General features: G+C 34.3%; 7 protein-coding genes across 21 annotated transcripts; 6 read left to right on the top strand and 1 right to left on the bottom strand.

Annotated features, from left to right (window-relative positions):
* Positions 1–2,837: 2,837 nt before the first annotated feature.
* Positions 2,838–4,449, top strand: LOC143247011 (C-reactive protein 1.4-like). The gene has a single exon (XM_076494314.1). The coding sequence runs from the start codon at positions 3,013–3,015 to the stop codon at positions 3,718–3,720; it is 708 nt and encodes a 235-aa protein (XP_076350429.1). The 5' UTR covers positions 2,838–3,012; the 3' UTR covers positions 3,721–4,449.
* A 14,504-nt stretch (positions 4,450–18,953) lies between these two features.
* Positions 18,954–31,752, top strand: LOC143247626 (lazarillo protein-like). The gene is made up of 5 exons (XM_076496005.1): positions 18,954–19,430; positions 21,651–21,787; positions 27,606–27,691; positions 31,025–31,126; positions 31,402–31,752. The coding sequence occupies exons 1-5, from the start codon at positions 19,308–19,310 to the stop codon at positions 31,545–31,547; spliced, it is 594 nt and encodes a 197-aa protein (XP_076352120.1). The 5' UTR covers positions 18,954–19,307; the 3' UTR covers positions 31,548–31,752.
* A 27,514-nt stretch (positions 31,753–59,266) lies between these two features.
* LOC143247562 (uncharacterized) lies at positions 59,267–67,779 on the top strand. Its single transcript, XM_076495882.1, has 3 exons — positions 59,267–59,745; positions 64,648–65,134; positions 66,030–67,779. The coding sequence occupies exons 1-3, from the start codon at positions 59,607–59,609 to the stop codon at positions 66,070–66,072; spliced, it is 669 nt and encodes a 222-aa protein (XP_076351997.1). The 5' UTR covers positions 59,267–59,606; the 3' UTR covers positions 66,073–67,779.
* Positions 67,780–77,553: 9,774 nt separating this feature from the next.
* On the top strand, positions 77,554–106,479 carry LOC143247004 (uncharacterized protein CG1161-like). Its single transcript, XM_076494303.1, has 5 exons — positions 77,554–77,770; positions 85,653–85,762; positions 86,525–86,639; positions 98,539–98,667; positions 102,034–106,479. The coding sequence occupies exons 1-5, from the start codon at positions 77,696–77,698 to the stop codon at positions 102,175–102,177; spliced, it is 573 nt and encodes a 190-aa protein (XP_076350418.1). The 5' UTR covers positions 77,554–77,695; the 3' UTR covers positions 102,178–106,479.
* Positions 106,480–119,882: 13,403 nt separating this feature from the next.
* On the bottom strand, positions 119,883–215,655 carry LOC143246983 (putative diacylglycerol O-acyltransferase tgs1). Of its 5 annotated transcripts, XM_076494270.1 has the most exons (8): positions 215,077–215,648; positions 177,150–177,186; positions 170,387–171,865; positions 132,239–132,715; positions 130,605–130,721; positions 128,753–128,974; positions 127,133–127,363; positions 122,414–125,175 (listed from the first exon to the last, which is right to left on the bottom strand). In XM_076494270.1, exons 3-8 carry the CDS (start codon positions 171,551–171,553, stop codon positions 125,122–125,124), a joined length of 2,268 nt encoding a protein of 755 aa, XP_076350385.1. In that variant the 5' UTR covers positions 171,554–171,865; positions 177,150–177,186; positions 215,077–215,648; the 3' UTR covers positions 122,414–125,121. The 5 variants fall into 5 exon arrangements, with proteins under 5 accessions (XP_076350395.1, XP_076350385.1, XP_076350410.1 ...); XM_076494280.1 differs by lacking the exons at positions 122,414–125,175; positions 177,150–177,186 and adding an exon at positions 119,883–121,177; XM_076494295.1 differs by lacking the exon at positions 177,150–177,186 and having other exon boundaries at positions 130,605–130,691; positions 215,077–215,655.
* A 10,142-nt stretch (positions 215,656–225,797) lies between these two features.
* Positions 225,798–240,477, top strand: LOC143246953 (glutathione S-transferase 3, mitochondrial-like). 5 transcript variants are annotated; one of them, XM_076494245.1, is made up of 8 exons: positions 225,798–225,935; positions 226,473–226,535; positions 229,305–229,382; positions 231,780–232,034; positions 235,148–235,212; positions 236,264–236,321; positions 238,033–238,105; positions 238,844–240,477. In XM_076494245.1, the coding sequence occupies exons 4-8, from the start codon at positions 231,912–231,914 to the stop codon at positions 238,942–238,944; spliced, it is 420 nt and encodes a 139-aa protein (XP_076350360.1). In that variant the 5' UTR covers positions 225,798–225,935; positions 226,473–226,535; positions 229,305–229,382; positions 231,780–231,911; the 3' UTR covers positions 238,945–240,477. The 5 variants fall into 5 exon arrangements, with proteins under 5 accessions (XP_076350360.1, XP_076350350.1, XP_076350355.1 ...); XM_076494235.1 differs by having other exon boundaries at positions 225,798–225,950; XM_076494240.1 differs by lacking the exon at positions 229,305–229,382.
* Positions 240,478–241,609: 1,132 nt separating this feature from the next.
* Positions 241,610–279,585, top strand: LOC143246917 (growth arrest-specific protein 2-like). Of its 7 annotated transcripts, none has more exons than XM_076494207.1 (7): positions 241,616–241,926; positions 260,121–260,294; positions 266,991–267,115; positions 272,780–272,921; positions 273,426–273,841; positions 275,065–275,163; positions 277,353–279,585. In XM_076494207.1, the coding sequence occupies exons 2-7, from the start codon at positions 260,156–260,158 to the stop codon at positions 277,629–277,631; spliced, it is 1,200 nt and encodes a 399-aa protein (XP_076350322.1). In that variant the 5' UTR covers positions 241,616–241,926; positions 260,121–260,155; the 3' UTR covers positions 277,632–279,585. The 7 variants fall into 7 exon arrangements, with proteins under 7 accessions (XP_076350330.1, XP_076350322.1, XP_076350318.1 ...); XM_076494203.1 differs by having other exon boundaries at positions 241,617–241,926; positions 260,109–260,294; XM_076494200.1 differs by having other exon boundaries at positions 241,617–242,065.
* The last annotated feature ends 8,773 nt before the right edge of the window (positions 279,586–288,358 follow it).

Genomic DNA, 288,358 nt, shown 5'->3' with positions numbered 1-288,358 from the left:
CGTATGCTTTGATACATAATTTCTCAATAAAGAAAAAAATTGAAGTCACTCCAAAGCTATATATCATATAAAAGAAACAAGATATATTTATCTAATGTCAATACACCATATGATAGTAATTTTAAAAGACAAATTACATACCTAATTGTCTGCTAGGTTACAAGACTGGTATTGTGGAAACGGAACATTTAAAATTACATTTGTATCATAGACATAACTCTCCAAGTACTTCTGATGAATCAATGACATATATTTTTGTGAATCTTTCGATAAAACTGCTTAAAACTGTACTCTAAAAGAACCTTTCTGGTTTTTGAACAGTAAGGAACATTCCACAATTCTCACGATTTTAACGAGCATACTAAACGAATGCACGGAGTCGGAGAGATTGAAATCAGCAAAAGCTCTATACGTTTCTCAAAAGCAAAGAAACGTGTCGAAGATAGCATTTGATAGAAGCAATCCTCTCGTTATCTCAGCAGCTACTACGGGGAATTTTGATATCTGCAGTGGGTACAGCACAGCTAGCCTTGTGCGTATATTTCTGTTTAATAACAAATAGACAAAGGCTATTAATAAAGAGTACTGTTTACAAGAAATTTCGACAAATTATATTGACTTAGGTATTTCTTTAGTGTTTCTGAGCGTCTTAGTTTATTTTAGAGCAAAGCCACATCGGGTTATCTGCTGAGTCCACCGAGGGGAATCGAACCCCTGATTTTAGCGTTGTAAATCCGTAGACTCACCGCTATACCAGTGGGAGACTTATCTGTGTGTTTACCACGGAGAATCGAACCCCAATTTTTAGCGTTATAAATCCATAGGCTCAATATTACATTAATTATTACGAATAAAGTTTGTTTGTTTGTTTAGAATTAAGCACAAAGCTACACAATGGGCTATCTGTGCTCTGTCCACCACGGGTATCGAAACCCGGTTTTTAATGTGTACGTCCGCAGACATAATACTGTGCTACTGGGGGGCTTACGAGTAAAGAAGTCCTATAATATTTCTTGACAAAAACTTCGACGTTTCACCAGTAAACTTTCAGAAAGGAATTTTTAGGGAGGTAGGATGGGAGGTCATGAAAAAAATGTACTTTGTCAGCTTGTAAAAATGACGAATATTGTAATAAGTAAAATAAAAAAAAGAAACCTTTTATACACAAAATATTTTATTAAATGTTTTAAAGCCTCTTTGAATAACAAATACAGACATAACTCAATTTGAATGACTTCTGTAAGTTTGAAAAAGAAGAACATAAAGTTGATAATAACAAGAAGTTTCTTGATGACGAAAATCCTACCTGAAATAAAAATGTTAACCTAAAGATGACTGAAGAAAATCGAAACGTTGTTCTCTGCTTATCAATAAAAGTATTAACACCCATATCAGTGGTTCTGAGATACCAAAAGAGTAAGCAATGGTTGCCAAAAGCCAGATGGATATGCCTTATCAGAGATGTTCTACATTTCTAGCAAAGCCCAGCTTTTTTAGGGTCATTGTATATTGTATGAACGTCAAGTTGTTTGTTTGTTTGTTTTTAAATTTTGCGCAAAGCTGCACGAAAGCTATCTGAGCTAGCTCCCCCTAGTTTAGCAGTGTGAAACTAGAGGGAAGGCAGCTACTCATCATCACCCAACGCCAACTCTTGGGCTACTCTTTTGCCAACGAACACTGGGATTGAACGTAACACTGTAATGTCCCCACGGCTGAAAGGGCGAAAATGTTTGGTGTGACGGGAGTTCTAACCTACGGTTCTCAGATTACGAGTCGAGCACAAGTAAGAGTGACGCAGACGATAAAGAACCCTGTCGTATAGGTTTTCATGTTCATAAAATCAAGTATAAATTAAAACACCTTAAGTTCCTTTATAAATGGATATATATTAATTTACCGTGTTGTTTACTTAGAGATATAAATAATAGTTGTATAAGTTAAAAATATTAAAGGCATTTTTTTCAAGTCATTTCGACTTTTTATGCGGCTTGTCGAAAAACTTACTTTCTATACGTAATATTGTACTGCAATTGGTCCCGGTTTTGTACATGAGATCTTTGATCTTGATAATCGGTTTAATGAACAATTATAATCTCAGTTTTAACACCACGTTCATTTCTCTTAGGAACTTCATAAATTAACATAAACGAATCATTTTTCGATTCACACTTATTTTACTAGGAAAGATGACCTTTAGACTATTACTTGCACTTTAACCTTCTTGCTTTAACAAATCTGCTAGTTTCAATTGCACTATTACATTCCTGTAACCTTCCCAACGGCACAGCGATATATCTGCGGGGTTTCGATACCCGTGGTGGGCAAGGCAGAGATAGTTCATTGTGTAGCTTAATGCTTAGTTACAAACAAACAAACTAACTAACTCCCCTGTTATGCTGGTTGATGGTTCAAATAAGAAGATATATTGACATAAGTTAAAGTTAAGCTGCAGTTGTTAGCGTTAATGTGTAAGACTAAGGTTTAAAAGCAAGGATCTGAGGGAAGCTTATGCTTGCACTAAACCTTTGACCCAAGAAACGTGAGATGCTCGTATTCCTGCAGATTGTAAAGTTCCCTCTGATTATAGACCTTGTATTTTTAATATGGTTTGTTGAAGTCTTCCATTCCTATACAGTGTTGAAAGCTCACAGACATTTAGTCAAAACATATAACTCATCAATTTATATGTCGACAAATCTTGATTGGATCCTTAGAAAAGATAAATAAATCTTAGGCTTAACATTTTAGGATCAACGTATAACAAATAAGCCTGTTTTCATCAGTACATTCATAAAAACATGCTCATGACAGTGTAAAAACGTGTTTTATAGGAATTGGAATTAAGACAGTTACTGAGAACACATCAACAACTATTCGCTTCTGGGACGTAATAGCTGATAAGAGTGTTCTTGCATTTGATTGGTTTGACTGTACCCTGTCACCTAGTTTTATAGCACACTCTTGTCTCGGCCTTGATTAGTAAGACTTCTGTAATATAAAAGCTATTTCAAAATGATTTCTGGATACATCGTGATTTTTGTAATAACATTGGTCTCGGCGGGAGTAGCGGTTGATATTCGCGATGTTAAGATTTCATTTCCTGGATCCCAAAACCCTAGTTTTCCACACTTGCGATTTCATCAGACATTACCTGCTGTACGTCAGCTTACTGTTTGTCAACGAATTAAACCGTTTCACAGAAACGTAGGCTACATCTTCTCTTGTGCGACACCTAATCAATACAACCAGTTTATTACGTCTATGTCTGTAAAGCCTGAGGGAACGCTGACTCTTGGTCTTCAAGTAAATGGTTCTTCAAATAAATACATCTCTTGTCCCATCGAAATTGAACTAGGTCATTGGTACCACGTGTGTCACGTATGGTCCGGATTGAATGGTCGTATGGGGGTTTATGTGAACGGAAGTCCGTGTGGAATAATGGAAAATGTGGAAAAAGGTCATCAGATATCTGCAGGTGGTACTGTGGTCATAGGTCAAGAACAAGACAAAATTGGTGGTGGATTCAACGAGAAGGAATCATGGAGCGGGGAGTTATCTGATCTGCAAGTCTGGGACGAAGCCCTAACGGCTCATCAGGTGGCCACAGTTGCATCTTGTAATGGCATCAGACCACGTGGAAATATCATCTCTTGGATGGAAGATTCATTTGTAGCAGACGATGGAGTGATTGTTGGAATTTCCCACATGTGTAGTCTTTGAAACTTTATAAAGTACTTGGAATTTCCAAATTTATCGTTAAGAGATGTAAAAACAGATTATCAGTTTTGATCTTGTAAAACGGCTATAGGTATGCATTTATAATTTTCATTAATTTAGTTCCAAAGTCCTGCTATTTTGCATTTAGAAGAATTACCATGCAATTACCTTTGATTAATGATTAAATTCGTGATAACAAGAAACCCACTTGAAGTACAAACATATGTCAGAACGGCTGGTATGGGTATTAACATTTTTACCAAAACAAATCAGAGAACATTGTATTGACCTTCTCAATCTTGTTAACCTTAAGATGACCTAAGAAAGTCGAAAGTTTGTTCTCTGCTTGTCTGTTGATACCCGTTCCAGCAGCTCTGAGATACAATGATTAAATTGTTGCAAGTTTCAAGCTTATGAAGCATTAAAATAACTTAAACTTAAAACATGATTATCGATGTGAACATATTTAGAAACCCCCTGTTCAGAATCTATTTTTAAAAAAACTTAGAAAGTATTATTATCGATGTGGATCTATCTAGAAACCCCCTGTTCAGAGTCTATTTTTCTAAGCATACGTATACGTTGCATCTTGTACCTACATGTTATTAAACTCAACCATCGATCTACGAAAATCGGGAAGATGATCTTTTGAGCTTCCCTAGCTCAAACTTCAGGAACAATTTGGAGTTTATGTATAGTCAAAATAAAACTTCTCTCTTATATCTATTCTTACCAATAAAGCACTAGTGTTTCTTGCAGTAGATGTTTTTTACAAGTTTAATAAAAAAACATTTTACCTTAGGATTATATGCACCACCCAGCGTTGATTTTACCGCATATTTTGTGAAACATTGAAATAACTGTTTTATGAAAGAATAATATGAAATTTGCAGCCGTAAATAAAAAAAGGATGTTATTAACAGACTTTTTATTTTAAATTTAATCTTGCTTATTAATTCTTTAAAATTATTTCAAAGTCAACATCCTTTGAAATCGATTTTAATCATTTTGAATATTTATAAATAATTATTAGACATTTCTAAATATTACAATAAGCTTTAAAGATTTTGAACCAAATGAAAAATATATATAAAAACAAGAAATTAATATGCTGAATAACAATGCTATTAAAATTCGTCACTTGTCGAAATAGACTTTATCCATAGATAGTTAATAACGTCTATTTCCTTCTTATGAAAGAATTATACTAAGCTTGGAAGATTACGTGTGAACCAAATTATGAGTAACCTTATTTTCCTGTCAGTCAGATAAGTGATCAAACGACGTGAGCAGATATAGGTGTACAAATTGTACCTTACAAACCTGCATTTTAGCATAATTAAAACGAAATATCATATTATACGTTCTTATTTATCGTTAGGAAAATTTCACATAGTAGTTTTTAAGGACACTGGTAGACACTAATAAATGCATGAAAACGTTTTGTTGTGTTTTTTTTTTTTTTGAAGGAGAAAGTCATTCAAACTTACTGTTCGCGAATTCTTTAAAACTTCCGTACGGCTATATTGGTAACACTTAAACAATTCAAAGGGATTAGTATACCATGTTTTTCGCCAAATGTGCAATGACTTTGGTCAGGACATCTCGTAAATGCAACAAGCAGACAATAATGTCGGGCTAGAGATAAAACTAGTTTCTCTCCTACTTTTCAATAAAGGTTGAAATACGATTGACCATGCAAGCGACAACTCTATACAGATTAGAAGCATAAAAGATTATAGAGTAATTAAAACGTAATTATGTAAATCAGCATACAAGAAAATCGAAATTCATAATCATTAGATCTTCTGATAAAAACATCATCCTGACTTATATATTGTGAAATAATACTGTAGCTGAGATATGCTGACTTCTTTCTTCTATAAGATTTCCTGTCAAGGATGAAACACACTGAGTCTGCAATGTATTAGAAACAACCATAAGACTACGTTAAACTACCTCGTCATGAATGACACTAGGCCCGAGATATGCTAGATATTTCCTCTTACCCAACAAATCCGAGGGTCGCGGGTTAGAATCCCCGTCATACCAGACATGCTCGCCCTTTCAGCCGTGGGGGCATTATAATGTACGGTCAATCCCACTATTCGTTGGTAAAAGAGTAGCCCAAGAATTGGCGGCGGGTGGTGATGACTAGCTGTCTTCCCTCTAATCTTACACTGTTAAATTGGGGACGGCTAGCGCAGATAGCCCTTTGCACGAAATTCAAAGCAAACCAAACCAAACTTACCCAACAAACATAAGATAATGTTAACCTACATATTTCGAGACGACACTGAATCAATGATATGTTAGATTCTTTCTCTTACATGACAAACATAAGATGATACTGACTGAAACAACAGCTACTCTGTGATGTTATTTAACAACACTTGATCATACTAACCTATTTTGTGTGAAATGAAGTTGCAACTAAGATGTACTAGTAGCAAGTATAAAATGACACATACACTTTGAATTGGCACTGAAGAGGACTTTGTTTCTCTTATTTGAAAAACATAAGATGTGTTGGTGTCTTTTTACAAAAGACGAACCGCCTCTCTTTCTTTGAGCTTCTGATGACGCTGCCTTAAGTTCTTTGTTTCAAATGAGCTCAAGATAAATAACAAAGTGGGAACATAAAATCCTGTAAACGTTGATCATTAAAAAAATAGGCAAACAAAACTGAAGATACTGTAGATATTATTTACTCAAACAAAAACCCATAATATGGTTCAATGTTGTTATATAGAATTAAATTTGGTAGAGTCAAAATCGAGTTTTGTACTTTGAGTAAACAATGTCTACTGTATTTCCAGTCTTGTTTGCGTACTTTTTTATAGTATCTAATTGTTGGTGTTTGAATTCCCAATGTTTTTTTTTATTTATCTTACTTGCTGGCTTTTTAAGTCAACTATGGAAAAAGGATTACTTGATATGGTCGCTAAGTGTATACACTGTAATGATAATAAACATAGCTGGTATTAGCTAATGCAGTTAATGACGATTTACTGCAGCTGTTGGTTATTTTATCCCATTTATTCAAGATGTGAAATCTTAGGCTGCAGCTGGAGATTCTCATAAAGATATATTTGAAAATATAGTGAGCATCTGTAGTTTCTGTTAACTAAGTTTTTTTTACATAAATCCATGGCAATAGGTAAAGTTATGCCTAAACTAAGACACAACTTCCACGTAGCGCGTATAAAATTTTTCCAGAAGAAAAGTGGCCTTTTCAAATAAAATATATACATCTCAAACATCTCCTTCACTTCATACATAATACAGGGGTTGAGGCCCTAAAAACATGGATTGAATAGTATAAAAGTATTGAGTAGGTAATCTTACAGTCACCTAATATTCATATATTGAACAGGCTTGCGATTATTTTTATTCTCTTGAAATATTTACATGTTCTATAGTCATTCCTGTACACTGAATCCGAAAATGATATCCAGTTTTTCCCATCACGTACAGATTTGTGACAAAACGTTATAATGTAATAGATAGAAGAAAGACCTTAACAATAGTTTTGAAACTAAAAGACAAATCTTTAATAAAATGATATAAAAATCAGGGTGAATGGGGAAACAAATTCATTTAGCATCATTGTTCTCCAGTTTGCATTTTTCTTAACAAACATAATAATAAAAAATGTTCTTTGTGGTAAATGAAATAATAACTCGATCTAAGTAAGATTTATTTTCCCCAATTTGTATAAAAATCCTTACGCGATAGAAAAAATGAATATTATTTTCGAATTCTGCGTATCTAAGGTACGAAAAATCCGTTACTAAAACATTAAAATTGATTGAAGTTTAAATTCGTAGGCCTCTATTATTGGCTGGTAACCCCTGTTTGGCCCTGTTCTTAAGTTTTTTTAATAAAATGCCAGATTGTTGTAAGAAAGCTAACTTCAAAGGTTTGTGATAACATCGTTTACACCAGAATTAGTTTCTTTGTTTGTTTTAACTTTCGCGCAAAACTACTCTTTTACCAACAAGTAATGAGATTGACCGTTACATTATAATGTCCCCACGGCTAAAAGGGCGAGCATGTATGGTATGTTTTGTTAGATTACGAGTCAAGCGCCCTACCAACATTAGGCCATACTGAATTACTAGAATTAGTTATTTAAGCTTATATAAAATACAGAAGAAAACAAACCTTTTCAATACTATACGACATTTGCAGTATCTTATCTAGTTTTCTATAAATGATTTAGCGATAATATACTAATAAGAGGACTGACAAACGAAGCGTTTTAAGTGGATTTTATTTTTCTGTGTAAACCTATCATGCGTGATTTTTATGCACAACATTAATAGTCAATATTCAAGAATTTAAAGCGTTGTTTGAACTGAATGTTTACTGTTTAAGATGCTTTAAGCCCGAACATTCTATTAGTGCAAGTCCTTGTTTTCCCTATTATGAACCACTACGGTGGTTATCATAAGAAACCCTATCGTCTTTATCTTATCTTTGAACAAGTTTGTAATGATACTGGTTTTTATCCTTTATTTCAATGAATGTACAAAGCTATTAAACAATTAGGTGATTTAATCATAGATAAACGTTTTAAAATATAAATAGACTGTGATCAAACTCAAAAACATATTGTTTCGGAACTCACACATTTCTTAATTAATACATTTGAAAACATTATGATTATGTATTCTAATTGACGAAATACTGATTTTTTGAACTATTAGTCCCGTACGTTGTTCATATAACTCGTTCATTCGCGTGAGGCGCCCGGCATGGCCTGGTGGGTTAAGGTACTCGACTAGTAATCCGAGGGTTGCGGGTTCGAATCCGCGTCACATCAAACATGCTCGCCCTTTCAGCCGTGTGGGCGTTGTAATGTGATGGTCAATCCCACTATTCGTTGGTAAAAGAGTAGCCAAAGAGTTGGCGGTGGGTGGTGATGACTAGTTGCCTTCCCTCTAGTCTTACGCTGCTAAATTAGGGACGGCTAACACACATACCCCTCGAGTAGCTTTGTGCAAAATTCCAAAAAACAAACATTCGCGTGAGAGAAAAAAAAAACAAACACATAGAGTTGGTTATTTTTCTAAAGCAAGAGCGGCAATTCTTACCAAGAAATATGAGAATAAAGCAATATCGAATTCGTAAATATTAACGTCAAGACAGTGTTTAGTAATGTGTCGTTTCTTCTTCCTGAAGCACGACAGAGGTATCTAGTATAAACAAAGATCTTGAAAGGTTTCATGGTTCTGCCAGTATTGTACATGACAAAACATTTAATAGAATTGTTTGAAGCAGTCCTTTAATGAATTAGTCGAGAAACCTGAAAACGACTACAAGAAAACATTTGAAAGCTTTTAGAAAGAGTATTAACTGTAATATATCTTTGTTTTCATTTCTTACATTTCTGTGAAAGTGTATTGTTTTATCCTTAAATGAAAAATACCAATACAGTTCTTCTGGGAAAATGGCATATATCATTTACTGATGAGCGAAGTGTACAAAAATAAATATTTGTGATAAACTAATTACGATGTCATTCGGAGGTACAAAATCGTTTTTGTTCTAAGAAAGTTCGCCAATGTTACCGTTTCAGATATTTTCCTTGCTTTTATCTCATTAACCGCGTTCTAGCTTTCACCTAACAAGTAGAGGTAACGCCTATTTAGTGCGGAAGAGGTCAGGGCATCATACTGCATTATCTAGCCCTACTTAGCTGTGTGCATTTGAAATAAACAAGTAAGAATACTTTTCTCAGGCTGTGGGATCCATGGACATTTTGTCATGAAGTCTGCTACGAGAGCTCTTCTCGGTGCTCGTGAAAGTAGTAGATTTTATAGTACAGTTAGCTACAGGCCTTCATTTCTGATGTTGGGGAACATGAGGAAAACTTATATCAAGATGAGATAGTAACGTAAGGGTTATATACAAAACTGGAAGTTTAATATGTGAAGAGGATGAAAAGATAAAAACGTGATATTCTAGGGTTACGTCAGTGAAGGTTGTATGCTCATGTGTTTAAGATGGGAAGAATGCGACAGAGAAAGGGGTTTTCTAACGAAAGAATAATTTGTCCATTATATAAAGGACTTCTGGTCCATCTCAAACAAGGTAATGTTAGCCTATTTTACAGAAAAACTACTTGGTTTAGCCATCACCTTACAGCTGATCATGATGAAGACAAAATTGAAAACTCCTGGGCCATTGTAGAATAAAGTGCCCAAATTCTGTAAAATTTTGTCGAGATTTTCGTTAAACTTTCTATATCAAATTGAAAATGTTTAAGATTATTCTGTATATAAATGAAAATATCTAAGGTTGAGAGTAAATTATGTTATACATCCATAAAATAATTATGATGATAATAAGTCCGAAAAATATGCAATTTTTAACACCACTATGAACTAGTTTAACTTACACATGTGCAATTGAAAACTATCAACTGATGTAAATTCTAAGATCGGTTTCATTTGTTTTGAATTTCGCGCAAAGCAACACGAGAGCTATCTGCGCTAGACGTCTCTACTTTAGCAGTGTAAGACTAGAGAGAAGGCAGGTAGTTATCATCACCCACCACCAACATTTGGACTATTCTATTACCAAGGAATAGTAGGATTGACCTAAACATTATAACGCCCCCATGCTTGAAAAGGTGAAGATGTTTAGTATGACGGAGATTTGAACCTATGACCCTCGGATTAGGAGTCGAATGCCTTAATCACCTAGCCATGAATTTTAAGAACGAAATACAAACATGAGGAAACCTTTGCTGTGCAGTTACAGAGTAAACACTATACAAACGACATTAAAATGGTGTTAAATACTAAATCATGAACATAAATGTCGAAGGGAAAAACTCCTCATGAACAAGGAGACAATAAAATCCTGTAGAGAAGTAGCGAATATATAATTAATGTTTAATATTTAAATCCCATAATATTATATAAGAAATTAATAATTATAATTTCCAATAAATAATATATACTGATATAAATACCATGCTTTCTAGGAATGATACTTTGAAGTAAAATACTTGAAAAATGGAAACACTTTACAGGACATGATAATAAAATTAGATCTTTAACTGCATCGCAGGTATACCTATATATAATTCTGGACACAAATATTTTTATCTAACTAACTTTTATATAACACAGATTACAACAATTAGATACACCTTGAACAGAATAACTCTTAAGTTGTGTAGTATTAATTAAGCATTAATACATTTAAGGCTTTGCAGAAGAGATTATTTACCAAATATTGGTATTATAGAGTAGTAATAACCACAGTCAAGAGATGGCGGAACAACAGAAGATGAATTTAAGATCGTTACAAGGCAAAGCCACACAATTAGCTAGCTTTATACGACCTGCCACAGAGGAAAAGCGTAAACTTACCGCCGATCTACCAGAAACTTAAATCAAAGTATGAAAGCAGCTATGAAAAGATAGATGTATATAACCATATACACTGCATGGCCAAAAGTATGTGGACACCCATTCTAATTAGTGAGTTCGGCTATTCCAGCCACACCCATTGCTAACAGGTGCATAAAATCAAGCGCACAGCCATGCAATCTCCATAGAAACATTGGCAGTAGAATGGGTCGTATTGAAGAGATCAGTGACTTTTAACGTGGCAATGTCATAGGATGCCACTTTTCTAACAAGTCAGTTCGTCAAATTTCTCCCCTGCTAAAGCTGCTCCGGTCAACTGTAAGTGATGTTATTGTAAAGTGGAAACGTCTAGGAGCAACAACAGCTGAGCCATGAAGTGGTAGGCCACATAAACTCACAGAACGGGACCGCCAAGTGCTAAAGCGCGTAGCACGTAAAAATCGTCTGTCCACAGTTGCAACACTCACTACCGAGTTGCAAACTGCTTCTGGAGGTAACGTAAACACAAGAACTGTTCGTCGGGAGCTTCATGAAATGGGTTTCCATGGCCAAGCAGCCGCACACAAGCCTAAGATCGTCATGCGCAACGCCAAGCGTCGGCTGAAGTGGTGTAAAGTACACCGCCATTTGACTCTGGAGCAGTGGAAACGCGTTATCTGGAGTGATAAATCACGCTTCACTACCTGGCAGCCTGACGGATGAATCTGGGTTTCGCGTATGCCAGGAGAACGCTACGTGCCTAAATGCATAATGCCAACTGTAAGGTTTTGTAGAGGAGGAATAATGGTCTGGGGCTGTTTTTCATGGTTTACGCTAGGCTCTTTAGTTCCAGTAAAGGGAAATCTTAATACCACAGTATACAACGATATTCTAGATAATTGTGTGCTTCCAACTTTGTGATAACAGTTTGGGGAAGGCCCTTTTTTGTTTCAGCATGACAAAGCCCCCGAGGTTGGTGGGGAAGAACTTGACTGGCCTGCAAAGAGCCCTGACCTCAACCCTATCGAACATCTTTGGGATGAATTGTAACGTCGACTGCGAGCCAAGCCTTCTTGCTCCACATTGATACCCGATCTCACTAATACTCTTGTGGCTGATTAGGAGCGAATCACCGTAGCCATGTTCCAAAATCTAGTGAAAAGTCTTCCCAGAAGAGTAAAGGCTGTTATAGCAGCAAAGAGGGGACCAATCAATATATATGTATACACTAATACCAACTGCACTTAGAAGAGGTGGACTAAGTTTGTCTTATAATTCGTATTATAATTTTTTGTTTGTTTTGGACACCAGAAAATCAATTGCAAATATAGTGAACTTTCAAAGATGTCAATTTTCACTAGACTTCTTATTTTTCTACACCACGTTATCTCAAGCAGATATCTTATGGTAGGCAGGCTGATATCTCAAACGTTTGGATGACCAATAACTTTTTTCTTTAAAGAGTTGTGAGATTTTGTGTGTGTGCGCATCTTACCTACCTGCAACGTATCTTCAGAAATAATAAATATATTTTTATTTCAAGTTGTATTGTCCCCAAACCATGTTAATTATCAATTATACACACAAGGTTTAATATTTTTAGTGTCCCCGGTGGGACAGCAGTAGTTCTATGGACTCACAATGCAAGAAACCAGGATTAGATTTCCTGTGGTGAACAAAGAAATAAGCGAAGGTTTTATTAAAATTTCAATGTGTTACTATATTAGTACTGGTGCAGTAACATGTAATTTTAACTTGTTAAGCAGCGAACACTCAGTTAATTTCAGAGTTTCATATGGGTATATTAGGTTTTATGGAAAGCAAACGGCGAGAAGTAGTGTGCTTTGGACGTAACCTTATAATGAAATTTCTTGCAATGGAAACTACGTTGCGAAGCTATTGTCATGAATCATGGTGGTCTGACAGATCCGGTCCGGCCTCGACATGGCAAAATGGTGAGGCTTACAACGTACTCAACCTATGTATTATCACCAATGCACTATCAGTGGTCAATTTTACTCGTATGAGAAGTTGTAGTGTCTCATTACGGTAACACACACACACATTGTTCACATCTTATTCTTAAAATAAACTAGCGTTTTATTTCACAGACAAATTAATTACTGGTATTATTCATTTGGACATGTTTCACTTTAGTGTTATACATGATGCCTAGCATGGCCAGGTGACTAGGGCGCTCGACACGTAATCTGAGGGGCACTGGCTCGAATCCCCGTCACACCATACAGTGGGGGCATTATTATGTGAAGGTCAATCCCACTATCCGTTGGTAAAAGAGCAGCCCAGGACCTGGTGGAAGGTAGTGATGACTACCTTTCCTCTAGTCTTACAGAGAGAGTGACCGTCACATTATACAGCCCAAGGGCTAGAAGGGCAATCACGTTTGGTGTGAGGGGAGATTCGAAACGATGTCCATTACATTACAAGTTGAGAGCCTTACCCACCCGACCACACCAGGCAACTTTTGCTCCTAACGGATATTGTTATACCATGCTATTTACGAATGCAGACTTTTCAGTGCCTTATTTTGCGATCAAGATATTTTATTAGTCTTAATTTTGCTGTGTTTTACTGTGTTATTGATAAATGAGAATACTTTAATGTCTTATTTCTCGACCAGTGTATCCCTAAAGGCTCTTTCTTCTAGTGAAGGATATTGTGATGGTTAATTGCGAATTTCTCTAAGATACAGTATTTCCACTCATATTATCTATATATCTGTCTACGCGTGTTTTTTTCTTCTTCTCTCATATATTTAATAAAAGATTTCATGTTCAATGTAGAAAAGGTATGAACTTAGAATGTTTTCAAAACCCTCGGAAACAAAATCGTTTTCTTTTTGTCTTCCTGGTTGTCTCTCTATACCGTGATTTTTGTTATGAATGGCCTTTTAATTCTGGGCGTTGGTATGACCTGGGGTTTGGAGAGCTTTACTTGCAAGTGGTGGTTTTCGAATTTGGATCCCCTTACCAAATACGCTCGTGCTTTCGGTCACGACAACGTTATAACGTGACGATCAATCTTACTATTCGCTGGTAAAAGAGTTGGCGGTAGGGATTGTTGATTGGCTGCCTACCATCTAATTTATTAATTTTAATTAAGGTAATATTTGTATAGCTGTGAACGAAAGTTAAAAACATTTGTCTGTTTATTGTTTCATCTAACAATCAAGCTAGGTCTTCCCCTGTCTGCCCTGCTTTTCTATGTTCTTCTAATGGTCTAACTGTCTATCTGATTACCTTTCAACGAAATTAATAAATTATATTTATTTTATAATATTTGATTTAAGCATCTTTGTAGAAGATCACAAGCTAACAGTAGGTTATTTTAGAAATACTTCTGAATAAAATTTCTTGTACCTTATCTTTACTGTTAAATTTTAAATATTATTTGTTTGTTTGTTTTGAATCTCGCACAAAGCCACACGAAAGCTGTCTATGCCAGCCATCCCTAATTGAGCAGTGTAAGGCTAAATGGAAGGCAGCTAGTCATCATCACCCACCGCCAACTCTTGTTCAAACCAATAGTGGGATTGACCGTCACTTGTAAAACCCCACTGCTGAAAGGGCAAGCACGTGTACTGTGACGGGGACTCGAACCCACAACCCTCAGTTCTTTACTATTTATAACAAACCAATGTTAAGCTTCGTTTGAATTCCACACCAAGAGATATAAAGCAGTTGACATTTGCACAAAGATATAGTCATAAAATATGGCATTACACACATAGGAAAACATTAATCCTAGGTTATAAATTTCATGTGAAACATACGCCCAACAATTACATATGGTAATCAAGTTACATGGTATTTTGAGATAAGTGCAAAGAAACCAATTCCTATTTATTTTGCATGTTTTATGCTAGTGCGTGTACCGTGAGGTCAGTGAACACTGAGCTTATAACAGTCGATCTTAAAGTTCCAAGCTGTCTCATAAGGTCGTCTCATGTCTCCTTAACCCAGTTCAAGGCTACGTTGTTATTCCATGAAGGAATGTTTATTATCTCCCAGTGGTTCAGCACGACGAGTTTCATGATTTATGTATATTTTAGTTTATTGTACAAAAAATATGAAATGTTAACTAACAAAGTTAATAATAAACTATTTAAAAAAATTGAACATTTTTAAAATACGCTATGATTCACAACGTATTCACATAACATAAAGTACATATTTATTTCTAGTTGTAATTGAAGTGTTTTCAATATTTATTAATCGTTAAATTTATTTTAAAACTGAAAACAGAGGAATGATAAGTTGGTTTTAGCCACCTCGATTTTTAACACATTATATAGTCTGTCCGAATCAACAGGAGACAAAGTATTAGAATAATTTAATGCTGATAAATATATCCACTAAATTTATCTAAATACAACAGCGAACAAAAACAAATTATTCTTTATCACACAATAAGAGCGAGAATTCCACGTACTTTAATTTGTTTTTCGTTTGTTTTTTTCGCGATTTTCAAATCTCAATAAGTGTCGGATTTTTTCTGTGACAGAAAAGTCGTTTTAATACTATTTGCTAAAAAACTGAAAGGTTCTTTGGGGATTTATTTGACTAAAGAGCTATATATATTACAGTGGAATAATATGTGTGTGTGTATGCGAGTATACATATATGTGTACTCACAATATTATGTGTGTAGAAGCTGATCCATCGATGAATTTATATATTACTGTAGCTAACGTTCCAATAATAGGTTCACAGTATTCATCCAAGCAAGTTGGTTATAATGTGAATGCTTACCTCCCGACAAATAAGTTATAATGTGAATATCTACCTCATGACAAGTGGGTTATAATGTGAAATTCTATTTTAGTGACTGATGTAATGGCGCTTTAGCAATTAACATTTACCAATTAGCTGAGGTGAGCTCAACAAACTGCTGTTTGTATCCAAATATTTCTGTGCTCAGTACATACTTTATTACTAGTCTGTAAGTTTCATTAGACTCATATCACTTTTAAATATTTTGCATATAGTAGATAGTATATTTAGATATACAAGTAATATTTAAATATTGTCCTAAAATCTCTGCCCGGCATGGCCAGGTGATTAAGACATTCGACCCCTGTGTCGATTCTAGGATTGCAGGTTCGAATACCCGTCACATTAAACATGCTCGCCCTTTCAGCTGTGTGGGCGTTATAATGTGACGATCAATCCCACTATTCGTTGGTAAAATAGTAGCCCAGGAGTTGGCGGTGGGTGGTGGTGACCAGCTGCCTTCCCTCTAATCTTATACTGCTAAATTAGGGACGGCTAGCGCAGATGACCCTCGTGTAGCTTTGTGGGAAATTAAAAAAAAATTAAGTAAGGAACTTGAAAATCAAACTCAAAGAGAAAAGTGGTTAATAGTGATCCTTCAGTAAAAACTGAAATCAAATACCTGTTTCACCGCCTCACTTAGTTTCTAAAGAGACTTTCATATTTCTACTAAAAGTAAACAAAAATGTGCGAGTTTAATACTATTTACATACTTCTACACAGACAGAATGAAAATTAATTTACAAATAAGAAAGTATCTCAGTCAATTTAGTGATTTAAATGTACACACATAAAAGGCTCAAAAACACAACTGCAGAATAAGAATTAAAGAAAATTTAAGAAAAAACATTGCATATAATTATGTTTATGGCAACATACGTTTTGAAGTAGTTACAATAATCAGATGAATGTTTTCAAATTAAATGAACTCACATGTCACAATTGTTAGCAGTACGATATAAATAATTTCAAGTTGGTTTAAAATTATTGTAAATTGTAGCGCCATACTTCGAGAGCAATTTGTAACAAGATAACATTTTTTTAAAAAACTTTTACCGACTTTATTCAATAATTAGTTTTAATATAAACATGTTTTTACTCTTGGAATGCTGAACTCCAATTAGTAACTTTGAGATTCTATTTATTTATATTCTTCCCACCTGGGGCAGCTGTAAGTTTTCGGATTTACAAGCTAAATTCAGGGATTCAATTCCCCTCGGTGGTCACAGTAGATAGCTCATCGAGGCATTTGTATAAGAAAAAAACACACACAATTTATTTATATTCATTTTTTACCTTTTACAGTTGCTGTATGTTTTAAAGTCATATTTTCGATAAAAGAATGAATAAAATTCTGTTACTTGTTTTATAAATATTATAATATTTTTTTTTTAAATTCATTTAATATTCAGTGTTTAAAGATGCTGGTCCTTCTTACATACAAAATACGCCGAGCGAATTGTTCTAAAACTTCATCTGGAACTTAACATGACAGCAAAAAATACACAAGGTCAAATATATTAATATTTAATGCTTACCAAATATTTACAAATCATGATTTATAAATGTTACATGGATAAGCAGATATTATGTCCATTGGAAATAATTTCTCTTCGCATAAATGAGGGTATGACAATTAATGTTTCTAACAGAAAGATAATTCATTACGATAAATATTTTTTCCAAATAGGAGTACAATGCTGTTTCATATTTCACTTACATCTATTTTTGTTTTTAAAATCAGCATTATTTATTACTAAAATAACACTACTCGAGAACAAACTAGATAAGTACAGTTTTTCAAGATAGAGATTAATCTATTTTCGATTTCAGCGGTTTTTGTATCATGACAGTTAAACAAATAAAAAGGCACTATTTCATTAAACATTAGCCATAAACGACTCCTAGATATTACATTAGCAAGAGTAGGAAACATCATTAGCGTCCGATAATTTAAAGCAGATGTAAAGTGAACTTTATAATGGGTTAAACATTTATGTTTTGTCAAATTAAACAAAATGCATAGAAACAATCTCTGAAATTATTAAACTACCAGTTATGTAGAGATAGTCCCTCTTCGTAAACAAATACATTTAGAGAAAAATACAAGAAATAGATGCGGGAAAACTATCGTACATGATCACAGCTTATCAGTTTGTAATTCATACGTTGTGTGTTCGTAGAAATAAGTTATTTAAAATAAATTAAATTAAAACTCAAACAGGATGGCACAGTTTGATGTGGGATAACAGAATGGCGCAGTTTGATTTGGGATACTATAATTTTCAGAATATTGTAAATGCTCTTTCTTTTTAATTTTGTTACGGATTCATGGGAAAAAATCCCTTTAAATATTCTTGTACATTTTAAAGAAAAAATAAAAATAGCAATCAAATGTACTTGACTAACCACCATGGCACTATTGTGCACTTATATTAACTAAATGTTTATAGAAGAACGTGACAACAAACTCATATATTCTGATGCCTGTTGAAAGTACTGTTAGTGCTACGACTTTGCGAACTTAATTCTCAGTAATAAATTTGTCCAAATCAACCAGATATACTTGAAACTCTTTACATCGTATAGGAATTCTTATTAATAATAGAACAAAATTGCAACAGAAACCACATCAGAAGTAGAAATCGTTGATACAAGAATGGCGATTTACAGAGACTCTTTACAAAACAATTGTTACACATTATTACAAAACAATTGTTACACATCTTTACAAGACAATTGTTACACATTATTACAAAACAATTGTTACACATTTTTACAAAACAATTGTTACACATTATTACAAAACAATTGTTACACATTATTACAAAACAATTGTTACACATTTTTTCGCACAATAATATGTATATAGTAGCTGTTAAACTGAATCTGGATATTAGTTTAGTTTTCATGAATATTAGATAACAAATACCTAACATACCAGGTAATCATTACCATAAATTTTATAATATATTCATTTTTGAAAGCACCATTGCTTATCTCACTTTTTTATAAAAGATGAATTAGGATCCACCTCGTATCTTGAAGATTCGCGACTCCGCTGCTGTACGACAAAAGTCCGGTTATGTTATTTGTATTTATAAGCACAACGTAAGACATTTGTTTCTTTTTTTTTGGTCGTCAAAAACCAGCTCCAGGTCATTTCAAGTCAAATGAAAAATGACATTGAACTTGAGGCCATCAGGTAACGTTTATTCGATGCAAAGAATAATACGCTTTCGTTAGTTTTGTAAAATGCCAATGACTTTACACGCACTGAGTGAACCAGGAAGCTGTAAGGCTTAGGTGCCAGACACGAAGAGAAAAGTTTGTGGCATAGTATTTGTTCCAGAGCGAGTCTAATAAACCACCTTTCTATATAAACTGATTAACTCTTCCGTAATACCGCAGACTAAAGAAACGTTCCAATATGCTACGGTACTCACTGATTTTATTCGTCTTAGCCTGCGGGTTGAGGATAGCGAATAGCCAGACGCCCGTTATCTCGGGCTGTCCGAATCGTACGCCCGTCGAAGACTTCGATATCAATAAGGTAAGTTAGAGAAGGTAGCGATCAACAACTTATTTTGTTATAAATACGTAATAAGATAGCGTTACTGTTATGCTTGTAATTCGTTGTTGTTTGTTTGATTTTGGAGATATTTGAGCGAAGTTAGGAAAAGGCTGTTTGTACCAACCTCAATTACAAACTAATAGACAAGAATGAAGGCAGTCAGTATCAGCTCATTGGTTCTTTTTATCTGATTAAAAAAGTGGGAACTAACCGTCATTTTTATAACGCACTCATGACTCCAAATTGTAGAGTGAGATTTTACTGAAACGGGACCTGAATCTTGGACTCTCTAATTCACAACCCACTACCCTATCTACTAGGTTACACTCTACCCAGACTCACTGTTGACTGTAACAAGTACAATAATTATATATTTCTAACTTAAGGGCAAATGTTTGGGATTGAACATAGAATGTCTTAACATGTATATAGACGTGTTTGTTAACTCATAGCACGCTGAAGCAAACAACAGTACAGTTTGTATGATGATTTGTAACTAAATACAGATTAACAAACACCAATACAATGTATTCATAACCCAACTGATAACTTATAAATAAAGATTAACAAACATTAACGCACTGTATTCATAACCTAATTAATAACTTGTAAATAAAGACACTAATACAGTATATCCATAACCCAGTCGATAACTTGTGAATAAAGACTAACAAACACTAATAAAGTCATGACGTTAGACAAACACGCAGGTTCGAGACGTCTTGATAGAAATGCATAAAAAACCCCATAACCAGGGTTCTTTCGAAAGGTGGACCTTTCTTCTTCAAGGGCAAACTGGAAATACAGTAATATGGTGTAATCATGACACAACTGATAACTTGTGTAGAACGATTAACAAACAAGAATACTGTGTATTCGTAATACAAATTCATAACTTCTAAATAAATACATTAATACAGTATATTGATAACCCAGATTCATGATTTTGTGATTCATGTAGTCTGATTAAATATATATGACAAACTACAGATCTAATCAACACTAACTACTGTGTCTATGATCGAGTAGAGCTTTAAGAAATACTTTTATGACTAATATATATATATATGTAACCATGACAACAATTCCTAATCCATTCGAGCAAGTCTGTCAGTCGGTGTTTAGCACTAATGAAATCCATATATACTTGTGTATATACAAGTTTACCTCACTGCACACTTTAAAAACAATGTTTTTGTCTATTCGTAACTGGCTGACTACATATTATAGCAAGCATACTATCACCACTATGATACTTGAGTGTTCTTATGGCTTGTTAAGCTTCAGACCTTATAACTCTAAAATCTGGTATTCGATCCTTTCAGCAGATATCACGTAGCCAACCCACAGATGATAAAATAATCAGACTAATCAAGCAAAAGCTTGAATACTTTATTTTTAATTTTTAATGTAATTTTTTGAATGTATTGAAAAATGTTTTTCACTGTTTTGGTTACAGACTTTATCAAAGTTACACAATAAAGCTAGGTGGAAATAATTTAAAGTTCCTTATATCTTTTAAATTTCTTATACATTTATTTTGTAATAAAAAATATAGTATCATTTGCAAATTCCCATTTGTAAGTTTTCACAGAAAAAATAAATCTAACTCATTGTCGTTTTTACGACTATAAACCAACACCTTGTTTTTCGAATAAAATACCAAGTGAAAGTATTTTTACAAGCAAAATATATTCTGATATAAACAATATCTTGATTAGCAGAACAGCGTTTTAAGTTGTTTATAGCTGTTATTGACTCATGAAAAGTATTCAGTTCATATGATAGAAACAATAATAAAAAAGTAATTACGTACCAAAATATACTGCAGAATTTTTTTTTTACAATTAATTATTTTCTAATTATAAAATTCACGTACAGAAATATTATATTTATTTTTAAACCTACTCTGTCTGCACTCTCTCCGACATGAACAACATCGACAATTTGGGATCGCTGTACATGAACGTTAGGGGCCTTTGACCTGGACGCTTTGAAGGTGTGTTGCCAGAATGTTGTACAGGTAGAAAACACCAGTAGGTGTGTGTGTGTATATGTGTTAACCACATAACGATTTACAAAAGTTCCATTAATATGTATATAAAATGCTCCGTTATTTTCTGGCACATTAGGAGTTCTACTGTTGTTGTTTTCTTCATTTCAAATGCAATAATAATTTATTGATCTAATTTCTTACAGTTCCAAGAAAAATGGTTTGTGGCGAGAAGAAATTATCCCCCTTTTATCCCTTTGCAAATAGTTGGTGGTTTTTGTCAGACTATTGAACTGAAGGAACAGAACAATTCTTTTTCGTTAATCAAAACAGGAAGAATTTTGTAAGTATATATATATATTTAATGATGTAACGTATATATTCAGTGATGCAATACGTTAGAAATAGTATTATCTTGGAATTCGGTCTAGAAGTTGATTAATGGCATTAACCAACACTATTTAATATATATACATTTAAAAAAAAACCATCCCGTTAGCTTTGCCTTAATACATTACGTAAAGACATATCCTTGTCAGAACTAAGCGCCGGTCAGATAGCAATGCATCAAGTAAGTAAAACTTTTCGAAAGCAGCAAAAGCCGTAGTGCCCTAGGATACTTAGGGGCTATAATCCTCCCTACTAAACGCAGACTACCAAGTAAAGTTATAATGTGTGCTATCACCTATTACAAGACAGAACTAAAATTGTCCCAGTGATATATATTTTTGTTTGTATAAGGTATTAAGTTCATAATAAAATGTAAAATGGTAAATTGTGTATGTGAAAAGGCTTCAGTAAGGACTGGAAATGAAGTAATAAAGGTGTACTACACTGCATAAAATTAGGGTAGTATAATAGTATTAAAAAAAACAGTTGGTGCCTTACTGTGAAATAAACTCCCACTGGACAAGCACACCATATAAATCACTGTTTGTCGAAGGTATATATGATGAGAAGGTGTTTTACAGCCAATATCTTAAGAATATTTATAGTTTGGTTGCGTATAGTGTTAAAATCTCTAGAACGTAATGAACTGACTTGTGTAATTTTAAAATATTATTTAGTTTACGATTGATCGCAAATAGTGAGAAAGACTTTGGTGAAGGACATTTACGCCCTGCATAACCAAGTGGTTAGAGCGCTTGACTCGTTATCTAAGGGTTGGGGATCGAATCTTCGTCACACCAAACACACTCACGCTTTTGGTCGTGGTGTCGTGAAATGCACACTAACTCTCACTATTGGTTGATAAAGGAGTACCCCAAAAGTTGCCGTTGGGTTGTGACGACTCTGGTCTTACACTGCTTAACTAAGAATGGCTAACGCAAAGAAGCATCATGTAGTTTTGCACGATATTAAAATAACCAAGCTACCTGCTTCAGCTAACCTTAATTATAAAGTGATGGTATAAAGAGAAGGCAGCTAGTCACTAGATCCCACTGCCACTTTTCGGACTTCTCTTTTTCCTCTCAGGGTTGAAAAGTAAAAAAAAAAGAAAGAAATCCACACCCACGACCTTTAAGCTACGAGTCGAGTGCTCTAACCATCATGATGCTTAAGATCCAATAACTTACGTGATTTTAATAATCCATTATAGCATCCAATAACTTCATCAGCAACTTCTGGGAACATACTTATAAAGTTATGTAATCGACCATTTACAAATATATATACTTGCAGGCTTTATAACCGTTTCCCTATCTTGTATTCATGCAGTTCATGAAATACGATTTCACGTTTTCCTTTTTTTTTAAAGTGTTTCTTTTCTACCATTTATTTTTTGTAAAGGAATTTTGTCAGAAATGATATGCCAACTTTCCTTACCACCGTCGCCTGTTAAACATATGGAATTCTCCCGAAATTAACTTGTATATCCTTAACACTCGCTTTATAATCTAGGTAAGAGCGTTTGAAGACTTGCTGTTTGATTCATGTGAATTTATTACGACGATCTACAGTGAAAGTATCCAGTGATTTTGGTCTCTGTGGATTTTTGAAGTGTTCTGAGTACCTTGGCTTTTGTTGCTTTTATAGAACCTTGCTAAATTAGGGTTTTGTGGGTTATTTGCTTTGTTATTTATTAAGCTAAACGCAAAGTCCAGTCTTTAAGAAAAAGGAAGGGCTTTTATTATTTCAAATGAAAGTTATACAACATACATATTTTTACAAAGTAAATGGAACCATGCGATAGGCCTAACTCAGAAATAAAATTAAACAGTCACTTGTTAATTTTTTTTCCTTACATGCCACACTAACTCCAAACTGTCTCATTAAATCACAGAATAGCTACTAATTAATTAACTCTTGTATTTTTTCACCATATATATCATGTAATTTAAGATGTCACATTAAATCTAGACACTTCTGGGCGCCATCAATATGCCATCCCATCTCTCTTCAGCAAACAGAACAAAAGTTAAAGTTTTAAAAGCATGTCCCACAATAATGTGTTAAGCTTAGTTACACTCCATGGTATTAGTAAACATCAGGTATTACACTTTCAAAAAAATACGTTGTAGGTATTGATTAATAGAATCGTATGTATAGAAGTATTTTAGGGAGTAGATTTTTCTTATAATATCATTTGATTTCAGGTAATACAATTGTTTTAAAATGACGTGATAGATATGCAGTAATAGGCTCGTAGAGGCATACATATAACTCAAATGCTCCAGTTTAATTACATACCTTTAAAGTAGGCATTAATAATGTAATGAAATTCAAAAAAACTTTCTAATTGTATTTATTCATATGTCAAAAGAAAATTATACCTAAAACTCAGCTGTTTAATATAGTTTTAAAAATAAGTACTATTTGTAAATAAATCCTGTCAAAATTAACAAATAGCCACTAATCAATATACCTGGAGAGATCAACTGTTCCATTTCAAAAATCGATGATAGTTTTAACAAAATTATAATTATCATGAACTAATGGAGTATAAATGACTTATTATTTAAAAACTAACGATTCCAAAAACACTTAGTGTTTCAGAAAATAGCAATAAATTAGATATCTAAATATATAAAAATAATTTTGTTACCTATAACTTAATAAATCTTTAATGATTATACGAGGTCTGTTCAAAAAATACGCGGACTGTTTGAATTGCGCAGCTCCAGTTGGTTCCAGGGGAATCCGCTTGGTATCGCTAGGTTCGCACAGATCAGCTGATTACGACGCCATTTCCCGATTGCAGATATCTTCATTTGTGTATTAGCTACGCGGTTTTAAGTGAAGTGCGATTTTTTCGTTTGGCGGATTTCAGAATGAATGACCTGAAGGAGTAACGACTTGCTGTGAAATTTTGTGTTAAACTTGGAAAATCTACAACTGAAACTTTTGCTATGCTTAACACGGCTTACGGTGATGTTGCTATGAAGCGTACAGATGTTTCAAGTGGCATGAACGTTTTAAGGATGGTCGACAGCCCATTGAAGATGATGAGCGTCCTGGACGTACTTCCACGTCAACTGACGACACACACGTCGACAAAATCAACACCCTGGTGCGGGCAAATCCACGTCTGACTGTCAGGGGAGCTTGCTGAAGAGTGTGGGATATCAGTTGGATCTTGTTACGAGATTTTGACCGAAAAATTGAAGATGCACCGCGTTGCTGCGAAATTCAGCCCTCAGAACTCGTGAGTTTTTGGCCAAACACTCGATCACTGTTCTTCCCCACCCCCCCTACTCACCTGACCTTGCTCCTTGCAATTTTTTCTTGTTCCCCAAACTCAAAAGACCCTTGAAAGGAAGAAGATTTGAGACGATTCCCGAGATTAAGGCAAATGCGACGAAGGAGCTGGAGGACATTACAAAAGAAGCGTACCAGGACTGTTTCAACAAGTGGAAACACCGTTGGGATAAGTGTGTGCGTTGGGGAGGAGAGTACTTTGAAGGGGACCCAGACCTGTAACTTCTAAATAAAGTACATTTTGTTTTATGACGCCAGTCCGCGTATTTTTTTTAATAGCCTTCGTACATATCAGAAATGATTACTAATAATTAGGATGTATCAAATGTTTAAAAATGTTTGAAAATTAGCAATTTTTTATTTAATAACGAAATCCTAGTAATGTTAACAATAATACCTATAAATAATAATAACTATACATTAATAAAGGTATTATGTTGCAGAAAATCCAACATGTGTTAAACAAAGATACAAATAACATATGGCACCCAAAGAACAATAGGATATATACATATTAATAGCTTAACCAGTATAAGACTAATTTCTCAGTTCATAACAAAACTAAGTAAATACTGTATAAGTAAAGTATTTTCATGTAATTGTTTATAGAATATTAAACGTTAATTATAATAAAAAGTTCTTAATCTTAGTCAGATGTGAACAGAATATTATGTAAGCTATCTACATCAATAATATTTAGAGTTTCACGTTCAATTTTGCGATCAATCTATTATTTTTAAGTCAAACATTAGTAAACATATAAGATCGTTGGAAATGCGATATTCGATAAAGTTTAACATCTGTGAAGATAGCTTATTATCTTAATACAGCCTGTGGGTGTTCTTATAGCCAAGTCAGACACAGTGTCAACGAGGAGAAGCGAACCGCTGATTTTACTGTTGTAAATCTGAAGAAATGCTGCTGTTCCACCGGGAAACATCAAAATTCAGAAACTAACATCACTTAATTTAAGTTTTTACTAATGTTTTTGTTGTGTTTTTTTTTTAATTATATCACGAACTAGGTATTTTATTAAGCAAATATATAACATGAAAAGTAAGCAATGGTTGCCAAGAACCAGATGGATATGCCTTATCAGAGATGTTCTACATTTCTAGCAAAGCCCAGGTTTTTTTAGGGTCATTGTATATTGTATGAACGTCAAGTTGTTTGTTTGTTTGTTTTTTAATTCCGCGTTAAGCTACTCGAGGGCTATCTGCGCTAGCCGTCCCTAGTTTAGCAGTGTAAGACTAGAGGGAAGGCAGCTAGTCATCACCACCCACCGCCAACTCTTATGCCACTCTTTTACCAACGAATAATGGGAATGACCACCACATTATAACGCCCCCACGGCTGAAAGGGCTAACATGTTTGGTGGGTCAGGGATTCGAACCTGCGACCTTCAGATTACGAGTCAATGAAAGATAAAAACTTATTTGTCTTTCATTGCAAACTAAAGTAAATTAAACAGCTTTGAATTTAGAAGAAAATATTCAAAATTTTTATGATTTCCTCAGACAAGGCTTCAACCTTTATTCTTAAGCCCTTTTTGAATGGATATTTCCATAGAATATACAGATCAAGATGGCTTCACTACACGTACCCACAAAACTAACTTATTACTATACTCAGAAAACAGTTCGAACCCGCGACCCTCGGATTACGAGTAGAGTGTTTTAACCACCTGGCCATGCCGGGCCTGTAACGAAAGGTAGAAAATTGTACTTCTTTTTTTTTGCCATAAGAAACATAAAAATTGCAATAAAACACGGAAAGGTATTTGAAAAGACAAATTTATTGTTTTCGAGAATTATATCAATAATCAAATTAGATTGGGTCCGACCCTCTCATGACTTTCCCCCCATCATCCTGTACCACTGTATCAAGTTGCATTAATTTGGTAACTTTTTTCGAAAATGAATAGGAGATCAACCCTCTTAGAATTTTCCTCATTTGGTGACATGTATCAAGTTTAATGGTGATTGATCAGGAAATGTAGAAACATCTGAGAAATAGATACACAGAGATATTAGCGTTTATTTAAAAAGAATATTAGGGTTCCCCTCCACGAACTTTCCAATGTCATCCTAAATCTGTGTCAAATTTGATGTTGATTGATCAAGAAATGTGGAAACGTATAAGGAACAAATAGCTTAAAGATGTGAAGAAACAGACACAAGCTTAGCATTGTATATCAGATAGGATTAATAAGACATTTAAATCAAGTACCTTGCAGGAGCAACATAAAGGGTTTCAGAATATTCTGTGCAAGTAATCATTATAACCTATACAAGTTACGCCTATTATAAACGTAAGCATCTATTTGAATAATAGTTAATTAATTAAACTTTATTTATTCTATCTAAAAAGTATTTTCATTTAGTGAAAGACAAGTGGATTATCGATGAAGCTGTTTATAGATTAATATAAAAACTTATAATTTTTTTTTCCTGAAAATTTAGACCTATAACTGATGTTATCAGTGTGACTAAAGACATCAAATTTCCTGATAAAAACTCTCCTGGTGTTATGAAAACTAACATTTCGGGTGAGTAATATAATTCATGTATTTATCTACGAAGCTATTTCTTTGTTTATCTATTTATATTCTAACCTTTCGTCTACTCAACCAGGTATTTTTATGTGTATATTTATTTGTGTAAATAATTATAGGAAACTGATGTCCACCAAACAGTTTACCTGGTTGAATATTATCTGTACCTGTTATACTTCGTTTTAGCCTAGTTTAGTTAGTATTTCACCCTATTTACAACACTCCCATGAAAACGTTTTTCTTTCTCAAAATATTTTATGTGTCATATAAACTACGCCATATAAAATTTATGTACGAAAAGTACAATAAGTGAAAGTACATTAAAATAAAGTTTCAAAGAAAATAAGTAAAAGATGTAAAATTAGAAACAGATTACCTTCATTTCTCGAATAAAAATAAATTGATCCCAATATTTCGGCCACAGATCTATAGAAATGAGCTACAGTTGATTAACTTCTCATGCATAAGATAGTAGTATGGCAGGGACTAAAGACAGCCAGTTGCTGAGGCATACGATAAGTATAACTTTAATCACAGAACATAAAATACTGATACTATATAGAATGAGCAATTTATGTTCTATAAAGAGCTGGTATCACATAGAACATAAACTGCTCATACCATATAGAACATAAAGAGCTGGTATCACATAGAACATAAACTGCTTATACCATATAGAACATAAAGTGCTTGTGTTATATGTTTAAAATTGACAAAACTTTGGAATTTTACTGCATACCTTTTGATGTAGCATGACTCATTAGTTATGTATGTATACCTTGTGTAAGTTCTAAAACATATGGATGAAGGAATATAATACCTTATTTATGATTAAGTAATATGGACATTGCATTATGTTTACCAAATAATTCAGTGATATTAAATGTTGGAATTAAGTAATATGGACACTGTATTATGTTTACCAAATAATTCAGTGATATTAAATGTTGAAATTAAGTAATATGGACATTGTATTATGTTTACCAAATAATTCAGTGATATTAAATGTTGGCATTAAATAATATGGACATTGTATTATATTTGCCAAATAATTCAGTGATATTAAATGTTGGAATTAAGTAATATGGACATTGTATTATGTTTACCAAATAATTCAGTGATATTAAATGTTGAAATTAAGTAATATGGACATTGTATTATGTTTACCAAATAATTCAGTGATGTTAAATGTTGGAATTAAGTAATATGGACATTGTATTATGTTTACCAAATAATTCAGTGATATTAAATTTTGGGATTTTACAACTTTATTTTATATGAGCAACTTGCTTTATCTTTCTGCCGCTCATGAAATGATTAAAGAATAGATTTAGTTGTATAATGTTTATTACGTGTGATTCTCGTATTTTATTGTTTTATTATTATTATCGATAGTATAGACATCAGTGCAAGTTATAAAAGCAAACTAAATTCTTAAATATTAATTAAATTGGTAATTTTAACTATATTTAATGGTTACAGTGACAAATCAGTATAGTGATCCATTTGTAATATTATTAAGTGTACTTTACGGGAAATAATTTAAAAATGTTATCTACTCACCCGTTTCTTGAGGGCTAGCAAACTGATACCAATATATGAAGGCTTTAGTTCAGTGGCCTTGTGGCATTTGTCATACGTTAAAGTAGAGATGTATTACAAAGTGGCCCATAAATGTGACTCATCAGATTAAAATGTCTGGATTTTCATGATGTTCTTTTAAGCATTTCAGATATGGTGTATAAAAAATAAAACTTCAAAGTCTTAATGTTGCTTAAAATATCTCATAGTTTAGAAATATGTTATCGACCTTTCTATGTGTATACATGTAGCATGTATTAATTTTATTTTAGTCTACGGTAATAGGAAATGTAAAGTCTAATTTTTACACGTTATGTACTTGACTGTGGTAGTATTTTATATTTGAGATAGTAGACATTTATGTTTGTATTTAAATATTTACAAAATTACAAGCTGTTTGCAAGCGTTTCACACAATTCAAACAAAAACTTTTGTTCGGAGAGGAAAACTTGTTTTTATATTTTTTAACATTTTTTTAAGTTTTCAGATTGAGCAACTCCAGTCTTAACATATTTGATCTAAACTATAATATATATAATGAAATCCTATAATGTAAACTTTTGGATGCTTCAAAGTCTAAAATCTAAAGTAAAGATTCTTTTTAAAGTCTATAATCTAAACTATGCGTTACTTCTAAAATCTATGATTTAAACTATACGTTTCTGCTAATCCATCTTTCGCCTGATCTTTACCCTAATTCTTTGGATAGTCAATTTTTTTAAAACTAATCACAACTGCTCTTGTTGGCTTAAGAAAATGATATGGGACCACTTGAATAGAACTGGAAAATCGTCTACTTAATTTTTAAAGCAAAACTATTAATAACCTATTTTGACAACATCTGTATCAAGCCGTTCAGACTTCATAAATCAAATATCTACGACTTGCTTCATTGTTTATGAACTTAGGTCTAATTATAAGTTAGCTATTTTTTTATTTCTAGATACTAATGTCCAACATAATTATTAATTATAAAACGAGTCAATAATTAATATCTATTATTATTATTTTTAAATATTACCAACTAGTGGATTCAACAGATAGCCTGATGTGGCTTTACTATATGAAAACACACAAACTCACATTACCTACTAGTAATTATAATTCAGGGATCATACAGTCTAATAACGATAACATAAGTTGTATAAACTCTACAGTTTTCCTGTAGCTAGCCTTTACTTCTGTATAAAACAACTTTCATTTACTACCCCTATATGTTTTCAAGAAGTTCATATGTATAAGAAAAATCTCATTTACAAAAATATTATTTTCTGTGGCTAGTTTAACTTGCTTGCACTAGATGAAAAGTTACTTTCGTAATAAAGTTTCAAGGAATGTAGACAGCTCCACTCGTGAGTGACTGAGCAAGTTAAGAAATTGAATTATTTTTAAAGTATAAACTATTTTCATTAAATTTGATCAGGTTTATATGGATCTGTAATTTGTACACAGATTTTAAAAACATAAGTAAATGTTCAAGCAATTTTTATACATCTATTGTTCAATATTGATTTACACGTTCTAGTACTGCATTTTACGGAGATTCTTTATTGTTCTTTGGCCTCTGTGCATATAAGCTTTATGATGTCATAAAGCTAAACTTAGTGAATGAAAAGCTTATTTCTACGAACAAATGCTACTGTTTCTTACTTAAATGTTAAACAATCCTGTTAATAAATGGATTTTTAACACTATGTAGTATTTGTAAGAAGATTTTTAAAGAATATTTTTAACATGTTTTTACAGCAATAAGCGAATCTCAGATAGTTGTACTGGACACTGACTACGAAAACTATGCTGTTCTGTCAACCTGTGATTATATAAAGGAACTTAATACGCGGTTAAGTGGTAAGCAAACCTTACTTTGTATTATGTCATTAGTCTGACAAACGTAATATTTATATGTTTCCGTACGTAACAGTTTTTGATGAGTTTTTAGTTTGAACGTTGGTTTACTGACGCTATTCGATATGTGTAAGTTTTACTAAAAATAGTAAAAAAAAAGTCGTTTTACTCAGTTACTCTCACATTGAAAACTAAACTATAAGCTCGACTGATAGAGAAATTCATGTGAATCATTAAACCGTATAGAGATATAACTAATCATATACAAATGTTTTCAGAAATATTTTACATTTTGTCGCGAAAGACAACATTGGACCAACCTCTTCTAGAGAAAGCCCAAGCAGTAGTCCGTGAGGTAGCTCCAATTACGATTTTAATACCAATTTTCCAAAGTTGTAATCAGGAATATCTTCAAACAGCGTAATGAATAATAAAGGTCAAGAATAAAATCGATAAAATCATAGAGTAGTTTTTTGTGGTTTGTAGGCTTAATACATGTAGTAAAATCGTATATTTATAAACTCAAAATAGCCACTTTAATAGATTTATTATACTTATCTCTTATTTTGTCTACGTAAGATGTGTTTTGAAAGCATAATTTCATACATGTGAGTGTACCATTATGAACTTTTGTTTGCACATGTGAATAAATTTACATATATCTGTAGGTTTGTTGTTTTTCATTATTTCGTAAATACTGTGAGTCATGAATGAGTTTCAAAATGTTTAAGAATTAAGGCAGATGCCAGAAAGAAATACTTAATTAACTAAAGTTTTGGTTCACACTTTTTCTCAAATATAACACGTTTCCACACACATTAGTTGCATCTTATGAGGTTTTGAAATTGATTACTATAAATTTACGTCACACATTATGTTTTCCTGTCCTCATTCCCTCTAATTTTTCTATCTAAGACAAGTTTAAGGATAAACACTTCTTCTTCGCCAGCTTCAACGATTCACACAACATCGGTAAGTTTTCTTGTGAATAGAATTTCCGATAGACTTTTGACTGATATAGTCTAGTTGGTAAGTGTTGGTATTGAGTAAAAAGCCGATAGCTTTTGGAAAATAACAGATAAATGCGAACCCGCCACCCTCAGATTACGAGTCGAGTATTGATTATTGATTAGCTGTTCTTATTTCAGTCATTATTAGCTACCACAGTACTGTACCTGATAATTTTCCTTCAAATTATATTTTTGTTTTGCAATTCATTTCTGTTTCTTGATTTGCTTGTGCAGTCTTACCCCTGACTCAAACATGTTTAGTAGGCAACTGCGTATACCCAAGTTTAAAATGTTTTTAAAAACCTGTAAATATTGTTACACATATGTGGGTTATAAGTACAATGTCAAGAATCTTTGAAAATATCAACCCTGATAATACACAGACATGTGTTAAGAATTTACAGTTTTACTAGAATGCCATCCTTTCTTTTAAATCAATTTTATTTTACATTTTTCTTTACTTCTATGTCATACAGTGCATTTACTTTGAACTGTTCATATCACTTGTTTTTAATATTAGAGGTAATTGCTATAATCCGAGAAATTTTGTTTACTTTCAAAATGGTTCATTAGTCGTATTGTACAATAGTTTACCAATATTTCTGGAAAATGTCAGGTGTAGATATAAAATATTATAAAAAGCCCTTTTAGTAATACTTTCAGTATGCATGCTAATAACAGTTCAGATTTACGTTTATTTTCAAACAAAAAAAACTTATTTACGAAGTGGGCCCAGCATGGCCAAGTGGTTAAGGCACCCGACTCGTAATGTGAGAGTCGCGGGTTCGAATCCCCGTCGCACCAAACACGATCGCTCTTTCAGCCGTGTAGGCGTTATAATGAGACGGTCAATCCCACTATTCGTTGGTAAAAGAGTAGCCCAAAAGTTGGCGGTGGATGGTGATGACTAGCTGCCTTCCCTCTAGTCCTACACTGCTAAATTAGAGACGACTAGCGCAGATGAGCACTCGTGTAGCTTTGCACGCGATTCAAAAACAAATAAACATTTACAAAGTGATCTATGATTACATAAAGAAATATTTAAAGGACTGAAATAAATAAACCCTTCATTTTTCAACACTCTTATGTCACCCACCCCCAGTGACACAGTAGTGTGTGTGTAGATTTACAATGCTAGAAACTGGATTTAAATACCATTGGTGGGCAGAGCACAGATAGTCCATTTTGTAGCTTTGTGTTTAATTATAAACAAACACTATTATCTGCTCTATATTTAAAATATGTGCATCATGGCGAGTAATTGTTTTATCTACATTAATATTTCGTCCAAAATTATCGATAACAGTATATTCCATTAACTATAACATACCTCAAGTTAACGTAACATGTTGAATTACTTTGCTTAATTATTTGGTTCATGTATAATTTTAATCTCTAAAGATAACTTTCTTTAATCAGAAGCCATTGATATTTGTAGATATCATTGCCTATGTCTTCTTTCTTAATTACCTTCAAGTACACGAACGTAAAGTTATCACATGTGATAATGAAAACGTGTAATTGGCATTACTTGATAGGTGCTCTATATCGAAAATATTGATTTCTTTCTTCTAAGAAGGCTGATTCCTGCCCAATTTGTTAGTGTTCGGGACTGTGAAACTGGAGTTTCTTCTCTCTTCCCCCTTACCACCAAAACAGAATGACTGTCACAACACTGTGGGTCCGTTTCCATTACTCAGTCTAACAAACTTAGCTCAAGAATTGGTGGCTAGTGGTGTTTACCAACTACCTTCCTTCTAGTTTATCATTTCAAAATTAGCGACTGCTAGCACAAGCAACCATCTAGTGCCTTTGCTTGAAATCCAATAAACAGACAATTAATCTAAGATATTTCTGATATGAATTGGTATACATATGTTTGTTTTGTATAATAAAAAAAAAGCCGAAACACTTAGAGAACGCTGCACTAATTGAAAGAATCTTAGAGTACAAGCTATAATGTAGGATATAAAATGTACCCTAGGTTTGAAAGTGACTAGGAAGTAGGACCCACATTGCGGTGGGGAAACACCGTTTATCAGTCTTAACCTCTATTCGCCAGTTTCACATAAAGAAATAAAATAAAGTAAAGAAATAGTAATAGAGATTAAAATAATAGTCAGAGAAATAGAAATTAGGAGAGTGAGATGTGGGTGCTCAGGCTCACAATGTCTCACATCTATATCACCCTTCACTGCCTGGAGACAGTTGTGAGAAGGTGATTGCTCTTCAAAGTAAAGAAGAAGAAAAATTAATTGAAAATAAAATACTACAATTTGGGGGGTAAGTAAGTTAAATATACTTACCTCTTGATGTTAGCATTCCAGAAATTTTAAATAAAGTTATTAGACTGTTATATAACAAATATAATAAAAATTAAAGAAATTGTACTAAAAATTATTAATAATTGATTTTAGTTGTGAATAGGTCGTTTAACAGCTTGGCACTACTTTATGCAGATGTACCACATATAAAGGCTTGTTTTGAGCATGATAGCTATAGTGGACTTAATGGGTGATGGTTCGGAGTTGTACTAGTTAATTTTTATAATTGGATGGGACCCTTCATAATAGTATAGTTTGTTTACTGGGCCATCAGTTCGTACCTTTCTACCATAAAGTGGGCTGGAATGCCAATTTCGAGAGGTAAGTTTATTTAACTTACTTATTACCCTAAATGGTAGTATTTTATTTTTTATGTTTCAGTTATTTTCTTCCTCTTCTTTAGTTTGGAGAGCAATTATCTTCCCACAACGCTCCACATCTATACCACCCTTCACCACCTATTGCTATTCCCTTACTTTATTTCTTTATGTAAGACTGGCGAATGGAGGTTAAGACTGATAGACGGTGTATCCCGACCGCAATGTGGGTCCTACTTCTCAGCCACCTCCAAATCCTTGGGTACATTTTATATCCTACATTATATCTTGTACCCTGGGATATTTTCAATTAATGCAGCGTTTTTATTTTTATTTTATTTTTGCTTCTTCTAGTTTTTAGTTATAACAAACTAATATAATTAGTGAGTGGTCTGGATTTACTGTTTTAACGAAGTCTTTCCTTTTGATTTTTATCTAATTTACTTAATTCTATCGATACTAATATTCTCTAAAAATATGTATACACGAAACCTGTCTAAGGCGGAATCGGCGGGATCGAGTAAAATTTCCGGCTCAGATAGTGAGCATGCATTTCCTTAATTATATATAATTTTTGAACGGAACGTTATACTTGCTTGACTCAAGGGAAGTAAGAGGTTTCTCTGTGTGTGTTTTCTTAAACAAAGTCACATCAGGCCATCTGCTGAGCCCATCTAGGGGAATCGAACCCCTGATTTTAGCGTTGTAAAGCTGTAGACCTACCGGTGTACTAGAGGGGATCTAGACGTTTCTGCATAAAGTTATTATACTGTTTATGCTACATTTATTAAGACAAGAACAAAGAAGAGATTTAAAATATACATAAGTACACAAATCTTAATCAAATTTATGTGAAGAAAGTGTCCAATTTTAAGTGTTTCGTTTTTTTAATGTGTTTTCTCATGCAGTTAAAACAGAACGCCAGTGTATGGCCTTTTCATGAATTTCTGCATACAATTTGATAACGTTAATATAACTTAACACTTGTGATAAAGTATAAATTTCTATTTCCTCACTACCTTTTTCATTTTGTTCATCTTCTGAATGTCTCGCACTGTTGCCCTCCAGTGACTCAGCGGTATGTCTGCGAACTTAAAACGCCAAAACCCGGGTTTCGATACCCATGGTGGGCAGAGCCCAGATAGCCAGTTGTGTAGCTTTGTGCTTAATTCAAAACAACAACTCTCACACTGTTACCATCTTGCGATTCTATTATAGATTTCAAATTAGTTTCATCAGTTTCTGTTAAAACATTCTTGTCAACGTTCACAGAATCATGTGCATCAATCTTCTCAATCAGTTTGAATTTCACTAGAATCGTCATAACAAACAACTTTTAAAAAATGAGGGTATTCAGTAGCTTTTTTAAAAAAATGAAGGTATTAAGTAAATTTTCCCTAAATTTTAAAATTGGAGTAGAATTCACTAAAGAAACAAATATATTTCTACAAATCATGAATCCAATTTAAGTAGTGACGGCAGAAAAAAAGAACAGAATATATTTAACCAATACTTACTGTAACAAAATGTCCAATAATTTATTAATATTTAAACAAATTATTAATTAAACAAGAATTTATCAATATTTAAAGAAATTATTTATTAAACAAGAATTTATTTATATTTAAATAAATTAATATGGAATTAATATTTAATTCTTGAATAAAAAACATTTTTTCCGCCTTACTCAGGTTATAATCCTGCTTATTGATAGATGAGGTAGGTGAAATTTTCCGTCAGCGTTACGCAGGATCCGCCATATAGAGGGCGTTTTATACGAGAAATCTTTAGATAATGCTGCAAAATTTTGATATTTCCGGCTTGTATAGGTTTCCACCCTGTGTGCAGTTTTCGGCTTAAACAGTTTTTACTGTACATGTACGTTATATTTTTTTCAAATATGTATAACTACTTTCTAGTATTAATTTACTGTTGGACTATTACTGAAACAATTTAGATGTGTTTACTTACTTGCTCGTTGTGGAAAGATATTTTAAGTTTATGGTGGGTGGATACTGATATATTAAATAATTATTTTTGTAACTTCAAGACATATGGGATTTGTCAAGTCATACTGAATGTTTAAATTAACTTTTATCAGATTAGTACTGAAAAGAACAACGTTATGAAAGCGTGCGTTACGAAGTTTGGCGCAAATGAAGGATTCTGTAAAACATTATGACAGTGAGGTCTGGTTTATCCTAGGACCATTGCTATATTAAGCGCAGGTTTTTCGCAATATAGATATTCGAATTTTAAGAAACTTCTGTGTCAACAAAATGACTTTACTGATTTCATGAATTGTACCATGTTAAGGTACGATAAAAGTGTCAAATCATGCAAAAAACACGTCGTACAGAACATTACTTGAAACGCAAAACAAAGAAGTGAAGTCTTGTTTGCTGAGAAACCTTGATGATTTTCAAGAAACGTGCTGAATGTAAAGTTTTGGTAATTAATGCAAGTCAAGCGTACAAATAACTTCGGTCTTCATGTCCAATTCGTTTTTCTATAAAATGAGTTTTTTTTCTTTTTTTACTCTGAACCTGAAGTAAATAGTTCCAGAGAAAAGCAATGGTAATCATAAACAGGTCTGTAATAATGGATAACGTTTGTTAAGCATCGTGATAAACTTTTATAAACAAAGACGCAAAAATAAGATTTGTTTTGTTTGTAAATACAATCAATTAGCAAGAGAGAAATAAAAAATACAATTAGAGTCCTAAATCTTATTGTTGAAAAACAAATAAAGTAAACAATATACAATTTAGTTTTATTTTGAGCTTACCTACTGATAAAATATATTTTAATACAATTTAATTTTAGTACCACTTTAAGTTGTTCGATAAGTCAAGAAAAATGCTCAAAGAGCATAAGTAATTAATAATATATAGAAAAAATAATTTATCAAAACATTTCTCTAAAAATCAGTTATCACTCACAAGCTCATAACAAAGGCCAGTGTTATCTTGGTGTACCATTATGTAGGTTGTCAACACGGTAAAATTAATACCAACCAAGAGTAAATTAAGGAGTTCACAAATTAACCAAGTTCTAACATTAAGCTACGTTACTAGATAGCGCTAGATTTTACGCTACAAATCTTGAGACATTCGTACAGGTTGGTATGTGTAAACTACATGCTTATGTTATCTCGCCGAGGACATGTCGTAATTTCCTGACAATTGTTTTCTATTTTTCAGAAGCATATTCTTATTTACAAAACTTATCTTTACTCAAAGCTTAACTAATTGTTTTTCTTTGGTGTATCATTCTCTGCAAATGAGCTACAGTATTTTAAGAGATAAAATTATCTTTGAATAAGGTTTCTTCCTAATAATGACGTAACGATGCTTAAACCTCGTAAGAAATATGCATATATTTTACTTTATCACTCTTTCATACTACTTGCTTTTAGAATACAAGTTTTTTTTACTTTAAAACCGTGATTTAGAATGATCCATACGTTAATACGGAAAACACTGCTATTTTAGCTTACATATCACCTGAGGCCTTTTAAATTAGCAGTTTCTTTTTTCTAATATCGTTAAAGTAACATTGGTAGATTAATAAGTACAACATAAGCATCTAAAAACGGATAGTAATCATGTTTATATTGTTGTAAAGTCCAGCAAGTGACAAGTTAGTTTCACTGTGTGGTAATGATGTTTTCAATGGATTAAGTTATACTTACACTTTCTATTTAAGGTTTCTGTCACACGTGGAGGTATCTTGTAGGGTTACCAGCTATACAGGACTGAAAGGATTGGATGGAGTTGCGTAATCACTGTATTCATAACAATATAATTTCATCACAAAGCCTGACCTTCTACGTTGCTTTTATAAAGGTTTTGCTAAGCCATGCTAATGTCGAGATATCTCATGAAGCAAACATGTCCAAATTACTCATTGCCGCTAGTTTTATAAAATATTAACATTAGTAAATCAAGTATACTGAACATCATTTCTTAAGCAGTATTTTACACCTTTGTAACTATCCTTCGAAAGCACGTATTTAAAGGTTGTACACGACACTAATGTCGAACAAAAAGTTGCCCTTTTCATTCGATGAAGAATACGTATTATTTTGAAGAAAAAGGGACAACTTACTGAACAAATTAACTTGGAGTAAGAAAAAGTTCAGGCGCGGCATGACCAGGTGGGTTAAGGCATTCAATTCGTAACCTGAGGGTCGCGGGTTCGAATCCCCGTCACACCAAACATGCTCGTCCTTTCAGCCGTTGGAGCGTTATACTGTGAGGGCCAATCCCACTATTTGTTGGTAAAAAGAATAGCCCAAGAATTGGCGGTGACTAGCTGTCTTACTTCTAGTCTTACACTACAAAATTAGGGACGGCTAGTGCAGATAGCCCTTGTGTAGCTTTGCGCAAAATTCCAAAATAGGCAAACAAGAACAAGTTTATAATAATTACATAAATCCTACACCTTACAAGTAACATTCATAAACACAATATATCAAATCTATGGTTATTAATATTTAATGACTAAATAACAATAAAGTTATGCGCAGCTATACCTTAAAACAAATATTTACTTAAGTTAGTTCCTCTGTAACGTAACAATAAACTTTTGAGTTAAATCTTTTTGATGGGCATGGCAGAAATAGTCCACTGTGTTTAACAACAAACAAACATACTTAATGTAATACGTTGCGTCTAGCATGTGCTGCACAAAATAGTCTTTTTTAATAATTCAACATGCCCAAATTAATTAATTATAAACCCGTATATGTTCAAAATAAACAATTTTGGTCTGCAATCTTTCTAAACCAAAACGTAAACCTTTGCTTGAATAAAGATTTAGTTTATTTTGAGTCCTGCACTAGGTAGAAACAGTCCTGATGTTTAAATAATCTAATACGTTAAATACTGTATAGTTCCAAATATTGGGGTTTATATACATAGATTTTGATTTATTTTTCAATTATGAGATGAAATCTTTATTTTAGACCGAAACTTAATGGTCAATGTTGTTCTATTTTATAGTACTTCTAAATTCAGATCAGGTGAGATTGTTTAGGTTATTAAAATTGAAAGACTTTCAGTGGTCAAGTTTGATGCCTGAGAAAGTACTTTTCATCAGGTGATTTATATTCTACCAAAAATAGTTTTTGTTTTTACCAAATGAATAAGTAAATACTATTCAGTAGTTTACATGAGAATCTTTCTTGTTGTTTTTAAACATCATTATATGAGTAGTTCTTTTACGCTGCCTATTTCTTCTCATGCAGAACTTTAACCAAAACGTCAGGTACACACAGACATGCGCAGACAAATTATTCGAGTGGAAACGTGACCCTAAAGTTGAACTCAACATAATGAAGATTTGAACTATTATTGAAGTAAAAAGGTATATTAATTTTAATTCACTTATAATGCGCGTTTGTGTGTTTTTCTTATAGCAAAGCCAGATCGGGCTATCTGTTGTGTCCACCTGAGGGGAGTCGAATCCCTGATATTTGGGTTGTAAATCCGTAGACTTACCCCTGTCCCAGCGAGGGGGGAGGGACAATTCACTTGTAAACGAACAGGGTTCATTTACATAGTTTAGTCGTTTCTATTGACCTTGTTGTTCTCCTATACCATTTTATGTGTGTGTTTCTTATATAGTAAAGCCACATTAGTTTATCATCTGCTGTGTCCACCGAGGGGAATCGAGCCACCTGATTTTAGAGTTTTAAATCCGTAGACTTACCGCTGTCCTAGCGAGAAACTCATCATTGTTAATTGTATTAGTACCCTTTACCTTTTTATCTAAGAGCAAACAAAGCTAAACTTCTGATTTTAGGTATAGTTAAAGTATTTAGTGCTGTGTTTATATATAGTTTTCAGAGCTTTGTCAAATTTAATAACGATGCATTCAAACTTCTTAAGGCACACATTCCACTTATTTCTGTTTCAGATCGTTGTCGACATGTTCAAAATCAGCTGTAACAAACAGACAGATTAACATGAATCGTTTTGTTTTTTTAATTTTATTAAAATAGCAGTTGGGTTAATATCTAGTTGTAAAACTATGTTACCCACTTTTACTTTATACTACAATACTACATTGATGTCATAGATGTCGGTTGTCTTGATCCATGAGCTATACATCAAGTTCATTGTATGTCTTAAACTTAATACATTGTGACATTCAATAAGCATGTTACACATGCTCTTCTCACATAACTATACAGCAGTTCACTTAGATTTAAAATGTTGTACTCGGCAGAGTGTCGCCCAGTAGATCAGGATAAGTTTACGTATTCACAACACTAAAATCTGCGGTTAGTGAAAACCCTCGCGCTAAAAAGAATACAGATAACCCATTCTGTAGCTTTGTGCTAAAATAAAGAAACATTGCCAAATTAAGTGATTTTCTAGGGAAGTGAAATGTCATTAGCAAGCTACTAATCAGAAAGTTAGGTAGTAATAAGCGTTATCATACTGTCAGTAAAAAGTATAAACATTATTTCATTCCTTGGTTTTCAAACTCGTATTACTACTATCGGCAGCTGCATCTAAAAACCAGTTTACTTGTCTCGTTTTTCGAATATTTCTATAAGTTTTCTAAAAGGTTATCTGCGCCAACCGTCACTCATTTGAAATTAATAGATCATAGAAATTGAACTAGTCCATGGAATCCACCAATAACTTCGGACTACTCTTGGTCACTAAATAATTTGACTTTACGGTTACTCTTCTAACTCTCTAATGACCCAAAAGTGTGGAGAGCAGTTAGAATAATTTCCTATAATACTACAATAGAGGGACGGAAACATTGTATTTGAAGATCCATACTTCAGGATGACACCCATTGAGTCACACTTGGTCTAAATAGAGTTAGTAATACGCCAGTTTTTATACAAAATATAAACAACGTCAAAAATCGTACAGAGATTAATCACTGATATCTTACTGTTAAAAATTTCACTATAACTAAATTAACAAAACAAATAACAAGTGCACGTAAAAAAACAACCTACATACTTAATTGTAATAGCTGTGTTTATCACCGGATATTTTAGGCTACAACATTCAGAGCTTCAGATGGCTCACAGAGCATTACTAGGCTCTTTAAAAATAGGAAAATGCAATTTGAAAATTCCACGGAGAACATTTTTTCTAAAATACAAGGCAGTGTAATATAAGACAGTTTTAATATCAATATAAATATTCGTTTAATGTTAACATATTCAATTTTGTTTCAACAAAGAGCAAATTTTACTCAAGTATTCAAAATATTATTTAGATAACCTAAAAAGGCACATGGCGACTACAGATTGTATTTCGAATAAAATGCATGATCAACATTTTTAGGCTTCTGGTTCTTAGATCACTTTCATTACGATTTAGCTGTGCCTGAAATCTGTTGCTGTGACTGCTAACAATGGCAGCAAAAGTCAAGACCAGAACAATCAGCATAATCTTCGTTGTTAAGAGTACAATAATTCTTTTTGATGCAATACCAAACTATGAAGGATATATATGTAGTAAAATCTTTGCACCATTTTGGTCTGGATTTCCTACTCTCGGCTATTTTATTGGATAGTTGATACCTGACGTGATGTACGTTTAACTGTGTAAAATAATTAATTGTTCTGCATAACTTTCTGCAGTGTTCAGATGGCTGGTATAACGCGGTTTAAAAGTTTAATTATTTACTAAAAGGAGGAAGTTAGAGCTTGCTCACAAAATTTATTCAGTAACCTAGTAATTTATACAACACCAAATTATCTCGCTATCTGGAGAATATTCGACGAATGGTGTTATACATGTGTTCTCAAGATGTAAACAAATCGTAATATATGAAATTCCATCTTCCCCTGTGGGTTTTTGCAATGCTTATAGTTATAGCAAAATTAAAACACGTAGCAACTGAAGTACTTTATTTTTCGATTATTTTCTGCATCTTTCTATTTCTATTTCATGTGGATGTTGTTTTGTTTTTTCTTCATGATGCAGAGATAGAGACTTTGATGATGAACATGATGACCTTTTCTTCTTAAGAAAAAGACTGAATGGCATTGATATAATTTTACTGATGTTTAATCAGTTAGTTTTCGTTTTATAAAGAATAAATAAAATTAAACAGTAAAGTTTAGCACAAATCCTCAAAAATTGTTTAGTGCTAATAATGAAGAGGAAAAAATGTAATATATTTGGACATTGAATCGTAGTAGACAAAGGTTTTATTCTGGAAATACAAGGCTTATTATTTGTTGTTGTTTTTATAAGACAGCCTAAACCAGAGATTATTCGCTAAGCAAGAATTCTTGAAAACTAACTTTTAATATATTTTTTAAGAATGATACTGGAAGAAGACATCAAAATTACCAATCAGCCAGTTGATGATGTAAAAACAATATACATTCTTGGAAAACTAAAGAAAGTGTTTGAACAGTTGCAAAAAATTGTAGTGTCACAAAGTATGAGGTTCAAAGAAAGATAGCAAAAAAGGCTAAATATGTCATTTTATTTCATGTTTCAATTTCTCACATCTACGTTGTTATTGTAAAGGTGATCAGCAATCTTCGAACAGTATTACCTGTTTTGTAAGCTCTTCAAATACGACCTGTGATAGAACAGAACCTGTAATCTTTTCAGCATTAATAAACAAAATTACATTTTCCTAAACAAATATTCCTTGGATATTTCGCGTTCTTAAAACTACTGACCGCTGCTCCGAATACATTAAGCCAGATTATTAGTAAAAATGTTTAATTTTTACGACTATATTAACAACTTATTTTGAGCTTTAGCTCATTCTGGACTTCATAGCTAAAATATTGATGATTGTATGAACTTCTTTATTTTATAACCTGTTCATCCATTAATAGGTTAAACTTTGTCATCATTTTTAATTGAGTTAAATAATTTATGTTTAATCTGTTAACATCTCTCCCGAAAGTGTTGTTTTTTTTCCTCTCTGCTAAATGTTGGAACCAAATTAAGTATGTCTCTTAGATTCTCTTTAGATTCTTTCAATTAATGCCACAGGTGCACTGTCTACTGCAAGAATTGGTTTCAACGAAAATTTCTAATTGCTTCTATTTTATAAAGTATTCTATATGTAAACTGACTTCTTCTGAGATTCCGTATTTGTTGATTTTTTTAAATACTTCTACGAATAAAATAATTCATCAGTCCCAACTGCATTTTCTTGTCAACAAACAATTTACAAAAAAAAAACATTACAATGCGTTTGCTTTTAAAGAATACACTAACCATCAACTCTAGTATTCTCTCCCATGTTTCTCGTTCTATATAAATAATTATTCTATTACAGTTCTCTTCTACACTCATTTTCATTTTGTGTCCATGAATTGTCTTAACATTATTTTTGTTCATTTTTTTCTCTCTAAAGTATGAAAAGAAATCATCTTCTTCTACTTTTACAGTTTTGTTCTCCACATTTGGTTCATTATCAACTGTCGCTTCTGTCAGTATTTCCTGAGATGGCTCTAGTTATCAACGTATTGAAATTGGTTACAAATGTCTCAGGTACGAGACACTTTTAGTTGTGGATATGATATAAACGTGACAATCAATCCCATTACCTGATTATAAATAGCTGCTCAGGAAGTGGGTTCTTCTCATAATTGCATTCCATTTTATCTAATCAATAGTTCTGAACCTTGGAGGCTTCTCACTTAGTGAATTGCACATTGTGTACTACAGGGTGTTCGGAAAGTCACTGTGCAGTTTTGTAATCAAATGTTATTATATTTCAGATTTGATTTCAAGCCAGCAACTGATAGCGGTGTCTTAGAAACAAAATAAGAAGGATCCAGGCCTGTATTGATGCCAACGGGGGTCACTTTCAACATTGTTTATAATTGTCATTCATATTTACCTCCTGTATTCTACATTGAAACATGTCTGCTAATAAATATATAAGTGCACAGTGACTTTCCGAACGCCCTGTACAAAACGAACGATTAATCATGTGTGTCTCTTTGCTGTTTTTAGGCATCTTCTGTTTCCTGTCTCTCTTTTTCTACCGTCGCTCCACTTTCGTAACGCTGAGCACATACAATACATAAATAATTATTTTAATTATTGGTTAATTAGTATTTATTTTATTACTCCTCGGTAGGTTTTCGCTCAGTCTGACTTTTTACCTTGGCTAATTCTTATTTTTGAATTAATTGTCTTTTTTTTAATTTTCTGAATCACTTGTTCCGCGCATGCGCATTTTACATAGGTATGTTGTGCCTGCAGGTTATCAGGCGCTTGTGCAGTGAATGTTAGAATAATTATCGCGAATTTTAAACACGAAGTTAAAACAAACGGATTTAAAGTTAATAATTTGTAATCAAAGTTTTGCTTGTTAGTTGAATAAAATTAAGTTGTTTGTTCTTAGTTAAAACAATAAATTACACGCAGTATGGATGTAAATATTTTATATCGAGTAGATTTTATTTTTGACTTTTGACACAGTGGAACTGCCCTTTTGGTCTCACAGGCTTAAGTCCACTAAAGCCTCTAAGTATTCCAGCAGCTGCGGGAAAGCAGAGACAAGAACGGTGTGTTTACTTATTACTTTTTTTAACAAATTTAACAACCGCTAAAGAGAGTTACTTCGAGGAAAAAAAAAAGGGGGCCCAGCATGGCCAAGCGTGTTAAGGCGTGCGACTCGTAATCTGAGGGTCGCGGGTTCGCATCCCCGTCGCGCCAAACATGCTCGCCCTTTCAGCCGTGGGAGCGTTATAATGTGACGGTCAATCCCACTATTCGTTGGTAAAAGAGTAGCCTAAGAGTTGGCGGTCGGTGGTGATGACTAGCTGCCTTGCCTGTAGTCTTACATTGCTAAACTAGGGACGGCTAGCACAGATAGCCCTCGAGTAGCTTTGTGCGAAATTCAAACACAAACAAACATCGAGGGAAACAAACAACTAAAATTCAAGACTTTTTCAAAAAATATATTAAATGATTTGTTTATGTTTTAGAATTTTCGCGCAATAATAAAGAAGCAGTATGTATATACAGTCACATCTAATTATGAACTCATAAACTAAAAGGATTTTTAGGTCAACAATACTCAATGAGTTTCTCTTCTCTATGCGAATAATGAGACTTGTATTTTCTTGGCTTCAGTATGTGAAACCATGGATTTATAATACAACATTGTTAGCTACTATTTAACGTCATAACCATTGCGAAAGGCGAAAGTGTATATCTCAGCCATATTTAGCTGTTAGATATCACTATTTTACATTTGATGGATTAGTGGTAAGTAGAAACCAGCTACCCTTGCACTTCATTCACCGAGTGAGTGGCTGCCTCGAGCGAGTAGAAACGATGATGTCATAGTTCCACGAAGTGTCACTAGAGGCACGCTGCTAAGGCTATGAAGTGGCACAAGAGGGCGCCTTAGCATGATAAGAATGCAAATAGTTCATCAGCAAAACACCAAAGAGGAAGAAAACATGACATTAAATTTATAGTAACAAGGAAAAGTTTAAAACAAATGATTTAATCTAACTTTTTAACATTGTATTTATAATTTTGCTTTATAGGTAAAATATTAAACACATTTTGCAAAGGCAGACAGTGTTACTAAGAGTAGTGTTTCTGTAAAGTAATAATTCAATAGGATAATGATCTCACCATAGGATGTCTCAACATGTGAATATGTCATCAATGTTTAGGTTCAGTTTTATTAGAAAAGTTACAAGTAAAAACTATTATTTTTATGAAGCAAGTATTATAACATTGTTACACATGTCAGTTTTTACCACACGTATTACTCATCGTTTGCACGAATATAATATTAGTCAATAATCTATTTTATATACATTTAAAATCGTCTGTTTCTTAACGTATAAAACACTTTACAAATGTGTTTATCAGCTCAGTACAAGACGTCATGTAAGCCCCCCCACTGGCACATCAGTATGTATGCGGACTCTCACCGCTAGAAACCGGGTTTCAATACCCGTGGTGGGCAGAGAATAGATAACCCTGTGCGTAGTTTTGTGCTTACTTCCAAACAAACAAAATATCATATAAATTTGCTGTCATATAGGTATGTTAGTAAAATCACAAACTAGATAAGATTGATGTCACTCTTACTGAAATATACTTTAGCAAAACTTTAAGATACACCATTACTTACGTAAACATCTTAGTTTATAAAATACTGGATTAGTTTTTATGTACATTATGCCCATACATTACTTCTCCTTTAGTTCAGTACGTAATGTTTTGTATAATTTATAAATGATAGTGTACTACGTTTGTATTTCAACCATATTTTATAACAAGAAAATGTTTTGTATACTCTTGTGAATAATATTAAACTGTGCCACATGTTTGTAAAATGTTCAGACTGTGCCAATGCAAAAATGTAACATAGAATTTTTAAAAAAAACGAGATGTAATTAGACTATGCTTAATTCAGATTTGCTGTTAATATTTATGATATCGTCTTAGGCCTATAAATTACATCAACATTTGAAATGCGTGAGAGTTACAACTTCATTATAAAACAAATTATATTTACATGTACTCGAATGGTGACAGACTTATTTCTGATTAGTGCTGATTTGGTAAGTGTAATCACAAATTCAGACACATCCTAATGTTCAATATCTGTCTGCAACAAACGGTCAAATCTGGGTCACTTTTCAAATAAAAGAGCCCTGTCCCTTCCATCACTACAAATCAGGCGGATGCAGCCATACTACATGGAAGAAAGAACGATGAATCAATGTTTAAACTAAATTATATACTTTTTCTTTAAATTTTGAGATTGTTTTGTTTTTATGCAGTAATAACAACGACACATGGAAAACCATTAAGCTTACATTCTTTTGGTTGCTTTGTTTTATTATTCTCTATAGCAGGTATTCTAAACGTATATAAAAAAAGAAAGGTTTGTTTTTAACAATTACATTATATGTACTTTTATATAGGTTTTGCTTGATTTACATTAGCTATGTGAATTTTTTTTTACTTTACTTTTTAAATAATACCGATATTAAAGCTATAAATATTACTTAATTATGTAGCTAAGTAAAAAAAACAAAAAACATATTTTCGATTGATAAGTGTAGTGTAATAATAGCAGCAAGTTAACATGCTTCAATTGGAAATAATGTGTTTTTCATGGCGATATATAGAGTACGGCATGGCTAGGAGGGTTAGGGTATTCGACTCGTAATCTGAGGGTCGTGGGTTCGAATCCCCGTCGCACCAAACATGCTCGTCCTTTCAGCCTGGGGGCGTTTTATGTTACGGTCAATCCCACTATTCGTTGGTAAAAGAGTAGCCCAACAGTTGGCGCTGGGTGGTGATGACTAGCTGCCTTCCCTCTAGTCTTACACTGCAAAATTAGGGATGACTAGCGCAGATAGTCCTCGTGTAGCTTTGCACGAAATTTCAAAACAAACAATCATTCAAATATATTAATATCAAAAGGAAATAACTAGAATACTGAACTTCAGAAAACGCACTTAATATTGATAATTCAAGTAAAGGCTAGATAGTTTATAAAATGTATGATTCTCAAGCAATAACATGTTAGACAAATTATTCTATAAAGTAGACGTATCAGTCACTTGGCAAGCTAAACAAAGATGACCTTGAAACTGAAAACTTTGCACTGAAAACATACAGTTAAGCCTTAATAGTTTTTAGCTTACGCAAAGAATAAATAAGGTAGAAATATAAAACTTCATTACTGGCTTAGCTGCAAGTCTGCGAACTTACAACGTTTAAAACAGAGATTCAATACACATGATGGGCACAGATAGCCCATTGTTTAGTTTTCTTTGCTTAACTATAATAAATAAAAATGCGTACATGAAATTTTCATAAAGATAGTTTATCCAGAATATATTTAGACATACCAATTAGTATTGCTTTAAATATATCAAATAGGCTAATTTTATTACTTACATAAGACATCACAAAGTTGCTACCAATGGGAGTTTAACTTCAAAGCCCGTGATATAGTTTGATGTAAACAGAACTAATACTGAGAAAATTTACCAGGTGGGCACTTTTGATCTAAAAATTCCACAGATTTTACGCTTTATACACACATACAAAATAAACAACTAAAAGTAAAACTACTGCGTTGCATGTATGAAAAATGCAAAACCTTTGTAAAAGGGTTGATTAGTAATTACAGAAGTAGGTAATGCTTTTGGTAATTCACGCTAATTACTTTTTCTTACATACAAGAAACCGGGAAAACGCATAAAATTTATCAGTGCGAGGCAAAGCTTTCAAAGTCGATGCACCTACATTCGTATGAAGTAACTTAAACAATGCACAAAACTCTACATATCAAAGCAGGAAATACAAAGAGAGAGGTCAACAACACTTGAGAGATACGTAAAAAAAATAAGAAAGACCAATACCCTGGTGGACCACGCCACAGATCTTAACCAATCTCTTAAAGCGGATTTTCTCGGAGGACACAGAAGAAATAAATAAACAAACCCTACTAATCCACGTAAATTAATCTCTATAATAGTCATATACATAATTTTGAATGCGTTATTAATTCTTTTTTAGCCTTTGGCATTTTGTAAAAAAATAATTTGTCTGTATTTCAGCCGTTTTGCTTATCTACATAACAGATAATAAAAAAATTATATTTTATAAGGAGAAAGTCGTTTAAAAATAAAACGATAACCGTTCTATTTAAGTTATAAAGTGCGAAGTTTACAAGCTTGTATACACAGATTATATTTATCATTGGCTTTTGAAGAACGAGGTGATTTTTATTGTTTTACTTCTAAAAGTACTGAGAGTGATAGGACGAGCATGCTTCGTGAGAAGAAGTTTCGAAGCAGCGTTCCTCGGATGGTGAGTCGAGTTGCCCTAACTATCTGGCCACTCTAAAAGCAAAAATATGAAAATAATCCTCGAATACTTTTTGATGTAGTTCACTGAGACACACCATTAATGGCCGAGTAAAGGTAGGACAAAAGTAGAGTTCTAAGGGAATAGGTAAGCCTAACCTTCCCTGTTTTAAAGGAAGTATTGATTTAATGAGACTAATCACCATAACTTTTATCAAAAGAGCCAAAACTTTTTAAAGATTGAGTCAGAGAACACAGGGAGGAGTTTTGGTACCTAACATGGCTATTAAAGTTACCAGATTTGAGTGTTACTAAATTTATGTTGTTAGTTTTTGAAATAAATCTTTGAAGCACATTTACACTACCACTAGTCCCCCGCTAGTATAACGGTAAGTCTACGGATTTACAACGCTAAAATAAGGAGTTCTATTGCCAACGGTAGACTGAACAGATAGTCCAATGTGGCTTTGCTATAAGAAAAAACACACACACTATTACTTCAATAATTAACACTATGTTGCCAGCTCGCGCTGTACCAACTCCATATTAATAACTAAAATGATAAAAATAACAGTTGTGTCCATTACCTTGTAGACTCAGCATGGCCAGATGATTGAGGTACTCGTAATCTGTAATTTGTGGGTTCGAATCCCCGTCACACCAAACATGTTTGCCCTTTCAGCCATGGAAGCGTTATAGTGTGATAATCAATCCCATAATATCATGGTTAATTATATTAATATATTAATAATATATTCGTTGTTAAAAGAGTAGCTCAAAAGCTGTCGGTGGGTGGTGATGACTAGCTGCTGTCCATCTAGTCTTACACTGTTAAATTAGGGACGGCTAGTGCAGATAGCCCTCGTGTAGCTTTGCGCAAAATTCAAAAACAAACAAACAATACTTTGTTCAACATATATATATTATTGATGGAATGTTTTTCATATGTTTTAACTTTCGTTTTTATTATTTTTCATTGCCTTGAGAAGTTTACCTTTGTTACAGTCTATCTGTCAGTTAATTCAAAAGCTTATTATCCCCACCGCTAAAAACCGGGTTTCAATACCTTTGTTGGGCATAGCACAGATAGCCCATTCTGTAGCCTTGTGTTTAATAACAAAGAAACAAGATTATCTTCACTAACCTTGATCTTTTATGAAGCATAAGGAATTTTAATGTACTAGTTGTCCTTTGATTTTAATGGTTATTTTAATTTTACGCTTAACCCTACATAAATATCTGGATTTGAAATTCTTCTGAAGAAAAGAATTTCTCAAACTGAAGTCACGTATGGTATTTCCAAGTTTGTTCCCCTTTATTTTTAAAATAAGATAATGATTTATGTTTCAAATATACGCGATATGCTATGTCAAGCTTTATCAGCACCCGTATCCTTCTATTATATACTTTAACACCCTATTACAATACGTTAAAGACCTTCATGCAGGCTCTGTTGAGGTGTTAATTATTTAATTATTTTTATGTAGAAAACCTTACAATCTAAATTTTAATTTTAGACAGTTGTTTCATAATTCGGATGCCTTATTTTGTTTTTCGCCAAATTTAAAAGTTGCAAGTTCTGTGTCACCGTTTGAAATGGATTTCATACATTTCCATATTGTTTAACAGTATCTACTAATTCACTAAAAATAACAATTAACTTGCAAAAAAGTTGGTTATCTCCTTTCTAATCTGTTTTCTTGTTGGCCAGAGATAAGCTAGAATATTCGGAGCTTGATTTCCCGCATTGTACAGTCTTGTAGTAAAGCACACAAACAAACAATCCTTAATTTGACAATCATAGTGGAAAGCATTTATTTTGGATTAAAAAATAGCTTGAAACTACAGTAACGTTTATTACATTTGTTTCGTTTTTAACAAAATTTTGTGAAATTGTCAATTGGAAGTAACTTTGCTATCGTCATTTTCTGTTGATTCGTTCATCTTGACAATAGCATTGGATATTGCAACACGTAACGTCTTCACGAAAATTTCCTAAGCTTTTATTGTAATAACATTTTTCAGTTCAGGAAGGACACTTGAGTTAACTTAAAGATTTCCCGTTACACCAAACGTGCTCGCCCTTTCAGCCGTGGGGACGTTATAATGTGACGGTCAATCCCACTATCATTGGTAAAAGAGTAGCCCAAGAGTTGACGGTGGGTGACGATGACTAGCTGTCGTCCTTCTTGTTTTACACTGTTAAATTATGGATGGCTAGCGCAGATAGCCCTCGAGTAGCTTTGCGAGAAATTCAAAAACAAAACAAACTTCTCAACCCTTATCCTCCCTAGTGGCTCAGTGACAAGTCAAAATAATTATAACGCTAAAATATAGGCTTAGATACCTCTGAGAGACACAGCATGTATGGTCTTCCACATACCTATGCTTAATAATAACAAAACAAAGTATGAACATCTACTCTCAGTTCTCCTAGTTTTGCCCGAATTAGCGTTAACAAAGAAAACCAGAATCAGGGTAATGGGTGTAGTTTTCGTTGTTAAATAACTAGGTACATCCTAGTTTGTTTGTTTTGTTTTAGATTTGGAATTAGAGTACACCTATATGAAACCGCCTAGCTAACTTAAATTAGATGTTTCAAAGATATTAGTTATTTTTGGAAGATGGATGGATGACGCGAGTCACATGGTTGGTGAAGTTTTATTTTTTGTTCCTTTATCAATAATATTTGATCAGCCATCAGAACATATCTCCGAATGTTCAAAACACGTAGTAAGTAGCTTATTACTATGCAGTACTACAGAGAATATAACCTTTCCTCTTTGTTTTCACGTTATCTATGTATCTGGAATAAACAAACATTTTACTTATTACAGAGATAAGCATGATTCTTTTTTTTATTCTGCTAGTTGTTGTTTTGCTTTTTTCTACATCATCAACAAAACCAGTATTAGAGAACTTCTACTACTGATAACTAATAAAAACGTGATAAAATATAGGTAACTCTGTCTAGTGTAAACTTCCAACATAAAATTCTAATTTTGTTTGAATATAGCATACTTATAATTAGTGAATAGAATATTCGCAATTACGTCCCGTTACTTTTTTATTAGTTTGTCCCAGTGTCCCTCGAAACTTTCTCAGAATGCACAAAACGTTCAGGCTTTATGACAAAGACGTCAAACTGTCGGCCATATCTTATCATAAATGATAGGCCTACTATAATTGTACATTGTTGTAACATGTATTCTCCTGCAGTCAAACTTTCTCTCAAGTTGCTTCCATACATCGTGGTGACAAACCCAGATCTGCACAGGTGTGACTGTGCAAATAGTTCAGGCAGTGCTCATGATCAAAAGACTTTACACAGTCGTGCACTAAATGTTATGAGTATTTAATGAAAAACAGAACTTCAAAGTTCCATACATTCTTCACAAATATATGCATGAAAAGATTTCAAGGTAATCCTAAAACCTGAAAGTAGTATTTTTGAAAATATCATAGATTCTTAAATACATCCAAGTATAAAGTAACCTATTTTAAGATGAATTAGCTAAAGTGACCAGTTAAAGATTTCTTGGATATATACTTTGATTATTTTTTTCTCATTTCTTTTCTATCTGTCTGTCTGTTTTTATCTCATACAGGTTTTTGTCTGCAATTCCTGGCATAATTTCATTTCTTTTTATATTTCAAACAACCATTGTCTTGTGATTTATTTGTTCCACTTTATATAACTAGCTGTTTAATTAACCAGTTCTTTTAATCAATGCATCATTTTAAGTGGAACATGTGACTAAGATAGTTGTAAAAAGTATTTCCAAGTCTTCAGCAAGTTCGATCAGGTGTCTCCTTTTCTCTATACTTCTTCCATTATACTCCACTAGTTCGAATTGCCGTCACACCAAATATACTCGCCCTTTTAACCGTGGGGGAGTTGTAATGTTACGGCCAATCCCACTATTTGTTGATAAAAAGTATTCTGAGAATTGGTGGTGGGTGGTGGTGACTAATTGCCTTTTATGTGGTCTTACACTACTAAATTAGTGACGGTTACCGCAGAAAGCCTTCGTGTAGCTTTCCAAGAAATTAAAAACAAACAAATGTACGGAGAAAGAGAACGAAAGATGCGTGTGTGTGTGTGTTACTGACAAAAGTTTATTCATTCAGGAGCTCGAACAGATTCTTCCTACGTGTTACAGAATAGCCTATCCAAATAAAAAACTCAGGCAACACCTGTGGTGGTTAGTGTTATTCGACTGGTTGCCTTCCCTCTGGTCTATCAATTCTAACATACGGACTGCTGGTACAGAGATCTTCTGTGTAGCTTTGCACATGGATGCAAAACAAACAGGTTAAGTTTTAAACATACATATTTTGAATAATATAATTAATAAAGAAGCTGAGTATATGTTTTATCCTTATAAGAATACACTTTAATAAATTTAAACTTTAAAAATACATTCGTAGTGACGATCTTCATAGTTTTATAATATAAAAAATTTCATTCAAACAAAAATGTAAGACAAGAACAGAAAGCAATCTCAATTAAAAAATAAATAATATAATGTATTCAAAGTTATTAGGTTATTATAACAAAACTTTTGGAAAACAAAACAGGAACGTGATAATAGGAAACATTTAGTACATCAGTACAGGTCAATTTGGGGATATTAAGTGTTGAATATACAAATATAATCGAGAAAACAAAACTGTAAGACAACTGATGTTGTTAAAATAAGTTGTAAGATAAAATTTTTTTAGTTTGAAATTCAGTTTCATAATAACTTTCAGGCCAATTTGGAGATATTAAGTGTTAAATACATTTTTAACTCTTTTGCGTCAGTCTGGCATGGCCAAATAAGTTAAGGCGTTCGACTCGTACTCTGAGGGTTGCGGGTTCGAATCCCCGTCACACCAAACATGCTCGCCCTTTCAGCCATGGGGTCGTTATAATGTGACACTCAATCCCACTATTTGTTGGTAAAAGAGTAGCCCAAGAGTTGGCGGTGGGTGGTGATGACTAGCTGCCTTCCCTCTAGTCTTACACTGCTAAATTAGGGACAGCTAGCAAAGATAGCCCTCGAGTAGCTTTGTGCGAAATTAAAAAACAAACAAACTCTTTTGTGACAAGAGTTGTGTCTCCTGAGGTATGGTAAACTAGTGTATAAGGGACGTTTGGATAAAGTTCGTATCTTTTCCAAAGTGGATTGAACTTCTCTATACCTTCTTCAAAACTCAATTACACCCATTATTTCTATCCCTAGAAAACCTTACATCAAAATATAAAAGCTTTACCTATTTTTTCACAGAATACTTGTGAACAAGTATGAGAACTACTTAATACTAAATTAAGAAACTTAACATTCCCCATCTTCTATAACTAGAACACGTGAAGGATATCCTCGAATCTGAAATCTGAAGAACTGGAAGAACTCTCCAGAACCTCAGATATCACAACTATCTGATCAGACAAAGAAAATAGAGTTATTACTTTCAATAAAATTGTCAAGAAAACTTTTGACATTTTTAACGACAGCAGTAAGTTCAAACTTATAACAAATTACTATTAACTCATACTTCACAACTTGAAGGGAAAACTCAAAGAATTCTTAGAAACCTAAATAAAGTAAATATTACTTATTATTGTGTTTACAACAGTTTATATACTAACCTGAAATATTATATGATCTGCCGAAATTTCACAAACAAGACACCCCCCCTCCAACCTACACTTTTCGGCTTAGGCACTAACATTTATAACACAACTAAATTCCTTGCACCCTTCTTAAAGGCTTTTATTAAGAACGAATACACAACACCTGACTTCTTTCAATTTTCCCCGAGAAACCAGTCAGCTTCTTCCCCCAATAAAATCATGTGTTGGTTAACTTTGATCTCACTTTTTTCTTTTCACTAATATTTCCTGTGGCGAGACTTCACATTGCACTGGCTAATCTCTTCACTGAAAACAAGCTGGTTAATGGACTATCTAAATCTGATTTCAAAAATATGCTTGACATTCCTCGCTTCTTTAACAATATCCGTTATCAGCAGATAGATGGCGTTGCTATGGGTTTCTTCACTGGATCCTACGCAAGCATTAACATGTTTCTCCGGTGTAACGAGCAGAACTGGATCAACAACTCTTCTTCAGCTTCAAACAGAAGATATGTTGATGATACGTTCCTTATTTTGCGCATAATGAATATATCCGACGCTTTCTTGGCTATGTTAATTCGCATAATCCTTCTATAAAGTTCACTCACGAAATTGAGACAAATAACTCTATTTCTTCTCTGGACGTACTTGTTAGCCATAATGGTAATGGCTTTTCAACTACTATCTATCATATAGACACATTTACTGGCATTTTTACTCTGTTTGACAGTTCTATGAAAATGCATTCTTATTTACTGTCTACTAAAGAGATCTTACGAACTTACCCCATCCTATCTTGCCCTTCATAAATAAATTATTTCCATATAAAACATTATTCTTTCAAAACGGCTACCCCATACATTTCTTAGAAGAAATAGTTTTAAGTAACTTTCTTAAGTATCATATACTCTTCAAAAAAAGTAAACACAAAAGGCAAAATTTGAGACAAATTGTTAACAAGTTTATTCCGGGTAGTTCTGTATGACATGTGTGAAACTTTGCACATTCACTTCTGAACATCCAAAGTCTGCAAAAGCGAAGTCCACGCTCACTAGGTGAAGTTTAACGTCACTCAACGTCAATAACGAGTATGCCCCCCGTGAGCATCAATAACTGCTTGGCATCTCCTGCCCATGGAAGCGATAAGATGACGAATCTCATCCTGTGGAATGGCTGTCCACTCAGCCTGCAAAGCTGCTGCAAGCTGAGGTAGAGTCTGCGGTTGAGGTTGTCGCCGTCGCAGACGTCGGTCCAACTCATCCCAAAATGTTCGATGGGGTTTAAATCTGGTGATCTGGAGGGCCAGGGAAGAACGTTGATGTTGTGGTGTCTCAAGAAGACAGTGGTGAGGACGGGCGTTGTCATGTTGAAAAACGTCGTTGACGTTCACCATGATGGGTTGCACATGGGGCCTAAGAATCTCGTCGACGTATCGTTGAGCCGTAAGATTCCCTCGAATGTGCAAAAGGTCTGTTCTGGCATTGTAGGCGATGGCAGCCCACATCATGACGCTACCACCACCAAATCTGTCAACTTCCTGCACACAGTTTGCTGCAAAACGTTCACATCGGCGACGGTAAACACGGGTCCTTCCATCCTGCCTACGAAGCATAAAACGTGATTTATCGCTGAACCAAACATGCCTCCATTGTCGATGAGGCCATACCCGATGTGCCCGAGTCCACTGCAGCCGTGCTTGACGATGTTGCTGGGTGAAGATGACGTCTCTGACTGTACGTCGAGGTCGGATTCCTGCATCTCGTAGACGGTTGCGTACGGTCTGATCGGAAATCCTACGCAGCCCTGGTATGGTTGAGGCAGTAGACGTCGCAGTAGTAGTCTTATCCCGAAGGTGACGTAACCGGATGTAGCGATCTTGTGCGGGCGTGGTCACACGAGGTCTGCCAGATCGTGGACGATCACAAGTTGATCCATGTTGTTTGTGACGATTCCATAGCCTTGTGATGGTGCTTGGGTGGACATTCACAGCTCTGGCAACATCTGAACGAGATTTGCCTGCTTCCAAGCGACCAAAGGCGTTGTTGCGTTGTGCTTCAGTCAGCCTTGGCGTAACTGTATTGCGTGTCGGTGGCTTAACACTGAGCTATGGAAACCGAGAACCCATCACTTTTATAGGGATTTTGCACATGTTGCACTTGCAGAACATGCAGATCTTTCAAACAAATTTATTGGACACGCATGCCTTTTGGCGAAAAATCCGATGTTTTCCTGCGTTTTCAAAGTGCACAACTTTTATTGTCATTTTGGTCTGACAATCAGTGCCTTAATACGTGTAACATCACATACTCTGACCTTGTAACGTTATTACATATATTTCTCTTTAAAATAAAAAAATATCCCTTTTTGCCTTTCTTGTTTTAAAGAGTATATATTGTATGTCAAACAAACTTAAGATACCTACTGTACCCAAACTTCCTTTGTACACTTGTTTTCCATACCTTGGGAGACAAAGATTCCTTATCACGAAACGGTTAAAAAAATACTTAACACAAGCTATCCCTAAATTGACCTGAAAGTAATCATGGTATCGAATTTCAAACTCCCCCCCCCCCCGTTTGCTGTCTGTCCATTGTTTACTTGTCATCTGCTTTATATACGTGCGGAGACTGTAAGACCTCCTTTACTGGTGAAGCCAAAAAAACACATTATAGTGCGAGCATAAGAACACATGTGCTTATCTGTAAAAACTGGATGACAGGTCACAAACCCTCCCAACTCTGCTATCTATCAACACAAACAGAACATCCGATCTCTATAACTTTAAAATTCTCTCAACGTCCAAGCATGATATTGAACTTCTTATTGAAGGAACATTATATATATATAAACGTTTCTTCTGTCCATAAGTAATACAGTTTTCACTAGATACAAGCATATTTTAATAATCTCAATTGTTTTGCTGTATATGTAACATCAAATTGTTCACTTTTATGAATGTATTTCTCTTGTAATTACAAATATTGTTTGTTTTGTACTTACAGATTACTTATGATGGAACTGTGAGGATTCCAAAAGGTTTAATAAATGTTTCCTATTTTGACTTTTGTGTTTTTTATTAGATATAAGTCCTTAAGCTATTTATATTAAATTACAAATAATTTGAGGAAGAATTATATTAATTCTTAATAGCAGTTAATGATTTCTAACTTTTAATTTTATTTATATGCACGTTCGCTCTAGTGTGTTTTGTTATAGAAAAACCACATTTGACTATCTGCTGTATTCATTGAGGGGAACTGACACCCCTGATTTTAATATTGTAAATCCGCAGACTTTCCGCTGTCTTAAAAGGAAACGTTTATTCTAATGTGCTGTAATATAATTATTAAATAATACCAGCACCAAAAAGTTTGTTTTTCTTTTAAGACAGTGCTTACATTTACTTGCTAAATTCCTTATTTGTAAATCATATATTTAAGCCTATCAAAACTCAGGCAAGAGTCGTAAAGTTTGCATTGATTCTGTTGTTATAAAGGACTATCTTTTTTCATGCGGGTAGTTAAAAGAATTAATAGAACATGGTTTATTTAATACCGCCTTCCGCGACAACATTATTATGTCAAGGGGCTATGACCGGGAAATTGTTACGCTTCGTAAATAAAGACTAAGATTTACAAAGTAAACAATGAATCGGGCAAATTTAACATTTTATTTTATAACAGGATGCACAGCCGCTAATGACCTTAAAATCTACATACACAAAAAGAATTATAATACAACATACAAAAATACACCCTTCAACACATAATCTAAAAGCGTATATCTTTTATCACATACCTTGAATAATTAAGTTCCAACAAAAGTTATGTGCCAATAAATAACTAATGAATAGATGACATTCAGATTTAAGAGTGCGTTTTAAATATCACCAGAAAACATGGGTCAGCAGGAATTAAAAAACAAGCTGTGCAGTTTCTGTTATGTTGAACTGGCAGATAGTAAAATGAAGTATTTTACAGCGTTGCATGTTATTGCATGAGAAAAACTAGTCTGTCCAGAGAATACTAAATAACACAAACGAAGACTTCTCAGGATGTTTGTGCGCTGTATTTTATGAAAGACGTTGAACTCGCAACTTTTGTCACTCAGGCCATCTTGGCAATCAAGTTTACTTGCCGCAGGCCAAAATTCCAGGTGTACTTTCTTCCGGATTTGGTCGAACTCGGTTAAGTACGATTTCAACATATTACACACGACCTGATGGTTGCCCGTTGTTGTATTGAATTATAAAAACTTCTTTCACTCATCGTAGGAGCTTTGTTGAGGAAAAATATTGTTGGTTAGTTTGAAAAAATCAAGTGCTTATAAACGCTGATAGCAGCAAAACTTGACGAGTTGATGAGTATACATAATGTACATTAGTTGAATATGAGATGTCTGATAGTACTTGCACTGACGTTTATAGTTCTCCATGGAATATCTCCAAGTGAAGAATCTGAATTGGACGGCTCTTCCATAGAAGCTCGGCAAATAAAGGATTATAAAACTGAAAACAACTTGTATGATGGTAAGTTAATAACAGGGTTTTTATATTTAAATTGAGCTAAACTTCCAAACTTATTATTAATTGTAATATACAGAAAGAAATGATATTGTGCGTGTGTTTAGGTTTTTTCTACTAACACTTGCATTAATTAATAGTTTAAATTTTATTGTGTTAAGTTGATCCTAGCTTCTTTACCATATATGTATTTTAAAGTGTTTATCATAACTTTTTAATAACAGGGTTTTTATATTTAAATTGAGCTAAACTTCCAAACTTATTATTAATTGTAATATACAGAAAGAAATGATATTGTGCGTGTGTTTAGGTTTTTTCTACTAACACTTGCATTAATTAATAGTTTAAATTTTATTGTGTTAAGTTGATCCTAGCTTCTTTACCATATATGTATTTTAAAGTGTTTATCATAACTTTTTAGTGTGTGTGCGTTTTCTTATAGCAAAGCACATCAGACTATTGCTGAGTCCACTGAGGGGATCGAACCCCAGATTTTAGCGTTGTAGATCCGTAGACCTACCGCTGTAACAACGGGTGACAACTTTGTACTTTCTCTCCATTCTCCATAATTATTTTACCCTATTCACTAAAATTATAGAATATTCTTGAGTGTAAGATTCAACAATATGTGTGTGTACGTAAACACTAGTGTACTGTCTATATTGTTGCCTAAGCTGAAGTTACGGGAAACTCTCCTCACACCTACAAATGTAACCAACGCGACTCGCCAAGAGACAGTCTATATTAGTATTTTTACGAAGTCATTACACAACTTCAGCGGTGGAATAAATGTATCCAGAACGACTGGTATGGGTATTAACACTTTTACTAATAAAACAGAGAACAACGTTTCAACCTTCCTGGGTCATCTTCAGGTTAACAGGTTTTATTTCAGGTAAAGTAACTCGACGTTTGGCTGAAAAAAAGAGGAAGAATACAGAGTTAGCTAATTTCCTGTTAAGTGAATTCTATCAAGACCACTCGAAATTAACACGTTCATCGTGAACAAGATAACAAGAAAGTTTTTTTGTTTTTTGTTAATTTCGCGCAAAGCTACACGAGCGCTATCTGCGCTAGCCGTCCCTAATTTTGCAGTGTAAGACTAGAGGTAAGGCAGCTAGTCATCACCACCTACCGCCAACTCTTGGGCTACTCTTTTACCAACAAATAGTGGGATTGACTGTCACATTATAACGCCCCCATGGCTGAAAGGGCGAGCATGTTTGGTGTGACGGGGATTCGAACCCGCAACCCTCAGAGTACGAGTCGAACGCCTTAACTTATTTGGCCATGCCGGGCCAAACAAGGAAGTCCCAGACCAGATAAAAGACTCAGTATTCTTTACTGAACTTTGGTATATAGATCATGATTTATAATAACCGTTATTATAAATTGTATTATTGTTTGCATATTAAAATACATTTGTATTAGAAAAAAACAAGAAGTGTACTTCAATCTTGTTTACAGGTATCATAAATTGGAGACATATTGACATTTAATTAACTTCTAAACTACCATTTAACTCAATTTCAAAATATTCGAAATTACTTATGTTACATGAGATACCCGACGAAAGGCTGTTGTCCGAAATATTGTTTTTCTGTTTATTATTACAATTATTTTACTGTGGAAAGCGTTTCGCCATTACTTATTAGTAAATATTAAACATTTAGGAAACTTCATACCTCGGAGGCGATAGGCGACAATCTTATAATTCTTGACCCATACTTAGTAGAAAATAAGTTTCAGCATTTAACTTTAATGTTAATTTTTGCAACTGTTTAACAGTATGCGACAGTTAGTGCTTTGTAGGAGGCTGGTAGGCATGTTTTTTGCACTAAATGCTGTAACAGGCAAAACGATAAAAGTACTCTACATGGTATAACGTGGACTTCTTCGTTAGTGATCGACATGAAAACAAATGTACTAGTTCGAAGGTTGAACGTATTTCACCATCATGAGAATCTCAATAATTCATCAAACGAATGCAACCATCATCGTAGTGGTAATCATAACTACTATGTAACATTACGTAATTATCATCCTATTCCTAACTACTATGTAACATTACGTAATTATCATCCTATTCCTAACCACTATGTAACATTACGTAACCATCATCCTAATCCTAACTACTATGTAACATTATGCATACATCATCTTAATCCTAATACATACCTAATTAATCTGCAACTATTATTTTAGTCCTGACAACTAACTGTATGTAACTATCACCTCAAGACAACTGTTTATGTGTATCTCAGAATTCCTGGTGTGGGTATTAACACTTTTACTGATAAGGAGAGAACAACGTTTCGACCTTCCTAGTTCATCTTTCTTAAACTGAAGATACATTTTTATTTCGAGTAGGTTCTCGTCCTCAAGTATTTATGTGTATGCAATCCTTAACTCAATCTTGATAACCATTTAATAGTAAGTAACCCCTAACTCAATCTTGACAAACATTTAATAGTATGTAATTCTTAACTAAATCTTGACAACCATTTTAGAGCACGTAACCATCACTTCAATCCTCGTTTAATTTTCTAATTTTATTAACAAAATACACCACCGTTACCAGTCTTATTAACTACCTATATATCACAGCATGTAGAAGTAACAATTTCTGAAATTTGCAACTTATTAGAGTACTGTCGGCCCCAACTGAGACAGCGGTAAGTCTGTGAATTTACAATTCTCCTCGGTAGACATAGCAGATAGCCCGATATGGCTTTACTATAAGATACACAAAGACGAGAATTGTCATTCTTGATGTCTATTTTACTGCACACAGCTGTAAACATTCGCCATCCTTACCCTAATTCTGATAGCATTATTAACGAGTAATGAAAAAGAAATTATACTTTACCAACGTAATCCGGTTCATACCATAACTGCTGTTGTCAAGCGATTTGTTAACATAAATAGTACCTAAACTAATACATGCCGGACCGTGGTTCCGTGGTTCATGCTTAGTTACCATAAAAAATCTTAAAAAATTAATAAATCGAGTTCCGCTCATTTGGTCCTTAAAGGTGCTATAACAGTGGCAGTCAAATCCCGCTATTCTATCTGACAAGAGTTGCCCAAAGTTGGTGGCAAACGCTGTTGAATAACTGCTTTCCCTCTAGCCTGTAACTTCAAAAATAGGAACAGCTTTATGCGAAATTTAAGAAACAAATCACTTCCTTTATTGTATCCCAGCTGGCCTAAAGAGCCCTACGGCTGGTACTGAGTGAAAGCCTTTGTTGACACTAGATATAGCAGGTATAGTGTGTTTAGTATATTATGTTACACGTCTCCTATGCTTTACTTCGAAAACAAAGTACTGGTTTCATCATAGAAGATCTAATTATACGACTACTACATCATTAGTAGTACAATCATGTTGCATAACCTTTATTATTGGAAAATGGCAGAATAAAAAATTTGTAGACTCATACTACTAAAAACTGAGTTTTGATCTATGGTTGGCACAATACAGATAGCTCATTGACCATCTTTGATGCTTAACCACAAATAAACAAAACCTATTCTACCTTTATTTTAACATATGCTTCTAAAGTTTTGAAATAATGACAACCAGTACCAGACACCAGATCGTCCATAAAATTTTCCTGATATACTTTAAGCATGGTAAATAAGATTTATCCTTAGTAAATACCTATGTATTTAATTACTTGTGGATTTTTTCTAATATTATAGTTATTAGCAAAGTCCAACTTCATACTGGTTTCAAGCTCGTAAAATGAATTCTAAACATTTAAAAAGTGATGTTTGTTTTTACATGGATTACATAATTAAATAAAAATACAGCTAACATAAAACGTCGAAGAAGGGAAAATAATTGATATTTCAATATAAATTGTGTTACAAGGGCATTATTTATAATTCACGTTTTATTTGATATATGTTTATATTTCTTTGTTTGTTTGTTTTGAATTTCGCGCAAAGCTACACGAGGACTAAATGCGCTAGCCGTCCCTAATTTAACAGTGTAAGACTAGAGGGAAGGCAGCTAGTCATCACCACCCACCGCCAACTTTTGGGTTACTCTTTTACCAACGAATAGTGGGATTGACCATCACATTATAATGCCCCCACGGCTGAAAGGGCGAACATGTTTGACGCGAGGAGGATTCGAACCCGCGACCCTCAGATTACGAGTCGCACGCCTTAACCCACCTGGCCATGCCGGGCCATATTTATTTGTAACAATACATTTGTACTCAAACAAACAAAAGTGAAAAGAGCAGCAGCTGCAAGGTGGGCATGACAGTTTTGAGGAAAGGCTTAGCAAACTATTCTTCCTGTCCCCCACTGGTGCAGCGGTAAGTCTTCGGATTTACAACGCTAAAATCAGGGATTAGATTCCCCTCGGTGGACTCAGCAGATAGCCTAATGTGGCTTTGCTACTAAAAGAACACACGCACACACTATTCTATTACCGTCTCTACTTTTGAGCAATTGACAATAGAGAAAGCAAAATCCAAACTTTAAAAATTGATCGCCATTCTTATAATGTATTCGCATAGAGTATTTTGTGATAACTCACGGATTTGAAACAGGCTTATCAATCCAGAAATATAGAGCTCTACCGTAAGGCTATCCTTATTGACTTTTTCTCTTCGTGAAAAATCAAGTCTATGAAATCATAGTCAAAATCTTATAATTAATTCATAACTGTTTCGTGTTTTGGAAATTAAAAATGAGAGTAACAAATAATAAAGTATAACAATAGATTTGTTATTAAGCTATATCTTAGTAAAATGTGTTTTTTGAGCGAAGTTTTCATTATTGTGCACATTTCAAATAGGTTGTGAAACTTATGATCTTTTTAGAGACTTTGAATTATAATATGCAATAATTTGGTTTTTGTAGCTTTTTTATCTCATTATTTACTTACAGCTGAAAGTAAGCAACCAAGAATATTTGGCGGACTGTCAATATCATTTCTACTGGTACTTCTAATTGGTGCTTCTCTTATCAACTGGCTCTTTAATTCTCCAGTGTCTCCACTTCCAGTTCCACCACTTCCTTACCCTCCAGTTGGAAGGTACCCACCTAAATATCAATATGTAGGTGTAGGACATGGGCGTGAGTACTCTCATTTTACACCAAGATACAGAGCAGAAGCGTCTCATACCACTGGTCATGCTAGAATTGGCCGTGACATCAAATACAACAATACAGATTGGAGTTTTCTAGATCTTGTTGAAAAGATTTTGGTCTCAGATGACACTGAATATTTTCTTAAACTGATTGGACTGCCGAACGATTCTGGACAACCATCCAGCGTGAGAAAAGGAAAGACAAAAATGAAATATGAAAGACAATATTGTTTGGAGTGTACATCGCTTCGACATGTTTTTGATAATCTAGTATCAGTCTTCAGGTAAAATAAATCGTGATTGCTGGAAGTTAGAGGTTATTTTAATACAAGATGTAAAAATCGTAGTATTGTTTGAAATCTCGTGTATTTTCAATATACTTTTAAGCTTATAAAATAACTGCTCATGTTTCCAAAGGGTCTTACGTAAGTTTAATGTGAACTTATTTTTTGACTTCAGAATTATTCAGTTGTCATTAACGCTATTTTAAAGAACTGAATATTGAGAGTTAGAGGAGTAGCTTCCTTTAATAACTACAAGCCGAAGCAAAAGTGACTGTTTTTTGTTTAGATCATGGTTTAATTTATAACCGCACTCTAGTTAGTCAGCAATAAATTTTCGAACTTACAATACTAAAATCTAGGTTTCGATTCCTGGTGGTGGGCAGAGTGCACGTAGATCATTAACTAGCTTTCCGAAAAACAACAAGAACAATTTCTCATATATTACTTTGAAACAAACAGTAATTAAATTACTTTAATTTTTTGATCGTAATATATTATTTGGTAACAATCGTATAACACCAGGTGTAACATCTGGACAGTAACTCTTGTCCCATCCTGTAAATGACACATTGGCACGCAGACTTTACTCTTTAACTTATGTTCCTAATTATTGAAAATCAAAGAGTAATTGTATTGAAGATTTAAGAAAAGGAAGAATAGTCGTAGGATATTATGAAGCTTTACAATAATTTCACGATATACCTTACTGAATACAATACTTACTGAGTAGACAAAGATGTTAAAATATAGTCACAACATAACATTATGGGATTTTAGTTCTTTACCAACTGGCTTTATAAATAACAACTTTATTATGTATTAGTAAGTAAGTTTCGTTTTTTATAATCCACTATAACAAGAGTATAAATATGTCATTTCTGTTTTTTGAACACAGGAAGGCACTGCAGAAGACAGAATCTCCCAATAAAGGAAGGTAGACTCCACATCGCATGGACTGTCACTATAGTTTTTATAAATGTACTATGATTTTATAAGTCCATTTTTAAGTAAGAATATTGACCCTGGAGTCCTACAATTTATGTCTTTTATGCATAATTATAAGGTGTTTGCGTATATGTGTAACTTAAGTTATATTATAATTATTTTAAATTTAGATTTGCAACAAATGTCCAGAACTTAGCTGTGGTATTTATTTATTTATTTGTACAGTGAATGGTTTCAGAAAAGCCATCTTACAGAAAAACTAAATATTATTACATGAACTTCATCTGACAGAACATATTAGACATATAGGTTGAAACTAACATGTATTTTTTCCAGCCATGATATCCCAGAGGAAATCTGAGATACGCGGTCTGGAACCTTGACCACTGGGCCATATAGAACATAACTGACAGTAAAGTAAGAGTAGAGTCAAGCTCGACACACAACTGTAATATCAAAACAATATACTGCATTTATCGATCAGGAAATTCTTAATAAAAGCACCGAATTTGTATTAGTACGGTAGTATTTCATCATTATCGTATTTTGGTATTTTTCCATATTTAGCTCATAATGTGACAAGGGGTTTCTGCTTTTTGTAACTGGCATTAAAATGAATTTAATGATAAAAGTAGCATGACTGTTTATTTTTGAGCTCTCAAAATGCTTCATTTTGTTGTGTAATACATTGCTTAAATCTTTAAAAGTAGATCTGCTGATAATGTATTTTCAGTATTCAAAAGAACATAAATCTGTGTCGTTACTGACATATTTGATAACACATAATGTTACTAAAGTAGCGTATATGATTAAAAACTTTAGAAAATGAATTTAACGTTATTGTGATTCCTTGTATACAAATTATTAGAAGTTGTATGCATGATGTTAGTTCATACATGTAAAATCGGATTCACAACTACAACTAGAAAGTACGGTACATTTTCACGAATATTTTTCACAGGCATACTTACAACTACAACCATTAGTGATTTCATATCCACACGTAATTCGTTCGTTGCAAACATTAATAGGCATGCTATATATAGGATGATTCAAGAAGGAAAGAAAAATTGGTTATTTTGGGGGAGTGTGTGTTGCTGGGTCCTTATTCTGCTTGTTTAATGTCCAGTTTTATCTTATTCCTTCTTTAAAATAACCCCTTTCGTTCAGAGTTGCAAAATAGCTGTAAGCGTTCCAAAAGTTGGAAAATTGACATTTCACATCTGGTTGAGCGTAAAGATTCAAAGCAATATAGATGAGAGTCTGAGCCACCTCATATAAATTCTAGGCCTCCCATGCTGACGTATTTTCCTCTACAAAAAAAAATAATAATGGGATGTCGCAAAATGTGAAACTGTGTTAGAAACGTATAGTCATAGATCTCTCTAACCAGGGCAAAGTAGACGGAATTGACTTGAAAGCAATTAAAGCTGTTGCATGTACCAAAAGCCATCCAAATGTTTGCAGTTGAGCTCAAACTAAGCAGGTTATAGAACTTGCTAAAAATCACAATAATGGTTGTCCACAACACACACCAAGCAGGTCTTAGGTCCGTTGTCCAAGACATCCTTCAGCATATTCAATAATTTTGTACCTGTTTCTACCCTATTGAGTAGTTTCCTATGTACTTTTAGCTCAGATTATATTGTATTAACAGTTTTCAAATGTGATAAATTAAGGAGATTTGTTATTTTTATTTTACCTCAATCAACAGTCATAACGGAAATGGATGGAATTAAAGTTTATGTTGTGCGAAATTGGAGAACATTTGAATTTTACGTCTTCTCTTACATACTTTTGAACATAACAAACTTCATGAACCTTACCAAAGCACGTGATATTCTGGGTGATACTTTCCATAAAAATAAAAATACTTTCTGTACAGGTACATACATACATACCAAACTGAAACATTTTTTTCATTTCATACAAAAAGATAAAACTATTTTTCTTGTACGAACCACTATGTACAAATCAGTCATGCAAACACGATTTTCTATATCTTTAACTTGAAGAATGAGTACCTTCAAAAGACTCATAAAGGCTCCAATATGCACCTATTGATTAGATCGTGGCAAAAAGTGATTGTTTAGCCTAAGAAAGAACAGAAACAAAACTGTCGTATTTATTTGGTCTGCTATATTTTGAAAATATGGCCCTAAGCTCCATAACTTTTATGAATAGATAGTTTCTTCAGGTACGAAGGTACACAATAAAGTATTTGTTCTTGACCAATCGCTAGTATTCAAACCCGATTTGTAGCATTATAAGCCCACATATTTATCGCTGAGTCCTCCTCGTGATTCAGTACTGTGTGAGGGCCTATAGAAGAGCAAATGCACTGATAGATAATTAATAGGGATATCGTATGACAACTATAAATGTGTTGTAGTTTTTCATTGGTAATCCTTGGTTTCACTATCATCTGTTATCTTTCAGTCATATATGACTTGTGTGTAACTGACAGTGTAAACCTTTTTTTTAATCAATTTGTTTAACTTTGTGTGACTTTTTCCCGACAAGTTGATTATGGGGTTTTAAATGTATAACTATCGAACATTTAGCGTAGCTATACAAACGAATTTAATATTATTCAAGACACATCTGGCATAAATATTTTCTACAAATCCCGGAATTCTTACGTATTTTTTGTTTGTTTGAACTCAAGTACAAAGTTACACAATGAACTGTTTGTGCTCTGCCCACCACGGGTATCGAAACCAGGTTTCTAGCGGTGTGAGTCCGCAGACATACCGCTGTGCCGCTGAGGGGCAAAACTCGTATGTAAGTGATAGAAAATATAGAATATATGAAAACAGATTCCAAGTTTTAACACTACAACTTCTCAATCTACATTGCAAATAAATAGTTTGTTATTATTGTTTGTAGTATTACTGCTATTTGAACTTTATATATCTATCTTTTTTTTCGCTACAATATTTTTTAAATTGTGTCTAAAGAATTATACTATTTTCAAAGTTTTAAACGCAAAAGAAAATATTAATTAAAATTCCATAAAAACATTGGCCACCTAGTTTTTAGACCCAATCATTTTATTTTTTCATAACTTAAAACTTCATATCTTGTACTATCTATGGTTAGTAACTGAAGTTTTAGGACCCGGCAGGGCCAAGCATGTTAAGGCGTGGGACTCCTAATCTGAAGATCGCGGGTTCGAATCCCCATCGCGCCAAACATGCTCGCCCTTTCAGCCGTGAGGGCGTTATAATGTTACGGTCAATCCCACTATTCGTTGGTAAAAGAGTAGCCCAAGAGTTGGCGGTGGGTGGTGATGACTAGCTGCTTTCCCTCTAGTCTTACACTGCTAAATTAGGGACGGCTAGCACAAATAGCCCTCGAGTAGCTTTGTGCGAAATTGAAAAACAAACCAATTGTTACTTTACGAAAATCGCCAATTTATGATTTTTAATTCATGATAAATTTGGTGAAATTAAGAAATAGTGCTTACATTATTACGTATTTTGTTTAAAAGAGCCGTAATATTAGTGGCATAACTCCAATATAAACAAATTGTTTTCGTGAACTCTAGCTGAGACCTGGAGTACAATCTCTCAGAGTGAACAAAATCTAGATATCGTATGTTTTAGGTTTGGACTAATAATAACATGAACTTTATTCATTCTAAGAAAAGTTATTGTTTTAATGTCTTTTAACTGTTTTTAAGTGCCTTGTCATGTGAATTAATTAATATTTATAAAAAAAACGGATACGCATTTGCTTATTATTATAAACAATATTAATTAACCATTAAGAAAATATACCAGTTCGTTCATGTGTAAAAACATCAACTTCTAAAACTATCTCAAAAAATATAATGTTCTCTTTAAAATAATAAAACAGGATGGCAATATATCATTTTGACAAACAAATCCGAGGTTTAGGCAACTTAGATTAATATCTAAAGACGGATTACTGAACGTTTGTGAGAAATGAGCTATAGTTGATATAATAATAAAAGCAATGCTCGGAGCTTCTGAATAACATTTTATAATATCTTACATAAACAAGATATACACATCTTTAAAACTATAATCTTTAGTTGGCAACTTTTAAAAGGGTATTGATAATTTAAAATACATGTTTAGTAATTCAACTCATTTACATACATTTACATAGAGAGACGACATACGATCTTTAACGATCTTTTATAAATGGTTTTACTATTTATGAGTGACCACAATATATATACATATATATACACCATATACAATTTTGCTTCGATTGCCAGTTTGTAGTAAATCACATGTCTACATGGGTGTAAAAATGTTATTAGCAAAACACAAAACCACCTTCATGCAAATATTACAGTTACTTCCACAGCCGAACGATGCAGATTATTCCTTACAATATAAACACACAACTGCTATCAGTTGATTCTGATTCTCTACTATCACAGTATGTCCATTCCGAGACTGCAACATATTTTAGCTGCGGTTATTGGACACTGTGTCAATATACAGATGGTTAGGAACAGACTTCACAAGATCAGCCTGTATTCCATACGCAAAGGTGATGCATCCAATCCATGGTAAAACAAGTGACGTGTTTCACGAAACGTTTTTTTACACATGGAGTTTCCAAAACCTCTTTATATGGAAATTTTGTTAAATGTGTAAACATTTATAACGATGAAAATAAATTTTGAATACAAAGTTATACGCATTTCCAGGGACATCGCAAGCTAAACTAGACTAAATACAGCTTACTAGCATATACTTAAACAAAATGTACTCAAATATAAGTTTCAAAACTGATTCAATCATTGGTCAAAGGTATTTGCTTGTTTGGAATTAAACACAAAGCTATTCAATAGACTAACTGTGCTCTGCTCACCACGGGTATTGAAACCCGGATTCTGATGGTGTGAGTCTGCAAACATACTGCTGTGTCACTAGAGGGGTCGTGTGGTAAGTTTTAACATTTATTAATGTGAGAAAAGTTGGTGTAATTACTGTTTTAATTATGTAAATATTCAACCTTATATTAGTACAAATTATTATTTATTTTGAACTTATGTTGGTTGATTCATCGGATGAAAACAACCATAGAAAATGGATACAGTTGAAAAAAAAAATTTTCAAGTTGTTGTTAATTTGTGAACTTGAAATACATTAATAAAGATAAATAATTTTCATGTCTAACAAAATAACTTGATACATAACACTAAATATGAAAACAACAGATTTTTTCTTTGTAGCACAAAATGAAGTAACATTATTCTGATCGAACCATACAGTCGTCAAAGCATTTTCTCATTTATTTTTTTTTTCATTTTATAGGTATAGTCTAAATATTGTGATAACTATTGAGTTTCTTATGAAATACTTCTCCCTTGAGGGATGATAAAGAAAAGCTCATATCTGATGATCGTGAAATGGCTGGTTTATTAAATTTTGCTTTATCTTTGGCTTTTCCTAGTGAAGATCTAGGCAGTATTTCTCATCTTGAGTAATTAATAGATAGAGACAGAGTCGAAAAATATGACTGCATTAGTTCTTAACTTGCTAAGAAAAATATTGGGAAGTTTAAAAGATGATAAATCTCATGGGCTTAATAATATTAATATCAATAATAATATTTCTCTAAGGGTTTTGAAGGAGATTAAAATTTGGATATGTGAACTACTTGCTACTATTTTTTGTAAGGCATTGAATAGTAGGAAGGTATCAATAGGGTGCAAGTTAGCTAATGTTACTCTTTCCAAAGATGGCAATAAAATTGTTCCAGTAACTATAGGTTCAATAGTCTTACATCAGTCGCAGAAAAAGTTTTGGAAAATCTGATAACATGATTTGCGAAGTAATTTAATAACACTTACAATTGTATTGGATAGTCAACATGGTTTCAATATGGGAAAATCTTACCTTACAAATACTTTAACATTCATTGAAAAGGTCAGTGCTTATGTAGATGAGGTTCAAGTTGTTGTATCTGTATTTTCAAAACCATTTGGCTAGGTGCCACATATACCCTTGTGCAACTTAATTGAAACAAATGGTCATTTTACAATATTTTCAGCATGGCGGCCGGGGCAGGCTCGCTGGACCCGCTGATTTCCTTTAAAAGTCATTTTTTCACACAGACGGCGTCGTTAGCTGTGTTTTTCAGTACGGTCGATCTATTTATGGGATGCATGGCGAAATTTTGAGGAATATTACGTCATTCGAAATTGCGTTAGAAGGGCAAGGAGACCAGTCAAAAAACAACTTCTTACCAACTCAATGAAAAAAAAACGGTGTCAATGGGGTCTGGACGCAAAAACAATAGAGAAAGGTGTTATTCAGGGACGAGACTCATTTCTTCGTATAGGGTCAAAGAACTCTGCATGTTCGCAGATCTTCAGGTGAGAAACTTCGAGAATCTCACATCAATCAGTTCGTAAAACATCCCTTGAAGAAGATGTTTTGGGGCTTTTTCAGCTACTATGACGTCGGAGGCTTACATATCGTAGAAGGTATGATGCGAGGACCACAGTAAATCGAAATTTTGCAGAGAAGAGTCGTTCCAGAATTGAAAAAGAGATTTCCAGATGGATCTGGCATTTTCCAGCAAGATCTGGCTCCGTGCCACACATCAAAACTTGGGAAGAATTTTATGACTACAACGCGAATAAAGGTGCTGGACTGGCCTAAAACTCTCCGGACTTAAATCCTATTAAAATTTTTTTGAGCGATTTGTAAATAAAGACTTCGGGGAAAAGACTGCACTACGAAAGATAAGCTAATTGAGGTTGTGGTACCGCTATCCAAAAATTAGTAAAGATTGCAGCTAACTAGTGGACTCGATGCCAAAAATAAAGGCAGTCATATCATATATTAATTTGTGAGTAATTTTTGGATTCTCAGAAATATAACGCAAAACATTGAAAAAATTGTAATTTTTCGTCTTGTTTCAATTAATTTGCACAAGAGTGTAAAAGGCTTGTGAAACTTGTCTGTATAGGTGTGGAAAATAAATTAGCTAATTAGATAAAAGAATTACTGGATGAAAAAAAAAACAGAAGGTTGCTGTAAATGGAGTTCAGTCAAACCGAATTAATGTCACAAATGGGGATGCCTTAAAGCTCAGTCTCAAGACCTTTGTTCTTTTCGATTTAAATTAATGACATAGATAAAGAAATAGTCAAGAATTACTTAAATTTGCAGGTGGTATGAGAACTTGGATGTTGCTAGACTTGGTTTAGAGGATTGGAGAGCTGATATGGATCAATAGGTCCTTTGTTGTTCCTAAACATTATGTTATTTTCTAGAAATTACCGAATTTAGTAAAATATGATAATTGTTGAGGTATCTTCTTAAAATCACATTGTTTTTGAAACCACAAACCGTATATTTCTTCGGTTAACCCGCTTAACACTTATTAGAAAAATAACTACCAAGGGTGATTCTTCTCAGGAGATTTCAGTTACTTGATAGTAGATGTGATATTATATTACAATAAAACTGAGTACGATTTTTATCACATTTGTTTCCAACCTTACTGTAGTACAATATACGTTGCCAAGCGAGGGTTGTAAATTATAAGTCTTAAATGATATAATTATTTTTACACATTGTTATTAGCATTGTGTTACATTGTCAGCTTAACGCCACCCTCTTGCGATTAACAAGGCTTCAGTATTTTTGCAAACTCGAGATATGTCGTTCACAATAAAATACAGGGGAAGAAATTAGCAGAAAATTTAGGCTAGAGAGAAATGCAGCACAAAGATGTTTAAGCTTTAGAAAAAGAATGATTTGAGACATATTTGATAAAAACAGAATCAACAAACAACAGTGCATATTCTAAAATTTAGATATGTTTCACTTAAACAATATAACAAACCAAATGCTTATTAAAATAGGCTTACAGTGGCTCACTGTTAAACGTGAAAGTTTATTATGCGACAATTGTTTGATACTCTCGGTGGGCACAATATAGTTAGCCCATTGTGTGAAATTTTACTTAAAAACAGACGAACTTACTAGCACTCATAAAGATATAGAACATAATAATTCAAATCATTAGATATTATTCACTATAGAAAAGAATTGGAGAAATAATTGATATTTAAATATTTCTCAATTCAGTTCAAATTTGCACCTTAAACACTCACAAGGTGAGAAGTGAGAATTAAAATTTGAAGAATCATGGATGCCACTTAAGACACAAGCAAATAATGCAAGTTGTGAATAAACTTATCCTTATAATTGTTTAACGCTATCAAAAATACATTTATAGGACTAATGAATCAACTTGCTCATTCTCGTTGACTAATTCATTTTTATCTTTTTATCATCACTGTTCTTTCGAAGTTTAGAATTTTAGACAACATTATTCAAATTTCAATATCGTTGACATTAATCTATTTTCTACATCTATTCTGGTTTGCTGCTTCGTTTTGACATTGTTGTAATATATATTAATAGGTAAGAGCTTTTTCAGATCACTTGACAAAAGTACACCCTTGTTCAAATTAATTGAAATAAAACGGAAAGTCTTTCTTTACAAATCGCCCAAAGATTTTCAATAGGATTTAAGTCCGAAGAGTTTGCAGGCCAGTCCAGCACCTTTATTCGCGTTATAGTAATAAAATTCTTCCCAAGTTTTGATGTGTGGCACGGAGCCAGATCTTGCTGAAAAATGCCAGATCCATCTGGAAATCTCTTTTTCAATTCTGAAACGACTCTTCTCTGCAAAACTTCGTTTTACTGTGGTCCTCGCATCATACCTTCTACGATATGTAAGCCTCCGACGCCATAGTAGTTGAAAAAGCCCCAAAATATCTTCTTCAAGGGATGTTTTAGGAACTGATTGATGCGAGATTCTTGAAGTTTCTCACCTGGAGATCTGCGAACATGCAGACTTCTTTGACCCTGTACAAAGAAATGAGTCTCGTTCCTGAATAACACCTTACTGCATTGTTCTTGCGTCCAGTTAATGTATTTCAGACCCCATTGGTAATGTTTTTCTTCACTGAGTTGGTAAGAAGTTGTTTTTTTGACTGGTCTCCTTGCCCTTCTAACGCAATTTCGAATGACGTAATTAATATTCCTCAAAATTTCGTCATATATTTCAAAAATAGATCGACCTTACTGCAAAACACAGCTAATGACGCCGTCTGTGTGGAAAAATGACAATTAAAGGAAATCAGCGAGTCCAGCGAGCCTACACCGGCCGCCATGCTAAAAATATTGTAAAATGACCATTTGTTTCAATTAATTTGCACAAGGATGTAATCTCAAGTGCTGGCCATGTAACGACAACGCATCAAGGTGTTTCTTTAACAGCACTTGCCACAGTCTACACTCACTTGTAGACTTAACTTTCAGAACAAATACTTTCCTATTTGATAATAAGAAAAACATTAGTGACATGATTTTTCACTTACTAATTCATTTTTCAAATGCTCGATTCTCCCATTTATATTGTTTTTTGTCTCATTTATTATTTTTAATATGTTGATTTTGTAATTATACAATTTTTATATATTTCACTGATCACTTTTTATATTTCATTAACGTACTTTTGTACATCTTCAATCTTGTTGTTGTAATTCCTATGATCTCTTGTCCTTCTCTGGTACAGTGGTAACTCTACAGATTTATAAATCTAAAATCGGCGGTTCGATTACACTGGGTGTATACAGAAGAGGGCCCGGTCTGGCTTTGCTCAATAAAAAACATACTCTTTTCCTCTCTAATAGTTTTCTTCATCTCTCTGCAGTAAGGCTTTTTTGTTCTCAATTCATCTTCAAATATTTTACCTTTTTCTTTTAACTATTCTTTTCCAGCATTCTGTTTCTTTCTTTTAAACTTCTCTCTTGTTTTTGCTTGATTATTTCTTAATTATGTCTTTTTTTTCTTGGTTTGATTTTTACTATTTCATAATCTAATTAGATCTTCAATCTCACTTCGTGTTGATATTATCATCCTGAAATTTGAAGTTTACTCACATTTCAGTTCCACTTTCACCAAAATTATCCTACTTCAGACATTAGTGTTGTAGCGTGTTATATTACTAGGCAGGTTCTTGTTTGTTTGTTTTGTTTTGTTTTAATTTCGCACAAAGCTACTCGAGAGCTATCAGTGCTAGCCGTCCCTAATTTAGCAGTGTAAGACTAGAGGGAAGGCAGCTAGTCATCACTACCCACCGCCAACTCTTGAGCTACTCTTTTACCAACGAATAGTGGGATTGAACGTAACACAATAACGCCCCCACGGCTGAAAGGGCGAGCATGTTTGGCGCGACGGGATGCGAACCCGCGACCCTCAGATTACGAGTCGCACGCCTTAACATGCTTGGCCATACTGGGCTAGAATCTCCAAAAGTATGTCACAAATGAAGTTACTGACAGAATTTCCTCGCTAATCGATTGTTTGAAATTAAGCACAACGCTACATAATGGGCTATCTGTGGAATTGGAATTTGGAATTTCGCACAAAGCTACTCGAGGGCTATCTGTGCTAGCCGTCCCTAATTTAGCAGTGTAAGACTAGAGGGAAGGCAGCTAGTCATCACCACCCACCGCCAACTCTTGGGCTACTCTTTTACCAACGAAAAGTGGGATTGACCGTCACATTATACGCCCCCACGGCTGGGAGGGCGAGCATGTTTAGCGCGACGCGGGCGCGAACCCGCGACCCTCGGATTACGAGTCGCACGCCTTACGCGCTTGGCCATGCCGGGCCGGCTATCTGTGTTCTGTCCACCACAGGTATCGAAACCTGGATTGTAGGGGTGTGATTCTGCAGACATACCGTGTGCCACTGACAGGCTCGATGGAATGATAAAAACATCTGGATTAACTTGCTGATTAAATAAATCGTATGAACATAACCTTTACAGTCTAAGACACTAATAAACAATGAACTGAAAAATTTATTGAATTACCATTAACTCAATAATTCTCTTAACTTTCATAAAGTTTCTAGATATTATATTAACATAACGTATAACATAGCAAAGATACATATGCATAAAAATGTTTCTTATAACTATACTTATAGTATCCAGCAATTATTCTATACTATTGAAAGTTTTCCATTGTTATATATGAATATTATCATTATACATTTTTCAAAATTTATTTTGTCAGTTGTTTTATTACCCATTAAGTATCTGACACGTTATGTTTGGATAATTTCCTTTTTTTAAAACCTTTCGTCAAATTGATCAGTATTTGTATTTTATTTACAAAAGCGAAGTGCTGTGAAAAGTTTAACTTTATCGGCCTGAAAAAGCAAGTACGAATACATATTAAAATGTTATTACGGAGATAATTGAGTCCAGTATATTTAATAGCATGTTAATTGTGAAAGCAAATAAATAGATAAAAATAGAAATCAATACTAACTGCTATAAAATAAAGGTAATCCAGTGGTAGTTACGTATCGTATCACGTAAAGAACGATTAATTCGAAGTGAAAATTATTACAATCACATTTTGAGTTTTGCGTGAAAAGCGTATTTCCTTTTTATTTTCTTGTTTATATATGTTATCGAATCTTTTTCATCACGTTAGTCACGAGACTGTACTCAAAGTACTGAAGGGAGTTGTTTTGGTTCGGAACTAATTAATTTTTTTTTTTTTTCTTTGCAATCGTAATAGTGAGAATGATGGGTATGTCAATTCGAACGTTTTTTCTTGTCGTTATTTTTCTTTCCGTCTTCGTAACATTGACCACATCAGTGAGTAGGATGATAAAGATAATTCATGTTAATATTTATGTATGGTGTAGTATGTAGTATTTACTATTATTTTTATATCAGTAATGTTAAAAAAAAACCGTCTGTACACGAAATGATTATGCTAAAGTAATAGTATAGTCCTAACACTATTACAAATTCAATTACCACTTAACCCTTAAACGGCGGCCATCATCAGTTGATGATTTCATGCTTTGCGCTTAGTACAGCTATTATCAACTGATGATAAGGCAAAAAACATTAGTTGGAAACCCCCTCACACCATAGTGATTATACTCAAAGCGTTGCAGCTGAGTCATTTTCTCAGTGTAAGTCATGAAGCAGGAAAGGAAGGGTGCGTCAGCTAAGAGAATAAAACGAAAACGTTTTTCATCAAAATACGAAATATAAATATTAGCATGTGATAATTATTCCAATGAAGAAGAAAACTTTTCAGATCTTTCATCATCGTCAAATACAATTGTTTCAAGCCCCGATAGTGATTTAGATAGTGAGTCAGAATTCATAAGTGAATTAGAATCCTTTGGTTCCCAGTGAGTAAGGTGTTATGATTTTAACCATTTATTCATTCTTTTGATAGTAGAAACGCTGAACTCGGAGGTAAATTTAGGCTCACTGATGAATTTAAAGAACATTAATGTTTTAGTGTTATATTTGATCAAAGTATAAGGAGTCATATGTGAGAAACAAATGGATATTATGAAATTTGGTAATTAGTCCTTGAATTCTGAAGAAAATGAAAGTAACACTTCCCCCCTGCTTCATGAAGTAAAAAATGGGAAGATAGTTATTAAGAAAATGTACACTTTTTTGTTTCTTGCTTTGGTGATGCATATGCCACTTTAAAAAAAGCATGTGTTGGGTGATTATTGGAAAAATGATCCCCTTAGAGGAACTCCAGTTTTTCCAAAATACATTACTCAAAATTTATCCAAGAAGATTCTTAGATATTTGCACTTTGCAACTAAGAACAAACCAAATGCAAATAATCAGTTATGGAAAGTTTGAGAAGTGTTTACAATGGTGAAGAATAAAGATAAGGAATCTTTTTCCATTTAAAAACATAGTTATTGATGAATCTTTGATTCTTTTGAAGGGTTGCATTGTTTTCAAGCAAGTGCAATAGATTTGGAATAAAGATATTTGTATTTTGTGATTGTGAGACAGGAATATAAATAGATATGATATCTATTCTGCAAATTATGTAGATGTCCCTAAAGATCTCTGATTAGGATTTTTAGAGTCAGTTGTCAAGCAACTGATGAAAGACTACCTTGGAAAAAGTTGTATATAATATTCTAATTATTATTATATAAGTTCAGAATTTTGTAACTTTCTCTTTGAAAATAAGACTGGATTTTGAAGAACAGTTAGAATCAATCAGAAGGAGAACATGCCTAAATTTGCACCTCAGAAGGAGAGAGATGTTAAAACCAAGAAACAAGGGAATGTTTTAGGACTTTAATGGAAAGACAAACACCCTGTTACTTTGCTTAGTACAGTACATAAAGGTGGCATGAATTAAGTGGAAAGGATGATTACAAAACTAAACAACTAATAACTGAACCCTGTGTGATTTTAGATTATACTATCAATATGAGGCTAGTTGACAAAAGTGACATGCAAATTGGATAAATTGATTGCATTTGTAAATGTGTGAAGTGGTACAAAACCCTCTTTTTCTCACCTAATTGACATCTTTTATTGAATTCTTATAACATGTATCTAGTAAAAACTGCCAAGAAGCCATTGTTGATGCAGTTTAGTTACAATGTATTTTATCAGTTGGAAAGGTATGGAAGGGTGACAAGACCTTTCCCAAGAAGACATAGCCTTACTGTTTCTGATCGACTTCTTGGAAAAAAAGCATTTTTAGGGCACTTTTAAGAAAGCATTCTATTCTAAGGAGCTAGTAAAAGTGGACAATGTCATATATGTATGCATACTACAAGAAAAGAAGTGAAAGATGGTGACTATCTGGTGTTAGGAATGTAGAGTAGAGCTGTGCATTGGAGAATGTTTTCATGATTTTCATACCATAAAAAAAAAACTTTTAATAAATAAGTCTTTATTATGTTGTTGTTTTTTTAAATTTTTCTTTCATATTGTGTTCATAATTCATAATCAAAATACTAAAGATTATGTTTAAGAAATTTTTTTCCCAATTTTTTTATGTCTGTGGTGACCTTCTACCTACAACATTCCTGTTGTTTAAGGGTTAATTCTTATTACATTATAAGATCCCACTGAAATGTTAACTTGTGAAAGTAACACTTAAATTTGGTTCAGTACTAAGTTGTAGTATTTTTCTACTATTAAAAAGTTATATAGAAATTAAAAATTTGGTTTTGACATTATTATCCAATAAAAATAAAATTTGAATTCAAATTAATCTACTACTGTTCCATTAAAACAAACATGTACATAAGTTATTTACAAGACTAGGAGTAACACTAATGCTCAATATAACATACTGAAGTTAATACTAAAACAGTACAGAAAGTAACAGTAACACATAACGCATCCATATTTCACTGTTTAAGGTAATTTTAATAATAAAAAATGTTTTAAAATTCATTATTCAATAATATAACTATAATCAGTGACATACCTTAATTTATTTCATTCTCGCTGTGGAAAAATTTAACCACATTGCAAGAAACATGAGGAAAACTTGCTAAATAAAACAGTAATTAGTATGTTTCAGCTTTTAAAAGTTTTAGAAAGATATAATTTGATTTACCTTTTCTAGCATTTTTCTAATTAATAAATATCCAAAATTCTGTTGAGACCTGACTTACTATTGAAAAATCAAAATAACTTCTTTCATTGTATTCCTTAGTAATACAGTGGTATGTCTGCAGACTTAAGCTGCTTGAAGTTAGGTTTCAATACATGTGAGCCTAGCATGACCAGGTGGTTAAGGCACTCGACTCATAATCCGAGGGCTGTGGGTTTGAATCCTGTCACACCAAACATGTTTGCCCTTTCAGCTGTGGGGTCAATATTAATGTGATGGTCACTCTCACTATTTGTTGGTAAAAGAGTAGCTCAAGAGTTAGCAATGGGTGGTGATGACTAGCTACTTTCCCTCTTATCTTACACTGCTAAATTAGGGATGGCTAGTGCAGGTAGCCCTCATGTATCTTGGTGTGAAATTCAAAACAAGCCAAACCAATACTTGTGGTGGCCAGATCACAGATAGCCCTTTTTATGGTAGACTTGTGCTTAATAACAAACAATTCACAAGTTAAAATGTTATTGTTAATGTGTCTGTTATCAAAGTATTCTGGAGCCATTAAGCATGATAATATAGATAATATTAATTTATTATTGTCACTTATATTTTTGAGGAAGTAAAAAGGTTCATTTATTTATTTATTAACATTGCAGATACAGAATTTTAACCAATTCAAAACTTACTGTATTTAATGGTTCACAAGGCTCAGTATTACTGCTTGGAAACGTAAGGAATTGTTGATGTTACAGTAAATCTGTCACTATACATCAGATCCATGTGTCAGTAAATTTAAAGCTCCACTGAGTACTCTTTCTTGTGAAAATAGGTTACATTGACTAGAATACTGTAAAATGAGTGATTAATTGAAATTAAATCAATTAATGTTATGAAACAATCAACTAATCAAAATATGGTTTTGTTTATAACTGCTTTCACTTATTCCAACTATCTAAGTCTCACAGAATCTAATAATATATTAATTTTTGAGATAATTCATTAGCAGATTTCACAAATTGTCCAGCTCTAGTAATTATCCTTTTAAACTTTTTTTAAAGTTTCAGGTGTTAAGTAAAAGGCAAGCAATACAAATTTCATTGCAAAGTATAAATAAATTTAAATTATAGCCCTTTCATATTATTCCAAGTTACTTGCCTATATACAACTTTCATTTATATCACCATTTGAAACTTTATAATTGTGGCAGAGCTTTCAGTTGCTACTGAAAACCTATTCAAAATAAGATTTTATATTAATGTTTTGATAGAGAATAAAGACAAGCCATTCATTTTAACTTAATGTAAAGTTGTATTTCAGAAATTTGTTGCTGATAAATGCTGGTTTTGTTGTTATGGACCATGCTTTTACATGTACACATACTATAACAATTGTGTAACCTTCAAGCGAGTACAGTAGATATTTTAAAGAAATGAACATTATCACTTTGGTTCAAGCATTTCATCAAATGAAAGATCATGACAGATGTTGGTTCAGATCATGAAATTATTTAATAGAACTACAAAGTAAAACTACTACTATTTTTTAATTTATAAAGTTCTGGACTGTGACTAAAATAGTCACCAAGGGAACATTAAAAATATTATTAGCAGCTGTTTTCATGTGTATGTAAATTAAGCACTGTTTGTGCCTAATCCAACAAAATTGACACCCTCCTTTTGAAACAGAATTGTAAGAATGACAACAATCAGAACTATGATATTCATTTTATACTTTTCTTGATATTTCATGAGTCAGTACACCTAAATTTAATAACATCCGCTCTGTCAGAAACATCACCTTGTACTTCTACTTAAAAGGATTGCCCAATTGAATAAAAAGAAATAATGTGAAAGAGAAAATAAGATAACTGTAACAGGCTAGTTTTGTTTAACAGAACTGGAGATGGCCAAAAATAGTTGTGAGACTAGTAGTTGCTTAGTTCTATAAAACAGTTTGATTGCCTATTTCTGCCATCTGATTTTGTCATGCCCCTCTTGAGGATTCACTTAGGCTTACTATGATATTTTTAGATTTCAATTCTTAGATGTGTGATATTTTATCCCTTGCCTGTATTTCCTGTGAAATGTGCCATTCCTTGTAACCTGACCAACCTTCACAACCATGTTTGGTTCTTCTCCCTTTAAAACTATTCAAGTATGTGGTGACCAATCTGCCTCACAATTAAATGACAGAATTAGCATGATTTATCCGTTATGAGCTTTGGATCAATTTGCTTTTGCATCATGCTGGCTGTCCTGTCCTTTTCTAGACCAACAACTGTTCTGCTTTTTCTTTGGGAGGTGGCTCCAAATCATCTGTAGCTTTGACCTATGCCATATTATCCTGCCTTTGTCTTACTCTAAACTCTTTTACAGTATCTCTTTACCATCCATCTCCTATCTGAGGATCTCCACCAAAATCCTGAGGGGTTTTTTGGTGAGTTCTTTCCCTTCGTCCTTCCACGCTGGCTCATTCATTACCTTTGACTCTGACTTTGCATGCATGACTTCTCCATTGTTTGGACCCTCTAGGATATGGTGCAAACCTCACTCTTGTCCATTTATCATTATCTTATATCCAGGGTTTACATGTGGCTCCATTTTTGCATTTTTATTTATTTGACATGATCCCCCAAACCATTGGAGTTGCAAGTTGCATGAGTACAACAATAGTCTACCCTTTTCAATCTTGTAGCCTGTTTGTCTCATTTGGAGCACAGTATGGCATCTGTTCCAGTTTCCTGTCGTCCCCAATCTACTCTTTGGGCTTCCTTTAGCCCTTGTGGTTTTTTTTGTTTGGTCAGAACTTTTTCTCACCATGATGACGTTCTGGGGCTGTGATTCTACCATTACATGGATTACTGACTCATTCTGAACTGGAACCAGCCATCCACACTCATCAGCTCCTCAAAGTGGTTGCTTGGGTAGGATGGTGAATTTTTCCTTTATCCTATTCAGTATTTTGTCCATTTAGGTGTCTATTTCAGCACTCATCTCAGTCAAACTCAACCTTTTCTTCTACAACTTTGTTCCATGGAATTGTCAGGTTGCTACACCCTTTCAGCTCATCCACTTTGTGTTCAGAAGATTCTATTGCATTTGGGGATGTGGTCTTCAAAGATGTCAGTTTTCTCTCTTGGTTATGCAAATATGTTATCCCTTTAGCAGGCTCTTCAAGATTAATGGATCCTTTCTTGGAATCCTTTGGCAGCTCCTGTTATCTTTCCTTATACCGTGATGGATGACCTGTTTTGGTGTTTAAACAAGGCCCATACATCAGCTAGCATTCTTCTTCCTCCTCCTCATTTGGCTTTGAATTTGTTCGTAGATCCATTCTTTAAGGTCAGTCACGAAGAGGCTTTGGTCTGTCAGCAACATGTCCTATTGTATCAACATCCTCAAGCTTCTTGCAGCCTGTTAAGCTTTGATTCACTTTGTTCATCTTGCCAGACATTGCCAGGCAATGATTCATTGTGATATGTTTGCAGTGCTAGTATATATCAGTCACCAAGGGGACACCCAGTTAAGATCTCTGTCTTAGAATATTGAATCTCCTATGTGGGGCTCACACTTCTCTCTTTAATCTCAATACTTGTCATGTTCCAAGTGTTTTTAGTTTAGTGATGGATTGTATTTCCCACCCCAACAAAATTTATCCAGCAGATTGGTTGTTAGATCCCCATTTTATACTGGTGTTTTTTCTCTTATGCTAATGCCTTCAGCTAGGATTGTTCCAACAGATTCTTTTATGTTATTCCCCCTGTACAATTGCATAATTTATTAGACTTATGGATCCGACTCTCTTATTTCCATGGGTATGCTTTGGACACTTCTATGGGTTGCATCTATCATTCTCTTGCACCTGTCCCACTTCCTATTCAATGTGAGATCTAGCTAATCTTGTGGTAAAAGGTAAGTTCAGTATTGGAAGTTATAATTTTCCTGTACTAAAAATGTATGTCTGATAGGTACATACCTCCATTTTCTCACACTTCTCACCATTTTACCCTGGCACTTATGTCTTCTGTTCTTGTTAGCCCATATCTAGTAGTGTTGGACAAAGCCAATATAGAATCGTAAATGTTAACTTCCTTTAAATTTTGAAAACAATTTTTATTAAGACAGTCAGTTTTATAGCAAGTTACGATGGGTATGGTTGTAGTGTGTAATATTTGCAGTGTATGAGAATTTTGTAATTGTGCTTGAGTGTATTTTCTCATGACATTTTATGTTTATTTAGCATGCAATTCAATGACTGGAGTGTAATTTCATTATTGTTTGCAAGACGTTTATAGCAAAAATGAAAAAGGCATATATCTGATTCAGTATTTTAATAATATATTCCATAACCTTTGCATAAAGTACTATCTTCCATGTGTGATTAGTTGAACACATAAGAATGAAATCATTAGATGAGTCATGGGACTGATTTAGCTAAGTAATTTCAAATTAATCTAAAATGATGAGAAATAATAATGGCAATACTGAGATTGTGTGGTTAGTTGAGAGAGAATTAGAAACATTAATTTTGATTAGCTGATTATTTTCATGACACTTATTAATATGATCAATGGTCTCAGTTAATTGGTCATACACATTATGGCAAAACAATAATGTTTGGTCATGTTGTCCGATTATACGTATTATTTAATACACAGACATGCACGCATTAATTGGTAAAATGATGAATGGAGCTTTCTAAAGTATTCATTTTGTGTTATAAATAGTTTCTTTATGAGAAAAACAGTAGTAATAGCAACATAGATGTCATCATATTATGAAGGTGCTGTATTAATTTGGCTCATTTTATATCTTTATGTATGCTTAATTAATATAAAATATAATAAATTCCAGTATGGCTACAGGAAGGAAAAGGTATCAAATGTAAAATGTTTTTTCTTCTAAAAAGAAGTGTTGGAGTAACAGTTGAGGTTTTCTGTAAAATTGATGGTAATCCTGTTTCCTAGTAGATAAAACCATATGGTAAGGCCATATGAAATACTGAAATTTATTTGGTGTATGATTGTGGAAGTATCTTTTTTTGAGGGAGGTATGATGTTTTTCTGCTAAATCTTTGCCAATACTTAATGTTTCGACAGCCCTACTACAGATAAACATTTGTTTACAGAGTTTGTACAGTGATGTACGGTGTAAATGCATATGCCCAAGTACTGAAGTTGTCAATGGAAGCAAAACTGAGAGAAAGTTGTACATAGCTAATGTACTTCCTAAAGATTGGTAAGTGTAAAGATAATACATGTTCTTCCACTGTGGAAGAGTTTTCTTGTACAATCTTTAGTTCATTTTATATTTTCTACACTAATGTTTTTCTCTTGTATGTATTCATATGGCTGGTGAAATGTATGGAAACTGAATGTTAGCAGTAACTTAAACCTTCAACTTTTAAAATGAACACAGAGTATCTCATATTAGCATAATGATACTGAACTTTAAAAAAAAGTATATAATCTCATAATTACATTACATTACAGTAAGCCTTCAGATAGGGGTTACAGTATTGAAATTTACTTGAATTTTTATTGGGATCCTTTGTTAACTTTTTTATCATGGTTGATATTACACTAAACAAATGAATTACATGTATATCAGTAGCCTTTGTACTTATTTTTTAATTGTGTTAAATTGTACACTGTTGCATGTAGTTTGTGTTCTAAGTTATTCAGTTTTGTCCTACACTGTATGATATGTACTTAAATGTGCTTTAAGTTACATATCTATCTTTATTTTATGCATTAACAGTACTCTGCAAATTTTGTAATTTTAGTATTTAATTCTTTATTAAGAACATTGGTTAGCTGAGAATGCTGCTGTTTGTAATGTGTGCCATTAAAAATATATATTCTTTTATCCAGCACACCGTACATAAAAACACTGTGTATAGGTCTAAACACATGCAGTTTTAACTTCCAGATACAAACAGGTATTGGCTAACTTTACCAACTAAAATGTAATTCTGTATTCTCATTTATTATCGCATAGCACCTGTTATGGAGTTGTTTTACCACAGGCAGCTGAAGATGTCAGAGGTAAAGAGAAAGAATTTTGTCCTCGTTGTGATTGTCGATATGAAAGGAGAAATACTACAACTATTAGAGTAAGTAACACAACTACAAGTTAAATGTAAGATCATCAGTTTGTATATGTGTAAACCCTATACAATTACAACTCTATACACATATGCATGTGTGTATGTTACTTTAAACTATGAATACTGTTAATATAGGTTCAAGTTACTAATATTATATATATAAAATTATCGGCACCATTAGTCTCTTCACCCTCTCTTATTTTCAAGACTCTTAATTTCAGGGTGTCATCTTTTACTTGGTATGTATCTCTGCCCAAATGAAACCAGCAGAACATATTTGATGGGTGACCTAATGGGATATCTTTATTTATGTGATATAATCATCTTTTGATCAAAAGGGGCCAAAATACACCCAAAGTCACTCAGGTAGAATTGGGCAATCTGTGGAATTTCCTAATCAGTTAACCATCTTTAATTGATTGCATTCAACTAATCGGTTACATTCACATGAAATGACTTAAAAAAAACCCACAGAAAACAACCATTATTTTCATATAAGATTGCTTAACACCTGCCACACTAGCCAGCATAGTATCTCGATGTGGATCCAAAAACATCAGATATTCTGGAAGGGTTTAGGTTGTTTTTATTAGACAAAAAAAATGATGTTTGGTATTATTTCTGAGGCCCAGGTTGCTAGAACAGACCTGTAACCTGATCTGAGACCGTAAAAGCCAACATGGAGAAGTTAATTTGAAAATGCAAATTAAAATGAAACGTGATTGAAATATTCTAGGTGTGTTATGAATGTGATGGTGTCATTTTAGTAATTTAGCTAAACCATAGGTCTAGATATGATGAGGGAAAAACTTATTTGAAGACGTGACATAGCAGCTGAATTGGATATTTTGCAATTGATTACTCCTTTGAAGGCAAAACATAAAACAAGGGACACAATAGTGTCATTATCTTCAAAAAGGTGATTGGAATCTCATATAAGAAGTCATTAGTTTCAATAAATTAATAGGACACTAAAGCCCAAAGATGCAGTATTGAAGTAAATGCATAATGCAGTACAAAATGAGTTTTCTAGTGATTCAAATTAAAAATGCCATTTCTGCAATGAAGAGTAAATATAAGGATGGTATATTGGGTGGCATGGTACCATATAATCTATGTAGATTTCATAATTCCATATTTCTATTCTTATATTGTTTTAGAAGTTCTGCTGAGTTTCATTCATCAAGATCTTTCGACATAACCCCAAATTGCTGGTTTTGGAATGACCCTCTTGTTGACCATCTAGGTCTCAGTACTAAAAGATGCTGAGTTAACTTGTGGCAGGTGTTTAAAAACGATCTACTTTTGCAGAATTTTTGAAAGATAATTAGAAAATTACTAATGTAAAGTTGAGCATTCTAGTTTGTTTTTAAAACATGCAGTAATTTGATGTTGGTGTAAATCATATAAATTGGTAATCAGCTAAATTATCACCAGTATGTTTTGGTTTTTTAAAAACATCATGACTGCAATTAAAAATTATTAAGTAGTCAATTTATTAATGTTTGTTTAAATATCATAAATATAAAAAAATGTTATTCAATAAATAAGAACTTAAGTCATCAGAATATTTTGCAGTCACCTACTGTCTTCACTAAACCTAACTAAACATTATTTGATATCTTCCCATCTGGGAACATTTCTGTAGCTTCAAGCTATATGTAATTTAACATACAAACACTCATAACCATGCCACTCATAATTTGTTTCCCCCTCCTCAGACATTTCTATACATGCTATTTTTTTTCCAGATCAACTTCATTCCCTCAACTTTGTAGGCTTGTTTCCATTACTTGATTGATTCTTATGATTTTGCTTATGATCACTCAAATTTGACACCCAGTCTTTGGATCCTCTCTTGCAGGTTTTGGAGGTGGATATATTATCAGCCACTTACCTGTATAGTGCCTGACTTTGAGCCTTCTTACTTCTCTTTTTCTTTTACCTTATGCTAGAAGTGTCTGACTTTTGTAATGACATGAGAAGGCTCTTCTTCTCTACATTGGCATGTTCCACATCATTTGCCAATTTTCATCTTGTTTGGTTTTTTTGTTGTTTTGACCTCTTGGAAAAAGATACCCTATTTAATAAGGTCCATCTCCCTTTCTCCAGAACCTTTCTTTTGTTCATTTTCTTCTTCCACTGGTTTTGTGTAGTGGCTCTATTTCCCTTGAATCATGAACTGAAAGTGCCTGCTATCAGTCTTTCCTTACTTCCCTATTTTTTCACTTGCTCCATCTTCAGCCTCCCATTTCTGTCCTTTGCCCTGGTCCTTCTTCTGCTTCCTGTTTTGTTGCTGTGTTCTGACTTACCACCTCTTTCATCAAAAATCTCATGTGCCAGCTTAATTGCTGGTGGTCATCCAGTTGGTTTTAGACCACCTGTGTGAGCCCATTTGTCTTGATTTATCATTGTAGGGACACATTTCTCTGATAATAAATCAGATATTAAAATTTTTTCACATAGTCTTTCTCTTCAGATTTTTCCTCCATTTTTGTTCTTTCCCACTCTGTTGGTTTTCAACACTCATCCAATCAGGCTTGCCTTCAATGTTTGGAGGGAACACAGATTTGTTGAAGAATTAAGCTATCAAGGGTTATTACTTTTGCCTCTCTATTGTCCTCATAAAAACTGGCAACTGGTATTTGATTTTCAACCTTTCATTCATTAGTCTTTTCTTGGTCATTCCACATTTTTGGATGGACAATTTCTCTCTTTCTCTGTTGGTCTTTCCAATCAAGCCCATGGATAATCATAAGTGATTTAATGTCAGACTCCTTTTTTCACATCTGGATTGCCAACCTTCATGATATTTTCTCCAATTTTTCTACAGAGGTTGCATTTTATAATTTTGTGCACTTCCATTCAGAATAGCATTAGCTCTGTATGATTTCATTTCTGCATGAACTACTGGCTTTCCCTAACCATTCCCTGGTAGAATTCTCCAAACTGTGACCAATCTTCTCCAGTTTTCTTACATGATCTTAAACATTCAGTCACAACAGTTTGTGCCACATCTTTACATTCTGGTTTGTAGATTCTATCTCTATTAGAATGGTAAGATTCACTTGGACAAGTGAATACCATAGTCCATGTATGGGACAGTCACAACCGTAATAGCACTAGAGCAGACAGACTTAGCTGCTGTGTCAGCAAGCTTGTACCCATGAATACCTAGGTGGCCAGGTATCAAGAAAAACTGGATAGGAATGGATGATAAAGAGAAGTGAGCCAGTCAGTTTTAAATATCAATGAGAACAGGATGAGACCGAATGTGAAGTGATTCCAAGGCAAGTGGAGAGGTAAACGAATAGGTATAAATAGTACAGTTTGTGTATTGAATAGCTTCGATGTGATTTAGGGCATGAGAAATGGTGTACAGTTCAACAGTGAAAACAGAAAATGTAGAGGGGATCCTGTGTAAACCTACTGAACCACAACAAACCATTGCAGAGTCCAGAGAGTTACTCGATTTCAAGCCATCTGTATAAATGGGAATGGAAGGATAGTTCAAAAAATGTTCAGCACATAGAAGACAGTACTTCCAATCAGGAGTATTCACCTTCATCATATAACTCAAAGAAAGGTCACATTTTGGGATGGTAATAAGCCATGATGGGATGGGCTTACTAGTGGAGGCAACGACATCATCCAAGGACAGACCCAATTCACCAACTACACCTGGATACAAAGAACAAAAGGAAACCATCTATTCTGAAAAAGCATGGTCTACTGAAGTAGGAAAATGCAACCCTGGGTAGGATACTGTGGTAAGTAACAATGTTTTGCTGCATATAGTAAGGACAGTTGCAAACAGCAGAGGTGTAGAGAAGGTTCATGAGACTCAGTGTACAAACTCTGGACTGGATAAGTGAAGAAAGCCCTGTGCAGAGCTGAAGTCCCTAATGGTGAACAGGGTCCAACATCTTTAAGGCTGAGGTCCTGGCAGAGCCACAGACCAGATACAAATAGTCCAGTTTCAGTTGAATGAGGGCACAATAGATTTTTAGCATAGAACATTGATTCAGTCCCTAAGAGGTGGAAGAGGGAACAAAGAGTATATTCAGTGCCTTGTACACTTGACATGTAGCTGCATGATGTGTGAAATAAAGGTCAGCTTAAAGTCAAAGATAAACCCCAAGAACTTTGCCTCAGGAACCATAGGAAGCACAACTTCTCTGAGACAAAGCTCTGAATTGGGGTGAATACCCTATTGGCAGCAGAAGTACATGCAAACAGTTTTAAAGCAAGAAATGGTAAAATCATCTGCTGTGGTCCACTTTAGTAAATGACTGAGGGCAGTCTGTTGCTTCCGCTCCGTAAACCTTGTGCTCAATGACTGACACAAGATGTGGAAGTTGTTGACATAGAGACTGCTTGCAACTTTTCCACTGATGGCATTAATCTTTATGATGAAAAGTATGACACTCAAGACACAATCCTGAGGGATTCCAAATTCCTATGAGAAAGAACGGGAAAGTGTCGAACCAACTGTGAATGGAGGTTTCCACACCAACACATAGTATCATAAGCATTCTCATGGTAAAAAAATACAGAAACGAGATCTTGCTTAAGAAAGTCTTCCCTGATTGATGTTTCAAGTTGAATGAGGTGGTCCATGGTGTAGTGAAGTTGTCTCCAACCACACTAGGTGGGTGAGAGGAGGCTGTTTGATATGAGTAACCTTTACTGTAGGTAGATGATCGCCAACTCTTTTGAGTTTTCTCTCATCAGATTCAACACCTTACACATAAATTGCAGCCTATTTTCCATCCTATAGAAGATATTCTTTAAATTGGCATATGGACTACTTCACAAACTGTTATTGATCACTATCTTCTGTACCTATTTTGTTGCTGGAGGGGTTTAAACTTCTACTTGTTGTCAACTTTCAACAAGTGTGTGTATTTATTTTATCTCTACAACTAATTTATTATAGTATCTTGCTAGGTGGCTAGTTTTCCCTTCTAGAATATACTTATCTGAGAATCTAAATTGGATCAGTATAACAGAAGGCATTCATATCACCCACCCTGATCCTACATCTGCCGTCTGTTATATCAGGTGTTATACAAGACCTCTTGAGGTATCCATGATATTTCATTGTGTATCTGTATTGCATTTAATGTCCAATCCAAGCTGCACCAGACTTGTGTATCTGCCCACTTCTCTAGTTAGAGCTTACCAGTTTTTAAAAGTAGGGTTTTGTAGTCACATGTTGCACTGTCTCCAGTAAAAACACCTTTTTGTACTAAAGGACCAATGGGGATATGAAGGCATACTCCAAGTCAATCTCTTTCATTAAGATGAGCATGGAAGACCCCCTTGCCTCTTACTAGCTTCCTGTTGTTGGGGTGGTAGATCATGGAGAATCCTTACTGATTGGAACATAACTGCTGAAGCTGTAACAAAGAGTTCCTCTATGATGAGAAGTGGGAGATAAGGTGACACCAGAGTGTAGTGTGGGTCACTTCACATATATAAATGTCATACCTCAATTTCGAAGTGGGCTGATATTACAAATCACTATGTGGATCCTTTACCTATGACTACCTTGCCAGTTTTCCTTATGTGGCCAAAACCTGTTTAGTAGAGTTGAGGCACTCAGTATTTCCAATCCTTTGTACATCATACTGCAAAAGAAAAGTCCTCTTTCACATCTGATATAAAACGGTCAAGTGAAGGCATATTTAATGTGATGCCCTTCTCCTTCAGCTGGAATGAGGTTCAGAAAGATTATTGGTAGAGTTGAAGAGACCAATACCATTGATGTATCAGTCACATATCCTGCTGCATGTTTTGACAGATAATTGGTGTGTCTGTTTTATATCACTTTTCTGTAGAATCATACAGTATATTCCACCCCCTTAAAAAATTGCTTCATTATACTTATAAATTGTTGTTTGCTAACTCACCATACACATTAATTTAAGGCTTTACTGTTGGTAATGTCTTGCTACTTCACTCTATATCTTAACAGTTACATGTGCCATAGCATTGTGACTAAAATGCCACACTACTTTAAATTTACTTAACTACAGTTGTTTAATGGGTTTTCATTGATCATAAAATTGTTTTCAGGAGGTTTGTAAAAATGTTCTGATTATATACATACAATTACACTGCAATTATGTCATTCAACAAACATTAAATATGCAACAGTATCTTAAGCCAGCAGCTACTGTTTGTTTAGTAACATATACTCTGTTTTTTGTTATCATTTTAATTTATAATGCTGCTTTGAATGCATAATATATTTAGTATTATTATTTCTAACTTTTATCTTTGTCTTTTTATCTAACCTACATAAAAGCTTGTGTGTCGCATCGTGTTTGATTTCTTAATTTAGGAGGAGTTCTGAAAGCCAAAATGCATTTATCCAGATAGAGTAGTTTGATTAGTGACTACCCATTGCTATTTTAGTGAAGTGGGGTGCCAGGGGACAATGAGGGGAGGTGCTATGAAGTCTTATAAATCTAGTGTTTTGGAATAATATTCTTAAAGTAAAGACATAGTAAGATTACTTAGTGTAAGCAAAATGCATACAATTTATTATAAAGGTAAAAATATTGATTCAGTTTTAACCATAAGTCTTTTCTCAATTAAACTATTTTCTGTTATATCACCAACATTTTAAACAAAAACAAACCTCTTTAATCAACAGGGACTCTCAATTAATAAATCAACAGATATTTTTTTTTTCAAATTTTTTGTCTGTATATTTCATTTTATACTTTCGTTACATAGACTAACAAAAATATTACGTTATACTTTTATAACTAAGGAACATAGTGTGGTCTGGCATGGCCAGGTAGTTAAGATGCTCGACCTGCAATCTGAGGGCTGCAGGTTCAAATCCCTGACACACCAAATATACTTGCCCTGTCAGCTGTGAGGGCATTATAATGTGACAGCCACTCCCACTATTCATTGGTAAAAGGCTAGTCTAAGAGTTGGTTGGTGGGCAGAGATTACTAGATGCCCTCCCTCTTGTCTTACACTGCTAAATTAGGGATGGCTAGTGCAGATAATCATCATGGAACTTTATGCAAAATTCAAAACAATAAGAATGGAACATAGTGTTACCAGAACGCATTGTCTTTTCTGTATATTAGGATTTGTTAATCTAAGTGATTTTTATCAATATTTATTCTGTGAATATGTATAAATTCATTCCATGTATGACCTTAATTTTGATTGGCTCACAAAGGAACTTACTGATATTTACTGCCTTGACTGCACTTCTGTTCCTTTGGTGAAGCTTGGTTTTACAGAATTTATATCAATTAGTTATGAATATGAGTTTAGGGTATACTGTGTGGTGGGGTTAGTAGTAGTACTTGCCCCTTAATGCTTGATGGGTTATACATTATTTATAGAGATTGTTTGGCCTTGTTAACCTAAATTAAATCTCCTATGTTGATCAGACTTTGAGATATTATTGGGTTTTTTGGTGAAAAATATTGATGACAATGGGTATACCTAATTGATGAAACAGTTTGTCCTAATATACTCTTCAAAAAAAGAAACGCAAAAGGCAAAATATGAGACAAATTGTTAACAAGTTTATTCTGGGTAGTTCTGTATGACATGTGTGAAACTTTGCACATTCACTGCTGAACATCCAAAGTCTGCAAAGGCGAAGTCCACGCTCACTAGTTGAAGTTTAACGTCACTCAACGTCAATAACGAGTATGCCCCCCGTGAGCATCAATAACTGCTTGGCATCTCTTGCTCATGGAAGCGATGAGATGACAAATCACATCCTGTGGAATGGCTGTCGACTCAGCCTGTAAAGCTGCTGCAAGCTGAGGTAGAGTCTGCGGTTGAGGTTGTCGCAGTCGCAGACATCGGTCCAACTCATCCCAAAGATGTTCAATGGGGTTTAAATCTGGTGATCTGGAGGGCCAGGGAAGAACGTTGATGTTGTGGTGTCTCAAGAAGACAGTGGTGAGTCGGGCTGTGTGAGGACGGGTGTTGTCATGTTGAAAAACATTTTTGACGTTCACCATGATGGGTTGCACATGGGGCCTAAAACTCTCATAGACAGTTGCGTACGGTCTGATCAGAAATCCTACACAGCCCTGGTATGGTTGAGGCAGTAGACGTCGCAGTGGTGGTCCTGTCTCGAAGGTGACATAACCGGATGTAGCGATCTTGTGCGGGCGTGGTCACACAAGGTCTGCCAGATCGTGGACGGTCAGACAGACCTTGTTGTTGCTGACGATTCCATAGCCTTGTGATGGTGCTTGGGTGGACATTCACAGCTCTGGCAACATCTGATCGAGATTGCCTACTTCCCAAGCAACCAATGGCATTGTTGCGTTGTGCTTCAGTCAGTCTTGGCGTAACTGTATTGCATGTTAGTGGCTTAACACTGAGCTATGGAAACCGAGAAACCATCACTTTTATAGGGATTTTGCACATGTTGCACTTGCAGAACATGCAGATCTCTCAAACAAATTTATTGGACACGCATGCGTTTTCGCGAAAAATCCGATGTTTTCCTCCGTTTTCAAAGTGCACAACTTTTATTGTCATTTTGGTCTGACAATCAGTGCTTTAACACGTGTAACATCACATACTCTGAGCTTGTAACGTTATTACATATATTTCTCTTTAAAATAACAAAAATATCCCTTTTGCATTTCTTGTTTTGAAGAGTATATTTATAAGTAACAGTATAATAAAAGATGATATAATTAGCTGTATGTATCACCAGGCTGGTTTTAGTTTTGCTTTAACTGGATAGATCATTCTGATCAAAGTTAATGTTTCTGAGAATTTTTTTTATCTTTGTAAAATGTTTTAAGTATTCCATCTATCACATTCTGATGCTTATTTTATGTTAGTGTTATGAATATTGATAAGACACCCAAGCAAATACATTTAGAAATACTAGTGGCTATGTTTAGAATATGTAAGTGTAGAAACATTTATGGCTAGTTTTAGTAACATTTTTCAACTTATGATAAATGACAAAACTAGACCCCTTTCCTATTAAAATGGTATTGTGTAAAGATGTGCAATTTCGTTTTTTGTGAATTATGCTGTCACATGAATTTTCATAATTCAGTGGACATTGATGTTATATACCCAATGTTTAATACCTGTTGTGGAATTTTATTTTTCTTGGGATACTAGGAGACAAATATGTATGTGTGTGTGAATGTTTTGAAGATCCAGGGATTGTCTTTGTCACTGAACTATGTGCATTTATTTTATAAGAATGATGACCCAAGACATGTGGATCCTTTGGAACTATTTCTCCAAGTTTGTATATATTTAGTTTGATGGCCACAATTATGCAATTTTATCCAAAAGTAACTTTTTGTTTTTCACAAGCTCTGTGAAACACAGTAAGATCAGTTTTAGACAACATATAGTGACAAACTTTCCAACTCCCCACTGTGTATTAATTAGCTTCCAAAAGCATGAAAATTCAATTGGAACAAGACAACTATTTGAAAACAACTGTTGGTTTTCAGATATAACTAAATGTTTTTTCATTATCCTTTGTTAGTACAAATAGGAAATATCAACTTCAGTACAATGGTTGTTTGAGTCAGTCCTTTGATCTGTGGATAAGGCTATTGCTCCTGGTTGCTGTTACAGATCCCAAATAGTCTGAGTGACTTTTTCTGATCTATGTTGAACAATGAAAACTTCTTTTTCTGCACCCTTTTATATATGCTTTACAAATATTTTTCATATAGGGCAGAGTTTTTAGAAGTCCTTAAATCATAGAAAGTTTATGTTTCGGTATAGCCAAGTACAAGAACTTGTATATTAAAAGACAAAGTGACTGAAAGTACTTGAATTTTGAGTTTTTGGTGTTTTTTGACGTTTTTGTAAATTTTACCTTTCTTTTCTAAAAGTAAAAATTGTTTAAGCTCACATAAACCAAAGATTTAATTCCAAAATATTATCATTTATAATTGACAATGCCAAAAGAGTTATGTCAACATATCTAACATAATCAAAACTATTTCTAATGTAATCCATCTTATGATATAATGATGAAACATTTCAGTATGTGTCAGAATATGATACTGTATATATTAAAGAACTTAATCAAGTGTAGAACTTGTTTCTGTAACACAGCACTTCACAAGGCACTCTCATGCATAATGTTTTATTGGAATGGCTAGTGTTGGAAGATGTGCACATTATTCTTTTAAGTTTCAGTTTATAAATGTCACCAAGACATAATTATAGCCTTAAAATTAAGAGTCATGTAACTGTTCGATGAATCAAAAGACAGTGTGTGTTGGAAGTTAGATTTTTCTAGGCAAAACAATAGGCATAAATAATCAAGTATGTAAGTGATTGGTTGTGGGAAAGCAATATTTCATTATTCACAATGACGACTCTTGCCTTATATGAGTTATCAGCATGTGGGGTTAGAGAACGTTTCAAGATTGAACAAAAGTGACATCCTGTATTTCAAAGCAGCAATGTTACTGTAGCATTTCAGTCATTTAAAGACCAGCAGAAAAAGTACAAAAGACTAAAATATTTGAATAAGTAAATTGTGTAGAAAATAATCACACAAAGTAACAAACTGAGGACATGGATATAAACCTGATAAAATTAGCACAACACACAGCTGTGTTTACCTTTGAAGCTAAAAAGATATTAAAGATTATAAAATGACATAACAAGTCAGTGTCCTAACATTTGAAATACAGTAGGGTGCACATTATGTATACATTATAATTTTCAGTTGTATATCAAACCTAAAATTAACTGTATTTTATTTCATAAAATGAAATTTCACAACATCAAATTGACAACACACACACACACACACACGCGTATATACATGTCTGTTCATTTAGTGTTACTGAAGTGTACATATGCTTTCCATGGATATTAACTAACTGTACAATATGCAGTTTCATCTCATTTGCATTGGTATTTCATATATTACATCTTGTTTTCAATTACAAATGAATTATTTCCATTGTGAGATTGTATGAATGTAACTAATGATATATAACCTCAAGAATAACCAAAATGTGCCATGCCTTTACTATAGCTTAACAGTAACTAGTCTGATTTTGTCATACATTACATATTCTTAGTCAGACATGTTAGTTGCAATGTGTTCTAAAATACAGTTTATAAACATACTAGATTATGTATGTATCACTATTGAAGGCTCTTTTTTAAGTATAAGTAGAATGTTTATAATTTATTTTTATTTAATAAACAAAGCATGTATTTACTGAATGGAATTTGTGATTAATCTCAATTTCAAAAATATAACCATTATCTAATTTTGACAAATTAAGGGTAATATTTGACATAACATTGTAACAATGGTGAAAAGGTGCTTTATATACTAAAAGTCTTTGAGTTATGAGTGTAAAACATGAGATCAAAAGGCTAGCAAATTGTTGCACTGTTTTAAAAAGGTTTATAATCTAATATACTTCAAGTAAATTGACTTGCTTTCATTTTGCATGTATAAAAATATATGGTGGTCATCTCTATAATCACAAAGTAACAATTATGTACACATTATAATAAATATGTACATCAAATACTAGCTAATGTAAATAAAATTATCAGTGGATTTGATTGTTAATAAAACTGGCACCAAAATGTACGCTTCAAAATGTAAGTCCATAAAACAACAACACTAGCTTCTCATCATTTGATATCATGTACCAGTTCAACTATTTGGTATTCACCAGATTTGTTTAAAATTAAATCCTCATTGGCAAACTCGTGTCTCTTAGTGAGAAAAATATTGCACAATTGTTTACTATGATATAATCTAAAAAAATGTATATAATAAGAGAATTACTTTTATCTTAAAACTTCCAAAGTACAATAAATTTAATTGCATATTATTGGTTTTAAAAATACATGTTTAACCTTGGTAGTGATTTTGTAGGTGGTAGTGATCCTTATCATCTGGGTGATATCTCTGCTTGTGGTGTACATGATTTTCCTAATGTTACTGGATCCATTCCTTAATAAACGAAGAGCTCACTATGAAGAACATCACAATGAAGTGTGTGTGGTATGTGAACTTGCATTCTGAGATACATTTGTATAAAATCTAGATGTAGTTTTTTTATGTCTTTCATCCACTGTAAAAAAGTATTTATCACCCATTACGTTTTGATATAGTGTAGTAGTTGAGATAACTACTAGTTTTATTTTTAAAAAATTACTGTAGAAATTTTGGATCACTATGAGCTTTTGAGTGTCTTGTGTTGTAAGACATGTAACTGTAGATGTCATTTGTTAAAGTACTGAAGAAAAGTGTGGATTTATTTTAACGGTTAAATGTCTGTTCTAGGAGCATGTAAAAGCATGTAACCTCATGTAATTTACAAGTTACCACATTGTATCTTGATGAAAATTGACATCTGTTTCAACTGAAAGTCACAGGTTCGAATCCCTGTCCCACCAAACATATTTGCCCTTTCAGCTGTGGGGATGTTATGATGTGACAATCAATCTCACTATTCATTTGTAAAAGAGTAGCCCATGAGTTGACAGTGGGTGATGATGACTAAGTGCTTTCCTTCTAGTCTATCTTTGCTAAATTAGTGATGCCTACTGCAGATAGCCCTTGTGTAGCTTTGTGCAAAATTCAAAAAACAAACGAGGTCTGTTGCAACAAGGTATTTCCCACTAAAGATTTTATGAAAGTGGCTGTATTCAACTAATCCATGCCACACAAAATGGATTCAGTCTTTTGTCAGCTATATTTTACATAGAATGCCCAGAAATAATGTAATAACAAATGTGCAGTACTTGATTAAAGTACTTGTGATCAGTGTTTTATCATACATAGTTTAGTATCTCTATTCATTGTGTCTCATAAACAGACAATACAAGTTTTGACGTATTAACATCATCCTTAAGACATTTAAATTACAAGAGGCAGTTACAAACCATTTGTACCTTTAGAATTACTCATGTAGTTCTTATTTCTACATCATTTATATACAACATAAAAAAGGTTGCAGTATAGCCAAAAGAAAGTCAAACCATTTGTTGACCTCCTGTTTGGCCAACCCTTTTCTGTATAATGTGTAATATTTCTGAGACAACAATATAAGTTCCTGTGTTTGATAATGGTACTGTAAGAATCTATTTTAACAAAATGATAAAAACCCTGTAACCCAAGCACTTTCAAAAGGTGGGTATTTTTCTTCAAGTTTGCCCCTTAATAAAAGAGGTTCACCTTTCGAAAGTGCTTGGGTAATAGGGTTTGTATCAAGACTTCTTGAACATACGTGTTTTTCTAACATAATGAAAAAATGTCTATTTGTGTAACTTTGGCAAGGTTTAAAATCTCACAGTGACAAAAACACAAAATTATTATTTTTTTCTTAACTTGAGGTGTCACTTATAGAGTACTTACCTATTTCATCTATCATTTCATGTGATTTGTTACAAGGGTTTTTCATGGATACCTTAATTTCTGTGCTTCAGTTTTCTTATGATGATAATGACATTTTGTATCACTTGTTAGCCTACCTTATTAGTCTTACAAGTAACAAAATTTATCTCTTTTAATGATTTTAAAATCTCTATGTCTAGGATTTTCTGTATGTTAACTTTAAAATTACCTGTTAACTCTTCAATTTCAGTTCAAATAATAGTAGTCTTATAAATTACTTTAATTGCACTTAAATGGGTTTCAGCTTATGTAGTAAACTCTTCTTTTTGACAATTAGAAAATTTGCAACCAAAACTTATCACTTTATCTGTCATTTAACATGTTTCAGGAGTTCATGAATTTAATTTTTACAGATCTAACATATGGTTCAAGTAACAGATCTGACTTAGTTTCATTTTTCATTTTGTTATCTATATTGAACAAACAATAAACTCCTCCTCCAAGTTCAATCTGCATTTATCTTAGTCTCTTTAAGTATGTATTCAGACAGTTTCTTCCAGTTGGTTCAGTGTTCTTTATTCTCTGCAGTCACTGACTGGTAAAGTTAGTAAACGTGATTTTCTGGCTCTGTTGTAACTTTTTTTTAATTACTCCAACTTCTGAAAATTCATTGTTCAACACTCTGTAAAAAGTTGGCAGTTATTTAAGTTTTTTTTTTAAGTTGCATTTCACTTGTTCTTTTTTTTTTGCAAATATTCTTGACAAAAACCTCAATGCTCATTTCATAAGACTAAAATTCATGTGAAACTTGTGTAAAACCTTAATTGAAATACTCCCACAATCATCATGTTAAAATATCCAATATAAAATCTTTATTCTAATGTCATGAACAGTCTCAATAAACATACATCCTACCTTCTCTGATGCATTAACATCATTGTCATGAATGTAAAATAACAAGGTTTGGTTACAGACCATGTATACCTTTGGAATTGATCATGAGACCCATGGTACTGCATCATTTACATACAACATAATTAATAAAGGTCATACCACCTCTTTCTGACTTGCTAACCTGAAGCCTCTTTTTTTTTTTAATATTTATGTAAATTTTCTAACATTTCTAGCAGTCATATAATTTAGTTAAATTAAAGTAAGTTTTCTCCCACAGACAACTATGAATGGTAAGACTTGCATGCTTGGCTGGTGAAGAATTTCCAGTTTTGTTATCTTAAACTTTTCACTTGTGTTCATTTATTGTAAATTTTATGTTTATTTTTGCTTGACTGATGTGTACAGAAATATTTCATATTTCATTTTGTAAATACATTTTATTACATAGTTAGCTACATTTATTTTATCTAATTTTATTAATGTTTATAAATTGCAATAAACTGTTTTCACTCTTAAATTTTTGATTGATTTAACATGATAAACCTTAAACATAGGGCAAAATTAATATTTTGTGTTTTCACAACAGTGAAAATCCTCTGTCCATGTTTATTCAATTAATAACAATTCATTTTTGAAACTTCTTGTTTACAGCATAATTTTAAGGACCTGTAAGCACACTAGCTCACACGTTTTTTTGAAATGGTAACATAACAGAAAACTGGTTTATGATAAACGATAAGTCCACAATGTACATATAGATTTCAAATAATGTGTATAATTTGTATAAAGTCTTGGTTTATATTTAGTGGAATAGATTGTAGATTGAACCAAAGTTTTATGGATTAAAAGTTGTTGTAGGTAATTATGAATTTTTAACATAATTTTTGTTTACTTAGCTAGTTCTTTCAGCTAGTATTGTATTGTTAATTTGCAGCTCAATAACGTAAGAAGTTTCTGTACTACTTTTTATATATGTTTATAAATTAGTTGGCCATGTATTTCTGAACTTGTAAAAGTATAATAATTCCAAATTATATTTATCATATTGTGTGTGAATCACATGGATTTTCCAAACCTACTATAAACAGCACTTCTGGAATATATGGGGAAGTATCAGAAGTTTTCATTTTCTTGCAGGATGAGCCAGTTACAATGCACCTGCAGTCTCACACTCCTACTACTACTGTGCTGAACAGAGTTGGACAACAACAAGACAAGTGGAAACGTCGTGTTCAGGAACAGCGAAGACACATTTATGATCAACATACCATGCTAAACTGATGAATCAGTTATGAGATTGATATATTTAAGTAACCATCTTTCACATTGCTACATTCCCAAACTGCAAATTGTAATCTTGTGTCACAACATTTTTAAGTATTAATAATATGTAGTGTGAAATTCTGCCTAGACAATGTACTTCATGAGTAGTGAAATATGAGGTGGTTCAAAGTATTATGTTAAACCTGATATTACCTAGAAATGATCACAAATTATTTGAAATTTCTATTATTTCTTATTCCTTCACTGTGAAGAAACCAAAAAAAAATCATTTATCAGACTGAATCTGTAAACATAAGTTGTGTCTTTTGAGTAAACATGTTCATGTAATGTTTCGGAAGACATGTTTGTATGAGGTATACAAGTCTTCCTGGTCATACTAACTGATGTTGCAAAACATGTTAAGTTGCTTTTTGATCATATTTCTTTATAATAGTAAAATGTAACTACATTCAAATACAAAGTGGATGAATTGTTATACTTCATAAATAATTCAGAATATTTTGTAGTCTGATGTTAAGTACTTGAGTAGAAACATCAAAGTATATTTGATTTATTATTTCAGTTCAAATAATGTCTTAATTTTCAGTTTTGCTTTCTACCCAAGTACTTACCACATTCCACATATTACAAATTGGAACAGTCCGTGATGTATTAAGTGTTAAATGTTCTAGTGTCCACTCATTAATAGTGAACTTTCACTCAATTAAGATATCTAGAACTTTCCATGTACTTGATGGCTATTTATGATCTGATAAGACTACAATATCTAAACAGGCTGTTCTTGCTCTAAATATCTTTGGAAAGTTTACCAAGAAAAAAGGAATAAAAACTAAAATTGTAGTGCACATTTAAGTATTTGTTTAAATCTTAATAGTTTCTACAATGTTTTAAAAAAGCTGAGTAACCAGAAATACCGTTACTGTACATTTTCGTGTGATAGTTCTGATTTGAAGCAAGTGTTTCCAAGTTTTCCATTTCTAGTCTGTTCTGCATATGATGAATGTGTGACAGAAAAAAAAATTTTGTAATCTTCCGACTTTAGTTCCTAAGACTGGTAGTAATTGAATAATGCTTTAGGTGTCACTAAATACATTTAAAAATACCTAAAGCTAGGGTGCCTTTAAATTTAAAGTATGTATTTTTCTAATACTCTAATAATATATAGTATTACATTATTTAAGACAAAATATTTAAATATCTGTATTATTTTATGTACTATGATGCACTTATAAATCAATTGTATCTAAAGAACTCAAATGTTTTACAGTCCTTGCATTAATTGTTCCTAACACTTGAACACTATAAAATAATTAGATATTTTATGATTTCTTATGGATGTTTTTGTAGTGTAACATGTTCATATAGTTTTTGCAATAATTTAATTTATAAAATATACAAATACTTTATTTAAATATTCTTGTATTATATTCATATACTTGCGTTTGGTGTTATGAAGAGAGTAGTGATATTTGTAAGGAAAGTTTTGTTTTGCAATGAATTACGGGGGGTACAAGTCACAAAAATGCAGTTTTAATTTGTTTTATGGACTTAGTGAAATCATCAGACTTTGCATGGTTCATCTATAAAATAATGAGAATTATTGTTTTTCTTTAGCTCTAAAACAAACCGGTGGTGTAAAACGAACGTTGACTTTATTGAGGTGAAATATGTGAGAGTATCATGAAAGAAGGGAGAACCGAATGAGGGCGGCATAAGTGAAGTGAGCCAGGCCTAGGCCCATGGTCAGAATACCCTGGTGGCTGGCAAGTTGATTTAGAATTAACTATACCTGACTAAAATGGCTCTTTTCAGGACTAGGCAAGAATATTGCTTTAGCTGGGATCTACAGATCCAATGCTAGAGTTTTGGCTGTGGGGGGAAACGGGAGTACCCCAAGAAAACCCACTTTCACATCCTGGGTACTGAAAAATTTACCCAGACTGTGCCCGGAAGTAGCTGGGAATAAAAAGAAAAACTGATGGATTATGGCAGTGGTATACATGTGGCTGGATGTTCGATGACTAGGAAACTGCTAGCTGCGATTATGTAGATCAGGTAGGAACTTCGTGTTGAACTTGTGTTCACACCTGCAGCCCATTGGTGATAGAGAAAAAACGTGGTCTTGGTGGTGAAACAACTGGCTGTTCTTCAGGAATTGTTCTTCACTGGTTTGGGATGCTTTGTTTCTTGTAATTTTGGTTTGTGTTTTCTAAGAGATGGTAGTCTGTTTTTCTGTTTGAGCTAACACGTTGATAGTTATCTTGTTAATGGTCTGAGTCTGGCTGGTAGTTGAATTCTGTGAAACTGGAACTGAAGTCTGGCATGATCTGTCACTTTTCTTCCTTGGATTGCTAAATCTTGGCGTGTTGTTACCAGTGGGAGTTGTCTGTATCTGCTTTCACGTTCTTTCTCGCTGGTTCTGGACTCTGTGGTATTTCCGTAGTTTCTCGTTGGAAGTTGTCTGTTGGTTGTCTATACTATCTGGGCACTTTGTTTGACCACGAGTTGAAGGGTCGGTGATGCGGGCGTTCGGCTCTAAAGTGAAATATATGGTAGTAACATCTGTCATGTAAAATACAGTCAGCACTGTACTTCGACTTTGTCACTATCTTCATGAAATACGTAGGTAGATTGGTGTTTCTGAAAAACATTAACATTCGATGTACAGCATATACCTTGGCCTGGATTTGAGATTCTATGGCTAGTTTGATTTCTTCTGGTTGTATGGATGGATTGACACCCCTGAGGAATACTGAGTAAAGACGAACAGGACTTTTGGTAGGGGAACAACTTACTTTAATTTCAGTGTTCCATGGCTAGCATAGATAAACTTGGTTTGAGGTAGTGGCGGGCTGAATGAGAATTCTGCCCCCGCGTAGGCTTCAGGTCCAGGATGGTTTGATGGTTGCCCCTGGCTTCGCATGGGCGATGAACGTGGCGACTTGTAGTGGCATGAGGTGCGACGGTAGACCATCAACAATTATTGGCGATATAACTGGCATAGTTGATCCTTTTGTCTTGAAAAGCATTTTGGCAGAGATATCAGCACATCTTACTTGCTTTGTGACTAGCGTGGAGCTTCTCTCTATCCTTTTTTTTTTTTTTTTCTAGACGGGATTCTGACTTAGAGGCGTTCAGTCATAAAACCAAGGATGGTAGCTTCGCACCACTGGTGGTGTTATGCTTATTAGCGCTTTTATATCAACCATATTTTCCATTGGGTATCATATAATATTTAGGTGAAAAAGACATTGTCTTATTTGCTATTCATTGTCTTGAATAAATTAACCCACCCAATGATACAGGGGTGTATCTCTACAGACTCACACCTCTAGAAATTGGGTTTCAATACCTGTGGTGGGCAGGTTACAAATAGCCCATTGTATAGCTTTGTGCTTAATTCGAAACACACTAAAACCAATAAATCAAAACTATTTTTTCTCTGATCAGATTTACCATTATAATATGCATTAGAAGTACCAGTTCAGTGAACCTTTGCTGAGTTTCTAAAGGTATCACTTGTGGGTGATCTGAGTGGACAGCAAATGCAAAGTGTGCTATGTGTAGCAACTGTCCATGTAGAAAAGAGAAAATAATGTCATCAGCATTTTCAGACTGTGTGAATATTATGAATTACTCGTGATTCTGGTTTGTATTCATAAGTCTGCTGATAGCTGTAGATTAATTTCTGCTTCCTGCAGACCCCCAGTGGTAGAGCAGTATATTTGTAGACTTATAATGGTAGAATCAGGGTTTTGATACTCATGGTGGGCAGAACACAGAGTGCCCATTGTGTTGCTCTGTAGTTAATTACAGACAAACAGGTTCCTGAAATGATTTTATTTAATATTGTTAATTGGTAAGTTAATAAGAATGCATTAAGTGGTAGTATAACATTTTTAGTTTTGTTGTATTATTTTCTTATTTGTTTTGCTTTACCTGATTTAGTGTTTGAATAGCTCAAAATCCTCTCACTCAGTGTTGTTTGAATCATGAAATATCTTCACTGATGGATAAAATTGTCATGGAAAGTTTAATATTAAGTGTTGAAAAACTCACAAGATCCTGCATTTGTTTTGAAGTGTATGAACCCTCCTATGGCCTTGAAGTGGAGAAAAACATTTTATACCTGCCTTTGGTCTTAGAGAAAAGAAATTTCTGGCCCAAAAATGGCTGTGTTCATTAGCTATTGTTAGTCTAAGAGTATGTATATATATGCCCCTATCTTTCTTGTTTGTTTTTGTTTATAAAAGATACTTACACTCCAAACATATTTGAAAATAAAGATATGCATATGTTGTCTTGATCTTTGCTTTTACGAAAATGGACACGTACTCTTTAGACCTGCATTATCTGTTTTAAAAAGAATACAGGTACTGTGTGAACTTGCATCTATTTTTAAAGTAACAATGTTGGTGTTATACTATACATAAAACACACAAATGTTGTTTATTTAGACTGGTGTTATATACTGTGAAAATTCCTGAAACACTGAAGAAAACTTACTAAGAAGATAATGGGTTAGAAAGTACACACCATTTATTCTGTTTATTTCCAGGACATCTCAACTATCCCTAACTTTGAAGACTTAAAATCAGTTTAACTCTTTGTCAGTCAGGAAATCAAAGCAATGTGCTCTTATTTCATGAAAACTTTTACCTAATAATAAATTAATTGGTGGTATTACATTTTTAGTTTTGTTGTATTATTTTCTTATTTGTTTGGCTTTAGCTGATTTAGTGTTTGAATCGCCCAAATCCTTTCACTCAGTAACCCAGGAAAAACGTTGCAGAAAATCAAAAGATTTATTGTGTTGTTTTGAGTTCGTTGTAAAACCTTTTAAGAATGATACATTTAATCAAGCTAATCCCTTTAACAAGTAATATGTTACCAAACCTTCAACAAAGATGCACCCACGAAACAATACCAAATTAAAATCCTTTAAATGAGCTGACAAAATTAAAACAAAGAATACACTTTAATGAGCAATAAAAAATCATTTGTATGCAGTTCTCTGTTCTATAAATAAAACTTTTTTCTGAAACACACTAAGTAATCAAAATAAGAACACAAACTCTTCACCATCTCAGGTACATGCCCCAATAAACATACACATATTCTAGAGCAATTCGCTAAAATAAAAGCATTATCTACTACAGGCCTGACGGGGGGTTCGTTATACAGCAGTGAAATGGCGATAGTGTAATATCTGTGAATGGCAGCAGATTATCTTCTAGCCACCTGACTGAATGAGCTTCAACATCGGTTGTTTTCATATTTTGGTAGTGGGGATGGAGGACAGTTCTATCTTTGCTTGCAGCAAACCCCTTAACTGTGAGTGTTTAGTGAACCACTCTACGTCTCTCAAAGTGGAAGCACTCTCAATGATAGTGATAGTAGCGGTTGCCATCTTTGTTGTAGAAGGCGACTGAACTACTGCAAGCTTCTTACTGAAGGATAGCCCCCTTGTAATCCCCTTTCGATGACTACAGAAACTTAAGAGCAAACGTTGTGGCAGCTACAGGCATATATCTCCTTTGTGATTAATTGTTCAGCAATGCATTTTCATCCACGACCTCTGCTGAGAAGAAGCTAAGCTGGTTCTAGGCCTATTGAGTGCCAGTTACATTTGAGCAGATTCTCAAAAGTAATCCTTTGTGTATTGACTCTTCATTATTCATTTGTACCTTAAGATCTAGGCACTAAAACGAGGAGGTTCTGCAACTGGCATATTATAAGCAGTAGAAACAGGTTAAGAAGTTTATCTTAAATATGAAAGGTTTGAAATAGATTGCAAATGTAAAGGCAAATTAACTGTGTTTGGTCAGAAAATCTTATTGACTGGTTATTTAGCGTTTATTGGCGCAAAGCACATGAACTACCTGCGCAAACAACCGATAAAAGAGTAAACTTACTGAAATTCATAAAAAGGAGTCCAGTTTTGAATTAAACACTCGAGAGTTACTAAAGCCAATGGCCCCTAAGACTTTAAAACACAACTGAGGTGGACAGTGTCACTATTGTCAAGAAACACTGTTAAACGTCAAGGGTGAACGCAGGGTAAAAATATGTTTAAAAGGGTGCCAGCGACCTCGATCGTAACGACGGCATGGCATTGAAATGGGGGCTATTGTGACCTGAGTGTCATACAGACCACACATTGGTGTATCAGGACCAGGTAAAAGAAATTGATGAATTAAAACACTGGCCTCCCTAAACAACGTCCTCCTCCTGATCCTTATGGAAGTAAGACAGCCAAAGAGCATTTGATTTGGAAAAGCTTATCACAGTGATTACTCCAAATCGACTGACGCAGAGCCAAGCCTTGAATTCAGGACCGTATTTCATGTATGGAACAGGCACGGTGGTGATAATACCAGAGCACACAGACTCAGCTGCGATGTCAGCGAGATCGTTCCCGCGAATACGGACGTGGTATATAGATGAACTGGATGAAAGTAGATGACAGCGAGAAATGGGCCAGTCGGTTTTAAATAACGACGAGAATTAACGTGAAGTGGTTCCAAAGAGCTAAGTGAATCAGTGAAAATATTACAGTTTGTGTACGGCATAGTTTCTACGTGATCCAGGGCAAGAGAAATGGCATACAATTCGGCAGCGCACACAAACTGTTGAGGATATTCTCTGTGCAACCACAAGAGACCATGGTAAAGCCAACAGAGTCACCTGATTTCGAGCCATGGAGGGATGATTTGAAAGATGCTTAGCAAATAAAAGACGGTATATCTAATCGCGAGTATTCGCTTTTTTCAGATGACTTAAAGGTCATATTTGGGGATGGTAATAAGCCATGGTGGGATGGGCTGAACAGTAGATACACTAATGTTATCCAAGGACAAACCTAATTCATCCAACTGCACCTGGATACAAAGGCCAACAGGAACAATAGTAGACCATCTATTATGAAAAAGCATGACCCACTGACGAAAAACAAATCCCAGGTGGGATGCTGTGATAAGGATCGAAGTTTAGCAGCATACGGAAACGGCGAAGGTATAGAGGAGGTTCATGAGACTCGGTCTACAACGTCTGGACTGAAGAAGTGCAGAAGGCCCCTATGCAAAACCAAAGCTCCTGATGGTGAACAGGTTCCAATATCTTCAAGGTCGAGGCCCTGGCAGAGCCATAGACTAGCGACCCATAGTCTAGTTTTGATTGAATAAGAGCACGATAGATTTTTAGCACAGAACATCAATCTGCTCCCCACTAGCTGGAAGAAGAGACATGGAGGATGTTCAGTGCCCTTCTACACTGGACACGAAGCTGCTTGATGTGTGGAATAAAGGTCAGGTTACTGTCAAAGATAAGCCCCAAGACCTTTGTCTCGGGAAGAATAACTTCTAAGGGACGGAGCTCGGGATCTGGGTACATACCCCATTGCCAGTAGAAGTGCATGGAAGCGGTTTTGGAGAGAAAAAGGTAAAACCAGTTGCAGTTGTCCACTTTAGTAATTGATTGAGGGCAGACTGTAGCTGCCATTCAATAAACTTCATGCTCAACAACTGACATGAAATGTGGAAGTTGTCAACAGACCGTTTGTAACTGTAGGAGGGAGTTGTGCACTGGTGGTATTAACCTTTATAACGAAAAGCATAACACTCAAGACCCAGCTAGAGTGATTCAAAGTTCTTGTGGGAAAGAACAAGAAAGCATCGGACCTGACGTGCAATCGCCAGTTCATTAAGAAACGTTTTAATAAAAAGAGGTGAATGGTTACGCAACCCCTACGAGTTGACATCTCGCAAGATGTCATACTTCCATGTTGTACCATAAGCTTTTTCAAAGTCAAAATATACAGAAACAAGATGCCACTTGAGAAAGGCTTCCTGATTGACATTTCAAGTTGAATCAGGGGGTCCATGGTGGAGCATTGTTGTTGGAACCCACACTGAGCAGGTGATAGAAGGTTGTTTGATTCGAGAAACCAAACAAAACGAGCATTAACCATCCTCTCTACAATCTTAAAAAGACAGCTTGCCAAAGCAATTGGACAGTAGTTCGAAGGAATCTTGGGATCCTTCCCAGGCTTAGAAAAAGGGAGTACAATTGCATGGCACCAAGCTTCAGGAAAACGTCTCCTGTCAGATTCAGTTAAAATCAGCCAGAACAATAACAAGAGAGGCAGGAGAGAGATGGCGCAGCATAATAAATATCATTGGGTCTAGCTAATGTACTGCCAGACCAATGAAGAGCAAGCTTGAGTTCCACCCAGCATAAAGGGGCAGTTATGGTCATAAAAACGATCAGCGCAAAAGGAAAGAGGTGACTGCTCTGCCCATATCTTGATGATTAAGAAGGTGGTGAATGAAGTAGAAGTGCTAGATGCACGAAAAATGTTTTCGCCGAAAGTATTGGCGATGCTCTGGAGGTCAGTAACTTCTTGGTCATCAGAGAGCAAGATCAAAAGGGGGCAAAAGTATAGTGTCCATTAACCTTACGAATCTTGTCCCATATGACTTTGGAACTGGTGATAGAACAGATGCCAGAGGTGCATTTAATCCAAGAATTCTTCTGCTTTTCACGTCTGAATTTCCGAGCATGTACACGGGTGCTAAAATGGAGCACGGTTTAAAAATGTAGGATACCTATAAAAGGTATCCCTAGCTCATTTTTGAGCTTCCTTGTCATGTGACAGGCAGGATTTGACCAAGGATGAAGATACTGTGGGAAATGTGTCAAGGTTTTAGAAATACACTGAGCAGTTGCTAGATAATACAGTTAGTCACTGCTGCCACGTAGTCGTCTATCGATGGGTTACAGATGATGGCAGGATCAAGTTCTGAAAGAGCAGTGGAAGAGGGCCAGTTGGCCTGGTCCAACTTCCATCCAGGAACGCCTATTGGATTGCATCGATTACAGCCAGTTTCTCTCAAAATGATCACTGTCCCATGGGTTACTGTCAACTCTCAATGGAAAGTAAAAGAGAGCAGACAGAAAAATCAATAGCAGTAAAGGACTGACTTGACTAGGTGTATGGAAATAAGTAAAAGAACCAGTGATGAAGAGAGATAGGTTGTGATCCAAGAGCACTTGCTCTATGGAATGACTAATCCTATCAATATCAGTACCACTACCACTGCAGAGGGAATTATGACCATTTAAATTCTCCAGGGTTAAAAAGGGAGACGTTAAGTGTTCAATGAGGGCATCAAGGTCTGACTGATCCTAGGTCTCTTCAGGAGCCAGGTAGGGAAAACAAATAATGATGGTACGACCCAAAGAACCACGAGTGGTTACAGCCTCCAAGGGTGTACAAAATGGCAATGACAGGGTGAGCACATGTTGATCAACCAGCAATCACACCCCTCCATACATTTGTCCATCAAACAATCTTTCATTTCTGTACAAAGAAAACCGCTGAAGGGTGACTTTACCAGCAGGTTTCAGAAACATTTCCTATAAGGAGACACACAGAGGATAGTAAGAACCAATCAAATCCTTAATGTCATCTGTATTTGAAGAAAGACTTAACAGTTCCACTAAATCAGATTGGTCATTTTTATTTACGTGGAGGAGAGCATGGTGGGGAGCCCTTCTCTTTTCGACCACTTTGTTTTTCTTTATTGGACAAAGGTTTATTGACCTCCATGGATCATGGCCTGGGCCAAGTAGGCAGGTCTCTGTCTGTGTACAACAATTCTAGTGACTGGAGGTGTGAACGAGTAGTCATTTTACTTCTCAGGACTGCAGAAGAGGATAGACCCGCGAAACCAGTGAGGTTCTCTAACTCAGTAATATCCCTTAAATTCCTCTTAACCATAACTCCTCCAGAAGAATTAAAATTGTATGGGAAGTAATCTCGATTGGTATATTCCCAATGACCTTTGATTTCAAGAGCAGTTTGGTGTGTTGTAGTGAAGATGTTTCGACCAAAATGTCTCCAGAGTGCAACTTCTTTACTGCCTTTGGGGAGCTAGCAAGCCCCTTTAATCCATTTTGAATAAAAGAGGGGAGACATCTGTCGTAAGGATTTCTCAGATAAGAGATGAAAAATTTGAAATTAAGGTACATAATCTTACTGCAATGTTGATTGTACAGCAGAGTCGTCCATCCATGGTCGTTTTCCTATCTTTTTCAATTTTTTTCACTTTTATATTACTTTTCCAAAATTAGGGTATCCATAATACACTGACCCACCCATCATGAAGCCCTACGAGGGGATGCACTACAATGCCAAACAAGGACATTGCAGTATTGCCAGGGTTTCGTGAGCACTATACTATACCCAAACACCAGTATCAGACACAAAGCCCATTCAGTACGTCCAACACTAGTACTTGGTTGACCCGAGACAAAGTGGGCCAGCCGATTGACCTTCAAGAGCCACTCAAAGGCCGTCTACAGAAATTCAAGGCCAAAGTGTGGTGTGTTGGAGCTGGACCTCTCAACCACCAGGATCCTCTCCTCCCCTTCATGGGTCAGTCACCACGCACGGTAAACACGTAAGTAGATGTTTGGATCCCAGAGGAGCTAAACTGGAGGTACAAAACCTTCTCTCCACCTCGAGGGGCAGAATTCTTATATTAAAGTTGTAAAAGACCTAGTTATATCAACACTCACTCTCCTTTAGGAGTAGAGTGCTGAAACTATTGCTGTGGTCAAATGAAATGTCTACAGGTTTACATGCACCCATGGATGTCGCCTGTCCAATTAGGCTTTGTTGTGTCTCATGGTTAGCCACAATTCAGTTGTGTTCTCCACAGTCGTTGTCATTTCTACGAAGATGGCTCACAGCTATTCTGTGTGTGTATGTTTTCTTATAGCAAAGCCACATTGGGCTATCTGCCGAGACCACCTAGGGAAATTGAACCCCTGATTTTAGCGTTGTAAATCAGTAGACTTACCATTGTAGAACTATTCTGGGAGTCAGCCACATTCCTTCCACTACTGTGTGGTTTTCATACAGAAAAGAGCCTTGCTTCCGTAGGAAACAATGAAGGTAAAATTGTAAGCACTGATACTCAATTACATATCAAAAACTAAACGAATATACTTAAAACTGCATAGACAACAAAATTAAAATTAATAAGTTGAATACTCACTAAAGTTAAATAAAAATATCAAGAAAACTACAAAGGGCGCTATCTTGAAACATCCCCCTTCTTCAAATAAAAATTTAAAAACAAATAAACGACTTAGTGCTTGTTCAATCTATTATTTACTTTTAACATAAACAAAACTAGGTTGACCATGATGCTAGCATTGAAATTCGTTAACATTAACATCTGGTTTCCCTTTTTGACTCTTTTAAGATACAAGTTAGCCTATTTATAGATAATACAAAATGTTTCCACACAGATATTACTATGTCTGAGATGTTAAGAAAATATTCACAAAACTATTTTCTTCCAGAAAAATTTTAAATTCACGATTGAAAAACATTCACTTGCAAATAAAACATTGATACCTTGAGGTCTTAAATTGCTAATTAATTCTTTCACTTCAATCAGAGCTTGCTTACCAGTTGCGTTTTTAGTGAATATTTTATTCTTAAACAACACTTGAGAATGCAACAAAATACAAACTATTCCACTTAGATTCAGTACAACCCGATTTGCTGACTGAGAACACAAATGTTACTAGCTCTACATAAAAGTGTTACAGAATATACTAATAGATCCTAGTGAGCACTCTATGCAAGGTTTCAGAAAATTCACAACTCAACTGGATAATGAGCATTCTTTACAAAGCAGTGGAAGATTGCCTCCATGCAGAAAAGTGCCTAATAAGTAAAGGTTATAACTCCAGCAGATTTTTGGAATTCTTTATTAACAAATTGATGATGTTCTAGGCATTGCATCTGCCAACACTAGCCATCCCAAGTATGTAGTATTGAACACCTAATAACTGGTATTTTGCCCCCTCCTCAGTGGCACAGCAGCATGTATGCAGACTCTCACCACGAGGAATTGGATTTCAAAACTGCGGTGGACAAAGCAGAGATAACCTGCTTTGCAGCTTTGTGTTTAATTCCAAACAATCAATCAACTGATATTTTATAGCTATAACATTGCAATATTTAGCTTAGCCCGGAAAAAAAAGTCATAAACCATTTTGGTCCAGTTGATCTTATGATCAGTAACCACCCTCAGTAACAATCGAACAATAGTTATAAAATCTATTCCTTACATTTTGTTGGATAGTAACCCCAATAAATTAGAAAGCAATGATTAAAACATTCTTAAAGTCTTTGAGTTACTCTGCTGCTACTAATCAAGATAAAATTATGAAATGTAGTGCGTACCTTGAACATTATTTCAGAACTTCTAAAGCAAGTATTACTACTTCTTTTTATTCACCAATCTTGTAATCAATGATTGTCTTAACTACTTATCTGGCAATTCTAGTCATACTGATGAAGAGGGCATCATTGGCATCATAGGAAAACCACCAGGACTATCCTGAATTTTTCAGGTTCTTTCTCATGTAACTCATCACACATAGCAACATAAATATCTTTCGGTCCTCCCCGCTCTAGCTGAGTTGATATGAAATGGCACAGTACTCTTTTTATCCTCCAGTTCACATTCTCAACCCCTGGTTCCTCACCAATTCATTACTCGACAGGCACATCCATAATGCATAGTCACGACTTGTCAATCTATTGCATGTGCTTCCCACACTATGTAGCAACTATATTTTATGTAAATGAACCAATCATCAATACATTATCCATGAAGACCGAGTATTTGACCCTTATTTATGAGCTCTGCTGACCTCTCAGAAGCGGTTGGAGCATTACACAAGTTGAGTGGCATACAGGCTATCTCAGCTTTAGTCGTCCAGCTTGTCTTACTAACATTGGAAGGCAGGTATTGTGTTTGAACATTTGATATTTTCCATTTCATTCAGATATTCACCAATTAATTCTAACAGTAAAGCTCGACACGTTACAGTGTTCACCTGTTGAGAATCAACAAATAGCTTGCATATGTTATCCTTTTCCATGACAATTACTACTTAAAGTAACTCTGCATTCTCTGAAGATTGCATAATTCTCCATTCTGTATTTTAGCACATGATAAATCCCTAGTACCCCAGACAAGTTCATGAGATACTTATTCCATTGGACAGACATCTGCATCTATTTGGTAGCAAGACCCAATTAGCTATCTGATACCACAAATACATTAGTGTATTTGACAATAATATAATTAAGCATTCTCTAGCGAGATAAATTGAGATTGCCTGCACAATCCTAGCCAGTGATCACAAATGTAATGGTAGATAGTTACAATTAATAGTGATTACCTCTTCTTCACTAGCTATTATGATGACCATTCTAAGGGGAAGCTGGATATTCAACTGTCTCTAATCACAGACAATCATTGGAAATACATTCCTACCCAAACAGGTCATTATCCAGCCTAGCATGGCCAGGTGGTTAAGGTACTCGACTAGTAATCTGAGGGTTGCGGGTTCGAATCCCCGTCACACCAAACATGCTCGCTCTTTCAGCCGTGGTGGCGTTATAATGTGACGGTGAATCTCACTATTGGTTGGTAAAATAGTCCAAGAGTTGGTGGTGGGTGGTGACGAATAGCTGCCTTCCATCTAGTCTTACACTGCTAAATTAGGGACGGCGAGCGCACAGTCTTTGTGTGGCTTTGCGCGAAATTCAAATCAAACCAGGTCATTATCTGAATCAATGTTCTCTGCCTTCCGATCAAGAAAATTTCAGGCATTTACCTTATAAAACACTTAAATGTTGAAGTAAACCACATATGTAACAAGCCCTGTATATATGGTTATGATTTTACTTTTCTCAACATACACTCATGCTAACTGCTGTTCTTGGGTTCACTCTGACCAGCAATGAGATTTTATGTTGCACAAAATGAAACTGATTTCTACAGTATTTTATTATTATCAAAATTCATATGCCAGAAATTAGGTCACTAATGATAATTTCGTCCTGTTACTTACACAACCTACATGTAATCAGAGACGTACTTCGCCAGCCACATCTAGTTTCACAATTTGCCGTGATAAATGTCAGATCAACTGCCTGGAGTGATGGCTTCCCTCATGACACATGGCAATATATATCATTGTCTTTGCCACTCTTATATCATCAGCCAACACTTCCATCCTTTGTTCTCGTTTCTTCATATTCACATATGAAGGTCTGGCCATCCCTGCTTGAGCAATGCTTACCACCACCTTGCAGTGAATGGAATGCTGTCTATTGCATCTCCCCGAGCCAGTGACCAGACCTGATGTAGGTTCCTATAGTTCCTGGAGAGAAGGTAGCAATAGTTGCAACTCGTTCCAACTCCTCGTACACCAGCTATGCAGTTGGGCAAAACATATTGCTTCACCCATCTTGCTGCATGTGAAGATAAAGACATTTAACCCCACAGTGATCCCACTGCTTAAATGCAAAACATTCACTTAGGCCCTCTCTTCTAGAGCATCATCTAGTTGAAAATATCATCAGCTTTGGCTTGAGCACAGGCATTATGGGAAGTCCAGGATGATCTGTCACATTTACTGAATACTTTTACTTCACTGTCACAATGTGTCAGTAACTTTTATCATCTGTGCTTGAGAAATCTACAGTAGCCGTTGATGCGAGATATTGCTTTATTGCAGTTTTATCAAGTTAACACCTTTAACCTTATCATGATACTTAGAAGTCTAAGTGTTGCCACACTATTACTGAGTCATTGTGATCAATGTCCACCCGAAGTTTCCTAATCAATTACTGGAGTTACCTACTAGAGTAAAGAGCCCATTTTGACTAGTAATAGCATATGGATCTTGTTGAGACTGCCCCAGTCAGTCTTAAACCCACCAGACTTCACCCTACCATGATGTTCTTCAACCAACTGTGTCTCGCACACGCTGAGGTCAACTGTGAGCATACTAAGTAGAAATAGTTATTCTGAGATGTGGCTGCAAGATGTTCGTCAGTGACCTATGCAGCATTCGTAAAAATTCAATTAGACCAGATGGTTCTTTCTGGCAACCACTCACCTCCAATTGTTGATTTTTCTTGACGATAAATCCATTGCTTTGCTCAAAATACCATTTTATAGCAAAGATTAAAATCAACATTACAAAAGCCTGAGAAAAAGATACCTCTTCATTAACATTACACTGTGTAATAAATTTTGTTCCTGGATAGTATGTGCTATTTCTTAATTGCTTATGTTGTAAAAATACATAAAATGGCCATTATTCCCTTCAAACTTTGCTTTTGTGACCTGAATAATGAAATTTAGGAATTAACCTATTTTCTATGTAAGAACGGGCAAATTTGCACATTTTCATTTACATAAGGTCTGAATAAAACAACATATGAATCAAGATTTACATTTATATATACTAAAGATGAACAAAAATATTTAGAAGACAGTAGTTTTTCGAGATTTGCGACTGTAATGTAAATCGCTTTCACATATTAGCCCCCAAATATAGTCTCTCATCATGTTTTCGTTATATGCTCCTTGGTAGCAGCGTTCAAAGTCCAGTATATCTTGGTGGAAGTACTTGCCTTGCTCCTCTGAATATGCTCCCATGTTTTTGAATTTATCAGGATCAACGTCAAGGATATGAACTTTCAGAAACATCCTGCAGCCCATTTTGCCGTAGTTCTTCATCAGAGCCTCAACCAGTTTCATATACGTTTCGACCTTGTGATTGCCCAAGAAGCCCCGAACCACTGCGACAAAGCTGGGCCAAGCTTTTTTCCTTCCTACTTAGCTTCTTCGGGAATTCTGTAGACTTCAGGATTTTCTTTATTTGTAGTCGAATGAAGACACCAGCTTTGAGTTTTACCTCAGACAGCTTAGGAAAGAAGTCTCGAAGGTACTTGAAGGCTGCAGACTCCTTATTAAGAGCTGTGACAAATTGTTTTATAAGACCCAATTTTGTGTATAATGGTGGGAACAACACCTTCTGGAGGTCCACTAGTGGCTCACACTTGACATTGTGCCTCCCCACAGAGAACTCGGTCAATTGTGGCCAGTGCTTCCTTTGTAGTGCACTGCGGTGTCCCTGCTGTCCCAAAGGCAAAGATAACAGGGAAACTTGGTAAAGCCTCCTTAAAGACCCATCAGGAATGCCACCATTGTGAAGTCTCAAATAACCTAAAAGCCTTACTCATCATACTTCAAGGCTTCTAGCAAGGTCTTGATGCTGTTGTATTCCTCTTTGAGGTGCACTGAAAGATACTTAAATTTTAAAAGGTCTAAAATTCGTAAATATAACCAAGCAAAAATTGTTCATCTTACCTTCTCGAGTTTTTTTTTTTTTTGTTTTTTTGCAGTGCTTGCAGGTAAAATGAGGGGCACAGGGTTTGTCTTGATCCCCGACAGGCATGCCGAAATATGCCTTGTAAGCTTCATACATTTCAGCAGATGCTGTCGCAGAGTACTTTTTCGCTCTTGTCTTGATAAATTAGCCACTTAATAGCAGAATGCTTGCAGCTTCTTCATGTCATCTCTGATAAAATCAGATAGGTCTGTGTGTTCACTTAGGCAGCTGGAACCAAACTAAAGTGGTGAGCCCCTACATATATATTATTGTGGAAAGTTCTAGAAAATTCTAAAAGTTCTTGAAAATTCTCGTAAGTTCTACAACATTCTAGAAAGTTCTTCAAAATTCTTGTAAGTTCGAGAAAATTCTCTATCAGCTACTCAGCACTGATTCTACCTGAGATGTTCTGGGAAATGGGTAAATTTGAAAATTTCATTACCTAGGTCACAAAAGCAAAATTTGAAGAGAATAATAGGTCTTTTCCATTTACTTTAGGCATAAGCAATTGGAAAATAACACTTTCTGCCAAGGAACAAGAAAAAGTAAAAAGAAATTGTTACATAGTGTTATCAGAACATCAAAATTTCTCTTACCCATCTACTCTATGGTGTTTTCGGTTTACCATAACTTCCATCAAAGTAGCATGCTAGAACAAAAAATGAACCAAAGGACACGTCAGATAATAGATTAAAAACAGTGCCTGTATTTTTTCTGCCTTTGACTGAGTTTAGCACAGGTTTGTAAACAACCACAATCTTTGTTAAAAATACAAAGTCAAGTTTATAGTGGGATAAATATTTGTGAGGGTCAACTGGAGAGAAACATCATAATTTTGTGTTCTTTTAACACTAGCTCTGTTATAGCTAAAGTCTGAAGTTACGATAAACACAGAATATGCCATTTTAATTTTAATATGACAAAACCATACAGCAAATACATAATTTTAATAAATGTTTGAAAAACAATCTAGGTGGTGTAACAACGAATGTTAGTAAGATTTAGTAAAATTGCTAAAGAATACCATTCTAATGTACACACAGTTCTCTCCCTATGTGCACGCGTCCTCCATATAAATAAGGACCACATGTTAACAATTACCTTTACTCCATTACAACGTTCGCTGCTAAAACAGACGGTTGCTTCTTTTCATGAGATTTTCCATGTCACGGTGATCACAAAAACTTAATAGTTTTCGTAACCAATATTCTATAGTAAAACAGTTTGGAAGTTTGAAAAATTTTATAGTGAGTAGGTGAATATAAAACGCATCATACACAGGGATATCACATGGTAAAGAAAGCTCGTATCTGCTGAAGCCCACCGAGAGGAATCGAACCCTGAAGCGTTGTAAACCAAACAAACCGCTGTACATGTATCTCAATTGTACATAATAATTCAATAATAACTTCCTATTGTAAGGAATAATTAAAAATGAACATATGATTTACTCGCACATGTTGCTTAGAGAAAGTCAAACTGCAAAATGTATGAAACTTTATTGAAACATTAGATAAGCCTAAATAAACTTGATCAAATTCAACAAAAAACAGCAATTTGGTACTTATCCCAAAATAGTACGGATTTTTTTTTAATATACCACAGAAAATTTAATAAGAACTTTCAGTTTTATGCTGACACTTCTCACAGACTGGAATATATAAATTCTAAAGAATGTATAATAAGTCGCACGTGAATTCTAGTTGCTATCAGTAGAATATATTATAAGAAATACAGCTCTCACCCTTTATATCAATAATAAAAACAAAAAGTTAACAACTAAGTCTACAGCAGGTTTTCTACGAACCACACTGACATTGGTTTTCGTGCCAATTCATTCATCGCCATAGAGTCCAGCAACTTCTGTGTATTTGGTTTTCTTGAATGTTGTCATTTACGCCGACATCCATGTAAAAGATGGGGTCAGTGAAAGGCTTAAGATATTCAATCAAAAACTGACATCAGCGTCCTTCACTTATATTTATAAAGTGGAAATTATGAAGTCAGTCACCATGGTTACCAGACTAATAATGATCGACAAGTATTTCCAAGAATAACATATGATCTGAAAAATCATTTTCTTAAGCTACTTTTATCCCTCGGTATTACACCATATAATTTAACTAACTTTATGAGGTCGGGCCAAACTGTGTAACGAGATGTAGTAAAACTAGTTAAGTATGTTTCAAAGTTTTAATTTGAAATAAGAAGTTTCTTATTTATTTTGCAAATGTCTTTGTGTATATATTCCTTCTTAATTGATTTTACTATAAAATTTTTATTAGCACTAATTCACTACTTCGATTGATCAATATATTTATATGTAGTAATGTGAATATTATTATATCGGCTTTTAAAAACCCTATGTACCAAATTCTGGATGAATGTAATTGTTCACAGTATTGTATTATATATTTCAGGAAGTTTTTATTTGTGTGAAGCGATTCAATGCTGTGAACACCTAATCAGAATCCCTAAGAATTACAAATTCACAGAGCAGACTTTTATTTCCCTGGCCTATGTTTGAAATGTTATTGCACCAATTATAATTTAGTCTGAACACTATTAAACACAAATATCCATTTTTTTTTGTCCACTAGGTGTTATTGTTCAACCTTCAGGCTTCAATGATGTGAAGTAAACAAACTTGATTCCACTCATTTTAAATTTATTTTCAAGACCCGTGATGAATGAAGTCTTCGTATTTGAAAGGATACTGTTTTAAATTAAAAAATATATATCGTTTTAAAATAATAATTATTGGCACAGTGTCGTTTACAACATACGAATAAATGTGCCCTTTACAGACTTATCAGTTTTATGAAACAGTGAACCTATGTCGCTTGTAGTGTCTCCCTCTCCACATACTTACAACGTTAAAGACGACACCATCTGCTACAGAAACCAGATGAATTATTTGAAACTGTCCATCACAGCGCATCATTAAAATCATTATCAGATTGTACATACATATATATATCCAACGGTGGTGATATTGTAGAAATAGGATAGCTAAATAAAAACAAGTTAAAACAATCCCAGAACATTCACACGCTGAACAGAAAACTAGTGATAACCTAAAAAAATAACAAAAGTACATTTTAATGTTTTATTAAGGAAATTTATGGATAATATTTCTTTAAAACATCTAAAATAACTGGCGAGTAAAAATAGTTACTATTATGAAGTTGGCTAAAAACAACTCAAATTGAATTGTTCACTGATATGTAATGTTCTGTAAAGCTGTTTAATAAGCTATAAACCTAGCATTCCTACTAAGTATAAGCTTAGACCAGAAGTGTACTCTAAGATCGTTAATGTTAAATGTTGTGTTTAGACAAGGCTTTGTGTGAACCACATGAAAACATCAATGCGATCACTGTGTTAAGATTCGCACACTGATAACAGTATTTCATTTTATAAAAACAAGTAGATCGAAAAATTATACCTGTAATAAACTCATTATTTCCACTGCGAGAATATCCTTCCTTATTTGATGCAAAAATATGTCTTAATGAAAGTTTCCTTACATGATGTGACATACATTTTAGTGAAATTAAATGAGTAAACAGAATCATTAGAAAGGGCTGCGTTAGAAACAGCAAATCTCAACCTATGATTAACTATATTATATACCACCATTTTAAAGCTAAAACAAAACATTAAAATTAAACAAAATAGGCTGCATTTAAAAAAAAAAAAACGATCAAAGGATATAAGTTACAACGTTTGATTATAAAATGTACCCTAGGTTTTGATAGACGATGAATCCCCACCACAATGTGGGTCCTACTTTCAGTCACCTCCAAAACCTAGGATACATTTTATAAAAAGTACGGCGTATTTTGATTAATTTTAATGTGTTTTGTTTTGGCTTAAAAAGTATGGTTATAATATATATTAGATAAACATATATGTCTCCAGAACAATGATAAAAACGATGTCAGTAATACACACTAAGAACTGTATATTTTATTTTGATCCCTGAACATTATAAATTCTCCAAAAAAATATGTTACACATTTATCTTGATTAACCGCATTTTATTACACACAACACACAAAATTGCTACTTAAGATCACCAACAATTCCTAAAATATGGTTGTAAATAATAAATGTAGAAAAGTATCACGATATTCCATATAGAAACTACGTAATTCATAAACCTTCAGAGTGAACTTACAACCACCGCTGTTTCAATAGACGCTATCACTTTGTTTGGTGTGTAATAGCTGAAAAAATTATACGAAAACGTCACAATACATGCATGTCACCATTGTTTTTAATTTAATTAAACAGCTGTTTATCATTTGTAGTAAACAGATGTTTCAGGTGAAAAAGAAGTGTTGTTGCTTCAACAGAAACTACAAATAATATTAATGATTTGATTTCTAAGTGACATTTACATTTAATCCATGCTATTCACTTAAATTGCGAAAACTAAAAGCGATAAAATACAGATAGTTTATTGTATATAACCTGTTGAGGAATCTCGCGGTGGATCAATAGTAATTTTACGAATTTATGATGTTAAAATTCTATGTTCAATTCCTGGGTAGCCCATGTGTAGCTTAGCGCTAAACAAACAGCTAGCCAATCAGTTATTAAAGAATAAAAAACAACAAACCTCATCACAATAAGTAATTTAAAATTGCAGAACAAAATGGAAATATCTTCCTTCTGAAAGGCCATTATACCGAAATGTTAGGGCGAATATCAAACTAGCTCACTGGTTTACTGTCACTTCTTAAGACCGACTAATTAATAAGGGCATATTTAATGTTTTGTATTTTGAAGTGAACGAGAATCTGAGAAAAGATTATTATCATAATATACAGATTTTGAGATGTTAACATTTTTTGTTCTCTTTGTTTGTTTGTTCGGTATTTCGCGCAAAGCTATAAGAGGGGTATCTGCGCTGGCCGTCCCTATTTCAGCAGTGTAAGACTAGAGGGAAGGCAGCTAATCATCACCACCCACCGTCAACTTTTGGGATACTCTTTTACCAATAAATAGTGGGACTGACCGTCACATTATTACGTCCCCACGGCTGAAAGGGCTATCATGTTTGGTGTGATGGGGATTCGAACATGCGGCCATCGGATTACGAGTCGAGTGCCTTAACCACCTGGTGTTCTTTTGGTTAAAAAGAAATATAGTTTCAATTTTTCATCGCAGTGTGGAGATGATAGGTAGTTGGTATATTCAGACACTCATCAATATTTTACTAAAGACTTTAAATATTTGTTTTTCAGTTGAAGAGTCTACAATAAATGTGTTTTGGATTTAGTTAAAGCTTAAGATAAGCGCGGACAAGTGCAGCCAAGTTAAGTGGCTCCCTCCAACAAATCATGTTCCGCATTTTGGGATCGTTGGTGTGTTATAAGAGTGACTTTCAAATCCCAAGAGTTTGCGGTAGATAGTATTGATCAACGAACTATAATTTATCATTTAAAAATTAGAGGCTGTTAACATATCGTTGTTATCTTTAAAGTTCAATGCTTCAATTATTCGTGAATTTAATATGAAAAGTACCTTTAGAGTCAAAATTATTTTTGCAAAATAATTTACACAACCCATATTTTTATAATACTATAACGTCGAAAATATCGTTATCCACGAATATAACTAATGCATAATTTCTAATGCTACCTTAATAACGTGGTGGACGTAGGACGACCAATTACTTCGCTTCGGTTTATTTATCAGAAGAACTAAATAATTATGTTACTTCATAATTACTGGTGTTCCTGAAACATCCCAAAAATGATCCAATAATTCATATTTCTAGGAAGAAGCAATTGCTTCAAGTATGAGAACGTACAGAAAGAAACCTTTCGAAGGCTTTGTCCAAGCGGCAACTCCAACAAGAACAAGATGCTAACATGTATTAAACTTACTCCAGTCTTAGCGAGTGTAGCATTAGAAATTACGTGTTATTAACACATTGTGGCAGTTGCGTCAACAAATACAATACGCCATTTATTATCGTTCTTTCCTTTTGCACTATTTGGAATCTTTCTACTTTTACTGTTATTAAAATGATCACACACATTAGTATTTTTTAATATTTCAACTGTAATTCACATGTTGTATTGTTGAATATATCGTTTGTATTTGGTTTTTATTTCTCTTCCTGAGTATTTGCTAAGTTCTTAGTATCACAAGTCTTTTTAAAAATACCGTCAAAATGCACCAAGTATCAAAACTTAAATCACAAGGGAATCTCACTTAAAACAGGAAAGCAGTATATCAAACCTTGACTACAGCATAAATTCAGCACTGCAGATTACATGGTTAACAAAGAACAGTTCACTTACAATATGAACACATCCGTTCAGTTCAATCACTCGTTTCAGCATACAAGTTTACACACTAAGGTTCTTGTTTTAACACATCGTTCAGTTTAGGCAATGCAGCATTCCTTTCAAAACATCCATTCATTTCGACAATATGACATTCATTTTAATACATCCGTTTAGTTCACACAGTATGACACTTTTTTCAACACATCCGTTCAGTTCTCACAATATTACTTTCATTTCAATACATCTGTTCAACTGATTCAATATGACACTCGTTTCAACACATCCATTCAGTTCTGATGACATGACACTAGCTTCAAAACATCCATGCAGTTCTGATAATATGACACTCATTTCAACACATCCGTTCAACACTATCCTCCTCGTGACCGTGAAAGGTGATTCGTCCCTGTTTGAAAAATAAATACAAAATTAGAATTTCTAATGTGAATTTGTACTCTCCACCAATGGTACAAATATTAATTCATACGTAACGTCAAAATCTTAAATACTTTTCGATATTTAATTAAACGGCAGTACTTCGACCTGTTTAGAAAGTGGTTAAACATAAAATAGTAAGAGTACTCGATTATATTATCTCATCAGTTCCTGAATCATCATAGCGTTTCCTCTCAAGTGACTTAATAGGTTTAAAGTCCAATCTTTTAGATAAGCAAGGGTAAGCACAACCGATATTACATTGTAGGTTTACTGGTAACAATATAAGTTTTCATCTACGTTTTATTTTTCTATTTTGTATGCACACAACATGTGAAAAATGTGTCACGCAAATTCCGTATGTCACATTTTGTAATCTTTCAAATATACAGGCATTGTATGGTTTAATTATAACATTTATTTTCGTGTTTATACAACAATAAATGTGAAGTGATTCCAACAAAGAGGAAACAACAAACAGGATATCCAAGTCTGAACAGAACTGTATACAAAATATTTTGATAAAGTTACAAGTAAATACTAAAACAAATATCAACTGAAAGCAGCGGGGAAAACAAGAACTAAAATTATCAATTAAATTTTGTATCTGTTACAGTGTTCGAATTATTTCTGTACCGAAAGCTACTCTCTGTATGTGTTTAACTTTAGGTTCTCTCTAAAATAGAGTTCGTTGAAATCATGCCCTCTGTGGAATTTTTGTTTAATTTATAATAATTACGTGTTTCAATACAGCGACCTCTACGATTATCATGAAGGATAACCATGTAAGTTCATACCTAATCTTACGTTAACAGTTTCTTCCTATTGCTCAACACTTTAACCAACCCAGTCATTCTATTAATGATGTTTATATTATTGATTTCGAAAGAGAATTAATTTCTACCTTCTGGACATCAAAAGTAGATTTCAGTTTTACAACAGATTCGATCATGAATAAAACTCAGAAGCAAATCCTTTGAGTCTCCAATTAATTATATTTATTAAGCTAAGTCCCCTTTCAGCAAATATATTTCACTCTGAATAAGTAATTTCATACTTAGGTTTAATCAAAAATTATATTTAATTGGTTTGTTTATTTGTTTGGAATTTAGTACAAAGTTACACAATGGGTGGGCTATCCGTGCTTTGCACACAGAGTATAGATATCCGGTTTCTAGTGGTGTAAGTCTACAGATATACCGCTATACCATTGGCTATTTTACCTCTCTTTTGCTTAAAAATTTGGTTTCGATACTTTCTTCGTCTTGTGTAACTTGTTTTTCTTTTATTCTAAAGCAAAGCTACAGTGGACTATTAACTGAAACTGATTAGAGCCCCGAATTTTGGCGTTATAAAATCGTAAACATACCGCTGTCCCACTTTGAAACCCTTGAGTCATTATTTTATTATTTATTTTTCGTGATGACGAGAAATCCACTTGAAAAGTGTATTTTCAAACATCAGTCGAAAGTGTCTTGTTTTATTTAATTTTCGTAATGTTAAACATCATTAAGGCATGTTTTGACTCTTGATTTGTCATTCGTATTTTGAAGTTTAAATTATTAACGTTTCAAGTGGGCGATTTTTATACAGATAGTGCATCACACCATTTTACTTTTAGTTTGATGTTAAAAAAACATCAACACAAGTTATCAACACAAAACAAAAACAAGTAAGACAACAATCTGAAAACTGGAATGTTAGTTATGTTAAAACTGTTAAATTGCAGGATGTTTCACGACAGTAGTTTTTAATTACAATTAAAGCATATAATTCGATAAATAAATATTATAGGCAAGTTTTTATTCAAATTTTGCTGAAAAGTAGTAATCGGTCTGTATCTTACTATACTTATTAACTTACAGATTTACTCGATCAGGTAAATATGTTGTAACAACAGGAAAAACGATAGTATTTTAAAATCGTACTTGTAATCCGTCAAGAAGAAGGGACCGGTGCTGATCACTAGAGGGCGACTCAGGGTGGTCCATTTCGGGACTAGGGGGTATAAAAATGCTGTGATGAGGAGTTGTGGGGGTGGTCAGAGGTCGAGCTGTCGACATAATTGACGAAGTTACAGCACTTAAGCTAGGTCTTCTTCCGGTGATGGATAACGCCCTCTTACGAGACCTCCGTAATAATCCATCATTATCTTCATCCTGGATATTATTTCAAATTCGTGTGATAATATAATTATCCAGCGCAACATAATAATTTTCAGTCTCCTCGAGAAATCAACCAAAAGAAGAAATGGTTGTTCTGTGTTTTAATTAAACATCGTTCATTAATCAGGAACAAAGAGTTACATTAAAACAAGTAAAGTTAAAAACTAATAATACTGATAGCTACATTGTTTTATTTACTACTAGCCATGTTAACCAGCGTTGCCCGAGTTTTCGAAAAAAAAAGAACCTACTTTCTATGTTTCCCCGTTTCATATTTTGATAAGTAAAAATTATTTTGTGAATTTTGGAAAAAAAAAAACCTCCAAGTTTGCTTCTTGAAAATAAGCTACGAACCTGTTTGAAAAGCAGGACTTCTTTACGAACGATTTTTTTTCCTTCTGTGGCAAGGATAAATAGGCCCTTATGGAAAATATTTATATTACCTTGCGCACCTATGAGTAGCAGTTCAAGGGGAATAGGATAAGCATAGCTCTGTTCTCTCCAACTCCAGTTATCCCCCCTTAAATACTAAAATTCAAACATAAATATGTAATTTTATGTTCAATTTGCTTTAATGTAAATTTAATATATTTTTATGAGTATGATACCGTATTCACATCGATGTATCAAACATACTACAAACAAAATGCAACATTGTAATTTACAATGTATCAAAATAAAAAAATGCACTTTCAGATAGTAAACCACAGAGAAAAGAAAAACAGAATGAAATACATTCATTGACTTTAGTCATGTGTCATACACTAAATATTATAATGTAAACCTTACTCATTTTTCGTAGTCTATTTTAGAGTAGACAGCATAATTTTATTTTATACGCTAGGCCTACTGTTTGCTTTTTCACACACAACATTCTAATTCTGCATACATTTATTTTTTGTGTAAGATTAAATATATGTGTTAGTAAATGTACAAATTATAATATATAACTAACTACGGATACCTGTTGTGATGCTAATATAAAATACAATTTCCAGGTTCAACTCGTTTTCCACCTCATACAAACGCCCTACCAATTATGCTGACTTGACATTAATCTCATTGTTTGCAATAAGTAATACAATTTAACCCTTACTCTTTTCACGTATTTATCTTATGACAGACGGCAATATCTCAAAACGCTTCATTTTTTTTTAAAATATCTACCAGAAGAGAAACCTAAGCCTTTCCTTTTAACATCTGCAACAAGCTGCAGAATCCATGATGTTAACCATTGCTCTTTTATAAAGAGCACATTTTATAATTTGCAGCTGATTAGACAAGAAAGAATGAAGTTTGATACGTAAAACTAATGAAATTAAACACTAAATGGTTGTTTGAGAGTAATATGGTCCAATGTTGCTTAAAATAAGTAAAACATACCTCTGTCGATACTCGACCATCTGCTAAAGACTTTCTTCTCCGGAGCTCCATCAACAACTCAGAGAACTCTTCCTTTAGTTCTTCTACTTTCGTACTCAAATATTCGCGAGATGCTGTTAGCTGTCTGAATTCTGATGGAGAATAGTCTGGGTTCGAGGCTTCTTCCATTCTAAGCGTAATTTCTCTAAGTTCATCTTGTACATCGTGTAATTTTTGTTCAATCTAGAGTAATGTATTTGGGTATTTATTTAAAAATACACATTAGTATTACTTTCAGACATTTTTTGACCTACAGAATATTAACAGAACTTACTGAAGTACATAATATGAAAATCATGAAGCCATTTTATCAAAAAGTTCAATTTCATCATAAATTAAGCCGCTTTTTCGGGTAAAGTTAATAAATGTACTTGTTTAAACATGGTTTGAATAATTAGCGAGACTCTAGTATTAAAGACTAAAGCTTCAACATGGTGACTGTTTGTTTTTTGTTTTTTATAGAATTTCGCGCAAAGCTACACGAGCGCTATCTGCGCTAGCCGCTCCTAATTTTGCAGTGTAAGACTAGAAGTAAGGCAGTTAGTCAACGTCACCCAACGTCAACTCTTGGGCTGCTCTTTTACCAACTAATAGTGGGAATAATCGTCACATTATATAGCCTCCACGGCTGAAAGGGCGAGCATGTTTGGTGTGTCAGGGATTCGAACCCGCGATCCTCAGATTACGAGTCAAGTGCTTTAACCATTTGGTCATGTCGGGCCATGGTGTCTGTTACGCAAATCACACTGGATACAACTGGGCACTCGTAATTCAAACAATTACGTAATACAATTATAACACCGCACTGCACATTCTGTTGCCCAACTGACCACTGTGAAGTAAATACGTAGTTCTGGATATTTATATTTTAAAACAAAACAAACATCTATAACTGGAAAATATCACTGAGTGAAAAAAATGAAGTTGGCTTTATAGTGACAAATAACCATGTCGTTATAAAGTCGACCAAAAGCTATGTGAAAATATAAACTCGAGAGAGAAGTATTAATAAATAATAAGACAACCCGATGAATAACTTTCATATTGTAGCTTGTAATGGTTGTGCAGTGGAGTTTCAACATAAGCACATTCTGATGCAATCTTTGTCAACATAATAGCAGTATGTGTTAAGTAGGACCTCAAAGAGCCAAGTGAAATTACATATTTGCATAAACCAGTTACTGTGGGTATGAAAAACTCTCCTATTCTTCATTTGTTTAGAGTAAAAATGACAGAAAACTTTGGTTCAGAAACCTTTAACCATGCAGTCAAAAATGAGCCCATAGCATTTAAGTTTCTTTGTAGTAAGAATTAGGATATTGTTTGGTTCATTGTTTTGGAATTAAACACACAGCTACACAATGGGCTATCAGTGCTCTGCTCACCATAGGTATCGAAACCCGGTTTCTAGCGGTGCGAATCCGCACACATTCCGCTGTGCCACTAGATGGCACGATATTCAGATTTGTACAAATGAGTGTATTGTTCAGATATTATAGTTTGATATCTTGACAGAACTTTCCTATGTTCATTGTTTCCAAACTACGGATATAGACAAACTATGCTTTTATTATTTATACTTTCCTATGTTCATTGTTTCCAAACTAAGGATAGAGACAAACTATGTTTTTATTATTTATACTGCCATTATTTGCATTGACATTTTAATCCCAGATATAATATATACATATTCAATGATACATTGTGTGTAACCCGAAATTTAGAAGGCATTTATAAATATAATGCAGAACAACTGCTTTGAATATTATTTATATTTTTCATTTCATTTTAGTAATTTAATTATATTACTTACCTGCTGTAGAGGGGGCTTCAATATTTCTTCTCTGCGCCTCTCAGCAGTGAAACTACTGCGTCGCCTATGTTCTCCTGGTATACGTCGCTTGGACAAAAGTCGGGAGAGATGATTAATCTACAGTTAGAAAACTAGTACTGATTCGCAGATGGTCTTATATGTATCAAACACACTCTATATGCTATTTATATACAACGATTTGATTATACTAAAACAACAGTTATCTCAATCGTGTTAATTTTATGTCAGAATTAAACTGTTCAAACTCGTTTCTTTCGAGATACCATAAGAACTTAATACGTGATGACGTTTTTATTTAACTGTTTGTGAATGTACGTCTATAACAAAGTTGTAATACTATTTAATTGTTTTTGCGCTTGAGGAGTTAGTTCTTTTGCGACATCACATTGTTTGTTTTTGAATTTCGCACAAAGCTACTCGAGGGCTATCTGTGCTAGCCGTCCTTAATTTAGTAATGTAAGACTAGAGGGAAGGGAGCTAGTCATTACCACCCACCGCCAACTCTTTGGCTACTCTTTTACCAACGAGTAGTGGGTTTGACTGTCACATTATAACGCCCCCACGGCTGAAAGAGCGAGCATGTTTGGCGTGACGGGGATGCGAACCCGCGACCCTCAGATTACGAGTCGCACGCCTTAACACGCTTGGCCATGCTGGGCCCCATCATATCTGTGTTATAGAAATTCACACTCGTTTCTTTCGAGATACCATAAAAACTTACTTAATATATGAAGGCGATTTCAATAAATATATGTGAATATACAACTATAACAAATTTTAAACATTATTTAATAACTTCTACGTTTGACGAGCTAGGTCTCTTGTGACATCATATGTATATTGTAAAAAATATTGCGTGACAATAGCCTAAAAAACTGCAATATGAAGTCTAAAATGCTTAGATTCATACATCACCAAATATTTATTTCTTTGTAGCACAAAGATAAAAATGGGGTATTTGTGTTGTGTCTACCCACTGGTATCGAAACCAGTTTCTAGAGTTGCAAGTCCGCAGACTTCTCAGTATGCCACTGGGTGGCTGTCTCAAAGTAGTACGAGTTTCTTAACAAAGAAAGAAAGCAACTGCAAATTTCTTCACAATATTTGCATTCATTTGAGGTGAAACGTACGCTGTTAAAAATTGGGAAGAAAACTCATTTAATAACTTTTTCAAGCATAGTACACAAAGTGATTTTCTAACAATTATATAAAATATGTACTTCAAGATTCACTAAACGTCTTTGTAGTAACGCGTAAAAATTTTGCGAAAATACTTGTGAATGGTATATATATATATATATCCAAGTTCCTATTACACTAAGTTTAAAGTCTGTTAAACCATTATCTCCACAAATATGCCCTGAGAATAAAATTTTGTCATTTTTACTTACGCAAACCATTCAACAAATAATAGGATCTTAAAGCATTATGTCAAATGTCATATACGAATATCTTTGTGCTTTAATGCACTTCTCTTACACAAGTAAAGTACATAATGAATATTATCAATCAGATGTCACTAAATTATGTTCCAGGCTGCTGAATACCACGTATAAAATAATCGTGAAGTTTGTGTAATCCGAAACTTAACAAAATGAAATTAAACACCGTACCTGAGCATTGAATTCTCTCACGATCACTTTAGGATTTGGAATAACCATTTTATCAGCAGCTACTGACAGGTTTATTGACCCTCCATAGGAAAACACGGAAATAGAGACTGGAACCTCAACACTGGAATTCATCCAGAACGTGATTTTTTTTAACCGATGAGAACCCAAGAAAACTGCATCGTCTGGCCCTGGGAGATTACTGTAAATTAAGGTGGCTTTCCTATGTATAACTCGAAACAACCAGCTAGCAAGAGCATATGGGAGAAGGTTAAACAGATAGTGTACAGCACCATACATCACTACAGAGTCTGCCGAGGTTTTCAAATCTTCCATCAGGTGGCGCACCTCCCAAAGTCTAGGTATAGCGCCCTCTGTATTGGTCGGTAATCGAGTATTCACAATAGCATATCGATTACCCATTTCAGGAACAGACTCTACCATTGTGGTTTCAAACCGTAAATCAACAGGAATATTCATCTGAAAAACAATAAAAAGTCAAAACGTTGTATCTAACGGCGAATAAAAACAAGCAAACCAAAAACACCTATATAGTTTTAATTAAATACATGGATTTTTAGTTTTTTAAAATACTCTCGAGTTTATGAATATTATAGGCAACTTCAGTCAGTGTCAGCTTTAGCCGCTGTGGGACTTAAGAAAAGATACAAAATACAGATATATTTGGCAGTAAAAATATTGACAGAAACTGTACAATAACGCCACGTAGTACGGTTGATAATTTGTCAACTGTATAGCTATGTGGTTTTGCAAATTTATTTTACAAAATCACTAATAGAACACTGTATGAAAGTACTCCATAACGAGGAACGACAGTCGTCAATTTTACTTGCTTTACTTCAAGGACGGCTTTGACTTCAAAATAATCTTTGCTCATACTCTCCAACACATGCACAAAACAAAATTACGGTGCTGTTTTGCCACACATGTCATCCTGTTGTTTATGAATAGGCAAAATAAAATCAAACTCTAGTGACGGGTTTCGTTTTCAATGTTTTTTTAAACACTGCTAAAATCATAAACACGTGTATAATTAGTGACTGACTGTCAGGTGATATTGATTTTATATTGAACCAACATGTAGTCGCTTATGTAAACTTATGTAGCATGTTGTTCTCTACTTGAATAAGTGTAATACTTACGGTAGTGTTGAAAAGTCAACATGTATCGTTTCTTCCGTAAACATTTTCATGAATTATTTTCTCCCTCTATCGGATATAATGAAACTTCTCATATCTTTATAAATATGTTACTACGCTACAGCCAACGTAACATCCTTGAACCTATAATTCAAAACAGTTCGATATGAGATCAAGAGAAGCTACGCCAACTTAAGCTGTAACTTTCTTCATCCTTCAAAAATAAGAAAAGGAAACTACTAACAAAGTTATTAAACTCTAATTCTGACTACACTGAATTCCAATTTAAGATCAAAATACGACCCGAGCCCTTAAAACAAACAAATAACATAATCATCCTATTAACATCAAAATACCAAAAACTCAACAAACTTACGTTGTTGCATATTAACAGTTTCTACCTTTTCCTGTCACCAACCAATGACTCAATGAAATTCTTATCGTTCTTACATACCACCCACTTGAAGGCAGATCAATAAAGATGGCCAACCCATCTTTGTTTTGCTGATAAGTACCTTACCCAATAACCTCTTCAGTATTTCTCAGTTAATTAATTCCTTATAAGAGTGACAAAAGTATTTATGACAATTTAGCACGTTAGAAATTATAAACACTATATATTACCTATGAATAAGCATACGAAACTACATCGCTGTATTATATGTAGTAAATTTTATCGAAACGACAACAAAAAACAGGTAATAGGTTCAAAGAGCACCTTACATGTTTCCACAACGATACCTCTGATTATCTTAGACATTTCAACACCCACCACTGATCATTCACCTCAACATTTCAACCTATCATTAACAATCCAATTCTTAGACGTTCAGTATCTAACACTAACAATTCAGTTCCTAGACATTACAAGATCTTCAAATGGCTATCCACATCGTAGACACTGCAATATCTACCACCAACCACCCAGGTTCTCGACGTTACATTTACCGCTGACAGTCTTGTAAAGAGAGGAACACCCACCGTATATTTTATATTAAAATCTAGAAATACAGCTTTTGAGTATTATTATTTATTTAATGGAATGTAGTCATCTTCAGGTCAAAACATTATAATAAAGTTAAAAAATAATCCACTTAAAAATGAATTTTTGGACTTTTATTTGCCACTGACCATCCAAACCAAGACAGTTCAACTCCTTATATCATAAGAGTTGTTTTGAATTAAGCACAAAGCTACTCTGTGGGCTTTCTTCCCCCCCACGGGTATCGAAACCCGGTTTTTAGCGTTGTAAGTCCACAGACATGCCGCTGAGCCACTGGGGGCTATACCATAAGAGACCCAAGTTTGTGTGTCGTCACGTTTCATTATTTCCTGTACGACATTTGGAGAACTGGTTACAATTTAAAGTGGCCGAATGAGCAGAAAGCAATGGATAGGGTTTCTTTTTAAAATTTCACTCATGTTCTACTATAGTCTTTTACAGCCGATCTAGAAAACTGTAAAAACTATGTTACTTGAATTTTATGTTTTGCTTATATTTTGTATTTTGTTTAATTCATGACATCACAACTTATTAATAGAAATAAATGTTAATTTTTGTCATAAAATATGTTTTAAGTATATTATAATAATATACATTTTTTTACATTACTGGTTTCAGCTTTTACTATTGGTTTTGATATTTCTCTGTGATTTTAACCGTTATGAAAACAACAGTAGTAATGCCAGTAATTTATATAAGTATGTTTCACATTCCACGAACATCCAGCTCGTATATTAATCGTGTCTTTTGTCTGAAGTAGCTAAGCCTGATGAAGGGTATAGATATGAAACAAAAAGTATCAGATAAACTGTTAAGACAAGTGTCAATAACATTTCCTTGCCGTTTGTGTCTAAGTGAAATTTTGAATTCTTACACGCAGTTGTGTTTAAACCCTGCGTTTCATTTTAATCTCTTATAATTTCCTATAAAAGCGTCTGAGCGAGGTGCCCAAATATGACTTGGAATAATTAAACTGTGTTCCATTTTTATATTTTGTGGGTGATCGACGTTGATGACATTAATGAATGCCCTGCACTTAGACGTCACAGGCAGATCGAGAAGTATAGCACACTCGGATTTCACCCTTTGAGTTCTATTGGCCACTTAAAAAGGTAACTGTGTCTGATTGGTTTTTTATCTTCCAATTATTGTGATGTCAAGTCTGAGTACCTTGTGGATATGTTATTCTTATCGACGATGTTAATTTTTTGATTTAGAAACTGATTATTGTACTCATTCAGAGTTTTCCAAGAGTTAAAAAAGTAGTCCAGTATCAACTCTTGAATTAAATAGTCTCTTCTTGGTAACTAGATTTATTTTGGATAAACAGCCAGGTAACTACTGTATTAAGTCTCGAGTATCTTTTATACAGTAGTATCCAGTTTTATATATGTGTTCTATATCTTATTCTCACTTGAAAATAAATGTTTTATTTACATATTTTGTAATACGTCTATCTATCTTCTCACTTCAGCAGCGCACCTACCTTGAGCATCCATGTGCCTTAATAGTTTCTTAGAACCAATGGTAATACGCGGACACCTTAATAGTTTCATTTAAACTTACAGACGATAGTCTGTTTCTATAGGATGACCGGTTTGTTAAAATGTTGAGCAACATAGAGATCTTTTACGGTGTTAATTGAAAATTTGTGGCTGTTGAAACGATTCCGAAGAGTCGTTTGGTCTGCTTTACGCACTGATGACTGCATTTTTTTAGGCCGTTTGAGGTAAATGGTTCGTGTTGCGCAAGTAATACCTTTCAAAACTTTAGTGCTTATGGTCATATTTGTCAGAAAAAAAAAGTTGTCTCTATATATAATCTGATCTCAGCTGTCGAATTACATCAAAGTGTGATGAACATCCAGATTTCAGTTTAACATTCATATACTTTTCTACAGGATTCTACGCTTGTTTAATATTTCACGTATTACATAGGGGCGTTGGATTTTGGATTTCGTAGATGCAATATTTTAGGGTTGGCTGTGATTAAAAATAGTCTGTACTTATTTTGTTTGTGAACGTTTTATACGGAGGAAATTATACAGATAAGTAACGTCAAATAAATGTGTGTGTGTGTGTGTGTATATATATATCCGCACAAATAATATGCATACATTAAATTCATTTTGATAATTTAAAGTTACTGCCAAAGCAGCAAGTTCACAGCAAAAAAATTAGTTTCATATTTTTATCTGATAACCTGACAAGAACATCATTTCACATAATAAAAGATTGACAAGTTTCACTTGGACAATTAGTTTTCAGGTCATGGATGAATACTCTTATCAACGTTATGAAGGTCTTATTACGAACTGTATAAAACTGCTTCAGTCGAGTAGAAGTTAGTTATACAGAACGACACTGTATGAAGAGGTCTGTAAACATGGATTTGAAGAGGGATTGCTAATACTCAAAGGTCTGCATTACAACGACAGTAAGTTCGACGCCGGCAGATGTTAGAAACACGTGGTGTAAAGGATGAAGTAACAAAGAACACGTTGAAATTAATTGCTTGAAACAATTTAATTTTTGTAAAGTTTTGCTAAACACTTAAAATATTAAGTGTTAAACTCAGTCAGTGTATTTATAGCAGTTACATGAATCCTTTCCCCATATAAAATGAAACAGTGCACTTAACATTAATGTAGAAAAACTTGGGAATATTTGCTAAAACAAAGAAACTGGCATATTGAATTCTGCTTAAATAATGCGTGTTTTTACATGTAAATGGACTTGAGTGCTTATAACGTGTAATTTTATAGCTCAGTCTCTGCGGTGAGCACAAAGCAAGTACCACATTTTACAGCTCTATGTTTAAACAAACAAAAACACATGAATAACCTACGAAAATTATAGGTATTTATAGCAAATTTGTTGGACTGGGTTTTAATTTATTACAATGTGAAAAACAAGGTTCAAGAGTATTTGTCACAAGTTACAAAATAAAAGATTCCATTTAATACTGTCACACTATCTGGACCTCGTTCTTGCATACCTATCATGTTACCAAGTCCATAAATGTTCTAATTAATTTTTTGCTATTCAGAATTTGTAGTGCTGTTTCAAGATATTTAGAGATTTGGCGATACAGTTACAAAAACTTTATTCTCCAAATATAAAACAAAAAAAATATCTCGCTAATTTTTCTCCTGCTTTTGTTTTAGAGCAAAACCATATTAGCTAGGCTATCTGCTACGTCCACCTTTACGTGCACCAATGGAATTTTTTGTTTTATCAGAAATACTGTAATAAAAACGTGTTTACTAGCCCAAGCCATTAATGTTCATGTTAAGAAGTTGGGAAACGATTCTTCTCAATTTATCTATAGAAAGATTTGTGTAAAGATGACTAAAAAATTATATTGTTTTAGCCTTAAATATTTTCATTCAATGTAATTTCTCGTGATAATTAACGGATTACTACTGGTTCGTTTTTATAATATTACAGAAATGAGCCACCAGTAATTTTACTGAATTAAAATGCTAAAAGGCCAAGGCTGGATTCTCCGAGTTGGACAAACTATATATAGTCAATCGAGTAGCTGTGTGTTAAACGCAAACACAAAACGACAACAACAATGCTTAATATATTTCAGATTATCATCTACTAGAATTGACAAATCATGAGTCGTAGCTTTTTTATCCCTGGCAATAAACCTATATTGTATGTATTGTTGTGTGAAGTTTTGGAATTCAAAACCATTCATCATTACATCAAAAGATTATACTGAATTTAAGCCGAAGTATTTTAAAGATGTAACGTTTCAGTATGACACTATTGGTTTTAACATGTTTACATTCTTCGTTACCCAAATGCTTTAAAGATTTTAAACTGAATACTAGTTTTTCATAACAAGTTGTAATGTAGAAGTGTTTACAAATGAAAACAGTTTAGCTGCTTTATTGGTGATGACAAATCTACTAGGCAAAGAACGGAAATACTCAGTAACATCAGTAGTTATCTCAGGCATCTCACGCTGATTGGCTGTCTCAGGCGATAGGGGCGGAGACAGTCAATAACATCATAGAGACATGAAATGTGGTGTAAGATGTTGATAAATATTTGTTCATATAATGATGCATTTATATCTTTTTTATATAAAAATCATGTTTCATCATAGTCCAATATGTTTTATTAAAGATTCTACTTCAAGAATAGCTAGCCAACATTTATCTAATTTTGCAAATTTTTGGTAATAAAAGTAATTAGATTCCAATCTAAATAATTCAGTAAATTTTGTTAAACGACATGTGATTACATGTTAAATAATTTTTATAGAAACATTTTCTTAAACCACCGAATCAATTAAATCACCTGGATGCGAGCTGTTATATGTATCAATACCAATTATTTTTCACAATTTTACTAAAATTGAAATAATTACACATATTTTAATGGAAAAAGCAAATCCGAGAGTTTCTAATCCAGTTAATTATACACACAATAGCCTCACTTATAATGGAAAAGCAAATACTGATCTTTCTAATATAAGTATTAGTCAAAGCTACCTTGTTCATTGGAAGGAATTCCGAACGTTTCTAAACCAATTAGTTATACATACGATAACATTATTTATAATAAGAAGGCAACGCTTTTAGGATCCACAAGTTTGTCAAATACATAACCTTTGTATTTTTTTTAGTAGGAATGGCTGTATAAAATGTTCCTATCCAAATGTTGGTCAAACACAAAAATCTATAAATAATAATGATTGAAAAAGGCGATTCACCAAACCTTACCAAAGAAGATAAACCATTTGATAAGCATAAAAAATTCACACACAGTATTGTTTATACACATTATTAATCTCACAGCCGTTAGCTGTTTTAAACGCTAATGTTCATAGCATAATTTATAAAAGAAGATTATAGCTTCACTGGTTAATTTAATTTGAAAATATTTTTAATAAATCGAAGGTCGATGTGAGAATATGTGGTAAACACGAGACGATTATTGTGGAAGATTGTTCATGCATTGATCACATTGTCACTTCGTCATATAGACAGCCAATACAGCAGAATTATTACCTACACATCGTTGTCAATACGAAGTGTCAAATAAGTGTTTAAAGTCTTTTGATGAATACATTTCATTTTTTTTTTACTATCTTAATCTAGCATGCATGTAATATTACGATGTCACGTGCTTTTATTTAGAATAAATTCATTAACACTAAGTATCAATTCAAATCGAGACTGATTTGGGCGACAGTGTTCAATAAACCCTTGTTTCCCTTGAAATAATAATAATGGCTCATTCGAAAATTATACCTTAAGTTTTGTTTGACCACACAATTGTGAATGCACAATAATTACGAATAACAAATACATTTACACAAAGTAAACTTGCAATATAAATTCTTAATGCACTTAAATTCTCACTTTTTGAAACTTTACATACTGGCGCAACGGTACATCAATTTTACTTTAGCAATTTACTTGTTCTGCTATCAGGAATCATTTGGTGGTTCAAAATCAAGTACCGTGGCTTATCCACTTCAGTATTATTTAATTACTATCAGTATAAGAAAAGTATACATAAAACAGGGCAGATCGATTCAAGTGGCGAGCTCTGAGTTTCAACAAACAGGCTCTAACCTGGTTTATAACTTACTTTAGAATACAGATAATAAAACTGGCAAAACTCAGTGGTTAAAACGTTCAGTATTGGCGTATACTTCAGAGAGCTTGATAAGAATTCCAAACTGTATTTATAAACGCTTTGTGACAAACATATTTCAATATAACTATATCAGTAAAGCTTTTAATACGATCACTTTCTATAGTCTATTGCAGCGTTTCTCAAAGTGTGGTCTGAGGACCCTTGAGATCCCCTAGACCCCTTCAGGGGATCCACAAGGTCAAAAAAAATTTCATAATATAATTTCTTCAATGAAACGTTTTTGTACATTTTCAACCGACTGAGAGAATGAGAGTGAAAAAGGTAAATAATGTCTTATTACGTTTTGAGTCTTGAAAAGGAAGGTTGTGTCTTCAAGTTCTAAGATTTCGTTCTCATGTTTTTGCATATATCAGCAACATTATTTTGGATCAAACTTTCATTGGATTTATTTGGAATGTAAATGAATTTTAATCTTATATGGTCGATAAATTTCAAATTTTCTCTATTCTAAAAATTAATACATATAAAATTATACTTAAGCTTGAATAAATTGAAACCTGACATTTAATATAAGAATTTGGAAGGAGAGAAGTGTAGAAAAGAATCAGACACCGAATAATTGTTCAATCATTTGAGAAGTAAGTACACTTTGCTGTCTTATTTTGCAATAATATTTTTTTAATTTTTGAAAACTTATCTACATTATTTTATTTTCAAAACTTTTCTAAATTTTTAAATTGTATCTAAAACTTATTATTTTATAATTTAATTATACTTTATTCTAAAATAAAATTTATTTATAAAATAATTTTCTTATATTTAATGATGGATCATTGGCTTAAAAAAGGGGAGATTAGAAGACCCGCTTTCTCAACACACAGCTGCACCATCTAGTTCACAGATGCTGAAAAAGATGAAACTCACATAACAGAAAGTTCTCCGACTCATGAAAGGGAGGAATCTACTCCAAAGAAACTGAGCAAAGCTGTAAATGAGAAACGAAAATATGACGAAATCTATCTTTCCCTTGGCTTCATAGATGTTAGTAATTTACCTTATTGTGTCTTATGCAACAGAAAATTTCCAAATAGTATTATGGTGCCAGGAAAGTTGCGGCATCATTTTGAGACCAAAGATTCATAGTTTAAAGAAAAAGGAACTGAATATTTTAAATGTAGACGTAATCAGCTCTTTAAAAGTCAAAAATTATTTGTTACAGCTTTTCAAACAAGAAATAAAAAAGCCACTGAAGGATCTTACAGGGTAATTTATCGTACTGCATTGGCTGGAGAAGCGCACACAATAGCTGAGAAACCAACAAATCCTTGTACAGTTGGCATTGTTGAATGCATGCTGGATGAAAAGTCAATAAAAGAAATCACAGCAGTGCCACTTTCCAACAATACAGTAAGTCGTCGAATTAAATAATTAGCTACAAACATGAAGACTGAGTTAATCTCCGTCTTCATAATTGTACTTTTGCTTTACAAGTGAACGAATCTACAGATGTGGCTGGACTTGCTGTTTTGCTTGTATTCGTCTGGTATCAGCACCAACTAACCATCGAAGATCATCTTTTATGTGAATTCTTGCCAACAAACTGGTGCTAAACTGGTTGGTTTTTTGGTTGATCTGGTGTTTTATGGCACAAAGCAGCTAGGTTATCTGTGCCAAACATCCAGTAAAAAGTTAAAATTAAAGTAAAATTCATAAAAGGAAATTAAGGTAAAATAAAACAAAGTTAAAAAATAGCATAAAACCTATATTTACATCTAATCTACAGCATTAAGAGAAAAACTACAGTAATACAAGTTGTAGAGGACTTTCTGTAGCATAACTGTAATTATCATAACTCGCCAGGAAGACTAACAGGTAAGTACAAAAACCACCGTCAGTCACCTGAAGGTGGCTTTTCCAGTCCTGGTTCCGAGTTATTTGACGTTACGGCCATTTTCAAAAAGTAATAAAAATTTTAAAAGACTTACAACAAATTTTAATAATTACTCACCAGGATGACTGACAGGTAGTTTGAACAGCAGCGTTAGTTACCTGAAGTTGGCCTTTCCAATCCTGGTTTCGAGTTATTCAACTTTACGGCCATTTTCTGATTTCAAATCGAACTAGACGGACTGTGATTCTTAAAAGGGAATCTCATTAAGAAAGGTCTAATGTATAAATTAAAATAAACTAAATAGCAGTAAAAAGATTAATGGCCTATAAAAACTAAAAAAACATTTCCAAGGTGGACAGTGTCACCATCACCAACAACACTGTCTAACATTATGGACAAACCTTGGGACAGAATATGGTGAAAATGGCGCCATCTTTGGAGTCGTAACAACGGCAAAAAGTAAAGTGTGATTTACTGCGACCTGAGTATTGCACAGACTACACAATGGTGCATCAGTTCCAGATAAAAGAAAACAATGAATTAAGAAACTGTGGCCAATGCGTAGTCTAGTTAAAACAACTTACTCTTTCCAATCCTTACGGAAGCAAGACGGCCAAATTCCAATACAGGATTTTATTTGGAAAAGCTTATTCTCCCGTTGCTCATTCCAGGTCGACTGTCAACTGGCACGAACAGGCACAGCGGTAGTTGTGCAAGAGCAGATATATTTTGCTGCAGCGTCGGCAAGCTCGTTCCCACAAATACCAACATGGCCCAGTATCCAGAAAAACTGGATAAAAGCAAATGTTAAAGATAAATGGGCCAGTCACCTTTGAATATCGGCGAGAACAGGGTGTGAACTAACGTGAAATGATGCCAGGGCCAGTAGTAAACTACGAGAGTCAGTATAAATAGTGCAGTTTGAATACTGCTTAGCTTCTATGTGATCCAGAGCAAGAGAAATGGCATACAGTTCAGCAGTGAACACGGAAGCTGTAGATGGGATTCTGCACGCAACCATCGAACCACAACAAACCATGGCTGAGACCATACAGTCACCTGATTTAGAACCATCTGTATAAACAGGAGTGGAAGGATGGTTCGAAAGATGTTCAGCAAATAACAGACAGTATTCCAATAAGGAATGTCTGCTTTTCTCAGATGACCTAAAAACAGGTCACATTTGGGGACTGTAATAAGCCAGTAGATACAACAATGTTATCCAAGGACAGACCCAATTCATCCAACTGAGCCTGGATACAAAAGCCAAAAGGAGGAATGGTAAATCATCTACTCTCAAAAAGTATGGCCCACAGAGGAAGAAAAACACAATCCCAGGTGGGATGCTTTGGCTAGGAACGAAATTTCGAAGCATATAGTAAAGACAGTTGCAAACGGCAAAGGTGCAAAGAAGGTTCATGAGACTCTGTGTACAAGCTCTGAACTGGGGAAGAGAAGAAAGCCACAGTGCAGAGCCAAAGTCCTTGATAACGAATGGGGTCCAGCATCTTTAAGGCCGAAGACCTGGCAGAGCCATAGACCAGTGATCCGTAGTCCAGTTTCAAACGATTAATAGCACGATATAACTTTAGCATAGAATATCGATCTGCTCCACAGGTGGTGGAAGAGAGGACACGGAGGATGTTCAGTGCTCTTCTACATTTGACCCATAGCTACTTGATGTATGGTATAAATGTCAGCTTACAGTCAAAGATAAGCTCCAAAAATATTGTCTCAAGGACTACAGGCAGCACAACTTTGCCGATACGGTGTTCAGGACCAGGATGAATACCCTGTCGGCGGCAAAAGTGCATGCAAGCGGTTTTAGAGAGAGAGAAGGTAAAGCCGTTTGTCGTGGTCCACTTCAGTAAACGACTGAGGGCAGTTTGTAGCTGCTGCTCAATATATCTCATGTTCGATGGCTGACAGGAGATGTGAAAGTCATCGACATAGAACCCATTTGCAACAATAAGAGGGAGTTGTTCAGTGATGGCATTAATTTTTATACTGAAAAAGGTGACACTCAAAATACAGCCCTGAGAGACTCCAAGTTCCTGTAGAAACGAACAGGAAAGTGTTATACCCACACGACCTTGGAATCTCCTGTCCATTAAAACGTTTAATAAAAATGGGCAAATGGCCACGTAACCCATATATATGGAGGTTTCGCAAAATGCCATACCTCCAAGTTGTATCATAAGCCTTATCAATGTCAAAGAATATTGATATAAGATATTGTCGTTTGAAAAAGGCTTATCTGATGAACGTTTCAAGTCGAATCAGGTGGTTCATGGTGAAGTGCTGTTGTCAAAACCCACACTGGGTGGATAAGAGGAGGTTGTTTGACGCGAGGAGCCAAATGAGACGAGCATTAACCATCCTTTCTGAGGTGTTACAGAGACAGCTCGTCAAATCCCATTGGGCTTAGAGAAAGGCAGGCCAATAGCCTGGCACCAGGCATCAGGAAAAACATTCTCCTACCAGATTCGGTCAAAAACAAGCAGAAAAATAGTAAGAAAAGCAGGAGATAGATGGCAGAGCATTTCATAGGTGTACATTATCAGGTCCAACCAATGTACTAGCAGACTGATGAATAGCCAGTTTGAGTTCCACCAGTGTAAAAGAACGATTATATTCATAGGGACAACCAGCTCGAAAGGACAGGTGTTTGCTCTGCCCGAATCTTGATGCCTAAGAAGGTGTAGGAAGAAGTAGAAGTGCTAGATACTTGGCAAAAGCTTTCATCTAGAGCAGAGGTCACCAAACTACGGTCCTCGAGGTCATTTTGTCCGGCCAGCCAGCAGCTAGCCGCTTGGAAATAGAAAGTGACATTTCATCAAATGTCCGACTGTCATAACAAAATAAATCACACCGATGGTCGCTTTAAGCTGACAAACACAAGACGTTATGAGCCCGGCATGGCCAAGCGTGTTAAAGCGTTCGAATCGTAATCCGATGGTCATGGGTTCGAATCCCGGTCGCGCCAAACATGCTCGCCCTTTCAGCCGTGGTGGAGTTATAATGTGACGGTCAATCCCACTATTCGTTGGTAAAAGAGTAGCCCAAGAGTTAGCGGTGGGTGGTGATGACTAGCTGCCTTCCCTATAGTCTTACACTGCTAAATTAGGGGCGGCTAGCGCAGATAGCCCTCGAGTAGCTTTGCGCGAAATTCAAAACAAACAAGACGTTATGATAAAAAAAACAAGGCTGTTACGCGCATTTTTAACCAACAGGAAAATTCTTCATTCGTCCTTGCTGCACGTATATATGAAAGTATTAGAATTTCAAAAACAAGTACAGACTTTAACCCTCGTCCTATCGATTCGTCTTGTAAATTCAGCAGCCTAGGGTTACCGCTTCAGCAAGCTCATTTCTCTTAGTAGTCGGGTTATGCGCTTTTCGTAACTCGTTCTTAGGTTAGTGTCGTGGCAAACGTACGTTTCAATATATTTTGTTTGTGCGTTCTTGGACCAGTACAATACAGTGGTACCTCGGTTCACGAACGACTCCCTTCTCGAACAATTCAGTTTTCGAACATATTGTTTGAGAGAAAAATGTCTCGGTTGTCGAACATAAACTCAGTTCCCGAACCAAGCTATCGTGGCCCGAACCCCCGAAATAACCCGACTGATGACCCGAACGACTTTTCGACCATTTTCGGCCCACACCAAGCTGCCCAAAACATTTTACCCGCACCTGTCGCTCAGTCCACACCCCCGCTAAAATCTGCTCTGAACGTTCTCGTTTTTCTTTTCTTTTGTTTTTCTAAATAATCTGATTAAATAAGCCACCATGGGGTCAAAGAAGGATAATGAAAGCAGCAAACCAAAAAGAAAAATTGTTAGAGCCACAATAGAGGTGAAAAAAAGATCTCATAGCGAAGTATAAGAGTGGTGTTCGCGTGTCTAACCTTGCTACACAGTTTGGTATGGCGAAGTCTCCAGTCTGCACCATACTGAAAAATAAAGAGGTCATCAAAGGAGCTGATGTTGCAAAAGGAGTGACAGTGCTTACGAAACAAAGATCATAAACAATGGAAGATGTAGAAAAACTGTTGTCGATTTGGGTAAAGAAAAAACAGTTAGATGGTGATAGCATTTCTGAAACCATCATTTGTGAGAAAGCAAAGCAGTTGCATGCTGACCTCCTGAAAAAAAACCCTGGAACGAGTGCTGATACAAGTGATGCCTTTAAGACTAGTTGGGGGTGGTTTGAAAAATTTAGGAAGAGAAGTGGCATATACAGTGTGGTGAGACATGGGGAAGGTGCCAGGCAGAAACAAGCCTCATTAGACAAGTTTTCAGTGAGAAATAGATCCAATGAGTCTCAAGCAGGTTGTAGCGGTGCAAAGAGACAGAAAAGAAAAAGAACCCCAAAAGGAGAGTTACCTGACGTTTTTATGGAAGGCGACTCCCCTTCCAAACAATAATAACCTCCTACTCTCCATGTTCCTCATCACCTTTCACTTACGCCATCAGCTCTCCTCAGCACAGGTAAAGTGCAGTTAAATTTTCATTTATTGTTTTTTATTGTGTTTATAGTTTTTGTGGTTGACTTTATGCATATAAGTATTAATATACAGGTATAAATAAACAATATTTTTACTTAAAATGCTTCATAATGCGTAATTGGTGGATTAATTTAATTTACAGTATTTCTTATGGGAAAAATTGATTCCGTTTTCGAACAGCCTTCTGGAACGGATTAAGTTCAAGAACCGAGGTACCACTGTACTTTTCTCACAGCGTTCTGTGTTTTTCATTTTCAGATCCTTTTTTTTTTTTCACCCATCATTATGGCTGCTTTTAAAAGAAGAAAAGTTGACACTGAGTGTCGTGCTTTCAATGAAGAATGGGAAGAAAAGTACTTCTTTGTGGAAACAAGAAACCAGAAAGCTACTGTGTGATATGCACCGGAAGTGTTGCCGTTTTGAAAGAGTACAATCTTCGGCGTCACTATGAAACAAAACATCTATCAGCATATTTGAAATTTTTTCTCAGAAGTTCTGTTCTGAGAAAGTTGAATCCATGAAACGTGTTTTGAATCTCAGAAAAATCTCTTCACGAGAAAGTTTGCTGAAAATGAATCTGTCACTCGTACAAGTTACAAAATAGTGCATAGCATGGCAGAGCGAGGAAAACTTCATCAAAGAGTGTATGATGGAAGCAACAAATGAGCTGTGTCCTGAAAAAGCCAATTTCTTTGAAAGTATCAGCCTTTCAGCAATTTCAGTTGTACGGAGAGCAGAAGAACTTGGAGAGAACATCGCATTACAGATACGCCAAAAAGCTAGAAACTTCCTATGGTATTCTCTGGCACTGGATGAGTCTACTGATCTCTCGAGTACGTCACAACTTCTCGTGTTCTTTCGTGGAGTTGATTTGGACTTTTAGATAACGGAAGAGTTAGCATCAGTTTGCAGCATGCACGAAAGAACAGCTGGAGAAAACATTTTCATGGAAGTGCATGAAAGTTTACAAGACTATAACCTTCAGTGGAATCAGTTTAGAGGTGTAACAGTTGATGGAGGAAAAACATGGCTGGAGTAAAGAAGGGTCTGGTGGGGCTGATCAGGAAACAGTTGGAAGATCTTCAACTCCCAAGCGCCCTGTTCATACACTGCATCATACATCAGCAAGCACTTTGTGGAAAAGACTTAGATATTTCTTGCGTACTGAAACCAGTCATTTCTGCAGTGAACTTCATTCGGGGTCATGCACTTAACCCTCATACACACGGTGGGGGTCAAAAATGGGCCCACTTGTGTTTAAGTTGTTATAGAAATATCAAAGGTGTGACTTTCGGGCCTAAAAATGTACCTAATTTAATCTATACTAATAACATACTATACTAATACGTTTAACATGTATTTTATGCAAATGGGGTATTACACCCCTTGTCTAATGTCGAAATTCACGTTTTCCACATTGGGGTCATTTTGACCCCGTTTAAAACTCAATTACATTTCTGGTAAACAATCAAATAATATATTGACATGAAATTTTGTGTTCTAGAACATTCTAGAACACTCTATAAATGTTCTCGAGCATTCTAGAATATTCATATCTACGTTGCATAGAGAGCCCTCAATCGATGATGAATCAGGAAAACCTGAAATAATATCATATTATAACTCCACCAAAGGAGGAGTCGATACACTAGACCAAATAGTTAGATTCTTTTCCACAAAAAAGAAAGACCAGAAGGTGGCCAATGGCACTATTTTATAACATTCTTGATGCTGCCGCATACAATGCTTACCTTCTCTATCGCCAGCGCCATCCAGAATTCGCATCAAAGTACCAAAAAAGAGCAAGACGTGAATTTCTGAAGTTGCTTACTGATGAATTACTGCCTGAAGAAGATACAAATGAAGTGATCCCTCCAAAAAGACAAAAAGTTGCTGAAGAGAACGTTAGGAAATGTTGTCAAATATGCGCACGTGATTCAAGGAAAAAAACTTCTTCAAAGTGTATCAAATGTAGTAAAATGGCTTGCAATGACCATAAAGTTACCCAGAGTGTATGCATAAATTGTATAGAATAAATATTTTGTCCAAATTTATACTTTGCTTATATGAAAATAAATTTTTTTTAAATATTTTTGGTGGGGGTCAAAAATGACCCCCAGTGTGGGCAACGTAATTTTTTTGAGTGTGTGTACGAGGGTTAATCATCGCCAGTTCAAGGCGATTCTTGAAGAAATTGATTCGGATTTCTGTGACTTGTCTTATCACACGGCGGTGAGGTGGCTCAGCTGCGGTAGTCTTGTCTCGTTTTTATAAGCTGAGAAGAGAAATAGACATATTTCTTGTCGAGAAATATAGAGCCGATCCACTTCTGTCGGATCCAACCTGGTTGTCAAAAATTTCATTTTTGGTTGATATCACATCCCACATGAATGAATTGAACTTGAAACTTCAGGGAGGAATAACCTTGTCTGTGATCTCTATAGAATCATTAAAGGATTTTGGAGAAAGCTGTCATTGTTTGAAGCACATTTGGAAGGTTTGTTTGTTTGTTTTTGAATTTCGTACAAAGCTACTCGAGGGCTATCTGTGCTAGCCGTCCCTAATTTAGCAGTGTAAGACTAGAGGGAAGGCAGCTAGTCGTCACCACCCACCGCCAACTTTTGGGTTACTCTTTTACCAACGAATAGTGGGAATGACGGGCACATTGTAACACCCCCACGGCTGAAAGGGCGAACATATTTGGCGCGACCGGGATTCGAACCCGCGACCGTCGGATTACGAGTCGAACGCCTTAACACACTTGGTCATGCCGGGCCACCCTTTACATGCGATAAGGTGTTCATCCACATAAAAGTAGTGCCAAGTTGTTTAAATGACTTTATTAAGAACTTAAAATCCTTATCAGAAACTTTCAGTAAAGTTTTCTTTATGTTTATTTTTGTTATTTATTGAATACGTATTTACATTTATTACAGAATAATTTAACACTTTTATTTCGAGTTTCTCTACTAAATCCATTAAATGTTAATTTCTGAATCAATAATTCAACATTAATAATAAAATAATGTAATTTATTACAAACTGTTACGAAATATGAATAACTGTCAAGTTATAATGCTTATAACAGAAGAATATGGTACATTACCATTAAAAGAGAGTAAACCATATACTGGAAAAGAAAAAATGTTTTCTTTTATCAAAGATATTTAAACTGATATCATTATCAATTATTTTAATTTCTATATCTACGTTAGATATTGTTTAAACTTAAACATTAATGAATACAATAATAATTTAATTCAAGCTACAACACTATCATACAGGAGACAGCAACCTTATCTGAAAATATCACGTTTGTTATATATTTATTCAATTAAAAAATGTGTAGATTCGTTCTATCAACAAATTCATTTGTTTTGCAGTTGCTTACAAAATTAACTGTATGTACGAGAAACTTATTGAAGCCTAGTGTTTAACGTACCAGGGTTCTCGTCTTGTTATGCCTTTGAAACGCTCTGCTATTCTAACCGTCGGAGCTTTAGAGCTGTGACAAATTAAAAATAATAGTATTAACGCGGGTGCTGTTGACTGTTTACCTTCTCTCTGGCTAGAAATTCTAAATCAGAAAAGGCTATGTCTAAATCTCTTGCGATGGATTGATGATAGCTAAAATAAGTCTAATAATAAAGATGGAAACGGTTAACAAAACATTTTATTTGCAAGGTTCAAACGCTTCTGAAGACACTTATTTAATCTTAAGCGAAATCTGAAAATAGTGTTACTTATCAACTACTAATATAATATCACCAATCACTAATTTACTTAGATATTCGGTAAGCGGTAAACAGAAGGAAAAATATTATAGAATATAATTATAATGTATCATGAATTACAGTTACACGAGACAATTGTAACTATTACCAAATAGCTGAGTTTTAACTGTGTAAGTTCAGAATAACTTTAATTCTAAAGAGGTTAGCAAATCGTTAAAAGTAGGGGCAGATTTAGCTATGAATAAACTTTCTGTAATGCAGAGTTTATAACCTGGAGATCCAGTAATAATAATGGAGAAATCGTTACATGAAATATTGTGACCTGTGAACGAATGGACAAGTGGCTGAGTTCAAGTAAAGAACAATCGCTTTTTGTTAGATACTCTTAAATGTTCACAAAGTAGTTCTCAAGGATATTTATAATTCATGATGACGAGAAACTCACTTCAAGTAAAAAATGTACTCTAAAAACGGCTCCATTGGGTGTCAAAACTTTAATCATGAATTATAAATATCCTTGAGAACTACTTTGTGAACGAATGGACAAGTGGCTGAGTTCAAGTAAAGAACAATCGCTTTTTGTTAGATACTCTTAAATGTTCACAAAGTAGTTCTCAAGGATATTTATAATTCATGATGACGAGAAACTCACTTCAAGTAAAAAATGTACTCTAAAAACGGCTCCATTGGGTGTCAAAACTTTAACTAAAATAAAGTATAGAACAACGTTTCGACCTTTTAAGATCACGAGCCTAAAAAAGTCGAAACGTTGTTCTGTATTTTAATGTTTTTAATACCCATATCAGCTGTCTTTAGAATAAATATTTATAATTGTCTGACGTAATTCATGACACATTCGTAATATATTCTATGAGTTTCTTCCGTTTATCACTTTGATGAATATCTATGTATATTACTGATTGATGATACAAAAATATTTATTAACTAATAGTATAGTAACACTATTTTAAGATTTCGTTGAAAATGTAGTAAATGTATTCCGAAATGTCCGTACTTTGTAAATAAAATATTCTGCGTTTTGTCAATCATTTTCATCGTATTAATAGGAATTTCTGACCTGGTTATTTAACCTATCTATCACTTAGATCCTATTACTTTGGAAATACCAATATTGCATACTGTGACCATAATGATATGTATTTATCCGAAATATAAATATTTCCCAATATACTTCAGGAGAGAATTTTAATTATTTACTTTTTCAAAGCATTCTTCATTTAAATTAAAATACCAAATAGCTAGAAGCAAGGTTTTTCTCACAGGATAGCTAATACTCCCATTTTTTAATCTAGAAACGTTTAATCTATACAATTTGGAACATCACCTTGAGTTCAGCGCATGCACTGCTTTCCTCGAATTACGAATATACTTTCTATTAGCCTGAAAGGAATTCTTATTAAATCGAATTTTACATAAGAATAAAATGTTGACTGTACAATTTACACATCAACATCAGACGGATTCTTCCTCATCATCATTGCATTTTGCAGAAGCTAAAATCAATCTTACACAAATATTTAGACACTCTTCCAACACAGAAAACTTTGCAGTTCGTACAATACTCCGTTTTCCAATGTGAGCTAAATTTTCGTCCGGGTTGCAAGCGAAGATAATATTTTATTAAATAATTGATTATCTCTTCAGAAGTTCATCTTCTTTAACATAACTTTTAATATTTCATTTGTATGTAAAACTTGAGTAAAAGAAAAACGTGTACGTGCTGTTGTTACTGAACATAATATTATCAGTGCTGTGCCCACCACATGTACTGAAAACCCATATTAAGAGCTTTAGAATAATGAATTTAGGTAGATTATTTTAAAGTTCACAAACCGATAATACGTTGATACGTAACTCTCGCAGTTTACTTTTATCAATAAATTAAAAAAATCATATTTCTTTCTATCTCCCTTAAAAACAAGCTAGAAATAATTTTTATGTCATTTCTTGGAAGAGAGTACACGTGAACTAACCTGTCCGGATGATCCAAAACCCATAAAAAAAGTATTTTTAATTAGTCTTTAAGCAGTTAACGCAGCTTATTTAAACATTTAGGGTGGAAAGCATCCGATACGTTGTTCGTCACTAAGCGCAATGATACATAATGAGCTGTCTGTTTATGGGTCCATTGCGAGTATCGAAATCTAAATTTGAGCCTTATAAGCCCTCAGACTTCGAAGCAAAATCTGATACAATAACAGTTCAATGCAACTTTTGCATCCATAGTCGCACCTGAAAGTTGTAGATAACTACACTATTAAATTCAAAGTACAACCGTTTTTACACCAGACCTGGCCTTGGAATGGTTGACCGAAGCTGTACAAATTTATTATGTACAAGTTAAGGCTGATGACTACGTATTACAATTTCGAACGCTATACGCTATTTCAGTTAATTTGAGCATAACTCTTCAATTTTAACACAAATATATAATAGGTTGAAGGGTTTTATGTAGAGATTAACACGATATGCAAGCTCATTCACACTGTACTAAAAATACGCATATCATTGAATGAAATTTGTAAAACGCCTTCGTTCATATTGGTGCAAATAAGACTATTTTAGGTATTTGCAAACAATAATTTTTAACTTTACAGTTACATTTTAATATTCGTTAGAATGTTTGCTGTAACCTAGATATGATTATTAAACCTCCTCTATTCTTTTCCGAAATATCCCTAAACCAACGCTTTTCCTGTAGAAGTGTTTTCGTTACCTAACAGGACATGTTTGCAAACAAAGTCCGTTTTCCAGAAGGCCTGAAAAGCGTTTTTATTGCGAAAACTGAAGTCTAGTACGTTTAATACAAGTAATGTACTTCTTTATAGCATTTAAGAACTAATATACCTCTTCATAGCTTTTTCGTTTTCATTCGAAGAAGATTACAGTATTTCATTTCACAATCTAGCTCGTGCCTAAAATGTCAAACTTCACTTAAAACACCTATTTCCAGCGAAAAGATTGGATCCATTTCAACCACAGACACAGTATTACAGAGTTGTGCACGTTTCATTAAAATGAATTTGAATAAGGAAATCGAAAAGTCACGTGAGAAACGTAATTCATATAAAGCCGCGGTCGAATTGCTCGTATCAGAACGACACAATTTACATTGTTTGCCGTTACATTAGGAAAATGGTACCATTCAAATATGCCATTTTTGGGAAAATAGGTAACTATCGTTTTAACGCAAAACATTCATATACTCAGATCATAATTATGTGTTCAGGAATATATAACTTAATTAATTGCATTAGCAAATGACTGAATCACGTGATCTACCAGAAAGAGACCTACTATACGCTGTACCTCATCAGTGGTAAGAAAACTGAAGCGACTTGCAACAGGTGAGAATCCATGAAAACAAAATCCTGTGGCATAAAACACTGCAGGTGACACAGATAACAGTACGTAATATAACCGAGAAAGATATCCTTAGGTAAACGCAATACGAGTCACATGTAGGTTACATCATATGTTGAACATCTCAAGCAGCTGGAGAACAAAACGAATACACTCTAGTCAATTCGCGAGATTTAACACCTATAGATTTCTGTGTTATCACACTGCCGATTCTCACCTATAGATTTCTGTGTTATCACACTGCCGATGCGGGTGTTGGGAAACCATAGCTCATGTACACTGGAAAGATTATGGGAAGCATGTAAGGAGAAGTGGTATGCTTTTGACACGACAATTTTAACTATGTTGTAGCGTCATTGTTAAGATGCACGGTAACATTAAGATTATAACTGACATGGAGACATAGACTGTAACAACGTGTTGGAGCTCCAAAATCGTTTTAAAGTCCTGAAACTTTATATTTCTAAAGTGCACGTCTTTTACAATGCTAAGTGAATAACATTTTCGAATTAATTTATTTTGTACAATTTTAATTTTTGTGTCTCACTGATTAACGTGACGTATTACATTCTTACTGATTCTAAACGGGGATTATAAGAGAGAAGGGAAAATTAAATATTTACTGTATTAGTGAAACAATAGGGGAGAAATTAAAGAGCAAACTAAATATCTTAAAAGTTTTCTTAAAAACCTATGTATATATAAAACATCTTTAAAAATAAAATACGCCCGATAATATAGTTTATATTATAGGGCGAGTTAAGGGGAAATTACCAGAAGCAATTTTATGATTTGTTTCTGACTGACAATTTACGAAAGTAAAGGATAGATAAATTAATTTAGATTGTTTGTTTGTTTCTGATAATAGGTACACAAAGACTATGTATTTGGTTTGTTTTGGATTTCGCGCAAAGCTAAATGAGGGCTATCTGCGCTAGCTGTCTCTAATTTAGTAGTGTAAGTGTAGAGGGAAAGGCAACTAGTCATCACCACCCGCCGCCAATTGTTGGGCTACTCTTTTACCAACTAGTCTGATTAACCGCACATTATAACTCACACACACACGGCTGAAAGAGCAAGCATGGATATATGTGCACAGCCGTCCTTAACTTTCAGCTGACAGAGGACACAAAAAGCAGATATTCAACAGTAGCTCTCATAGGATGCACACACATCTGATCGAAGAGTGGAAATTGACCATCTCTTCATTGAGATCGCGCTTACGATTCCAAGGTGTAGAGAAATTTTCTGACAATGTTTGAACAACACAGTTAAAATAGTTTACACATTCACCGGTATTTACAAATACAAATGAGTACGGAGAATAACGTTAGTATTATTAGTTAAACATACCGAGAGACATATCTATTTAATAACTACTTCCAGTCAGTATTTAATGTTTAGTATTATTAGTTAAACATACCGAGAGACATATCTATTTAATAACTACTTCCAGTCAGTATTTAATGTTTAGTATTATTAGTTAAACATACCGAGAGACATATCTATTTAATAACTACTTCCAGTCAGTATTTAATGTTTAGTATTATTAGTTAAACATACCGAGAGACATATCTATTTAATAACTACTTCCAGTCAGTATTTAATGTTTAGTATTATTAGTTAAACATACCGAGAGACATATCTATTTAATAACTACTTCCAGTCAGTATTTAATGTTTAGTATTATTAGTTAAACATACCGAGAGACATATCTATTTAATAACTACTTCCAGTCAGTATTTAATGTTTAGTATTATTAGTTAAACATACCGAGAGACATATCTATTTAATAACTACTTCCAGTCAGTATTTAATGTTTAGTATTATTAGTTAAACATACCGAGAGACATATCTATTTAATAACTACTTCCAGTCAGTATTTAATGTTTAGTATTATTAGTTAAACATACCGAGAGACATATCTATTTAATAACTACTTCCAGTCAGTATTTAATGTTTAGTATTATTAGTTAAACATACCGAGAGACATATCTATTTAATAACTACTTCCAGTCAGTATTTAATGTTTAGTATTATTAGTTAAACATACCGAGAGACATATCTATTTAATAACTACTTCCAGTCAGTATTTAATGTTTAGTATTATTAGTTAAACATACCGAGAGACATATCTATTTAATAACTACTTCCAGTCAGTATTTAATGTTTAGTATTATTAGTTAAACATACCGAGAGACATATCTATTTAATAACTACTTCCAGTCAGTATTTAATGTTTAGTATTATTAGTTAAACATACCGAGAGACATATCTATTTAATAACTACTTCCAGTTAGTATTTAATGTTTAGTATTATTAGTTAAACATACCGAGAGACATATCTATTTAATAACTACTTCCAGTCAGTATTTAATGTTTAGTATTATTAGTTAAACATACCGAGAGACATATCTATTTAATAACTACTTCCAGTCAGTATTTAATGTTTAGTATTATTAGTTAAACATACCGAGAGACATATCTATTTAATAACTACTTCCAGTCAGTATTTAATGTTTAGTATTATTAGTTAAACATACCGAGAGACATATCTATTTAATAACTACTTCCAGTCAGTATTTAATGTTTAGTATTATTAGTTAAACATACCGAGAGACATATCTATTTAATAACTACTTCCAGTCAGTATTTAATGTTTAGTATTATTAGTTAAACATACCGAGAGACATATCTATTTAATAACTACTTCCAGTCAGTATTTAATGTTTAGTATTATTAGTTAAACATACCGAGAGACATATCTATTTAATAACTACTTCCAGTCAGTATTTAATGTTTAGTATTATTAGTTAAACATACCGAGAGACATATCTATTTAATAACTACTTCCAGTCAGTATTTAATGTTTGCTAACAAAATAAATATCCAAAAATTAAATATAATTATAAAAGTGTTTACAAGTAATCTATAACAATTAATATCAAATAAGATATTCAGTATATTTTTCATTGTACATACCGAATTATGTTAGACAACATGACTATTTAGTTTAAAAGTTACTTTTTATTTAGTAATTTAACATTTAATGATTATTTTGTTTTGTAACAAAAAATTAATTATTTTGAAAGCAACACTTACGATAAATTTTGTTACGTAATTCTTTAGAACCGTACGTTGTGTTTAAAGTTGTGTATGCAGTTTAGCTGTTGTAATATTGTTGACGTCATCTTACTCGAAGCTTCCAAGTCTTTCTCGTTATGTTTAATATCGTTGTTATTAGAGGGCTAAGTGTCTCTAGATTTTTCTGTTGCGTGTTATAAATACGTGCAGATAGAGAAAGTTAAGCATGTTAGTAAAAAACGACAAAAAGGTGCAGTTCAACTGTGTAATTGCCAGTTTAGTCGTAATGGTACCACACTTATGTTGTAATAATAATGAAAAAAGGAATATAAGTTGTATTTTCAGAAAGGTATTCTAAAATAATTGAGCCCGTCTATACAAGTATTTAAAACTCTGGATACACCTGTGGCAAGAATCAGTTATAGCAGTGATTCTGGAGAGAGTTTCAGAGCTTGTATTGGAAGAACAAAAATACAGGAAAAGAATTCATCTTAGCAGTTTGGATCTAAAGTAACTGGACAAACCTGTGCGAGCTTTTAACAAAGAGGAGAGTTATTTAAAGCTCTGGATACAACTGTAGTAATCCACAAGATCGCATAACTGAATTTACCACTGACTTATTGTAATAACAGACGAGAGAACATTTTGTTTAATTTCTCTATTTTCTAACAATAGCTGTGCATCAATGTTTACAAAATGTTATGCTTTTTCCCAGAATAACCAAGCCAATGTTGTCCGAATTCTCTTTGGTGGCTTTCAGTAAACGAGCTGATTTCGTCGGTCTACGATATTTGAGTCTGCACTGAAGCAGGTAAAAGGTACGAATTTGCCATGAAATGAATATATGAATGATAAATAACATTCCATTGTATTATCAGAAAATCATTCAAACAAATTGATTCTCTACATACAGTTCAGCGGTTAACGATGACGAAAAAATATGCTGTCAATGAACAAATAGCATCAGTAGTTAACCATATAATTGGATCAGAAGAATGTATGAAAAATGGAAAATCAAATACTCTATTAGCAATTTCAGCGGTAGTAAATACTAACTAATTAAGGAGAATTCTCAATAAAACTTTCATTCAACACATTATCATATAATCAAACAGATCCATTGCGGATCTTATTTAATTCTATTGACACGACTACCCAAGACAATTTTATATTTATTATGTTACTGTTAATAAAGGATCAATTCAGAACCATATCGCTTATTATACTAACTGCATAAATCACAGGTAGAAATACAAAAATAATTCTAAACAACTCACATTTGAGTTTATAAAAAATTTGGTTATGTTGTATACTCAAAGTTGTTAGTGTGTTATCATTTAGTTCGTTTGTTTTTGAATTTCGCGTAAAGTTACTCGAGGGCCGTCCCCAATTTAGCAGTGTAAGACTAAAGAGAAAGCAGCTAGTCATCACCACCCACCGCCAATAGTCTGACCACACATTATACCCCCCCACACACACGGCTGGAAGAGCGAGCATATTTGGTGTGACGGGGATTCGAACACGCGACTTTAGGATAACAAGTCGAATCCCTGCCACACGCTCCTTTCAGCCGTGGGGACGTTAAAATGTGACGGTCAGTCTCACCATTCGTTGGCAAAAGAGTAGCCCAAGAGTTGGCGGCGGGTGGTGATTATTAGCTGTCCTCTCTCTAGTCTTACACTGCTAAATTAGGGACTACTAGCGCAGATATCGCTTGTGTAGCTTTGCGCAAAATTCAAAATAAACCACACCACTTGATTTCTCGAAATAGGGGGAGTTATAAAAGCAAAGTCCCGTAGTGCCACAGCTGTATGTCTGCGGACTCACACCGCTAAAAACGAGTTTCGATACCCGTGGTGGTCACAGATTGCCCATTGTGTTAGCTTTGTGCTTAATTAAAAAAAACAAACAGCCATGAAAGCCAAAACAATTTTATCCGGATAGAACAGATCAATTATTATTTTTCCATTACAATTTTAGTAACGAGGGTGTAAGAGATCCATGATGGGGGTGCTGCGAAACCTTACACGTGCAACGATTGTTAGTATATTATGACTAAGGTAGGGCTCACCTAGCCTAGAGCTTAGTACATAAAGTTTAGTACAGAAATATCAATTCAATTTAAATAGTTTCTGAATGAAGCTATTGTCTGTTATATCTCCACCGTTTTTAATCAAAAATAAATCTTTGATCAACGGAGACTATATTTAAAATTCAGCAGCTATTTTTCCAATTTAGTTGTCTATACATTTAATTTTAAACTTTTAATACACAGAACAACAACAATATTAGGTTATATATTTATCTCTAAGCAACGTGACATCAAAAACGTTGTTACAACGCAGTGTTACCAAATTGCTCTGGCTTCACTATATATGAGAAGTTGTTCAATCTCCGTGATTTTTATCAACAAATATTCTAGGAATACGCTACAATTTCATTTCATGAATGCTCTTGTATTTGATTGGGTCACAAAGAAATTTAATAAGGTTTGTCTGCCTCTGCTACACTTTTCTGCTTCTTGATTGGTCAAGCTTGGTTTCCTCTCTTTTTCAGTTAGTTATAAAAGGTGAGATTAGGGTGAAGTGATAGTACATGCCGTATCATCCTAGGCTTCCTATACGCTAGTTGTATGTAATTCAACGAATAGTTTATAGATTGAATAAAAGCTCTTTGTGGGCGTCCACATCGTTATTACGAATTTCGAAACGTCGCCCATTACACTTGGTTTGTTTTTCACAACAAGAAATTGCCGTCCATTCCAGTATACTCATCATGAATATTGTCTGAAAAATCTATCAAATAATTGATGTTTAATCTCAATGAAAAACTTAACATATTACTATATTTCATCCAAACTGGAGAGTTGTTAATGTGGGTTAACTTCTTATCTCTGAAACACCGATGTTTAAGATGTTTCCTTACGTTTCATATAACAAAACATCCACATGCATAGTACAATGACAGATGGAAAAACGTAATAAAATCAACAGGCATTTTTCCAAACAAGTGTTTTATTGATATCTATATAAAATATCATACAAGCCATACAAAAGTCCAAGACAGACTCGTTACTTTAGAGACATTTGTAAAAGCCAGAATGTCTGACTGTAAATTGATCAAAGTTTAAAAGGAACTCAAAAATTGAAGTTATTGTGAAGATCAATAGCTTTGAAATAATACTTAATATAAAATTAAATTAAATATTTACACGTATAGGGCTGAGAAGGTTATATTAAATGTCATCTAGTCTTAGTAAGTAAAACCTTCAACTTCACTCAAATAACTAATGTTCATATACATTTCTTAAATCAACAGCAAAATAAATATATACACAAAATTATTTTTATTGTGTAAAATTCACAAAAACGCACAAAATATTTTCATTCACAACATCCCCACCACACTTGTTATGGATCCTCAAATTTAGATTTATCATATAAACACACTACAAAATCCTTAACTCACCACACATCACTCTTACACGAGCTGTCCTATATTTCCCTCGATCACATCACAAACTTCTTATAAACCCTCAAACCCAAAGATGAATCGCACCTCATCAATATTTCAAACACAACTCTACCCAAGATATGTCTTAAACAATACATGTCTTTCAGGAAAAATGTCAGCTTTCTTTGCAGAAGATTTATACGAAATGTGTTTACAAAATAATAGAACACTTATATAATGCGATTTTTTGTTTTTCTTTTTGCATTTCGAGTTAAAACGTTAATTTTTCCTTTACTTAAAATCCTCTGAACAATGCTGAAATGTTAATGAGCACGTCTCTTAAAGCGTTTTATAAATATTAAGTATTTAAGAAAGCAAACATTTTACTATTGGAGCATTTACTTTAATTCCGCGTTTTATTTTTAAATGCCCAACTAGAATTAATGATGTTACAAAATATTAATGAAAGTCGTTCAGGTTTCGTAGCAAGAAGGTCACTTACCCATGAAAATTTAATTGGATCTAGTAAATACTCCAGTAACGTATCTATAACTTACCGGGGTTCATTGAATATATTACGAAAGTTAGGCATAAAACTGTTTTTGTTTATCATAGATATTTAATCAGAGTTTAACGTGAATGATTTAAACACAATTATAAATACCTATAACCTTCTCTGCTATAACAAATATGTTTATTCAAACTTTTGTTGCTTTTGTGGAGATTTGACACATGCAACAGTTATCTATCATGCGACCAGATTATATTATGTTTGATAACTTGGTTTTAATTATTTTGATTTTTTGAATCATTTATTCGTAAGTTAAAGACGAATTTTTAGCCCCTATAATATTCCAGTCACGTCTCGTCATTCTGGAATGTTATAAAAGTAATGGACTGTTCAGAACTAAGATTAATTAAGGAATACGTGTGCCATTTTTTTTTTTTTTGCATCACATTTAGAAGTTTGGATATTTTATTCTGGTTTGAAAAATCGGCTATAAATTAAACTAGAGTTTTGCAAGCTTTACATAAGTTTAGTTCCTAAAAACTTTGTTGTCATACTTCTTCTGCAGGTTTATACCACAGTTTGTTGCAACTACTTATCAAAATTGAAGTCGGATTTAATCTGAGGGTACTGGTCCAAAGTATTGTATTTGATTCTTGCATAAGCCTGAGCAGAGCTTATTAGTAAAGTAGAGAATAAACTCTCTTTGTTAACATGAAGATGACTTGGAAGGTCGAAATGTTGTTCCATGCTTTATCAGTAAAAGTGTTAATTTCCATATCGGCTGTTCCGAGATACGTTTTTATTTTAAGCGGGTTTCTTGTCGTCAATAACTTATTAGAAAACGAATTTACAATTTCCCAAAGTCTAGATTTTCTAATAGTTTTACCAAGTTTGCTGAACTTGTTTTAATATTAAATCATTGAATGTGGAATAACCTAAAAACATGTTTTACATTAATGATCTACTCAATGTTTAATCCTTAAAGTATTGAATCGATTATCAAAAAGTTGTTTGCAAACAAAAAACTGACAAAAAGGAGTTGCAGTAATTTTCAAAGTTGTAACTTTCAAGACAGGAAATGTATAATCAAATTAATAGGTAATTATGAGTTTTCCCCTTATACGTAACCTCAGGAACCTAATAATATTTACTGTTGAATTAGAATCAGAAGATTATTTTAATATTGATCTCGTGTTGACAAAACTTTCGTTTGTTCAATAAATTTATTATAGCACAACATTTTATTGAAAAATATTAATCCTAAGCAACCTAACGTGATATCTGCAACTGAAATACAGTTTGATTATTTTTTTTCAGTACTTTGCTATTCATGTTGAATAACAAAGTTAACATTTGTGTAAGTACCACCTCTGTTTCAAAATATTCTTCCGATTGAAATATAATATTTTAAGGTTGAAGCTATCCTTATCTTGTGTTGCTGAAAAGTATACACAAATTAAATATTCTGAAACTTGACTTTGGAAGAAAAACTAATTCTCTAAAAGACAATACAAGTTAATTAAATACACAGACAGACATATAACCAATAATATTAGTATAAAAACAGCTTTGTGTTGCATGTTTTTCTTATTGTAAAGGCACATCGGGATATCTGTTGTGTCCATCGAGAGGAATCGAACTCCTGATTTTAGCGTTGCAAATCTGAAGACTTGCCGCTGTCCAGCGGGGGCCAAACAGCTTTATAACTGTTAAAAAACATTTAACAAGTGCGCGTGAAATACTCTTTATTATTCCACATATACATACACACACTATTCTTAAATAGACAGGCAACCGTATCTCAAAATAAAAATGCATTAATACATAGAAGTTAAATTTAAACCAATCGAGTTAACTCTCACAAAAGATAAATTGGTTTGATTTAGAATTCATTACCGAGTATTTGTAGCAACAGCTAGAAGATGGCACGTTTTAAAGAATACAGCTACTACAAGTGCTGCCCCAGGGCATGAAACGGATAAAAAAGAATTCAGCAAGTTCGGGTGCAAATGCTGCAGAGAATAAACGACAGCTAACTTACCTAGTAACATCTTTTGTTTTCTGTTGCTATGGTAACCTTATACCTAGTCTTATTCACCGAGAAGAATTCTTGGAGTTCGATACAACAAGGGCACAAGCCGGTGAATTGACAACGAAGAACAACGAATGCGTCTCGTGCATATGCCGAAGTTTTATTACTATTTACATTGCTTACAGCACGACGTCGAAGATATTTATGAACACTTGCTTCAAGAAAAATCAGATTTGTTTATCAGACTTTAAAAATACCATTAATTTCGTTTTATATACATTTATCTTCTCAAGAATAAAGATACTATATTATACAATTGCTAAGTGTGAATCAGTTCTTGTTTTTTTTTAAGACTGAAATGCAGTCGCGTGTTTCACACGTTACGGCACTGTTCACACTGCTTGTACCAACAAACACGCAAAGAAATATTGGAATCTGGTTTGTTTCCTTTTTTGTCTGGATATGCATTTTTCTTAATCAAAAGTGCATTATGAACAGAAGGAATAGATGAAAGACATGTATAAGAAAATACGAGCAATATAGAAACCACAGAGCCATTTACTTGGAAATACGCAATACCAGCTTTCAAGTGTCACATCAAATAAGAAAACTGATTTGACTATCGTAACTGACGTTTCGAACCTTGAATGTACAGGTGAATTCATACTTAAGTGTGTCTGGGTATCCAAAATGTGTGGTATGAAATATACTGAACTTTATGAAAACAGTTGTTTTGACAATTTTGTAGCTGACAAGTCTCGCAAACTTTCAGCTGAGCAATAAAGAGCTATGTAATCAGACTGAATAGTGAATGGAATAATTAGTGGTAAATATCTTAAGTAACTCTCAGAATGTCACTATACAGCAAGAGGAAAGTGTTATATACAGTAAGGCAGGATGAAGCTCTCTGCTACTGATACAGCACATGATGACATTGAAACCATTAGTATGGCAACTAACTTAGAAGCTTACACAGATATCACTACAATATCAAATGAGGCTGATAATAATACGATCGACTTGTCAACACCTGATGTGGCCAAGTATCCGGAATACTAAATTTTCAGATGCAGTAGCTCAGTTGAAAAAGCACGCTCACTTAACACTTAAAATATGTTCCCAACAAACAGCAAATCTGATCAACTGTCTCACTTCTTAGTGTGTGTACACCAGTGCTTCCCAATCCAAAAGCTACTACTGCGCCCCGGTAGCTCTTTAGAGCATTTCATCGCGTCCTGGGAATATTTGTTACTCTCGCAATTTTTCTGGATTTCTAACTATGCGACTCACTAAAACGTTGTGACATGTGCAATTAAGACTCGTTCGTTGCGAAAGGGTTAATTAATTGTCGGAAGCAGATAAAAATAGAAAACGATACTGACAAATAAGTTTAATTTTGGTGAAATATTGGTACAACATTTTGCGCCCCAGCAGTTAAGAAACATTTGTCAACACGAAACAACAGCTAAATCTCCCACCACTAATTTATAAAATATATTTTGTTTATCACTAAAGTTTCTTTACTTGTGCCCTGGTATAACTAATAATCCCTCTCCAAACAGTTGGATACTAAATATTTGTCATTTTTACTTACAGAAGTACAAATATTTACGTTTTGAACAAGCCAACAGGTAATGGCTTGTTATATTCAAATGTGCTCTAATATACTTCTCTATCTAATGCCTTTCGATCATGTATATTGCTTCGAAAAAACAACGAATATCTGGCAGATCCACACACCTGACTGACCTCACGTACGAAGGGCACTAGCTCCACAAAAAGGTGCATTGTTCATATTTTACACCTATCTGTAATCAACATGTAGACTGAAATAAAATAGTGTGTAAATAAATTTACAAAACTTTCGCAAGGAATGCATAAAAGATGTCTTTACTCGCGAATAAGCTGTTAAAAATTTAATATCCACAAAAAACTGTCAGAAATCAATCTATTTGTATTTCGTCTTATGGTAAAAAAACTGGAGGTTTTAAACTGTGTAGCTAAGAAAAGTATCTTATTAAAAGATTCGAAGCTTTTCGCCCACTGACAAATGTATTTCATAGAAAAAGTCGCAAAAGAAACATACTAGTCTTTAATTATAATACATCAAAAAGACTGGAAGGGACTTTGTTCTTTGTCAGTCTTAAAACAAGAGGAGAAAGAGTAGCTTAATTGGTGGTTTAGCCATTTCATTAAACAAAGTATAACAAAATAGATTCCATTTAGTAACAGATACAGGATAAAAAGTTTTTGATACCAAGCTCGTAACATTTCATTATCAAATATGATAAAGAAACTTAAAGGAAAGCTTACTTTTCAATTACTTTTAGAATAAACGTATTCAAATATTTCATTTGTTAATACACACTTTAGAAACAAGTTTAACTTGTTATAACTGCGTAAACCTTCGTCAATGATAAACATCACTTTCATTTGTTGTTTCATTTAATGTATCTCTTATTTACTAAAATCCAAATGCTTTTGTTAGAAGTTAAGCACAAAGCAATACAATGGGAGATTTGCGCTCTGCCCTCCACGGATATCAAAAGCCGGTTTCTAGCGTTTATAGGCAAAATCCAAACAATCAGGAATGTTAATTTATTTTATATAGTTATTTTATATTTGATCAATGAATATTACAATCTGTAAGAAACTTGAAGTTATTTATAAAATGAATATTCCCTTATTCAAAAACAAACACTCGCTATAGCATAAAATTATTTTGTGGTGCATTATACACAGTATTTAAACTTTACTTCTTCGCTTTTTCTTGTTTTCGTGTTTCAACAAACACGTATAATGAAGTCTAATCCTATAAACAATAGCCTGCAAGACGTTCACAGTTTTCATAAAAAGAAGGAAAAAAACATACCAAGAAAACGAGTCGTGAAAGTGCGTGCGTGTGTGTGTGTGTTTTTATAGCAAAGCCACATCGGGCTATTTGCTGAGCCCACCGAGGGGAATCGTGCCCCTGATTTTAGCGTTGTAAATTCGTAGACTTACCGCTGTACTAGCGAGGAGCAGTTGTAAAGATACAAATTTGTTAGTGCTTCTGAGTCAACTTACACGCACGAAGAGCACTTGAAACAGTGTCACGATTTTAAAACCAAAATGGGGTTTTGAGAACGAAACAAATCTTAATCACACCAGATCAATCTATAAAAACAGATGTTTCATGTACGATAAGCACAAAATGTTGAACGTACTTTTGTTTTTTGTCAACCTTACATTACTATGCAAAGAATGTTGTGGCAGATTTACTATCACATATATGTGATATTATGTTTATTTACGTTAAATTTACATTTAGAAATCTGCATACTTTATATTTTTAATTCTGTTCTATTCACTAAAACTGCAGAAATGTCTCGTGTGTGAAAATGAGTAATATGCGTGTGCACGCAACTACTAGTGTGTCATCTGTATTGTTCCACAAGCTGAAATTTCGAGAAACTCTCCTTATGTCTATCAATGTAACCAACGCGACGTGCCAAGAGACAGTATACATTACTGGTTTGCTACAGTTGAGTTGTTATAAACCTCGGAAGCTTTAACTGTGATTGATATCTTAACAGCATTGGTTTTCAAATGTAACTTAGATACACGTCTACTCGAGGTCCCATTAGAACATCAAACACTTCTGACCAAGAAAAGTCAACTGAAGGTTTTAACAAGACTTCTAAGTTTTGAAAACAACATGCAAATAACGAGTTGTTTTACAAAAACTTTTGAAAATACTTATTCAGGTCTGATGAATATAAAAACGCCTAGTTTTTTTCTTGTTGTTGTTGAAGTACACGTATTTCCAGCAATTTAAAATTTTTCAATACTAGAAACTTTGTCAATGTACACTCCTCATTTTTGGTAATAAAAGTACTTCTTCCGCCCTTTATAATATTTACGTATAGGATGGAAATAAATGGGAATCTACACTGAGCATGTCATAGGAACAAATGTTTGTGCAGGCCCATAATGACTCTACATTTCTATCATCGTTCAAACGAGCAAAATACCAGTTGAATCACCGAAACACAACTCTGTAGAAATCTTCAAGTCTCTACCTGAAGCTGAAACACCATACTAAAAACTACTGTGAATTAATCGTAAGAAGGTTGCATGTTTCGAGTGCAATTAGTCCCGATGAATCTCCAGCTTTTCATAGTTGATTCAGTCGTGTGTAGAGCAATGTTAACACGTGGATAGTTACTTAATTACGAAGCAAAATGATATGGTCTTACTGTATCACCGAGGTAATAACGTTAACTAATCCCCTCCCATACTCCTGCATACTCAAGGAATACTTCATTGTAATAACAGGTTATCACATATTCTTGTATATCTGGAGAATTTCACAAAAGTTAATCAAACTCTTTAATTTAGTCTGTAACCTGTAATAGCTTCGTCAGTAATAAAGAAATGTCTTGCTTGGATGTATGTCATACAATAGCTGTTTGTTGTAGAGTGGACGAACAGCATGAATGACGTCACATGAGGCTTCAGTAAGATAAATACGAAAGTATTTTACAATACTTGAATCAAATAGCTAGCTGCCGAATTGACCAAAGAACAAAAATATATTTCAAATAAAAACGATCAATTTCCCCACTTCCAACTTTCTAACATTACATGTGGATAAGTCAAGCCACGAGGAACCACTGCTATCTAAATTGTAAAATCTTCCCACTGCCAGTTCCTGTTTCTGACAAGAACCTGGTTTTCAGTTTACTCATCTTTTACATACATAAGGTTTATTCCTATGACATATTAAAATATACAGGAATTTAATTTGTAGAGGAAGGCATTACTACACATTTCTAAGAATGTTTCATACCTTAAATTACTAACTATAGTTTATACGGCCTTCTCTGTTTGAACTGAGCACACATACGTAACAGTGTAAATAATAAAAATTAAGCACAAAGCCACACAATAGGCTATAGGTACTGTTACTAACGAGGGTACATGGATGGTTATAAGTTGCTAGGGGACAGGCGTAATGGAAGGTCCGAGTTGTATTTCAACTATAAAAACGGTTCGATTAATTTTGCACTAGAAACCACTATGACGATTTAGGCTTAAGCTAAATCTTTTAAGCAATGGCGAATTCCACGAAGCTTTATTTAACAACTAGAAGTTTAACACTTATGTCTTACTTAACGTTATATAATTTATTTAAGAGTACTTAAAACACACACACGTATAGTTTTATATTGTCTATATATACGTATACGTGTATGTGTGTTAAATATTCCTAAATAATATATTTTATAACATACATATTAACAATCGTTAAGCCTCCACAGTAACTGTATATCTATTTTTATGAGGTTATCCTTAAAGCCATATGTTTAATGCTACTTATAACAAGAATACCAATCACTCAAACACAATAACGAAATGGTACGATTAAAATACAAGTTTTGAAATTACATTTTATTGTAGAGTGAATGTGTCATAAAAGTTTTCTAAAAGTATTTTATATTTCTTGACCTAGTATGACCTGATGGTTAGAGCACTTCGACTGACAATCGGTGGATCGTGGGATCGAATTCCTTCCCCAAACATGCTCGCCCTATCAGTTGTGGGTGGCGTTATAATGTGATTATGAATCCCACTATTTATTAACAATGAGCAGCCAAAACGTAAATGGCGTGTGCTGTTCACCAGTTGCGCACCTTGTATGTTCATTACTGTTAAATTAGGGACGCTAGCGCAGATGGTCCTTGAGTAGTTTGACATGAAATTCAAAAATAAATAAAAAACATTCTATAATTACGAGGCTTTGTATGGTACAGGCTTACAAATTGTTGACTTAACACTCGTAGGTTCAATACAGGGAGAAGTGAAGGCAATACAACATTATTTGGTCCTCAAAACCATAAAGAATTGGGAGTTTCCAACTTACTGAAGATATTTAAGAGTGTGGGTTGCCAAGTTGCGAAATTACTTTATAGCCCAAAAGAATTCGACTGATTAACGTGTGGTAAGTCGCATCGTTAGACTGTAAACAAAATAGTCTGACGATTCACATTAAAAAAAATCCAAAGATTGTGGACTGACACTGCAGGCCTACTGAGGACATTGTCAGATAGAAACGAATATAATGTGGCGAACCTGAAGCAGTTAAAATGTTGTTAAGTTGATAAAGGTAAAACTGTTGATTTGTGAGGTTACCGATATTTTTCAAAAGGTATAGACTGACATTATTTAGCTGTTGTAATATATTCAAAACCTTCCCAGCAGCGTGCGTACGCGTGTGTAGATTCAATAAAAGAATACTGATCACAACATATCGACAAATTCCTCTCACCCTAGTTACCTATTATTCTAGGTCATTCAGATTTGACACTTTGGTGTCGCATGAACTTAACGGAAAACGATATCTGAAGGTTAGCAACGACCTTGACTATTGGCGAGGATACATTCAACTCATATATTTGTACTGAAATTGCCAACAGTGACGCAGCTAGCTCGTGTACTCTGGAAAAGATGACAATATTGTACTTTGCACTCTATAGCACGACCTAAACTTCTGTAAAACTCTGTACTATTTGTATTGTCCTCAGGTCTAGGTTAGGTCTCTGCTTTCTAGGTAAAAGAAAGCTCTGCTTATGTTCTGTGTACGTGACTATTTTAATTCGTGTTGTTTGATAGCACAGTGCTCACTTTATTTTTACATTGGATTTTGATACTTTCTTCCACTCAGTCAATGTGAAAGAATTCAGTTGAACACCATAGTATATTTTCAGTATAACTTCAAAAATATTTGTGATTATTACTGTATCTAATTAGAAAAACAATGTGCTACAACAGTACAGACTAATATATTGTGGATTACTGGCTGAAGGTATTTGGATTTGTGGGCCTATATAAATGTAGAGTTGAGTTGACGCAATCCGAGTACATTTCAAAGAATATAATTTTATAAACTATGTTTTGTTTCTAATGAGTATTAAATTATAAGTTTTTGGACCCACAGTAAATTTCGTAAGCTGAATAATAGAGAGTTTTAATGTTGAAGAGATACAGGTTCGCGTTTTATTTTGCTACAATATCGTTGTTAATTGCTTGGAAGACCCTGGATAGCTGTTACACTAACTTTAAAGTGCTTAGTGATGATTGCTGCCCTGAGTTAACATATTTAAGCTATAAATAATTTTATACAGTTTAACAGACTGGTTTTGAAGTGGTATCGACTGGTCACGTGTGGACCCGTTGGAACATTGTTGAACTGCAGATAGTACAAGCTACTGAATTATAGGTCTACTGTGACAACAATACATAAAGAATATAAATTAGTGCGTGGACTTTGAGTCTGCTATAACATATTACATACAAAAGGAGTCAATACTAGTCATTTGTTGGCTGATATGTTAAAGCGTTAAGAAGGGTGGGCAGATTTGGATATATTGGAACATTAGCAACTATCAAAGAACACAAATGAGTGAATAAGCATTCACGTTTATTTAATTGTAAAGAGTTAAGAATTATCAAGCAAGAAAGTTAAAATGGTGAGGTATTAGTGTATCTTACTTGATGTATATAACATTTCATGAAAACGTGCGATTCGTATTTGCTTGATGATTTAAACACTTGTTACTGTAAACATTCTTATACATCTAAAACATCATGTACTATAAACATCATAAAGCGATTCAGCACCACAAGCAATAATCCCTTTAAATTATTGACTACCTATATGCGCTAACAGGTAATTATAAAGAATAAATAACTTCTAGGATAACACTAAACCTAAAGAACTTACGGTTACATCTGGTGGATGTTCCACTCCATTTTGTTGGAAGTAAGCTCGCAGAGATCCAGTAACGGCAGAAAGAAGTACGTCATTGATGCTGCTTCTTGTGATTTGTTTGATGCGCTGGATCTTGGAAAATCGTATATTTCGCGACCAAGAAACCACTCTTTCGCCAGAAAGACGTTGCGAGTGCTGAAGAAGATTACAGTCTCGTCTGAAATATAACAACCAAGTTAAAAATGTTAATGGGCCCACCATAAGGGCCCGGAATATGTTAAAAGGGAAAGTGGTTCCACCATACCGAGGTTTAAGTCTTAGGTTATGTCGGCTGTCTGCCAGACAATTGCCTAGAATCTTCACAAACGATATACCGTCACTGACGGCAAGATGCACACGGAACAAAAATACTGTATCTCTGGCCTTTCCAAAGTTCGGAACTACTCGGATCTCCCAAAGAGGGCGATCTTGCGACATAGGTTGGCCCATTAGGAATGTCAGGTGGTCCTCAAGTTCTCTCTTACTACCTATTCGTTTGTGTTCCTCAAATATGTGATTTTTAAGTGCAAAATTTTCATCCTCAACCCAACAGTAACCTGTCGAAACTGGGCTAATTTTCTGGGTGAATCGTGGGAATGCGAGCCCCATACTATACTGTTTGCTAATAACTCGTGTCAGTACAAGCTCTCTTAGCTTTTCTGCATTCATTCCTCGTTCTACGAAAAATATGCAGTGAGACACAAAACGGTTAAAATCTGAATCATGTAACCAAAATGCATCAACTGCTGATAAGAAATGAAGTTTCTTGTTGCCACATCCACCTCTATTACCACTTCTGCAGTAACAATACTTTGCGCATGCATGACGAATAAAAAGAACAAGTGGTATCAAGAGCGTCAGAAACATAACAAAGGGAATTCCAGTTATAATAGCAATGACAACGAAAATTACGGACAACAGAAAGCTCCAAAGTATATTCCTGTCCACTGGATGTATAATGGGTTGAATCGGCACGCTCTGCATGTAACGCGGCATTTTGTTTGGTTTTTTATTCACTTGGTTATCACTGAAAATTTTATCTTGTTTTCTACTAGAACAGGTGGCACTGCAGTCGTCTACCTGTAGATCTGCTTCCATATCTCCAGTTGTCGTTCTGTTGGTAGAATAATTCCCTTGCATTTTTTTTCTAACTACCGAATTATTCTATACAGTTAATCCTAAAAACTAAAGTTTTGAAGTCCAGCGATTTAATCATTATATTTTTGAACACTAGGTATTGAAACCATTAACATGTGATGTTTGAAAAGTTCTGAGCACATTCTTGATGTCATTCCATTCTTTTTCTACATAAAAACTGAGCTAAACTATTCGGCACATTCCAGTCTACCAATGTTGCTTTCTACGGTGACTTACAAGTCATCGTTCTATTAAAAGTATTATTTTTGAAACTGTCCTAATCATAAGCGAAGTTGGGCTGTGTCATAATTCATCCTGAAAGAAAAACAAAAAAACAAGCCAATTTAAAACAAACACAACAGCGAGCAGGTAATCTTAATGAGATAGAAATACGAAGCAGAAACATCGTAAGCTCTTAAATGTTAACTTATTTGTGTAAACCAAATTAGTGAATATAATTTGTATAAACCAAACTAATGAATATGTATATATTTTGGTACACAGAGTTAAAAGTACACGAGACATTACACGTAACATAAAACTAGTGAGCTCACTTTAATTTGTCGTTTGTCTGTTTCTTCGTTTTATTCATTACAACATATCTGTACTGTTATAATGGTCGAAGTTTTCGGCCGCGCCATATCAGCTTGTAGAACGGCACCGAGTTTTTTAATGGTCTCCCCCCCCAAGTATAAATTTTAAGTTCATAGCTTTGTCATCTCTTGACCGATGCGAGATCTAATTACAGCTTTAGAGTCGGGAGATCAAACCCTTTCGAGCGATGTATTTGATTATGCCCAATATTTCATAGATTAATTTATTCTAATCGTGCCTAAAATAATTTCAATTTGAGGATAGAATGTTAGATTCTGACGTGTAGTAAAATATAATCTAGTATACGCGTGCGTTCCACGATCGGGGTTTCTGACGCACACAAGTATTTCCGATAGTATTCATTACACATTTGACAGTGTAATTCCAAAGTCATACCTGTTCTAAAAACAAGTCTTTCTTAGTGTTAAAGCTATAGCTTGTAATAAAATGATACATAATCAGTTACTAAATTCAAAACGAAAATATTAATATTCCTTATAATGAAATATTTGAAAAGTAGTAAAAATAATTTACTAGTCATTGTAAAACAAACGTTGTTGTACAAAGCGAGTCGAAACATAATTGAAAATGCAAACGATTCGTCTTATTCATATAACGAAAAACCTGTACCGAGCTAGTATACAAATGTTACATGGAATATTATATAAACATACCAAAACACAGATATACATATAACGAGTAATATGAATAACTATATAAAAAGATATTACGCTACGAACTATTTAAAGAAACTAAACCAATGATACGTTTAAATACGATTTTTATTTCCAGAAAGCTCCACGAGTGTAATGTTTGTTAACATTACGTTATAACTGGATTTTACGATTTGAGACTAGAGCGGACATCAGTGTTGAAAAGCTAAAAATATCTGATATTGAGCGAAAAGCCTCCTGGGCAGTGAGTGAACTGTACGAGAAAAACGATATCAAATGCAATTTTTTTTACAACATGTGCAGTCTAACGCCATTTGTGTCACAAACACTATGTCTATCGGTTTGCCATACTTCACCAGGTTTCATTATCTAAACTAGCTTTTTTACATACGCACGCACATGTATTTACGGGTGTACAGTGTTCATATATAATCAACTAAATAAGCATATTCGTTTTACAATCGAAATGTTCTGTCATTGACTTCGAGTTTAAATATCTGACGTATCGCAATGAGTTAAGAAGAAAATATCTGATGAAAGAAAGACTATCATCCAAATACACTTGTGTGATGGGAGAAACTTTTGTTTTAGATTTATTGACTCCGTTACTTTATGTGACTTATTTGTACCACTAGATCAGATTATTAACCCACAAATATTTGGAAAATTTTCGTTTTCCTTGGGATCATAGATGTAACATGACATTCGTCTCGTGAACTTAAAAAAAATGTTAACAATAAATAGAGCCTAATTATGTGATTTAAGTGTTTCGTTTGTTTATTCAAAAGCATAAATAATCTTACCTTCAGAAGAGTATTCTGTGACTGGCATGGAATACTCAGTAATTCTCATAAGATGAACAGCAATAAAAAACAGTTCATATCGAAAGACTCGCAAGATTTCTTACTTCTTGTCAGTTAATTAAGATATCCTATAACACCTCAGACTGGAGTTCTAAAGAATCTTTCTTAACTACAGATTTGTAAAGCTGAAGATGGCAAATCATAAGCCTTTTTACAATAGCTAGAATGAACAATAGCAGTTTGTTTGCCTTTAATTTGTTTTATTTAAGTACAGCCCTTGTGAATAAGCATATCAACCCAATTACTGGGTTACTCACAAATGAAACCTATAAAAGTTACTAATATGATAAATATTCCTTGGTTCAGTTAATCCAATTAGAGATGCAAATTTCCATCGTTATCTTCAAGTACGTTAACGAACTATTTAAAACAGGACTTCATACATCCGATTCATAAAACTGAAAATACACCACTTATAAACATTCGTTGTTGTTTTTCGACTAGCGCAAATTAGCCCTTCGTTTTACGCGAAATTTAAAACAAAGAAACAATATCCGAGATCACAAATTCAAACAAAGTTCGATACTATAATTTTGTAAGGAAGAAACTTAAGATACTTATCCGAGATACAGATTTAGTACATCTTGGTTTTAAGAAAACTTTCATCAGTAAGAAGAATATTATGCTTGTGAGAACATTTCTCACTGGTATGTGGTTTTCCCAGTTTCTATAGACTAACTGAGAATAAATAATGAAATGTTACGACGTCTCCATCTGACCTTTAAACTACCCTTGATAATAAAGGAGCAACAGTTTATCCATGTGATCGGTCAAACCCAATCACTTGACTTCAATAAAACAAATTACTCAAAAATACTTGGCTATAATGTTTTTGTTTTTGGAATTATTCTAAGTCTATTAGTGCTACTGCCTTACAATTATTGTAATTTGTCGAAAAATAAAGTTATGGTTGTTGTCCTAAAACCTTACATCAACTGATTAAGATCTACAAGCAAAATGAGTCACCTCACTTTGAGAATACAAATTAGTCAATGATAAAATATTTATTTCTCTAATGCTACGATGCTTCGTTTTAGCAATTAAAAATATTTTTAGTTTATCATATTCAAAATCATACTTATAATATTCCTTTTTATAAGTTATGAAATAAAAGTTCAAAGTTGATAGAACAAATAATGCAGTTGAATTTATAACCAGATTTACATTTGTTAGCTTCTACTGGATATATACATTGACATGTAAGAACAACGAATGGGAAATATAGTTTAATAGATATATATAGGTAGTTAAATCTATTTTATGTGGTTAATATTCATCTCATTTGAATCTTTAGATGTGTAGTTAGTTAACATCTAAAATGATTTTTAACACACACGCCTGTAATTTCATTAAAATATCTTTCTTATCCAGTCGCGTCTTGGATTATCTACTTCACAAGCACAGAAGAATAAATTCTTTCACTAAATAAAAACTGAAGGTAAGGTCAATAAATTCCAGTACCACGTATGACTATCATTTACATTGCCTAGCAAGTCGTGAACAGCAGGTACTCCACTTTAAATCGATGAAAAGTGAATAAGTAAAGGTACGATGTATTATAGACTAGTTCTTAAATATTTATTTAATTTGTACGTTAAAAGACTCCGAAGGACTTGTCGTCAATTTAAGTAGATATTTATAATTAGTTTATGTTTACAATCTTGGACAAGCAATAATGAGTTAATATTTGAAATTTAATTTAGAAAATGTAATTTCGATGACAACGTAATACAAACAAATATGTATTGTGTTAAAGAAAAGCTTTTTTATCACAATACATTTGAGAGATGAGTTTATCGAAATTAATATACTAGAGTTCACTTGACAAAACCAAATTCGGTAGACTTAGGGATGGTTAAGATACTCATTACACATAATACGAAAAAAAAAAGATAGAATTTTACTTCAAAATATGATTGCTATTCAATTTAATTTGTTCCTCTAGTTAACAAGATCAAAAGCAGAGTGGCCCGCTATGGCCAGGCGGGTTAAGGCGTGCGACTCGTAATGTGAGGGTCGCAGGTTCGCATCCCCATCGAGCCAAACATGCTCGTCCCTTTCAGCCGTGGGGGCGTTATAATGTGACAGTCAATCCCAATATTTGTTGGTAAAAGAGTAGCCCAAGAGTTGGTGGTGGGTGGTGATGATTAGCTCCCTTCTTTCACTGCAAAATTAGGGACGGCTAGCACAGATAGCCCTCAAGTAGCTTTGCGCGAAATTCAAAAAAACAAAACAAAAGCAAAGAAAGAAACAATCGCCGAGACACCATACCAGAAAGTGATTAACCCATAAAATTGTTCATCTTCTACTTCTTATTTCAGTCGAGATAACTTTACAACTATTTTATGTTACCGTTTAGACATAATGATTAATAGCAATATTTTTAAGTCATAATTTAATGTAAGCAATGTTGTTATTTTCATTATTCTTTGAAACTAATCTCATTTAGAAAAATCTGGCGTTCCTTTATAAATTTAAGTACAAGATGAAACAAAAAGTACAAGCTAATAACAGATGAACATTAAATGACTGATATGTAGGATATTCAACTATTTGTATGCTATACAATCGGCGTCTATATTATGTATGAAATGAAGGAGTAGAAAAACATCTGTACATATAATATTAACTTTTATTACACACATTCATAGAATACATTAATTTTCAGTCAAGTGCAAAACACGTCACAAAACAAGTAATAAGAAACATTTTGTAAAGTCATGTAGGATTGGCAGGAGAGAAGGAGGATACAGCTATACATACATCATCCTTACATGACTTACAATATTAAAATGTAATGTTACACTGTAAAATGCATAGAGTATACTGCAGTCAAAATCTTTATATTCCTGACTATTGGTATGCAGTTTGTTTATTATAACATCATGGTCGTGTTAGGATTGGCATCAATATAGTGCAAATAAGAACCTAGGACCTACATACAAGAAAAACCAAGTTAATTTTAAAACATATCTTGATTACTACTTATAGTTGCAGACTAGTTACGATGTCGGTTTAATTGACCGACCTTGTAACCATTTTATGCTCATACATTTTACAATGTAACATTAAATTTTAATATTGAAACTAATGTATGGATGGATCTGCATAGCTGTATCATCCCTATCTTTTCGTTTGATGTTTTAGTGCTGACATCCCTACTTTATTTTACATTTATAACATTATTTGTTCCTACTGACCTTTGAAAAGTAAAAAATAAATGATATTCAGAATCAGAGTTATTTCCAACTGATTGTTATCTTTAGATAACGCTATAGAAATCACAGCATTATAGTACATAGGCAACTTTCCCATATCTTTATGACAACTTAATACTTTACATTTATTGCTGAATCACTACATACTTTATATTTATACTTTTGTCCTAATGTATGTAGAAGAGCAATATGCTGCGCTCTATACTAATATTTATTTTAATGTTTAATGTATTACGTAAACATTACTTACAAATTTCAGAAAGTGCAAGTTTTCCTTGAGATGTTACCTAAACAGAGAACGAATGAGAATAAAATACTGTAACAGATATTTTAACATTAGACAAATGTAGCCAGTTTATAAGATATTTATATCTCACCATCTGATTAACAGATACACAAATTTGCTTTAATAACCATTCGTAACCATTATCGCAATCAACCTAGATTGTCATAATCACTCGAGTTTCAAATGTTACTGTTATAAATGTTACTGTTATGAACAGTAAATGACTGACACGTAGAATATTCAACGCTTTGTGTGTCACACAATCGGCATCTTTAGGGAGCCAACCCTTATATTATGTTCGAAATGAAGGAGTAAAAAAAAAAACTCATTGCCCTTGTACTTAAGATTTTTACAGTGAAACTTATGATACTGAAGTATACCAAGGATAAAGTATTTACAGGCAAATTATTTTTTTGACTGGAAGACAGAAAAACAGCCACAAAATACTGTAGTTCCACCACTGTAGAATATAAGCTGATGCACGAGTGTATGCAGCTCAAAATATATATTTTTATACAGCTTGTGTGTTTACAGAAGGACAAAAAATACAGCTTTAAGTTTTCATTAGAAACGAAACTTACCATCATATAACACATCTGAAATATCGATAAGGTCGTAAAAATACGTAAACTTTTACTTAGCTGACGCTGCATTTAATCTTTACATAGCTCACAAAATTTGTACCTATTTGAACCTGTGTTCCTGTATCCACTCTAAGGGGCAGAAGAAGTCAGACATAATGAGTTAAACATATATTTGCACTAGTTGATACCAGTTGGGTGAGGGTGGTTTAACGTTTGTACATAACTTGAAAAAAATTGAAAAACTATGGATTAAAGAATACCGCACTTGAACCCTTCGCCTGACTAAGTTACAGTATGTTCTTTCCTTATCTGTTACACATGTTTTGGAACATCTTCCATTTCACCCCAGTAGCCAGTATTGTTAGAACAGAATATAAGTATCTGTTAAGCAATAAACAGAATTTTTTTATGAAAAAAATGCTTCAATTTTCACCATTTTGTTTTCCTTTATGTCTATGGTCGATTTATTTTCTGCATAAAATTTTCCTGAATCTGTTGTATTGTGAAAACTTTAAGCTAGCTGTGGAACATAGTATCAGTTAACTTTAACACCACACATAAAGGGCACTTTTATGAAATTCTATGCAGTATATCGTCACATATTTAATATCGATAACTTCAACATAACAAAACTGTGTGTGTGTGTATATGTTCACAACCTTTCATACAATTTCTATGTAATGGAAATTATGAGTTGTATTTCAATTTGATATTTACTTTTATAGTATAAAATCATGTGATTACGCAATGATACACAAAAAAGGAGCTTGCTATTACACTTAAAACTATAAAATATCTTAAATACAATCGTTACTCGTTTTATTAAAAAACAAAATGTTTATATCTAACGTCATCTGGCAACCATGCACATTCCTTTAGAATATGACATCTTCTGTAACTAAGGTAGTGTATCCTTGCACATGTTAACCGGATAAGCTTACAAGAGTACTATATGTACACGTATACCTTTTAAATTGCAGTACTTGTAGTAATATTCTTGATAGTGAAAGTTACTTTAATAACAATACAACAACCTGGCGAACGTTTTACTCCACGTTTTCTTCGTACAAAAACAAAACAAATGCAAGGTTAATTTATCCTGAAGGTATAGTTCGAAAACTTATCCGTATACAAAGGATCGATTATGTTATACTAAAACAATTTTGAATGTACAAATAAGCAAGTAAACTGACAACAGTCGACATGAAGACACTGAAACGAAACGAACGAGAGCTACATAACGACGCTAGACATGTAGTTAGTAGTTTGATATTACCGAATATTGAACCACTTCAGGGAAGAGTATGTAACAGCTCTTCCTAACAAAGAATAGTTATACATTAAGATTATAAAGATCAATTAAGATTGCCGATTTAGAATTTGCAAGGCAGGGTTATCCCATGTATTTAATGACATTGTAAAATGAAGGAATATGGATTAAGTTGGGGTAACAGGATCATCCATATAAAGACATGCAACAAGTCATATTCTCAACTGTGGTAAGAAAAGTGCGACGTCTTCTAAAAAGGTAAGAATTAACATAATTAAGTAAAAAAGTAAAAAACAAAATTTGATCACGTGTCCTGCGCAACAGTACGCTGCATAATTAAGAAGAATCTTCGTTCAGAACAGCGATACAAATCACACGTGTACAAGATGCTTCCACGATATCTTGTTTCACTGTAACATACCTCAAGCAGGTGAAGAATGAACAAATATTCATGCTATTACATATAAAGATATTAAGTAGGTGCTGAAACCGTTTACTCGTACACTAAATCGCTCACGTAAAGCACAAAGGCAAAAAAATGTGCTTTTGACATGGAAAGCTTACGATGGAGCCTTTTTACATAAAAAAACAACACTACAGGATTATTATCAAAACGTATGATCGTCAGGTAAAGCATGAATAGATGTTGCGACATGGCCTGTAATTAGTTACTTAGGGTTCCATATTGTTGTAATGTAACGTATACTCAACCTCTGATTCGTCATTTTCAAATTGAAAAGCAATTTCTCAACGTCGAGTCGTTCATAGCTTAACAACCAGAGGTCGCTTTAATATTCATTTTACGATGCGCAACGATTCACAAAATGCACTAGGAAACTATACTTTAAAACTAATCTACACAAAATAGAATTTGAAACAAAACACACGCCTGTTCTGAGCGAACTATATTTTGCAATTCTAATGACAAGTCAAAAAACTTGCAGTCTGTCTGCAGTGAACTCAGCGTATTAAGTACGTGTTTTCAAATGTGAAAGATAAGTAAAATATTGCAAAACAATTCGGCAGTTTCCATATATTCACCAAACAATATTTTCGAATCACATTTCGTTCCCTATAAAAGTTGGCCCATTTGGTGTTATTTTATGAAGAATTTGATATCTAACGAATGTGAAATACGAGTTTGTTATGATCGTACATATACTGCAGTACTGATTACATTACGTAACACAAATTTTGTTCCTGGATAGTATGCGTTATTTCTTAATTGCTTATGTTGTAAAAGTACAGAACAGCCATTATTCCCTTCAAACTTTGCTTTTGGACCTGAATAATAGAAAATAGTTTAATTTCTAAATTTTATGTCAAAACGGGCAAATTTGCAGATTTTGATTTACATAAGGTCTAAATAAAACAACATATGAATCAAGATTTATATGTATTTATATTAAAGTTATACAAAAATGTTTAGAAATGAGTAGTTTTTCGAGATTTGCGACTGTAATGTAAATCACTTTCACATATCAGCCCCCAAATATAGTATCCCATCATGTTTTCGTTATACGCTCCCAGGTCACAAAATCAAAGTTTGAAGAGAAAAATAGATCTTTTCCATTTACTTTAGGCATAAGCAACTGGGAAAAAAACACTTTCTGTCCAGGAACAAGAAAAAGTAAAAACTTTGTTACATAGTGTTATTTGTTTAGTGCCAAGCTACAGTATAGGCTGTCTACTCGCTGTCCATCAACAGCAATTAAACTCTGGATTTTAACATTTTAAGTCTATAATTTTTCTCCTAACCCATTGAGTAACAAAAGTTTTGAACGATGCATTCACAAGCAATACTAAAACAATTTAAAATTTCTCTCTTTTGCTCTTAAACAAGAAAATCCACCTCCGATATTCGAAAATACACGAAATCGCTCTAAAACCGTTAAGGTTTTGGGCCTAAGAAACACAGATTCACAATAGACATTTTCATTTATGTTCTTTAGTAAGAAAGAAAAAAACTAATAAATCTACTAAAATATATATCTCACAATTCAGGCCAAAAAACCTCGAACAACTTTTGTACCTTTATAAATGTATACGAATTTTCTGTTAGTTTTAGCTACAAACACCTTTACGAGTATGTTTTTGGCTGGAAGTGGTTACTACAACTTGCTCTACTAAATTTATCTGTCGTTAACAGTCCTTTTGTATTCCTGTTAAAATTAATTAAATAAAACATCGCTTCAATCTACACACTTTTTTACTTTAAACATATTTCATGTAAAAACATTCTACCCAAACTTACTTTTGTGAATGTTGTTAATAATGTGGCAGTTAATGTCAGGATTGTTTACAGCAGAAATAATATTGATAATAAATATACCCGACTGTTTTTAATATTTAAGTGGTAAAAGCATGAACTGATTTAAACGGATAAAACTCAACATCAATGTTAAATACAACACAAAAAATATTTACAATAGTGTTGGGTAGGATCCTCTATTTTCTGGGGGACTTGACGTGAAAATGGCGTATCGGTTTAATTGCTTAGGCCATCCCAGAATAAGACGACAAAAATATCGTTCCAACGGAAACTGTCCCCAGGCAGTCTGTTCTTGCTGGACAGCGTACATTAGGTATACTCATTGCTTAGTGTCTATAAAATAGTTTTGACACATACGGTTTTCACTATCGTTAACAAGTGAAAAATAGAATTAAATATACTTTAAGTAATATCACATCTACGTGGGTGCTATACATTTTGATTATTAATAAACTTTAATTACCTTTATTCATTGCTATATCAAATTCATTTCGTAACCGAATACCATCCCGACATAAAATGCAATTTTAATTTTCTTTGGTTAAGAAAAAAAACAGATATGAAACGTAAATACTCATTTAAACATAGCATTAGCAGGCTTACTAAATCTTAGAAACGTTTTAATAAACATCAAACACAAAAAAGTACAACAGTTGTATTATAAACCGTCGGACCTGCCGCTTAGCCAGCAGGAGCCATTACAAATATAAATAGTCAAGAGGCGTATAAAACATGAACCACAAGGGTTAACGTTTATGTTCGAAAGTAAAATACTAATTGGGTTTTGTAGCTTCTCTGATAAGCCAAGCGTTGGCAAAAGTTATTTTATAATGGCTTAAAATACACGTTGTATGATTGAAAAATGCTACTAATTAAAAACTTACTATAAATATAGTTTCATGCTTAAGTAGTTGAAATGAGTATTATACACTCTTCAAAAAAAGAAACGCAAAAGGGATATTTTTTTATTTTAAAGAGAAATATATGTAATAACGTTACAAGCTCAGAGTATGTAATGTTACACGTGTTGAGGCACTGATTGTCAGACCAAAATGACATTAAAAGTTGTGCACTTTGAAAACGGAGGAAAACATCGGATTTTTTGCCAAAACGCATGCGTGTCCAATAAATCTGTTTGAGAGATCTGCATGTTCTGCAAGTGCAACATGTGCAAAATCCCTACAAAAATGACGGGTTCTCAGTTTCCATAGCTCAATGTTAAGCCACCGACACGCAATACAGTTACGCCAAGACTGACTAAAGCACAACGCAACAACGTCATTAGTAGCTTGGAAGCAGGCGAATCTCGATCAGATGTTGCCAGAGCTGTGAATGTCCACCCAAGCACCATCACAAGGCTATGGAATCGTCACCAACAACATGGATCAACTCGTGACCGTCCACGATCTGGCAGACCTCGTGTGACCACGCCCGCACAAGATCGCTACATCCGGTTAGGTCACCATCGGGACAGGACCACCACTGCGACGTCTACTGCCTCAACCATACCAGGGCTGCGTAGGATTTCCGATCAGACCGTACGCAGCCGTCGACGAGATTCTTAGGCCCCATGTGCAACCCATCATGGTGAACGTCAGCGACGATTTTCATCATGACAATGCCCGTCCTCACACAGCCCGACTCACCACTGTCTTCTTGAGACACCACAACATCAACGTTCTTTCCTGGCCCTCCAGATCACCAGATTTAAACCCCATCGAACATTTTTGGGACGAGTTGGACCGCCGTCTGCGACGGCGACAACCTCAACCGCAGACTCTACCTCAGCTTGCAGCAGCTTTGCAGGCTGAGTGGACAGCCATTCCACAGGATGTGATTCGTCATCTCATCTCTTCCATGGGCAGGAGATGTCAAGCAGGTATTGATGCTCACGGGGGGCATACTCGTTATTGACGTTGAGTGACGTTAACCTTCAACTTGTGAGCGTGGACTTCACCTTTGCAGACTTTGGATGTTCAGCAGTGAATGTGCAAAGTTTCACACATGTCATACAGAACTACCCGGAATAAACTTGTTAACAATATGTCTCAAATTTTGCCTTTTGAGTTTCTTTTTTTGAAGAGTATACTTTACTATTATATTAAACTCACATGAGACATATAATCCTTTCCACCCAGTAGCTTTCTTCATAATAAATTATTCAAGATACTATATTCTGTTAAAAGTTAGAATTCCTGATGAGTTGAAAGACGGTTATTTATCCATTTTTAAAGTTTCTATTTATTATGTCAATGTCAGTAACGTAACTACAAAAGATGACCCTCCCCTGCCTAAAAAAAAGCATCTGGGCTTCCTAAATTTATAAATCTTATCAGAAATTCTTAATTTTGGCAGACCCTTAGGCCCTCCCCTTTTGGCTCGTCAACTCCCATGTAACTAAGGGGGCAGACGTACGCCAATGTTTAATGCATATTTAGTTTAACTTGCCTTCTTGCTATATCGTATATATATCTACTACTTCTATTTTGTTAGCCACGGGCGTAATGCTGTGAAAAGCACTGCTTATATGAAGAACTGTGGGATATGTTTTGATATAATTTCTTACTGTGTTAAGCGTTTTAGCTGTTGTCGTTTTATGAGAAGGGTAAGTTCCTTACAAAGGTAAGCGTTACGTACTGGAGAATGAGGGGAGGGAGGAGGTCAATGAATAAGTCCTCTAGTTGTTTAATCACATTTCACTGATTTAAATGCTTGAACTAGTTTAACTAGCTATTTTACTTGAATAAAAAAAACTTCATTTATTCCTTACGTTTTTGCGCGATATGTTACAAGCAACGTACTGAATGTACTGAAACTCATGCGCTGTATTGCCGCTCCCTGTGTCATGCCATTCTATCTTGAGCTTTAACGAAGATTAGACAACCACGTTGATTTCAAGTTACAACAGATCATCAGGGATTTTACTTAATAAACCAAAGGTTTCACAGGTATATACCCATTAATTTCATTTATCTTTCATTGAAAAGTAAAACATAGCATGCATGTAAAAGTGTATTTTGTATAGGTCAAAAATATGAAGCACTTAGCCAGTGTTGTGTCCTCTGGGAGATTATTATTTATTGTGTATCAGCCATCCGAAATTGTACTGATGATTGTGGCATACACTTAAAATTGTGACTTACAATCCAATTAATATTATACTTATAATTAGGTAATAACCTTACATGTTAACTGACCAAATAATATTTCTACACAATTCTAGAATTAATTTTGAAATTGTCATTAGGCTATTTAGAAGTGCCTAATTAAATGTAATGTAGTAGTCACATTATTGTAACAGGTGCTTGTTGCACTTATAATTATAAGAACAATATCACAATCACAGTTTGGTCTGTATGAATGTGAACTTATGAAGAAACAAAATAGATACTGTTAAACACATTTGCTGCCAATCACCAGAACAGGCGTATTGTTTTGAATTAATATTGACTATAAATACAACATGATGAAAGATAGCCTGATAGTGACCTTACTTTTCCTCAGTGCGTATTAACTTCACATGGGATAATTCGTTTCTGCAATGTAAACTACGTCTTTGTTATATTTCTTTTGATTTGTAGCTTTACTCTTAATGGTATATTAAATGTTCAATCTAAGCTAATTGATTTTCTTTATCATTATGTATTACCTTGAGTGGAATTTAGGTAAGCCTCCGTGTTTTAGATATAAGCATATTTTCATAAACAGATTATTTCTAATTTGTAATAATGAATTATTAATCAGAGTGAGTTTCCAATGAAAGCTGCATTGAAAACGCAGTTCAAAATAGCACACCTTTCTGAAATGTACCTTGGTATTTACATTATTTTGGGAAGCCCCTCCACAGTTTACCTCAGCTCCCCCCCCCCCGACGAAAATATCCTGGCTTCGCCACTGTTTCTAGTGACAATACACACTGAACTGTGTTGAATATAGAAGCACGTTTTTGTGTACTACTACGTTGACTTCCACACGGTATTATAAATAAGATTTAAATCTAGAGAAAGAAATCGCACCACTGCATTGTTAAGAATCGGCAGTTTGTTGTATTTTACTTGTTTAGTTTCCATACATGTAAACCCTCGTAAAAACAAATACCTAGAAATATGTCATTTGCAAAGTCTGACACCAAACTTAACCAACAGCTGTTATGGTATAACAAAGAATCATCACAAAGAAACACGTACATCGTACACCCAAGTAAAATATCACAACATGCGCGAGCGAGACGCAACGATACCAAGTTGCTGAGTTGGGATGACACGTGTTGCAATTACCATCATTAACGTAGTTTTTCATGTGCCATATTTGAAGTAGAGGATGGAACCTCAAGGCGGTGTTTGCTTTTGAAAAAACAAACAAACTAGACATAACTTGCTTTATTCAGCTGGAACACAATAATTTGTTATTCTGCTCGTCGTTTTCTTGGCTTACTTATAATACCTGATCATATTTGTGAACCTGACGATGACCGAAGAAGGTCGAAACGTTGTTCGCTCTTCTATGTAAAATATTTTCTCAACCCAAACGAGCCGTTTTTGCATATAAATTTCTCAACAAGTGGGTCTCTCGACATCACTGAAGTTCAAGAATTATTGTTAGTCACCTGAAGTTGGCCTTTCCAGTCCTGGTTCCGGGTTATGTGTCATAGCAGCCATTATCAAAATGTAAAATAATAGAAGTTTTAAAAGACACAGCAAAATCGTAATAATGAGTAGTCAAATGTCCAGTAAAAAGGTACAAGTAAAGTAAATGTAGTAAAATTTGTAAAGGTAAACGAAGGTAAAAACAAAATAATTGCATAAAAATTGTATAAAACTAATGTTGACATCCAATCTATAAAGTTGTAATGAACTTCTGTAGCAGAATGGTAATGATCATAACCCGCCAGGAAGACTAACAGGCAAGTACCAAAACCACCGTCAGTCACCTGAAGTTGGTCTTTCCAGTCCTGGTTCCGGGTTATGTGTCATTATGGCCAGTACCAAAGGGTAAAATAATAAAAGTGTAAAAAAACATGCAGCAAAATTGGAATAATAACTCGCCAGGACGACTAACGGGTAGTTCAAACAGCAGCGGTAGTCACCTGAAGTTGGCCTTTCCAGTCCTGGTGTCGAGTTATTTAATGTTCTGGCCATTTTTCAATGTCAAGTTGAACTAGAGAGAATGAAACTGTAAAAAGGGAACCACAATTAAAAAGGTGTAATGAACAAATATCCAACACTTAAATAAGATTAAAAAGATTAATGGCCATTAAAAAACTAAAAACTTTATCAAGGTGGACAGTGTCACCATCACCAATAACACTGTCCAATGTTACAGATAAACCCTGGGAAAAAACATGTTTAAAATAGTGCCGACGTTGAGAATCGTAACGATGGCAAGAAAGTAAAATGTGGCTTACAGTGATTTGAGTGTTACACAAACTACACACTGGTGCATCAGTTCCAGATAAAAGAAAACGATGAGTTAAAAAACTGTGACCAATGAGTAGTCTAGTTAGAACAACTTCCTCCTTCCGAACCTTACGGAAGCTAGATGGCCAAATCCCAATATAGGGTTTTATTTGAAAAAGTTTGTCGCGTTGCTCACTCAAAGAGAACTGCCAGCTGGCACGGAGCCGAGCCTTGAATACAAGACCATAGTCCATGTACGGAATAGGCACAGTGATGATAGTGCCAGAGCAGATAGATTTAGTTTGCCGTGTCTGCAAGCTCGTTCCCGCGAATACCAATATGGCCTGGTATCCAGAAAAACTGGACAGCAGTAGCAGTTAATGAGCAATGGGCCAGTCGGTTTTGAATATCAGCGAGAACAGGGTGTGAGCCAACGTGTAGCGATTCCAGGGCCAGTATAGAACTAAGCGAGTCAGTATAAATAGTGCAGTTGAAGTACTGCTCAGCTTCAATATGTTCCAGGGCAAGAGATATGGCATACAGTTCAGCAGTGAACACAGAAGCTGTAGAGGGGATTCTGCGCGCAACCACTGAACCGCAGCAAACCATAGCAGAGCCCACTGAATTACCTGATTTGGAACCATCTGTATAAATGAAAACGGAATGATCGTTTGAAAGATGTTCATTAAATAAATGACAGTACTTCCAATCTGGAGTATCTGCCTTTTTCAGATGACTGAAAGAAAGGTCACATTTGGAGGCTGTAATAAGCCATGGTGGGATGGGCTGACCTGTGGAATCTGCAATGTTATCCAAGAACAGACCCAAGTCATCCAATTGCGCATGGATGCGAAGACCAAACGGAGCAATGGCAGATCGTCTGTTCTGAAAAATTACGGCCCACTGAGAAAGGAAAACACATCCCCAGGTGGGATGCTTTGGTAAGGATCGAAGTTTCGAAGAATATAGTAAAGACAGTTGCAAACGGCGAAAGTGCAGAGAAGGTTCATGAGATTCAACGTATAAGCTTTGAACTGAAGAGGTGCAGAAAGCCACAGTGCAGAGTCGAAGTCCTTGGTGATGAATGGGGTCCAGTATCTTTAAGGCCGAGGGTCTGGCAGAGCCATAGACCATTGATCCATAGTCGAGTTTTGATCGAATAAGAGCACGATATACCTTTAATATAGAACATCGATCTGCTCCCCCAACTGGTAGTAGAGAGGACACAGAGGATGTTCAGTGCTCTTGTGCATTTGACCCGTAGCTGCTTTACGTGTGGTATAAAGGTCAGCTTACGGTCAAAGATAAGCCCCAAGAACTTGGTCTTAGGGACCACTGGCAGCGAAACTTCACCGATATGAAGTTCGGGATCAGGGTGAATACCCCGTTGGCGGCAAAAGTGCATACAAACGGTTTTAGAGAGAAAAAAATTAAAGCCGTTCGCCATAGTCCACTTCAGTACACGATTGAGGGCAGTTTGTAGTTGCCGCTCAATATATCTCATGTTCGACAACTGAGATGTGAAAGTCGTCGACATACAGCCCATTTGCAATAGTGAGAGGGAGTTGTTCAGTGATGGCATTTATCTTTAAACTGAAACGTGTGACACTCAAAACACAGCCCTAAGGGACTCCAAGTTCCTGTACAAAAGAATGGGAAAGTGTCGAACTCCCACACGAACTTGGAATCTCCTGTCCATTAAAAAAACTTCAATAATCATGGGTAAATGGTCATGTAACCCATATGTATGGAGGTCTCGCAAAACGCCACACCTCCATGTTGTGTCATAAGCCTTCTCAATGTCAAAGAATATGGATACAAGACGTTGGAGTTTGAGAAAGGCTTCTCTGATTGATGTTTCAAGTCGAATTAGGTTGTCTGTGGTGGAGCGCTGTCGTCGGAACCCACACTGGGTAGGCGAGAGGAGGTTCTTTGATTCGAGGAACCAAACAAGACGAGCATTAACCATCCTTTCTAAGGTCTTACAGAGACAGCTCGTCAAAGCAATTGGACGGTAGTTTGAAGGAATCTTGGGATCTTTCCCTGGTTTAGAGAAAGGTAAAATAATAGCCTGGCGCCAGGCATTAGGAAAAACATTCTCCTGCCAGATCTGGCTAAAGACAATTAGAAGGACATCAAAAGAAGCAGGAGATAGATGGTGCAGCATGTCATAATGTACACCATCAGGTCCAACAGATGTACTGCCAGACCGGTGAAGGGCCATTTTCAGTTCAACCATTGTAAAGGGACAATTATAGTCAAAGAGGCAGTCAGTTCGAAAGGAAAGAGGTGAACGCTCTGCCCGAATCTTGATGGCTAAGAAGGTGGAGGAACAAGCAAAAGTGCTAGATACCCAGCAAAAGCTTTCACCTAGAGTAGCAGCGATGCTCCCGGACATCAGCCACCTCCTGACCATCAAAGACTAAGATCAAGAGGAGAACAGAATTGTAGTGCCCACTGACTCTTCGAATCCTGTCCCACATGACCTTGGAACTGGTGGTAGAAGATATGCTAGTTGTGAACTTAATCCAAGATTCCTTTTAGCTTTGACGTCTTACCCACCTAGCATGTGCACGGGCCCGTTGGAAAGCGACGCAGTTCGAAAGTGTGGGATATCTACGAAAAGTATCCCAGGCCCTTTTTTGAGCCTTCCGTGCTAAGTGGCAAGCAGGATTCCACCACGGACGAGTATATCCTGGAAAACGTGTCGAGGTTTTAGGAATACACTGAGGAGCTGCTTCTATAATACAGCCAGTTACTGCTGCCACACAGTCGTCTATTGATGGCTGATTCACGATGGCAGAATCAAATTCTGCAAGAGCAGTGAAAGTGGACCAGTCTGCCTGATCCAGCTTCCACCGGGGCACGCGGGTAGGGTGGCATTGACCATGGCCCGTCTCTCTCAAAATTATAGGAAAATGATCACTGCCTAGTGGATACTTGTCAACCCTCTATGAAAAATGGGAGAATAATGAAGGGGAGCAAACTGAGAGATCAATAGCTGTAAAGGACTGACTAGGTGCATAAAAATAGGTGGAAGAACCAGTATTGAAAAGAGAAAGATTGTGATCAGAAAGCATACGCTCTTCAGAGCGACCCCTCCCATCAATAACAGCACTTCCCCAGAGGGGATGATGTCCATTAAAGTCCCCCCAGGAGTAGAAAGGGAGACGGCAACTGTTCAACGAGAGCATCAAGGTCTGATTGATCAAATGTCTCTCCAAGGTACAAATAGAGATAACAAACAGTGATGGTATGACCCAAGGAAACACGGATGGCTACAGCCTCCAAGGGTGTGTTGAGTGACAAAGACAGAGTGGGCACGTGCTGATCAATCAATAGTGCCACCCCTCCATGCACTCGTCCATCACACAGCCTGTTATTTCTGTACAGAGAAAACTGCCGAATGGTGACTGTATCAACAGGTTTTAGAAATGTTTCTTGTAAGGAAAGACATACAGGATGGGAGGAAGCAATCAGTATTTTGATATCATCCAGATTATAACGTAAACTTCGACAGTTCCATTGTATCAAGGTGGCCATTTTTAATGACGGGTAGGCGAAGTGGCTGGAGAGCCCTTCTGTTTACGACCACGCCTTTTTTTCTTACTGTCCTTAGTCGGAAAAGGTCAATCAACCTCCATGGATCCTGCCTTGGGTCGATTGGGCAGGTCTTTGTTATTGGAAAGGAATTCCAGTGACTGAGGACGCGAACGAATGATTGTTTTGCCTCTTGGGGTGGGAGAAAAAGATGTATCAAAAGAAATGTCTGTATCTGAAACTGAAGGATGTGGATCTTGAGGTTTGTTGGAATGTATGGGAGGAACAGAGATGGGTGTGGAAGTCGATTCAACCTTTTTCACCATGGAGGTCAAAAGGCTTTTCAAACAAGGGTATTGGTTGGCAGTGTAACTCCATCTTTGCGAGTGGAGATGCGCCTCACTGCAAAAACTCCTTGAGTGGAGAGACCAGCGAGAATCTCTCACTCGGGGACATTATTCAAATCCCTCTCAACAATAACTCCTCGTGATGAATTCATGGTAGCATGAGAGGTAACCTCAATAGGTATATCCCCAATTGCCGTTGAATTCAAGAGGAGTTCACTGTGGTGGGTTGTGGATGTTTTAATGTGTCTCCAGATCGAAGCTTCTTTACTGACTTTGGAGAGCCAGCAAGACCCTCTACTCCCTTCTGAATAAAAAAGAGGACATTTGCTCTAAAGGTTTTTCTGGAAGAGAATGTAATACAAGAAAATGAGGTACGTGTGTTACAGATGTTGGAGATTGCTGCTCAGAGTTGTCATGACGTGATCGCTTACCTATTGAGTGTTTTTCACTATTTTATTTAAATTTTTTGAAGGAGGATCCATAGGAAAAAAAGAAAAAGTCGGTACCCACTGACCCCATCCACCATGGAGCCCTAAGGAAAATATTAAAAATACATTTTCACAAAAATATCTTAGTTAGCACAACCCTCTCTGACGCAAACTTGTCCCTCTTCGAGCTGATAGCAGATCACAAGGGATTTCATTAAAACCTATTTCTTCTTTTTGTCACATAAAACCTAAAAAAAGAACAACACATACACTTATTTCGAAGAGTGATAGAATGATTCTCCAAATTAACTGCAGAATTAAAAGCTTAAATCCACGGTTCGATTCCTCAAGTTAATTATAGCGCATATAACATTATGTGGCTTTGCACCAAAACAAACACATCGAAATGAAACTTCAACATTACAACTACCAATTAATTAAATACTCTGGCTCCTGTTTATCAAAGCATTAACATGATTCAAAGACAGGATGAAATAATTGCTATTCGGTATTGAAAAGTTCAAAGAATTTTACAGTTCAATTAAATTAAAAAGTATAATCCTATTTTATAAGAACGATGTTCCAGATCCTGTGGGCTTCTTCCATTATCAACTATGTTCATCTTCATTACCATAATTACGAATTAGTGGTAGTAATGAATACTGCAATAATACGTTACGTTATAAATAAAATATGTGAAAGTTAGGACTTTGTGTTAGTCTGTCATAGCATCCACCCACGCATTTTTTGAAGTTCATAACACGAACAAAGGACAGGTACATCAGCTTTTGTATTAGTATAAACCACAACATTACAAAACAACAACATGAACTGAAGGTTTGGTTGGTTCATAACGCATAATATCGATTTATGTTGATTATTAGTGCAGTTCAATTTGTTAATGTAATAAATACACGTCTGATTAAGTAAAATTTAAAATCAGACTGGCTTCAATTCAGATGTCTTAAAGGTCTTATTTGGGGACTGTAATAAGCCATGGTGGGATGAGCTGACCAGTGGATACAGCAATGTTATCCAAGGACAAACACAATTCATCAACTGTGCCTGGATACGAAGGCCAAAAGGAGCAATAGCAGATCGTCTATTCTCAAAAAGTATGGCCCACCATGGAAGGAAAACACGACCCCAGGTGGGATGCTTTGGTAAGGAACGAAGTTTCGAAGCACATAGTGAAGACAGTTCCAAACGGCAGAGGTGTAAAGAAGGTTCACAAGACTATGTATAAGTTCTGAACTGGTGAAGTGTGGAAAGCCCCAGTGCAGAGCTAAAGTCCTTGATGATGAATGGGGTCCAGCATCTTCAAGACCGAGGTCCTGGCAAAGCCATAGACCAGTGATTCATAGCTGAATTTCGATCAATAAGGGCACGATATCTTTAGCATACAACATTGATCCCCCCATATGGTGGAAAAAAGGACAAAGAGGATGTTCAGTGCTCTTGTAGAGTTGATCCAAAACTGCTTGATGTGTGTTATAAAGGTCAGCTTACGGTCAAAGAGAAGCCCCAAAAACTTAGTCTCAAAGACCACAGGCAGCACAACTTCACAGATACGGAGTTCAGGATCAGTGTGAACAACCTGTTGGCTGCAAAAGGGCATGCAAACGGTTTTAGAGAAAGAAAAACGTTAAAGACATTTGCTGTGGTCTACTGCAGTAAATGGTAGAGAGCAGGCTGTACCTGCCACTCAATATACCTCATGTTCGACTACTGACATGAGATGTGAAAGTCGTCAACATAGAGTCTGTTTGCAACAGTAAGAGGGAGTTGTTCAGTGATAGCATTAATCTTTATACTGAAAAGTGTGACACTAAAAACACAGCCCTGAGGGACTCAAAGTTCCTGTAGAAACGAACAGGAAAGTGCCGAACCCACATGAACTAAGAATCTCCTGTCGATTAAAAATGTTCAATAAGAATGGGCAAATGGCCACATAACCCTTATATATGGAGGTCTCGCAAAACGCTTTACCTCCATGTTGTTTCATAAGCCTTCTCAATGTCAAAGATGCTGATACAAGATGTTGTCGTTTGAGAAAGGCTTCTCTGATGGACGTTTCAAGTAGAATCAGGTAGTCCATGGTGGAATGTTGTTGTTGGAACCAACACTGGGTGGGTGAGAGGAGGTTGTTTGATTCGAGTAACCAAACAAGACGAGCATTAACCATCCTCTCTAAGGTCTTATAGAGACAGATCGTCAAAGCAATTGAACAGTAATCTGAAAGAATCTTGGAATGCTTCCCAGGCTTAGAGAAACGTAAGGCAATAGGCTGGCGCCAAGCATCAAGAAAAAAAGTCTCCTGCAAGATCTAGTTAAAACAATCAAAAGAATAGCAAGAGAAGTAGGAAATAGATGGAAGAGCATTTCATTGTGTACATTATTAGGTCCAACCGATGTACTAGCAGACTGATGAATGGTCAGTTTGAATTCCACCAGTGTAAAAGGACGATTATAGCTCGAAATCGAGGAAGTGATCGCTCTGTCTGAATCTTGATAACTAAGAAGGTGGAGGAAGAAGTAGAAGTGCTAAATATCTGGCAAAAGCTTTCACCAAGAGTATCAGTGATACCCCGGGTATCAGCTACTTCCTGGCCATCAGAGAGCAAGATCAAGAGGGGAGATAGAATTATATTGCCCACTGACCTTTCGAATCTTGTCCCATAAGACTTTGGAACTAGTGGTAGAAGAGATGGTGGCTGTAAACTTAATCCAAGATTCCTTCTGGCTTTGATGTCTAACCCACCGAGCATGTGCACGGACCTGCTGGAAATCAATGCAGTGCGAGAGTGTGGGACACCTACAAAAAGTATCCCAAGCCCGTTTTTGAGCCTTCCATGCCATGTGGCAGGCAGGATTCCACCACGAACGAGGATATCGTGTCGAGGTTTTAGAAATTCCTTGAGCAGCTGCTGTGTAATAGAGTCAGTTACTGCTGCCACACAGTCGTCTATTGATGGCTTACAGACAATGGTAGGATCAGGTTCTGCGAGAGCAGTGAAAGAGGGCCAGTTTGCTTGATCCAGCTACCACCGGGGCACGCGGATCAGGTGGTATCGACCATGGCCAATCCCTCTCAAAAGTATATGAAAATGATCACTGCCCTGTGGATTATTGCGAACCCTAGAAGAGCAATGGGAGAACAGTGAAGAGGAGCAAACTTAGAGATCAACAGCAGTAAAAGGACTGACTAGTTGCATGAAAATAAGTCGAAGAACCAGTATTGAAAAGAGAAAGGTTATGATCAGAGATGATTCACTCTAGAAGCAACCACTCCTATCAATATCAGCACTTCTCCAGAGGGAATGATGTCCATTCAAGTCCCCAGGATGAAAAAGGGAGACAGCAACAGTTCAATGAGAGCATCGAGGTCTGAATGATCGTATGTCTCTCCAGGTGACGGGTAGAGAGATCAAACAGTGATGGTATGACCCAAGGAAACAGAGATGGCTACGGCCTCCAAGGGTGTGTCGAGTGGCAAAGAGAGGGTGGGCACATGCTGATCAACCAACAGTGCCACCTATCCATGCTCTCGTCCATCACACACAGTGTCATTTATGTACAAAGAAAACTCGCCAAAAGGTGACTGTATCGGCAGGTTTCAGAAAGGTTTCCTGCATGGAAAGACATACAGGATGGGAGGAAGCAATCAATGTTGTGATATCATCTAGATTAGCATGTAAACCTCGACAGTTCCATTTTATCAAGGTGGCCATTTTTATTTATGTGTAGGCGAATTGGGTGAAGAACCCTTCTATTTACGACCACATCTTTTTTATCAACTCTCTTTATTCGAGGGAGATCTATCGATCTTCATAGATCCTGCCCTGGCTCGATTGAGCAGGTGTTTGTTGTTGAAAGAGGATTCCAGCAATTGAAGACGTGAACGAATAATCGTTTTGCATCGTAGGATGGGAGAAGATGAATCCGAGGTAGTGCCTGTACCCAGAACCAAAAGGAAATGGATCTTGGAATTTGCTATAATGTATGTTAGGGGCAGAGATGAGTGTTAAAGTTGATTCATTAATTTTTTTTTTTAATATGGAGGAGTTCAACATTTTTCATTTGGTTTGAGAACGATTATTTTAGAGGCACGCAGAAATCTGTCTGCACTCCCACTGTAGTAGTGAAAAGAAATGCAGCAGCATAGTCCGAGATGAAGTAGTGGACAGCAACTTTCGAGCCTCAGGATAAGTAAATATTATGAATCATTTTCAAACACTGCACCTCATTTTCTTCCAACCATTTAGGGCAAGAAGGAAAGTAAGAAAGGTGAGAGCCATTGCAATTGACGCAACGAGGTTCCATTTCACACTCATAGGCATAATGCTCCTTGCCACTGCAACGAACACACGTCAAGGAACCACGACATGACGTCTTGGAGTTACCAAACCGTTAACACTGGACACATTTGAGAAAGTTTGGAAATGTATGGCCTGCAATTAAGATAACCTGCCTTGATAGAGGCGTATCTCCATTCGCAAAGATGGAATTATGATGCCGACAAGTGTCCTCATTCTGACATTTACATCACCACGTAATTCCATCTTTGCGAGTGGAGATACACCTCACTATAAAAACTTCTTGGGTGAAGAAACCAGTGAGAATCTGCAACTCCGAGATGTTCTTCGAATCCCTCTCAACAATAACTCCTCGTGATGAATTCAAAGTAGCATGAGGTGTAACTTCAATTGGTATATCCCCAATCACCTTTGAATGCAAGAGGAGTTCACGGTCTGGAGATGTGGATTTTTCCATTAATACGTCACCATATCGAAGTTTCTTTACTGACTTTGGAGAGCCAGCAAGTCCCTCTAGTCCCTTCTGAATGAAAAACAGACAATTGCCCTAAATGTTTGTCTGAAAGGAAATGTAGTATAAGAAAATAAGGTACAACAGGTGTTACAGATGTTGAAGATTGCTGCTCAGAATTTAAGACGTGGTCGTTTACTTATATAAAATAGTGAAAAACAGTCCATAAGTTTTTATATGGAGGATCCATAATAAAAAGGAATATTTCGGTACACACTGACCCTACCCATCATGAAGCCCTAGGAGGGGACGCACTACAATGCCAAACAAGGACACTGCAACAACGCCAGGATTTCCTGAGCACCATACCCAAACAGCAGCATTAGATACAATCTCCACAACACCTGTTGAGAACATCCAACACTGGTACTTGGTTGACCCTAGCCCAAGTGGACCAGCCAATTGACCCAAGGGGGACCAACCCAAGGCCGCCCATCTACAAGAATTCGAGGCCAAAGTGGTGTGTTAGGGTTGGACCCCACAACCACCAGGATCCTCTCCTCCCCCTTCACGGGTCACAACAAACACGTGGGTAGATATTTAGATCTCAGGAGGTAAACTGAAATAACAGAACATTCCCTGGGAGGTCCCATCACCATGTACAGGAATCCACATCGAGGGGCAACTGATGGAAAGCCCTGCAATATGTTGATTGACATAGGTTTCACAACTGTAATTATTCAACATTACTTGGTGATGAAAGGTGAGAAGTTGATTCCAGTGATAACGAAAGAAGAAAGACTGATAAAAATAGGAGGTGGACAAAGTTCTACCAAAAGAAAATTTAAAAGTTATTCTTACAAATAGATAGCTTCTATTCACCTCGAGATGTATTGGTAATTGACAAAGGAAGAGTGCATAAAGGAAACAGATCATGAGAAGAGATAAAGCAGGGTTAAAAGTTAGGTTTAGCAAAAACTTTACACTAAATTATCAGAAAATTCCTGTTTTCTACTCCAAAGATTTCACTTCCAGTGGAAACAATGATAATGATTATCGCACCACCAAAAAGTTAAATATTCAGAAGTTAAAGGCAACCCTCTTTCACCTAGGTTTGAGGAATAAAGATGTCAGACATGATTTTTCCCCAGAAGGCTTGAATCAGTCTGTGATAATGCCTTTTCATTTTTTCTTGTAAATGCTGATAAAATTATGTTTTATCAAGGGGAAATAAAATGACTTCTCTGCAAAGGAGGCCAAAATCCAAAATTAAGTGCGTGTTTGGAGGATAGGCAATCTAATTCGAAGGTCATTCACACCATGTTCCTCTTTAGAAATATACACTTGTGAGAGAAGGGCCAACACTGCAACGACAGGGGAATATCCTCCTGAACTACTTCCAGAGAGCCATCAAGACTGAGCCTATCAGTGAATTTATCAAGGCATGTAAATAGGAAAGGTCACTTCAGCAGGACAGTAAAAAGAACAAGTGACAAGACACCATCCCATCTGTATACCATGGACATTAAAAGAGAAAGCCACCAAAACAACGACTTGGTGAATGAACAAATTTGGGGTATTTTTTGTTTAAGATTATTCAAGGGGTTCACAATCCAAGAATGGGCAGTATTGTAAGCTGTAATTTTAATGTTATTTGTTTGTTAGGTAGAGAGAGCTACAAGTTTTTGGATGATATAATGTGGCGCAAGTCCATATTAGTCCTAGAGCTCTCCAACACAAAACGTAGTTATATAAAAAGGTCAGTGAAGCGTTCAAAACCACAGAATTAGTTGAGATTAAAAAGAGTTGTTTTTGTTTTCGTCATTGTTTGCTCTTGTGTTGCACTGTAATCTGAAGTTAATTTTTGTGTACGTTGTATACTTCAGATAGATTGGATGTAAACTTAGAACAACAGACTTCAAGCTTGTAGCTGTAGCAAACATTAATAACGAGATAAAATAATTAATGGTTGTTAGCGGATTGAGTAGAATTATTCTCGTCTGACAGAATCCGCAAAGAAAGAACTACATTACAATAGTTATTTTTTGATATATCTCAATATCTACAACTCTTTCTCAGAAATTATCAAGGTTCTCCTACAGTCTTTCAAGACAAAGAAAATTCACAATTGACCCCAACCAATTGTAAAGAAGTGGTCAACTTTAAAGAGGAAAACAAGTTTGTTGACTCTCCAAAATGTTTTGACACAAATGTGAGACGAGTTAAAAAGGGTTAGTGTATTCTTAGTCTTATCCAAATGAACGACGATTTTATTCTTTTCAGTAATTTTCTGCGTTTCTTTAATTTGAGAAACTTTCTTCTAATGGTTTAAGAAGTTAGATGGATATGAATGTTTGAACTTAAGTTTCAGTATTCAAACTTAAACTTCTGTCTCATCAATATTTGCTTTTTTTTCTAATACGATAGTTTTCTTGGAAATTTCATGAGTATGAACGGCATTATCACATACGTTGGTACACAAATTGTTTGTTTTTGAATTTCACGCAAAGCTACACGAGGGCTATCACCGCTATCCGTTTCAAATTTAGCAATACAAGACTAGAAGAAAGGCAAGTAGTTATCACCACCCACCAATTCTTGGGCTTTGTAGAAACGAATAGTGGGACTGACTGAATCATTATAATACCCCCACGGCTGAAAGGGCGAGCATGTTTGGTGTGACGGGGATTCAAACCCGCGATCTTCAGATTACGAGTCATACGCTTTCGCCCACCTTGGCCGTGCTGGGCCTGGTACATAAATAACGCACAGATGTGAAAAAGATATTTTGTTTGTTGTTAGCTCAAAGCTACTATAGAATGAGATATGCATAGTATGCCCACCGTGAGTATCGAAATCAATTTTTAATCGTTACAAGCCCGAATACTTTTTAAAAATTACAAAGAAAGTTGTAATTGGTTTAAGCTCATATTTAAACTTTTGTATTCAGATGTCTTTTATAATCTATCTTCTACTTCATACAGCGGAAAACATGCCCTGAATATGACAGTCTTCAATAAACACCGTACTTTATATTCAAGCAGTCTGCCTGGATACTGAATGCTTCCAACATACGATGTATCTCAAAAAAAATGTATCTACACGATAAATAGAAGATCACATATATTAAGCGTTTTTCTTCGTTATTATTGAGCAGTGTACACTGTATACCACTGCATATTATAAACAAGTTTCAAACATTCCAGTACCTTATTTCCATACTATAAATCTATTAGATGACGAGAGTCTCAGCAAGATGTCTATACATCCAACAAGATCCCATGCCAGCAGAATGTTACAGCGCATTCAGGAAGTTGAGACATACTACTAGCTAGTTGTTGGCCCGGCATGGCCAAGCGCGTAAGGCGTGCGACTCGTAATCCGAGGGTCGCGGGTTCGAATCCCCGTCACACCAAACATGCTCGCCCTTTCAGCCGTGGGGGCGTTATAATGTGCGGTCAATCCCACTATTCGGTGGTAAAAAGAGTAGCCCAAGAGTTGGTGGTGGGTGGTGATGACTAGCTGCCTTTCCTCTAATCTTACACTGCTAAATTAGGGACGGCTCGGTACAGTGGGCTAACAACCTGCTCACGTAAATACTTGTTGAAGAATCCGCAAGCGATTGCGGCCCTATGTTCCTTGATGGAATCGAGAGGTGAATGAATGAATGACTAGCTAGTTGTTAGTAAGCACATTACATAAACTCGTTACCCTACCCGTAGAATGCCTAAACATAAAAACATCACACTAGGGCTTAGCAACACAACTGAAGTACATGGCATACGGTGATTCTACAAGGAAGTCGGGCATGGCTTATTGGTGTGATGTGTCGGCCAATGAAACCGATGGTCCACGACTGTCGTTCCATTGCTACAAAACTGTATCCTGCATTTTGGTGCTATAGGTGTATATTAAGAATGCCGGTCAAATTATACAGGGTGGACCGTAACTTCCTACCCATCCATATATCTTATGTATCCAGCGTATCTGTGTGCTGTCCCTCATTCTCGCTGCATGATATTATGCAAAGCCATGTTCTGTGACACATTTTCAAGTGTAAATGGGCTTACATCGGCCATATTTCCCTGAAAAAAAAGAAACAAATTTATAATACATGCGTAATTGAATATAACATGATAACATATGGAAGAGTAGGGATTTACGGGCCACCCTGTACTATAGAATATGAATAGTGTTTAACGAGTTCACACATTTTTGTGGTCAATTCTTACACTCAGTGTTGCAGAAGGGAAAAAGTACTTCGTATCGGTTGGTACTGTTGACCAGCTGACTTCCATATAGGTTCAAAATGTAAGAAATGAATGAATAAATTGTTTCCTTGAATAAATTTCATCCCTCAAATTACTTTTTGTTACATGTTGAAGAACAACTAGGACTTTAGTTTCTCCAAATTATCTTCATTCCGTGATGCAGTATTTGCTCTCAGGCAATGAGTACACTTCGACGGTTACCAAAGAGTTGAATCTAGTACAAGAAATGTGCTGAAAAATCATATATATCACTGTCGTCAGAACTACATGATGCGAACCTTTTCAACTTCTCCATACACGTTATAGCAGTAGTAATTAGTGAAAACTCGTGTAAATTAATGCTTTAAAATAAATTTAAAAAAAAAAGCCAGAACGAGGAAACGCTTTCTGCTGACGTATGCAACATGGATTAGTAACATTAATAACTTGAATGAAAATGCCTCAGGAAACTTTCGTTTCTTAATAGAAAAGTAATAGACTCGCCTTATAAACCAAGTAAAAATTGATATTTAGTTTTTGTGAAAATATAAATATTTTCATGACGGCTTACATTTTGAGAAAGATATGGTTTGCGCAAGATAAAATAATGGAAGACAGGCTTAGATATTTTTGTTGTACATTCTAATATCAAGCCTATTAATTTATATGCATAATTTATACTAGATCCTGAAGTAATTATTTAGGCCTCTTCTAATTACATGGTTTAGCTGCCACGATGACACAATAAAATAGGTGACAAATTTATGTTCACAGGGTTGAGTAGCTTATGTTAAAACCATTCCACAGCCTCACCATGTCGTACGTTTTCATTGAAAAAGACTCTCATGTCCTAAACATACCACATGATTAAACCATATGGATTTACATAAAAAGTGATTTATTTCCGACTTTTTAAACATAAGGAGTTACTTTCAATCAGAAAGTGAACTGGGATCCTCAGAGTGGGTTACGCATCGTAAAACAGATGATTTTCAAAACTTTTTCTAAAGGTGCGAACACTCGTTTAAAATTGTAAATGAAAACATTTTTCCCCGTGCGTGCATGTGTGTAATTGTATACAAAATTAAAGTACGTCTTAAAAGTTCGAGTCCCATTCTTCTTTCTTTTGTAAGCTGATATATCTTTTTAAATTATCGAAATAATTTCATTTATCACATAAAATATCATACTAAGTGACCAAAAAGAATTTGATTAATAACATAATAAAGCTGTTCACACATACAGAACAGGAAGCATAGTTAACATAAAAGTTAAACTGTCTCACTCTTGTGAAACGAATGTAAAATGCTAATGTTAAGCCTTTTCTTTACCTTTCATACCAAGCACCCACCCCGAATTTTGTTTGGTGTTTGTTCACTTGTTTAAAATCTCATAAATTAAGCTTTTATTTTACTATTTTTCTCTTTTAAACGTAGGTGTTGAAATAAACTTGTACTGTCTATGAAGACTGTCCCTGCATATTAACCATACTGATGCAGTTGATCTTGTGTCCTCTTTAACAACGTTCGAACTTCACAATAATAAACACCAGAGAACAAACCTTCAACAAGGGTAAATGACAACGACCATTGTAAGAATGATAATCAGTAATACGGTCGTTATACCGAAAGCGAGTTGTCACGCGTTTCTAAAACGTGACTCACGTTTTGAAATAGTATTGATGGGCATAGGCGATATGTCAATGGAACAAAAGAGAAAATAATAGTTTTAAAATATAAACAGTTTAACAGCTTATCAAAGAATGAACTTAACTGGCACAGAGGCTGGGAAAATGAAATATTATTGAGATATTTGATGAATGAAATCCAGTGACAACAACAATTTTAAATAACAAGTTAAAAAATTATTAATGCAATAATAAAAGAAAATTGTTTCAATATAGAATTTACTACAATACATGCCATATGGGTTGACACTATTTAAAATACTGACTCGTTAGGCTTGGTTTGTTTGTTTAATTTGAATTTCACGCAAAGCTACGCGAGGGCTATCTGCACTTGTCCCTAACTTAGTAGTGTAAGACTAGAGGGAAGACAGCTAGTCATCACTATCCACCGCCAACTCTTGGGTTACTCTTACCAACGAACAGTGGGACTGACCGTCACATTATAACGCCCCCACATAAGGTTGCTGAAAGGGCAACCACGTTTGGTGTGACGGGGATTCGAACCCGCGACTATCGGATTACGAGTCGAGTGGTTTTTAACCACCTAGGCCCGGCATGGCCAAACGTTCATGTGTAGATATTTTACTGCCCCCAGTGTGCGTTTTGTTGGCATTACTGACGATGCAGAACGTTTTCTCGAGAAGTAACCGTATTGAAAATATCGCTTTGTTTGACATGGACCGGATGACAGCTTTGTTAGTGGAAGTGTTGCGGTCTATCCTTGGGTTCTGGGTTTAACATGGCCTGGTGTTCGACTAGCAGTTTGCAAATCGTTGGATCAAAATATCAACGAACAACTCCGTTTTAGCCGTGACACGTGACGATCATTCCTAATATTCGTTGGTAAAGAATTGGAGGAGGTTGCTACCGGTCGTTTGACAGCTCGAAATTAAGCATGGAGGCAGATGATCGTAGTAGGTTTACAAAAAAAAAAAAAATTGTTGTCTTTTTGTATAATCAGTATGTATGGTACAACGGCATATTTCAAGGAGACAGTAATAATGAAATATACTTTCATCGGAGAATATTGGTTGAAAGAAACAGTTTGCGTACAAAAAAAAAGTGTAAGATTAGGCGTTGTTATTTCAGCTACATGTTATTAGTATATCGTTTCAAGAAATGTGGTTCGACAAAACTTCTCTGCGACTGCATTTTATACCTCACATGAAAGATGTTTAGAAAGTTCGAGGGAGATCATTTTAGTGATATAGTAGTAACTTTAATATGAATATACTGTTTACCTCGGAACAAAATATTATTTAGGGTTAGAATATGTATTGTTAACTGAAATTACATCAAATTCGACACACGAAAAGCGACTGGTCACCGATTCGACTTGACATACGTTTTTTTTTTAGCAGCCAAGAGTTAATAAATTTCACATAATTTTAATAAATAAATTGGACGAGTTTTGACTGTTGAAACAAACTTATGTTGATGGGATATAAAACAGAACCTCCTACTGTTTAAACTGACCAGATTTTCCAATATAGAGAAAAAAGAATTAAAACAACCATAGTTCATTTTGTTCACTTAAATTTACGACGCTTAATAATACTGAAGATGTATCCGTAAAAAACTATTCGGTTATTCAATTAAAATACATCGATATTCCCACTTGTAACAATGAAAGTAGATCTTAAAAACAGTCTCCAACTTTGTCTATTTAAAAACTGATCATACTTTCTAAAATGAAGGCAGACTTATCCAAATCGTGTTCCATCTTGTCCCAATATTTCCTACAACAAGTATAGTTACCTTTACCTTCTTTTATATTAATCTAGTTTTGAAAGTGGATTTATATATAAGTAAGGCTACACTTAGCAGAGTTTTGGATGATTCTGCCTATTTCTGGAGTAGGACAACGCTTCGGCTTAGAGCGAAATTCAAGCCAAACCAATCTTTCGGCTTCAATACTGGTTTCAATTTCATGCAATGCTGCACGTGGACTATGTGTGCTAGCCGTCCCTAATTTAGTAGTGAAAGACTATATGGAAGGCAACTAATCAGTGTTTCCCACTGCCAACTTCTAGGTTACGTCTTTACTAAAGGATAGCGAGATTCGCCAACATATTTTAAAGCCCTCACGGCTTAAAAGGCATGTTTGGTAGGACGTGGGATTCGAACCTGTAATCTCTTATTGCGAGTCAAGTGCCCTAAATACCCGGCTATACCGGTTCCCCTTCTATACTGAGGCTTTTTTCAGGACGAAGGGAAAAGCTGTTAAATAAGTACTAGCCAAAAACGTGATGCTTAAATGCCACGCGTTACATGGAAATCTTTCTGTTAAACGTTGCAAGAAAACGGCCCACACCACCATTTGTAGCATTATGTTGCCATACGCTATCTCGTGATGTTGAATAACGAGATTTGATAAGTCTTGGCATTTCACAAATCTTGTTTAGAGAACAAACACTGTCCTGAAATTTTCAGAATATGTTATTATTTGTCTATATGTTGGTGGCGCTTAATCGTCTCTATTCAATGAGATTTCTTGGAGGCCAAAAAATATTGATTGGGGCAAGCAATTATCACTGAGTAAACACAAAATGCGTTGTGATTTTTTAAGCACTAGAACTGGAGTAATTATTTCTGAAACACAAATCACGGCTATCGATAAAACAGTAGTTTCTATTCAGCAATGATTACACAGCTGTGATTTCCATTAATCACAAACTGCAACGAGAAGAAGGATTTTCCAGACAAAAAAAAGTGCATCTATAACCAGGGAAGCAATACAAGCTATATTGAAACAAATGATCTTCTATAAATAGAAGTGTCAAGAAAACATACGTATTTTTTTATGGCTCAATCCAAAGGTTCGTTGAATAGTAATTTGCTTTTGAAGGTTGGCTAGCTTGATGAATTAATTTTTTCAGAACTAATACAGGATTTTTCAGAGATCTGTACCTATATTGCATGATGTCATGACAGTAGGAATGAGCGTTCATTTTTAAGTATCGAAAATAAACTTTACACAACATGGGATTCCACAGATAAAAATCAGTAGATTTAAGCTGCAATGAGAAAGCCATGATTTAATATATCAGACTCTTTACTTGCCAAACACCTACACGCCAACGTACTGTTTTTGGAGCCAACATTCGCCAAATGTTCTCTTCAAAAAAAAGCGAAGGACTGTTTATTAATAAAGACGATCTGATGGTCTGTTTATAAACTAGTGGAAGTACGACTGCTTTTAAATAAAACAGTTCAAACTCAATATGCAATAGTATGTATATGTTTTTCATTCGTTGTTTACTGTACAATAAGTTAGTATTTTGATTATGAGATATTTATATATTTGAAATAAAACCGTAATTTCCAATGAAGAAAAATGAGGCTATTCAAACAAAGTTTCTAATGACGAGAAGTAAGGTTTTTAAATAGTGCAAGTTTCTAATGAGTATTGAAAAGATTTATAGACACTAAAGTATTTTAAAAACTATTAAACGACTAAGTTGTATAATGATACTTGAAAACTAACGATCGCCACCAATAAACATCAAGAAGTCCGGAATGGCACAAAACTTACAAAGTAATAAACCGAGTTTCGATACCCGTGGTCGGTAGAGCACAAACAGTTCATATGTAGCTTTGTACTTAACTATAAAACGAATAAAAATACCAAGCATACAACACGCCATTATCCGATTCGGTTTATTACTCAAGATCTCTACTAGCCTACGCTGAAATTTAAATAATTTTAGGCGTGATTAGAGCAAAGTAATCTACGAGAACTCCAGAGTTAAAAACAGATCTCAAATTGGTTAAGAAATGATGGAGCTATGGGATAAAATTGTGTACTTCGAAAAAAAAACAAAAAAATAACCTATAAACAGTGTCTAGATCTAGATTATGTAAGTATTGTTTCTGCACAAGTTTTATAGAAATTAGCCATTTAAATTACACTATTTAATTGAAACAGCTTTGCAAAACTATTCAATAATGTTTGTTTAGCATTTCGCGAAAAACTACAAACTAATTGTCCCTAAGCAGAGAAAGACAAGAGAGAAGGCAACTAGTTATCACTTTCCACCGCCAATTTTGAGGCTACTCTTTCACCACAGAATACTAGGATTAACTGTCACATTATAAAGCCCCCATGGCTGAAAGGGCGAACGTGCTTCGTGAGACGGGGATTCGAACACGAGACCTTCATATTGCGAGTCAAGTGTCCTATCCATCTGGCCATGCCGGGCCGCGGTGCCGTTGTCACATGGATTCTTACTAAGATTTTCACCATAAAATACTCGGCTACATTTTTTCTTTGTGTTGTCACCTTTACAGTCAGTCTTGATCTTCATGACTTAACCTTAGTCTCGTTATTTTTCCCACTACAATTAACACTGGCATACAGTAGAGATGAATTACTCTATAGTATCAAAAACGTCATTGTTGATGCATAAAAGTTTGACCTCAAATAAATTTATACCATTATAGAAATTCTACTAAACGAAGAATAGATTTGCGTTTGTTCTGCGTTTGTTGCTAACATCTTACTTTTGTGGACAATAAAAGAAGAGAGAGAAAAAAACGAGAATGGATCTACCAGTACCCACAAAGATTACCACCTCAAAAGGTTCAACTTGTGGCCACCGTATTTTCTACACTGGAAACTAATTGCTGCGTATGAAACTATATCACAACAACCTTCAAAACGCTTCTGGAAAAACGAGTCTTCGAATGACTGGAACCAAATTTGTATGGAAAACCAAAGTTATTAATATGGTTTTTTCTGGATGTACATGTTGTTAGAAAACCAGACCAATTATATTTGAAGCTTCAAAAAGATCAAATCTCCATTAGACAGGTAGCTCAAATTTGTTCAAATTAACGCTTTCATACCAGTAACATTTTCTATTCTATCAATTTTGTAATCCGCAGAATACTATTTGAAAATAAATTAATTTCTCTATACTTGTATTAATAGCACAATTTTGGAAAATATTCCCATTAAAATGGCGTGTACAAAATACCTTTCTGTTATTGTTGCATGAAGCCATTAAAACAACCATATTCATTTTATTTGCCATTTTAGACTTTAAAAATCCTACTTTTCAAATTTTTCCAATAAGAAGTTTATTATTTTTAAAACTTTAAATTATAAAGGCAAAGTAACCCACAGTAGTGTATTCTGAATGTGGGAACTTAATCCCAAAATAAGTAACGCACTCATAACAAGATATTTTAAACTTAGAAAAATGTTTCCGTTATTTACTCAAAATATTGTATTACTACATAAGTGTTGAACTAATTATCAGCTACTTCGAAGGTTTAAATTGTTTTCATTCTAAAAACTTAACTTGCCATATCAGTACTTTTACAGCATAAAAACTTCTCATAAAGCTTTTCTTATATTTTCTGAAATAAACATTTTGCTACGACATTGTGCCTTTACAAAACTTATAAATGTGCTGAGTTTTATAAACTTAGTTTAAGGTTTCGTTTAGAGACATACTAGCAGATGCCCACTGAAACAATTCAACGGCAACTTGCCTAAAATAGTGATAAATATAAAATGTGCAGTGAACCCAATGCTTTGAATCAGTGTGTGTGTGTGTGTGTGTGTGTGTGTGTGTGTGTGTGTGTGTGTGTGTGTGTGTGTGTGAGACTGTCTACTGGGCCATTTACAATAATATTTTGTCATTCCATGTGTTACTTCAATAATAACTGCTTTTGTCCTTACGCAAAGGAGACTGGCTCCAAAATTCTTTGGAGTTGCAATGAAATGGGTACAACCAGCATAACAGAATGCTCAGGTTAGCTTTGTAGCTTTTCCTCCAGATGCCATCGTTCCTTATTTTACTGAGCACAAGAAAGGACTGCTAATAAAATGATTGCCTTTTTCGACAGTTGTCATTTCTACACGTAACAGAGGGGAGATATTCAGTTTTTCAAAATGTTACAATAAAATCATGCATGTATATAATACCGACATGGAAATATATATATAAACTAAATAACAAATATATACTTAAAACACTTTCCTCTCTTTACATGGCCCGGCATGGCTAAGTGGGTTAAGGAGTTCGACTCGTAATCTGAGGGTCGCGGGTTCGAATCCTCGTCGCATCAAACATGCTCACCCTTTCAGCTGTAAGGGCGTTACACTGTGACGATCAATCCCACTATTCGTTGATAAACTAGTCGTCCAAGAGTTCGTGGTGAGTGGTGATGACTAGCTGCCTTCCCTCTAGTCTTACATTGGAATTATCAATGGATCAAAGGAGATAAACACCTCTTTCCGCCACAGGAAACAGAACCCCGAATTTTAGCACTAGATGTGTAAAAACTACTCTGACTAACTGAAGGGCAAAGCATAAAATTTACGAGGTGTAAAATAAAAATAACCGTATATATGAAATCAAAGTTGCTCCACAAATATGATGTCTAGCGGTTTGAATTAACATCGAACAACAAAACTCAAGCCCAAGCTTTATTGCAATCAGATATGTTATACACAGTCAAAGTCTAGTGAATCAAGATCCAACAACAAAATCAATGTATTATTTATAACAGATGCATTACAGCAACATGTCGGCTGACATCAGCATTTGAGTTTTCACTTTTCTAAAACCCAGACACATTTAAAAGACTACCTTTCAAGTTGCACTGACACCACATAATCTGAATTTATGATTTATTGTAATCATCACACGTTACACCAACACATCTGGCGATTTGTATCAACATTTAAGAAGAAAATAAAAAAGTTCACACTTCAATACAACTAAAACACTTAATACGCATTATACATTTATCTCGGACGAGCTCCCGACTTACTATGTTATGTATATCATGTATACAATTTCAAGTAACCGGAAATTTGAATTTAGAAGTCTACTTGAATTTCAGTATGAATCACATTTATGATAATTGCCAACCAAATTGATACACAAAAGTTTCTTAACACAAACATTTTAATATATAAACAACAAGACAATTTTATAGTAACTTATTACAAATATTGGTTTATATATATATGTTATCGTAGAAATACTAACGTCCAAAGTTAATTCACTGAAGTTAAACAGTTTATAATGTTCAAGATCTACAAAACGTTGTTGATCAAATAGTAGTAGTTTTCAGATTAATTTATAGTATATTGACTGTAGCGACCAAAATATATTATTTTCCGTTTCTCGGTTCATCGATATTCTCGAATGTTCAACAATGTTCGAAAACACGGTAGTATTTTCGTAAACCATATATTGTTGATTCTTACTCTCGAGAATCTTCTACCAATGTGGAGAACAGACGGGACTTGTGCAATACGTATTCAACAATATATGTCACATGCATCAAACTGAAACAAACGTAGGTATAAGACCAGATATGTAACGGTAAATCCGTTACACACTTTAGAATAACACACTTCACTGCTTCTTTAATATAGAACAGAATTCGAGTCAGTAGGTTACTACAACATCTATAACATGTACTAAGATCCAACAAAAAGACCACAACAAAATGCCTTATGACCTACATTACCATCCAACAACAGAATCCGAGTCTATGCTTGACTGCAACCCAGGTCCCCGCTAGTACAGCGATAAATCTACGCATTTACAACGCTAAAATCAGGGGTTCGATTCCCCTCAGTGGGCTCAACAGACAGCCCAATGTGGCTTTGCTGCAAGAAACACACACACACACACATTGCAACCCAAACACGTTACATCATGACTCTTCATTTCTCTTAACATCCCACAACAGAAGCCAAGTCCACGCTTCAAGACAAACTGACACGATAAAAGCATGTCTCGTGACTTGCATCAATATCAATAAAATAATACGAATCCATAATTCATTGCAGCTCAGACATTAAAATACCATGTTTCACAAAGTACATTAACACCGCAAAACAGAATCGGAGGCTAAGATTTATTGCAACAGACATGTTACAATAATGTTTTGCTACTTGTATTAATATTACACTAAAGAATAATTTGCACTGCTTCACTACAACCAACACTTTACAAGAGCACGTTATATCTAACGTGGCTTTTATTAACATTTAGAAACAAAATCTGCGCGCATGCTTTAAAATAGCCCAGACTAGTTACAACTCTATTTATCGATACCTCTATTACTACAACTCAATCACTTTAGAGTAGCATGTTTCTCGACCTGTATTAAAACTCCACACTTTCCAATACCATGTTTCGTTACTTTTATTAACTTGCAACAACAGAGCTTGAATCCTTGAATTACTACAACCAAGACACATCACAACAACGTGTCTCGTAACTTCTTTCAGATCCAACAACAGAAGAGTCCATGGTTTACCAAGTATACCAAGTTTACCTAGTATACTAAGGGGCGATTGGGCCGCCGGGTAAAATCCCAGTGGGGTGATGACCCTTGGCCAATTGTGTGATAACTCAGTTATACTGTCCCAGTGATACTGACCAAACTACAGTACATCTATCTCTTCTCTCTATTAAGTCTGAAAACAGAAACGATACACCGCATTGTCTTGCAACTTGCATTAACATACAACAGAATCCGACTCTTCATTTATAATAGACACGTAACAACACCATCTCTCGTGAATTATAATAAGCAGCAAAAAAATATACATATTAAAACCTCGAAAAGTTATAGAATCACGTCTAATAACTTGTATTAACATACTTCACTCCATCCCATACTCGTTGTTATACCACGCCTCGTGGATTCGGTTTATCTCTACCAACAGAATCAGAGTTCAGGTTAAATTATAGTCGAGGCACGCTACAAAATCATGTTTTGTGAATTGTATTAACACCTAACAACAGAATCTGACTGCTTTAGTACAGCCCTTACATGTTACAACACCACATCTAATGACTTCTAGTAACAATCAAGAACATAAGTGGTATAAATATTTTACTACAGCTCAACCGTCACAGTACCATGTCTCGCGACTTGTACTAACTAATGAAGACTTAAAGCAGTATTCTTTATATTTGACAACTGACAGCTAAAACAAAGTTTAACAAGACAATTGCATAAATCCTAAGCTTGCCAAAATAAAATTGGGAAGTTTAAAAGAATGATAAGCCTCCTGATCCAGAAAATATGTCAGGTACTGATTATGAGAGCCAACTGCTACAATGTTTTTGTAATTCCTTGAACAGTATAGAAGTATCAACAGATTGAAAACTAGTTAACATCACTCCTATCTTAAAGAGAAGCAATAAAAGTTGTCCCAGTCTATTAGTCTTGCATCAGTTGTGGATAAAGTTTTGGAAAATCTGATAAAAAATACTTTGCAAAGTCATTTAACAAAGTTTGGAATTTTACCGGATAGTCAATATTGTTACACTAAGGAAAAATCGTGCCTTATAAAGATTCTGACAGTTTGAAAATGTTACTGCTTAAGTAGATGAGGATAAGAGTATAAATTTGGCATATCTGAATTTTCAAAAAGCATTTGACATAAAAGGCTTGGAAAAATAATCTATGTAGGTGTGAGAGATAAGCTAGCAAATTGGAAAAAAAAATGGCTTGATGGAAGAAGGCAGAGGGTTGTTGTAGATGGAGGTCAGCCAAACTGGATTAATGTTGCAAGTAGTGTACCTCACAGCTTAGTTTTGTTTGTTTTAAATTTCGCGCAAGGCTACTCGAGAGCTGTATGCGCTAGCCGTCCCTAATTTTGCAGTGTAAGACTAGAGGGACGAAGTTAGTCATCACCACCCACCGCCAACTCTTGGATTACTCTTTTACCAACGAATAGTGGGATTAACCATCAGTGGCCAGGCCAGGCCACACAGCGTAGTTGTAAGACCACTGCTCTTTTTGATTTACACAAATGACACAGATGAAGGAATGATGAATAAATTACTTAAATGTGCTTATAATATCAAGGTCTTAGGTGTTACTACTGGCTGTTAAAAGGATGTTGCTTCTTTACAAAATGATTTAGATCATTTCGCGAGTGAGGCAAATAAATGGCAGATGGGTTTTAATTATTATAATAGTATGACATTACATGTGGGTTATAATAATTTGGATGGGAATAACTTGACGACTGTTATAAAAGAAAAGGATCTTAGCGTAATGCTTGATCAGCCTCTTAAGTGATCCAAGCAGTGTGTGCCGTTGCTAGTGATAACACAGAATTTTAGGTTATACCTACAGAAATATTGAAAAGTCTAGAGAGATTATAATTTTGTTGTGTATGTCACTGGTAAGGCCAAATTTGGAGAATTGTGTTCATTCACGAGCACTGTACCTTAATCGAAGAAGGTTTACTAGAAGGGTGCCTTGGATAGAGAGGTTGTTAAATGAAAAACAGAAGAGTTAGAGGATTAAGGTTTGTGAAATTTTAAAGGGAATTCATTGTATTGATACATCATCTTTTTTGTTTCCATACTTAACAACGAGAATAAGATGGATACAAGTAGAAATTTAACAAAGATAAAAACTGTCTTCGTCTAAGAAAATTTTTTATTCGAATAGAGTGGTTGGCCTATAAAATGGGTTGTCTTCACATGTTGTGGAGGCAGTAAATTTGAACGAGTTTAAAAGAAAGCTTAATAGATATATGAATGCCAAAGGCTGGTTTTTTTATTTAATAGTTTTAGTTTGCTTTAGAGGATAAGGCAGTCGAGGTGGGCAAATAGGTCCCTAAATATTATGTTAAACAGTATGTTAACGAACCAGTCAGAATATTTCTTTGCTGCAGACAACAGATATAAATACCATATCTCATGACTTATATTTATATCCAATGACAAAAGTACGAGTCCCCGCTTTACTACAACCTAGATATGTTAAAAAGCTATGCCTCATGGTTTCTATTAACATCCAACAACAAACTGAGTATATTGCTTTACTACAAACCGCACATGTTACACCACCTCTAGAGTTTTATTAACATCGACCAACAGAATTAGAGTCCACGCTTTACTATAAACCTAACAAAATCGTGTCCAATGACTTACCTTGATATTTAAAAACAGAATCAGTCTATTGGTCTGTCACAACCACAACGTGGTATAATCACCACGTATAGCGACTTGTATTAACATCCAACAAAAGAAATCTATGCTTCACTACAACGTACATCCGTTAATACATAATGTTTCGTGATTACCAACAATTCAAGAAAAGAATCTTGCTATAGACGATTTACCTCAACCTGTTCATGTTACAACATGTCTCGAGACTTGGATTTACCTCAACCTGTAACAACCAACAAAAGAATCTTGCTATAGACGATTTACCTCAACCTGTTCATGTTACAACATGTCTCGAGACTTGGAGTAACAACCAACAAAAGAATCTTGCTATACACGATTTACCTCAACCTGTTCATGTTACAACATGTCTCGAGACTTGGAATAACAACCAACAGAAGAATCTTGCTATACACGATTTACCTCAACCTGTTCATGTTACAACATGTCTCGAGACTTGGAGTAACAACCAACAAAAGAATCTTAGTCCCAGACTTACTAAAACCTAGATGTAGTAAAACACACATCTGTCGCACAACAAAATAAAAACCCCAGACCTTTAGTACATCATGTCTACTTGTATTAACCTTCAGATACAGAACCCAGGTTCTTGCTTTGATGCAACCCACAAGTTGCTGCACGTTTCGTGAATTTTATTAACATTTAACAAGACAGTCCGAGTCAATGTTTTACTACAACCCACCCGTAATAGAACATGTCTCCCTAGTTGCATTAAATTCCAACAACAGAATCCAATTCAATTTACGCAACCTAAACACATTACATCATCTCTTAGAAAGATGGTTATGTGAACTTTAGTATTTAAGTTTGAAAGGTATCAACATATTAAACAAACAATCTCATTCACTGTTTTTGTTCTCTACAAAACAAAACTTTCACATTTTCAAATTTCCAAGAAAACAGTGCATGTGAAGGGTGCAACTAACTCTGTACTATTTCATGTAGATATCTCATCATGTTATTTCAATGCAAGTTTCGTATTACATTAGCATGTGTACTTAACTGTTAACTGCTTATTAACAGCTGATGAAGTTTACTGAAATATTTCCCAGAAGTGACTAATAATATACTACGACAATCATCTAGTACTAAATATAAACTTACATTACCAAGCTATGAAGTACACTGCGTAAAATTTAAAACTATTGTAGAAAAAATTCAGTCTGTATCCAATAGTAACAGTACAGTCTAGGGCAAACGAACTTTCATTGTTTCACGAAAAGAGAAAAAAAGCCAAGTTGAAGATCATGCCGCCCGCCACCATCTACGATGCCTTTCTTTCAATAACAGAACTCATTAACTGATGTAATTATTTCGCACAAACCACTTACACATTCTCTTCTCTTTACCCGACTCAATTTCAAAATCGCGTAGACCGACTGACTTTACAGCAACGGTTAGTAACATGATTTAAGCTTCATCAAAATATGCTAGGCACGGCAAGATTTGTGACGTATATTAAATTTATGGCTAAAAAACACTGTTAACAGCAAGAATACCGAACCGAAAACTGCATCTACATTTAATTACTATATAACTAGTTGTTTTATATTTTAGTATTGTGGTTAAATCAGCAAATCTACAAAATTACAACATTAAAAAAATATGGGGTTCGATTCTACACAGTGGTCAAAATGCAGACAGCCTATTGGCTTTACGATAAAATTAAAAACAATTTTAAAATAAACATGTAACGTTTGATTAAAAAAAACAACCAAACACTATATGGTCCATTTTCAACTCTTGCTGGACTAAGTTAAAGAATACAATGCAAAAATATGCCCTAAAAAGTAGGATATAGAAGTGTTGGTTTTTGTTTTTTGGTAGTTATGGAGAGTTTTTAAATTTTGTCATCGTGTAGCATTCAAACTGTAATCGCATTATATTAACAGTGAATAAGAATATAATGCGAGTCCCTTGCTCAATGAAAAACAATTTATTTGAAAAAAAAACATATAGACAAATATGCGAATAAAAATATATATACGTTTGCTACAGTTAAAACAGTAGACTTATAGCTTTAGATGTATATAAAAGTTTTCTCATTGATAATCAGGAAGAAGGCTATATTCTATTCACAAACAAGTAACAAAACCAATGTAGATTTCTTAAGAAAGAAAATGAGAGAAAGGATTTACAAGCAGCAGAGAGACAACTGGTTAGTTACATCTATGGGTACTTGTTACAATACACTACAGTGTATACGCTGCTAACGATCGCTTGCACATGGTCGCATTGTTAGATACCAGACACCGCGGGATCAGCGAATCGTCCGTATACGGCTTGTCCTTGGCAGGCTCTATTCCTCTTGATAATTACTACAGTTAATATGCTTTTGTAAATTGCAATTACACAGAATACTATAAATTTGAATCCTTACCTTTACAAATAATTTGAATAGCTACTAGAGAAGCTCCCTTAATCTTCTTTCAACTAACAACTAAGCATTAGCGATAGGAAGGTACGTCCCTTTAACTGCTAACAAAACTCCTCACTATGTTCACACGCTCACGGTTAGAAGACTAATAGTTCTTTAGCTCAGCGGACGATTCCGCTGTGCCCATCGTAGGGATGTGGGAAGATCGGAGGGACGAAGTATGCAAAAATGCTCAAACGTTATTGTGATAATTCTAATGTTCCACATATATTAGATGTTTTTCACAGTATCATGTACAATTTTCTCTTCTCTAACTCTGTCTTCGCCAGTGTTCAATAAAACAAATTTAAGATTACTTGTGACTATGCGCACCTGTGTACATGAGTGAAAGATAAGTGAAGGGTTTTAAAGACATTTTCATCAGATAAAGTTAACTCAAGAAAGTACTTGTACATAACTTACATGATTTCCAACGGTAGAAGTTTGGGCAAATATTTTTGTTTGTTTGTTTTTGGAATTTCGCACAAAGCTACTCGAGGACTATCTGTGCTAGCCGTCCCTAATTTAGCAGTGTAAGACTAGAGGGAAGGCAGCTAGTCATCACCACCCACCTCCAACTCTTGGGCTACTCTTTTACCAACGAATAGTGGGATTGACCGTCACATTATAACGCCCCCACGGTTGGGAGGGCGAGCATGTTTAACGCGACGCGGGCGCGAACCCGCGACCCTCGGATTACGAGTCGCACGCCTTACGCGCTTGGCCATGCTTGGGTAAATATGTCACGTGCTCACATTATATGGCACACAACGACATTCTTTATAAAATCTTATAAAAGGAGTAACAGTGGTTAATTTCATAACAGGGTCACTCAATAATTTAATCTATTATTTACCAAATTTCAAATAGCGGCTCCTCTTAACTCAGCAAAGTTTCCTTTGCGCCCCTCCTTTTCATATTATAATAACTTTTGCTAAAAATAACAATAGACCCGGCATGGCCAAGCGTGTTAAGGCGTTCGACTCCCGGTCGCACCAAACATGCTCGCCCTTTTAGCCTTGGGGCGTTATAATGTTACAGTTAATCCCCACTATTCGTTGGCAAAAGAGTAGCCCAAGAATTAGAGGTGGGTGGTGATGACTAGCTGCCTTCTCTCTAGCCTTACACTGCTAAATTAGGGACGGCTAGCGCAGATAGCCTTCGAGTAGCTTTGCGCGAAATTAAAAAACCAAATTAACAGATAACAGTAATTTTAACATTTTCTTGACCTGTTTTTATAATTTTTTCAATGAAAGAAATGCGTGTTAAGGAGAGCGTAATGGCCAGGCATGGTCTAGCGCGTAAGGCGTGCGACTCGTAATCCGAGGGTCGCGGGTTCGCGCCCGCGTCGCGCTAAACATGCTCGCCCTCCCAGCCGTGGGGGTGTATAATGTGACGGTCAATCCCACTATTCGTTGGTAAAGAGTAGCCCAAGAGTTGGCGGTGGGTGGTGATGACTAGCTGCCTTCCCTCTAGTCTTACACTGCTAAATTAGGGACGGCTAGCGCAGACAACTATCGCTTAGATTTGCGCGAAATTCTAAAAAAACAAACAAACAAACAAGAACGAGGAATTTTCTAAATCAGCAATCACCTGTTACGAAGTTAATATTGTTCTAATTCATCGTAAGGCATCATAAAAATACGTAATCAACCAACTGTAAGATGACGAAACGCATCTTAGGGTACGCTGCTAATTTGCTACGTTTTATAAATCCTTTAACAGGGGAAACCAAAAATACGGTGTAAGGCACACACGTCTGCCTAGCAATTAACACTATGTTCTATTTACTGCACGTAGTCTCGTTAACAATATGTATCTAATGAATATAAAATAACATTAACTTCCAATCAGAGAGAGTTACTCTTTTATTGACGAGAAGCGCTCTTGAATTGAAAATTTATCTCTGTTGGATGATTCAACTGCAACGCCACCTACATTCCCGTACTCGTTTATACTCTCGTCCCTTAGTCATGCGCCCGGCAACTGTCTGTTGCAAACTTTCTGTTAATCTGAAGATGACGTAGGAAGGTTGAAACGTTGTTTTCTGCTTATCAATAAAAGTGTTAATATCCATACCAGCCGTTCTGAGATACAGAGTTAGTCACCTATTTAGAGCGAAACTAAAAACCAACCTGGAAATGAGTATAATTATTTAACTATACCTTTATTAGATTTCTATTTATAGAAATTGGAAAGCATTTTTTCAACAGTTGGGCATCCTTGCTGTTAACGATATTTTCGACTGTAATCCCAGTAATAGCTCATAATTTCTACAAAAAATAAGAAAAAATAAAAATAGATATAGTGACCAAATTTTATACATTAAACATTCTAACCAGTACCAAAATGGGATAGTATACCTAACAAACGAAATGCACACACACTAGTTGCTGATTACAGATACCGTTGTAACCCCTCCCAGGGGGGATTATTTCCATTAAAGTTCCCCAGAATTAAAAATGGAGACAGCAACTCTTCAATGAGAGCATCAATGTCTGATTGATCATAGGTTTCTCCAGAAGACAGGTAGAGAGAACAGACAGTGATGGTATGACTCAAGAAAACACAGATGGCTATGGCCTCCAAGGGAGTATCGAATGGAAAAGAAAGAAAAGAAAGAGATATTACCAATGTAATATCTACTATATAACGCGTGTAATCAAAAATATACTCAACGCTTCCAAAAATGACTTGTGTCTAATGGGATTTCAGTGAACTTCAGAGTTTAAAGTCACATCCGAGATAACTTATTATGACGTTACTTTTTAGGTGTGGAGTGAAATGTCTAATTATTTACAAGAGTACAATCAAAAGTTAATGTTAATGAAGGTGTAAGGTAACAAATAATAAATAAAATTAATAACTAAACCGTAAAATAAATAGCTGCCAGAATATCGGTTCTCCAATGAAAATATAACAATGTTAAATTTAATACAAAAAACCTCACACAGAAAAGAAACATAAATAATAATCTTCTTGATCAAAAATCAACAAAACAATCTGGCGTTTTAGACTTAAGACCAGTTGGTCGTCCTGTTTGCCCCGAACAGATATACTGGTAACTTTGGCTTCAAAATGGCTTCTGAGGCCAGCCACATAACCCATGTTATTCCTGTACAAGTGTATACCTATATCCTGCGTTTGTGCGTGCTACGTATAAGGAACAGATACACAGAGAGAGAAAAACATTCGCACTTATATATATATAGAAACTATCATAAAATTCCTGCTCTCTGTTGTGAAGTTCAAAGGCCTTCTCATGTTCATACAGACCCTATTGTACCGATTAAAGTCTTCCATTGTCTTCACTTCCTTCTATAACTACCATAAGTGGAATACATACACGAAAAAAAACCTTAAGATAAAACAAAATGCGTTCATATTAAACCAGGCCTGTGAGAAAAGTTATGTCGGTGAAACTCAGAAAGGTAATAACACGAGCATTTCAGGTCATAAACAAAAATACATAAAATATGGAAAGTCGATAACATTTCTGTCACTGATAGAGATTCCAACTGTCAAATCGATTTTAAAAGAAAAATAATTTAGATAAAACGGATAACTACATGACAAATATTAATCGTTAATAGTAACTGTATAATTTCAACAACCAAGGTCACTTCAAGCTGAACAGCTTTCTGACCACTTGGTCACGTAGAAGTTGTTGACAGGTTTTTCTGCCAGATGATAACGTAAGACTGTCAAAAACACACGAACGTGTCGAAAATAATTTCTTTAGTATCAAAACTTTGACTGTTTCTTGGGTTCACTGTATGTTTCGTTTTTCACTGACTGTTACAGACGATATTGTGTTATCTGACTAAAAAGAAGGACGTTATTTCACCATAGATATGTTAGCTCTAAATCTTTAATTGCCTTTCCCTGCTCCAAGATATTGCGTTTTTTTGAGATCGACATTTGGCATTCGTACCATTCACCAGATAATGAAAAACTAAAATATTAGATATTTAGCTTCAAGCTGACATTTCTGCTTGTTTTGTGCAAAAGACTGCATTTATCATGTTTATGCTATTTCCTTGTTGTTGTAGTCGAAGTTTTCAAAGTTGTTGATTTAGCTATAAGGATTAGTTCTTATGAAATATATTTCTACTTTATATGGATGACTGAATGATATCCGTAGTTGTCTAGACGTCTTTTAGATCTGCTTAGAAAATGTTGTAGTCTCAGAGGATTAGGCTTATTTTCAATACTTTGTTCATCACTCTGTAGCTAAAAGCTCTGATTTAATTTTCCGGATGAGTTGATTTACCTAACTATTTTATAATATATTATAAATACAAATTGTATTAAATTGTTCTGTGAGCCTACGAATCATAAAGCTCTTAGAGAATCTGTAAAAAATACAGCAGAGTTTTGTTATGTCAAGTATGAACAGCTTAATTTAGTGATATTTAGTCAGAAGCTTTGCAACACGTCATTTTCTGTGTTAACACAATACAACTATAAAGCTTTTAAATTTTATAACTTTTCTACACTTTATAATTTAATACATGTGAGTAACTATTACAAGAAGCAGACTCCGAGTTAACAAAAACAGATTTAATATCAAACGCTTGCTGCCAAAGCTGATATGACTTCTCATGGTGTATAAAATTACACTGACAAGGGTGGAAAAGACTGATAAGAGGTCCGGCATGGCCAGGTGGTTAAGGCGTTCGACTCGTAATCCGAGGGTATCGGGTTCGAATCTCTCTCACACCAAATATGCTCGCCATTTGAGCCGTGGTGGCGTTATAATGTGACGGTCAATCCCACTTTTCGTTGGTAAAAGAGTTATTCCAAGAGTTGGCAGTGGAAGGTGATGACTAGCTGCCTTTCCTCTAGTGTTACAATGCTAAATTAGGGACGGCTAGCGCAGATAACTTTCGTGTAGCTTTGCGCGAAATTCAAAAACAAACAAACAAGAATGATAAGAAACTGAGGAGATTCCAGTTTCGCAGGAATACTATATTGTTCTTACAGTTAAACAAAGCTACAGCTCCCCGTTAGCTACTTATTGGAATAATATAAGGTAGCGAATGTAAGGCTATAAAGCATGCTGAAAGAACCACAGAATTAAGAGTACTGGAAAAGATGCGAAAGGAAGAGACTAGATCTACATATTCGGAAGCTGTTGATATACAAGAAGAAAAGGTATGACTTTGCTTTGGTGAAAAAAAAGGTGAGTTTGGACTGAGGAATATGATGCAGGATGGTGGAAGTTAGTATTACATGCAGGTAGACAGGAAATTATGTTTACAAATGCAACCCAACAAGTACAGTACGGTGCTGTGACGATGTTGAGCAGGTGTGTCTAAATCGAATGATCTTTGAATAAAGTTTGTGGTCAGAATTATATATTATGTGTCAGCCAGTTATAAACTAATCAAATATAGAAATAAGCGAATAAAACAACAATCTTCGTTATCATCCAGAAAAAATTTCCAATAAACGCATTTCTAAAAATGAAAAAAATATATTCAAATTTAAAAAAAAAATGTTTATGGTAAATGTATTTGTTTGTTTGGTTTTGAATTTCGCACAAAGCTCCTCGAGGGCTACCTCTGCTAGCCGTCCTTAATTTAGCAGTGTAAGAATAGAGGAAAGGCAGTTAGTCATCACCACCCACCGCCAACTCTTGCGCTACTCTTTTACCAACGAATAGTGGGATTGATGTAACATTATAACGCCCCCACGGATGAAAGGGCGAGCATGTTTTGCGCGATGGGGATGCGAACCCGTGACCTCAGATTACGAGTCCCACGCCTTAACACGCTTGGCCATGCCGGGCCTTATGGTAAATACTTTTTGATCAATGAACGAACTGAAACGTACTTATTGCTTCACTGATTCTTGTATTTATAATGTATCCCTACTTCTGGATATCTTGATTAATATTCACGATCATAATTTTTGTAAACTTACTCGTTCTCGCGTCGTCATCGTGCCAGCGGCTCCCTCTAGCAAGAAACTAAATTAAAATATTGAACATATAGCTTACAATATACACACTGTCATCTTATATAACAAAAAATCCATTTACAAGTATTATACCAGTGAGTCAACAACTTTGTGTATTTAAACCGAAAGTTCCATGAACTTTGTGAAATATTGTTATATTTTTTGCATGTTCAGATCGATAGGTCAAAATACAAAGATACTGCGAATGTAGAAACTATTTTTGATGAAAAAGGCGTATTTTAAAATAATATAAACATTTTAATTTATTTATTTTTGTTTGTTTGTTTGTTTGGAATTAAGCACAAAGCTACATAATGGGCTGGCTATCTGTGCTCTGCCCACTACGGATATCGAGCCCCGGTTTAAAGCAGTGTGAATCATTTATTTTGTTATAACAATAACTGACTGTCATTACTTATCGCAAATATGGCATAATTTTGTTATCTAAAATTTCTGTTATCATAAAAAATATTTTTTATAACTTTAAAGAGTTTGGTTTGTTTTACATTTCGTGCTCAGCTATTCGACGGCTATTTGCGTCAGCCGTCCCAAATTTAGCAATGTAAGACTAGAAGGAATGCAGCTAGTCGTCACCACCCAACGTCAACTCTTAGGCTAATCAACGAATAGTGGGATTAATGTCACATTATAACGTCCTCACGGCTGAAAAAGTGAGCATGTTTGGTGTGACAGAGATTCGAACCCACGACCCCCCCCATTACGAGTCAAGTGCCTTAACCACCTGGCCATGCCTGGCTAACTTTAAAGCGTTACAGGTATTAAATATTACTATATCTCTTTATTTTTTACAATAATGCTTTTGTATTAATTGTTTTGCAGTGACTGGTAATAAACGTCATAAACATTTGTTCTTCATATTATTGTAACTGATATCCAATTAGTAGTTTCATTGTCCAGTAACCAACGCTGTGTAATCTTTCCTCATTTAGTAACAATCTGTATCATCTTACTATTCTACAAATCTATTCCGCCCGGCATGGCCAGGTGGGTTACTGCGTTCGACTCGTAATCTAAGGGTCGTGGGTTTGAATTCCCTTTATACCGAAAATGCTCGCCCTTTCAGCCGTGGGGGCGTTATAATGTGACGGTCAATCCAACAATTCGTTGATAAGAGAGTAGCCCAAAAGTTGGCGGTGGGTGGTGATGACTAGCTGCTTTCCTCTAGTCTTATACTGCTAACTTAGGGACGTCTAGCGCAAATAGCCCTCGAGTAGCTTTGTGCGAAAATCAAAACAAACAAATCTATTCGATTGAAACTAGGTCCCGCTATTCCTTAAATGCATAATTACATTACCTGATATCTACTTTTATGAAATTTTAATCTGCCCTTGCTTTATTTATTTATATTTTAATTTTGCTTAGTTTCAACTTTATAGATGTGCTTTGTAACTTTAAATTATATTAAAACGATTTTTGAATCTCGCAAGTCTAAACTGAAAAATTGAGTGTCCTCTATACCTCGGCACTCTTGGATTTTATGATTCAAGCCACTAGGTGAATCTTGTTGTGGAACGTTTATTAATAAAAAGAACGAAAGGAATTGTATTTATGAATCTCTTCCACACCTGAAAACAGTCATTTGTTACCGTCACTACCAGTCAACACATCGTGATCCTTTTAGTTCTTCAGGACCTACAGGACTATTTATGTAGTTACACATTTATTTTTATTTAAACTTAATTACTTTTTTACGACCAATCATTTTATTAAATTGTCACGGGGACGACTAAGAGAAATTGCTAATTTCAGAACATACAAAATGTCATTTTCCAACTATCAAGGCCGTCATGGCCAAGCGTGTTAAGGTGTTCGACTCGTAATCCGAGGGTCGCGGGTTCGAATCCCGGTCGCACCAAACATACTCGTCCTTTCAGCCGTGGGGGCGTTATAATGTGACGGTCAATCCCACTATTCGTTGGTAAAAGAGTAGCCCAAGAGTTGGCGGTGGGTGATGATGACTAGCTGCCTTCCCTCTAGTCTTACACTGCTAAATTAGGGACGGCTAGCGCAGATAGCCCTCGAGTAGCTTTGCGCGAAATTAAAAACAAACATTCAAATATCCATAATGAAAAGACGCGTCAACTGTCTTCTGTAGATGTTACCCTCTACAAATTAATTACACAGAACGTGTAATATACAAACAATCAATGAAAAATTGTTATCTCTAGCATTTGAATACTACAGTAAAATAGAGAAAAGAATCCCCTTAACTGCTACCTCATACAAAACAATGTTCTCTGTTACGTATTATAATTTATCTCGGAGGAACTTCCGATTTATTATGTTATGGATTACGATTTCAAATAGCCAGAAATTTTAATTTTAATTTAGAGGTTAATTAAATGTAGATATGTATCAAATTTATGATACTTGCGAACATGATTGACACCCACAATTTTCATGCTTAACACAAATATATTTTAATATACAAACAACAATACAATTTATAATAACTGTTATTATAAATAATGATTTATATACAAAAGTTTTACAAAATATATTGAATCTTCTTTCTGGTGTGGAACTAAATATTTTGTCGATGGTTTACGATGAGCGAATTGATTTATGTTGAAACACACGAATGCTTCACTTGACAAAAAAGCTAGCTATCACTTCAGACATGAGTTTCTTCGCTGAAGTTATGCGATATCCACGTAGTAAAACTAACGTCCAAAGTTAATTCACTGAAGTTAAATGGTTTGTGATGTTCGAAATCTATAAACGATCCTAGTCAATTATCTGTAGTTTTTCGATTAATAAACGATTATCATAGTTATTGCTCCAGAGGTTTATAGTATACAAACTATAACAAACCAACAATATTAAAACTGTCTCTACGCGTTGCATTGGTTACCTTTGTAAGCTTTAAGGCAAGGTTCTCGAAACTTCAGTTGACAATAATACTGGCAATCACTAGTATTTTACATACACACATTGTACATTGTTGGTTCATAGACTCGAGAATCTTCTACAAATTTAGAGAACAGGCGGGACTCTTGCAATACACGTTTGATAATGTAAGTTACACGCATTTCTAAGTCTATATTAAACTGAAACAAGTACAGATATTAAAATAAATAAGTGATATTAAATCCGTTACAACCCATATAACGAATACTTAACTGTAAAAGAAACATAAATACCCATAAATGTTCTTTCTAACCCATTCATGTTGTTGCAGGTCTGGGCACAGGAAAGGTAGATTATTCGGCGTCTCTCCTGCAAAAGTAGGTTTTCTCGAGGTTCTTCCCCGGCATTCTTGAATTTTCTTATTCAAACCACAAGGTGAATCTTGTTGTAGATCGTCTATTGAGATATATATTCTTTGTTGATTGTTGCCGTCCTGTTTCTTCTAATGAACGTTACCATCAGCCATTGTCTTCTCTCTGCTTCCTGGACTCCCGTAAATCTGTTAAATCTCTATTCCAGTCATTTTAGCTGATAGGAATTATTGTGAAATATCTTTCAACTCCATGATCATTGGATTTTTTTTTTTTTTTCGTGAGTGGGGTGAAGAGGGATATTTATATCCTTGAACACCACAGTTTAAGAAAGTTAATCTTTCCTTTATAAACTAAATACTTGTCACGGTGTTTCATGTTTTTTTTTCTCTTTGATTGCGTGATTACTAAAGGTCTGCCGAAACAGCAGTACGATAGGAGTATCCTGTTATGAAGCCGTGATACATCGTCCGATAGGATACGTTACCATTTATTTCGCTCTACAAAATTTTGCAAGCTTTCAGTAAACATTATAAGTCTTTTGTGGAGAAACAATCAGTATTTCTAATAAAATATTTTTGCTAAAATTAACGATTCAATAACGGAAGATAAGTATTGAGTACCACATGTTGTCTTCATTGTTTTACCAAAAACATTACAAGCAAAGTAATATAACAAAATAGAAATATATAAACATTTTTATTTTACTTCTCATGCCAGTTGCTATTTAGTTGATCAAACCTGAAAATTATAAAAAAAGCAATGTAAAGTATGAAGTACTTAAATATTACAATGTTAGTAATAACAGTTACAGAAAATAAACGTCGTTTTTTGTAATTGCTACTCTTAAAAAAGCAGTACAATGTTCCTTGAAACGAATTAAGACAATATTAATGATATAAATAATACATTATAGACAATACTGTCAAACGTTGTAACAAGCCATTGGTAAATATTCTGTGTCTAGTTATGTATCGTATCTCGGCATCAACATCTAGATAAGTATCGTATTGATTACTATGATGAGATACGCACTCCTAGTAGTTACTGTATCCAGTGTCACTTTGCATCCTTTACAAAATGGATGTTGGTGAACAAATTAATCTCATAAAAAGAAATAAAATACGGGTTTATTTTCAAAGATGAGTAGATACTGGCTTTAAAATATGAAGATAAAACAAATATATTTTCATAGTCTTACCAGCAAGCTAGAGGAAGAAGAAAATTTACACTCGTAATGCATTGAGGCTTTTTTTTTCGGATTTACTGTAGATGAACGGAAGAGAAAAAGGTAGCTTTTAATTCAGAAATATGAAGCTCATTATAAAATGAGACCAAGATATATAAACTTAAATATATTCTAAGTAATGTAGAAAAATATTATTATTTTAATAGATTTATAATTGAATTTTACCATTTTTTTACTTGTTTCTTTATCATCTGCTTCAAATTTTCTGTTGTGCGCAGAGGGCGTACAGTATTGGGTTCCTTATCTCACAAAGATGAGTTGTTGGAAAGGGTCTGAAAGAAGACTAGTAAAATGATTCTAGGAGTGGAGACTGTTATATGAGGATAGGTTAACTTGTCTCTAAATTTTTTTATCTTGACAAAAGACTGGTTAGAGGCTATCCTGTTAAGTATTCAATATTATAAATGGAATAAGTAGAATATAATTGATAAATCAACCTTTTGTGTGATTAGTGGTAAGAGTGGCAGGACTACGAGAGATAACTTTCACCATATCAAATCTTAAATTATCAATTTTGTAGTTTTATATTGTAAACAAGATGATCGGTCTTTGGGATAGATTACTGTCAGAGTGGTAGATGTAAAAGGATTTGAAGAGTTAAAGAGAAGACGTGGTGAATGGTTATAAATATCAGGGTTGGACGTAAGCATTTGGATGGGCATTTGTTTAAATGAATGGGACAGCTCTTGTCCTTCAGATGTTAAGACATTTGAGTTGTAAACCTTGTAAATAATAGTAACATTGTGTAACTTACTACTAGGAAAGTCATCTGATCAGATCTTTTTAGGACAAAACTGTTTTTCTTATGTATTTTGTCTTACTTTTAATAAAGTTGCATGTATTTGAACACAGTAGTAACATTCTGTAAAAGTAATATTTTAAATATACATGTATTTTTGCTGTAGAATTAATGTGAATGAAAAACAACAACATATACGTATAAAGTTGTTATCAGCAAGTTGAGAAAGGTATGTAATGAGTTTTTGAATGGTTATTATATGTATCTGTTTGTGTTTTTATACTTCTGATGAACTAGGAGATAAACTTGTAAAGTTGTACTTAACCAAACCATCCATGTTAAGCATGATAGTTTAATGTTAATGGTTAAATTAGTTGAAATACCATTTTCCTGAGCTGCCAAATGGTGAAAGTGTCATCAATATAGCATTTGAAAAGTACAGATTGATGGTTATTTGAGGGATTTGGATTTCAAGTTTCAGAATAACACTGTTCATAAGTAAAAATAACACCATTGATTGTAGTTCACATTATAAGACGTGTTTTATAGTGTATAAAAGGTTACTGTTTGAGCTTTTTGAATTTATGTTAGAAAATGTCTTTTAATGTAAACTCATGTTAAATAAAGTAAGATTTAAATTAATGGTTATTTGATGGATTTCTTTTAAAAAGTGGTTACATTTGTAATCTGTTCTAAATTGTTTTGTGACTACTGTGATGATCCTTACCAAAAATAAAACCTTTTTGTAGTGTAAATTGGAATTTGATAGTTCTTACTGTGGGTCCTAAGAGAATGTCTTTGGTAAACCATAAAATTACAAAATAACTAACTCCTAAAGGCTTGAGAGATTTCATTGTTCTGATGACAGCTCATTGTTTGTTGTGGTGTCCATTGTAGCTTTTGTGTACTTCATATTATTAATGTAGCTTTAACTGTTATGGTGTAGTCATTTACCAGTTTTGTCTATTTTACCATTAATGCAATTGTTATGGTAGTGTTCTTTTTGTTATGGTGGTCTTAGTCAAATTTATTGTTTTATCTTATTAATGATGCCTTGTGATTAGTTGTGGTTTTGTCTGTTTTGCTGAGATATTTGACCAGCTTCTTGTGTTTCTTGTTATTAATGAAGGACTGTAGTTCATTTCTATATGTGTATATCTGGAAACCTTGTTCAGTTTCATCTATTTCTCTCTATAAATAAGATGCTAAAGGGTGTCACTTTTAGTTTTATCTGTTGTGATGAGAAACTTGGCCAGTTTCCTCCCCCAATTGTGACAGGATCATTGGCCAGTTGTTTTCCTGTTAATAATGGTATTTGACAATTTGTTATGGGATAACAAAATATAGTGCTGTTCATCAGAAAAGTCAAAAGCTCATGTGAAATGCAGGTTCAGGATGTTAAGCCAAGATCAATACAAATAGTAGAAGATAAAAAACAAACACAAGTGTAGTTTTAAACAAACATCTGAAGAAAAAAGGGCTATTTCTTTTATATTGCTGTTTGTACTGATGGAGTTGAAAGATGGCAACAAGAAACCAAGAATCAAGAGACAGAACTGTTGAAATACTTGATTTAATTACTCAAGTGAAGCAAAGAAAGTCTGGTATGTGTATACCACAAGTCTATAGGTTACTTACCTCAAGCAGTAGTTCACATGCAATCTTAAGCTCAGTCAGTGGTAGAGTGGTAGAGGCATCTGTATTGCCTTCCAAGAGGTCCATGCAGAAATGTATGCATGCTAGATTGATACATAACAGCCTTTGCTTACATAAAAGGATCAGTATATGCTTTTGACCTTGAGACATCCAGTAAACAATGATGCTTTGACTGCATGAAAGTTAGAATATTACTTGTATGTATCTGAATAAAGAATATTCTATATGAATTATGAAAAGTTGAAATTAATGAATACTTCAGTCATAACAAGAATGACCACGTCCCGAACTTTGGAATTAACCTTTAATGACCAGTTTGTTTTCTTCATGTTATGCGCGTGCCTTCCTGAAACTTACACAAAGTCAAGAAGAGAATAAAACTCCATCAGCCAGCAAATATACATTAAGACAAAATAGAGCTTAACATGTTAATAAACAATTAAAAGTATAATAAACTTGAAAATCAAAATCCAGTAAATTAAACTCATTATACAAATACAAAATTAAAGCTTAAATAATCAAATTATAATTACAGGATCAAGTTAAAATAAAACAAAATAATCTTAACTATTAAATGGACCATTAGCACCAGCCAGTTACATTAAAAAACAACAAGTTAAAAACAGTAAAAATAATTGCAAGCTAAACAGTGTTAAATAAAATAGATCAGGAAACGTGAAGAATTAAACAGAAATTAATCACGTAAGTAATGGAATTCCCAACAAAGTTAATACTGTACAATATTTACATCATCTGGAGGTTGATCCAGCTACTGGAGCATTACAGATACCTTTTTACCATGATGTTGAAAAATTAAGTTTTGGTGATTAATTAGAAACAAAATATGAAACCCTATAACCTAAGTGCATTTAAAAGGTGGAGCTTACTTCATCAGGAGTAAACTCACTCATGATTGTGATCTCTTCCCTGAGTAAAGTTCTTATTGGGATGACTTGGAGGCATAATATTGTGCAATCTTATGTCAAGACAATTGTACAAATTTGTATATTGCCTTCTGAAAAATCCATAGTGGAACCTGTACACACTAGAAACCTAAGAACAAAAAGATCGCAATATGTGATTTACGTATGTACAAGAAGAAGCCTATATTTGTGACCTTAATATTTGTTGTCAGTTATATTGTCATGATTCTGTGTTGGAACTGCATGTAAATTAAAAAAAAAATTCAACTTGTATATATTTAAATAATTATGTATTCCACAATAGTTATAGAAAGGTAAAAATCTCTGTTTTAATCATTACAGTAGTCTTATCAGTTGAGAAGTAGGGTGTGTTTCCCTTCTCTTTAATGACATAATTAAACCCTGTACTTCTCATTTAGTAGGCATGTGCTGCAGCAACTGATGTAAGGGAATCCATTAGATGTTCTTTATACCACATGTGGTTACTAGTATAATATGTAAGTAACATATCATTGTGTAATTAATCTGCATCAGCCTATACAAAGCTGTAAAAATATGAAAATTCAACATGATAATATATACCAATATGCAGAATTATTAACAGCTAACTTTAAGTTATACTTAACCAAAGGCTTGATTCCAGTATGTTAATTTAATATGCTAAAGGACATGTTAGGTTCATAGCATATTTAGTTTACTGATACAAACCACCTCTCATAATTGAAATGAATACCAAAGATGTATTTACATTGTAACAATTCAAACAATAGTTTCCTGCTGAAACTATTGGTCCTGATAACTTATTTGGAAGAGCAACAGTCTTAGAGTGCTAGGAGTCTTGAGGTCATGTCCTGGGAATGACAGACAGTTATGTACTTTAAAATTATTACATTACCTTCATTCAGGATATGTTTGTACTGTCAGCTTGTATCACAGAGCAATATACAAGTATATCATTTCATATATCATTCAACTGTCTTTATAAATAACTTTATCTGGTGTAACTCAAATTCTGTAACTAGTCATTGTTTGAAATTGTTTCTTGTGGGTTGGTTTAGACATATTAAGGATACAGGTTTGATTTATCATGTATTTTAATCCATGATGATATTCTTGTGAAATATTGTGTGTGTGTTTACTCAAATAAAGTGATTTTTACTTCTTTGTATGATTGATTGTGTAATTCCAGGATAATCAGAAAATATTAATGATTGATGGTTTTTTCAAAGTAATATCATAGGTTATTGAATAAGCACTCCATGCCTATCAAGATATGCTACATGTATGTGATCACAAGATGTTCTTCATAATGGAATGTGACAGAAAAATGGTTGGATTAAATTAGTTTATAAAAATTTCAACATCTTTGATTTATTAACATTTAAGGATGGTGGTTCCCTGCTTTACAGCTATTAAAATATAATGCAGTGTTATTGACTGAGGAAGTACTTTAAAAAAAAATCTAATGTATTTCAACAACAATGAAAAAAAAATTTTTACAGTGGTAGATTACTTTGATCATATGATTTATGTAAATCAATGTTTTCAACTCATACCACTTGTGTATAGGGAGCTTTATTCCTGGATGGTGGTTTTTTGCATATGGAAATTTATTCTTGGGTGATGGGTGTGTATAGGGAGCTTTATTCCCAGGTGATGGTTTGTGTTTATGGAGCTTTATTCTTGGATGGTGATTTATGTACATGGAGCTTTATTATTAATGAGGATTCTGTATATGTAGCTTTATTCCTGGATGGTGGTTTATGTATATGGAGCTTTATTCTTGGATGTGGATTGTGTATATGGAACTTTGTTCTTGGGAGATGGTTTGTGTGTATGGAGCTTTGCAACATAAAAAAAAGGAATGGTACTACAGAAATGGGAAGGGCATAATCAGCATCCATTAATTTAATTTGTAGACCAAAGCATTTTGCAAACACACACTGTTATTGAGACTCGAAATAGTAACTTTCATAAATAAAACTACTACAATTTAATTAGGTCTCACAGACCTACAAAAGTTACATAAGCTCCAGGTTACCCGAGGGTAAATATGTATCACATTTTTCTAACTTGAAATAAATCAATATTTAGAATTGCACAGTGAATTGTATTTCTAAAAGAAAGTGATTTCATTTATTGTTTTTTAGTTATGTAGTACATTCTATCCCTTTGAATGGAATAGACAATATATCTGCTTGATGCATGGTAAGAGGTTTATGAAAGCTGTTTTTTTCTGTAAGGTACCAGTGGCAATAAGTGTGTCTGTATTGAAAGTTTCTGTAAACAATGTGTGAAAAAGAAATCCCTCAAATGACTGATGTAATTTTGAAATCAAATGCAATTGTAGAATTAATGTTTTACAAGTTATGTATATAAATAATGTTTCTGTTTTTGTACTAAGTATACCAGTCAGTAATGACTGAAAGTACATAGGCTGTATGTATATCTTATCTAATAAAAGAGAAAAGTGCAAAATCCAATCAGAACCCCTAGTGAGTATCCCCACTGACTGAGCTATATTTAGCTTGTATTGGAGCAATGAAATCTGTGCATTTTGAAATAGAAATAATTTCTTTACACTTCTCTCAAATTATAGTAAGATTATCAGTCTGAAAGTTGTAGTAGCTAACTAACTTCAATATTTTTTAACTTTTTATTCCAGATATACAGTGTATGTTTGTAAAGAACTGGAATTTTTGCAAGTCATTTTAGAGTACAGGTTTATTAGGTCTTGACATTTCATTTTAGATAAATTTTCCCTTTACAAGGGAATCTTATCTAACTGTTTAAAGTTCACTGTAATATGTAGCAGTTATTGGGTGGGATATTGAGATTGTTATATGAAGTGTAATATGTTTAATACAGTTGGTTTACCTCCTTTATGCATGTAGAGGGCGTTATCTACATTGGCTAGAAAATAAGTCAATATGTGCTTTGAACATGTGATCTGCAAGGTCATCCTGCATATCTTCTAAAGATTGAGTTCAGTATTTGTGTTCATCTCCTCAAGACTGTTCTCTACAATGTTGACCTTAAACATTCCTTCAGAATATGGCTATGTTATCCTTGTGTCAGTGCTATCATGTTTTGTTAACACATGGCTGGCAATGAGAGTTGGCAGTGCTAGAAAAAAATATGGAATCAAGGTAATATTGTTTGTTTCTAATATTAGTATAAAAACCTTTTCTGTATGCAAAACATGGACTTTCATTCCTTTGAAACTGATTCACAAGCTGGTATCAGTCTGTATACTGCATGAAGCTTATATTTAAGCTCAGAGAAGATGAATTAAATTTTATGTATGATAGATCAATGCAAATATTCTGGATTGTGTGTGTTAAGAAATGTATGAAAGAAAACACTTAAAGTGATATTTAAAATCTAGATTATATATTAGTGCTAATGTAAAAATATTACATAGAAAAAGTGTTACATTCTGATTTACAACTGTTGATTCTGGATATTTGATAAGCCTAATGTAAACATCAAAAGACAGGTAATTGGTAATAAATTACTGAAACATAAATATGCATAGAACATAGATAAAGTACTGGCAGAAAACAATCTTCAGTCTTTACACACTTGATGTAACATTATCAAAACTTTACAAAGTGACACAGTAATACAGATTAAAAAAAATAGATGGTTGATTGTGTCAGTATTTACAGTAAAAGGGTAAACTTGACAAGTAAATGGTTTTCTGGTACTTATTAACATATATATATACACATACATTCAAACTGATACGACACATCACATTGTCAGGTAAACTCTTGAAAGACCAGTCATTTTTCTTAAATTTTGGTATGAGTTTCCAAAGCTTTTTCTTTGGTAATAAAACCAAATGTAACTCCTAAACACAACACTTCTAACAGATCCTTCAGAGTATTAAAAATCACTACTACTTCAGTGAAACAGTTTTAACAATATGTCTTTGTATCATTAAAAACAACCCTTGGTTTTAAAATGCTTCTAACAATATTTCCTTCATTATTATAAACCCTACCTCTTAAACAAAACATTTGTATTAATATCTTGCTCAATATTAAAAATAACTGTTTGGTCATTGAACACTTCCTCTTCAATACTGAAAATAACCATAGTTCTTAAACATGACACATGTAACACATCCTTTTTAGAAAACAAAAACAACTGTAGTCATAAACATCAATTCTAATAATTTTCTTTTCATATATGAAAAGTGACACTAATTATAAAATAGCATGTTCTTTTGTTAGTTCTTTACTGCTAAGTGAGGAAGTATATGAACTTCAGATTCTTTTCCAGTTTCATGGGAATAAGACTGATTTTCTTGTAAATTTTCTAAAATTAACTTTATAAAATGATTATAAATGGCATTAATGAAAGTAATATACTTAAAGAAATAGATTGTCAGCTTCAGGCAACATAAACTGTAGAATATCTACATATTGCTGTACACATTTTAAAGCACCACAGCTTTTTACTGAGAAAATATAGAACATAATAGAATACATGCTTCTCTACATACCTTTTAAGATATGTTTCTACCATGGTGGAGTTACAGAGACATATTTACCAAATGGAAAGTAGGCATTGTGTAATTTCATTTATTGTTTTCATGTTACTTTCCTGGAGGTCTAAAGATGTAAATGAATATAGGGCATAATGTGTAGTTGGTGTGTCCCAAGGTAAAAAAAATCTAGTTAGCATAAGGTGAGAAGACTTCCATGCTCAAGGTAACAGTTCAGTGGTTCATCAGGACATTTTATAGTGGATGATGAATGCAAAGTGCAAACTGAGATGATACACTGTTTGTTGAAGAAATATGCCAATAGTTAGTTGCTTTCAACTGTAAAAAGAAAAAATATTCTCTAACATGTCTAAGAATATTAGACCTCAGTTACTGAGGTAATAGTATTTTCATTTTTACTGAATCACCCACTGCTCATCTTGGGGCAACACAGATTTTATGCTCTTGTAATGCTTTTGTTTTTATATATTTAATTGCATTGTTTAATGAAGCTTGATACTTGTAATTGTTAAGAAAACAACAGACCCACAGAATTGTTTGTACTTTTTAATAAGCAATCATCATTTTTGCATTGTCTGCTGAGAAAGTACTGAATCTTGATTGTGAATCTGTAGACCAACATATACTCCACCACATGACTCTGACTTTTCTGATACAGTGGAATGCTAACATTTTCATTTGTGAAATTGAATTATGCTCTTAACAAGAACTATGGAGGTTAACTAAAGTTAGACTTTCAGACACTTTCAAAATTATTTTGAAAGGGACATATTGGATAACTAATCTAAACAGCTCAAATAATCTGGTTGAAAAGGAATTTATACCTCTTAACCAAAATGTGTGAAAATGGAAATTACTGATTAAATTTAAAATAACATAGTTCACATTAAGAATTGAGCATGCAGAAGATTAAGTGAAAATAAGAGAGATGTTAATGGTAAGATAGAATACAGATGTAGATGTAAATATTAATTTTAAATTTTTTTTTGCTGCTTATATAAAGTGAAAAATAGGGTTTTAATGGCCTTAACAAACACTTAATGATAATCTTAACATGAAGAATCAGTTTCCAAATGAAGCACTAAATATAACATTTTAAATAGTTTTGTAATCTGAAGAAATAAGCTCTAATGCTATATATGTCTTACTTTAGTCAAGTAATCATATTATTGGTACTGTAACTTAGTTTTATTACAATATACTCTAAATTTGTTTTGTGGGAGCAAGTTTTGATGGTCAATATAATGTTAATGCATAATATATTTTGATAAGGTTTATAAATATATTTTTCGAAATAATTTTTCTTTTCTACTGGTATTTTATTCATTCATTTCATGCTGACTTTCATTTTTGTCAGTAAAAGTTCACTTAGAACAGTGTTGTTAGTCTAGAACTTAGCTTGTTGATCTAGTTCTTGAAGAAGTGATACTCCAGTCTTAAGAAATTATAAGCATATGGTTTATGAATCAGCAAGATGCAACTTCATTTTCATATTAGCACATTTCGTTTTTTGTTAAAAGTAGATTAATTTGAATGGTGTAAAAATCATTTTGAGGCTGTTTATTCTATTTTATCAATTTGTTCTTTGCAAATCATGGATATATATGTATAGGGTATTAAAATTTTTTTCAAATTGTTACATTTCAGTTTCTTATTAAATATTGTAATTCTACATTCACTGCATATAATTTTAAAGTAAAGTTTACATGTTTCATATAATATTTGTGTTCCTTTTTTTTTACTTAGTATCCTGTTATGTACAGTGAATCCAACAATGTCTTTAACTGTATTCAGAGAGCTCATCAAAACTTGTAAGTTATCATTTAATTATAGAGTATTCTCTAGAGAACAGAATATGCAGTATCACATCTTATAAGTTTAGCTCTAATTTAAAGTGTCAGAACACATTCAGTTGTATATATTGAATATTGTGAAAGTATAATTTTACTTGCTATCTTCATGTAAACATTGTTTTATTGTAAAATTAATTTCAATTCAACTTTTAGTTATTCTTTCTCCGTTTCACTGATTAACTTGATCAAAGTAACATTGGTCAGTTTAATCTTGGATCTTTCAAATTATACACACTATAACTCTTAAGTTAACTACATGTATTTTTTATGAAATATGACAAGCTTTTAGTTAAAATCATGGGTGAAGTTCTGCTGCTACTCTCCAGTACTGAGTACTGGAACTTGTTTTTGTAAGGTGGTAATAATACTGTTACTCGTTTGAGCTGCTTTGTCATTATATTTGTTTACAAATAGAATATTTTTTCCTTTAACAAAAACGAGTACACTTCACTCTTTTTTTTTGAGAATATCACCCCTGATAAAAATTTTCTTGTACATACTAAAGTAATTCAAGTTTTTAATAAGGTATTTCTATTAAAAATGTGTCAATACATTTCATTATTGCCAAGTCAGTTTGAGTGGAACATGATTTACATGTGAATAACATGACATATTTTGAATCATAAACTCTTCATTCCAGTTTTATTGACATATAATAAAGTTGTTTCATTAAATTTTTAATGTAACACTGAAATATTATGACATGCACATTTTAACCAGTTCATAAGGACAGAGTTAAACTGTGCTGTTGGATCCTGATCCACAATTTTTTATTATATAGTGACAATGTGTAGATGTGCAAACAACTTACTTTGGTTTGTAATCAGATTTTGAAAATGTACAAATGAATTGTAATCTTTAACAAAAATATATGAATTTATGAAATACAATTCCAATGCTCAAAATTATTTAAAGAAACAGGTGCTTTATTTTTTATATATTTTTTTTTTGTTAAATATACTTTATATTTAACTCCAGACCTACAGCTTTATTTATTTTCATCATGTAGTTTAGAAAATTTCACACAGTTTCAAGTTATGCTGCTCCTAGGTGGGATTCATTATCCTGTAAGTTTATATGTTTCATTCTTTCTCCACATATTGTATTATATTGTGTAAGCATGTTTATGATTGGCTAATTAAACCTTTTTATAACTTTTTTTTTTTTTTTACTAAATACAGGTGTATAATTTGTTTCAAGATTTTTGAAGAGAACTTTGTTTGAACACTATTTGTCTAAGCTGCTTTGAATAAACATATTTTTACCAAATTTGTGTTTTTATATTATATCCAATAAATTAAATTTTGGCTACTCTTACAAAGAAATTATCTGAATTGACAGAAAGAGTTTGTTTTTATTTTTCATCTTGCTGCTGATTGAGAGTTCTTATTAAATTGATGTGATAACCAGTAATTTCAACACTATACAGTGAGAAACTTGGAATACCAAAAAACAATATCATAAGCCATTTGTCATCATACCACTTATTATTAATAGTCTAAAACTAAAATTATATTAATTGAGCAATAGCTAACTACTTTTATACCTTACAAAATAAGAAGAGAAAAGTAACCCACAAGTTTACTTGTTTTTAAGATTTGTTTATGTAGTTGTTTAAATAAGTTAAAACAAACAATGTAGAATGTTATAATGAAAGATACAGTGATAAAGGTGTGGTTTGAGGACTTGTTTTCTTTCATATGTAGTTAAATTAGGAAATGTAACATGTTTTTTGTGTATGTGTTACATTTTTGTAAAGATTTTCTATAAATAGCATTAGATGTAGCTTGTTTATTACGAAAAACCTGCTTGACTCTCGGTAGATGCAAAAATTGAAAACTGTTAAAACACTGTATTATGCATAATATTTATGTATTTTTAACAAATAATAACTCTTATATAGACTAGTAGGAGTGCCACTTAATGACCAAATATATTTAGAAGACTTAATGTTTATCCATTTTTTTTATACATTTTTGCATTATTAGCTAAAGCAAAAAGTGCTGAAAAAATTCTTTACCCCATCAGTGAAGGACGCTATTGTCAACATCGTTACACAGTTGGCAACATTACTGCCATATGTTCTATTTAAATGTTATCTCAAGAGACTGACAAAAAACCATAGCAACTAGTAACAAAAGAACTTAATGGTTTTTTTTATCAGGTGTTGTGTGAAAAATGAATGAATGACAAATTTTGAATAATACTGTATTAAAATAAGAAAGTAGAAAATACCTTATATGCTTATGTTATACATATTGTGATATATACACATTTTTGTTACAATACCCTGAAAACAGCTCTTTTATATATAAAATACAATACATAAATATTCATTAGAGTCATTCAATAGAACCTTTTAATAAAAGTTTTGTATATGTAAGTAATTGTCTTTCTTGTAGTTAGTATTGATTTTAGACCATCATTAATGTGCATAAACAGCTCTAAACATATTTTCTTTTCAAAGAATTTTCTCCTAAAAGGTAGTTGTACATTTTATAATAGCTGTATATGTGCCTACTACATAAGCTACATTATTAGTGATTTGTTTCATAATCATTGCCGAGGTAAGCTTGCAACAGGTTCATGGTTGTATGATGTTCATAATTAACAAAGATTTGAGAAAAATTGAAAAAAAGCATTTTTCCAACAGTAGAAACACAAAATGACATACTTGTTATGAAAGTTGAATGACATACACTTACTGCGAGAATGGTTTTGGGATTAAGGTGTAACATGATTGTTATATTCAAGAGGTTTCACTATTTATTTAAATAGCAACTTGGAGCAGCTGCTGGATTGGTTTGGCTACTTGGAAGAATAGTTTATGCTCTTGGATACTCTACAGGAGGTAAATTTATATAAATATGCATAGAAAGTTGATAGAGTTAGTGGTAAAGTTGTAATAAGCACTGGAGCCAAGTTACAGTAAAAAAAACATTTCTAGGAATTTGAAAGTGGGTGTATTTTCTTACCGTACACAATCATGGGATTGTATTTTGCACTCATATGATCTTCTATTGATTCTCTGTAGGTAGTAGTACACAAAACTTACTTCAGTGTAATTAGTTAAGATTTAAAAGGTATTTTCAACTGTGTTTGAAAATGATATTCAGTTTATGGTTTCATATATTTATTTTATAAAAAATATTTTTTAGAAAATTTAGAAGAACAGGTTTTGTGTATGCATTCAACTGAATTGACATAAGTTTAGGGTTTTATTTTGCACTATACATCTATTACCAAGTTGATTCGATAATTTTTAATATTAACAGTTTTAATCTTTAATTCCTAACCCAAAAAATATGTATAATCCTTTAATGGAAAGGCTTTTTTTTTTCCTGTTTTTATTTTAAAATTCCAGAAAACAACTAAAATATGGTAGAAAAAATATACTACATACAAACAACATTTCACCACAAGTGTGATGTCATCACAAGAACTTATTTTATTTGATATATTTTTTCTGTCATATTTTAGTTGTTCACTAATTTTTTAAAATTCTGTAATGTGTTGGACACCTCCAGCATTTGTATTTCCTATTTCTATGTTATCATTTCATTTCATACCAAGTTATTTTAAACAATAGATCCACAGAAAAGGCTGAAAGGAGGATTTCAATATATTGGACTCTTATTTCTACTCTTCAGCACTTTACGTTTTGGTGTGGGCCTTCTTGGCTGGGTTTAGCAAGTGGTGATTTAGACAGTAGACAGCTAAACTGCCTGTTTTAAGCAATAAGATCAAATGTTACAATTAATCATGGTGTTATTTGATGCTTAATTACAAATAAACAGATCTGCACTATTTTCAGCAACAAATTTCATTCTTAAGGAAAATTTCCATCATTTGATTACATTTGTTTTTGCTTATTTTACTGTCTAAAAAACACCTTCAGAGCAGTTATTAAAAATGTTTGTTTCCTACATGTGATTAATAATGTTTTTTTTTCTAAAAATTTTAGTGTGTATGTGATTGTTTGAATTGAGGTGCTTTGTAATATTTGTTATACAAGTCTTGTACACTGATAACTAAAACTTTTTAAAACTAAAGAGTGCAGTAATATTGGGAAATACAGTAAAATATCATATAAATAATTGAGATGATGCATGTGTCAAGAGTTTACTATTGTGTTTTTATTTTAGTTTGTTAGAAATGTATTATTACTGTTTATAGTAATTACAGTTACTGTGAAACAGTTTGAGATAGTTAAATTATGAACAATTGTGAAGTAAATGCATATATGCCATATTAGGAATTAATAAGATTGAAAGTTCATACTTAAAAAACTGAGACTTTTATCTATCACTGCAGTCTGAGTTGAAACTATTTTGTTGAAGTTATTCCAAACTACACTCTTAGCTGTAACCAATGTGTTGACCTTATTTCAGACTGAATTCCTGGCTGAGATTATTGTGTTGAAATTCTGGGAAAAATGGCATTTGCTGTAGAATAGATACAGTGCTGGGTTTTCTTATTTTGAAATAAGGCAATTCATATCCCTCCAAGTAAAAGGAGGCATTTGATATGATTCCACCAAATTGTACAAGTAATTAAAAATACTAAATAATATACCTTGCAAATGTTTGATTAGTAGATCAATATAACATCAATATGTCTTTGGTCAAATATCTATGACCCAAAACATAATTGTAGGAAAGCACATTATACTAACACAATGGTAAATTAACAAACAATGATTTGTAAGCACAGTGATACTTATTATAGGAAACATGCTGTGTTTAATAGAACTTTAGTCTCTCTTCTTTATCCAAGCCAAGGTATTGTGGAAACAGGTATGTTCTCTACAATAAATATTAGTTTGCTTACAAATCATTGTTAATTTACTATAAAATACTACTCGAGTTTTGTAAATGTTGTCATTACTCATGCAACTAGATATCATAAAGCTTCCTCAGGCTAGATGGTGGTCTGTAGGAATAAGTAATAAGCACTGTCTGAAAGATGGTTTCTGCTTGTATCCAGTTCCCTTGTGCAACAGTGGTAAGTTTAAAGACTTCACATGCTAAAACCTATAATTCGATTCCTTGAGGTATACATAGCAGATAGTCTAATATGGCTTTATTCTAAAGAAAATAAGCTTGTACCCATAAATGATTACATAAATGTAAGCAGAGCTTTTAAAGAGAGTTTATGATTGTTATATAAGTAATATGTAGTATTGATTATGATTACATTAAATACCAAGACCTTTTCCCTGTTTTTCATGAGAATGTGTAAAGTCCAGTCTTCCAGGAGGATACTTATTCACATACATTTAATGGTTAAACACTGAAACTACATCAGGACAATGCTTTTTATAATACATCACAACTCACTTGTTTTATTCCTTGGCCAGTAAGAATCATAGGATCTGAAATAGATTTAAAGCAGTTTCATTTTTAGGCTTACCTGATGAGTTAGTGTATGCATTTTCAAATCATTCACAAACAAGTACTCATGTAATCAATAATGTTTTTAAAGTATACAGTTTGAAAAATATTATTCATTGAATTAATCTATGATTGTTTTTCTGTAAAGTAACTTCTAGAGAAAGTTTCATTGAAAAATAAGGACTTTTAAAATGAATAATTTTAAAATCATGAATTAAATATATCTTGTTAAGAACCAAATTTGCTTCATCATTAAAAGTTCAGGGATGAAACCTTGTTTAAGACATTTATTGTTGAACGTTTCAAGGTATGAAATTTTTCATTTAGCTTATGTGTGACATTGAAGTACAAGAATGTGTAGAAAATTAGAAAATTGTAATAATTCGACTTTTTTTTTTCAAGCACAAACTCAATGTCACATGGAATAAAATAACTGTTGATGGAACAACACAGTTTTAAAGATTTAGTTTTGTTTTTTAAATATGTTAATTGATTTAGAGATCATATGCAGAGAAACGAAGCATATGAAATTAATATAAAAGAATACTAAACATCATATAGCATTATAAAATAAAATATATTGCATCTAATTTCTCTATATATCTTAAGGAATATTAGAGCAACCACATATGAGAAGCTTCACCAAATAAAATGAAAAAAACAACTTTCAGCTAATTTGTGTTTTAAACTTTTCCAATATTTATTTTTAAATTTAACATTAAGTTTCACTGTGACTTTATGCTAGAGAACAACACAGTGTTATTCGACTTTGAGAGAATTTTAATGACTTCTTGGTTTATTTCAATCAGTTTGGTTTGGTTTGTTTTGAATTTCGCAGAAAGCTACACTATAGCTATCTGCTCTACAATCAATCTGAATTTGACATTTAAAATTTTAGTTTTTTAAAAAAACTTTCAAATTGTTGAATTTTTTACACAATTACTGTTGAACAGAAACTAACACAAATAAAGTGGGTGTGATTTGTAGTTTGTATACACCCAAACTCTTACTCTTCACATGGCACATGATTGTACCTTTTGTTGTAGCTTCTTGGCATTACCTTCGTTTGGCTGTAAAAGTGAAAGGGAACCTTACCAAAAGAGGGCTCTGATGGTGATAGAGTTGTGGCAACTTATAGGAGTTGTTGGAATAGTTTTGGAACACTTTGATTAATAGGTTATTTATGATGGCTTATGAGTGGCTGGACTTAAGTGATGTGTAGTGCGTGACATAATGTTCAGTCGCCAGTTTGTCTGTACATCTCGGACAGGGAAGCGAGGTAAGAGCATTTACCGTTTGCAGGTTTCTATCAGGCAGTAATGAGTAACGTCTACCTTACTAACCTGTTTTGTCATCCACATGTTTACTCAGTGCAGTGATCAGTTCACCGGCCTGTCGTAGTTGCAGGTGTTTTACTGGTTAGTGAAAAGTTTAAAATTTTTGTAGGATTATATATATATATATATATAATCACTATACAGTATTTAGAAGATAGAACTATGAAACAGATTGGCCATAAAAACACTTAAGTGTATTATCAATTTAACTAGCATGATTTGATCTTTGCGCTTGCGCTATTAAAGTTTAAGTGACTGCATTAGATATAAAAATAATCAATAGCGTGAAATAATGCTTAGCGAAAATGTTGTCTATAAGAAAACAGTTCTGAAAGCTAAAGATCTTCAAAATTCAGTCAATTAAATAGTGTCAAGCCTTTTTATTCTTTTTCGTTTATCGTTCTCTCAGAAATTATGTTGGATTAGTTAAGCTGTAAACAATGTAAGAACTTGGCACAGCCATGTGGTTAAGGCACTGGACTCGTAATCCGAGGGTTGCGGGTTCGAATCCCCGTCGCACCAAACGTGCTCGTCCTTTCATCAATGGGGGCGTTATAATGTGACGGTCAATCCCATTATTCGTTGGTAAAAGAGTAGCCCAAGAGTTGACGGTGGGTGGTGATGACTTGCTGCCTTCCCTCTTGTCCTACACTACTAAATTAGGGACGGCTAGCGCATTTAGCCCTCGTGTAGCTTTGCGCGAAATTAAAAACAAACAAACAAAAATACCATTAATCATCTTCTCATAAGGTGTTGAAAGTTATAACATCGAGCTGCAAGTGCACATTATGGTTTATTTTTCTGTGCAATGTATTTCATGATAATACGTTTTCTGGTGTTGCAGTAGAAAGTTTATGGATAAACAACGCCAAAATCCAGGCTCAATTCTCCGCTGTGGACAAAACAGATTTCCCAATGTGTTTTTTCTTTAAAAAACAAACTACGATAGTCTAAATAGTATACGTTTGGAAAAGCTACTGAATCTCTATTGATGAAATAAACTTCTGATAGGTTATTCCTTGCTTGAAAGTGTCTGCAGGAAAATACGTCGCTCAGATAGTTCGCAGAATGTTTATGCCCATCTCGAACAATCAATACAGCTTTACGAAGTTGCTAAGTGCCCGTGTCAGTGTCTCGAAGAGGTTTTGGGGATGTTTCTTTAGCTAAGGTGTTTCTAAGCAAATACAGTGTGTATGGTTTGTAAAATAGACACGATAATTACTGTCCAAAAAAATGACTGCCAGGAGTTTCAGTTAATGATCTTACAGTGAAGAAAGACGACTTCATTTGTAAAATACAATTGTTGCTACCTGTTTACTTGGTAAACAATAAAATTACATTGTGTAAACGTAAAGTCACGACCTATATTTACAGAAATGTAACTCTGTTAGCTCAATATTTCGATGCACAACTGATATTGATCTAATAAAGTTACAATCTTGAAATATAGGCCGTGATTTTATTTACGTTCATAGAAATGTCTCATAATAAATTCCACTTCGCGTTAAACAAAGTTTGTTTGTTTTGAATTTCGCACAAAGCTACTGAAGGGCTATCTGCGCTAGCCGTCCCTAATTTAGCAGTGTAAGACAAGAGGGAAAGCAGTTAGTCATCACCGCCCATCGCCAACTCTTGGGCTACTCTTTTACCAACGAATAGTGGGATGGATCGTAATATTATAAAGCCCCCACGGCTGGTAGGGCGAGCGTGTTTGGTGTGAAGGGGAGTCGAAGTTAAGAACAAAAGAATTACTAAATTTATACTTCTGTCTATGTCTAACTTTTTATAGCAAATAGCAGCATAAGTCAGAAAAGATGAGAGTTTTTATTACGGAGAAATTGTCTAGACTTTACTAATAATTAAATGCCAAGGTTCCTATGAAGGGACTCTTACTCCTTAAACCACAGATAGGGAGGTCCCATGAAACACTATTCGTTAGCCTCCCCTCTTTCAAAGTTTAAGGCCAAGAACAGCTATCGCTGTATCTTCGATTCAGTATACAGATTAGAAAAATTTCGGTTGGAACACGATTTGTAATAAAAACAGCTATAGTAAATTGAAATAAAAACATCGTATCTGAGGGCCTCCAGCTTGTTACATGTTTATTACATACATATACAAAAACGTTATGCATTAGTATGCGATCAGTTACAAAAACAACTTGAAGAAGAAATTAAAGTTGAAACAACGACATAACAGTCCCAATTTATAGAACAATTTATAAAAACAAAACAAAAAAAACACCCTTACCTGGCTTAATATAATACATTTAGTATTTGTCATTTCTACACCTAACAGCAGGAAAGTTATTGTTATGAATGTTTACACAATGTCAGAATAATATAATAAAGTTGTGTAAGTTTAACAAGTATAAAAATTGTACCGTTGTTAGGAAATTAATATATGACTCCAGTAATGTGGGTTGTAACTTCTCTGTTCTCCAGCTAATGCAAGTTTTATTGATTACATGTAAGCGTATAAAACTGCTTATTCACTTTCCTAATGATTCTGCTATAACCCAAGATTTATTTAATTTTTAAGACTAAGTGTAAAACACTACTTTCATCTTTTTTTTTCATATCCATAGTTTATGTTGTCATTCTTTTTCCTTGATAAAGGAAAACGTATTACCTCCAAAGTAACTTTCACAAATTCCAAACATAACCGTAACACGTCTAGACGAAGGAAAATGGAGTTGTTTTATTAGATGAAACGAATTACTATAAAAATATGAATGTCTTTCTAAGTTACACCACAAAATTAAAATCCATTACTTTTGGTATGCTTTCCACCGCCATGCAACGGAAATAAAAATTACAATACTTTCTCCTGGAGTTTTAAAAATATACAAGAAAAAACTATAATTAGTAGTAATACATTCAACGAATTATAAGTTCGTAAATCACGAGCTGGTATAATATATGGCTTCCTAAAGTCTATAAAGAGAATCACACATTACATCTGGTCTGATGGTTATAGTGCTTGACTCGAAATCTATGAGGAACGGGTTCGAATCCCCATCATCGAACGTGCCTACCCTTTCAGCCGAGGGGGCGTTATAACGTTACAGTCAATCTCGTTATTTGTTGGTAAAAAGCAACACAAGTGTTGGCGATGGGTGGTGATGACTAGCTAGCTGACTTACACCTGATTTTTCACTACTAAATTAGAGATGGCTAGCGGAGATAGCCCTTGTATAGTTTTGCGCTAAGTTCTAAACAAACCATTACACCCTGTTATTTCATAAAATGAAAAGTTCTTATTTGTTTACAAGGTTTTTACAAATATCCATTCTTCCAATGTTTATTTTATAGCTAACTATGATGTAACTTTATCCACAAACATTCTGTTGAATGAGATTATCAAAATTTCTTTGAAAAAAAAAAGAAAATCTTTGTTTGTTTATGGTTTAACTAAGGAACAACATTGGTTCTTAATTATCTAGTTTGTAATAAAAAAGTATGTTCATTAGAAATCTGTATGACCAACTTTACGGAGTAGCTGTTAGGTCCCCACTAGAATCTACCACAATTAACAATTGTCTTAGGCACCGTGGACATTCTTCGTTGAACAATTGCTCAAAGAACTTTAAAACGTTATTTTATAAATGCGAAGATGATGATCGTTTCATAATTTTGTTTGATGAAAAGAAGAAATCCATTATTTTTTAGTATTCTAACTCGCAGTATTCCTGTATAAAGTTTAGCAGTGAAATCGAAGACACAATACTTTAACTTTTTTTTCCAAATACACCGATTATTCAAATTAACCTAAAGTTCTGTAATGTCAGTTTATCGAAATAAAACGTTCACAGGACAGCTCACTCAGTTTAATAGTTTTATTCCTGTATGATGTGAATATCAACATGTTTTCTAACTGTAGCCATTAAAATGTGTTTAATTTTACATTTTCAGATTGCTCTTCTCCATGAAATTCTAGTACGTAATGGATATCATAAGAAACTGATTGAAAGCTTAACTACAATGTCAGTTTATCGAAATAAAACGTTCACAGGACAGCTCACTCAGTTTAATAGTTTTATTCCTGTATGATGTGAATATCAACATGTTTTCTAACTGTAGCCATTAAAATGTGTTTAATTTTACATTTTCAGATTGCTCTTCTCCATGAAATTCTAGTACGTAATGGATATCATAAGAAACTGATTGAAAGCTTAACTACAATAATTTTGAGCAAGATACCTAAAACTCCCATAAAGTTTTCCGAATTAAATTAATGCCCAGTTCCGTTGACCATCCTTTAACCTGGGGTAACAAAGTATCATATTTTCTAAACAACACAAGTCTTTGGTAATAATATTCTACCCACAGGTCAAACTTAACGCTTTGTTCTTGGATTGTCTATAAATAGATGTGTGGTGACCGCAAGGCTATTTAAATCGAAAAACTAAAGACATCCCTGAGTAGATAACAGTTTAATTCAGGTCATGTAACATCAAGGTTAATCCAATTCATTGATCAAAATCAAAGATATACTGACTGATGCAGATAACTCAATCAAAGGGCATCATTCTTTACATAATGATAATTCTGATCTTGAAATGTCAACCAGTGAAAGTCTATCCAGAAAGAAGATCTACATTATGAACATAACAGTTTTCTTATACACTTAATTTTGTTTTCTAAACCAAATTTACGATAAAATGGTTTTATAATTAACAGCTTTGTAACTAGAACGTTCATTAAAAATATTTTTTGTTTCCTTTCTTATACTAATACTGTTTATAGGTTGTCAAGAATATGGTTGGTTGCTTTTAATATTATCTTGCTTCATGCGATTAGAACATTATTTTAATATTATAGTTTGTATTAAGCCTAAATATTGTTTTTTCTTCCATCCGAATAAAAGAGGTCGAAACATTGCTTGAACATATTTATACATGTTTGCGTATTTATATCTAAAAACATCATCTCGCAGATTCAAAAAAATGATCTACAATGTTTTCTTCTGTAATTACCATAATTCTATGCTGAACAATAAACTATCTGTGCTCTTCTCACACCACTAGTGAGCTCTCTCCTTTACTGTTTCGAGGTTATAAATGATAATGCTGGTTATTTTTATTTACTTTTCTTGCTTTATGCGACTAGAACATTATCTTGTGTAAGAATGTATTTCGTTTAATATAACTCTAAGGACGAAACTGTCTGTGTAAATTTCATTTGAGGTTTTAAGGCTAACAAATGTTTTAAAAAAGTGTAAGATGTGCTAAACTACATTATTGTAAAACTTTAGAGCTGTTCTTCGATCTTTGATTATTATTAATTAGTTTTTATTAGTCGGACTTCTCTCGTTCTTTACATTTCTTGTGTTATAACTTCATTCAATTATTCAAACGTAATTAGAAATAACACAAAATTTCTGTTGTGTGATACTTGACATAAAAATAGAAGTAATACAAAATAAAATTTAAAAACTGTACGTTGCTAAGGTTGTCAAAGCTAAATCAACATTTAGATTCCTTATGCAGTTGTTAGCTGGTTGGAAAAATTCTTTCTATATTCTAACGTCCTATTTTATGCTCCAGATTAAATATTTCAGATATTGAAACAACTTTAAAACTACTCAAAACTAGGAGTATTAACATACAACGCTATGAAATAGCATTGTTCAATGACATTTTCGAAGTTTCTTTTTAAGTAGGTACAACTCGTTTGTTGCTTTAGTGTCACTGCTTGAGGTAGTGTTTGAATTATGTAACTTTAAACTGTACAAACTCAAAACCTTTATACGTTAAGCTATATAAGAACTGAAATTTAAGGACGTCGCGAAGAGGGATATCATGTCCCTGAACGTTTCTACACCAGAGCTGGAAACAATCAGATGTAACGTAAACACTGTTGGATAAGAGGTTATTTAATACCCTGTGAAAAAGTTAAAAAGACCTTGTCAAGCTATTTAGTTTTTGTTGGTTTTTTTTCGAAAATTGTTACAATGTAGGCTTAGCTATGAACACAAGGTAAATTTTATTACCCCGCAAGCTTATGTCTGTAACCAAGAATGAAAAAGACAGAGGTCCAGATTGGAACCGGAATTCTTTTGAGAAATGTGAGTGAGCCTTGAAATAAATCATTATTGAATCGAAATTCTCGAGAAGAATCTTAACTCTTTTGAGGAAATACCAGTCTACCAGTAGGTAAGCTGTAGTTTTATGAGCTTATACTGCTCAAATTTGGGGCTTGATTCCTCGTGGTGTACAGAGCGCAGATTGCCAGTTGTTGTAGCTTACCAATAAAACAAACGAAACACAGAAGTTCTGATAATTTGGACAGATTATTTTGAAAAAAAAAGTTTTATTTTAAAGAGAATTTTTTATTGAATCAACTTTGTCTGGACTCAAGGTTCATGGTTCTAGGCTCGTTACCAAAAAAAACCAAGAAAAAAAAGTGCAGTGTTCTGCACTTTGGAAGTTGGCGTTAAAAGTACTGGTTGGCAATGGGTAGCGTTGATTGGTTGCCTTCATATTACTATGTCAATTAACAAAATACGGACAGTTTTGAGAAAGTAACTCTGCTCGCAAGTTCTTTAACAATAATGATAAATCAAGCATGCTATTGTGTCATTAACATCAGATGATATGTATAGTGATTTAGTAGTGTAAGACTAGAGAGAAAGCAGCTAGTCATCACCACCCACCACCAACTCTTGGGGATACTCTTTTACCAACGAATAGTAGGATTGACCGTCACATGGTAACGCCCCCTCGGCTGAAAGGGCAGGCATGTTCGGTGATAGGGATTTGAACCCGCGCCTCTCAGATTACGAGTCGAACGCCTTAACCACCTGGCTATGCTGGGCCATGGAATGAAAGCACGTGCAGATACATAAGTACTTTGTAGGCCAATCAAATTAGGATAGCAGTTTACAGCTCATGTGTTTCAAAAGAATCATACCGATGGACGGTTATTATTCATTGCTAACTTTTAAGAATGATTTTATTAAACTTTATGAATTGCTCTTAACATAAGCGACTTTAGTGTCATATGAAATTAGCTTAACAAATTAGCTTAAATTTATGATTTTTGATACGCCTATACTAGTTGCATGATGGGGTTAGTGGGCTTAATGACAAGAATATGTTAATCTAATTTCCATGGTGTTACTATAAAGGAAATTGTTAACACACTTCTATAGAGGAGACACTACCAGTATGCATTTTAAAGAATCACATTGGTTCTGTAAAGCATAGGTCTGTTCCGAATGATAGGGTTGTGAGTTATAGTCGAGTGTCTGTTTTTTTTTTTTTTTTTTTTTATTTCGCGCAAAGCTACTTGAGGGCTATCTGTGCTAGCCGTCTCTAATTTAGCAGTATAAGACTAGAGGGGAGGCAGCTAGTCATCACCACCCAACGCCAGCTCTTGGGCTACTCTTTTACCAACGAATAGTGGGATTGACCGTCACATTATAACGCCCCCACGGCTGAAAGGGCGAGCATGTTTGGTGCAACCGGGATTCGAACCCTCGGATTACGAGTCGAACGCCTAAACACGCTTGGCCATGCCGGGCCCAGTCGAGTGGCACTTTCTTACTTGCTGTGGTTTGTTGGTGGTATTGGTAAAAAGTCAAAATTGAAAACACCTTAAATGTGAAAAAATGGCGCAGCCGAAACAGTACTGAGCGCACTTCGGTGATCAGGCGTTGGGCGACTTGAAGGGTCAGGTTCTCAGAGGACCTTTGCTTCTGTTTTCAACTATTGTTTATAATATGACAAATGCTACTAATAATATTTGTGCTTAAAGTTTGTGCTATATATTACATTTTGTAAACGCTGATTTATCTTCATCTTTTCATGGCCCTGTCCTTGAATAGCATGCTATTCAATTTAGTACTGTTAAATTCATCGCTTTATTTGATGGTACCCACTCACAAGCAGTTCATATCGAAGTAGTTTTTTTAATTTTATTCTGAAGTTAATCAGCACTTTTTACACAAGATATATCTACCAGTACGTATTCAGTATATACTCCTTTTAATACTTCGGTGGTATGCAAATCTTAACGGTGAGAATTAAGCGTTAGACTTAAAAAAACGAAATGAAATTTGGCGGCCAAACTCGTAGCTATATTTATATCACTGGTAGTAATTCTACAGGAAATATTCATTTATCATTTAGTCAAACCGAGTTGGTGTGTGAAACAAATTATGTAGCTTAACTAACTAGCCAGACCGAGTTTTGTGTTCGGTTTAAGGCATGGTGGTGTGTAAAACAAATTATGTGGCCTAACTAACTAATGAATGAATATTTGTTGTAGAATTATTATCAACGGTATAAATGTAGACACCAGTCTGGCTGCCAATTTTGAATTCATTTCTTTACGTCACACGTTCAATCCAGTTTTGGCCACACCATTTTTCACAGCTAAGATGTAGAATTACATTGTCATTCCAGACATTTTTTTCTCTTTCACAGATACGGCATTAATATAAAAATATATTGTATTCTAATAGTTTTTGTTCGTTTGTTTGCTTTAGCGTAAAGCCATGTTGGACTACCTGCTGTGACCACTTCGATAAACTGAACCTTGGATTTTAGCATTGTAATTGGGGTCTGTTTCAATAGGATAGTGGTATTAAATACATTGTAATTGGACATTACTATTATATCTTTTATTTGATTGTACAGTACAGAAGTGCAGTTATCCTCCATTTTAGTGAAATAATTTTAATGTTTTCTGTTCCACTATTTGGTAGTTTTCAGGTATCTTCTATTCTGAGTGTACAATTGTATGTTAAAAGGTCTTATTTAATTATTATGGATATATTAAATCCTGTACTTGATACTGTTTTCATTATAACAAAAAACATTTATTAGTTTTGTGTATCATTATAAATAGGACGGTAATGCTATTTGTTTTATTAAGACGACCGCATTAAATATCGTCTACTATGTTAATATAACAATACAAAATGTTCTTATTTTACAGAGTGATAATTGCTAAATTATTATAACGCCCCCACGGCTGAAAGGGCGTTTATATGGGGTAAGTGGGGTGGGAATTCGAACCAGCGGCTCTCAGACTACGAGTCGAGTGCCCTAACCACCGGGCTATTATAATAAGAAGGTAGCATTTTTCTATCACTTGTCCTAGTAGGATTGTATTAATTGTTTTCTTGCATATAAGTAATATGATAATGTTGTATCCTCTGTTGTAACAGAATTGTAATTTATCCGTTTCTTTACAACTGTGATATTATAAGGTTTCTGTCTGTAATGTGAGGGTCGCAGGTTCGCATCCCCATCGAGCCAAACATACTCGCCCTCACAGCCGTGGGGGCGTTATAATGTGATGGTCAATCCCACTATTCGTTGGTAAAAGAGTAGGTCAAGAGTTGGCGGTGGGTGGTGATGACTAGCTGCCTTCCCTCTAGTCTTACACTGCTAAATTAGGGACGGCTAGCACAGATAGCCCTCGAGTAGCTTTGTGAGAAAAACAAACAAACAAACTGTCTGTACATGAACGTTTGTATTTTATACATATTTTATTTAATACGTTAAATAGGCACATAAAATACGTGGATAACAAAATTTGACATAATTGTATTCATGTACTTTCAATATTTTACTGTATGATTTATAAAAATAATACTTAATACTTAAAAAATAATAACAGAACACAATGAGTGTCTTAGCAATAGAATGCAAATGTTATCATACTAGTACGTTGTCAAGAGGAACATATATGATGAAATATCCTTTATTTGTTTCATTCCAATTAAATCAGTATTAATATACCTGTAGTATTTTAGGTTCAATTGATTTCCACAAACAGTTTTAGAAAGATCCTTTTTATAACGGACAGATCGGCAAAATAAGTGTCGAAGCGATATTTAATTTAGCTAAATAGAAATAAAATGGCTGGGCATGCAATGTTATACTAAATGAAAACAATCTTTATCCAGATGAATAAACAAACACAATATATATGTCTTGCAGTAGGACACTGGAAAGTCGCCTTATACTAGATTTGCAAATTGATGAAATGGTTTTTTTCCAAAGGATGTTTTTTTATTATCAAAAACCACAGCAAGTAAACTAACTTTCAGAATAATTAATTTTAAAGAATTTAGTTTCTTCACATTTGTGCATCTCCAGTCTCGCGCTATCTTCTGGCAGGAAAACCTTTTGACAAAGTCTACGTCCAGAACTTTGAATCCCCCTAATGACATCAGAGTTTGGTTTGTTTTGAATTTCGCGCAAAAACTACTCGAGGGCTATTTGCACTAACCGTTCCTAATTCAGCAGTGTAAGAATAGAGGGAAGGCAGCTAGTCATTACCACCCACCGCCAACACTTGGGCTACCCTTTTACCAACGAATAATGGGATTGACCGTCACATTATAACGCCCCCAGGGCTGAAAGGGCGAGCATGTTTGGTTTGACGGGGATTCGAACCCGCGACCATCGGATCACGAATCGAATGCCTTAACTATCTGGCCATGGCAGGCCTAGATTATGTAATACTGACTTTAGCAATGTCATGTCTCCCACTAGTACAGCGGTAGTAAGTGTACGGACTTACAACGCTAAAATCAGGGGGTTCGATTTCTCTCGGTGGACTAAACAGATAACCTGAGGTGGACTTGCTAAATGAAAACACACAAACGCACAAAATGTCATTTTTGTTGCCCTTCTTCATAGTCATAATATACAATCTACTTGTGAATCAGTGAAAAAGCATATTTGTCCAAAGGTGTATTTCTCATTCGATAGACCGGAAATGATAATTGGCACAGATGATACCACGGCACTTGCTGCAACTCAGTGAACACTCAAGTTCTTGTTTTGTGCAGCATCAGCGCTTTTTGATACAGTCGCTGCAAGCTAATCACTCATGAAAGATATAAGAATGTTGTTATTTATCTTCCATCCACATTTTATTAGCTCAAGATCGTTTCCAATCTATTGTTGCATTTGTAAATATACTCTATAGAAATTCGCTATCACTGAATTTAGTGCAGCATAACGCTCAGTGGCGCAGTTTATCTGGTTTTCCAATGTATAGCAACATAAACACTTTTTCACCTGCTAACTGCTTATGTTCAAGATAATATAGCTCTTGAAGGAATACACGTGTAAGATTTGAAAGTATGCATTATTCTAGAATCGTTTAAACATCGTATCCTTCCCGACTCCAAAAAGCCTTGATGACGTGCCATAACCCATGAAATAATGTACGAACACAGGCAGATAACGTATATTTCCAAAAGAACTGACTATCTGGTTCATGCTCCAAGTTCTTTTGGTTTTCGTTTGTTTGTCTGAGAAGAGACGATTGTCATTCAAAGTTACAACAGTGTGATACGCCAGAAGATCTGTGTCCTCTCTAACGACGGTTGGAGATGTTGTCTTTGGCACATTTTGTTGCTTCCATGATGATCTGCAAATCAGAATCACACTTGGCATGAATGACAGCACATGATGATGCTTATAAAGGATCTTAAAGGGCGTGAATAAAGTGCGTGCTCCTTATCTTCCTTGTTGGCTAGAAACAAGTCTTTTGTTGGCTGAAGCAGTATGTTGGACATAAAGTGTGCTGCCGTTCCTTGGAGCCTCTCTCCTCGTCTGAGATAGGTCATATCCTTCAACGAAGCGCCAGACATGTACCTATCAAAGACAATAACTGTCTTGGGATACCTTTTACTGACAAAATAGTCATACGAGTTAATGATGTTCTGAAAAATGCTTCCACGTTTTCATGGTGCCCAAAGTCGCTGAATTACGGAGCCTCCCTCAAACACAAACATCACTGAATGATACTCGACTTAGGGCAATTTCTTTGTTTGGTTGCTATAAGAAGTCTTATGAATCAAACAGGCAAGATGGAAAGCTGCAAAGTTAATATTCGAAGGCCTCCTTCTTACCTTCATAAGTCGCATTAACTGTTGCCACTAAACGCTGAACGAGCAGCTGTACATGGGGATCCCATCGACTTTCACTGATTTTTGTGCTCCAAGTGTCATAACTTGATCTTTTTTTCCTTAAGACGAGTTGTACTACAATCTGACCTTCCATGCTTTTGATTATTGAAGTCCGATTTCCTTTGTTTTGTAGAAATTTACATTACCAACAACACCAGTCGCAATGTTTTTGAAGGTGGGGTCTGCAAAGAGTGGGTTTATTCTATGAGGTTATGAATAGACAGACATCATGTCTTTAGTACCCCTTCATGTTTTCGTGTATCCATCTCTGTGTGTTGATCGCTCATGTATTGGTGTGTTCCAGTTAATTTTGCATCACATAGTTCATCTCAGCACATTCTGGCATGGATAGGAACCATCTGGCATGCAGTGACTTCTTCATTTCTCTTTCATGTGTTGAACCACATTTGATTTCACACTTTGAATTAGTTCAAAGCTCAATAGTTAAGCCAAATAAAAGGCCAGCCCAGTATCGGTTGTAACGTTCAACAGCTTTATGTTCATCCTTGAAGCTTTTATGAACATCAGTTTGAGTTTTCTCAAGTTGGTTTATTACTTACAGCTAGAGATAAGTAGACTTTTGCAAAATAAAGGTTGCGTCTAGCAGTGGCTAAATATAGCAGCATCTCTTTCACAACAGCCAAGTGCAAGAGCCAGTTTCTTGTTTTCTTTGCTTTCAGGAAACGTTTCATTATTTTTACCATTGACATGTCCTGAAGCCATAGTTGCGCTATTTTATTGTTTTGAAAAAGATGTTTATGAGAAAGAATAAAAAAGGAGTAAAAGAGTTCAATTAGTGACTACAAACCTTACGTGCTGGTTTATATAAACTGTAAAACCCAAATGACAGTAAAGGAGAATTAAATTAATATTATAATGAAATTAATGGATGGAAACAAGTATAATTTGTAGATATTACTTCTCAGTGTTCACTTTATCAGTCTCAAAGTTAGTTACTTCTTTTGCAACTACGCTTAGGTAAAACTTTCTGGGTTCCAGACTATATTCCGTTCAATGTGCGTCCTCAACTCACCTAACACTTAACATGACTAAGAGAACAACAACTAATAAAATTGCTCCCTAATTCATGTGAATGACTTTTAAAGCTCAACAGCTGTGGACTATGCTGATGTATTGACCAATTTATCGATAAGCCTCAACCACTTCATTAGTAGTTGATGAAAGTGTCTATTAATAACTTCGCTCAGTCTTTGGGAGTGGATCACTGATGTCTGGGACTATTCTATGCAGGATTTTATGTTGTATTTTATCCTGGTAAACCCAATTCTTCCTCTTGATGTCACACACATCATACAGTATCCAAACTAAACATTTGAATTCGCCCCTAGCCGAAAGAAATGCTATTTATTGTTAGCATAAGTGTGGGTAATGCCTTGATGTCTTCCTGTCTTTATGTTAGGCAAACTCTAAGGAATCCCTTGTTTTAAAGTTCAAGGGACCACCAGTTACACCACAGTCACAAACCATGTCTTGTTGGTTTATAGCAACGGTTCAACATGTCCTCCTCCTCTTACGACTGATTATACAAGTGAAACAGATTATTTGCATATACGCTATGCTTCTCTGTTTGTTCTGACTGGGCTTTTCCCTGCTGAACTGCAAAGAGCTCACATACTAAATTTAGGTGTTTCAGTTGCTCTTCACAAGAGGTATCTCGTATTGTACGGGGTCCGGTATTGCCAGGTGGTTAAGGCGCTCGACTCGTAATCCGAGGGTCGCGGGTTCGAATCCCCGTCATACCAAACATGCTCGACTTTTCAACCGTTGGGCGTTATAATGTGACGATCAATCCCAATATTCGTTAGTAAAAGAGTAGCCCAAGAGTTGGCGGTGGGTGGTGATGACTAGCTGCCTTTCCTCTAATCTTACACTGCTAAATTAGGCATGGCTAGCGTATTTAGTCCTCGTGTAGCTATGCAAGAAATTATAAAACAAACAAACTCATTGTACGGCTTGTCATTGCTAAGATAGAAATAGTGTCCAGGATCGGGACATTCCATGAATAAACGAGTTCTCACAATGTGACTAGCTAATTTGTCTACGTTTTGTTATTACAGGCCAAGGCAATGTAGTATGATAAAATCTTACTTTGTTATTTGACACGTTACCATCTTGTTTAGATTTTTAAAGTGCATTAAGTATTCTGGCAAAGCGTGGTCTACCTAAATGAAAAACAAAAAACAACTCCTAATGGCGAAAGTGTTTCTTGAATATGACTGTTACAAGTATTTCTTTTTTGTCATACAGTATTTGCATTCAGGAGTTAAGAATATACGACTAAAGTACACAATTTCACGTTCTGCTCCATCCTGAAACGGTGATAACCTTGTCCCAGTTTTATGGTCGCTGACTTTGATATCCAATAGGAATTCTCTATCAAAAACGTAATCAAAACAGAGAAAATATTTTCATAAAAAAACTTCACACATCTCGCCGTTCCATTTATATATACATGTCTACAATTTTAATGTTTAACGGTAGAATTAACAGGTATTTACTCTAAGTGTTTTATTTTACTCTCCTAGTATTCTTTTTCTAGCAACCTGGCCTTGCTTTTATGGTGTGAGAATTCACATTTCATTGTATATTTCTAGTTGTATATTAATTTCTCTTGTGAGATTGTGATAAAGGGTTAATGTGATAGATAGTATATCTCTACTCATATATCAACCACATTTTCGCTTTGTAGCTTCTGCCATAGTGTTGTGTGTCCGTCCTGAATGTTGAGGGTTTTGAACTAGCTGTTCAAAGACTGTTCTGTACGTTCGGTGTTTCGGACTAGACATCTGAGGTTTGTCCTGAATATCCAACATTTTCATAAGCTGTTTGAACTATATCCTGTATGTTCAACATTTTGGACTCACTGTATGAAGTTTGTTCAGTATCTCTAACGTTTTGTACTAGTTCTTTGATGTATTTTCTATACGCCAAATGTTTCAGAATACTTGTTTCAATTTTGTCCGGCCCGGCATGGCCAGGTGATTAAGATGCTCGTTACGTAATCTGAGGGTCGAGAGTTTGAATTCCCGTCGCACCAAACATTCTCGCCCTTTCAGCCATGGGAGCGTTATAATGTGACGGTTAATCCCAGTATTCGTTGGAAAAAGAGTAGCCCAAGAGTTGGCGGTGGGTAGTGATGACTAGCTGCTTTTCCTCTAGTCTTACACTGCCAAATTAGAGACAGCTAGCGCAGATAGCCCTCGAGTAGCTCTGCGCGTAATTATAAAACAAACTAACAAACACTTCTATTCTCTATTTCCAATATTTTGGATTAGCTATACGAAGTGCGTCCTGTATATGTTCAATGTTTTGGACTAACTGTTTGAAGCCTGTTCTATACGACAACATTCTGGAGTAGCTATTTAAAGTCTGTTCTGTATGGCCAACGTTTTGAACAAGATGTCTGAAGTCTGGGTCCGGCATGGCCAAGCGTGTTAAGGCTTGCGACTCGTAATCCGAGGGTCGCGGGTTTGCATCCCCGTCGCGCCAAACATGCTCGCCCGTGCGTTATAATGTGACGGTCAATCCCACTATTCGTTGGTAAAAGAGTAGCCCAAGAGTTGGCGGTGGGTGGTGATGACTAACTGTCTTCCCTCTAGTCTTACACTGCTAAATTAAGGACGGCTAGCACAGATAGCCCTCGAGTAGCTTTGTGCGAAATTCAAAAACAAACAAACAATCTGAAGTCTGCTTAAATCTATTACATATGACCAACATTTTGGTGTGGCTATTTAAAATCTGTTCTGTACGATTAACATTTCGGGGTAGTTTAATAAAGTTTATTCTGTATGACCATCATTTTGGAGTAACTGTTCGAAGTTTGTCTTGTATGTACAACATTTTGGAGTAGCTAGTTAAAGTCTGTCCTGTATGTCCAATGCTTAGTACTAGTTGATTGAAGTTTCTTCTGTAAGCCCAATGTTTCGTAATAACTGTTCATATTCTGTCCTGTACGCCCAGTGTTTTGAACTATATGAAGTCTGTATTGTATGTTCAAAATTTCGGAGCAGCTGTTTAAAGTTTACAGAAAAGACATCTGAGAAAGCGTGTAACTATTATCATGTGTTCCATTCTCATTAGGTTCTGATATTACCATACCTACAGAGTTAGTTTAAGAAATAAATAATTAAATATCTGTACACAATATTTGCATAATATGAAAATTCAATCTTAAAGAATCTAATATGTAAAATAAAGAATTATTAGGCCGGTGTGCATAAGGCATTCGTTAAGAGTACGTGCATTATAAAACATTGTTTTTATTAAAATATTTACTTTTTCATTAAGTTTTCCTAAAGGGAGTTTTCTCCACGTAATTACAATTAAACTCTAGGTTCTAATTAGCAAAATCTTGTTATCACCACCAGATGTTGCAACATTAAAAACCCTAGCTTTAGTTTGACTAAACTTTGATAAAACAAGACGTACTGCAAAATTTTGTATGTTGAAGCACCATCGAAAATAATAGTTAAACACATAACTTCATAAACGCTTTGACTAGCTTCATCATCACAAGTGAAACAAAAATACAGATAGTTTAGTGTCTGAATTTTGATGTTATCTTAGCTTATATGCATTACACTTCAAATTTACATGTAGCAATTACAAAGCTTAGTTCTCGGAATAGGCCCGGCATGGCTAAGCGTGTTAAGGCGTTCGACTCGTAATCCGAGGCGCGGGTTCCGTCGCACCAAACGTATTCGTCCTCCCAACCGTGGGGGCGTTATAATGTGACGTACAATCCCACTATTCGTTGGTAAAAGAGTAAGTAGCCCAAGAGTTGGCAGTGGGTGGTGATGACTAGCTGCCTTCCCTCTTATCTTACACTGCTAAATTAGGGACGGCTATCACAGATAGCCCTCGAGTAGCTTTGTGCGAAATTCAAAAAACAAAAGTTCTCGGAATAATTTTACATAAGCGTTATTGTGATATCATATTGAGTTTTATACAATTTGTTTTATTTATTGGTAGATATTATACATCTTGTGCCTGTTTCTAAGATATTATATGATATATACTTTTATCTTTCTATTGGTAGTAACTGTATTAGAAACATCAAACAAAAATTTAAGTTTGTTTGTTTGGAACTAAGCACAAAGCTACACACTGGGCTATCTATGCTCTACCAGCCATGGGTATCGAAATTCGACTGCTATTGGTGTGAGTCCGCAGACATCCGGCTGGGCCACTGGGAGACTGCAAGTTAAAAACAACTGAAAAAAAGTTTGGTATGAGAAATAGAATAATGATATATCAATAACTTGCATAAACGTGCGGCCTAAGAACATATTTAAACTTTACATATTTTCTTAAGATGAAAATGTGCTTGAAATTTAAAAAAATCTGTTTCAATGGTATGTCTATGGATTTACAACGCTAAAAATTGAGTTTCGATATTCTTGGAGGGCTGAGTACAGATAATCCATCGTGTTTTGCAACAAACAAACAAAACCCACCTATTGTTAATAAATATACTTTAATTTTTATGTCACATTATCGATCAGCTAATATTTTATTGATAGAAACTGAACATATAACGTTTCATACACATGTACAAATATGTTTCATCTGCTGATGCGAATAACTAAACATTACGTCTATATGTAGACATATAAAAGTGTGTGTGTGTTCATGTAAACAAAACAAAAGAATGTCGAATGCAGTTTGTATTTTGTTTTGCTGGGGTAAAATACTCCAATCACTAATATAACCAGTTTAACAACTTATAATGAATACTTAAGCTACAATGCAAAACTTATTAATTATTTCTCAGCATGTGTCTAATGGTATTAACAATGCGTAGCGCACTGGAATATTTAACGGAAATATTATGATATAAGACGTTTAATTGGATTCCTATCTAGAAACAAACTTTCTTCGTAATGAGCCTAACAAAACACAAAATATAATCATGATCCATCGTTTTTTGTTTTATAAGTCATGTTTATATCGTTGGAAAAGTGTCTGCGCTTTTAACACTTTTGTTTTCTTTAATACTAAGTTGACTGTGTATTTTAACACAGGTTAAACTACTTATATTATACTATAACCTTTGATTTGAGTAAAATATACAGACGTTTGAATGCTTTCTAACTTTCAGTCACTACAAAAGAAAATGTTAAAAATTTAAACAAGTTAGGCGTGATTAATTTCCAATAAATAGTTGGTGTATTAGGCTCAACGGATGGTGGGACTAGGTGGATGTAATAAATGACAGGAAGAGAAACATGCAGGACTATGTCGGACCAACAAAAATGGGATGATTTTCAATTGAAAATAGCCAGAAGACAGGAGGAGCATATGATTCCCTTGAAAGAAGATTTGGCAGAATGGATAGATAAGACACTAGGTGAGGTTTATCAATTATTTTCCTATTATATGCTTTTATTTATCTTGTATCTACTAGTCTTTCCTTGGAACCACGTTTTTATTTACAGTACACATGTATATATAATATACGCAAAATGATTTTGGCCAAAATGGAAATTTTAATCATGAGGTTAGTTATGCAAATTGTGTCAAAAATTATTAACAAGTAGTTATAATATATAATGGTACCTTTTGGGGTTATTTCTGAATATGTTCTAACATATATCAATATTTTATTAATGTACGTTATTTGTACGACATAAAATAATATTATATTCTTAACGCCACCAACATTCATTTACATCTGTCGTTTAATTCCACTCGTAGGAACTTGAGGGCTGTTTGTAGCAGCCATCCATAATTTATCAGTGATAGACCCAAGTCTAGGGTCGCTCGTTTAACCAACGAATAGGATAATTGAACGTAACCTATGATATCCCTTCCCCCTAGGCTGAAAGGGCGAACATTCGGTGATGGGGATTCAAAATCGCAGATTGCGAGTCTAGTGCTATAACCGCTAGCACGTATTCATTTAGCTTTTATAAATCTTTATAAGATGTTTAGTTAACACAGTCTGAAACGTTGGTTTTAATAGTTTATTGTAATAGTATGAGACGAAGCGGTAACATAGTTAACTATTACAATAACAACAAGAAAACAAAGCAAAGTCGTTTTTAATGACTGATGACAGCGAGAAGACGAAAATATGTCGTTTCTAGTAGCTTACAGTGTAGCGAGAATGTTACTGTAAAAACCTGCAGTGTTTTTTTGTTTTTGAATTTCGCGCAAAGCTACTAAAGGGCTATCTGCGCTAGCCGTCCCTAATTTTGCAGTTTAAGACTAGAGGGAAGGCATCTAGTCATTACCACCCCCAGCCAACTCTTGGGCTACTCTTTTACCAACGAATAATGAGATTGACCGTATTATTATAACGCTGAAAGGGCGAGTATGTTTGGTGTGACGGGGATTTAAGCCCGCGACCTTCAGATTACGAGTCGATTGCCTTAACTACCTGGCCATGTCAAGCCGCAGAACGATTTATTCGATTCATTTGATAATGCGCTTTTTTTTCATCCAGAAAAAGCAAGCAATTATTAATCAGAAAAATATAATATTAATGTATTCTATAATAATAGTATGTTTCTTTCTGGTAATTCCGATAAGTTTGATAATGTCTAAAGCTCAGATCCAGTGTTCGATTCCTCGCGATGGACAGAGCGCAAATAGCTCACTGTGTAGTTTTATGCTAAAAATAAACAAAACCTATTATTGAAGCAATGCTACAGTACTTGGTGCATGGAAATGAGGACTATGCAAGCTGCTTAAGTTTTTTTAGGTGAGTGATTTTTCATAGCTTAAGAACATTAAAGGAATACATAGGCACACACAGTCCTATTGTATTATTATTTTATTATATTTCATGAATATGATAACGCTTTATATTCTCGCTGCCATTGTACTAATCCATGTCCCACCAAACACGTTCGCCCTTTCAGCCGTGAGGGCGTTATAATGGTCCGGTCAATCTCACTATTCGTTGGTAAATGATTAGCCCAAGAGTCGGTGATGAGTGGTGATGACTGGCTGCTTTCCATCTAGTCTTTCACTGCTAAATTATGGACGGCTAGCGCAGATAGCCCTCGTGTAGGTTCGCGAGAAATTCAAAACAAACAAACAAATAAAGCCATTTCAGGTTCGGCCCGGCATGGCCAGGTTGGTTGAGGCGTGCGACTCGTAATCTGAGGGTTGTGGGTTCGCATCCCTATCGCACCAAACATGCTCGCATTTTCAGCCGTGGAGGCGTTATAATATTTCAGTCAATCCCACTATGAGAGTAATATAAAAGTTGTTGGTGGGTGGTGATGACTAGTTGACAGGTTAGCCCTAGTGTAGCTTTGCGCGAAATTGAAAAACAAACAAATCGCTTTAAACACTTAGCAAGACAAAACATATCAGTGTAAATTACTCTATGTCTGGAATTGTGGAATTTTTCCGTCATGATAAGTAAGATTTCACTTGCAAGCAAACATGACATTTTGTGATAATATATACTATGTATATTTTCTGTCTATGTTTTATTAGCATTTTATAATCCCAATAAGCAAATGACTGCCCTAATATTTTATTTGTTGGAAATGACAAACGTTATATGTCAGTCTGGCGTCTGCTATTTTGAGTTACCAGTACATTTTACATTGAAACACTGCAATGGAAACAGCCTCGTTGTGCAAGCTCTACAACTACTTATAATCTCATTCCCAGTGCATTGACTGTCGGTTAGTATTATACCTACATGAACATTGCTGTTTAAAAATCGATTTTGACTTTAACTGTTTACAAACTTAACTTACATGTTTTTTTTATCGCATTTATTTCAGTAACAATCATTCTGGAAAAGTTATACTAGTAGGCCTAGTTTCACACTGAAGGCACGCTATGTATCGCGTCAATCTTCAAATACTTTTAATTTCGTCCGACTTATTATTATGTAACTAGGAAGTCTTTGGAGATAAATTCTCGTGCCATCTCTGGTGGCTGCAAATTTAATTCTTGCTCGGTAATACTAGCTACATCTACAAACGTGGTTCAGCTACATCAAAAATGAAGACGCGTGGCGACTTTTAGAATAACAAATATGGCTACGTATCTTAAAAAAAAACTAACAAATATTCACACAGATTGTTCTTTGCTTGCCATAGACCTCTGCAGAATACACTTTTCGTTCACTGCTAGCGCTCATGTAATGACGCCAAAAAAATCTTGGTTTTCACGCTGTTCTGGACCTTTAAGTTGTGTTCAGTTTGTTTTGAATTTCCTGCAAAGCTACACAAGCTATCCTCGTTAGCCGTCCCTAATTCAGCAGTGTAAGACTAGAGGGAAGGCAGCTAGTCATCATCACCCACCAACTCTTGGGCTACTCTTTTACCAACGAATAGTGGGATTGATCGTAACATTATAACGCCCCAACAGCTGAAAGGGCGATCATGTTTGGTGCGACGGGGATTCAAACCCATGACCCTCAGATTACGAGTTGAGTGCCTTAACCCTCTGGCTATGCTGGGCCTCGACCTTTAACTGTCACTGAGTTGTTTAATGCAAAGTTAAAAGTTTATAATTATACTTATAATTATATAATCCAATAATTATACTGATTTTTAACATCGTATTCTTTTTCACTCTTTCGGTGATCCAGTATAAATTTTCAGAAATAAGGAGAGCAAAGCGTTTTAGTAACGACTTGGTATTATTTTTCAATATATTTTGATCATCGTACGTGTATATTAGAAGCGTATAACCAGCATGGTGTAAAAAAATAAGTTGTAGCAGGGCTGAATAATATGGCTCATGAATCATAAAGAGATGAAACAGTAACTATTTAAAAATGATGATTAATTTAATTAATCATTCCAAACCAGCCACGATCCCTTCAGTTTGTTTTATAATATACAGATAAATGGAGTAATTAAATGTGTGTTCACTGATTCATGTTTTGCTAATCTTGACAAGTAATGACCTCCGTCCAGTCAAACATACCTTATACTGTCTGTTGCTTTCTTACAATTATCTTTGATTATACTCACAGTAACCTTTGATTATAGTTACAATAGTATTTGATTACAATTACAATAAGCTTTGATTAGAAATTTTTAGGTCGACTCAAGAAAGAAACTCTACTACGGTAAGTCTAAATATTTACATCACTAAATTCACAGGTTCGATTCACCTCGATGGACACAGCAGGTAGCCATATGTGGCTTTGTTATAAACACACACATACTGCCATGTAATATTTGAAAATTGTTGCATATGAAATTTGACTGTAGCATCACAAAACAAGCCGCAGAAGTTATATTGTATTTAAATACATTAACCCTGTTTGTAACGTTACAATATAAGCAGGCGCTTGAGGCTGTGTATTGAACCTGGTGTTTCACTTGGTATTCAGTACAATTCGATTTCATCCAACCAACAGAGAAAATGAAGTATTAGAATGACACATAAACCTTATTCGTAACATATGCATGCACTACATAACTAAAGCAAATTTCTTGTTTTTTAGTCTTTTCTTGGGAATATACCTTCATAAGCTTTTCTCTAACAACAATGTATTACAGGTTTATGACTGGAGGTAACGTAGTTTTTAATTGAAATAATCTCCGATAGAAGGCTCTCTTTAATCGTATGGTTATCCAGTTGAACAATTTCAAGTAATTAACTCGTTTTCCATATAGTTTACTGCACCATGTGAAGTGATATATCCTGTGAAATAGAGGGCATGTGTTCTTAGAACAATTGACCGGTTTTCATTTCTATCCACTTTGGCAAGCAGAGGAAATACGGGAAAAGTTTCAACATTGAATTCAAAGTCTACATTTACGCGAAACTTTCCAAATAATTAGAAAAAACAGATTTTTTTTATTTACTTTTCTGATTGGCTCAATAGCGACTTTGACGGCAACTGTTAGGTTTCTGGTGGAATATTTAGGTTTTCCTTTAATGTAGCTTTCACTTCTATATGTTATAAGGTGTTGTATTCGACTGGGACTGACAAAGTTTTGAATCTTAGTAACCATTTGTACGGTTCACAGTTTCACAGAGTGTTGGATCTCTATTAATAAAATCCTTCCGGTGACATTTGAATCACCTCATTTTTAAAAAAGTGAGTGATGTTAGTGTGTCTGTTGTGTTATTTTTGACTCCTTGACTAGTCTCCATGCAAGGATTGCACTCTTAAAAAGTCTTATTCTGAAGTTTAACCGGCCCAACGTGATTATGTGATGTTTTACGCCAACGTGTAGAACTATAGACAAGGTATTTCACGTGTTAAATATTATTTATTTAAATTGTTAAGTGGTCCCTACGAAATATGTTTATTACCGAACGTGGAAGAAATATTCTGCAATCACAGCAAAGTATTTTAGCTAACTGGATCAATCGAAACTTGTGTAAGTACTAGTGTATGTTTGTAAGTAGCAACAAATAATCTTTAACACTAGATATTTTGTTTCAAGTGCTACGTGAATAAATTAACATTGAAAAAATATGAATATTAGGATTTCATATAGAAGACCATAAGAAAGTGGCATTGCACATTTTAAGCAAACATTACTATTACAACCTTAAATCATAAAAAATACATGTAATCGTTTTAGCATTGAATTAAAGAGCACACAAACACATAAGTTTATTTATCTAAATGAATATGGTAACAAGTATAGTTGATCAACAAACTCCAAATTAGTTCAATGACTTTTGAAAGTTGTTAAAAAAGGTCCAGCTTTGAGAGAAGGAAGTCATGAATGCCATAAGCTTTGAAATTCATGGTAACAGTTATTCTAGTTTGTAGAGTCACCTCGAGGCTCGGCATGGCCAGGTGGTTAATGAAACTCGACTCGTAACCCGAGGGTTGCGGGTTTGAATCCCCGTCACATGTTTGTCCTTTTGGTCGTGGGGGCGTTATAATGTGACAGTCAATTCCACTATTTGTTGGTAAAAGAGAAGCACAGGAGTTGGTGGGGGGTGGTGATGACTAGTTGCCTTCCCTCTAGTCTTACAGTGCTAAATTAAGGACGGCTAGCGCAGATAGCCCTTCTGTAGCTTTGCGCGAAATTCGGAACAAACCAAGAGTCACCTCGAAAATATTAACATTTTCATACTCCAAAAGAAGGTTTTATTTTCTCTTTTGGTCTAGTGTGACCTGTTGAGTAGTATATAACATTGTGGATCCGAATGTCCATGACCGAAAAAAGCAGTAATAATATCATACCTCGCATTTCGGGGCTGTGGATGCGTTATAGAAGTGACGGTCAAACCCACTATTGGTAAAATAATTTAAAATTTGTCGTTAGATGTTGTTGACTAGCTGCATTTCATTTAGTCTGTCAGTTTGAAATTACAAACGGCTATCGCATATAGGCTTCATCATATCTTCATATTGATCCCCATTCAAATTCGTGTATATGTTCTTTAAAAACACTAAACAGTTAAACTTTCACGTGACATATTTGAAATCAGTTGCGTTAGGTCAGGTGTAAGGTATCGTATCAAGAGGAGAGACATGTAGTAAGGTACATGCTGTATTCTATTCATTAGCGTGAAACTTACCTGTGAAGTGCTTTCAAGTTTACTTTTCGTGACTCTCAAAATGTTACAAATGAACATGTTCCAACGAACGTAGGAGAATATGTACATGTGTGTGTGTTTAGGATAATGCATCCTATCATCAAGTATCTGCGGCCCTTTAGCGGAGTGAATTCAAATACTTTGATCCCAGGTTCTGGTAATTCATCAAGCTTAGGAAACAATAATGGACGAATTGTCCCAGACCACTTATCAAGCTTACAGCAAACCTTCAAAAATACGTTAGGATATTTTTAACTAGGCGATGTATTTGTAGCTCAAAATAAAATAGAAATTAAAGGAAATATTAACTTTGTGTTCACTTAGATAGACGCGTAACTATAAACTTGACATTTATAAATGTTATTCTGTTTTATTATGTTGTGTGGGGTGGTTGTCACAAACACCTCACTATCTTTAAAGAAACCGTATTAATACAGGATCACATAAAGTTGATATAGATATATTTTGTGTTTGCCTTTCTGTATGTAAAATAATATGTTCAGTTCCAATTGCACAGTTCATATTTTATAACAATAACTTTCTTTATTCACAGATATAGATACTATCACGGCTGAAAACTTTATGGAAGCCTTGGATAATGGCGTAATCATCTGTAAACTTGCTAAACTGATACAGCAAAAAGCCGAAAGATGTCGACAGGAAGGCTTCACGTCAGAGGTTTGTTTCTCTTGATGACAAGAAACCCACTAGAAATAAAAGTGTATCTCAGAACAACTGTTATGGGTATTATTAACACTTTTACTGATAAGGAGAGAACAACGTTTCGACCTTCCTAGGTCATCTTCAGGTTAAGAAAGAAAACGTTTGCAAGTGACCGTTGCCGGACACATTTCTTACGAACCATACAGAGTTTTTCCTTCTTATTTGCTGGTCCTTAGTATTAGTTTTGGAGCGAGGATGTAAGCTATTCGAACAGATTTACTTTCTATTTCTATTATAATCTGATACTAAGAAAACGAAAATTTTCCTTCCTAATGTACGTAACGTTAAAGCGTGTTATGATTTAGTCATTAAATGGATAGTTTGAACTTTCAAACCTTACGTGCAAAGTAAAATCGAAGCAGCTTAATGTTTCAATGTTTCCTAAGACATGTGTTCGGCAACGGTCACTTGGAAACTCTTTCTTTAATCTAGAATGAAGATAATCTAGGAAGGTCGAAACGTTGTTTTCTCCTTATCAATAAAATTGTTAATACCCATACCAGCCGTTCTGATATAAAGAGATTAGTTTCAATATTTATGATTATGTCCGCAGGATGTAAGGAAAGGTTGAAGGCAGGATTATGGAACTATGAGATCCAGTTGAAACCAGTCTTTTCTAGAATGTCCAGATAATGGAATATTTATAAATGATTGTTTTATATTTGTCTGTCCAGAACTTTTCTTACACATTTATAGATCAAACGCTACAAATTTGATGTTATTAGAAAGGCATTTGTTTGAGGAGTCCAGGTTGCATGTTTTCTTTTAAATCCAAAATCACTTTACCTGATTCATTAAACTTTTCAATGCAAAGAGTAAGGTACACGATGGTACAATGTCGCTGTCTTTATATGACAACTGATTTCGATATTAGCTTTGGTTTCCTTATTTTTAAATTATTTCACAGAGACAACACTTTACCCATGTGTAACTTCCTGAAAATGAATATCCCATAAACTCTATTTCTATTTCACTTTGTGAACATTTATTCAGACGTTTCTGCATATTCAGCTATGTTTGCGTTCATTACAACTTTACATTTACTTTACTTCGCAATACTTTAGCTAGGATTAATTTTATAGCCTGCTATAAACACTTTTTAGCCACTTTTGCCTTTATTATTGGTTTGATTCTTTGTTTTTGTGAACTTTTTGTTTTAACTCGTAAAACCATGTCACACACCGAACGCTCAGCTACATTAAAATTGTGTTGTTACTGTACATTTTGTGCACACTATTATAAATACTATTACTTGATTGTTTAATTTACGTTTAGTTTTCTTGTTCTATAAAATTTCTTACACATAGTTATATTAAATAAAGTTACGTGCGCGTAGTTTTGTTAAATAAAGTTACTTCTATGTGAAAATGTTTGTCTAATCACCTACATTTTTTTTTTCAAATAGGCTAAGATTTATTGGTCTAACACATACTGACTGCAAGAAATAGTAACCGAAATGACGTGCGTGAAAATGATGGAAAGAAAATTGAAGCTAAAGTATTGAAAAATACCGCAAATATCTTACGAGTCGCGACTATGATCCTCTTCAATCATGCTACGAATAAAAACAATTATATTTAACAATAACTTTTATCAAACTAATTTTGAAATTTATTTCGTAATATTAATAGAATATCAGTGGTGGTTAATGTAATAAGTATTCTACACGTAAGTTTGATAATCATAGCGTTGTAGTGTGTGAGGGATGTATGGTGTAAACAGGATATGATACGGTATTAGGGATATGTGACGTAACCAGGATATTGTACTGTGTTAGGGATGTACGATGTAAACAGATTTAATTACTAGTAAAGAATTGTTGTAAATAAGTAATTTGATTTGAAAAGACTGAGCAAAAATGTTAAAAAAAACTTTTAAAGAAATAATGTAGTTACAGTTCACACGTAACATATTTCTAATTATTAAGGTTTTTAGTTATCATAGTTATAATTTTGCTTTATTACTGAATGTACTCATTACAGTTCATTAGAAAAATGTATATTAATTCACTTCATTATTTATGTTTGGAATATGGAAATGGATTATGGATCTTGAGTATGTACACTTTTCGTTAACAGACGCCCCCCGTTAGTACAGCGGTAGGTATGGATTTACAACGCTGAAATCAGGGGTTCGTTTCCTCTCGGTGAGCTTAGCAGGTAGCCCGATGTGGCTTTGCTATAAGAAAACACACACACGCTCGTTAAAAGACTTTGTTATACCAATACATTATTTCGAACGTGGTGGCAAAACCAGTTCTTGTCTGACTGGTGCTATCGAACATGCAAGTGTAGGAACCAACAATTTTGTTTCTATTTTCCAATTGCAAATGCTTATTATTTTGCGAAACATAAAGAAATCAAGAACATATGAAGATTTTTATAACTCATAACTGACTGTCATTTTAAACTTCTATGTAAGTATTGCACCTTTACATTAATAACACAGTAGTTGTGCAAGTCAATAGAAACATAGAAATATTAATGAATTTTTTCCTTTCTCGTTCCTCTGTTAGTTGCGGAAATGTTTACAGACTTACAGCGCTACGATCTAGGATTCCGTTATACGAAATGAACGAAGCGCAGATAGTCCATTGCGTATCTTTGCCCTAAATAAGAAATAAAACATATCTTATCTTTAAATATATCAATTTTTCTATTTATCTTTGATCCTCGGAAACAACTTTAGTCATTCTATTTTCTTTATATTTTAGAATTTTCCACATGATAATAAAGCGGAGAAACAAACAATGTACGTTAGGTGCAAACAAAAAACAAACAATGTACGTTAGGTGCAAACAAAAAACAATGTACGTTAGGTACAAACAAGAAACAAAGGCATCGTTGTTTTAACGCCCATTTCTATTCCTGCAGTGAGCGAAGTTATGCTCAGGAAATAATAATTGTCTCTGATTTCAGTTTTTCAATGTCTCATTAAGAGAACAAAACTCGTTGTTTTGTCCTATTTATATATTTTACACAGTCTTGATATCTGGAAGGTAAGGTATTACGTCTAAAATCCTGCGATAATCTCTGTGGCACAGCGGTAAGTCTGCGTAATTATAATGCTAAAAACCGAGTTTCGATACCAGTAGTGGGCAGAGCACAAATAGCTCATTGTAGTTTTGTGCTTAATTCAAAACAACAACATAATAGATTGCTTACGTCCGGCATGGCCAGGTGGTTAAGGAACTCGACTCAAATTTGAGGGTCGCGGGTTCGCAACCCCGTCGCACCAAACATGCTCGTCCTTTCAGCCATGGGGGTGTTATAATATAGGTCAATCCCACTATTTGTTGGTACAAGAGTAGCCCAAGAGTTGGCGGTGGGTGGTGATGACTAGCTGCCTTCCCTCTAGTCTTACACTGCTAAAGTAGGGACAGCTGGCGCAGGTAGCTCTCGTGTAAGTTTGCGCGAAATTCAAAACAAACCAAACCATTGCTCACACCTAGAAAAACTGTAAAATCACATTTAGGAATAGTTGCTATTTTCCCCTATTTTCGTTTTGAACACATTTTCTTATTTTTAGAAGGTAAAAGCATTTTTTTGGCTATTTTTTCCTGTTTTTTATTTTATTTTTCTCCTACAGTGTGAATCTTTTTCTCCATTTTCGTTTTGTAACGGCTCTGTTTAATTTATGTGAGCTCTTATTTCTACTAAATCTAAAAATTACAAATCTGTTTGTTTGGGTTTCACATTAGAAGCACTTTGTTTTAAACATCTTTAGAACTTCGAATGTAACTTTGGTTTCTAATTATCAAGAGCTGCCAATAAAATTTCGAAGAACACAAATTTCCCTTTTGAGACGGAGATCGAGAGAGAAAGTGATATACAGTAAATTACAAAGAATAATTCAATGCTTTGTTTATACTGCCTTCGCAACACACAGTGATAGGAAAAACGATTGGTTTGTTGTGATCCTTTCGTTCAGTTTTGCTCTGATAGAATTCGTAATGCTTTCCAGGGAGAATAGCATCTTACGAGTAACATTTTAAGTTGGGAAGAAAATGAAACAATAGTCCAGACGTATTAGAGAAAAGGCTGGCTGGTTGTTTTCTCCTTAATTATTTAATAACTTTAACATAATTTAGAGCATTTTCCTGTGAAACTAAAAATAAATATTAAGCCCAATTTACAACCACTTGCACTATTCACCATTTGCAACTAAATCATGCCAGTTTCGGGGAATTCCACCCCTCCTTGGCAACAAGTCAAAACAAAACAAAAGAACAATATTAAGCTTAACATGGTAGTACAGTTTATATTATAATATAATATTTGGAGTTGTTTTTAATCGCCATAATAATTCATATATTTATTTACATAGGATTTGAATAATGCGTACCACTGATGGTACTAAAGTTTTTTTTCTGAATTATTCAGCAACTAAGCTGTTTAAAATGCTAAAAATTAATATCGAGTGAAACATATAATTCAATTTAACACTTGTAACTGAGTTATAACAATTCTGGAAGTGGAATTCTAGCCCTCATGAGTAACTTTGGACTAGTACAAACTAATAAAAGCAACTATGCTTTATATAGTGACGGAGTGTATATTAGATATACAGTGTTTTGGGTGCTGTCCTTTATTCACCACAGTGAACGTATATCCATATAGGATTTGAATAATTGTTGTTGTTTGGAATTAAGCACAAAGCTACACAATGGGCTATCTGTGCTCTGCCCACCACGGGTATCGAAACCCGGATTTTAGCGTTGTAAGCCCGCAGACATACCGCTGAGCCACTGGGGGGGAAATTTGTAGAATACATAGCATTGATGCTACCAAGTTCATTTGAATTTTTCAACATATAATATTTTAAACAAATTCCATCACCACAGATAGATTTTAAAACGATAAAAAAAGATAATCTGATAAGTGTTTTAAATTCTCCAGAGGGTCTTAAACCAATGGATTCTTTAATTGTGATTTGTGAAATTTCACAATCTGTGCCCATGAATGCAGCAAAAATTGAATATTTTAAATTATTGTCACATGTTTTATTAGAAATTTAAAGGAGAAACTAGGATTAGAGAATTGGTTAGTGTTTCTTATATATCCTATGTTTTAGTACATGTTCAAGTATTTACACATCGTTCGATTTTCTTCAAATATCTTCATTGTTGAAATAAGTACAAAAATATATTTTACTAAATGGGGTAAGGGAGGATAACACTTTCCAAGAAGCCACTTTAGTGTGTTTTTTACTTTCAATCTTCAAGTTATATCTTTAGAAATTATTAGAACACTTGATTTGTCGTTTAAATATAATTTAAATTATAATTTATAATTAAATAATTATTTAATGAGACCTTAGGTTTATGTGTCTGTGTTTTTTATCTTCAGTGAAGAAAGACGACATGTAACTATTCTCACTGTGATGCATACCGTTTTATATATGTCTTATTGTAAATTCTTACGGTTGTTTTCCATCATAGAGCAACGTCCCGTTACTACAGTGGTAAATCTACGGATTTACAACGCTAAAATCAGGGGTTCGATTCCCCTCGGTGGGTTCAGCAGAGAGTCCGATATGGCTTTGCTATAAGAACACACTCACAATAAAGCATTAGTTCTGCAGTTAATATCTGATAATTTGATTTACTGTTCTGCACAGCTTGTTCCAGATATGTCCTTTAAATGCTGGGAAAACGCAAGACCTGAGTCATTTTTCGCAAGAGAAAATACAGAAAACTTTCTTAAATGGTGTCGAAAATTTGGCGTTCGGGAAGCTGTTATGTTTGAGTCTGAAGGACTAGGTAAGATCCAGTCTCACTTAGTAAGTAAACTTAAGTTCAAAGAGATGTGTTTAAAGAATTTGAAATATTAGTGTGAGTCAAGTAAGACTCAAAAGGTTTTTAACTAAAGAGACGAGAATAATTTGATTCTGAAAAACTGAATAGGATTCACTTTTCACGAGAAAATGTAACTAAAACCATGTAAAGTTCGGATATTTACAAAAGCCAGTGTTAAAATTAGGATTTGATATCATATTTGAACAAATCTCTTCGAGTGCGTTATAAAAAACACTTACTTTTACATATTTTCCCGTTATTTAATAAAATATATAACAAATTAACAACATTTTCAAGGGGCCTCTTTTTTGTTCGCTCCCTGTACCTTGTTCATGACATTTAGTGATTAACTTCTTCAATATTCAAAAATTCCTTTAAGTTTTTAAACAATTATTACAGTATTATTTAAGGCCGTATTTAAGTATAATATTTAGGATTTTTTTGCATGGTATTGACTCTCTACTTCAGTTCTGCACACTCAGCCTCGTACTGTGGTGTTGTGTCTTTTGGAGCTTGGAAGAATTGCCACAAAGTATGGTATCGAACCGCCTGGACTTGTTAAGCTGGAGAAGGAAATAGATGAACAAGAATCCACAGTACCTTCGGATCCAGAGTCCATTTCCCCACCTCCATCTTTAATCCCAGTCTATTCAACAAGAATGGATTACATGTCAATCACTCCCTCTCCAATTCCCTTCCAATCAACAGAAGAATCATCCTCCACTCCTTCCTCGACTCCCATATGCACTGAAACAGACTCAGTAAATTCTGTGGATAGTGTGGTAAGACAAAACTCATCTACAGCACTTTCATCACTCAGTTCTGGGCGATCCAGCGAAACACGAAGAACATCACGACCGAAGTCTTCAGAGCTGGACAAAAAAGTAATATTTTAAAAAAAATACCATAAATTATTCTCGCAAAGACAGTTATACTAAAATAATCTGATATGACATAATAACAGTTCAGAACAAACAAGTGCACTAACCTTCTCTAGCTGTTTTTGTAAACGTAATGTTATAGGGAAATTTCAAGAGAAATTGTAAATTTAATTTAAAAGCTAATACTTCCTCTCCAATGGATACCTCACAAATGACGTGTTATTGCAAAAGTGAGATAATTTCTAAACATATTATATAGAAACACTTTTATTTTATAAGAAAGCTTCTTCTGTTTTGTCCCCTAGTGGCACAACGGTATATCTACGGATTTACAATGCTGAAACCGGGTTTCGATATGTGTGGTGGGTAGAGCCTATGCAGCCCATTGTGTAGGTTGGTGCTTAACTACAAAAAACACCATATTCTGCTTCAGGCCACGTATGGCCTGGTTGTTACGACGATCGACTCGCAATCTGCTGCTCCCAGGTTCTAATCCCTTTCACCAAAAATGCCTGTCCTTTCGGTCTGGGGGGTGCTATAATTTTAAGTGCAGTCTCACTATTCGTTGGTAAAAGGATAGCCCAAATGTTTGTAGTGGGTGGTGTTAACTAGCTGTTTTCTCTTTCGTCTGTCATTGCTAACTGAGGGACTGCTAGTGCAAGTAGCTTTGCGTGAAATTCAAAACAAACAAGGAATCTTTTGTATCAAACCATCGTAAATTACCCACACAAATGCGTACTTTTTAATATTTAGAATGTTATTTGTAAGGTCAGTCGGAAGTCGCGCAATATTTCAACGGTGATAGATTTTTTTAGTCGATTTTGTGTGGAAACTAAAATTGTGCTTGTGTCCCTCACGTTAAGAAACAAAATCAGAATTTTTGCCTGTTGCTACATTCGATTTTAAACAAAAACGTATGATCATTGAAGATCATGCGAATGTGTTGTTCACTCTCTTCAGTAGGGTTAGAGGTCTTATATTCCCCTTCAAAAATAATCCTTGCAGATTTAACGCCCATCTTTAAAAAACTGCACATTTTATTATGATCACATTTAAATGCAATTGTTGTAGCTGTAATGTTGACATGCAAGTTGTAAATTAGTTGAGCAACTGCTGACTTCCTTATTCTTACATGACTAAGTTATCTTTTAGAAGAAGAATATGCGATTTTTAAAAATAAAACATTGCACAGCTAACAACTTTGTTTTTTGTTTATTTTTTTATAGGTCATGCAAATTGCTGAAGATGTTTTGGAAGATAACACACTAGTAAAACGAATTTCAGAAGGCCGATACAACGTTGCCGGGAAAACTGTTTTTGTGAGAGTGAGTTTTCATTTTATATTTTTGAATCTGTTTATAAGTATATTTTAACAATATGTCGGAGTTTTTAGGGGCTGCTGATCTGTTGGTCTTTTCACAAATACTTGATTCGTTTATTGTACGCCTTTTTCAATGTCACAGTTCACACCTTTCTCGTATCTGTCACAGGTGTTAAGAACATCGTAACCATGTATAGCTCATTTTTATTTTTCTTGTTGGTCACACAGAAATCTGATAGTTTCATATATATTTCGAGCAAAAAAAGAACTAGCTACTTGAAAAATTAATGTTTTGGGCCATGTTTAAGAAATATGTATTTGTAAGCTGTTTGTTTCTGAATTTCGCGCAAAGCTACACGAGGGCTATCTTCGCTAGTCGTCCCTAATTTAGCAGTGTAAGACTAGAAGGAAGGCAGCTAGTCATCACCACCCACCGCCAATTCTTGGGCTACTCTTTTACCAAGGAATAGTGCGATTGACTGTCACATTATAACACCCCCACGGCTAATAGGGCGAGCATGTTTAGTGTGACGGGGATTCGAACCCGCAACCCTCGGATTGCAAGTCGAACGCCTTAATCCACCTGGCCATGCCAGGGCCTGTAAGCTGTTAATAAGCAAATAAAATAAGATTGAAATCCAATATGTGTTCTAAAAAATAACATTCACAAACTTGGATGATAATGTCATGTTGTAACTGCATTTTCAATGGGTTATGAAAACGCATCTCTGCAATGCTAGCAGAATTAAAAGCACAATAAATATGTTTACAAACACCAATATACACTGACTGGCCAAGTTATTAGGTTCCCTTCCACACTGTTGGAGCGGACTACCCTTTCAATAACAGCTTGAACTTGATGTATTGTGAATTCTACAAATTTAACAAAGGTCCCTCACTGGGAGAGTGATAAGTCTACGGATTTACAACGCTAAAATCAGAGTTTCGATTCCTCTCGGTGAACACAGCAGCTAGACCAATGTGGTTTTGATATAAAAAAAAAGAACAATCTTTTGTTGGATTTTCGCTAAAGGCTTCATTATGTGTAGTGAATGTAACGTTCACTTTCATTCCAAAACGATCAATAAGATTAGGTTTCAGTGAATGTTCTGGTGTCAAGTCTCTCTTGAAACAATTCTGAATAATAATAAAGTTGTGGTTCTTGTTTTTTTTAGTGTAATAGGAATCCAGCATTGTCCAGTGGATATGATTCTAGATATTATTCAGTCTTGGCCTGGTCTGGTATGGTTTGAAAGTTAAGGCACTCAACCCTAATTCACAGATCTCGGGTTCAAATCCTGGCAATAAATAAGTTCGCTCTTTCTCTTAGGAGCGTTACAATGTGATGACCTATCCCATCACTTCTAAATTAGGAATGGCTCGTGTAGATTTAAACAAAATTCAACAAAACAAACAAACCATTATCCACCTTTCTAAAGAAATTAGTGGCCCAAACCCCTGCCAAAAGAATGGTTCCCAAACGAATACACTACTTCCAACAGCTCTTACTGTCATAAAACATATAAGACCTAGTCATAGTATTTGCCATCAGTACTAAAAGAACTGAAGTAAGATTTATTGGAATACATTACGCGCTTGCAGTCGCTCATTACCTTTGGTTTTCTCTCTAAACATTACTGAAACTTTTATGTTAGCTTCTGAAATAAACGGTTTTAGACGTGACTGTCGACAGTGTTTGCTATTTCTTGTACATAGTTTTATGAGAGACACCTAAAGTTTGTTGCACCTCATATATCCTCCCAAATGTATCTGTTCTTGGTTCTTCACCATCAATTGACGACTACAGTTTTTCTAGTGACAGATATATTTATTTTGCTCTGCACTATTGATAGGCTTTCGTAGCAAGTGTCTTTCAAAGCTTGTCAGATAAAGGTTTTTTTTAAAGAGGTCCTAATTATCATGCTCCTTTGAAAGTCAGAAGGTTCCTTACTCTTATTACTTCTATTGCAGATTAATTAAAGTTTGACTATATCTTAGTATCAGTATATTAACTGGTATATTACACGATCCGTCTATTTTTTATGTGCAAATAAATGGAATGTTCTAAATGTGTGCCTATTAATGGATGGATCCTGAAATACATCGTCAAAATATGATAATTTTTGCATAGTAAACAACACTACCTTCGTTAAACTACTTATTTTCATAAACTAAAACCTTCTTTCTTTTCAGCTCTTGAAAGGCCGTCACGTGATGGTACGAGTGGGTGGAGGCTGGGATACACTGGAACACTTTCTGTCTCGTCATAACGTGACTGATCCTTGCCAAGTCAAACTCATTGACAGCAAGCAAGCGTGGTCAGACTTTTATTCTCAGACACCAATGCCTGTGTCCAATGAAGCTAGAACCGAATCTTTTCTTAATGTTAAGGCTAACTATAGAAGCTCTAGGAGTTCTCTTCCAGACATTTCCATACGTTCCAATTACAGAAAGATGTCACTGGGTACTTAAATAGTAATCAGCTGGATTCCTCAATTGGTAAAATCCATATAAAAACAAGGTGTTCAAATTATAAACTGTCTAGTTGGTCGATTACTAAAACTTAGGATATAAATAGATATGATTAGATAGTATAATTTTATGGCCAAGCGCGTAAGGCGTGCGACTCGTAATCCGAAGGTCGCGGGTTCGCGCCCGAATCGCGCTAAACATGCTCGCCCTCCCAGCCGTGGGGGCGTATAATGTGACGGTCAATCCCACTATTCGTTGGTAAAAGAGTAGCCCAAGAGTTGGCGGTGGGTGGTGATGACTAGCTGCATTCCCTCTAGTCTTACACTGCTAAATTAGGGACAGCTAGCACAGATAGCCCTCGAGTAGCTTTGTTCAAAATTCCAAAAAACAAACAAGTATAATTTTATCTACATTTATATAAAAATCTATAAAGCATAATTTCAAACCATATAAAAACAGGCCCAAATAAAGTTTTCGCTTACTTATTGATGATTAGCAATTTGAGAAGAGAAAGTGAAGAATACGGATGAAATATTTAAATAAACTAAACATGCTAATCTGTACGTAAGCTCTCTTTTGCAAATTTTTGTGTGCTTATAGAAGAAAGTCTTGCAATCCTTAAATAGTTGTTTACGAGATTTAGGAATCTGAGACATTCTCAGTGTGAAAGTGAGAGCTTAACGTAATCTTAGAATAATAGTTTTATTAACTTGGCTAAAAAACAATATATATGACTGAATGCATATACCTCCGTTCAGAAATAATGTTTAAGAGAGTACTACTCGAGACTACTTTTTACTTTTATTCTTATAATCTTAAGTTAGACTGTAATGTTGAAAAGCGTTTCTTTCAAAATAATTCCTATATTACTGTCCTGAAAACAGAACTAAATGTATTGTAGTTTTCTTCCACCAACGAACGAAAATAATGTATAGTACGCTAATCAATAAACAGTATTCGCAACTAGAAATTGAAGACTTAAAAATGATAGCAACTACGCCAATGACTGTAAAATACAAACTTGCACTTTTTCATATGAGCTTGTTCTAAAAATAATCCACATTTAATTTCATTGCTTATTTTCAATAAGAAATAAAATATATATGAAAGTAGACTAATTAATAATACGTTTACTAACGTTTGAAATACGTGAAATGTTTTTAGAATCTTGATTAATTTGAAAAAAAAATCAAATATATTTTTATTTCTGTCTACAAATGTTCAGTTTCAACATACACTGTCGAGAATGTGGTGCATTCTACCAATCTACTTCTGGTGTTTGTTTGTTTCATTTTCATGAAAAGTTTATTTAGAATAATAATTTTATAAAAAAACCATTTCCGACTCACACAAAAGTTTTTTTTTTTTTAAATGCAGTTACTGCACTTAACTATTTATTTGATAATATTTACATAACTGTTAAAATTGCCAATTAAAAATATATTATGCAGTATATATACACACACATTAAATTAAAAAAATATCCAGAAAGTAAATGTGTTTTATAAGGCCCAAGCCAACTTTTCTACTTGGCCATTGAAACAGAAGAATTTCTAGATGAGTATCGTATCCAAATTTCCTATCTAACGATAATTTTATACCTAACCCTGGTAAATGACACATCGTAAAAAGAAACTCAATTATCTGAACTCAGAGTTTCTTTGAATTATTCTACCATTTTTCTTGGATTGAAGGGGACATTTCTGGTTTCCTCACTGAGTCTTGAAACCAAGAAAACGGTTGAAGAAACACACAGAAACTCAGACTGTTTTATGAGCTCTCTGTCTAAATTTATTTTGAAAGAAGAACCTTGTCAGCTTTGTTCTGCTTCTGCATGTCTTTCCATTAAGTAAAAAATAATGAAATCAAAACTGAAGTTATATAACATCCTTGAGTTTAGGTTTTATGATGTTTCTTGATGTACCAATACCTTAAATTAAAAGTTGAATCACAATGTGTTCTGTATTGTGCTACAACATATTCTGCCAATTTAAACATTTCGTAAATAATACTTAAGTCTTTATCAGGATTGTAACGTGTTTACAGAACGTAACATATACAGAAATATGATCTGTGAAGTACAAGCAAACAATATGAGAGATCTTTAATAGGTAATAATATCATATGTACATTGTTGATTTGTTTACAGAGAAACAAACTGTTGAACTGCAACTTGAAACACAAGAATTACATTTACACATTCCACAACGTCATCACGTAGTAATTACTAGTGAGATGACATCACAACTAATCGTCAGTTGTTGTTGTTGTTTTGTTGTTTTTCTTCTCAATTTTTCGTGTAATCATGACGGGTGATAAATTTCAGTGATATTTATCATAAACTTGCTGGCTGAACATTGATGAAGTAACAATGTGATAACTGAAAGATTTCTTGTTGTACTAGTATAAAATTATTTAAACAAATTATTACAAATTTAGAGTTAAAAGTTTGAAAAACTATTGTTGCTACGTATTACAGGTTATAACATTATCTGACAGTTGATAACAAGGTGTAGAATATATCCTATTAGTTCCAAATGGTAAATATGGAGAAATATACAAATAGCTAAAGAATACTTCCCTGTGTATTCCGACCACTCTACAATAACTAAAAGAATGCTTCCCTGTGTATCTGTGTATTATAACCACTCTACAATAGCTAAAAGAATGCTTCCCTGTGTATTCCGACCACAGTACAATAACTAAAAGAATGCTTCCCTGTGTATTCCAACCATTCTAGAATAGTTAAAGGAATGCTTCCCTGTGTATTTCAACCACTCTAGAATAGTTAAAGGAATACTTCCCTGTGTATTCCAACCACTCTAGAATATTTAGGAATACTTCCCTGTGTATTCCGACCACTCTACAATAGCTAAAAGAATGCTTCCCTGTGTATTCCGACCACTCTACAATAGCTAAAAGAATGCTTCCCTGTGTATTCCAACCACACTACGATAGTTAAAGGAATGCTTCCCTGTGTATTCCAACCACACTGCCACTTTTCTTTATCCAGTAACTTGAATTCCCACTCTACATCAATCTTATGTAAACTATCACCTTCACTTTAATTACTACACAGTTATGTTATCAAATATTTATTAAGTTTCTAATATTTTCATACCAGCGACTCGGAATCGCCCACCAACAAGGCAAAGCGCTAACAAAAAAATTAACGATTACAATATGAAAAATAAAGAAGGTTAGTAATAGAATCTTGACATAAAGATGAACTAAACGAACCAAAATCACTGTGTGATTATTTTCAAAATTCATGTATCGCAAATTCTTATAAAGAGCCATTTCATTTCCCGCGGAATAATCTCTTGCATCATAATAATATTTATAAATAACTATTCATTATGCATGTATGACACTACTTGGGTATTCGTTCACTGGCCGTCTGTTAAATTGTAAATTAAGAAAGTGAATTTAAAATTTAAATCTTACAAAGTCGGGTCTCTAAATTATAAAACACATGAATAAAAAACAATGTTTTATTTTAATCTATTTTACTTTCTTATCTCAACATTGGTTTAAAAATTGTATATTTTGCAAAACACAGCTTTCGTGATTAAAAAGTGAGATAAATATTTATGGTCAAATTATGATTCCCAGTGTGTGTTTTTGCATGTTTGACTTCATATTTGTTTTGGCAAAAATTCTTCACAGATATATTCTTGTTTGACCGAAGTTTTTCTGTCAGATAATTATTTACGTTAGACATTTTTTGTACTAAAGGGAAACTTTCTCAAGTTTAACTAAATTTAATAGATAAAGTCTATGTGTGTGTCAGTGATCCTTCATACAGCAGTAAGTCTACGTAGCTACAATCAAGAGTTCGATTCCCCTCGCTGGACACAGCAGATAGCCCCATGTAGTTTTGCTAACAGAAACATACACACATGTGTGTCAGTGTTTATCAAGCGAAGCACGTTTTTACGTACCCTTCACATTAAAGTAAATGATAAATATTCTGAGAAGATCTAGAACGATTTATTGACACCTTTAAGTTAGTTTATCCTTTATCGAGTTAGAATAACGTGACTTTTATAAGCCTATATTTCATGATGGAAGTTAACATTTTATAGTGAATTCAGGCAGAAGAAATACAAAAGATAATTATGGAAGCACATGTAAATTAGTCGCTGTTGCCCTGCGAATATCAGGATGGTTCAAGAATTCCCGTTCAATGGTTGAAAAGCAGCTACCCTACTTGTAAAAGAAAAGTTCGCTGGTTAAGTTCGTACAATGCTTTCAAAAACCGATCGATTTGAAGGGATGGAACAACATGCAATCGGTCTTTCCTAAAATAAATATGCATGTAGCAAAACTGTTAAATGATGGAGAGACAGAGAAAGATACAATATTTCGAAGAGGTGTAAATGGAAAGCCTTGTACATATATGAGATGGAAAAGGGCTTGAATCTCATCGCAAGTCGACTATTGCTAAACATATTCGACTAACAGTGAAGTTAAACATATCTCATGGTGTCATTAAGTATAGAACTGATAAGTATTTGAAACTGACGAAGAATCGGAAGTCCCCATCTTCTGTCTGTTTAGTTGTGTATTCCGAAAGTCGCGAACTTTGTGGAAAGCTTTTACAAAACCCATAAATTATTTTCTGTATCAACAAATAAAGTAAAGTTTTATTAAGCCTAAAAACACTTGTTATAGACTTGGTCGTTTACTATTGGAAAGTAGTATAGCTCGTGCCTTTTAATACCTAAAATCTCTCCTTTTTTAACTTGGAAATAATTTCTATCATCGTTAATAATGATTATACTATCAACGCCTCTCAACTTTTAACTTGATTATAATTTATATGGACTATAGATTATTCTCGCGCATGAAAGAATTTTACACATTTCATAATGATTAGCTTGGTAGCGACTAACCTAGGAAACCTTGGAATAATTATCTAATTCTTTCTTATCTTTGACACTGTAGAAATTATCGTTTGTTATTTTCATGGCAATTTTGTAACAAAAATGATTAAGCCCTAATGATTACGTTATAATTTTGTCAGTGAATTACGGGCAATTAAGATTTTTGATTTTAATTAAGATCATTTTTCATAATGATTAGCTTGGTAGCGACTAACCTAGGAAACCTTGGAATAATTATCTAATTCTTTCTTATCTTTGACACTGTAGAAATTATCGTTTGTTATTTTCATGGCAATTTTGTAACAAAAATGATTAAGCCCTAATGATTAAGTTATAATTTTGTCAGTGAATTACGGGCAATTAAGATTTTATTTCATGTTTGTACAATAAATACTTAAAACTCATAATCAGGCGCGAATTACTTTGCACGTTGTTTATAAAACTTGTCTAACAAAAGTGCGAACCGTTTTATATCTTATTCGCACAGCAGTAGTTAAAACGATAATCATGTAAGATATATTTAATTCAAATTTAAGATAGTTATTTATTAAAGAGAAACATATATGCATACATTAAGGACTTATTCTAATTACGATACTCACAAAAATTAGTGTGTACAGGTTACATTTTATGTATAATGTAATTTGTTTAACAGAAATAAGAAGATATGAAATAATTATTTTATTCTCTCTATGTGTGGTAGCTACTTAACAAAAATACGCTTCAATGTATTGTTTGTGTGTTTCAATAAAATGTGTAAAATTATTCATGTTTTGTTCTACATCTCCTGCTAAGTCATTTTCATGTATTTTGGAACAAAACCAAATCGTGTTTAAGTATACAGAAATGCTGTCATTTTAATTGTACTTGAAATGTAACGTAGTTTTGGTAACATGCCTCTCTAGAAGGTGTCGGTTTTCAAAAATGGGTGGCTCCTTTTATCGCCCCTAACACATGATTTTTAATAGGTGTTTTGATTGATTTCAGTTTTGTTGTTTCGGTAGAAGTGAGAAGAACGATCAACAACTCACCTGGTCACATGGTCTAAGTTGTATTAGTAACAGTTTGAAAGAACATGAAATCAAAATTTATAGAAGTATAGAATAAGTGATAAAATAGTGATAGAAATGATAACAACACGTTAAGTTAGCATAAAAGGCACTAAAAGTGATATAAGGGTAGTAAGAGTGACAGAAATAATAATAATACGTTAAGTTAACATAAAAGGCACTAAAAGTGGCATAAGGGTGGTAAGAGTGACAGAAATAATAATAACACGTTAAGTTAGCATAAAAGGCACTAAAAGTGACACAAGGATAGTAAGAGTGATAAAATTGTGATAGAAATTATAATAAGGTTAATAAGGTGACCTTAAGTCAACATGAAAGGCACTAGAAATGACATACGGGTAGTAAGAGTGATAAAGTGGTGGTAAAAATGATGAAAGAATGACTTAAGAAGTAATAAAAATGACAAAGAGGTGGTAAAATTGACAAAATGGTAACTTATTAGGTATTTGAAGTGACAAAAGGGCAGTAGAAGCTACAAACTAACTGTAAAATGCATGATAAAAACATAATGCATGAATTTTCTTAATGGAATGCCGGATAGTACAGATAACTGATGTCAACTTAATTAATAGGCGACAGAAATGAGAGAATCTGTAGTAGACAAGAATGTACCAACATCATACAACATATGGTTTATAAGGCATAACATATACTAGAAATAACATAAAATTTAGTGAACAATTAATAGCATATGTATTTAATGACAAAAGTGTGAGCTTGAAATATGAAACTTAATAAAAACGATTTCAGTTGGTAAATATAAGTCATGTCACTACAAGAAGTGACATAAAGGTTACTAGAATTAATTTAAGGGTTCTAGCCCCTTTTCAACCTCCCGATATTCCAGCGGTAAATCTTACGGCTTACAATTCGTGTTTAGATACATAGATATGTCATTGTGTAGCTCGGTCCATAGTAACAACAAACAAACGTAAGGATTGTAGGGATAACGTAAGAAGTAGTTGAAATAAATACTTTAATACAAATAACTTAAGAATTAAATTAAAAGCGACAAAAAGTGTATTAAGACCGATGCATGTTGGCCAGGGGGAATAAAACGTGCAACTGGTGATTCGGGGGTCGTGGGGTTGCATCCCCGTAGCACCAAACATGCTCGCCCTTTTAGCCGTGAGGGCTTTATAATGTGAAGGTCAATACCACTATTCGTTAGTAAAAGAGTAGCCCAAGAGTTGGTAGTGGGTGGTGATGACTAGCTGTCTTCCCTCTAGTCTTACACTGCTAAATTATGGACGGCTAGCGCAGATAGCCCTCGAGTAGCTTTACGCGAAATTTAAAACAAACAAACCGATACATGTGGTAGTTAACGTAAAGACGAAGTATAGTGATATAAATTTCTTGATAATAAAAAATAACACTTTTAGTGTAATGTTTTTGTAACAACAATTATTATGGCTGCTTAATTTTTCGCTTCCTATTCTGATTGAAAACTGCCATTAGGCTTAGTGATTTTGGAAACCTCAACGGTAAGTTTAAGAGCTTACAACAGAAAAATGCGAAGTATGTACCATGTAGTTAACACAACACGGACAAACCGTTGTGGAGTCTCATTCTTTAAAAAAACGAATACGCCAATCAAGGCGAATGTAAATATGCTAAAAAATGAAACCCGAACCAGTCTTACAGAAGGTAAGTATACTCTCTGATAAATTAATTTCTCATACTTTTAACAGTTAAATTCTTTGATCAATATTTTAATTTGGGTTGAAGATTAAGTTTAAGTTATTTATTTGAGAATTTTAATAATTTTTCGAAAAACACTTTTTACGTAAAATAAGGTTGACTGTAGTGTTCATAAAATATATATTACGTTCCCGAAATTTAACAACACTTAAAATATTGAACTTTCAGCACATACTCACAACTAGCTCGATAATGGTAGAGGGCGTTATTTCTACCCAATGCTCGTTGTATTTATATTTGTGGTCTGGGACTGTCATAAAAAATTAACTCCTTCATCAAAATATAAGCACGACAATCACCAAAAATCCAAACAAGATTTTTTAAAGTTTTTGTTACAACAGTTACTAATATCTGACCTATTTTCACATGATAATATACTGTGTTATTGTTATAATATTGTAACTATTTTCTGTTGTTTTATTAATATTTTCGTACCAATGTTTGATTTATAGAGCTATATTTTGTATGTTGTACCACCGTATAATCTGTATATACCGTTATTCACATGGGGGTCAAGATATCTTCGTAGTGATAAAATTTGCATATTTGTTACGTTATTATAAAGTACAATAGCTCATCAGAGACTTTAGAATAAAACGATATCTCATGTGCTGGTAGTTGTGTATGTTTTAATTATTATCATTTATATTGTGTGTAGAGGTAAAAGTTGCTTATACGTCTTAAAAATCTAAAGAAAGAACAATATAAATAGCACTGGTTTAACACACATGACTAGGTGACAGCTGTGTTCCTTCATTATTGCAAATGTTTGTATAATTTCAAACACTTCAATCTCTTCTCTAAAGATTGTTTTTCTACGCTTTTATTAAAAGAGCTAGTAATATATCTCGCAATCTTTTCTGTATTACTCGGTAATATACTGCGTTGTTGTATGGTAAGTATTATCTGTTCATTTGCTTTGCTGATATTTTCATTCAATATCAACAAACGTCGTACATAAATATATCTGAACAGGAAAAAACATAAAAACATTAATTTTGTTTACAGATTGATAAAACCCATAATTCTTAGTGGTTGCTTTTACCACAATATTAGTTTATGAAAAGGTTAATATGAAGAAAGAGTTTAACGGTTAATTTAAAGGAGTGAAAATCCGAGCAAGTAAAGCCAGAAAGATATGAAAATTTTGGGATTAATTTGCGAAGAATTTTTAAAGTAATCCTTATGAGAGGTTGAGGATATATAATTAATTTATCTTGGTTCTGGTATAAACATATACTTATTTGTCCTAAGGAATTAAACACGTTTTTTTTTTGTAATTGTTTATGTGAAGTTGGTTAGTGTCTTTTACCAAGTAATTTGTTTAAAAATTCACTTAATTTCATAATTTCGTAAGAATATTATTTTAAAGAAGAAAAACATCTAATGTAGAAATTTCATGACAGCCATCTGCAACTGTTTAAGTGAAGGTTAAAAAATTGATTAGCCTAGTTAACAACGCAGCGAAGGAAAAGTTGTAACGGTAAGGCCTCTTCACTCCAGTTTGGCTTTGCGGGAAGTCTCTGGACTTATAACATTAAAATCCGGATTTCGATACCTGTGGTTGACACAACAGAAATAGTCCATAGTGCATAACTAAAAACAAACAAAAATTGAACAGTGAATTTCAAGAAGTGAAAAGCAGCGCAAGAAAAGCCTAAATTAAAGGAGACATTTTTGATAAATTTGAGAAAAACGTGAAAGGAGAATACGAAAGATAGCAATAAGAAACAAGTACTAAGAAAATTTAGAAAGTGGCATGAACGAGAAATCCATGCCAGGTCAGAAAGGAGATAGCACATGGTATTGGTATATGCTTAAAGAAATCAATTTCATATCACTCCACAAGTAAACCTTGATAAAAAACAACAACAACAGTTTTACCGCTATATATTAAGTTCTTTTGTCATGCCACGGTTAATAATGCATAGAGAATTGTCAGTAGAGCAGAAAGTTCGTGTGAAAGCTTTACGTAATGCTGTAGTATTTCAATGCTTCACAAACACTATTAAGTACACCCTAGATCATGAGACCGAAACAGGTAAATTTTAAAATGGAAAAGAAAGAGATAGAACACCTAAGCTATATGATACTAATGTTGAGTACCGTTGTTTATGCAGCTTTCGGGCAGGAGGAAGGCTGACAGTGATCTCAAGCATGAGATAGACAAACAAACCAAATGATAGATTCACAGTATCTAGAAGATTTAACAATAATGGAATATTTGGTCGCGTAGCAGTTAAAAATATTTACTTCGATTTACAAATATTGTCAAGAGACTGAACTTTGTTCAAAACTATAAACTGGACATTTTATGATTGGATAAGGGTGTCATGGATGGATGGGTCCAAGTTTGAAATGTTTGGTTCAAAGCGTAGGTTATACGTCCAGCAGAAGAAAGGTGGAAAATACCTTAATGCATAGCACCTACCATGAAACATGGAGGAGACAGTGTAATGTTTTGGAGATGTTCTTTCGCTGACGCAACAAGATATCTTTGCCAAACAAGTGGAATGATGAACCAACACAAGTACACCATGAGATGCTGATCCGTCGTGGTGTACTCAGTAGTTAAGGTATTATTATTAAATGATTCTACTACCAAGAAGATAATGACCCCCAAACATCCATCCAATCTATGCAGAAAGTTCTAAGCTAAAACAAGCTGCTGGAGTAATTCAAGTTATGTAATTACCCCCGCAGTTCCCCGATCTCAACCCATTTGAGCAGATCTGAGATTTGATGGATCAAAAACTTGACAAATCAAAAGTTACTACCAAAGAACTTTTATAGGAGTGTATTAGAGTTATTTGGAGTAAAATCCCAAAGGACACTTTAATTAAATATGTTGCAACAATGCCTGAAAGATTGTCTGCAGTGCAAAAGAGGAACAAAAAATATTAACTGTTTGCTGAACCCAAGCGTTTACCCTAAGCTTCTGTTGTACTAAATATAAAGATTGATAATTTGTGTTTTGTCTCTGATTTACTTTCTATTGTTCTTTAAAAGTAGTTTAAAATCTAATTTTTGACTTTGTCCTGACACTTTTGCACAGTACTGAAGATTT

This window comes from Tachypleus tridentatus, chromosome 1, assembly GCF_004210375.1.
Source record: "Tachypleus tridentatus isolate NWPU-2018 chromosome 1, ASM421037v1, whole genome shotgun sequence".
Lineage (NCBI taxonomy): Eukaryota > Metazoa > Arthropoda > Merostomata > Xiphosura > Limulidae > Tachypleus > Tachypleus tridentatus.
This window is presented reverse-complemented; position numbering and strand designations above follow the sequence as displayed.

What these genes read in the sequence shown, in the direction of transcription:
- LOC143247004 (XM_076494303.1), top strand. Translation starts at nt 77,696, where the DNA reads ATGATGGGTATGTCAATTCGAACGTTTTTTCTTGTCGTTATTTTTCTT. An exon ending in AATGTACTTCCTAAAGATTG is followed by an intron (nt 85,763 to 86,524) that starts GTAAGTGTAAAG and finishes ATTATCGCATAG; the next exon opens with CACCTGTTATGGAGTTGTTT. An exon ending in ATCACAATGAAGTGTGTGTG is followed by an intron (nt 98,668 to 102,033) that starts GTATGTGAACTT and finishes ATTTTCTTGCAG; the next exon opens with GATGAGCCAGTTACAATGCA.
- LOC143247011 (XM_076494314.1), top strand. Translation starts at nt 3,013, where the DNA reads ATGATTTCTGGATACATCGTGATTTTTGTAATAACATTGGTCTCGGCG.
- LOC143246953 (XM_076494240.1), top strand. Translation starts at nt 231,912, where the DNA reads ATGTTGACCTTAAACATTCCTTCAGAATATGGCTATGTTATCCTTGTG. An exon ending in CAGAGAGCTCATCAAAACTT is followed by an intron (nt 235,213 to 236,263) that starts GTAAGTTATCAT and finishes TTCATCATGTAG; the next exon opens with TTTAGAAAATTTCACACAGT. An exon ending in TAGGTGGGATTCATTATCCT is followed by an intron (nt 236,322 to 238,032) that starts GTAAGTTTATAT and finishes TTATTTAAATAG; the next exon opens with CAACTTGGAGCAGCTGCTGG.
- LOC143247626 (XM_076496005.1), top strand. Translation starts at nt 19,308, where the DNA reads ATGCTACGGTACTCACTGATTTTATTCGTCTTAGCCTGCGGGTTGAGG. An exon ending in AAGACTTCGATATCAATAAG is followed by an intron (nt 19,431 to 21,650) that starts GTAAGTTAGAGA and finishes AATTTCTTACAG; the next exon opens with TTCCAAGAAAAATGGTTTGT. An exon ending in ACTTAATACGCGGTTAAGTG is followed by an intron (nt 31,127 to 31,401) that starts GTAAGCAAACCT and finishes AAATGTTTTCAG; the next exon opens with AAATATTTTACATTTTGTCG.
- LOC143246917 (XM_076494207.1), top strand. Translation starts at nt 260,156, where the DNA reads ATGACAGGAAGAGAAACATGCAGGACTATGTCGGACCAACAAAAATGG. An exon ending in GTTTGAGTCTGAAGGACTAG is followed by an intron (nt 272,922 to 273,425) that starts GTAAGATCCAGT and finishes TCTCTACTTCAG; the next exon opens with TTCTGCACACTCAGCCTCGT. An exon ending in GGAAAACTGTTTTTGTGAGA is followed by an intron (nt 275,164 to 277,352) that starts GTGAGTTTTCAT and finishes CTTTCTTTTCAG; the next exon opens with CTCTTGAAAGGCCGTCACGT.
- LOC143246983 (XM_076494270.1), bottom strand. Translation starts at nt 171,553, where the DNA reads ATGCAAGGGAATTATTCTACCAACAGAACGACAACTGGAGATATGGAA. An exon ending in TGAGAGAATTCAATGCTCAG is followed by an intron (nt 130,722 to 132,238) that starts GTACGGTGTTTA and finishes TTCTAACTGTAG; the next exon opens with ATTAATCATCTCTCCCGACT. An exon ending in TTCTTCTTGACGGATTACAA is followed by an intron (nt 125,176 to 127,132) that starts GTACGATTTTAA and finishes TTTTTCAAACAG; the next exon opens with GGACGAATCACCTTTCACGG.
- LOC143247562 (XM_076495882.1), top strand. Translation starts at nt 59,607, where the DNA reads ATGAGATGTCTGATAGTACTTGCACTGACGTTTATAGTTCTCCATGGA. An exon ending in TGAAAACAACTTGTATGATG is followed by an intron (nt 59,746 to 64,647) that starts GTAAGTTAATAA and finishes ATTTACTTACAG; the next exon opens with CTGAAAGTAAGCAACCAAGA. An exon ending in AATCTAGTATCAGTCTTCAG is followed by an intron (nt 65,135 to 66,029) that starts GTAAAATAAATC and finishes TTTTGAACACAG; the next exon opens with GAAGGCACTGCAGAAGACAG.